This window comes from Dipodomys merriami, unplaced genomic scaffold, assembly GCF_024711535.1.
Source record: "Dipodomys merriami isolate MVZ:Mamm:240054 unplaced genomic scaffold, mDipMer1.0.p SCAF_29, whole genome shotgun sequence".
Lineage (NCBI taxonomy): Eukaryota > Metazoa > Chordata > Mammalia > Rodentia > Heteromyidae > Dipodomys > Dipodomys merriami.
Window position 1 is genome coordinate 19456458 of NW_027204381.1, and position 280721 is coordinate 19737178.

Genomic DNA, 280721 nt, shown 5'->3' on the forward strand with positions numbered 1-280721 from the left:
TAAAAGTCTCATGGACTTTGCTGTTCAAGCTGGCTTCGAACCATCCTCAGATCTCAGCCTGGTGAGTAGCTAGGATTACAGAAGTGAGCCACCAGCATCTGGCTTCATACCACCACAGATTCCTCACCACCTGCACACACACACACACACACACACACACACACACACACACACACACACACACACACACACACACACACACACACACACACACACACACACACACACACACACACACACACACACACACACACACACACACACACACACCACACTATGCCTAGCTACTCAGACCTCTGACCCTAGGTCACTGGGAGCCCAGCAAGAGGAAGAAGAGCTGAGCTGGCCTGAGCCAGGACGGGGGCGGGGGCAGAGTGCGGGGCGTGGCTTCACGAAACCACGCCCGTCTGCGTCATCGCCTTGGGGGCGTGGTTCGTGCCTGCGGGCAGAAGTGTCAGTCAGTCCCAGCGCTGGGACGATGCGGGGCGCCTAGGATGCTGCTGCTGCCGCTGCTGCTGCTGCTGCCGCTGCTCTGCCTGCGCCTGGGCCGGGGTGCACACAGTAAGTCCTGGGGATCGGCCCTGCCCAGTCCACCAGCGTCCCGTGCCAACCCCCCTTTACAGCTGTGGTCGGGTGGAGATCGGCGTGGGGCTGGCCCTGGTGGGAGCGAGGCGCCGCTGGCGGGGGGGGGGGGGGGCGGGGGGTGCCGGGCCCCCCTGTAGAGGGAGTGGAAGAAGCTGGGACTGGCGGGGAAGGTGGGGGTGAGGGAGGGGCCGGCTGACGGCCACACTTTGAACCCCGGTAGGTATTCTTGCCCTCTGCTTCTCTGATGGGGCTGTTTGCCCCCCCTCCCAGGTGATCCTGACCCCCTTCTTGCCCTCCCTCCTTGCCCTCTCCCGGCCTTCTGATCATCCCTGCCTGGAATCCCCAGCTCACTCCCGCTGCCCCCTGCCCCCGCCCTGCCCTGACCACTGCCCCTTAGTTCAGGCTAAGTTCCCAGATTCAGAGACGCCCAAGGGCCCCAGGTTTGAGGAACCAAGACCAGAGGCCGAGAGAGCAAGAACCACAATCCCTTCTACCATGCCACCAGTAAGCATGAGGTCAAACTCTCAGCCAGTCATGTGATCGAAACCTGAAATGGGAGGGCTGGGGGCGTGGCTCAAGTGGTGGAGGCCCAAGTTCAAACCCCAGTACAGCCAAAAACAAAAACAAAAAGAGAGAGTAGAAAAGAAAGTTGAGAAAATGGGTTGCATTTTCCACTTGACATCTAGTGTTTTGCAATGAAAACACAGGCTTGAGGCTCAAAGATAGTGTGTGAAAGAATTCAAGGGACAGGTAGATTTTCTAAGTGAGAATGAGAGTCACTAAAAAAGAGGCAGGAGTTCAGCAGTTGTGAGGAGGAGACACCTCCAGGGACCTAGAAGTGGGAAGGGGGAACTCATTTGCCTTTAGCCCTCACATTCTTTCACCCAATTGATCACCAAGATTTGAAGTAAGGCTGGGTGCCAGTGGCTCACACCTGTCATCCTAGCTACTTAGGAGGCTGAGATCTGAGGATCACAGTTCAAAGCCAGCCCAGGCAAGAAAGTCCATGAGACTCTTATCTCCAATAAACCACTAGAAAACCAGAAGTGGTGCTGTGGTTCAAGTGGTAAAGTACTCACCTTGAGGTGAAGAGCTGAGGGATAGCGCCCACAATAGACAAGAAATAAAAAGAAGAAGAAGATGTGAAGTAGGAGTGGGTAATGGGTTCTTATTAGAGGCAAGACAGGGCTCTTGGAGATCGGTGTATGTCCAGGCTGAGGGCATGGGGAGGGGCTGCTTGGCGTTTGGTTATCTCTCTATAGATCCCAGGGTGCTGGCTCTTTAAGGAGCTATCCTCATGTAGTCCAGACTCAATGTTTGTGGTCACCCTGCCTCAGGTAGCGGCCTGAGTACAGGGTAATACTTCAACTTGGGGAGCCTAAGGTAAGGGAACAAGAACAGGGAGAAGCCAGGGATGTGTGTGTGTTATGTGTGTGTGTGTGTGCACGTGCTTGCACACATGCATGCATGCATGTGCATGCGCGCATGTGCATGCGCATGCTAGAATTACAGGTGTAAGTCACCAGCACCCAGGGGGACAAGCTCTTTTCAGGCTCACTGCCCAGGCTGCCTTTTCTGTGGGGTGTTGCAGCTGCAGTCATTCTCCGTCCTCACTGTGGCCTCTGGTCCCAGACAGCACAGGACAGCTCTGGAATTAGACACACCCAATGCAGGTCTCCACTCTGACCCTTCCTAGCTCCATGGGGCTTGAGCAAGTCATTAACCTCTGTGAGCTTTCTTCTTTAGGAAGATCAAGGTCAATACACGGGGGTGAGAGAGAGATGCCTGGGTATGCAGGGTGGTGGTTGATGTCACTAAATGGAGCATATACAAAGTACTTAGCAGAGCCTGAGCTCATCATGAAGCACCCACTATGTGAGTGGCAACCCTGTATCCCTCCTCCTCCTCTTCCTCCTCCTCTTCCTCCTACTCTTCCTCCTCCTCTTCCTCCTCCTCCTCCTCCTCCTCCTCTGCTTCCTCCTTGTCCCCGGGGACAAGCACAAATAGCTCTGATGTTGAAACTCTTCTCCCCAGGGACGGAACTGCCCAGCCCTTCTTCAGTGTGGTTTGAAGCACTGTTCTTCAAGCATGTCCTCCACTGGACACCCATCCCAAATCAGTCCCCAAATACCTCCTATGAAGTGATGCTGCAGAAGTATGGAGACAGGCATTGGAACCTTCTCCCCAACTGTACAAAGGTCCTGGCTCTGTCCTGTGACATCACCATGGCTACCCTGGACCTGTATCACAACAATGGTTACAGGGCCAAAGTCCGAGCCGTGGACGGCCACCAGCTCTCCAGTTGGACCCCAGCTAGCCCCCGCTTCACCATGGATGAAGGTGCTTCCCCACCCCCCCCCGCCGCAGCCATGACTTTGGGCCTTCCTTCCAGCCAGAAACTTGAGCCTAGAACTTTTCTCTCAGTATCTATAGCTTGTCCAATCAGCCAGGCTTCCTAATCTGGAAGCCAGTGGCCCAAACAGGGCTGGGTCAGTACTTTGGGAAAGATTAAGCAAAAACAGTCAAAATGTTTAGAGATTAAAAAGGGAACTGGAGTTGTTGACCCTCCCAAAGAGAAATCTTGGGGTATGGGTTGAGTCACAAGGGTCAGGCCAAGCCTGGGAATGTTAGATTTGGGGAGAAGAAGAATTTACAGGGTACAAGCAGTAGTCAGGCTGAATGAGGTCCTCTCCTCTCTGGGGGACATCTCCCTGGGATTGTGGAAAGGGGGGGGCAGGAATCCCCCTGGAGAGGTAACACAAAAGGATACGCCCCAGACTCCGCAAGATTCTTCCCTTCCACTAGGGGTTGAAGTGGCCTGGGTACCTGGGCTCAATAGATCACAGACCCCTTTGCTAGGGAGAGTGTTTAATTTCCAAGACTCATCTCCAGCAATGCCTAAGTCCTGCATGGGCGTAGGGCATCTGGATGTTTAACATGCTCCCAAGAAGTTCTTACTGTCAGGTGGGGTTGGGAAACCTGTGGCCTGGGTGTTTGGGCGGGTGACGCGTGACCCGGGGGCAGGTCATGGGTGCAGCCCCCCAGGCCTCGGCCTCATGGCTTTGCCTCTCCCCAACTCAGTGGTTCTCACGGTTGGTAGTGTGAAACTGGAACTGGGCAATGGCCTCATCCATGGGACAATCCAGCCCTTCCGGCCCCCGAGGGCTCCCGCGGGCGACAAATACGAAAGCATCTTCAGACACTTCCGCAAGTACCTGATTGCTATCCGCAAGCCGCCGGGAAACTACTCGGTATGGTGTTCCCTGGGCAGTCTTCACCTGTGTATGCCACTGTGCGTGCCCAGGAAAGGGAGGGGCTGGAGTGTGGGGGAGGGTGTCAAAGGGATGTGAAACTTGGGCTCCAGAGACACCAGCCACTCTGTCTCCTCCTCCCAAGGGGTCTTTGTGTCTGTGTTAGAGTTGAGGAGACGAGGCCGTGTGACAGGCATAAGGGCACACCTGCAATCTGGAATCTGCAAATTTCATCCTTTTCCTCCTTACCCTGACAGAGTCCAGACCCTTCTGTAAAGAGCCTCAGCTCCTAGGAAAACCAGGCTATTAAAAAATCTCTATTACAATCAGCCTCGCTCAGCCTGTAACCCTAGCTACTCAGGAGGCTGAGCTCTGATGAGCAAGGGTTCAGGACCAGCCTGGGCAAGAAAGTCCTTGAGACTTTTATCTACAGTTGACCAGTATACACATGCGCGTGCAAACACACACCGGCTCTGGTAAATACAGAGCTGTCAGCTGCATTAATAACCACAGAGTTTGTTATTTAAAAAACAAACCTGAGGATGTTGGCCTTAGGATGGTTCAGAGGTAGATAGATCACGTGCCTGGCATGGTATGAGGCCCTAGTTCATCCCCAACACCCCCCACCAAACAAAAACAAAACCCGGCCCCTCTAGACCGCAGCCTCTCCTTGCTGTGCATAAAACAATTCTCCCTATTGTGGTTTTTGTTTCTCCTCCCAAAGATGGTGGTAGACAGTGAGCACTTCAGCCTCCTGGCAGGAGAGGTGGGAACGCTGTGTGTCAAGGTCAAGCCCTTCATCGACTCCCGCACGAACAAGGGCAACTGGTCGGAAGAGCAGTGTATCACCCTCAGCAAGCAGTGTAAGTGGGTCTGGCCCACTGTCTGGCTACCGGGGCCTGGTAGGGCTGGCATTACTTCGGAAAGCATCACTCGGGATTGCTGGTGCCAGTCTTTGTGCCAGGCACTGTGCTCCATGGTTGCCACCGCCCCCAATCTACCACAGAGATGTTCCTGTCTCCATCTTAGAGAGGAGGAAGGGGACCGGGGCTGTGTAAGCCACTTCCTATGGTCAGCAGAACCCGGTCCCCTGATCCTGGGGAGGGGAGGGGGCCTCCACTTGAGCAAGCTGGGCTTCCCAGGGGTCTCCCAGGACTCTTCCTCAACTGGCCAGTTTGTGGCAGGGTGCAAAAACTCTGCCCTCCTCTCCTCCAAGGAAGCAGAAGTGAGATGGCTTCTGGAAAGAATGCAGAACTCAGCAAACCCAGGCCCCAGCTGGGTTCAGAGTGGGGGGGGTGAGGGGTGCTGGGTATACAGGACCTGATTGGCCCTGGACGGTCTTGTGGTCTAACTGGGAGGCCAGAGGCCCACAGACAGCCGTCACTAATAGCCCAAGGCAGCCACGGCAAGTGCCCGAATCAAGCCAGCTGTGAAAACCTAGGTTTGAGGGCCCAGTGAACCCCAAAGTGCTTCCTACAGATGTGTAGTACATCTCAGAGCATGAGGACGCTGAGGAGGTCCTTACCATGTGTCCCTCTCCAGGACAAGGCACAATACGTGCAACTGGTAACCTGAAGAGCTCCATTCATTCATGCATGCATGCATGCATTCATTTTGTGCAAGTCCCGGGCTTGAACTCAGGGTCTGGGTGCTGAGCTTTGTGCTTAAGGCTAGTGCTCTACTACTTTAGCCACAGCTCCACTTCCAACTTTTTTGGGTAGTTAATCGCAGATAAGAGTCTTTCTTGGCTGGGCTAGCTTCGAACAACCAAGCTGAGATGTCAGCCTCCTGAGTGGCTGGGATTATAGGCAGGAGCCACCAGCGCCCCGTGAGCTTCATTTATTGGTACAAGAAATAGTTTGCTCTAATCTCAGCTTCACCGCCAGCGAGGTCGATGACTTGGGCTAGGGCCTTCACTCCCCAAGCTTCAAGATGCTCACCTGAATAAACGGGGTGATGGGGCGTGGGCCTCCTCAGGTTGTTACAAGGATCCAGTGAACTAGGGAAGAACTCGGTAAATGATAAGTGAGCTTCACGTCTGTGAGGCAGGAACAAGAGCTTTTCCCGTCTTATAGATGAGCGAATCAAGGCTCGGAGAGATGAAGTAATTTGCCCAGGTCCCACAGAGGGACCCCTCTAGGCCAGACTGGGGGTGCGGAGGGGGGGGGATGAGCTGGCAGGAATCCACAGGAACCTAGACACCCCTACAGCTGTGGTTTCCAAGTTGCCTTTGAGAGTGGCCCGGAGTGGCTAAAAGATGTCCGGAGCCGGTCCCCTCCCGTGCCACCATGCCGGGGTGACACACGCACCTCCCTCCCTGCCTGCAGATTTCACCGTGACCAACGTGAGCCTGTTCTTCACCTTCGTCCTGCTGCTGTGCGCAGGCCTGAGCTACTGCCTGCTCCTCCAGCTCTACGTGCGGCGCCGGGGCAAGCTGCCCTCCACCCTGGTGAGCCCCCCCCCCGGCATGGCAGATCCCCCCCTCCTTCACGGCCTCTGCCATCAGCACTGACATGGGCGTGGGGCCCTCATGCGCACCCTGGGGACAGGGGGACGAAGCAAACGCAGTGTCTCCTAGTAGCCCAGCAGCCCAGTGCTAGATGGACAGCAGGGGCCAGGCCACTGCTGTCACGTGACAGTGAGGACAGCCAGGAGGGAGGTCAGGGGACAGCCCATGGCCCAGGGTCTCCAACCGGTGACCATGAGAGGTGGATGTCCCTCCTCAGCCCCTCCCAGGGGACCCTCGGATCCACCTTGTGAGAACCAAGCGGCCCTTCCCAAACCTGAGCCCACCCTTGGCCTGGGTGCCAGGTCACCAGCCCCGGCCCCCCACCCTCCGGTGTGGAGAGCCACAGCTGTGAGGACCCCCGCTCAGCCAGGGAGGCGGGGACTCCGCCATGCCCACACGAGACAGATCAGAGAGATCAGGGTGTGTAGGAAAAGCAAGACGAGGCACCAAGGCTCAATGAAAGGATTTTGAGTAAGAACTGCGGGAAGGAAATGGAGACAGCCTGGCCTCAAGAGAACCTTTGGCCAGCCAAGAAAGAACCAGGGCCCAGCTCGGCAGCCTGGGTAAACCAGACGAGGATCGGAGGCCAGCAGCTCTTATCAACCCTCGAGGGGTTGAAAGTTCCTCCTTGGGTCTAGCTGAAGTGTGTCTTTGTGGTTCTTTCGCTGTTCCTGGGAGCTGTGGTTCCCCACTGGCCTGTTTCACTGCACCCTGCATATGTGTTGTATGCAGGATCCCCGATGGGGGTGGCCGGAGACGCACACACCCCTGTGGATGTGGCCTAGGGCTGAGACACTGGGACTCAGGAGCTAGAAAGCAGGAGTGGGGGAGGCTGGGCCTGGATGGGAGACACTTACCTGGGGGTCATAAGAGCCGTGAGTGGGCAGCCGCTGAGCTAGCCAGCGAGCACTTACCTTGAAAGTGGTGCCGGGCGGGAGCTGAGGGCCGAGGGCCCGATCCCTGGCGTCTGACTTAGCCAAGGTGAGGCCCCGCGGCTTTCACATAAAGCAGAGGACCAGGCACAGAGCTAGAAAGCCAAGAGACGTCGGTAGCTGCTGGGATAGCGCTCCTTCACAACCCCGGGACACAGTTGACTCGTCCTGGAAGGACTTTCTCCTCTGGAGAGCACAGCCCAGCTTCCTTCTCCATTCCGGCTTTCCCTGACTTCAGTCTGAACTGTAGGATGCGCAGCGCGTGGTCACGTTCGATTGTTCACTCTTACGTATGCACCGCCTTGGCTCTGAGCCTTCAGATTGGATGAGCAAGGGTCTCAAGTGAGAACAGCTGAGCGCAAACTCAGGTGTGCTCTTCCCTGCTGTGTGACCTCGGGCAAATCACCGAACTTCTCTGAGCTGCATATTTCTCCCTTAGGGAGAAGCTGTGTGGCTCTGTTGTGTGCCTTCCATGAGTCACGTGTGGTTCTCAGAGCTTCACGTGCTACCCGCATGTGAGAAGATGTGTTATCATGAACTCCAGTTACCGTGAGGAACAAAACACAAAGAAGACCAGTGACTCGCCCTAAGTGGCAAGGCGGATAGGAGGTAGAGCTAGGTTTGAACCCACAAGGCCCAGATCCAGAGTCCACACCCTTCATGGAGTGTGTGACAGTAATCCACTACCAAAGAAATGAGGGCAGGGTGCAACCGCGATCAGTAAGTCAGTCAGCAAACCCCCCGAGTGCCAATGTGCTTTGTATGTTCAGGCTACGCTCTCATTCTGCCTTCTCCTCCCCAGGTCTTCAAGCAGCCCAGACCCTTTGTCTTCTCCAGCCAGCTCCCCTGCTCAGAGCTGCGGGACACCATCCACCCGCTGGACGAAGAGGCCTTCCCGGAGCTCAGGGCCTCGGGCCTGCACAAGAGCACGGATGGTGGCTTTGACAGTAACGAGCCGTCCCTGCAGCTGGAAGAGTCCCCGTTCCTCCTTGGCCCTGACTCACAGACCCACGAGACTCTGGGAGGCGTGGGGCCCTCCGCGCTGCAGGACAGCTGTAGCAACGGCAGCACGGACAGCGGGATCTGCCTGCAGGAGTCGGGCCTGCTCCCCGGCCCCGGGCCCGCCTGGGAGCCGCAGGATGAGAATGCAGGCCCTGGCCAGGACGACAGCGGTGTCAGCCTCGTCGGGAGCTCGGGAGACTCTGGGGATGCCCAACAGGGCTCAGCCTTGGGCCCGATCCCTCTCCTGGGGCTTGAGGTTCCACAGGACGAGGACTCAGATGTGGCGGCCTTTCAGGGCTACCTGAGACAGGCCAGACGTGTGGACCAGCCAGGAACCAAGGAGGGCTGCCTGGAGAAAGAGACCTTCTTGACGGATGGCCTCAGCCCCAAATTCACGGAGGCGGGCTGGGCCCCGCCTGCGCCCGACAAGGGCTACGTGAAGCAGGATTCTCCCGCAGCAACGTCGGGGGCTCCCCTGGATGCCCCAGCCGAACAGTGGAAGCAGCTGGTGGAGGAGTGGCCCCTCCTGGCCTTTGCCAGCTGTGGGGACCTGGGAACGCCTGGCTGGAGCTTGACCCAGGACCTTGCCTCTTTAGACTGTAAGGCAGCCCGGGGCGGCCTCCTGAGCAGCTTTGACTCCGAATTGGCCCTGCCACTGATCTCCAGCCTGCACTCCCCAGAGCCACTGGGGCAGAAGGAGGCTTAGATCCCAACCCCAGGCTCCACTGTACACTCTGGTGCAAGCCACGGGGACCAGAAGGGCAGGAGGAGGCCATCTTGGTGGATACGTCCTGGATGGCCCTGCTGCCCAGCGGGGCCCTGCAGGTTCCGGCAAAGGGAAGTCAGCCCCTCCTCTGAGCTCTTTCCTGTACCGTAGCCAATTCTAGGCTCTGCCTGGGAACCACGGGGGCTTCTGGAGCTGGGGAGCGGCCAGGCTGAAGTTGCCTGGGCGCAGGCACCCCCACAGGCCAGCCCAGTTTGGAGCCCCTGGCAGGATGGAGTTCAGAGAGAAGGGACCTTGGGGATCTCACGATGGGGTTGTCTCTAGTGGGAAAGGGGGGCTCAGAGGCCAGGTTGGAACTCTGGGGTGGTAACATGGAGATAACGCGCCCACTCACTCGGGCAGCAAGCTTGTCACCGGAAGATGCTACACTTATCACTGGAAGATGACCTTACGCTCGTCACGGGAGGATCTTAAGCTTTATCTGTCCTGGGCAGTCAGCCAATCCACCCATCGGTCCACCGAAGGATTCTGGCTCAGAACTGGTGCCTCTTGCCCTGCGATTGACCAATGACCACAGTCATTTCCAGGGGCCCGGTCGCTCACAGTTCACCCCACCAGCTTGCTGGTGGCACCTGAGACACCATGGATGTCTGTATGGATCTGAGCTTGGCACTTCAGGCAGCCTCTGGGCTCGAGCCTGCAGGGCTCAGCTGGGCCCCAGAGAGTCAGGGTTTGGCCCTGTATCTGTATTCACTGCTAATGTCCAGCTCTGGGCCCAGAGGACCAGGCCCTGGGCTCAGTGTCCAGCTGTGTGACCGTGGCCACTCACTTCTCAGAAGGATTCAGTTTTCCCATCTGTGAGATGAGCTCACCTTTATGTCAGCTACACTGGCCCCCAGGGCCAAGGAGAATGATATTTGAGAGTCTGGCCTGCCAGAGCCCACACTGGGAGGAAGTGGGCTCTGTTCAGGGCGACTTCCTCCTTGTGTTGAAGGCCGTACCAGGAGAGTGGCCAGCCATGGGGGCCCAGCAGGGGCAGGGGTGGACCTTGCTTCCCCCAGCCTTGTTTGGAATCTGTCTTCACATAAAGGCAGCTCTCCGATGCTGGGAAGCGCCATGCCCTTAGGAGCCATCTCCCCCACCCCCCAACTTCACTGCACAGACCTTAGGGTCCCAGACACAAGCCCTGCCACTCTGCCAGGAAGCTCAGAAGCTTGGGGGAGGACTCTGGGGAAACTTTATTTATTTACTTCATTTATTTATTGAAGGGGCCGGAGAGCCAGGCAAGAACTCCAGGTTCTCTCCGGAGCTTCTGACTCTTCCGTACTCTTCCTACTTGTACAGCCTTGGGTTGATCATTGTTCCTGTTTGAGTCTCAGTTTCCAGATACATATGTTAAGAAAAGAACGTGTGAGTTATCTGAAGTCTTAGGACCATGGGCTCATGTTCCTTGAGCAAACGAATGTCAGTGTTCTTGGAACACATTGTGAATGAGTACTGCGTGTGTGCGTGTGTCTGTCTGTCTGTGTATGTGTGTGTGGTTTTTTAAAATTCCAATAAATTGTCTGGAATCCTATGAAGACAATCTGGTTTCTTATGGCACCATGGCTTGTGATTGTTGGATATGCTAATGGTATGCTAATGTTAGGTGGTTGGTCATTGGCTATGCGAATGATATGCTAACAAGTGATGGGGGAAGTGGGGAACCAGATCCAGCCATGCTAGCATCGCCTGCATCGCTTGTGACCTTCTTAGCGTGTCTGATCCCCGTTGATAACGGGGATGAAATTCAGCATGAGAGGTGGTGATGTTTCAATGAGATTGAGAAAGTTTAGGGGGGTGCCAGAAAGATGGGGTTCCCTGGTAAAGAACTGTCATTGGCTGTGGAGGACGTGAAGGGAAATAGTTTTTCTTGGAAACGGGTGAACAGGAGAGCCTTAGCAAGAAATGGAGAAAATGTGTGTGCCTTGTGAAGGCTGGGCTGTTATCTTGGCTACAATGAGCTCAACTCTAAGCTGCTGGGGGGAAAACCAAGGAAGTTCTCCCAGGCGGCAGCACCGATGAGATGTCCATCCATGCTTAGCTGGAATTTGGGTTGAAGTCCCCCAACGGAAGGTCTGGGCTGTTCCTCCACTGAGCAATATCCTTCAAGGGCCTTTCCAGGCTGGGGAATGTGTGATCGTGTGTTTCTCTGAGCTAAGGGAACTTCCTCCTGGTAAGGAGAGAGGGGAAATGGGTCAACATGGACAAAAGAGGAAATTCTGTTGAACTGGGTTTTTTTTCCCCAGATTTGTAACTAACTGCTAATGCTCCCCAAATACCTCTATTCCCCCTCAGGACCGCCCCCCCCGGCACAGTCCCTAAGGGGGTGTATCCTGCCCGTCAGCCCCCACTGTGTCTACACAGTGTTGGAAGCAGAGAAGGGGGACTACAGGCTGCACCCGCATGGAATAGACAACAGATCCAACTGCAAGACACAGGCAGGCCCTCATTAGGGCTGATGTTATCAAACCCACCTTAGCGGACATGGGGTACTGGGAAGTTTGACTCATTCATTTCCTGTTATACTCATGGGTTTGAGGGTTTCATTTGAAGCAAACCCACAATTTAAAAAATCAAGTGCATGGTTATTAATGACCTGCAGTGTCTTTCCCTGCTATCAGATCCATCTTCACTTTAATTTCCCACAACCCTGTTAAAAGGGTAATGGTACCCAGAAAACACCCCGATGAGCAGAGGCTGGGCAGATGGAGCTCGTGTTCTTAAAAGATGACTCAAACCAAGGTGGAAGATGTTACTCCTAGGCAGGAGACAGAGACCTGAATGGAAGCACTTCATTCCTTTAACGAACACCTACTCTGTGCTTGACGCAGCATTCAGTCCTGGGGACCAAAAAGGCCTTGGTCTTAAGGAGTGGGCCACTGAATTATAAAGGTAAACATCACACAAACCATCACCACCGGTATAGAATCGCCGTTCCACAGGAAGAATGAGGCAGGGAGCCACGAGGCTCATGGGTACCGAACTGCCCTCCTCTGGATCTCTACCTCCCAACTAGTGAGGGTAACGGGCTTGAGTACTCTAGGAGGGGGGGTCGTTGGAGAAGATGAGCCAAGGAGTCTGGAAACTTCCTAGTCACACCTTCCCTCCCTTCTGAATCCAGCTCCTTGAAAGAGCAGCTTCCACTCATTGCTCCCAGTTGCTTCTGCTACACTGGTGACCCCAGAGACCCCATGCTGCCATGTGTGTGGGGCCAGGGCCCCCTGCTGCTGCACAGCCCAGAGGGTGCACTTAGCATGTGGGAGCCCAGTTTTGCTCCCCTGAAATGACACACTTGGACACCCCCCTCCCCTGTGATCACCCAGAATTCATCACCTCCGGGTTCCTTCAGCCTGTCTGAGCCTGAACTACCCGCTTCCCTCTTCTCAGTTTGGATGTCCTAACCATGCCACTTTCTGCCCACATGGCCACGGGAATCTGACCTTCCTCATCTAAGCAAACCCGTGGTCCTGCAGGTGACATCCCAGAGCATCCAGCTTGGCCCGGGCCTCCAGGGCTGTACCACCTGTTGTTTTCGTTGGCCTGTGGCTCCCCTGGGCAGGCGGAATATTTTTATTTCTGGTCCCCAAGTGTGAAAATTCACCCCACCACTGGTTTCCTGTTTTGTACCCGATCTGTTCAAATATCACTGCTTCTTGATCGTTTTTGATCACTAAGCAGTTTTTTTTTTTTTTTATGTAATAATGATACTCCCATCTGTTCCCACTTTTGAGTCTCTCAGAGCCCTGAAGCCTAGAACATGGTGTCCTGGACCAGCTCCAAGGTGACAGGGCCTGTCACCTGGCCCCTCATGCTGCCACCCACACAGGGCAGAGCCATGAGCACAGGAGGAGATGTCTTATCATGGCTTTGACCGTCTTGTAGGTTGTGCCTGAGATAGAGACCTCACCACCTATGTGCCCTTTCTCCAGAAGCATATCTGATCTCCAACAGAGTCAGATGTGGTGGAGGTGGTGGTGGTGCAGATTGTCAGATGTCACAGCACCTAAGTGTACCCAGGATGCCCCAGAGAGCCTAGGAACCCTTCCATTGCCTTCATGACCCCTCCCTAACCACTGCCAGATCAAAACAAGGCACCTTGGAGAGCTCCTACTTCCTGTGCTGCCAGGAAGTACCTATCAACTAAAAAAGGGAGAGACTAATCTCCAGAGAGACTGTGGGGTCATTAGGAATATAGTGTAGAAGCCGAATTAATGGATGAGTGAATGGATGGATGGATGGGTGATGGATGGATGGATGGATGGATGGATGGATGGATGGATGAAATGGATGATGGATGGATGGATGGATGGGTAATGGATGGATAAAATAACTAAGCTATGGAATTAAAATCAGAAGAGGCCAAGATCCGCAGGTGTTGAAGACGGTTCCCCGAAGAAGTGGAATTTGAGTTGCATGAAGAATGAGCATGCAAACCTGGGGGCCAGAGGAGGGGATAAAAAGCAAAAGGAGAATGAGAAGCTTGGAGCTAAAGATGGAGCCTGGATCCTCAAACTCCTGCTTCTCATACCAGGGAACCCTGAAAGAGGCTAGAGATGAGGAGAAAGGAGCATTTCCTAGAGGCCAAGGATCTCAGGATGGCAAGGGGGGCCGAGCCTAGGAGTGGGTGGCAAAGGATTATAAGGAAAGCACACCCTTGCCTGGGCTTCAGCAATCATTTCACAGCCCTGAGCCTCTGTTTTCTCATCCACCAGCTATGAGATTGAAGTGAGACTGCATTTCTGGATCCCAAACTCTGGGCCAACATGTGCCCAGCAAACACCAGCATCCACCCACCCAGGCAGAGAGTAGTTGACTAGAAATGGAGCCAGGAGCCAGTGGCTCCACCTGTAGTCCTAGCTACTCAGGAGGCTGAGATCCGAGAATCCAAGTTCAAAGCCAGGCAGGCAGGAAAGTCCAAGAGACTCTCACTTCCAATTAACTACCAAAAAGCCAGAAGTAAAGCTGTGGCTCAAAGTGGTAGAGGGCCATGCTTGAGCAGAAGAACTGAATAGCACCCAGACCCTGAGTTAAAGCCCCAGGACAGACAGACAGACAGACAGACAGACAGACACACACACATACACACACACACACACACACACACACACACACACACACACACACACAGAGGAAGTGGGAAAGAGAGAAGTGGTCTAGCCTTGGATCCTGGCTAGATCTCTTCTGGGTAGGAAGTTAGAACCCTAGACCCCTGGGGTCTAGAAGAACTGTAGCAGACACCTTTCAGCTGCCACCTCTTAGAGTTAGGACTACACTCTGTGATTGCATCTTTTGATCACCTACTAGGTCCCAGATGATAAACAGGATACAGAGGTAAGTAAGGCAGAGTGGGAGCTGGGAAGAGCCTCATCTAGATTTCCTAGTGCTGTAATCTGCAGTGACTCTGGCCATGCAGCTTCCCTGAGCTCAGGCTGTCTCTTGAGGCTGCAGACTGCTGAGGCTCCAGGCACCAACCTCTGAACCTCTCCCTGTGTAAAATGGTTCAACTATCTACCCCTGTGTCACTGCATGGCCACAGGACTCAAAATGCCCTAACATACGTGCCAATGCCCCACGCGCTGTGCAAGCAATCTAGGTCCCCCCAGGCCACCCTTCAGGGCCGCACGGTGCATTCGTTCCCTTCTACACAAGGGAGTTACCAAGCACACCGTGCGTGCTTTAGTGTGAGGAATGATGAGCGCTGCGGGATCTAACCTGGTTGGGTGACAGGGCCAGGGAGGTCACGTGACCATTGGGGTCCCCTGGATCCTGAAGTCCTTAGGAAAGCTAGGATTTGCGTCCCGCTCAGCTGTGGCAAGGGGAGGTGGGTGGAGAGCTCAGGCCTGGTGAGGACACCGGGAGGAACATGGAAGCAAGAGGACCCAGAAGGGCGGCCAGGCAGCTGCAGGCTCGGGGGACCGGCTCCTGCCTCACAGCACCAAAGGAACAGAGAACAGTGAAGAGGCCTGGCTCCGCCCTGGGTCCCCGCAGAGCTGACCTCCAGACCTGGGACCCTTCGCCATTTCTGAATACCCTGGCATCTACCCTGCGGATCTGTCAACAGACACCCATGAGGGTTGGCGTGAGGGCCTGGCCTGAGAAGCTGGGAAGCGAGGAAAACAAGGGAGTGGCAGAGGGGACCGGGTACGCGTCAGAGAACCCCAAAAGAGGAAGCAGCTCACTCTCACTTCCACTCCCCGCAAGGGAAATCCCCTCCCTTCTCCCGGCCTTCCACAGCTGTCCTGTGTCCTCCCTGCCCCCCACCCCTCCCCATGCCCAGGGCCAGGACCACCTGAGGCCCAGGCCCTGTGTCCCCAAGGCTGCTGGGTCCTGAGCTATGCAGGGGCCTCTGGGAGACCCTGTAGGCCCAGGATCCACACAGACCAGGGCACAGGGAAAAGTCTGATTGAGAAAGAGCACCCCAAGGGTTAAAGAGGCGGGGTTTCAAGCTGGGGTTTACATCTGGATACTCAGGAGGCTGAGATCTGAGAGTGAATCCGTGAGACTCTGATCTCCAATTAACTACCAAAAAGCCAGAAGTAGAACTGTAACACAAGTGGTAACGTGCTATCCTTGAGTAAAAAAGCTCAGGGGTAGTGCCCAGGCTCTGAGTTCAAGCCTCAGGACCAGCACAAAAAGGAGTGACAGGGAGGGGGGGGCAGTACTCAGAGTTAAAGAAGAAAGCCACCCCCAGGAGGGGTCCCAAACCACCTTACCCACCTACCCAGGCAAGAAGACCTAGCTAATGACTCCAAACCCAGAGACACAGCTCATCAAGTCTGAGTCTGGCTATGTGGGAAGAATCCCCCCCCCCACCGACCCCCTCCTCCCCCCCCCCCCCCCCCCGGCATCCCTGAGCCCACAGCAAGAAAGAAATAGCATCATCAGGGCAGAGAGGACAACCCTCCTCCTTCACCCCTGCATCCGTCTGTCCTGAGGTGTGAGGCTAACAGAAGGCCCCCTCCTGCCCGCCCTCCATCCACAGCTGCCCCAAGGATTGGGCCCCTTTGGGCGGATCCCCAGCAGGGTGCTTCATAATTAAGCACCCACTCAGCTGCCCTCCAGGGCCAGCTCGGGAAGAAGGCGGGCCTTCCTCTGTGTCAGCCTTGCTCAGCCTTGCTTGCCTTCCTATCCACCCTCCACCAGTTTGGATCCCCTTTCTACCTCCTGGGGCAGGCTGTACCCCAGAAAGGGGATGCACAGGGAGGCGGTGACCCACCCCAGTGCCAGAGCCTAAACAGGGATGAATTTCTAGACTATTCTCAGAACTATCCATCAACATTGGTAGTTCACAGTTTGGGAGGCATGGAGGAGGAGGGGCTGGGGGGGGGGGGTGGCGCAGGCGGGCATGGAAAGCACCAGAACCAAGCACCCAGATAGGCAGGCAGGGCAAAGGCCATACCCAGTCTTCAAGAAAGTAGGCCTTAGTGCGAAGGTTAAAACTCACGTCTGGAATGGCCTCTACAGCACCCAACGCGCTAGCGAAGGTGTGGCTGTCTTTCCAGGCCCTGCTGACCAGAGGTCAGAGGTCGGCACACAGAGAGAGCTTCCTGGGGGAGTCGTGGGGCTCGGCCACCCTGAGCTGCGCCAGGCCTGGGCCGCAGGCTCCGTCCTTTCCAAATGGAGGCCTTCTAGGGGAGTGGCCACCTTGCAGGGTCCTGTGACAAAGCTGGGGAGCCCAGTCACACCCATCCCTAGAGGCCTGACCATCCCCCCACCCCAGGCTGGTGTGGACCTCAGGGGAGGGCCCTTATTCTCCACATTCAGGGGCCAGGTCAGGCCTTGGGGGCCCAGGAACCGGGGAGCATCTCAGGAATGCTCAGGAGCTGCTGGCCCAGGAGCCTCTTCCTGAAGAGAAGAAAGAGGGGAGGGAAGGGGAAGAGAAGGGAGGGAAGGGGAGAGGAGAGGAGAGGGGAGGAGAAGAGAGGAGAGGGGAAGAAAGGAGAGGGAAAGGGAGGAGAGGGGGAAGGAGAAGAGAGGGGAGGGGAGGAGAGGGGAGGAAAGGAGAAGAGAGAGGGGAAGGGAAAGGGGGAGAGGGGGGATAGGGGAGGAGAGGGAAGAGGGGGAAAGAGGAAGGGAGAGGGGAGGGGAAAAGGGGAAGAGGGGAGGAGAGGGGAAGGGGAGGGGAGAAGGGAGGAGAGGGAAGGGGAGGGGAGAGGGGAGGGGAAAGGGGGAAGAGGGGAGGAGACAGGAGGGGAAAAGAGAGGAGTTGGGAGGGGAGGAAAGGGGAGGAAAGGGGAGGGAAGGAGAGGGAAGGAGAGGAGGCAAAGGAGAGGAAGGGAGGGGAAGGGCGAGAGAAGGGGAGGGGAGAAGGGAGGAGAGGGGAGGGGGGAAGGGGGAAGGGAGTGAGGAGAAAAAAGAGGGGAGGAGAGGGGAGGGGAGGAGGGGAGGGGAGGGGAGGGGAGGGGAGGAGGGGAGGGGAGGGGAAGGGAAGGGAGGGGAGGGGAGGGGAGGGGAGGGGAGGGGAGGGGAGGGGAGAGGAGAGGAGAGGAGAGGAGAGGAGCAGAGCAGAGCAGCATCAGGAGACAGTCCTCTGAGCCATGCTGCCCAGGTAGTGCTTGGTGCAAGGTTCCAGGGCCTGGGTCCTCTTAGGACGTCTTTGTTGTTGTTGTTGTTGTTGTTGTTTGGGGTGTTTGTTTGTTTTTTTGCTGGTCCTGGGTCTTGAACTCAGGGCCTGGGTGCTGTCCCTGAGCCTCTCTGCACTCAAGGCTAGTGCTCTACCATTCAAGCCACAGCACACAACTTCCAGCTTTTTTGAGTGGTTTATTGGAGATGAGTCTCTCGGAGACTTTCCTGCCCAGGCTGGCTTTGAACGTGATCCTCAGAGCTCGGCCTCCTGAGTAGTAGGATGACAGGCATGAGCCGCCTGCACTTGGCATCTAGGGACCTTCCTTGCACACCAGACTTGTTCAGAAGCACTCCAGCCTTCCCACTCACCTCTCCCAGGCCCCCAAAGCTGAGCTAGGCTCCGCCTCAGCCTAGCCCATTGGAGAACTTCATGTAGCCGCCACCGCTGTCTGGACCTCCGATGTGGCCGCTGATGGTGAAGGGTGGTCCCACCTCCAAGTCCTTCAGGTTCCTGAGGAAGATTGGCCAATGACGCTCCTGCAGCTGGGGACCAGCCCCTCCCCTGGTTCCCGGGACTAGACCAGCAGAAGCTACTCCAGGCTGTGAGGAGAATCAGGTCACAGCCCCACTGCCTCATCTTCCACAGCAGGCCATTCCTCAGGGCCAGAGGAAGGACAGAGCTGCCCTGTGGCAGAGATGTAGAGGAGCACTCACCCAAGAGGACCTCCTCACGCCGGATTCTCCCTCCCCTGACCTCCCCTGCTCAGTCCTCTATTTTCACACCATTGGGTATCTGAGATGACATTATTTATAATCAGCTCCATCTCCAGCATAGCCAGTGAGATGTTTAGGGACAGAGACCATGCCCAGACCATGTCCTTAGAAATAAATACCACAGCACTGGAGACAATCTTACTGAATAAATGATGGGTGCATGGATGGATGGGTGAATAAGTGGGTGGTGGGTGGATGGATGGATAGATAAGTGGATGGATGAGTGGCTGAGTGGATGGAAGAGTGGGTGGGTGGATGAGTGGTTAGGTGGATGGAAAAGTAAGTGGGTGGGTGGATGGAAGAGCAGGTGGGTGGATGAGTGGGTGGGTGGATGAGTGGGTGGGTGGGTGGCTCTGTATTGATTCTTTTGTCATCCTATCTAAGTCCAGTACCCATCCCATCCAGATCTGCCCTAAATCTACTCACCGAATTTGGTACAAATTGAAGACAAAATTAGGCCCTGGAAAACAACCCAAGAAAAGTGTTAGTACCAGCCCCGAAAGCTGCCATGGCCCTTTTAGAAACATCCAGTGTTCCCTTCCCCCTTCCAGAAGAGTGGCTGACTGAGAGGATCTCAGGAAGGGTTGGGGGCGTCCCAGGGTCCTTCGGGGCCTTCCCACTGGAAACCTTGGTCACCCCGAGAAGGAGGCAGCCACAGCCAAGCTTAAAAGAACCAGACCTAGGCTTGAGTCTGGGCTTTTTCCAACCTTGTGGCTTTAGCCTACTTCAGAAACAGAGGTGATGGCCAGGCATGGTGGGGCACACCTGTAATTCCAGCATCTATAACAGGCCAGGAATTTGAGATCCACCTGAGCTACCATAGTGAAAACCTGTCTCAAAACAAACCAAGTAGAAAAAACAAACAAACAAACAACACTCGGGGCTACAATTCGTCCTTGGGTGGAATTTCCAAGATACTCGAATTAGGCAGAAGTACAGAGGTACTCAGCGCATGCACCCACACACGCGAGGCGTGTCTGCTGAAGTTCACTGAGGCTCTGCCATTTCCCCCCAAGGAGCCTGTGAAGAAGACACTCACGTCTCTGGGTTAAGGGGACCACAACCGATCCGTGGGGAGACCCTGGAAGCCAGAAATGGCCCATGGCCCACAGACCGAGGTGGGGAGGGCTGAGAAAACAGACAGGAACTGTCCAGAGTCTGGACGGTTCAGCCATGGCCTTGGTGTTGAGGGCCCCTGTGGGTTAGGAGGGGGGCAGGGACTGGACCAGGTCACTGGGGTGAGAGGAGCCCCATTCTCTGGATAACCTCCCTTCCATACCAAGCCACTTTAACTGCCCAGCCTCCAGCTCCAGTCCCACCGTGGCCACTGCAGGAGAGATCTTGCTGCCCGCCTTACCATCTGCGATGGGGGCGTGGGGAGAGGGGACAGCCCCGGACCCCAGACCCAGGGCTCACTCACCCTCCCAGCAGTACCCGCGCTGGTACCACTTGGCCAGACTGTAGCCGAGGATGGAGACCAGCAGCAGCGACAGCCCCACGCCGAGAATCAGGCCCAAGGTGCTGATGGAGTCCTCACCTGCAGAGATACCAGCATCCTGAGGCTGCTGTGACCTCCACCACCATCGCTCTTCCCCGAGGGCCGTCAGCCCCAGAAGCACCATCAGAGGGCGCTAACTCAGCCCAGCCCCACCGGGATTGATGGCACCATTCTAGGCCTGAATTCTAGGCCTGAATTTCTCAAGTGAGCCCCTGCAGTCTCAAGAGCTGGTTAACTCCAACGCACAGGCCTGGCGTGTGTGTGTGTGTGTGTGTGTGTGTGCGTGTGTGTGTGTGTGTGTGTGTGTGTGTGTGTGTGTGTATGTGTGTGTGTGTGTGTGTGTGTGTGTCCCCTTCTGGGACTTGAACTCAGGGCCTGGCCACTGTCCCTCAGCTCTTCAGCTCAAGGTGAGTGCTCTACCACTTTGAGCCACAGCACCACTTCCGGTTTTCTGGTGATTAATTGGAGATAAGAGCCTCACAGACTTTCCTGCCCAGGCTCCTCAGATCTCAATCTCCTGAATAGTTAGGATGACAGGTATGAGCTACCAATACTCAGTTGCCTCTCAGCTGTTTATTGTTGTTTTGTTGTATTTTTTCTCTCTCTCAAGGTTAGCACTCTACCACTTGAGCCATAGCTTTACTTCTGGCTTTTTAGTAATTAATTGGATATAAGAGTCTTACAGACTTTACTGCCCAGGCTGGCTTTGAATCCTGATCCTCAGATCTCAGCCTCCTGAGTAGCTAGGATTACAACCACTGGGGCCAGCTCCCAGGCCTCCATTAACAGTGAGGAGCTGGGCCTCCTTCCTGAAGCCACAGGCATTCTACTTGATGGAGCAATCTCTTCCTGTTCAGGGAAGGAGGTCTAGCCTCAGCAGGAACATGGCGGCCAGAAGGGGCAGCCTCAGACCTACGAGAGCATAGAGCAAACTGGCACCCCAGGATGCTGGAGCTGAACAAGGCCTCCTGTTTGTTAGTTTAAGTGTGTGTTTCTGCTCACTTTTCCCACCCAAACCTTGCCCTGCGCTGTGTGTGTGTATGGGGGGGGGGGGGGGTTGTGGGGCCTGAACTCTGGGCCTGGGCGCTGTCCCTCAGCTCTTCAGCTCAAGGCTAGCGCTCTACCACTTGAGCCACAACACCACTTCCAGCTTTTTCTGCTTATTTGGTGCTGAGGAATCGAACCCAGGGCATCATGCATGCAAGGCAAGCACTCTACCACTGAGCCACCTTCCCAGCCCCCCTGTGCAATAGATTTTTTAAATCTACCCTTCCATTTGGCTCTAAGTCCTTTAACAAGCATTTTTCCAAACTTGAGATTTGGAAGGTAACCGGTATTGTTTTTATTTAACTTCCTGACAATGTCCCTGTAAAAGCAATACAGGTAGTCACCCACACAAAGGCTCACTTCAGGTTTTGGTTAATGATCTCTTGATAAGAGAAGAGAGAGGGACCTCCCTTTCTCCCTTTCCCCAGAAGAGCTGCCTCAGGTGAAAGTGTACAAGCTTCAAGAGTCAATCACACAGCACGGAAGCCGCACAGTGCTGGGGCGTGGGGCAAGGAAGGACCCACGTGAGGAGTTTGGATGTTTATGCCAGGCAGATAGGCAGTGGGTGCTTGGCTCTAGCCCCTATTTACAGTGTGCCCTTGAACCAGATCCTTAATCTTAAACAGAAATAACAGAAGTGTTGGCAATCAGTGGCTAGTGCTTGTAGGCCTAGCTCCTCAGGAGGCGGAGATCTGAGGATCCTGGTTCAAAGCCAGCCTGGGCAGGAAAGTCCATGAGGCTCTTATCTCCAAAACACTGGAAGTATGGCTCAAGTGTCTTGAGCCATAATAATAAATAAATAAATACCAAACAAGAGCTGGAGTCCTGAATTCAAGCCCCTACTACCAACACACACACACTAAATATATAAATAAAATATAGTAGGCATTCAATGAGCAGAAAAGCAATAGAGAACATCAGCAAAACCAAAAATGGTTCTCTGAAAAGATTAACAAGATTGACAAACTGACCATTAACTAGATTAACCAAGATAAAAGAGAATACTCAAATGACTAGAATTGGAGATGAAAGGGGCAAAGTATTATTAAATGTACTATTGAATTTATTTAAAAGATGTAAAGGAATCCTAGCAACACTACACACGAACAAAATAGATAACTTAGATGAAGCGGGCAGTTCTTAGAAGCACACACATGACAAAATATGAATACGTAAGCAGGCTTAGGAAGAGTTTGAATTAGTAATTTAAAAACTACCCAGTGTTCCCCGGCTACTTGGAAGGCAGACACAGAAGGATAATTGTCAGAGGCCAGTCCAGTCAAAAGTTAACAAGACCCTATCTCAAAAACAAATCAGGTGTGGTTCTCCACACTTGTAATCCTATCTACTTAAGAAGTATTAGTAGGAGGATTGTGGTTTGAAGTCAATCCAGGCAAAGTTAGCTCCAGAACCTATTTGAAAAATAGACTAAAAGCAAAAGGACCTGAGGGTGTGGCTCAAATGATAGTTTATACGATGCCCCAAGTTCAATCCTCAGTACAAAAAAAGAAAAAAGAGAACCTCAAACCTAGATACTCTTCACACTGAATTGATGTCTATCCTTCACCAACTCTTCCAAAAAGTAGAAAGGAAAGAATACCTCCCAAATCATCAAGTGTCACCCTAATAAAATAACTAGCCAAAGGAAATCACAAGGCAACGAAAGATACTAGCAAACCAAATCGGGTAGCCTCTAGAAAGAATTCTATACCTTAACCAAGTTTTCTCCCAGGGATGCAAGGTTGGTTTGACACTCCAAAATCAAAGAATCTAATAATACACCATACTGATACAACTTCCAAAATCACAGGTACAGAGCTGGGGTGCTGGGGCTCCTATCTATAAACCTAGCTGTTCAGGAAGCTTCGATCTAGAGGAGGATAGTTCAGGGCCAGCCTGGGCAGAAAAGTCTGTGATATTCTATCTCCAATTAACCAGCAAAAAGCCAGACTGGAGGCATGGTTCAAGGGCTGGAACACCAGACAAGCAAGCAGGCTCTAAGTTCAAAGCCTGGGTCTTCATTTCCACGAAGGAGTGAGCGGCGGCTCTAACTCTTAGCTACAGGATCATCACTGTAGCAGTGTGAGATTGTGGAAAGAGACTCGGGGCCAGGCCATCTGGAGGCCAGCCAGCATTATCACTTTGTACAAGATCAAGTTCCAACCCTATCCTATGTTGAAATAGAGATTAAACTATTAACTTCACAAGGTTATGGCCAAGATTAACTGAGATGTGTGTGGGTGTGTGTGTGTGTGTGTGTGTAAAGAAGATTTGTGGAATTCTTGGCACATGGTAGAGATTCAATACGTTACCTTTCTCCACTTTGAGTGGAATTTTCTTGAACAACAGAATAGTGTTGGCAGCTTTTCACGAGCCATCTCAGCCCTTGAGCCTCAGGATAAAAACTGGCCTGGCGCTGAGCCACCTGGATCTGCAGCTGTCTACCTGCTGTGGTTCGAGAGGCTGCCTTTTGCAGCCCTGACAGGGAGTCCGTGAGACTCTTATTGCCAATTAGCCAGCAAAAAGCCAGAAGTGGAGCTGTGGCTCAAGCGGCAGAGTGCCAGCCTTGAGTGGAAAAGCTTAGGAACAGTGCCCAGGCTGAACTCCAAACACAGGGTGTCCAGCCTTCCCCAGCTGCTCCAGACTCCAGCCACCCAGAGAGCAGTGCGGGCAGCCGCCTCCTCCTCCATGTCCTCCTCCCCCTCCCCTTCCTGAGAAATATTCTTGGTGCAGGTGCGCTGTCTAGTGGCTGAAATGCCTCATTACACACGGATGGGAGATTGAATCCTAGGACGTCCCACACTTCTTGACCCCCCCAGAACCGGCCAATTTAATCAAAGTGTAAGTGCTAGCTCCCATCCGTGCATTGCCTGGATGGAGCTAAAAGGATCCATCTCACCCTGGCCCCAAAGATCTCCTCCTATCCCCTGTTCCCCTCCACACCCATTGCCTGGCCGTCCCTGGGCTTCCTGTCTCTGTCCTGACAGCAAAGTCCTGCCTGATCTGGCTTGCTCGGGACCCACCGGTGACTCCATTCCAACAGCCTTCGTCCTCTGTGCCACATATTGCTGCCACCTCCAGCCGGACACAGAGGAGCCCACACTGTCTTCTCTCTGGGACATGCCTTCGACAGGCCACTCTACATGCTTCTAGAGGTTTCCCTCAGTCTCCCCTAGCTCCTGAGGGCACCTGTTGAAGCAGAAGGCTGACCGGGTGCCCCCTCTTCCTGGCTGCCCCTCTTGCTCTATGCCAGTCTCAGGTGATCAGTGTTCACTCCATGGAGGCGTTTGGAGAAGATTCCTGAACTACAGGTGAGAGGCGTCTGCTGAGGAGCAGGGCTTGGAATAGGAACCAAGCCCGATGCCCATCTGTTAGGTCATGAGGACATTCAGGATCTGAGGACACGTCGGGGGAGGTGGAGGGGCAGAGCAGGTGAAGGGCTAAAAGCCCAGGGTCTGGCAGGGCACCCTCTGGGGCCACTCTGACTCCAAGGCTGGAGCCCAGTATGTCCTGCCTACAGGCCAGTCCACTCCGAGACATGACCAAGACCCCAGCTCGGGGTTCCTGGGGAAGAGATGGAGGAGGCGTCCTTCTGCAGAAGAGAAGACAGCGTGTCAGAACACATACACACAACGCTCTGCAGAGAAGAGAAGCAAGAGTGTGGCCACCAGGGGGCGAAAGGAACAAGTCTCCACCAGGATCAGACTGTGGCTCAGGTGGGCCAGGCTGCTCGGCTGGTGCCCCTGGGAGGAGTTTCTGTCTAATTCACTAGCGAGTCCAGGTACCTGCAGGGTCCCTTAAGGAGCTGTGGGAGCCGGGCTGGGCGCCCTCCTGGCCATGAAGAAGTCATAACGGAGGAGGGGCCTGGGACTCTGTGTACTGGGGAAGCATCTTCCCGCGGCCCCCAGATGATGGGTGAAGTGGGACGAGGAGGTCAGGAGTGTGAAGAACACTATGACCTGGGAAATCTCTCTCTCTGGGAAAGCGAACCACCTTTCATACCCCGCCTCAGAGAGCTTGAGAAGTCACCAGCAGCCACGGACGTTGGACCTTGGCCGCCATGATTAAAAACACAAGCCAAGAGGGGGACTCCACTGCCAAGAGAAGCAAATGGCAGACGTCCGAGTGCCTTGGCGGGGTAGAGGGGCTCCAAGGTGGCTCACCTTCAACCTCACTGTGAAAGTAGTGCTGATTCCTCCCACCCAGCCCACCCCCGGCCCCAAGGAGACAAGGAACGCTGTTGGGAACTCCAGATCAAGGACTTAGGGTGAGGCTGTCGGCTCTGGTGGCTAAGGGCTGGCTAGAGACCCCAGGGTGCTCCTCCCCTAGAGGTGGAAGCTAGTACTGACTAATGATAAGTACTGAGAACAAATGATTAGCATTTTTATCTCCCAGGCTTCGGCTTGGGAGAGGCTGGGAGCCAGTGGAGGCAGACAAACCGGCAGGCCCATCTGTGTGGGGCAAGGAGGAGGAGAATCTGGGTGTGGGATTGGGGTGGGGGTGGAAGGCAAGGCAGTAGAGGCAATCAGGGCTGGGTCTGAGCCCCAACTCCTAGCCATCAACCTAATTCCTGGCTCCCATACTAGCTTGCTTGGTCCTGGATTGGTGACCAGACCCCCCTCCTCCATCCTTACCATCCAGGGCCTTTCTCTACCAACATGAGCCTACCAACAGGGTGCTAGGCAGGTCCTCTACCATTTGAGCCATGACTCCAACACTTTTTGCTTTATTTATTTTGTTGTCAATCATGGGGCTTGAACTCAGGGCCCAGGCACTGTCTCTGCTCAAGGCTAGTGTTCTACCAGTTTGAGCCACAGCACCACTTCCAATTTTCTAGTGGCTAGTTGGAGAGAAAGAGTCCCACAGACTTTCCTGTCCAGACTGGCTTTGAACTATGATCCTCAGATCTCAGCCTCCTGAGTAGCTAGGACAGGGGTGAGCCCCCAGCACCCAGCTTGCTTATTTTTCAGGTGACATCCCACAGTTCTTGCCTGGCCAGGCCTGAACCAAGATCCTCCTACCTATGGCTTCCTGTGCAGCTAAGAACTATGTAGCCACCCTTTCCATATCTTAACTCATGTCTTCTTTATGTTCAGTTGCCTGTTTTCTCCTTATGCTTCTCATCTCTTTTCTGTCTCTTCTCTATCTCTCTCTTCCCCACTTATCTTCTTTTGAATCTTTGTTCCCATCTGTATTATTATTATTTATATATTAGAGTTTCAAGCTTGAACTCAAGTTCTCATGTTACTCATGGCTGGTGCTCTGCCACCTGAGCCATACCTCCAGTCCAGCTTTTTTGTGTTAACTGGCCGCCTTCGGAATCACCAGTGATACTAAACCCTTCCCTTCTCCAGATCAAGACACCCCTCCCCCACGCCGTGGACTCCAGCCGAGCTCACCCCGCAGCCCAGACAGCACAACCGAGAAACGACTAGATGCTCTCAACACAACCCAGGGGAGTCCTTCTTCCCGGTGAAACTTGCGTCCCTGCCAGGTGTGGGGAGCCCCAGCAGCCCACACCCCACCCCCACCCCCTCCTGCGCCTTTCACTTCTCTTATCTCAGCTCTGACAACAATGAGGACACTCCCAGCCCCCTCGGGATTTCCCAATGGCTTCTTCTGCCTGAAGCCTCGTGGATGAGTGACTGAATCCTCTCTCCACGGTGGCACAGGGGAGCAGGAAGAAATGGGGTACCCACACGTGGGGTGTGGGGTGGGAGGTGTGGATGGACTGGGCCCCCTTGCTGTCCCTCTACTTGCTTTGTTCAAGAGCCATCATGACCACCACCTGCCCAGTCCTGCCCAACACATCCGGGAAGCCTGGCGGGCGGGGAGCTCCGCCCAGTGCTCCCCGACTATCTGAGGACACCCAGTCATCTTCCTCCCTAAACCCACAGCCCACCTCTGCCGGCCACCTTGGTAAAAATTAAAGTACTGGCATTTTTCTGGCTAGCTTCCCTGCCATTCCATTAGTCACCAATGCTGCCTCTGATGTGAACCTCTCTCTGCTCGCTCCTGGTTCCCCTGCGCTGGGACCTACCTCATTATCTCTTGCCTGCACTTCTGCCTTGGTCTCCGCCATGCCCTCAACCCCAGTGTCTTACTCCACACAGTGCTAGGGGCTCTTGCAGAACAAACAAAACAGGAACAGGACACCTTCGTACATAGGTCGCGCTACCACTTGAACCACAGCACCACTTCCGGCTTTCTAGTGCTTAATTGGAGATGAGTCTCACAGACATCTGCCTGGGCTGGCTTTGAACTGAGACCCTCAGATCTCAGCCTCCTGCGTAGCTAGGATTATAGGTGTGAACCACTGGTGCCTGGCTCCCCAAACTTCTTTGAACCCTGCTGATGGGAAGAAATAAAAAATCAGAGCCAGGCACTAGTGGTTCACACCTGCAATCCTAACCACTCAGGAGGCTGAGATCTGAGGATTGAGGTTCAAAGCCAGCTAGGGCAGACAAGTCTGAGAGACTCTTATCTCCAATTAACCAGTGAAAAGTTAGAATGGGAGCTGTGACTCATGTGGTAGCATACCAGTCTTGGGTGAAAAAGCAAAGGGACGGCTCCCTGGCTCTGAGTTCAAGCCCCAGAACCAGCAGACACAGGCAAAAGAATTCAGGCCTCGAACCTACTGCTCTGTGGCATTCTGGGTGGTGAGTGGACAGGGAAGGGGGAGGGTGCTGTCTGGGGTGTCTACCATGGCTGCCTGTGTGGATGCTCACACTGCTTTGATCTCTGCGCTGCTCTCTGCAGGCCTCTAGGCTGGAGATGACAGCTACTTGGAAAAACGCCCTCCCCTCCCCGGCCCCCCGGGCTGGGGAAATAAGCTTTCGCTACCTGGCGGCATGGCGTCTGGGTTTCTGTCTGTCCTGCACAAGCCAAGGGGCACCCTGGAGCCAGCAGCCTCCTCCCAAGCATTGCTGTCAGCACTATCAATAAATTATCATCGCAGCGCAGGCCAAAGCCTGGACATCGACAACCTAAGATCTCTCCTCCAGCGGGGTCCCCACCCGCTCCACCAGACTAAAACCACAGGGAGGACATTTCTCTTCCCTTTTCCTCTCTCTCTGCCTCCCTGGGGTCGTGCCTTTTCGTTCACACCTCAACGGTCCCAGCTGCCTCCTACCTGGCATCTGAGCCTTTCCCTACCTGACCGAGTTGTCTTCTGCGTCAGGACACCGGCCTTCAATTAAATTTACATGGCCAACATGTAAGCACCTCTTGGGTGCCAAGCACTATGCTAATGCCACAGACAAAATGACAAAAGAGGTCTCTCCCGGGAAGCTCAGCACAGGGGCACCAGAAATACTTAAAAGGCTAGCTTCGCCATGTCTTAACACCCCCCCCACCAAAATGCATGTGCTGGAAATGGAATTACCAATAAAACAGTATCAGGAAATAGGGTCTAATGAAAGGTGACTGGCCCAAGAGGACTGAGAGAATGGATTAATGAATGCCATTACCATGGGTCAACCTCTCTCTCTCTCTCTCTCTCTCTCTCTCTCTCTCTCTCTCTCTCTCTCTCGCTCTCTCTCTCTCTCTCTCTCTCTCTCTTACCCTCCACCTCTTCCACCCTGCTATGATTTGACCATGAAATATCCCCCCACAGGTTCATGGCTTTGAATCCTTGGTCTCTAGCCAGTGAAACTATTTGGGGGGCATGGTAGACACTTTTGGAGGTGGGCCTTGCTTAAGTGGGTGGTTACTTCCTTAATCCCCTGCTTCCTGTCTTCCATGAGGAGAATTACCTCCTCATCCATACTGTCTCAGTACCATAATGTGTTCCCAGAGGTCCAGAAACATGGAGCCAAGTGACCATGAACTGAAGCCTCAAAACAAAGCAAGTAAAAGTCAATCTTTTGCCTGGTGCTGGTGGCTCACACCTGTAATCCTAGCTACTCAGGAAGCTGAGATCTAAGGATCACAGCTCTGAGCCAGCCCAGACAGGAAAGTCTGTGAAATCCTTATCACCAATTAACCACTAAAAGGGGGAAATGGAGCTGTGGCTCAAGCGTTGGAGCATTGGCTTGAGGAAAAAAGCTCAGGGATAGCACCCGGGCCCTGAGTTCAAGTCCCAGGACCGATACAAAAGCAAATAAATCTTTCTCCCTTGACATTGTTCTTCGGGTATTTTGGCCACAAAAATAAATAGGGAGAAATGAATACACTCCCTTTCCACCGTGGAAGTGTGGGACAAGAAGGCTCTCACCACGTGCTAGCTACCTGATGTTGGGATTCTCAACACAAAATGGACTAAGATAATCATTCATCTGGGACTTGAACAGGTTTGGCTGCTCTGTGGAGGAAAGGGATGGGCATGGGAGTGTGCAAGGAGACAGAGAAACACAGAGAGGCTGCTGCAGGTGCTTCAGGAAGACAGAACCACGGCTGGATGTGGACCATCTCACAAGCTGGGGCTTGTGCTGTCCAGTGCCAGCACAGCCTCGCTCTCCCCGCTCTCCAGGGGAGGGTCTGACCTGTCTCATGGGTGTTCCAGTGGCAGTATACCTACTGAAACTGGGCGTGCCCGACATTCCATTAGTGTGGCCAAATACCTGAGATGAGCAACTCACGTAAAGAGGGAAAAAGGTTTTATTTGGGGGGGGGGGAGTAGAGAGGGGAGCGGCTGGCTCCTAGTTGTAGAAGTTCCAATCCATAGCTGACTGGCCCCGTGGCTTTTGGGTCTGTGACAGAGCAGCACATCATGGCAGGAGCGCACGGAGGAGCAGAACGGCTTGCCTCATGGTGGCCAGGAAGCAGAGAAAGAGAAGCAGCCATGACCCCAACACCCCAACATGAACAGAAGACTGAGCCTCACTGCTTAAAACTTTTACCACCTCCCAACAGTGTCGCGGGCTGGAGGTCACTGGGCCTGTGGAGGGCACCTCTCCCCGCCACCACGCTGAGGATGGTTTTTCTCACCGTTCTGGAAACTAAGCTGTCCAAAAGCACACTGCCAGCCCCTGTGCTGAGGGCCTCCAGGCTGTATCTCAGCAGGGCAGGAGGGCTGGTAAGTATGTAAGAGAGACAGAGAAAGGTTGCGACCCACGTGATCCTTTTGTTAAGAGCCTCCTCCCATAGCAATGAACCCGATCCTAAGGTGTCATGAAGCCACTGCTACACTGCTGTACATGACCTGGGGGTGGGGACACATTCAGCCCATGGCAGGATCCTTGTTTCCCTCTTCTGGCTCCCAGAAGCCACAGAGGGTCCACGTCTGCCTCTGTCTTCACACAGTCATCTCCCTGCGTGCCTGTGCATCATCTTCCACCTTTGTGTGTTTGTCTCTGTGTTCCTTCTCTTCGTTTGGCCAGACCACACACGTTAGATAAAGGGCTCGTGCCACTCCAGCCTAGCCAAATCCTCACCAATCACACCTTCAAGGACTTGATTCCCAAATCAGGTTACATTCTGAGGCTCTGGGTGGATGCAATCATGGAGACAACACTATCGGCCCAAGCCAGCACCCACCGAAACCCAGCAGAAGGACTGGTGCCAAGTTGCCAACAAAAGGCAGAGTGAACTGCCATGAGAAGGAGCCTGGGACTGGTTCGTTCCAGGCCGAGGACCAGCAAACGCTGGACAAGTCACTCCGTTTCTCTGAGCCTCTGCTCCAAGATGCAGGGTTGTCATGAGAGTAAAATGAAAAAAGAGCTTCCTGCCAGGCAGCACTGTGCAGAGCCCTGAGGTCCCCTTCCCCGCGGAGCAGGCCTGCTCCCTGCACAGTGCTGGATAGGGCACCCACGCCCTGGCTGACTCGTTTCTAGACCCCTGGCTTCTGTGAGAATATGCTCTGCATGTTACCCGGGCAGAACATTGGGTCCTGGATGACAAGGAGGACTGCCCTGATCTCCCCAACAAACCTTTCCAAGTACCCGCAGCAGAAGGTCAAAGCTTGATCATCAGCTGACTCAGGGCTTCTCAACAGCACCCATAGGATACAAGACCTGGGGACTTGAGGGTGTTGTCTGGATGGAACTGCAGAGCCCAGAAACATGGGAGCTGGGCCTTTATGACGGGAGCACAGAACTGGACCAAACACAATCAAAGAACATCTGCAAAGCTAGGGGAGCTACAGATGCAGGCTGGGGCAGCCCACACTGAGCAGGGCCACAGGCCGCCACAGGCCTTCCCGATTCTCCCAAGTCACAGACCCAAAAGAAGTCAGCTCCTTCTACTGTCAGCTGGGAAGACGCATCTGGAATCAAGTACACATGCCTGCTGGTAAGGAAGCAACAGAGAACTAATGATGTGTGAAGAACGTATGACAGAAATACACAGCAATGAAAACGCCCATTGTGAGGGCGACGGTTCATTTGACCTGTGGCTATAATAAACATCTTTTTCACTTCACTGACGTTTATTTGGCACCACTGTGGGCACTTTGCACAATGTAAAGCCTCCGAGTCTTTATCACAGTCCTATGACGCACACAGGTCCTGTTCTTGGTCCCATCTCACAGATGAGGAAAGGTGGGAAGTTCTCCAAACTCCTAGAATTTTCTTTTTGTCTCCACTGGAGCGATTTTTTTAAACTTTGCAAGAGTTATGGATGTGTCTTGTCTCCTCCAGTCTACTTCCCTGTGTCTATTCAGGGCTCAGGTCTTTTCACTCCTAATCAGAAGTACTTAGTGAAAAGAGGCGCTGCTGGCTCAGTAAACACACAGTTATGGAAATGGATATGAATAACACCCCTATTCACAAAGGCACTTTTAGATGCCAAGTATGTTCCATGGATTATCTCATTTAATTCTTATAAATACCTTATGAAGGAAGTACTACCACTTTAGATGAAAATGGACTTCAGGTGGATCAAATAAAATGCTTACAGAAGTAAAACCAGAAGACTTAGCAGGATGATAACCTATTCCACTCCTGGGCATGCATCTGAAGGAATGTACAAATACAATGGAGAAACTGGCATACCCCTGCTTAGAGCAGAGATATAATCTATCACCACAGGTGCCCAACAATGCATGAGCAGATAAAGAGAATGTGGGACATATGCAGAGTGGAGCATTATACAGCAATAAAAAAGAGTGAGATGCATGTCATTTGCAGGAAAATGGATAAAACCAAACAAACTCAGAAAGGCAAATACAGCATCTAGCAGAAGAAGAAGAAGAAGAAGGAGGAGGAGGAGGAGGAGGAGGAGGCGGCCAGGAACTGGTGGCTCATGCCTATAATCCTAGCTACTCAGAGGGCTGAAATCTGAGGATCTGGTTTGATTCCAGCCTGGGCAGGAAAGTCCATAAGACACATATCTCCAATTAACCACTAAAAAGCCAGAAATGGAACTGTGGATCAAATGGTAGAGTGCTAGTCTTGAGAGAAAAAAAAAGTGAGGGACAACTGGGTGCTGGTGGCTTATACTTGTAATCCTAGCTACTCAGGAGGCTGAGATCTGAGGATCATGGTTCAAAGCCAGCCTGGCAGGAAAATCCATGACACTCTTATCTCCACATAACCACCAGAAAACCAGAAGCGAAGCTGTGGCTCAAAATGGTAGAGCACTAACCATAAACAAAAGAGCTCAGAGACAGCACCTAGGCCCTTTGTCCAGAGAAAAATAAATAAAAGATAAAATGATATCAATAGTAATAATGATGACATATTGTAAAAGGTGGACTGTTTGGGAGAGGAATCAGAGATAGTGGGAAAGAAGGTAACAGGGTGGATGGGGTAGTGAATATAATTAAAGATAGATAGATAGATAGATAGATAGATAGATAGATAGATAGATAGATAGATAGACAGACAGACAAAACAAATAGCACAATGAGATCTACTAAAAACTTTTAAAAAGAGGGGGATGTATAGGGAGAGGACTTTAAAAAGATGCATATAAATTGAGTTAACTTGTACATCTACAATACAAATCTGCATTCTTTGGATGTTGATAAAGCACATCACATGGATGTAACTACCACAGTAAAACTCCTTTGTGAAAATCAATGGTGTAAATTAACTCATCCAATAAGTGCTAAGACTGAGTGGGCATCCTGGGCAGGCGGCTCCACATGGGCCCTAGACCCCACCTCTTCACTCCTGGGCCCAGGGAAATGCTACAGCAAGTCTTCCCAGATCCCCCAAAAGGACGCTGCCCCCCACCCCCGCCCCAATCTGCTGCTCCACACATAGCGCCATCGGCCCGTTTTGTAGAGCAGAAAATTCTGTCACCCTGACTCAACTCCTCCAGCTCCAGCACACACATGGTGAGAAATCCCACAGGCAAACAGCAAGGAAAGAGAGAGAGAATTGTCTGCCACCACCTGGCCTAGAGCAACGCCCAGCTGGTGGAAGCCATTGCAGGGAGGGGCAGGGAGGACTTTTGTAACTTTTTAGGTGTGTCACCTGTTCTGAGGCTGTAGGGCCCAGGAATGACTCTGGGTGTTGTGCCAGCCCCTGGGATGGGTGTCAGGTTACAAGGTACATAATCATTCCAGTTTGACAACTTCACCTGTGGGGTTGTTTGAGTCAAGTCACCCCACAGCCCCCAGGTCACCCGTGGACTACGGTGGCGGGAGGTCACAGCTTGCTGGAGAGAGAAGATGCCGGTCAGAAGGAGCCAAGGGGGACCCTGCATTCAGGCCTCCTCTGGTCAGTGCTGACCAGGGCCCATCGGAGCCCTTCCTCCTCCTGCTGTGGTGGCAGACCTCCATTTGGGACTGTAGGAGGATCCGCAAGGCAGCATGGTGAGTGGAGTTGGGGGGGAGGTTTTATGGGGTGCTCTCCCTATAAAACAAGCCTGAGGACTTTGTAACATTTAAAGTTGTAAACATGAGCCCCTTACTTGCCTGCTACCCCACCGGCCTCCCTTCCTCTCCATTACTAACCATCTTCTCATGAGCTGGGCACAGAAGCCAGGGCTGTCCGGGCCAGTCAGTCCCTCCTGCCTCCTGCCCGCCCCTGTGCAGTGCCCCGGGTCTGCTGGCTGGCCCTGGTGCCAGGTGCCTCTCCACCTCTCCCAAGGGGGACATGTGACTTTTCTTTGGCAATCAAACAGCACAGAGATCCCCCAAATAATCTCAAAATCTTCTACATGGCCTCCCAGTTCGCTCCTCCTCTCCTCTTCCTCCTCCTTATGGCCTTATGACTTGCTTGTCTTGGGGCAAGGAAATGCGATCCACCTTTCAAGACCACAGGGCTGGGGGAGTGAGGGGGACCAGGGATCCCCAGTGAAAAATGGTTCAAGCTGTCCCACAAAAGGGAGATTGTCCCAAGGTGGGAGCTTTCGCAAGGCTTTATTTTAGTAAAAGAGTAAAACATAAAGGGAAATATGGAAAGGGAGGGGAAAACGGGTCCTGATTCTCACACAAGAAATAAGCGTGAAGACTCAAAAGTGTACCTTGCATGCACCGTCTCTATACTTCCTGAGATAAGGCAGAGTCGGCATTGTGGTCATGGTAGCAACAGGTGACAGGTTCTGTCATCCAACACGCAGGAACAATAACTAGGAAGGAACCAATTTGCTTTCTCCCTAGCTATGTAGAGAGTTGGCAGCTTCTGAATACCTCAAAGGAGAGAGCAGACATGGGTCGCCCCTTCCTGTTCCCCTGTTCTTATCCTTCGACATCTAAAAGGAGAAGATGGGAGGAGAGCTCGCCGCTCTGATTTTTCAGTTCTTACTTCCCAGTTCTATCTTACTTTTTTAGTCTGGGCCTTTTAGTAGCTATTATTTTTCGTTTCCCCATCACCTTCCCTATGGACAGTGATTCAGATCATCATTCTCCAATCCTGGGCCGAGATGTAGCAGCCACTGCTCAGCAACCAAAAGGCAAGGAGAGGGGAAGGGAAGGGCTGTCCCAGGGGGAAAGAGGCAGCGGGCTGGGCTTGCGGTGGCCAGTTCCTCCCTCCCACCCTGGGACTTCCCCACTTTGGTAAAAAGACTGAGAGCAGACAGAGGGAGGGGCTGGCCTACTTGACGCTGCTGCATGGAGTCAGGGTGGGAAAAACCCATCCCCTGTGCCAGGGGAAGAGAGGAGCAGTGGGCGCAGCCTGGCAGGTGCTGCTGCTCATGGGGTGGCACTGGGGAGACTGGAGGACCCCCTTCAGGAAATAGTGTCTAAGGCAAATTACAGGGCCAAACAGTGTATAACATGCACCACAAGACCGGCCCCCTGTGCGGTCCTGAGACTTTAACAACATTCCCCAGGCATACACGCGCGCACACACACACACACACACACACATGGATGAGTGGAGAGATTTAGTGAGCTAATGCTTGTAAATAGGCTCTGTAAACCAAGAACCCCTGTGCCAATGTAAGAAGGATGTGGAATAGATTCCTAAAGGGGAAACCACTGCAGAGTCTCAGCCTGTCTCCCTCTGCCACCCAGAGAAGGAGCTGGGCTATGTATGTGAGGGAGGGAGGCTGGCGGGCACAGTGTGGGGAAGGACTCAGGCCTTCGGGAAGGGAAGGCAGCAGCCTGGCCGGCCTTTAGGGCAGGATCAAGGGAGCATGTAGCCCTGAGCAAGCCACTAATTACCTGTGTTAATGACCTGTCCTTTCTCACTAATGAGGCCGGGTCAAGCATAGCTCCTGGCCCTGGGAAGAAGATGGGGTGACTCTTGGTCAGGTCAGCCCTCCTTGCCTCTCCTCTCCAGCCTCCTCCCCTCTGCAGGCCCCTCCTGAGCACAGAGTCTTGCACAGCGCCATCTCCTAGCAATGGTTTCTCTTTGAGCCTGTTTGGAGAGCTGGAGCCTGGACCCTGCCCTGGGTGAAAGTCAGAGTCCTGTGTCCGTCCCTGGAGGAACGTGTCATATTTATTCATAGTGAGGCCTAGAGGGAAAATGGGGACTTCTGATTGGCCATCCTGGCTGGCACTCATCCCTGCTGGGAGGGGCGGGGCCTCCCGCTGCCTCTTTTCTATGCCATCTGGTGCTGACCCAAAAAAAGTTTAGCAGGGCTTGGCTGGAGCTAGAACGTAGCAAGTCAACAGGGCCCCCTCAGCTGAGGCTTGGAACCCAGAAGCTTCTATCTGGAAGGTGCCAGGCTGGAGTCTATGGTGGTAAACAGAGTTATGCCATGCAAAGACTAGAGACAGAGCCAGGCGCCGGTGGCTCACGCCTGTAATCCTAGCTACTCAGGAGGCTGAGATCTGAGGATCATGATTCAAAGCCAGCCTGGGCAGGAAAGTTCATGAGACTTACCTCCAATAAACTGCTCTGAAAAAGCCCAAAGAGGCTCTGTGGCTCAAGTGATGAGTTCTAGTCTTTAGAAAAAGAATCTCAAGAACAGCGCCCAGGCCCTGAGTTCAGTCCCCAGGATCGGTACCAAAACAAACAAACAAACGACTGCTTTCCTGGATCTCTATCTACCCTGGCCACCATTTATTGATCAGCCAGTGCCATTGACCAGCTGATTAGTGGGGAAGAAGGGAATAATGTTTACTCTCTGCCTCGGAGGTGCCCAAAACAATGTTGGGCATGATCCAGGGTGACCTCAAGGTGCTACCCGGGGGCCAAGAAGGCCGATTCTCCCCCAGGGTAAGTGGCAAGTATCACCCCTGCCCCCAGAAGAGAAAGTGCTTGCCTGGGAACTCGAAGGATGAGGCTCTTCTCGAGGCAGAGAAGCCAGGAAGGCATTTTGGACACAGGGGACAGTCTGTGGCTAGTAAGACAGAGTAGCATCGTAAGGACAAGAGACAGCACGCTGCGGCTGAAGCCAAGGGCCTAGAGAGCAGACAGGGCACAGGCTGACCCATGAGGGGGTCACGCAGCCCCCCACCCCCCATGAGCTCAGGCTCGGGTCCTCCTTGTGCCTCAGAGCTCAGTTGGGACCAGGCTGAGCATAAGCAATCTTCCCCACCTGGCATTCACTCCGCCCTCTCACTGCACAAAGGGGGGCACGCGTGGTCTGTGCCAGGCACCCAAGACACACTCACGGGTGAGAGCACATCCCCCTGGTCCTGTTCTAGGGCAGCTCAGGCTCTAGAGGGAGTAGCAGGCGGGGAGGAGAGAGAGAGTCATCAAATAACCACGCAGCCACTGTCAATCAAGAAGGGAGATGGACCAATGGGAGCTGGGAGCTGGGAGACAGTATCAGCCCCACCTTGTGGGCTTGGGGAGGTTGAGTAGGAGCTCTATTTCCAGGCCTGAAAATCTGCTTGGCCTCCAATTTCCTAGGCACCTCTTCTGCTCGCAGCCTTCCATCTTGTCTAGCCTTCACAAAACACTTCAAGTTCCCAATGGTTCCCCAGCAGGGAGCGTCTCTACCCTTCGAATGCGCTTATCTTTCTTATTTCTTTTTGGATGTATATGCCAGAACTAGGGTGGAACTCAGGACGTGGGTGCTGTCCCTGAGCTTTTTTCACTCAAGGTGGGTGCTCTACCACTTGAGTCACAGTCCCACTTCCTGCTTTGCGTTGGATAATTAGAACTACAAGTCGTTAGACTTTCCTGCCCAGGCTAGCTTTAAACCATGATTCCTTACATCTCAGACTCCTGAACAGAGCTAGGAAGACAGATGTGAATCACCCACACCAGGCCTACCTGAATTTCATGTGGACAAGGTTTATGTTTCCTCCATCATTTAGCTACAGGTACTTGGTAAATGTATAGAAATGAATGCAAGACAGGAAAAAAAATAATAATCTAAGACTAAATCCCATGTAACTAGCTTCCTCTCTATAGGACACTGAAGGTCAGTGTTCATTACATCCAATTTTTTTTTTTAAGTTCCAAATGCAAACATACACATGATGTGACCAGAGTATTTTCATCCCAGAAAACAGGAGCTGAAGTTAGGCTGGGACAGGCCCGAGCCTGCTAGAAACCCTATCAACAGGAAAAAGGGAGAGTCAGGCAGGGCCAGTGTGGCAATCTCCCTTAGCCCTGTTTAACTCCACCCCCAGGCTGCCACCCTGACCAACCATCACAATGGCATCAGCTAAAAATGGGTAAACAAGACTTCAAGCCTGAGCACCCTCCCCTACCACAGGCCTCCCCAGCCCCTTGCCGCCACCCCTCCCCCCTGCAGCTCCCTGGCGTAATCCATGTACAAGCCGAAACTCTTCTAGGTAATAGGCGAAAGGAACCCTGGAGGAAGAGAAGAGGGGGAGAGACTGATCTGGTCCCTGGCCAGGGACTGTGGCAGCATCTTTAGTCATGAAGCATTCTGTATATCAGCCACGCTGGGCTTTGCCCACGGCTTGGGGTATTTCCTGCCGTCTAAATTGTCTTGGTCAAAATCCACTGGCTGCCATATTCATTCATTCATTCATTCATTCTATACTGGTTCCTAAGCCTCTACCATGGACTGGGTACTGGCAGGATACTGGGAGATTCAGAGAAGAATGTGAAATGTTTCAGCACTCAGTTCCACTGCTCCATAGATACAGCCGGGAATTGCCCAAACAGCTGCAGGATCAAGACACCTTACTTTTCTCTCTTGAAGCTGGTAGCTTTCAAATCAGAACCTGGCTTGAGTGAAATTCTTACCAGCCTGCATCCCAAGATAAAGGAAAGACAAGGTGATTTCCTCCAGAAAACGCCATTCTTCACTAATCAGTTAGAGGTCACAAAGTAAGCCTGGTACTGGAGGCTCATGCCTGAAATCCTATCCACTCAGGAGGCTGAGATCTGAAGACCATGGTTAAAAGCCAAGCCAGGCAGGAAAGACTCTTATCTCCAATTAACTGCTAAAGTTCAGAGTGGAACCACAGCTCAGTGTAGAGGGTCAGTCTTGAGTCCAAAAGCTCAGGGACAGTATCCAGGCCCTGAGTTCAAGCCCCAGAACTGGCACAGAAAAGAAAAAGTAAAAAGGTCACAAAGCAGGGAGCACAAAGCAAACACATGGATAAAAGGTGAGCAGTGGGGGCTGGGAAGGTGGCTCAGTGGTAGAGTGCTTGCCTTGCATGCATGAGGCCCTGTTCGATTCCTCAGAACCACATAAGCAGAAAAAGTCAGAAGTGGAGCTATGGCTCAAGTGGTAGAATGCTAACCTTGAGCTGAAGAGCTGAGGGTCAGCGCCCAGGCCCAGAGTTCAGGCCCCATCACTGACAAAATAAAATAAAATAAACTTTTAAAAAAGGTGAGCAGTGGACTCGTTAACTTAGACTTTCAAGAAGGCTGAGATAAAGTTTCATCCCCAAGACTATTAAGGATAGAGAACGGATTTTTTTTTTTTTGGTCCATTGTGGGGCTCGAACTCAGGGATAAGGCACTGTCCTTGAGTTGTCTTTGCTCAAGGGTAGCGGTCTACCACTTTGAGCCACAGACCCATTTCTGGCTTTTTCTGAGTAGTTTATTGGAGATAAGAATCTCACAGACTTTCCTGCCTGGGCCTGGCTTTGAACTGTGATCCTCAGATCTCAGCCTCCTGAGTAGCTAGGATTAGAGGCTTGAGCCACCAGAACCTGGCTGATTTTTTTTTTTTTTTGAGAGAGAGAGAAAAAAAAAATTGTCACTGGACTGTGTCTCCACGGCTTACCGGCCAGCGCTCTGGGTCACAGACAAAGGGAAGAACCTTAGAACCTTTCTCTACAAAACAGAAAATAGAGCCCTCCCTTTTGAAAGGCTGAAGCCACACCCACCCCTGCCCCACCCCCTAACCCTGCTGAGGTCCCACCCAGTCCCCAACTGAGCTAGTTACCTGGACTGGCCCAGTGGGCTGCAGAAACTCACAGTCCAACTTCTTCTCACATATCTCCCTTTTCTGGAAATAACCCCCTGTCCCCGTCCCCGCCCCCTCCTCCACAACCACTACCTGCTCCAACATTGGACTCAGAGTGTTCTCTGGCTTCATCCTACGAATTCTATATCCATCTTCAAGGACAGTGTTTGTCCTTGTCCTTGCATTGGTCTCTGGCCTGCGCTCTCAGCCCTCTCTTCAGAGAGCGGTTACCCTGGTCACATGACTTCACACCAAGTCCCCTAAACCGCTCTGGTCACTCTCCTCTGATGCACTCAGTCCGCCTCCTTCCCCATGTCAGGCCCCTTGGCCTATGAAATCACCAAAATAGCTCCCGTCTCTTCAACCCCCATCACATTCCCGCCAGGCCCTCTGTGAAGCTCTTCACCATTAATAATGAATATGTTTTGAGTATCTACTATGTCAAGTACTGGCCAGGTTCTAGCTCAATATTGTTATTAATTATTCAGAACAATAATGGGATTCCTGCTTCATTGGCCCCCAAAACTTTGGCTCTTCTTCACTGATGGTGTGTAGCCCTCCAAGAGCCCCTCATGGGAGGAATAAAGTGTTATTTATATTATCATTCTTATTGTTATTAGTTATTAGCACAGTTTCTGCAATTACTCTGCACCGGATCATGTGCTATATGCTCTACATATTCGGGACTCGCTGAGAGGACACCTTCATGAATTGTTCTCTGTGTGTCTCTGTCCTCCGGTCTCTGTGTTGTGCTTTGTCTCATGTCTGCCATTGTGTCTGTCTCACCATTTCTGTCTAAGCCTTCTATCGCTGTGCCTCTGTGTCTCCTCTCTGAATGTGTCTCTCTATCTCTGTCTCTTGTCTCTCATTCATACATGAAGTCAACTCAATGGTTAAATAGTGGCAGTGCCTGTGTTCCAGGCAAGGTCACCCATGCTCTCGCTTAGCAAGTGGCATGGCGGGGAGGAGAAACTTCATGAGGTATTCTCAGCATTGTGCAAGAGAGTAGGAAAGTGGGAGAGGAACCACAGTTGTGCAACCACGATGTAATCATGCACAGAAAGCCCGGAAGTAACCATGCACAGAGATCCCGGAAATAACCGTGCATAGAGGGCCCAGAAATAACCATGCACAGAGATCCCGGAAGTAATCATGTACAGAGGTTCTGGAACACCACAGAAGCACTTTTCATTGGATTCTGAGTTCAGAGTTCTCAGGAAAGCCACCAAGAAGCCGGGTATCGGTGGCTCAAGCCTGTCATCCCAGCTACTCAGGAGGCTGAGATATGAGGATCACGGTTCAAAGCCAGCCCAGGCAGGAAAGTCCCTGAGACTTTTATCTCCAATGAACCACTAGAAAAACCAGAAGTGGCGCTATGGCTCAAGGAGTAGAGCACTTGCCTTGAGCTGAAAAGCTGAGGGACAGCGCCCAGGCCCAGAGTTCAAGCCCCTCAACCAACCAAAAAAAAAAAAAAAAGCCCCTAAGACCTTTGCCAGGGGACTGGCTGCAGCAACCAAAGGGTCCACAGTGCTGGGTATCACCCACGCATCCAGAACAAGGGAGAGGCCATTCCTGCCTCTGAACAGAGCCCCAGGGCAGACCCTCCTCTAACCGGATGTGGCCTCCTCAGGCTGGATAACTGGAGCAGAAGCACCATGTCCACTCATGGAACTCCTCTGTTCATAGCACAGGCCAAGGAAGGCTAAGCAACTTAGAAAATTCCAGTAGCAGAAAGGCAGGAGAGAATGGACTTCTTCCTCTCCCTACCCCCACCCCATCCCCATCCAGAACAAGAGAAGAGGCTGAGAGAATATGCTAGAAACCTGGGAGCCTGGCGTCATCCAGGACCTGTGCTCCTGCGCTTCTCCCTGTCCAGCCGCATGGCTTGAGCAGAAAGAGCAGAACCTTGTGCCTCCGTGGCTCCGCTAGTGAAAAAGGGACTATTCCCTCTCCACCTTCTCCCCAAGTCCTACCTGCTTTCCAGAGCCTTGCCCAAACACAAAAGCACCATCTTAAATGACAGAGCTAAACAGCAGACTGGCAGAGGATAAAGGCCAGCTGACACCTCCTGTCTATCGGCCCCAGGCCCCGCCACGGAGACTGAGGCTGAGGTGGCCAGCTCACATTGCCAGCTGCTCAGCACCTATGTGGCTTAGAAAACAACACAAAATGGCCGGGCGCCGGTGGCTCACGCCTGTAATCCTAGCTACTCAGGAGGCTGAGATCTGAGAATCGCGGTTCAAAGCCAGCCCGGGCAGGAAAGACCGTGAGACTCCTATCTCCAATAAACCACTAGAAAACCGGAAGTGGCGCTGTAGCTCAAGTGGTAGAGCGCTCGCCTTGAGCTGAAGAGCTGAGGGACAGCGCCCAAGCCCAGAGTTCAAGCCCCATGACCGACAAAAAAAAAAAAAAAAAAAAAAAAAAAAAGAAAACAACACAAAATGGTTTCCAATGTAGCAGCCGAGGCTGAGGTTAGATGAAAGGGAAACGTGCCGCTGGAAGGCAGAGTGTGCGAGGCTGCTTCCAGAATCTTCTGTGTGCCTAGCTTGGGGTGGGGGACCTGCCTGGAGAAAGGGCTGGGTGGAAGCTGGCGTGGTTGCTGAATCTGAAATCTTCCAAGATTTCCCGACCACACTGGGAAGTGCAGCCCCTCCCGGCCTTCTGTGTCCCTTCCAGTCCCCTTACCTGTCATGGCTGAGGTACCAATGAGGCAGGGTCCTGTGACCCTCCTGAAAGCATCAAACCTCCTGCCCCCCGCTTCAGAGGAGGTGCACTGCTGCCAACGGCAGGATGGATGAGGTGCGGGTTAGGGGGTCTGTGAGCACCCGAGAGGCCCGACTCCCACTCCTTGGAAGGACAGAGAGCAGCCTGGGGTGTCTTGGCTCAGCAGAGAAGGTTTCCTACCCCTCCCCTCCCCTGGGCTTTACCCTCTGCCTTGCCACCAGCCCCAGCAACCCAGCTGACAGAGCCTCCAAGGACCTGTGTATCCCGTTGCCTAGCAACAGTGGCATTGCTGGCTTTCCCTTGGAGATCATGGGAAGTCAGGCCTTGGGGCCCATGGGAGCCTGAAAACACCACCAACCAGGGCAGGGCCAGGAAAAGTCCCCCTTCTGTGCTCCTTCAACCATAGCCGATCATTCCAGTTCTACCTCTACTGACTTCTTCCAGAATAAGGCAATGCTGAGAAAAACTCTGCTGAGAAAAGAGAGCAGCAAGGCCCAGGAGCAGGCTGCTAGCCAGAGAGCAGGGAAAGTTGCCGGCCAGGGTTCTGTCCCTTTGGCCTCCTTGAGCTGCTGCCTCTTTGCCTCATCAATAGCCTGGTTAGACACTGGCTTGCACTGTAAAGTTATTCACTCTTTTCCTGTTTCGCCATTTCTGAGAGTGCTCAACTCCCTGACAGGAACCTTGAGGCTCAGAGGGTTGAGAAGTCTACCCAAGGCCACACAGCAAGCTAATAGATCACTCTGTGCGGCCGCTCTACACCATAGTTAATCCTCCTGCACTTAAAAACAAGAGTTTCCTGGCATCTGAGTTCATGATCTCTGCGCATTAAGGGAACCAGGATTGCGAGAGGTTCATTTGCCATTTTGTGGCCGAGTCAAATAGCCCAGAACTTGACTTTCTCCAGGATCTAAAATATAGCCTGGCTGTGTGGGGGGATGGGGGGAGGGGGTTAAAAGCAGAAGCTGCCCATGGAAAAGTCCAGGAACAAACAGTAGAAGAGGGAAGAAGGCAAAGAAGATAAAAAAAAATACCCACAAGGCCCCTTGGTTGAAAGATGTCCCCCATGGCTGTTCTTAGCTGACTTGGCAAAACCTAGAACCAAGCAGAGCAAGGGAGGGCTGGGGAGCCGCTGGGGGTGGGATGGGGTCTCCGTATTCATTCACACCCACCCTGCGCGACAAGACTGCACTGCGGAGGACCAAAGCCTCAAAAGGACCTCGCTAATGACTCTTGGCCAAATAGGTTCTAGAAACTTCAGGGACCTGAGAACAATGTTCTCTAGAGGCCAGGCTCCAAGCACTGGATCTGTTCTTGCTCTGAAGCCATAATAGTCACTTCATATAGGTGGCCCTTCTTCTCCTCTTCTGGAAAATGCAGATAACATCTCAGGGTTGTCGCAAGGGTTAAATAAGATAGCTGTGTCACAACAGAGTATGCTCAGGCGTGCCTGAGTTTTTCCCCTCCCCCCTCTCGCTTATAAATGGCATGAGGGCATTTTCCACATCCACTGATCAGTGGACCAACATAGAGCACATTAGCCACCTCCAAGTCTAGGATAAACCCAAAGCCCAGGGAGGTGCACCCTGGAAGCTTGCTTTGTTCCCTCTGTGTCTCCACTGGTAGCACAATTTCTGGCCTATCAGAGGGTGTGGTCAACGCTCATTGAATTAATCATAAATAAATAAACAAGACTTGCTTCACCAAACTCAATGAATGCAGGCAGGTATGAACAAGTAGACTCAAGGAAAAACAATGAGCTGGCAGGCAGGGCCCACTGACCAGACGCTCTTAGCCTGCTGCCTGCCATTCCCTCCCCTGCTCTCAAACACCAAATGCACCCAGTCCACCGACAAAGCTGCGGCCTTTAGCTCGCAATCACACCAGCGGCCTCCTCCTGTCTCCTCTCTCACCTCACATTTAGCCTGAAGCTATCACCAGGCTATACTGAAATTCCGTGATATGAATAGACCACAATTTCTTCGGCTACTCTATCCGTGGTTGCCAGTAAGCATTCTCCAGTGTGTCACTATGAGGAATGAAACTGCAATAAACATTATGTGCACGTTTTTTTATTAGACAGAAGCATTCCTTTCATTTGGCTAAATCTTGGAGCAGAATTTCTATGTCATCAAATCATAAAATAGTCATGTGTTTAAGTTTGATAGACTTAGCCAGGCATTTTGATGCCCTTTTTCTCCCCAACCACCAACAATAGATGAAGGGTTGCTCCGTAATCTCACCAACACTTAGTATTGTCAGTCTTTTTACTTTAGCCATGCTGAGGTCTGGGTAGAACTATCTCATCAGGTGTGAATTTACATTTGCCTAATAAGTAATGGTGAATAAAATCTCAGTGGGGGTGTGGTCTAGCGGGACAGCACCTGCCTAGCAAGTGGAAGTCCCTGAGTTCAAACCCCAGCACCACCAAAAAGATGCTCATCTTTTGGTCCTTATTAATCACTTGGGCAAAGTGTCCACTCCAGTTTTTACAGAAATATTATTACCTATAAAACCAGATAGATTGACCAAAATAGAGAGTAGAGAAGAATGGATCTGGAGAATTCATCAATACAAACACCACACACACACACACACACACACACACACACACACACACACACACACACACACACACACACACACACTCACACACACTGAACAACCAGTCATTTCTACAATTGCTAACTACCTGTTACCATGAGCAAACAAGTTGAACCAGGTCAAATAGGTACTTCAGTGTGGCAGGAAGGAAGGCATGCAGACCAGAGCCCAAAGTCTGCCAGTCCTCCTCAGAGACTTCCCACTCAACTGATCTTCCTCCATTACAGGACCTGAACAGTGACCAGCCCCTGAACAGCCATGGTAAGTATGGGCCCAGCTTTTCTTTGCCCCCTCCCCCAGCCTCTGAATCTCCATTCCCAAGTCAACCCTGCCCCCCTCCCCAGCATGGTCCTTGCCAGCTCGACCCTGCACTATGTGCTGCCACATGAACAAAATGCTATCCTGTCCCTGGGCATAGGAAGGAGAGTAATTCTAAAGACTAGCTGCTAAGAGTCCTGCCCGCCTGCTTCATACCAGTTCCTGACGTTAGCTGGCAGCGCCACCTCCAGTCCTCACCCCCGGGCCGGGCCTCTGCCAGGCAGAGAAACACAAGCTTTCAGCTTTTCCTTATCAGCAGATTCGCTGATATCAGCATTCATTGGACACCAGACTTGGGCAAGATGCCTTTCTCTGCTTTTGAAGAACAGAGGAAAGAGCTAGGGCTAGACCCACGGCACTGTTCATTCCAGGTAGAAAAAGATAAGAACTGGAAGAAAGATGGCTGGATGTGCTTTAGGAGAAGAGAGCCAAGAACAAGTCCTTTGTTTGCTTCCAATTACAATTCTTCAGTATCCGCAATAGAGTGGGCACTGTTCTGGGTACCAGGATCTCAGCTGTGTGCACAAAACACAAAGTTCTCTCTTCCTGCTGGCTTCATTTCAAGGAGGGAATGGAAAAGACAGAAAATAGAGTCACGTGTCCGTGGCTCACACTTGTAATCCTAGCTACTCAGGAGGCTGAGATCTAAGGATCTCATTCAAAGCCAGGCCAGAGGGGAAAAACAAAGAGACTCTTATTTCCAAGTACAAAAAAAGCCACAAGTGGAGGTAAGGCTCAACTGGTAGAGTGCCAGCTGTGAGCGGAAAAAGCCAAGTAAGAGTGTGAGCGAGGGCCTGTGTTCGAGCTCCAATATCAGACTTAAAAATAAAAAAGACAAAACGTTAAATACAGTAGAGAAAATACACAAAATACAGCCAATATTAGCCATGATGACTGCTTTGTGGAAAGGAAAGTGAGAAATGAGGCTGAGAAGTTTTAGGATGTTGCATTTATTATTATTATTATTATTATTATTATTATTATTATTATTATTATTATTACTATTATTTGTGTGTGCATGCCAGTACTGGGCTCTGAGTTCAATCCCCAGTAGAATCACACACACACACACACCACCACCACCACCACCACCACAACACACCACAAAAGTAGTGAGGATTTTGAACTCTCCCAACACATAGCAATGATAAATGTCTATGTGTATCATTGTCTATGTGTAATGAAATGTCCCACAGTTCCCATAATACATTACAAAGTGTTGTTTAAAAACAAAAGTATATATATTTTTTTTAATTCAAGGTTAAGGGGCTGGGAAGATGGCTCAGTGGTAGAGCACTTGCCGTGCATGCGTGAGGTCCTGGGTTCGATTCCTCAGCACCACATAAGCAAAAAGAAAAAAGCCGGAAGAGGCGCTGTGGCTCAAGTGGTAGAGCGCTAGCCTTGAGCTGAAGAGCTGAGGGACAGTGCCCAGGCCCAGAGTTCAGGCCCCACAACTGGACCCCCCCCCAAAAAAAAATTCAAGGTTAAGTCAGGAAGTTGAGAAAAGGATTAACAAATTGGTGTGAACCGAAGAATTGTCCCTGTGGCTTGGGCCCCATGTATGTCAAGCACCAGACAGGACACAGGAAGAATGTCCTAGAACCCCCTAGGGCAAGACTAGCCAAGGTGGCACTCGTGAAAGATGGCTGGACCTGGTGAAGCTGCTGCTGCTGCTTGGCCCACCTTGCAGGAATAGCCCCCCAACATTAGCCAAAACTGTCAGTAGGACATCTGGAGCCGAGGCCAGGGAGGGGCAGCGCCCAGACCCTGACCTCAGGCTCTTCCCCTCCACTGCAAACCCCTTTACAGATGCCACCCCACCGCACAAGCCCCGCACCCGCCTGGAGACCTTCAAAAGGGTGGGGGTCCCAGTCCTCGCGGCGCTGCTGAGCCTGGTAACCATCATCATCGTGGCCATCCTCAGTAAGTGACAGCCCCTACCCAGCTTTCACCCCAGCGGTGACAGTCTCCTTGGATCTCCGTGAGTGACAGCCCCACCCCCGCCATCCCACAGGAACAGGCAGGGGGTGTGCATACGTTTTGAGAGGAGGGGAAAGAAGTATAGGCACCCCTGTTCTGAAGGGGGCCCTCTGAGAGGGGAGCGTTGGGGAGAAGGTGAACGCAGCCTCCATCTCCCCCAAATGGCTTCTGTCCCAGATGGCATCTACATACATGGCACCAACCCACGCAGGCAATGGCAGGGGTGCCCACTCCCCTCCTCCTCCTCCCTCCTCCTTCTGCAGAGCGACAGCTGAGGGTTGGCTGCAAGGACGGGGTGCACCGGGGCTGGCTGCCACGCAGGTGGCACCCCCACCCCACCTCAGCCTGAGGTCGCGGCCCACTCCGTGACAAGGAAGAGTAGACTGAATTTGCAGTGATTCCCACAGCCCTCTTCCTCTCCACACCTAGGACTGAGGCCTTGCGGCCTCAGCCTGCCATGCCACTTGCACAGTGCTTCCATTCACGAGGGCGCCTGGGGCCCTAATTTCAGAATCGGAGCCTCTAGGAGGGGGATCCTGGCTCTGCCTGTACACTGTTCTGTCTCTTTCCAAGCATGGTGAGCATCAGTGAACTAGTGTGAGGGAAAAAAAGACCTAGATAAAAACAAAGTTGTTCAAAAGTGGGCAACCATCATGCAAGCAATATGACCATGGATTTGCATGCATTTGCCCATCTGTGCAACCTGGAGATGGCGGGCCTCTGGGGAGCCTATACTTGCACCAGCAGCTGTGGGAGGTTCAAGTCTAGGATCAGTTGAATGAGGGAACAACACAATTGGTTACATCATGAGCCAGGAAGTAAAAGAGAGGAAGGAGCCAGGGTCCCATAATCCCCTTCACAAGACTATGCCCCTCCCCCAGCCCCACCCCCGCCAGTGACCTAACTTCCTCCCACTCGGCCTCACCCACTAAAGGTTTCATTCACTCCCAATAATAGCACAGGCTGGCACCAGACTTTCACACACGGGATCTGGGGAACCATTCCATATCCAACGCATAGCAGTGGGCCAGGAGACTTCAACCCTCTGGCTTCTGGAGATCTTGACTGGTGACCCTGTCACCTTCTCCTATCTTTGTCTCAGATAGTGAAGGTGACCCTGCTCGACCCTGGCTCCTCACAACTTGGAAAGTCTAGGAAACACCTGCCTTCCCTCTCTTCCCTTGCTCCACTCCAGCCCGGGCATCCACGCCAGCCGGCCACCCCATGGGCTTCTTCTGGGAGGTGGATAGATACCAATTGTACCACCTGCACACGGGGAACCTTTGGGACAGAAACCCATCTTTTCCACCTCATTTCCCTATTGGTGATGGAAGCCATGAGTCTCCTAAGCTTGCTGCCATGAACCACGAGGAACAATGCAGAAAGCTCTAGAACAGTGACCAGTGGGAACCATCACAGACTCCACACCACTGCTTTTAGGCATGCTGATGGCAACAGTGACTGAGAAAGAGGGCTTTTCCTCTGCCAGGCATATTTGGATGTGAGTTCTCACCAAGAAAACTTCTTGAACTACCTGTTCATTGAGGGGCTAGGAAGACTAAAGGCATTCACATTGGCCCAGGACGGCAAAAGCAACAGAAATTGAAGGTGACTCCACAGAGTCCTGAGCTACAGACACACACACACACACACACACACACACACACACACACACACACACACACACACACACACACACACACTCCCCAAAACCAAAAACATACCTCTTTGCCTTCAATCTCAGATCAAATCAAATCACCAACCTCTAGAAGTAAGCTCCATCATTATAAGACACTGTGAGGTAGATAAACATCACCCCATGGTACAAAGAAAACTGAGGCCAAGCAGGGACTAGTGAGTGGTGGAAAGTTGTTCAGGAAGCATCAGAGCTAGGACTCAGAACCAGATCTTGGGACCCAAGTCCCCATTCTGTCTCTGCGCGGGCCCTGTGCTGGTGTTTGGGGGGCAGAAGGCTGGCAGGGTCTGCTCCTCAGTCCTCGACACCTCAGCTGTCTTGTATGCATGGGGCCAGCTGCTACAGCTAAGCCACTGAGGCCTGGGACTGGGCTGATCACCTGGGCTCCTCTGAGCAGCTCAGCTCTGTCCCAGGCCTGACTCTGGCCCGCCCCACCCCGCCCTGCCCCTGCCTTCCAGTTAAGGTGATTCTGAATAAATACTACTTCATCTGCCAACACCCCCTGACCTTCGTCCTGAGGACGCAGGTGTGTGATGGGCAGCCCGACTGCACCTCGGGAGAAGACGAGGCAGACTGTGTCAAGGACTTCCCTGAGAGACCCATGGTGGCAGGTGAGTCCAGGGGTTGAAGGAGCAGAGAGGCAAGCACCGCGGGACACCTGTGCGGCATCCGCCCATGGCGCTCACAGCGGGCATTTGCCCGCCTCCTTCTCAGTGTCCATCCCAGACAAATAAGGGTTAGGACAGCGGGACCACAACACGTGCACCTGCTCCACACAGGCACACACTCGGGGACACCGAAGGACAGAGGTGGGCCCCCGGGGACAGAAGTCCCAACGGAGCCTGCCTAACCCTGCTTGGTTTCAAGAAGGAGAGCGAGACCTTGGAGAGGTCTTCCTTCCTGAAAACTCTTGGTTCAAAGGTTCTGGAAAAGTCCGCTTAGCCAGTCCGTGGCCCTGCCGGTCGGTGGCAGCGATGGTGCCGTGCTGTGCATCCTCTGAGGAAGGCAGATGCTCTGAGCATAGACACCACCTTCTCTCTTGGACTAGATTCTTGTAGCTTAATACTTCATACTTGAGCTCTGAAGAGAAAGGGGGCTCACAGTGGGGTGATGGGGCTGAACGGAGTGCCTTCCTGTGTATCTGGTCTTTATTAAAGCCCAATACCACTGGGCACTGCCATCTTAATGCTACTCCTCACGCCTCCTCCCCCTCTGATCTTACATGGAGAAACACCTTGATCCCTGGGTGAGCAGTTTCTCCACTCTGGGCAAGCCAGGTGAACCATAGGTGGAGGGACTGACCAGGTAATAGAAGCCAAAAGGGGTGCCAGGTCAACAGGTCAAATGGAGACACTTGCCCAACTGAGCCACCATTTAAAAAGAGGTCCGGCCAGTTGCCAGGGGCTCACGCCTGTCATCCTAGCTTCTCAGGAGGCTGAGATCTGAGGATCATGGTTTAAAGCCAGCCTGGGCAGAAAGGTCAGTGAGACTCTTACCTCCAATTAACTACCAGGAAACCAGAAGTGGTGCTGTGGCTCAAGGGGTAGAACGCTTGCTCTGAGCAGGAGAGCTCAGAGACAGCTCCCAAGCCCTGAGTTCAACCCCCACGACAGACAAAATAAAAAGAGGCTCAAACAGACCAAGTCAAATGCAGAAACTTCTCTTGACGTTCAAAGCATCAGGGCCCCAGTTCTGGGTTGAGGAAGCCTGGGTTCACAAGTTCTTAAGGGCTGGGCCAGAGGGGTGCTACCTTCCTGCTGACTGCCCTCCTCCCCTCCCAGTCCGCCTCTCCAAGGACCGGTCGACTCTACAAATACTGGACCCGGTCACAGGGAACTGGGCCTTTGCCTGTTTTGACAACTTCACAGAAGCCCTGGCCAAGACAGCCTGTGGACAGATGGGCTATCACAGGTACCCAACCAAGCCTCTGGAGGCCAGCATCTATGTCCCCCTCCCCCAGCCCCGCTGTCTCTTCCTCTTTCTTCCCTTCCTCTTTGCTCCCCTTCCTCCCCATCACTTGTAATTGCAAGCAATGTGAAATTAAATCTTCCAACCCGGCTTCCTGAAGAGTTAACTGCAAGCAGGGCACAGTGGCTTACGTCATAACCTCAGCTTCTTGGAAGGAAGGCAGAAATTGGGATACGCAAGTTTGAGGCCAGTCTGAGTACATGGAGACTCCATCTCAATCAATAAACCACAGGCAGTGGTATACACCTATCATCTTAGTTCCATAGGGATCATGGGTAGCTCTGAGGCCAGCCCTGGGCAAAAATATTAGCCCTTACTTGAAAAAATAACTAAAGTAAAAAGATCTGGGGGCATGGCTCAAGTGGTAGAGCACCTGCCTAATAAGTGCTAGGCCCTGAGTTAAAAAAAAAAAAACAAGAGTTACTTGGGGGAAACAATGTCAACCTCATCTAGGGGGGTAAGGATATGCACCAGCACCTATAACACACACACACACACACACACACACACACACACACACACACACACACACACACACACACACACACACACACACACACACACACACACACACACACACACACACACACACACACACACACACACACACACAATTCCAGCCCTGGCCCAGACCAGACTTGCAGCAGCCGGATTTACTTACTCCACATCCCATTGGTTGAAGCTGGTGGAGATGAGCCTGATTTCATCCAAGCCTCGCATCTTCAAGCCCAGCTCTCAGCAAATTGCAAATGCAGTTCCAAATCTGGAGTGGGTGGAAGACTATATAATTATAAGAGGGGTAATTAGCATGATCTGTATTTATATTCATTTGATCTTGGCAGAAAACCAAAGGCGCAGTTATTATTACCTCTCTGTTATAAGTAGGCTCAGAGAAAGTTCCTAAGTTACTAAGGTAGAAAGAAGCCAGGAGGTAGAGGGCTAGGAGGAAAGCTTAGCCTGGGCTTAGAGCCCTGGCCCCTGTCTTGGTCCCTTGGGTAATTCTAACATAGGGCTTTATCTATAAAGGAGGTAGAGTGAGCACTCAGAGAACCTATCTGGAGAAGGTGGGAAAGAACCTGTGATTTCTCTCCCTGGTGGGCCCCAAACTCCTTCAGGAGTCAGAGAAACTGAGCCCAGTGCCGAGGCAGAAATGAGCAGCACCAGGCAGACATCACTAGCCAAACACAGAACCCTCCCACGTGGAGCCCTTAACAGCCTCAAAGGTCTGCCCCAGGCAGCCATCACAAATCGAGCTGCTCTAGGCTCCTCTCTGATGACAAGGTTTCTGCTGCTCTTCACCCTCAGGGAGAGGGGAGAGCCTTCTGGAAAGGGCCCCAGCAAGTGAAGCAGAAGGGCATCCCAACACATGCTGCCCTGCCCTCTTGCTGCCCCAGCCCTGCCAGACTCCAGCCAGCCCCTCCTCCCACTGCAGTCCAGCAACTGCAGCCTCAGCTCTGCCCAGCACTGCTCAGCAGCTGACGCTCCGATATGAACCAGGTGCCTCCTGTAATCCACCCCTGCAAGATCACAGAGGCCCTGAATCCCCCCCCCGCCCCCCCGCCGCAGCTCCTGTACTCTGCAGAAACAAACTTCATTAGAAGTATTCAAAACTCTAATTGGTTAGCATGGGTGAGCAGAGGTTAGCTTACCTGGGAATGTCTGCTTCCCTGCACTGTCCCTCCTCTGGGATGGATTTCTCTGCTCAGATTTCCCTTTCTCTCCTCCTCCTGGATTGTTGGTCCTTTGTGCCCCAGGGACTCCAGGCATAGATGATCCCCAAGGGGGGGCCACCCCAGGGACTGTCTGGTCCAGGCATGAATTTGGAGGCAAAAATGGAGGCGCACAGGCCGACCTTGTTCCTGAAAGATGAGGTGAGGAAGATGAGAACAAGCTGGAAAAGGAAGAGCCATGGAGACTGGAGTAGTCAGGGAGGGCTTCCCAGAGGAAGGAAGACAACCCCTGGGTTTGAAGGAAAATACACACCATTGACAAAAAGGAAAGAGGAAAGTGGCCCACGTTAGGAGCACCAAGCTGTCTGCAGGCCGGGTCCCGTCCCCTCTCCCAGGGGGCCACTGTCAAAACCAGGCCGGCTGCCTCTCTCGCAGAACTGGTTATCCACATTCAAGTCCTTCTCCCAGGCGCTTCTGTCCCTCCTTCCCCACGATGAAAGCAGAAGGGACTTCTGGGACATCTGAAACAAGGACAGAGCTGGATGTCAGCAAAGAGGATCTTGATTTCTCCAGAACTCCGAGTTCTAGAATAGTGGCTTTGTGCCCAGTGCTAAGTCCTAGACTGCCAAGGAAATGTCCTGTTTCCTATTGCAAAACAGGCACCGCCCGCTGACCCAGACCCCCTCTGCTCTCTACCTCCCCTCTCCCCACCTTCTCAGCCGAAATGGGGGTTGCCCGGCCATCTGGTCCCAGCCTCCACCCCAGCTCCCCATTCTCTCTCCACTGCAGCCAACCGACTTTCAGAGCAGTGGAGATCATGCCAGACCAGAACCTGATTGTTCTTCAGGTTACAGAAAACAACCAGGAGCTTCAGGCTCAGAACTCAAGTGGGTAAGTGAGAGGACATCGTCCGCCTGGGGGCTTCTGGGAGCTGACCAAAGCAAGGGGAATACAAGCTAGCCAATAGGAAGAACTAGCCAGGCTTGAACTCAGGGCTGTCCCTTAAATTTTTTAGCTCAAAGCCAGTGCTCTACCACTTGAACTAGTGTGTGTGTGTGTGTGTGTGTGTGTGTGTGTGTGTGTGTGTGTGTGTGTGTGTGTGTGTGTGTGTGTGTGTGTGTGTTAATTGCAGATAGGAGTCTCATGGACTGAATTCAAACCATGATCCTCAGATCTCAGCCTTCCTCCTGAATAGCTGACATTACAGGCATGAGCCATCAACCCCTGGCAAGTTCCACTCTTTTCCTTAATACAAGGGCCAGCTGGGCCAGTGTGCCCTCCTACCCAAAGGCAGGCAGATGAATAACCGAGCTTTCTGCCAACTTGCAGAGCAAAGCCAAGTGTGTTTATACTACTCTTTTAGATTCCCATTGGGCAAGACTCTGAAAGTCTCTTTGTCCTTCACCACCGCGTGCCCAGGTGGTCCAGGCGTAGCTGGACCACCTCCTTCCCATTCCCCAGAGACACAGACTCCTGCATCAGAGCAGGGCAGCTAAAGGAAATCTGTCTCACACTGCAGCAAAGAGGCTGGGTGACGCTGGCTTCTTAGCATTCAGAGATGCGGCCGAGGGCGGCCTACTCAGTGCAGTAAATTTTGGAAGAGACAGGGCTGATGGGAGAATGATTGTTTGCCTAAAACCCCAGCAAAATCTGTCTTTGAATTTGGAAAGGCCATGGTGTTAGAAGACTCTGCTTTGACCGCTGTTCTCTTCCTTCTCCAGCTATGGGAAGGGCTTTGAAATGGGCAGGAAACCAGCCCACAGTAGGTGCTCAATAATGGGGCTGAATCACCTCAAAGTGCACCAAATGTTAGCACCGTCTCTACATAGGCCTTCTTAAGCAGACTTGACTTAGCAGTGCCAGAAGGCTTCAGCTGCTGCCTCCCAGCCAAGGGAGAAGCAGAACCTACGGGGCCCTGGGTTTCTCTTCCAGACCCTGTGTCTCAGGCTCCCTGGTTTCTCTGCAATGCCTGGGTGAGTACACTTTCTTTCTGAGGGTTTGGGGCATGGGCCAGCCCTAAGCAGGAGAGATTTTCACCTTCCAGACTCCACGCTTCACTCTCTTTTGGCCCTTGGACTTGTAGGTCATTATCCTTTCTGTGGTTGATATTACGAACTTCCTTCTACCATTCGTTCACAGCCCATGACATATTTGTTTTTATTACTATAACGAGATACCAAGGGCAAGTTAACTTTATAAAGAAAAGAGGTTGAGGTAGCTCAGTTAGCAGGCTGAAGGTTCCAGATCAGGCGGCTCTATGGATTTGGACTCTGGCGAGCGCCTAATGGAGGATGGTGAACAGTAGCAGAGGCAGGAGCAAGAGTGAAGGGAAGCTGAGAGCAGAAGCAGCGAGGAGCCTTGAAACCGCTCACTATCACAAGGCCCCCCTTATCCCACAAGGACCTCAGACGCCCCTCAGCAACCTAAGGGCCACCAGTCCCCCCTCCCCCCCCCCCCCCCCCCCCCCGCTCCCACACACAACCCTTTGAGGGACACAGTCCAACAATACACAGATCATTCCAGAAGCCACATGCAGGTCAGCTGAATAGACAACAGGAGGCCACTGGAAGTGGTTGTGACTTTGAGTGGCACGTAGGAAGAAGGGTTTGGAATCGGATGGTGTTCGGAAGGCCCCTCCTTGGCCCAGGGCTGGGCAGGCGGGAGAGGGTGGCAGCCTCTCCCCTGGGAAGGACTCTGGGGGAGAGTGGGGGTGGTGCCCAAAGAACTGAAGGGCAAGGGAAGTGGAATTGGAGGTATTAAAGAAGAGTTCAAGGGTCAAATGTAAAAACCAGGTCAAGGGAAAACAAGATGGCCAGTCAGGAGCCTCCCTGAGCAGGAAGAAGTAACTTGGGGTGGGGAGATCCAGCTTCTAGAACTTTCTTCCCACTTCTGGGTGCCCAAGTGGCTTGTGGGCCCCTGTTTGCTGTCGCTCAGTGGGAGCAGCTGGGGACACTTCCCCGGGGGCAGGGCTTTGGTAATCCTGCATCCCTATTTGGTCAGCAGGTCATAAATTCCGAGCACCATAGACACCGCTTGAAATCCTAAACACGCCCAACGCCAAAACCAGACAGTGTGATCTCCCCAGAAATCATTCAGAATAGGCCAGGGCCTCTCCACTGGGCCCACACCAGGCCTAATGACCTTGCTGAGGGCAGACATTGGGCTTTAGGAGAGGACAGCCCCTCTTCCCAGAGCCTTACTTCCCGGTCCTCCCTTCCTGCTTTGGAGTCCAGCCTGCGGGAAGAGCCTGAAGAGTCCCAGGGTGGTCGGTGGGGAGGAGGCCTCTGTGGACTCGTGGCCTTGGCAGGTGAGCATTCAGTACAATCAGCAGCATGTCTGTGGTGGGAGCATCCTCGACCCCCTCTGGATCCTCACAGCGGCCCACTGCTTCAGGTAGGAGCTAGTTGCAGGGGGAGGGGGGGACGGAGCAGGGGGGAGGGTGGACAGAGGCTGAGGAGGGGCAGGGTTTCCCATGCCAGCCCCTGCCAGCCCACCACTGCCAGGATGAGACACTTAGTCCTTATGGCCGTGGTAGACATTGCAGGGGGGAGGGAGGGGCGGTCTGAGCCGCAGGTGCTGGTCACCAAGTTTGACCTCCCAGCATCCCCACCCATCTTCATCTCATTCACTCCACAAACACTTTTCCTACTTGCTTGGGGTTCCCAGAACTCCCTCCCTCCCTCCCAGCCTGTCTTCCGGGAAATGGCCCCAGGGTCCCCACTTCCCACTGCTCCCTTATTCCCTGCAGAAATTGAACCAGGTAGAGGGTCCTTTTCAGTCCAGCAGATCCACGCCTGGTCATGTCACTGAGAAGAGCTGGCTGCAGACCCTCTCCACTGTCATTCATTCATTCATTCATTCACTCATGTGCCTTCCAATGAGCAAGAGCAAAGCTGCGCCCAGATTCTACAGCTGAGTGCTCTGCCAGCCCCACCCCTCCTTTAAGGCATTCCAGGTCTAGGCCAGGGCATTTTTACCTTTTTCAAGCCTCTGACAAGATCTATACATTGTCTCCTGGCAAAGCTCTGCACACACCAATGCCTAGTTCACTGAGGAGAAAAAGAAACTCGGTCCACCTCCTCCCTCTCCACCCACACACTTTTTTTGGTGTGTGCCAATACTGGGCACACAGTGCCTGGGCACTGTCCCTTTGCTTTTTCACTCAAAGCTGGTGTCCTACCACTTGAACCACAGTTCTACTTCTGTCTTTTTGCTGGTTAATTGGAGATAAGAGTCTCAAGGACTTTTCTGCCCAGGCTGGCTTTGAACCATGATCCTCAGATCTCCCAAGTAGCTAGGATGACCGGCATGAGCCAACCGCACCAGGCTTAGCTTCTCTTGGAGAGTCTGTCTTCTGGGATGTGATTTTTCAGACTTCCTTCTCCGCCGTCTCTACCCCCAAGTGCCCATCACCTCCTAAAGCAATAGTACCCCTCACCCCCAATCCCCGGCTCCTAAGGACCTGGCCCTCTGGCAACACTTCCTCCTGCCTGGCTCCAGCCTGAATCTACCATCTCTGCTCCCAGGAAGTATCTGGATGTGTCCAACTGGAAGGTGAGGGCTGGCTCAGACCAACTGGGCAATTTCCCATCCCTGCCTGTGGCCAAGATCTTCGTCACCAAACACAACCCCTTGTCCCCCAAGGAGAAGGACATTGCTCTCGTAAAGCTGCAGCACCCACTCACATTCTCAGGTGAGAGACGTTCCTGGGGAGAGAGATTCCTGGGGTCTCTCTTACCTTACCTTGCCTCCAGCGCGCTGAGTGACCTGGAGCCTATCACATCCTGGATCCAAACCTCAACTTGCCTGTTTGTCTCCAATTAACGAATGAGCCCGATGTCACGGGCTCCTTCTAGCTGTCAGCTTCACCCCATCTGCCATCCTCCTGAAAATTCTTCCAAGGCCTGATCCTCAAGTGAGGATCCGAGATCACCTCAGTCTTGGAATCACAAGGGCCTTTTGTGAAGATGAGCCGGTTCATTCCCCAGCTCTGAGGAAGGCCCAGCAGATTCGACCATTGAGCCCGGCTTGCTTTCTTCCAGACCTGGGGAACTCATTACTCCTAAGGCAGCCCAGAGACTCTTTGAACAACTCTATTACATGTCCCAGCTTTCTATTGAATCAATTTTAAGGTAAAACATTTCCAACAGGAAGTTCCACAAGATCCTTTAGGGAAGAGAGAGTTCCATTATCAAATAAGTTTGGGAAACATGTGTAGAATACAGTTTCCTTCTTGAAACACAATCATCTATTGAGGGTAAGAGAAGTTTTTAAAGAAGCTGTTTTCCAAACTTATATGACCACAAAAGCCTTTTCTTTTTCATACCATGTCCATTTGCATCCCACAAAAGAAATGTCATAGAAACACTGGTAGGTCCCTTTCAGGCCTCGGCTGCCAGGCTTTCCTGACCCCTGGGTCTGACGCTTGTTTAATGAGGGTGGTGAAGTGGTGGTCATAGAGACAACATTTAATCCTCACAGTCCTCACCTCATGCGGGGTGGGGCCACATGGGGCCCACTGGCTCAGCAGGCAGGCAAGAGGGAGGGGAGACATAGCCCAGGGGCCTGCCCTCGGGGCCACAGGAAGCCCCAGGCAAGGTTGGTAGACAAGTTTGAGCAAGTTTGGGGCTACAGAGTGTGAATAATTCTCTGAGCTATAGAAGTTGGTCTCAAATTGTCTAATAATTGCCCCCAAGGTAATCTGGGACAGGGAATAAATTTTAGCTTTGGTGTGCAAGAGCTAGATAAAGAAGGTGGTTGAGATATAGAATTATCAATATTAATTATCGCTAGGAATTAACTAACCCAGTCGCTCCCAGACCAGCAAGATCCCCAACATGTCAAAGCATCGAAAAATACAGAAAATAAAATACTGATCATTAATACAAGATTGATCTCTTTCTCCCTCCCTCTCTGTCTCTCCCTCCCTCCCTCCCTGTCTCTCTCCCTCCCTCCTCTCTCGGCTCCTCACAGCCACAGTGAGACCCATCTGCCTGCCCTTCTTTGATGAGACGCTCGCACCAGCCACCCCGCTCTGGGTCATCGGATGGGGCTTTACAGAGCAGAATGGAGGTAAGTCCTGGGCTCAGGACTGCAGGGTGACAGATGCCCTTGCATGAGGTTGGGCTCAAAGAGCTTGATGACCCAGAGAATTTAACCCGGATGAGGCTAGAGGCAAGAATGAGAATGGACATGTTTCCATCCTCCCAGGAAAGATGTCTGACACGCTGCTGCAGGCGACAGTCCAGGTGATCAACAGCACAAGGTGCAACGCTCAGGATGCCTACCAGGGGGAAGTGAGCGAGAAGATGCTGTGTGCAGGCCTCCCAGGTGGTGGAGTGGATACCTGCCAGGTGGGCTCTCTAAGGATCATGGGAAACTCTTTCAGTAGAGATGTAGGTCCTAGAGAGATGTGAAAACCTGGAGGCTGGCTGCCTTACACGACGTCTTGCCTATAGCGGGCCCTCATTGTGTAATGAGGGAAGAGAAGAAGGAATCGAGTCGGATAAAAATATAAAGAATGGGCTGGGCACAGGTGGCTCATTCCTGTAATCCTAGCTACTCAGAAGGGAGACTGACATTCAAGGACCCCGATTCAAAGCCAGCCTGATCAGAAAAGTCCACTGGACTCCATCTCTAAAATAACCAGTTAAAAAAAAACTGGGCTGGAGGTGTGGTTCAAGTGGTCGAGTGCCAGCTGAGCCAGCAAGCTGAGCAAGTTTAAGACCCTGAGTTCAAGCTCTGTTTTGGTACAAAAAAAAAAAAATTTTTTTTTTTTTGGGTCCAGTCGTGGGGCCTGAACTCTGGGCCTGGGCGCTGTCCCTCAGCTCTTCAGCTCAAGGCTAGCACTCTACCACTTGAGCCACAGCCCCACTTCCGGCTTTTTTTCCTTTTTGCTTATGTGGTGCTGAGGAATCGAACCCAGGGCCTCAGGCTTGCAAGGCAAGCGCTTCTACCACTGAGCCAACTTCCCAGCCCCAAAAAATGGATTGCTGATCAACCTTTTGGCTAAGATCAAATGAGAAGGTAGATAGATGGATGGATGGATGGATGGATGGATGGATCTATGGATATGATGGATCAATTGATAGATGGATGGATCTTAACAAGCAGAAAGATTATACATGCCCATTTCACATACAAAGATGACACTACTCACCTTCTCCCACTTTTATCATCTCTCCCCTCCCTCATCATCCACAGGACTATGATCCCCTCTGGGCAGGTTTGCTAGGTCTCTTATCCCTGTAAATATCCCTAAGCTACTCTCCTGCATAAGAAAAGGGAAAACCTCATGCTAGATGAGCCCTGGCACATTGTCATAGGACTGCTCAGTGGTCTGTGCACATTCCCTCCACCCATGCTTCCAGAGGGTCCGTGGAACCCTTTGTTTGAAGATTCTTCTTTTCTTTTTCTTTTTTGTCCATTGTGGGGCTTGAACTCAGGGCCTGGGCACTGTCCCTGAGCGTTTTTTGTTTAAGACCAGAACTCTACCACTTTGAGCCACAGCTCTGCTTCCAGTTTCCTGGTGGTTCATTAGAGGTAAGAGTCTCATGGACTTTCCTGCCTGGGCTGGCTTTGAACCATGATCCTCAGATCTCAGCCTCCTGAGTAGCTAAGATTACAGGCAATCCTACTCCCCCACTCCCAGCCTTGAAAGTCCTCATTCAAGATGAGGGCACACAAACAGCCGTTCTTTTTATGATTCTTGAGTTCAGAAAGTCAGTAATAAAGGCACCCAATAAGTACATTTCTTGATTTGTTATTTGTTTAGTGACTCACTTCCCATATGATTACAATATAAGCACAAGGATCTTTTTTTCCAAGTAACCAGATCTCAGTTGCTCAGAATAGTAACTGACACAAAATAGTCATTCCCTTGAGCTGTTAAATAAACTCAGGAACTGAGAGTGGGCTGACGGCACCGCTCTCTTCTTGACCCCACACAGACCCCCTTGACCCCAGGCAGACAGAGCATTAAACAAAATGAGAACCAAGGTGAGGGCAGACCTACCTGCTGGGTGCCCAGGGGTGAGCAGACCTGTTCCAGTTAGCCAGAAGAGAGGGGAGGGGCGGCCCCCGCCCCATCTTCCCTTCCCAGCAGCCCCTGTTCTGGCCCCTCACAGGGTGACAGCGGCGGGCCCTTGATGTACCACTCTGACCAGTGGCAGGTGGTGGGCATTGTGAGCTGGGGCTATGGCTGTGGGGGTCCCAGCACCCCAGGAGTGTACACCAAGGTCACAGCCTATCTTGACTGGATCTACACCGTCCGGAAGGTGAGTGTGTGTGTGTGTGTGTGTGTGTGTGTGTGTGTGTGTGTGTGTGTGTGTGTGTGTGTGTCCCACCTACCTCTGTTACCCTCCCTCCCACCCACCCTCCACCAGGAGGGTACAAGCCACCCTTGGCCTCCATTTCAGTGGCTCTGACAGCCCTGTACATCCCAAATCATTTTCCCTCCCCGGAAGCCAACAGCCTGAGATTCCTTCGTGAAAGCCAAATTTAACTCAGGGTAGAGATTTTCTGTAAGTGCACTGAGGCTCAGGGTGGTATGCGGCGGAGAGTGAAACATTCTCACTTCTCTATCAGAATGAGACTGTCGGATTCTTTCCAGAGAGAAGCTTGTGATCAGAGCGGTGGGGAGGATGCTGAGATTTCCCAGCTCCTGGAGGAGAGAGAGAGAGAGAGAGAGAGAGAGAGAGAGAGAGAGAGAGAGAGAGAGAGAGAGAGAGAGAGAGAGAGAGAGAGAGAGAGAGAGAGAGGGAGGGAGGGAGGGAGGGAGAGAGAGGGAGAGAGAGGGAGGGAGAGGGAGAGGGAGAGGGAGAGAGAGAGAGGGAGAGGGAGAGGGAGAGGGAGAGGGAGAGAGAGAGAGAGAGGGAGAGAGAGAGGGAGAGAGAGAGGGAGAGAGAGAGAGGGAGAGAGAGGGAGAGAGAGAGAGGGAGAGAGAGAGGGAGAGAGAGGGAGAGAGAGAGAGGAGAGAGAGAGAGAGAGAGAGAGAGAGAGAGAGAGAGAGAGAGAGAGAGAGAGAGAGAGAGAGAGAGAATGGTGGCGGGGGGAACCTCCTAAAATGAAGACAATTTGCCCCTTGTTGCCCCTTGATCCAGTTGCAAATCCTCAGACCTTATCTCCATTTTTTAAATTCCAGTCTGAGCCGTAAAGCCGCTGACCCTCTTCAGTACTGAGCTGCTTCCCGCCCTTGCCCTGCACCCCCAGAACCCCCCAGAAGTCAGACACAGAGCCAGAGCCCCCATCAGAGCCCCGCATTTCTTGGAGCAGTGAGGACCTCCATTCGTGCAAGAGGCTTCCAGAGCCCTGCGGAAGGCAGCGCTGTGACCTCAGCCACGCCCAGGCTCCCAGAATCCCAGAGAAGCAACCTGTGGACCCCCATGGCAGGCCAAGAAGGAACACTTCTTCTCTACTGAATGGACAGTGACTCCATCGTGGGAGCCCAGGTCACCAACGCTGAGTGGAGGAGGAGAGTCTGACCGGCCCTCCCCTCCTTCATCTATTCCTAAGCCCACTGCAGCAAGAAACGAGTTGCAATGTAAACGTCATCACCTCACGCCTGTAGCTGCTACCGTTACCCACCCTTTTACCAGGGGCTTTATGTGGAACGACAGTCCACAAGAACTTAAATCTCCTTCCTCGCCAACACTTGCAACTTGCTGTTGAAAAAGTGTTTTAGCAATCAGAAAATAGGACAAGGAGATTCCAAGGAAAACACAATAGCACTCTTAGAAGTAAACACTGTAATTGTGGGTGGTAAAAAATCATATAAGACACAGAGTAAGAAAGAAGTGAGTTAGGCACCGATGTCTCATGCCTGTCATCCTAGCTACTCAGGAAGCTAGAATACGAAGATCAAGGCTCAAAGCCAGTCCAGCCAGAAAAGTCTACAACACTCCATCTCCAAAAATAATTGCAGGGCTGGGAAGGTGGCTCAGTGGTAGAGTGCTTGCCTTGCATGCCTGAGGCCCTGGGTTCCATTCCTCAGCACCACATAAGCAAAAAGAAAAAAGCTGGGAGTGGCACTGTGGCTCAAGTGGTAGAGCGCTAGCCTTGAGCTGAAGAGCTGAGGGACAGCATCCAGGCCGAGTTCAGGTCCCATGACCAGACCCCCCCAAAAATTGCAAAAAGTCAGGCTTAAGGCAAGGTTCAAATGGTAGAGCACCACTTGAGCATACAAACTGAGCAGGTACAAGGAGGCTCTCAGTTCAAAAAATAATACTGGCAAGAGAGAGACAGAAAAAGAGAGAGAGAATAAGTGAACTATGATAGCCACTTAGATTATAGCAGAAAGAGATAAGGAGTTAGATAGAATATGAAAACCTGGCCATGAGGAATAGAAGCTAGAATGGTAAGGCCTAACAGATTCCCAGTGTTGGGGGTGTCAGGCCCTTTAAGAGGAGGAGCTTTATGGGAGGTAGTTAGGCCATGGAACACTCATCATGGGAGTCACAGACCAGTACTTCAAGAGTGGTTCTTCAGGTAAAACTGACTCCTCCCCGTGTCTCTGCCATCGTGGTCCCATCCACCAGCAGGGCCGGCGAGCAGAAGCCATGTTTACACCTCCTGCACTACAAACTGCACAAAACCCTTTTCTGCATAAAGTACTCCATCTTGGGGTTATAACATCAACCTAATACATCCACCTGCCTGTCAAAGGATAATTAGGTTGTCTCTGGGGTTGGATGCTAGGGAAATTCTTTTTTTAATCTGAAAACATCTCTGTGCAGTCGTTTCATTTTTCTGGTGCAGCTCTGGAGCTTGAACTCAAGAGCTATAACCTTATGCGCTGCTGCCGCCCATCCCCCCAGGCCCCCACTCCTCCGCAATCTGGAACCAAGTTTCTACCATTCACCTGGCCATCCCAGCTCACTCTGCCGGACTTACTGGGGCCTCTGATGACCATGATCAGGACCCGCGCTGCACTGAGCAGGGGCTCCTCTGTTCTTTGGCTACCTTGAGGTAGAAGGCATGGCTGCACCTTGCCTTTGGGCCCTTCCTCCCCAGCCCTCTTTGGGCCTCCTCCTTCTCAGGATCCCCTCCCTCCACCATCCAGAAGAGCCCACCGGCCCTTAGCAGCTCCCAGCTAGCCCCAGAGGAAACACAAACCTCACAACGTATTAAAAATAGTTTTTATTTCATCCAAAGCAAAGCTAAGTACAATTCTACAATGCAAATCGTTTGTAGAAGCAGAACAGTCTGATCGTGTTCATTCTGTGCTTGAACAGGGAGTCAGTACTGGGGGGACAGGGCAGGAGGGTGCACACGTCCCAGAGGGCCCCCCCCGCCCCCAAGGCCTGTCAGTGTCCTTAGATCTATAGTTATATAGGAAAGTTCGCTATGGGAATTGTCTTCCAAGCCAGAGGAATAAACCATGCATAAGATAGTCAGAAGCGCCCAGGTCAGGTGGGAGGGGCGGGACTCCAGCCTGGGTCAGAGTGCAGCAAGCTGAAAGGTGTCCCCCAGAACCCCACTCCCTCCACCCCTCCACTGGCATCTGTTTTATCACTGATGGATGGGGTTGCAGACGGACAGAATCGAGCATGACTGGCCCCATCTCTTATTCTTCCTCAGTTTCCAACTCGAGCTAGGGAAGATGGCGCCTGGCCCGTGTGGAGCCCCCTACCTGGCATCTGCACAGCCCACCCCCCCCCCCTCCGCAGACCCGCCGTCCACACAGGTGCTCACAAGCACACACCTGCAGCCAGATCTGTCAAAGGAAGCCAGAAAAGCCAGCACCCCGCTCCCCCCACACAATTCCATCCTGGCTGAGAACCCAGGGCCTCCAATAATGTCCTGTTCTAAGGTCAAGGGCGAGGAGCTCTGAACTTCTTCTCATGGATGGCGCTGTCAGCACGCGCATGCTCGGTTCTGGTTCACTAGGTTCAGGATCACCTTGGTCAGCTCACTGGTCCTGGAGGCCACTCAGGGAGACTGCCATGCGTGGGAAAAACAGCTTCACCTCTTTACAGATGATTGCCAATCTGACACAGTGATTCTCCAGGGGCACAACACTGGCTCTGGGGACCTGGCAGTCTGTGTTGCAAAAATGTCAGACCTCACATTCTTCGTCCCCACCCACTAAGTGCCAGGGGTGTCCCAGACATTGGAATGACCAAAACTATCCCCTCCCCTGCCCTGCCGCCAGTTCCAATCCCTCTGCTGAAAACCACCAAAAAAGAAGGGGGAAAAAAAGCTGTGGTTAAGAAACCTAAAGCATCCATTGGAGTTGATGTTGCTAAGATGACAAAGACTGGAGAGCTGCAGGGGGGAGGAGTGGAGAGACAAAGAAAGAGAGAGAAAGAGAGAGAGAGAGAGAGAGAGAGAGAGAGAGAGAGAGAGAGAGAGAGAGAGAGAGAGAGAGAGAGAGAGAGAGAGAGAGAGAATGTATGCAGGAATGGGTCACAAGATGAGGACAAGAAAGACTTGGAACCATCACTCCATTTATAAAACCTGCTTCCCAGATGCCTTTTCAAGCCAAACCGCTCTATCAAAGCCCGAACTCGCCAAGCCTCACCACAGACCGTGAGGTAGGTAAGTTATAACGCCCATCAGACAGATGGCAAAGGCTGGGAGGGAGCTGCAGGAGCCGCCCGCACACTAGCTGTCGTTGGGGAGACAGAGACGACCCCAAACACTCTGCCTCTCCCCGTGCTAGTGCAGGGAAAGGAGAACACAGCAGTTGTGCGTGAAGGCAGCTAGAAGTTTCCTGAATGTCTGGCTGCTCTGGAAACCACGGAGATCTGAACTTGAGCCCTGCAGGGGTTCTCGGAGGAGAGGAGGAAGAGGCAGATCAGAGGGGATTTGACTGAGATGGGGGCATTGTCCACAGCCACGGGCGCCCGTGGGTACGGCTGTTCGTCCCTCCAGCTGTCACCATGGGGAGCCTGTGGCAGAACCCCAGGCAGTCCTCACCTTCCAGAAAAGAACTGCTCCTTTCCATTCCCCTAGGACCACCCCAGGCCCCAGGACAAAGTCAGACGTGCAGCAGGGGAGAGGAGGGGAGAGAGCAGACAGAGGACCCGCCCTCACCCCTCCCGGTGTCCACCTCACTGGGATCCTGAAGTCAGACCCATCAGAAGACCCAGCCTCACCACCACAGCTCCTGTTCTTGACAGGAGCATTCCACCAACCTGCCTCCAGCCTCACGGCCTTCCCCACCGTGTGGAAGACTGGGAGGTGTACAGTTCCGAGGGCTGGGCCGCGGAGCCAAAGAGGAGAGGGTAAAGCCAGGACTCGGGGAGCTAAGGCACAGTCTAGCCCCACAACGAAGGGGTGTGCAAACCAGCGGTGTAGAAAGCAGGAGACAAGTGGAGGCCAGCCTCCCTCTGCCCTTCCTCAGTCCTGGGCAGGGAGAAGAGGTCCAGCTGAGCAGAAGCAGCTGGAAAAACCTTGGGAAAACTTGGGATGGTTAGAAACTCGGAGCAGGGTATGGACCTGGAAGCGGAGGCTGGGACAAGGCCAACACCCCGCCCCCATGACAGGGAAGTGGGGGGGGAGGGAAGTTCCCCAGCTGGGGGGAGGGGGTCGGCTTGGAGACAGCCTTGAAAGATCAGGTATCCCCAAAAGCCTAGTTTGCCTCTGGTGTGACCCTCAGCCCTGCTCCCAGGTCCTCTCCAGAGTCCGCCAGCTGGCTTCCACCATCAAAAGCATTTACTGTCCATACAGGGCTCTTCCTTCAACCCATCTACACGGTCCAGCTTTTGAGGGAATCCTTTCTGACCCCACCGCCCAGGACCCAATCGGTGAAGAAAAAAATAAATCAGGAGGAAAACCAAGGTTCTGGTCACTCAGGTCGGAGAGCCCATCTTCCCAGGTGCTGGGGACCAGCCCCTTCACACCACAAGCCCCCTCCTTTCCCTCTCCTCAACCCTCTGCAGGCCGCTCTGCTGGCCAGCCCTCGTGCCTGGACAGCTGGGGAAGGGAAGAGGAAGCGGAGACAAGCGAGGAAGGACGCCGGTTCCCTCCTGCCCAGAGAGACTACAGTTGGAGCCAAGCAGCAGATAGATCGGGCACGTGGGTTCTACTGACAGGGCTCAAGCGTCAAGGTGGCCATCAGAAAGCGGGGCTCCCCACGCTGCTGGGCCCCCCGCAGGGCCTCACACTTTTGTCGGTGGCTTCTCCTCCGCCTTGGAGCCCGGCAGCCCGTTCTCAGTGTTGTCATTCCCGGAGGAGCTCACGAGACACTCCTTCCTGCAGAGGGGGAAAGGGGACATGGTGAGGGGAAGAGGTGAACAGGAGAGCCGAGCTGTGCCCTACCCCACCCCGTGCCCAGCCCTGGGCCCAGGCTTCTAAGAGCCAAGAGAGCCAACGGCTAAGTCATCTTAGCTCTCTGGGTCTCTATAGCTGGATAAGCCAGCCACCGTGGGAGCAGCTTCCTCTCAGGAGTAGGGGCGCATGGAAGGGTTGGCAGTGGCCTAATTAGCCACAGCCTGGCTACTCACAATGGAGGCCAATGAGGGCGGGCACTGTGTCCAGGGGTTACATCCGGGCTACGCCACCCCAGGGAATAGGAGGAAGGAATAGGCTGGGGATATAGAATTCCTCCTCACAGGGCCACTGGTCCCTCCCTCCCTCCCCGAGCTCTGGAGGAGAGGGAGAACAGCTAGGACCCTGCGGGAGGAAGGGGAGGGCGGGCAGAGGGTGGCAGACAGGGCAGAAGCAGAGGAATCACACGTGGTAAAGGACACCTCCTGGGATCCACACCCCGACTGCCCAGGCTGGGTGGGCTCCAATGTAAGCCTGGCCCACTTCCATGCCAGTGCCCGGATGGGAGGCGCAGAGCTTGTGTAAACTGTCTCTTCCGGGCACCTGTGGCTCACGCCTGTCATCCTAGCTACGCAGGAAGCTGACATCTGAGGATCGCGGTTTGAAGCCAGCCCAGGCAGGAACGTCTATAAGACTCTTATTTCCAATAAACTACCAAATAAGCCAGAAATGGAGCTGTGGCTCAAAAAGAAGGTCAGGGACAGTGCCCAGGGGCCCAGGGTTCAAGCCCCAGGAACACCACAAACAAACAAACAAACAAAGGAGGGATGGAGCTTCCTAAACGTTTTAGTAGATCTTTCCAGCAGGTGTAAGTACCAATGAAAAGGGAGAGGATAGAAACAGGATGGGAAAGAAGACAGCAAGGAGAGGAGGAATGAATGGAGGATATTTACAAACTTAATCAACTATATATATTCACTAGCTGGGTTCCAAAGCTCAAAGTCTGTAATCCTAGCTACTTGTGGCTGGAGTTCGGGGGATCGTGGTTTGAGGCCTATTCAATGGGAAGCTTGTAAGACTCCATCCCAACCAACGGCTAGACACAGTGAGCCACATGCTCCATTCTCAGAGACACAGGAAAGATCCGAGCCCAGACATAAAGCGATACCCTTCTTCAAAAATAACCCATGCAAACCCTGTGCTGGTGGCTCACACCTGTCATCCCTGCTACTCCAGCGACTGAGATCCAGAACAGAAACTCAAAGCCAGCCCTGGGTAGAAAAATCACAAGAATCCATCCAAACATAACCAGCAAAAAGCAGGGTTGGAGATGTGGCTCAAGGGGCAGAGCACAAACTGAACAAGTATGAGGCTCTAAGTTCAAAGCCTAGTACTAAAAATACACATATATACAAGTATCAATAAGTTGATTTGGGGGGGGTAGTGGGTCTTGAACTCTGGGCCTGGGCGCTGTCCCTCAGCTCTTCAGCTTAAGGTGAGCACTCTATCACTTGAGCCACAGCAGCATTTCCAGATTTCTGGTGGTTCATTGGAGATAAGTGTCTCACAGACTTTCCTGCCCAGGCTGGCTTTGAACCACGATCCTCAGATCTCAGCCTCCTGAATAGCTAGGATGACAGGCTTCAATAAGTTGACAAAGGGACAGATAAAGACAGAACCAGGGGACTAGGAGATTAGAGGTGCAGGAAGGGGCACAGAGAGGAGGCTGACTCACTTCTTCTCCTGGGTCTTCTTGATGATGAAGGTGATGAGCTTCTTCAAGAGCAGGATGAAGATGAGGAGGCCGATGACCCCGCCCACCACGGCCAGGATGATGAGCGTCACCGTATTGTCCACTACTTCCACTGCCCGGCCAGGGGAGGGAGGGGAAGAGGACACCACAGTCACCAGGAGCCAGCCCCAGGCCACCAGCCCTCCCAGGCCTACAGATGCAGGAGAAGCAGGAACAAGGCAGCCACCAAGCTTAGCTTCCCCAACCTCCCACAGACTCGTGTGCAAGTTCGGGAATAACTCAGAATGGGAGCCCTGGATGCCCAGCCTTGACTCATGACTATGCCCTCGAGTTGACCTGTGAGCATTTAATGTGGCTTTCTAGCCAAAAAACCCCTCAGGACTTCCCATCTTGCCTTCTTCAACACGTTTTCCAGCCAGTTCTGGACACCCTGGCCTTCCTGCAAACACAGGCTTCCTCTGCCACTTTATCTTTTCTGCCCAGCACCCCATGTTCACACACAATGCAATCCCTTGGCTTAATACCACTGCCCTGGCCTAGAAAGCAGGGGAGGGGGCAGGCAGCCTCCCTGAGGGGCAGGATGGGGTCTGTCTTCCTCACACCCGCCATTTCTAAGCATCTAGAACAACACCCATCACTAAGTAGCTGCTCAAGAAATAAGTGTTGAATGAAGTGAACCACAGACTTATAAAACCACACAGATCCACCTGACCAGGCATTCTGGGAGAGCCAAGGAGCAAAGGTGAAGAGTTCTATCTCAAGGCCTGACTTCCAAGCTAATTGGTCCCAACCATCCCTTGCTGAGCACAAAGCCAATGAGAGGAATCGGGTGGGGGGTGGGTGGGAGGGACAGAGGAACCCCACATACTGACTGGAAGACAAGGCTCCAGGCTCAGCAAAGGCCCCTGGCTCGGCCCTTGGCCCAGCCCAAACCGAGCCCCATCATCCAGGATGGCGACAGAGGACAAACCCTTGAACCACTCACTCCCTTTCTCTTCCCCTGGCTCCTGCACTCTGTCTCCCAGACTCCTCTGCAGCACCAGGCTATCCCACTTGCGGATCACCTCCCGCTTCTCTACCTCCCCGCAAAGCTGGATTCTGGTGGCCACCTGGCTCCTTGGGCCTCCTGTGTCACACTGGAGTCCCCGACTAGAAGATGGCTCCCAGGGGGGAGGGACGGAGGGACCCTGGCGTGGTCATCTCCCTCCGTGTGTCACTACTCCTCGTTCTGTTATCCTGTGCTCTACCCGGAACTGCAATACTAGATCTGTTCCCAACAGGTTTTGGGGTTAACAGCTGGCATTCCACCAATGGGTGCTAACAGACTATGCACCAGGAGCAGCGGGGGGTGGGGGGGAGGTTGCCTCACTCCCTCACCCTCACAAGCATTCCGGAAGGAAGTGGCTAGCATATCCCTTTTGTCTGTCTGTCTGCACTAGTACTGAACTCAAGGCTTTGCCTCTCACTTAGCTGTTTTGCTCAAGACTTGGTACTCTACCACTTGAGCCAGGCCTCCACTTCTGGTTTTTGCTGGTTACTTGGAGAGAAGAGTCACACAGACTTTCCTACCCAGGCTGGCTTTGAACTGGGCTGATCCTCAGATCTCAGCCTCCTGAGTAGTCAGGATTAGCGTCTGGCCAGCTTAGTTTCTCCATTTCACACTAACACTGAGGCAGGCCCGGCACCCTGGAGTCCTTCCCACTCTCCTGCTGTCCCTGTCCCCAGCCCCACGGCCTACATTTGTCAACCTACGTTTGTCAACAACTTGGAGGAAGATGGTGGCACTGTGCTCCAGATTCTTCTCCTTGGGGTTCTTCACGTGGCAGGTATATTTGCCAGTGTCACTGAATTCCAGGTTACTCAGCTGAATGGAAATGTTGTTCATCTTGTTCTTGGTGCTACCCACCAGGGTGAGGCGCGCATCATCTTTAAACCTCACCCTGGGGTCAGATTTCTCATTCTTCACAATCCCATCAATGAGCTGAGACAACCAATGGAGAATCAGTCAGTAAGGGTCCAGAGCTCCCTCCAGCCCCGCCCCTTCCCCCTCCAGCCCTGTCCTCTCTTCCTTCCCTCGACCTCTTCCTTCCCAAGACCGACTGACCCACCCACCGACTGCTGGACACCTGCAGGTCTAAGAAGAGCCTATAACGGTTGCATCCACCCTCTCCCTCTTCTACCAGCTCTGCCTGTTAAACTTGAATTTACACCTGTTTCAAGGGAAATCCATTTCCTTTTTTGATTAAAGTGTCCCTGGAATGCAACACAGTTCTTTCTCTTCATAAAAGCTGTTCTACATAATCACTGTAAATACCCCACTCTACCCCGCTCCCCCTTCCTTCCAAGTTCAGCCTCCAGCTCTTCTTCATTGAACTTTTCTCATTCCCTCTAAGGACTCACACTTGTTAGACAAGCACTCTACCACTTTGGTCATACCCTAAGCACCTTTTTGCTTTTTTTTTTTTTTAAGACATAATCTGGAGTGTTTGCCCTGGCCAGCCAAAGACCATAATCCTCTGGCTCCCAAGAAGCTGGGATTACAGGTGTACATCACCACATCTGGATGTTCAACTATTAACTTTTTACACAAGCAATCCAAATTCCAGGCTTTCCTTAAAGCCAGACGGAGGACTCTAGCCAAGAAGTCCAAAGGACCCCCAAATTCTGGCAAGGCCATCTGTCTGGAAGGCATATGGGGAGAAAAGGGAACAAAAGGTAGGTTCCGAGGGTTGTGGCAAGGGGGGCATCGAAGGGGCAGGGCCCAGGGCGGGAGGCCCAGATGTCCTGAACTCCTGCGGGACTTACGATCTTGTATGTGTCGCTGTGGTTGTAAGCCCACCAGAAGTGGAGGTCCTCAAAGCCGAAGCAGCTGGAGAAGGTGCAGGGCAGCAGCACCTGGGAGTCGTTGACCGCGTAGATGGTGGTGGCCTTCCCCACGGACACCTCCAGCGACAGGGATGCGGGGAGCAGCAGGACAAGCCCTGTGAGGGGCAGCCCCCCTTAGCAGAAGCCCATGCAGGAGAGCTGGGAGGAGCGCTCAGCTGGGCAGGGAGGCCTCTGTCCTCCTCGTAGTCCACTGCAGGTGAGCAGCTCTCTCTAACACCACCTGGGCACTCGACCCTGCCACTCTACTCCTCTCCCCGCTCCCCTCCCCCACAACACTATTTCACCCTTTAGTGGGGAGGGGATATCATTCTGGGCTGCTCCGTAGTCCTTGTAGCATCCTAGGCAACCACTAGGGGTCGCCCGAATCCAAGAAAAGGAGGCCCTGGCAATCTACCCTACCCGGTCCACTCACCTGGGGCCGCAGCCCCACCCCACCCCATCGGAACAGTGTGGGAGCCCTTCTCCTTCTCTGTGTGAGCACTTCCCCTAAGACTGCACAGGCTCCCCAGGTTCGACAGGATTGGGGGAGGGAGGGGAAATGGGGTAGATCCCTAAGGTGAAAGAAAAAGACAGTCATGCATTGTTCCCTGCCCTGCCCGAGGGGGGCGGGGAGGGCAGAGGGGCAGAGGGACACCTGCAGGCTGGACCTTGCCAGCAGTACTAGGGCCAAGCCAGCAAGGCAAGCATGGAGGGGGAAGTCGAGGCTGTGAAAATATCCGTGCAAGGCGGTAGCGGCCAGCAGCTTCTGGTCCCCTCCTGGCCTCCACGGGGAGGCCCCTGGGGCTCCAGCCTCTTACTCCCCCACCCCCACGTGGGGAATCATTATAGTGCATCCCTGTGCTTTGCCTCGCCTCGACTCCCCTTGATCCTCCTGCATCCTTGAAATGACACCCGAGCCTTGTCCCCCAAGTCCCGCACATTCCTCAAGGAACCCCCATTTGCCTCAAGGTCATTGGATCAGATTGTATGATTAACTTCGGGCATCTAGGGGAAATGAAAAGCTACTCCCAAGGAAAGCGCTCTGTTGTCTAGCACAATTCCCCCGTGCAGTGTCATAAGCTAGTTTCCTCTTGTTTTGCCCACAGGAGACAATGGTGATGTAGTTGCTTCCACACAACGTTGTGTTCTACATGCCAGAGACCAGCGCCAAGGAATGCAGGCAGCCTGGTGCTGTTCTCAGAGCCTCCTGGCCTGCCCCTCCCCCTTGCTTCTGGCTGGAAAGTGAAGAGCTCATACCCTACCCCCACCACCCCACTCAGAAATCACAGGAAACCCAATCACCACCCCCTGCCAGAGTCAGTAAGAGCAGTAATGGCTGACATTGACTGAGCATTTACCATAAGCCGGGCATATTTCCTCCTCACACCTTCCCTGTGAGTAGTGTACTATTACAGGCCCTCAGTACGAACAAAGCAATTGGGCTTAGAGGTTAGGGAACTTGCTAAAGCCAACAAGAGTAGCAGGTCAGTATCAGCAAGGAATTCCCTCCAAACACCCCCAAATAGACAGATTCAGCTGGGTGGCTGAACCCTAGCTACTCAGAAGGCCCCAATCTGAAGATCACAGTTCAAAGCCAGCCCAGACAGGGAAGTCTGTGACACTTTCATTTCTAATTAACCACCAAAAAGCCAGACATGGAGGTAAGGCTCAAGTGGTAATGTGCCAGTCTTGAGCAAAAATGCTCAAGGACAGTGCCCAGGCCCTGAGATCAAGCTCCAGTGCCAGCATGTATGCCTGCACAAGCGTGTGCACATGCATGCACTCATGCGCACGCACACACACACACTCACACACATACACACACACACACACACACACACACACACACACACACAAACATACATACACACGATTCCCTAGAATTCCTGGTTTCCTTCCGGCCTCACCCTCCTCTACTCTGACTCCCTCTAGAAACCCAAGAAGCAGAAGCAGACTCAGACATAAGATTCCAGTCTCTAGCCTACTGCAAGCACTAGAAGATGGCCTTGTGGGGGACCCCAGCTCTGCTTCTCACCCCTCCCATAGCCCCACAAACCAAGAAAATTAGGGTGCAAGGCGGACGACAGGGAAGCACAGAAGGTAACTTCCCGGTAGCCACTGGGCTCGTTCAGAACTGCAGGGAGTCCAACAGCTCCCATTCCAATAGCCATGGGCAACCTGGCCCAGGAACTGGGGTCCTTGGGAAGGTGTAGGAATTCAAATCAGGGCCAAATTCCCCTGAAAAAAGAAAGCCAGGCAGGTGGTATACATCTGGAATCAATCATAGCACCTGAAAGGCTGAAGGTTCAGGACAGCCTTGAGGGACTTAGCAAAACATTGCCTCAAAAAATTAAATAAAAAATTAGGGGTTGGTTATGTGTCTCAGTGACAGAGTGCTTGCCTAGCATGCAGGAAGCCCTGGGTTTGATTCCTCAATACCACATACACAGAAAAATCCAGAAGTGGTGCTGTGGCTCAAGTAGTAGAGTGCTAGCCTTGAGCAAAAGAAGCTCAGGAACAGTGCCCAGGCCCTGAGTTCAAGCCCCAGGACTGGCAAAAAAAAAAAATTCATGCCAGGTGCTGGTGGTTCACACCTATCTATAATCCTAGCTATTTGGGATGCTGAGATCTGCCAGCAGCGAAACCCAACTCTCATTAACCACCAAAAGACAGAAAACGGGACTGTAGCTCAAGTGACAGAGCACCAAACTTGAGCAAGAAAGCTAAGGGACCAGTCTCAGGTCCTAAGTTCAAGCCTCAGTACTAGCACACGCGTGCACACGCACACGCTTGTGCACACACACACATACACACTTCAAGACCCAAAAGATGCACATCACAAAAGGGAAATGCTTTTCATCACTTTACACAGATTAGAAACAAACAAAAAAAAAAGGAGAGCAAAGGAAGGGTCCAGAAGAGAGAACCCTATTCCTTTAAAGTCTAGCTGACAGCATGGTGCGTTGCATTTCTGCTGGACGTGGATGACTTCACTCTAATACACTCAGGACTCTCTGAAGGAAGCATTGCTATTTTCTCTGTAGCCTGGAGGGGACAGAGGGAAATGCAGGGATGGTTTCCACCGAGTCTGCCCTGCCTCCACTAAGGCATCAGCGAAGGTAGGCAAGCCTGGCTACTCTACCGCCCAGCCGCCTAGCCAGGTGTCAGGAAGTCCTGCCAGCTATGCGTGGGAGAATGGCGCACAGGAAAGCACAAGGGCCTGCCTCCTGCACCCCCCCAGTAAGACTGTGCTTCAGGAAGAACAGAAAGTGGGGGCCTGTGATCCACCAAAGCCCCCCCCCAGCCCCCACCCCACCCCTCCCTAGGCTGCTTCAGCAGGATGGCCAGGATCTGACTTGGGAGCAGACACCAGGCCGGCCCCATGCTGCTGACCTTGACAAAGTCAGAGATGCTACATCCGGATGCAGATTCCCAAACGGGCACGGGAAAGGCTGAAAACTTTCCTGCCTCCCTCCGCTTGGTGGGAAGCCAAAAAACAAAACAACAAGAACAACAACAAAAAAAAAACAACCAAGATTTTAAAACCGAAAAAGAGCTTCCGCCAGGGAGAAGAGAAGGGTCTTTCAAAGGGGGGCGGGGCGGGGCTGTCCCCTTCCAGCGTGGATGTAACCAGGCCACTGCCTGCTTGCCTTAATGATCAGGGCCAGCCAGAGAGGGCCTCCAGGCTGCTCGTGCATTGATTTATACGTTCAACCCTGCACCACAGCTTGGATTCTTGCCATGTGGCTGTTTCCCTAAGTGAAGGGCTTGCCTTGCCCTAAAGTTCACTGCTTAGGGCAGCCGTGTGGGCATGCGTGTTTGGGAGTGGAGCCTCTCTTCCTGGCACCATGGAGTCAGAGAATATGTCTTCCCGCTGGGCCCCAAGGTATTCCATCCTTGGTCCCACAGCCTTAGCCACCCCTGCCATCTTTGGAAGTCTCCAGCCCCCTGCCAACCTGCTAAGGATCAAGGATAGATTCTCAAGTTGCATTAAAGTAAAAAAAAAAAAAAAGGGGGGGGGAAGAGGGAAAAGCATTGAACACAGACAACTGTTATTAAATATTCACACCAGCAGGAATCTGACGGTCACTATCACAGACTCCAAGGTCAAGGCCAGGCAGGAACTATTGCTCCATCTTTTCCCACAACCAGGAATCCAACTCATCCTCCTCCAAGCGGAGGGAAGAACCAGGGCAGGATGGTCCTAAACTCTAAGTTTAGCTCTCTGAGCTTCTGGCATGGCAAGCAGGCAAATTCAGCTGAGACATTCTGGCCCCAGGGAGTCAGAGAAGCTCAGAGTGAGAGCTGGGAGCCAGAAAGTGGGCCGAGAACAGCAGGACGAGAGACCCCTCCTGGGACGCAAGCCCTGGAGACGGTGGGAGGCAGGGCTGGGCAAAGCAGGGCCCCTGGGCCCACAGATAGAAGGAATGCAGCTCCCTCACCCTGGGCAACCTGCCTGCTTCCTGCCCACCCCCAGGAGCTTTGCTGGGGTAGAAGTATGTGCCCCGGAGATGCTGCCCAGCAGGCCCAGCTCTGCAAATGAGCCCCAGCAATATGCCTGGCCCTCCTCTCCAAGACTACCGAACGGTTGTGATGGCCAGGCCCATCCACCGTCTATGCGGCTATCCCCAAGGCCCAACCACGGTGAAAGATGGAGTAGAATCCAGCCATGATCAGGATCCAAGGACTCAGGCTTCTCTGTCTCCATAGGCCTGCCTTCAGCAAGATTCAGAAAAAATAAAGAACCAAAACACCAATCATCCTTTCCAGATCCAAACCTGCCATTACCCTCCACTGCTCCCTTCTCCTCTCCTTTCCTACAGTAACTCCTGATTCATTCACCCTGGCTGGTTGCTTCCTGAGTGGAACTGAACACCCTCTCCTTAATTGCACTCTCATTAAACAGGCCCTTAATAAATACACACCAAGGGAAAGCCGGTGGTGCAACACAACACCCTCACAAGTGATAATTAAACACAGATCACAGCAATTAAGCAAATCAGGGAACAAGGAAGGGGTGGGCAGGACAGATCCATTGTCAGTTAGGCACTTAGGGAGGAACAGGGACGGCATACACTTCGGTTGCGGCTTTGAAAGGAGTTCCTGCAGTTCGGGAAAGGGTACCTTGGTTGGGTTGTCAGCAGAAATCGCTATAGTCTCAGTCTATGAGACTCTGGGTTTGATACGGTGTAGGGCAGGAGGACTCCTGGGGCCCAGTCTCCCCAGCTGCAGAGACATCATCAGCTCTGCCTCCCCAAAACCGTATCATCTATGTCATGTCCCCCGAAACTTTACTCATCCTCCAGCCCTAAGCAAAGCCCTCTGACCCTTCCTGGTCACCCACTTCTGGTAGCTAAGAGGCAGAGCCTGGGAGGCCCGGCCTCTGTCCTGTTGACCAGGCAGCCCTGCGCTAGTCACCCTCGTCTCTGACAGGGCCTCCTCGTCCTCAGGAGAGCTCTTCTCGGTGCCTTCGTTTCCAGAGTCCCTGCCCACCCCGTGCTCCCAGGGGACAGAGTCAGCTGGTTGTACTGTCCTCTCAGTCTCCTGTTAGACTGTCAAAGATGTCAGCTGCTTGCCTCCGAGAGGGATCTACAAGTGGCTTCCAGGACAGGGCCTGGCGGGAGTGGGGGCAGTCTGGAGCTGCTTGGTTCTCTCCTAGCCTGGTCCAAGTGGGGCCCCACCTCCACTTGATACTCCAGCAGAACAGGAACTGTGGGGGGGGGGGTCCTCCATCTGGAGAAACTACAAAGAGCCCCAATCCCACTGCTCAGCCACCTCCACCCTGTGTCCAGGACCCTGGTGGTTGCCCACAGAAGCCTGGCGCCATGGAGATCCCAACAACCCAGGGCCTGGCATCCCATCAGCCAACCAGGCACGGCAGAGGCGGCAGCCCGCCCGGTGGAGTGACCCCCTTCCCCTTGCTATGGCCACCATGGGGACCAGAGCTGATGGCAGAGGGGAACGGGGCAACGTAGCTCTATGCACTTCCCACGAGGAGGAGCCTGAGCACTCAGGAGCGCGGCTTCTTTAGCGGCACTGTGGACTGCACATCACACTTGTAGTCCAAACCGCTGCAAGGATGTAAATAAACCAGAGGTTCAGGGGCAGATGTGTCTCCCCGTCCCTCCCCACCCCAGGTCTGGGGTGCCTGCCTCCAGCGCACAGCCCTCTACCATGGGCCTGACCAGGGAAGGGAGCTGCCAAAAGCCAAATCACAGGCGCCAGCGACGGGGTCGGCTTACAATGAAGTCTGGCTGTGATTTATGAGATTAAATTCCGGACTAATAAAATATCATTCCCTAATCTCTTTAGAGTGTGACACTCAGAACGACCAGCGCCACCTGAATAGATATTAATTAATACGACTCGGTTCTCTCTGGGAGCTCTAGACATGGCTCTTTGGTCTTAGTAGTCACCCCCAAAACCAAGCGCCAAGAGCTGGCCAAACAGGCCCTCCATTCAGGTCTCTCCGAAGAGACAAGGCTCTTCCTAAAAGGTGGCTGGAGGGACGGGGGGTCTTGCAGCCCCTCCAGGCCCTTCCAGTACCTGGAGCTGCAGGGCAGGGGAAGACGGAAGGTGGAAGGGAGAAGGCAGAGGAGTCTAGCAGAAAAGGGGCCCGAGGAAAGGGTGGTCTCCTAGTTCCCAGATGCCCAGCAAACAAGCCAACAGTTCCAGACCGGGGTGGAAAACACCCCACGCCCCGACGATCCCACGTGCAACGCATTCGGCACCCGCGCCCCCGCGGCGCAGCCCAGGCGCGTGAACCTCGGAACTCCCCGCTGCGGCCCCACCAAGACCCGGCTCCAAAAGTCTGGAGCCCAAGGCGTCAGAGACTGCAGAAACCAGTAACAAATAAAACACCCAAAAACCAACTCCGGGCGAGGCTGGCGGGCTGCTGGAGTGGGGGTCACACCCAGGATCCCCGGGCCTCCCCCGCTCCCCGGGCTGGATGCCCAGCGGCGGGAAGACGGGGGACACCCCCCCCACCCCGTCCGCGCTCCACGCGGCACTCCGGCGCCCAGCCCGCCCACGGCGCCCCCCTCTCCCCGGGGGTGCCCGCCTCGGCGGCGGGGCGGGGGACCGCAGAGGCGCGAGGGGAGCCCCAGCCGGGGCTGCCTTACCCAAAAGCCCCGTGCCCAGCCATCTGGCCGGCGCTCCGCCGCGGTCCCCGGCCCGGGACATGTCCGGTTCTCTGCGGAGCGCGGCCATGGGGGACTGGGCACCGCCGCGCTCTCCGCCCGAGGTCGGGGAGTCGGCCCCGCCAGCCGCCGGGGAGCTCTGCACCCCGGGAAAGTTCGCGGGGAGAGCGCGAGACCGGGCTGGGGGGAGAGGGGGGCGGGGAAGCGGAGAGCGCGCGCGGGCCGGGCCCGCCTCCGGGAGCGGGGCCGAGGGGAGGGGAGGACGCGGGGCCCGGGGAGGGGGGGGGCAGGAGGGAAAGGAGGGAAGGGGAGGAGGGGACGTGGAGGGGGGGCGGGCCCGAGGGGGAGGGCGCGCCGAGCGACGCGGCGCTGCTCCAGCCGCAGGAGGGGCGGTGGCCGCCGCGGAGCCCCGCGCGCCCCCACCCGGCTGCGCCCCCGGCCCCGCGCGCGCCCCCGCCCCCTACACCTGGCTCCACACCCCGCCCCGGCCCCGCGCGCCCGGCTCGCGGTCCAGGAGCCCCCGGGGATCCGGCTGGGCTCCCCGATCTCTCTGCAGCCGGCTCGGGCTCCTGCGGCTTGGCACTGCAGGGCCGGCCCGCAGCCGTGCGCAGCACCCCGTGCGCCGAGCTGCCAATTAGCGGCGCGGTGCGGGCGGGGTGCGGCCGAGGTGGGGCGCGCGGGGCGTCGGGAGAGGTTGGGCTCCGCCGCCGCGTCTCCCGGGAGCGCCCCGCGGACCCCGCCGCCGCCGGCGGGCCCGGGGTGCGGGCTTCCCCGCCACCCCGCACCCCGGGGCGAGCCGCTCGGTCGCTTCCCCCACGTCTTCCTGGATTTCGCGACCATCGCCGTGGTCCCGGGGAGGAAGCTGGCCCGTGGCCATCGCCCCCACTTCGTCCGCCCACAGCACCCCGACTTCTCGTGTCCCCACCGACACCGCAGCCACTGTCCGCCAAAGGCTTCCTCAGAGCCCGATCCTCAGCGCCCCTCTGCCTCCCCCTGGGGCCGTGGCCACGGGAACCCAGGGTCACAACCCGGTTAGAAGGGTGGGGGGGCCTTGGCCCAGGTCGGTCGGCACCGCCGCGGCCCGCGCCCAGCCTCGCTCCGAGGCACATTCCCTTTGCAGCGCGGAGACCCACTTAAACCTGGGGGTTCGCCTGGCGCCGCTGCAGGCACCCGCCAAAGTGGCTGCCACCCAACCCGAGTCCCTCCCCCAGCCCTCCCTCTCTCCCTCCCTCCCACCCCACCCCCCAGGTTTCTCCCTGGGGACCCGGCAGGCTGTATGCAAAAGGCAGAGTGTGGGTTTCTGAGGCATTGTGTTGCCTTCTTCCATGCCAGCATGACGGCCCGCAGCTCTGGGGCTCCTCCAGCTGCTACTGGGGAAACCCTGAGCACCACACAGCCTTCTGCAGACGTCTCTGGTCCATCCCCCCCCACTTCACCCCCCACTGCCTGGTACCCGGGGAGTAAATACGGTTCACCTCTGAAAGTTGTCGAGGGGATAAGCCCTTCCTGTCGCCCCCCCCCCCAACTACAACAACAGGGGCCTGGGCTGGTGAGAGTAGAAAGAAGGCCTCATGCCCCTCCTCCAGCATACTCCCCCTCACTCACCACTCAACCCAGGGATGGCAGGATGCAGGCACTTCCTCGGAATTCCCTGCTTAGTGTCCAGAGGTCTCTTCCCTGAGTCCATGGGGAAGTGTGCCTCACCAAGAATGCTCCCGAGGCCCAGGAAGTGAGCTAAGACACTTGCTTCCAGGCGGTAGGCCTAGCGGGAGCGTCCCCGGGCAGGCACCAGAGCCCCCCTACACAGGATCCGAGGAGAAAGGGAGTAGCTGGGACCCTCCCAAGGTCTGAAAACCCCATTTTGGACCTGGCCTCTTAAGACATCATAAAAGAACATCAAAGACAGGATAAAAGACACATTTCAACAACCTAACCAGATTTAAAACATAGGATCTATATGTTCAGGTCCTTTTTTAATCTGGCTTCATGCCTCAAAAACGTCCTCAAAAGTAGATGAACTTTGTAGATGAATGAGATTATGGAAGGATTAGCAGAGTGCTGGGGACCGGGTAAGCACTGTATAATTTTCTTTCTTTCTTTCTTTCTTTAAATTTATTTCGCGCTGGTACTGGGGCTTGCACTCAGGGCCTAGGCCCCTGTCCCTTCCTTAGCTTTTTCACTCAAGGCCGGTGTCCTACCACTTGAGCCACACCTTCCAGTTTTTTTCTGTTTCCTTGGAGATTAGAGTCTCATAGAAATTCTGGCCTAGGCTGGCTTTGAACCGTGATCCTCAGATCTAAGCCTTCTGAGTAGCTGGGATTACAGGTGTGAGGCACCAGCATCTTTGAGCCCACTTTGCACATTAGAACTCAAAAAGGCCCAACATCTGTGACCCCAAAGTTGAAGCCATCTCCAGGCCTAAGGTTTGGCCTCTGTACCCCCAGGCACCCCCCACCCTTTACTCAAAGGCCAGGCAGCCACACCGCTGCTTTATTTTTACAGCAGGTCATATTTCCCCAAGCAGTAGACTGAGGTGCAAGAGGAGGTAAGCCAGAGGGAAGGAAAGTGACCCCAGTTCAGAGAAGGGGGGGAGGGAGGGGAGCAGAGCTCCAGGGTTATCTTTAGACCCTGGTCACCCAAGATGGCCAGTTCCCTCCAGTGTCCTTTTCTCCGTCCTTGCTGTCTCTGCTCACTGACTCTTAGAACTAGAAGGGTCTAGAAGAAACTCACAGATGGAGGTGGGCCAGAGAAAGGGGAGGTGTAGAGCCAAGGTCACCCAGAAAGTTACTGGTAAAGCCAGATCCGGAACTTTCCCCCACTCCCTGCCCTGGCCTTCCTCTACAGAACGCCAGTGGGGCAGAATGCATTCGTGGCTAGAGGACTTTCACAGGTATAAAGCATCTTCTTCACAAATGCTCAGAAACCTAGGCCTGTGATGGAGCTTAGTGGGGGAGGCCAGGGGGGGACGAAGGCCAGACTTCTCTGGAGTTCAGTTCCTCCTTGCGTGGGTCACTGTGCCTCTTGTTACCAGAGGACTTGGACTTAAGGGACACTGCCTTGGATCTTTCCCATTCCCTACTGAATGTCCCTACAGGAAGGGCAGGGAGAGGGTCTGGGGACAGAGCTCCACCCCTCACTCCCACCCACCCCTACCCCCACTTCTCTTGTGGCCAGACTGGCCTGATTCCTGGGGCTAGGGTGATGCACTGGGGTCTAGGTGGCCTGGCTCGGAAGAGCAAGTGTTGAGGGGTAGAGATGGTGTGGGCCTTTGCTGAGGGGGCTGCCAGAGCAAGGTCCACTCCCAGGCTGGTGCAGACAGAGTCTGGGTTTAAGAGGGAGGAAGCCATTTCCTCAGGGACAGGGAGGCTCTTTGAAATCGTCAGCCCAACAGTCTTCTCCCAGATCAAGCCAAGCACTTCCTTGAGCTAAGTGACCAGAGCTAGGAAGGAAAGCGAAGTCTGTGGATCAGGAAGAAGGGATGGGCAGCAGTGAGGGCAGAGCCTGGCCTCAGAGCTGCTCTTACACCAGCAGGCCCTCGCTCATGCTGCGGGGTCACCTACAGGTGACCAGGACAGGAAGATGCTGCTTCTCCCGTGTCGGTTCCCAGCCAGCCAGCCAGCACAGACCCCAGCAGGGAGGAAGGGAACTGAAGGGCTGGCTGAGGTCTCCTGGGCTATTTTGAGAGGAGTTCCTCTTAAGCATGGGAGCCTGGCAGGGAGCCCTCCCCCTCTCCCCCCCCTCCCCTATTGCCCTTGCCAGCCTCCTCCCTCTACCGCCTCCTCTCCCAGAAATCCTCGCGCTCCTGCCAGGGCACTGCAGGTAAAGGAGGCACTCAGTGGCGCTGGCTCAGCTCTAGGGGCCAAAAGACTTAGGCTCTGCAGGGATCTTGCCCCACACCCACACTTCACAGCTCCTCTGGGACCTGGGAGCTGCATCTGTACCCCCATCTCCCTTCTGCTTGTAAACAGATTCCCAGCCTCTGGACCAGGGAACTTCAGGCATGAGATTCTCTGCATTAAAGCTTAAAGCGCACAAACTCCTCTGCTACTCAGAGTCTGGGGGTGGGGCAGCCCCCCACCCCACCCCGCCAGCCATTACCTGGCCCGGTGTTTGGGCACAACCTAGATCTGCTCTCTGCCCCTTCCTGCTCACTCACCACCCTCTCCTATAGCGTGGGATGCCCCCCACACACACACACACAACATCCACTGAAGTTCGGCAGGTGCTGAGGGGGTTAACAAGCAGCATGCACCAAACCAACCGCAGGGCAGACACGTGGCTGGCAGTTCAGCCAGGAATGGGGGTGCTGCCCTTGGCTACTTCAGCCTCCATCCTGGCTCCCCAGAGCCTCTGGGGGCATCAGCAAGTTATCACGAAGATAAATTCTTCCTGACCCACAGAAAAGACTTCATCTCTTTGCACCTAGCTCTACTTTCTAGGGGCTCTGGGCACAGGCAGGTAGACATCACCTCCTCCATTCCATCCTTCCTCATTTTCTGTTTTCTGCCAGGTTCTGTCCAAATATCCTTTCAGGCAAAGGGGGAGGGGGAGGGGGAGCCCCAGACAGATGAGCTCATTGGCAGGAGGAGAGCAGAGGGAGGAGGGAGCAGAAGAATCTCAACCAGAGGCTGCTCCCGGGACAGTCCCAGGCCGGAGAGGGGGTGTGCCCACTTCCAGGAGCGGGCACATAGGTCCCTTGCTGCAGCTCAGAGATGGGGTGAGTCCTGGCCATCTTTTTATTTGGGACCACATTGGGGTGGGCTTGGAAACCCTCCTGGGCAGAATCTTGACCATCCTACTTTGTCTGTGGGGTTACTGTGAAGGATGGGGCTCGGAGGGTTGGAGCTGGAGGTATGGGGAGATGTATTACTCCCTGCGGCCTGGGGTCCAGAAAAGAAATGACCGAATGTCCTCCTGGAAGTGGACACCTGAGATGGACGCATAAAATGATGTTGAGTACAAGCAGGACTTCCCAAACAGCCTGGACCCCTGGTTCTCCTTGAGCATGTCAGTATGGGAACAGGGGGTCTTATAAAGTGAGGGGGGCAGTGTAGACCAAGAGGGTCGACACACCCTGTGGCCAGAGAGGAACCAAAGAGAAGCATGAGTGCAGTGGGAGTCTTTGCAGAGGAGAAGGAAACTTCTGGAAGTTGGAGTGAGACTCGGGCTAGGGAGGGGTGGCACAGAGCAGGAGCTGGCCGGCAGGAGAAGCGGAGGACGCTCGCGGGCTTTCAGCAAGAAGGAAGAGGAGGTGGATGTCAGGAGAGGACGCTGTGGCCAGCAAAAGCCACAGTTGCTTGCATAGAATCCCAGAGCCCAACGGGACGGCAGAGGACTGCGGGGAAAGCACCCCTCTGCTTCAGGATCCTTTCACCCTTCCATTGCAGTCCATGGTCATTTTTCAAGTTGGCCCAAGCTGCCTTTCCCTCACCCACCCTACGTCCTTCTTCGGCTTCCGGGATTCCAGCACACTGTCTTTTCTGCTGGCGCGATGGGATGGTTTGGGCCTCATGTGGGTCTCAGTTCAGCTCTCCAGTTTCTAGCCATGTCACCTTGGTTGTACCTCCTTTGCTTGCTACTGCAGAAACTCGCTTTCCAAGGAAAAGGAGACAGGAGGGCTGGGGAATGCGGTTCCATCACCAAGCACTTGCCTAACGTGTGTGAGGACCCAGGCTCAGTCCTTGGTACCGAGGAAGGTGTATTTGGGGGTCTGTCCTGAGGATTAAGTAATCTGATAGAAATGCCAGGCAGTGGGCAGGTGCTTTAATAAATAATGGCTATTCCTATTGGTCTTCCCAACTGTCATTCAAGCCCTTCTGAGCAAGGAGAGTCATACAATATGATAGGCCATGAGATGTGACAGGGGTGTGGCAGGATAGCAAAGTTGGAAGAGCTCAGAGAGAAGACGGCAGACAGAGAGGACACTTATTTATTTATTCATTCACTCATTCCTTCATTTGTACTCATCCTGGAGCTTGAATTGAGGGCCTGGACACTGTCCTTGAGCCTTTTCACTTAACGTTTCTACCACTTGAGCCTTTGTTCCATTTCCAGCTTTTTTTTAAGTGGTTAATTAGAGATAAGTCTCATAGACTTTCCACCTAAGATGGCTTCGAACCATCATTCTCAGCTCTCAACCTCCTGAGGGGCTAAGATTACAGGCATGAGCCACTGGGACCCGGCAGGACTTTTGGTTCTGTATGTAGTCTTACCGTGCTGGGAGGCTGAGGAAAGCAAGTTAGACTTGGCTTGATCTTTGGGAAGAAGCTTCTTTCTGGCTCCCCCGTTTCAAATCCCTCATAGTCTATTTCTTGCTGTATGTTGGGGTTTATCAACACCCTCACTCTTGTCACTTCGAATCAGTTAGGTAAAGGCACCGAGATGGCCAGGGGAGTGGGGGGTGTGAACTATGAATGAGCAAGATGGCAAAGGGACAGGCATGAGTCACGTTTATGTTTAGATAAACAAGAGTTGATCCTGGGGCTGGGAAGGTGGTTCAGTGGTAGAGTGCTTGCCTCGCATGCATGAGGCTCTGGGTTCGATTCCTCAGCAGCACGTAAGCAGAAAAAGCTGGAAGTGGTGCTGTGGCTCTAGTGGTAGAGCGCTAGCCTTGAGCTGAAGAGCTGAGGGACAGCGCCCAGGCCCAGAGTTCAGGCCCCATGACCAACAACAAAAAAAGAGTTGATCCTGCTTCGCTCATTTGGGCCTTCACATGAAGGCTTGAGAGGCCCTGGGTCAGTAGTCGTAAAGGCCATCTAAAAGTAGGCGCTGATATATGAATCATCTTTTCAACACCTCCACCAAGCTCTGCTTGCATACCTTCCGGGACGGCGATCTCCTTACCTCAAGAAACTCAACCTGACTTGCATGGATCAATACCTTCCTCTGCCAGCCAGTCTTAATGTCCGCCTTGGCACAGACTGGGATGAACCTAATCCCTCTCCCCTGTGGCCACAGCCAGGGCTATTGTGTTGGCCAACAATGTCTACTTCCCTCCTGGCTGAGCACGCCCTCCTCTGCCCGCCGGTCTGCAGGAGGGTTCTCTGTTGGTTAAGGCAAATACTTCCTGTGCCTTTGCCACCTGTTCCAAGGAATCTGACCAGCTGCAAAGTCGAGGCAGCTGTGGTGCGGGTCAGGAAGACGTTGCCAGGGCTAGAAAGGAAAGGCCCCCTCTGGAATCGCAAGTAGCCACACTGAGCATCCAGTGTCCACTCCCCCCCCCCCCCCCCGCCTCTCCAGCACTCCTGGACTCTCAAGGTCATTGTTGGCAGCTGAGTCACTTCCGTGCCCTCCCCCACCGCCACCTTGCTCTCCTTCTCGCCGGACATCTGCTCCTCACCTCTGCCCTCCCTGGCCAGGGCCACAGGGTCCTGGCCTGACCCTCCTGTCCTCCTTTCTGAGTCCGTGTGCCATGTCAGGAAGCAGGAAATGGGTCTTGGCTGGGTGTCCCTGGAACTTTTACCACTGGGCAGTCAGAGCCTCTCCTGAGAGTTGGACATCAGCAGGAAGGTTGGAATAATTGACACTTGGTAGGCTTTGGGGGTGAGAATATATAGAATGGGGAAGACAAGCCATCGGGGCTCTCTGATGAGTCCTAACAGACAGACAGACAGACAGACAGACAGACAGACAGACAGAAAGACACACACACACACACACACACACACACACACACACACACACACACACCAGCAGGGACCCATGGTCAAGGCCAGGACACCTGGCAGGATTCACCTTCCCATCCCAACTTGGCTACCCATGCTGCATGCCAACACAGCCTGCCCCAGACTCCTCTCACCTGAAATGTTTTCTCTGGAAGCCACCCTGACCCCTAAGAGGGGTCATCGCTACCACCCACCACCCCATCCCCATGTGCCTAGTTCTGAGGGGGTGTAGGAACAGGACTCAGAAGTCTGGCTAGAAGACAGGAGTCTTCCTGCCTTTACCTGGAAGACTTGGGTTCCATTCCCTGTTCAGCCCAGTAACTTTGGACGAATCCTTTTACCCTTCTGAACCTCTGCTTTGAAAACCGAGCCCTCAGGAAAGGGTGAACATCTTCTAGATCAACCCAAACCACTGGCCAGAGCCAGGGCAGGGCGCTGAGCTGTTGTATTGGGCTGTGCTGAGTGCCAGGCCCAGTGCTAGATGGAGATATGGGAAGAACTGCCAAGCCGGAGCCCACTGCAAGATGCTGGCTTTGAACTTAACTCAGCCTATGCCCTTTGGCAAGTTCTGGTCTTCAGTGAAGAGGCTCGACCAGGCTCCACAGGGCCCTCCTGTCTCTGAGGTCTCCTATTTCTTTTAGCCCAGGTTTCTGTCCCACAGTGGTGGTCCCAGGACAGGGAAGTAGCAGTGATTACCTTCACCTCAACTGAGACACACAGGAAGTCTGCACACCAGGCATATTCCTCACTGCCAGCCCCTAGTGTGGGTCTGTGGGTCACCCAGGAACGGACTGTAGAAACTAGTAACAGAGGGATTCTTTGCCACTCAGCAACTTGAAGCAATGTGCATCTGTCATGCTTCCTAGGTAAGGAAGGTTGTGTGTGTGTGTGTGTGTGTGTGTGTGTGTGTGTGTGTGTGTGTGTGTGTGTGTGTGTAAAGAGATGCAGAATCTGTAAGAGCAAGGAGCAAGAAAGAAAGAGATCAGGGAGGATTTGGGGTGCAAGCCCCTCTCAATGGTCGGCTTTGGTCTTGTACTAATGACGGCTGACTCGGCACTGTAACTAGAGTACAGCCGGACGTATGGAGTTGGGAGAGGCACAACCTGACTTCCCACCAGCTGCCCTCCCCGCGAAGCCGCAGGAGGGCAGACGCTGACCAGCTGTTATCTATTTTTTTTTTGGAGTCCATAGGCGGCGCAAGAGCTGTCTCTAGTCAGCTGATGAGACGCGGGGAGCAGGAAAGGTGGCCTATCTGGCTACTGAAAGAATAAGAACCACCCGCACGCACGCACGCACGCATGCACACGCTGTGAGCTCTCCCGGAAGGCAGTGTTCAGCCACCAGCCCCCTGCGCTCCCCCCAGCATGCTTCCCAGGGAGAGCCTGGGGCTGGGGAAGCGGCTCAGTGGGAGAGCATTTGCCTCCCGTTCTCAAAGACCTGGGTTTGGTCTCCAGCCCTGCCAATGTGGTTTGCTTATTTCATCAGAATGAAGTAGTCCACCTCACCAGTCACGAACTTTGAGGTCCTCAAATCTGTGGCAGAGTAGATGGGATCCCCTGCCTCCGGGCTTCCCATCAGCTCCTGGCAAAGTCTCTGCCTCCTACTCTGCTCTACACTCCTAAAAAAAAAAAAAAAAGCCACACTCCAGAGGTGTTCAGGGGAGACCGTGTGTTTATTGTAGCCAACAGCTCCAAGCAATTGGACAAACTGCTAAAGAAACCCAGTCTTCTCCCAGAAGTAGACCCAGCCCAGCAGCTGAGTCCCAGGGGAACCACTTCAGCTTCTCTTTCCCCCTTCTGACCGCCGCCGCCGCACGGGTAAGAGCTGGCCAGCATCCGAGCATCCGTCCTTGTTAAGTATCTGGGCTTTCCCCTCCAAACACATGGAGAGCAGAAAGCACATTCCAGAATTTGCCTTTGGTGAATCAACTCAAAACACTAAGAAGTGATTACACCCTCCCCCCAGCAATGTAATGTTGGGGTGGGTGTAGTGAGATGTTTTATATTTGTATATATAATATATCTATCCCTATACAGAAAAGCTATGTACAAGTGCATTAGCAAGCTTCATTAAACGAAGACACTAGCAAGAGGCACAGCAAGGGACACAGGCTGTCTAACCTTAAGACATCAGTAGGAAGAAAGATTTCCTCATTTATTATCCATTCTAACTCCGCCAAGCCATTCTGATTAGCCTAGAACTTTTTTTTAAAAAACACCTGGCCACTGTATCCAATTGTCTACCCGCTTCACCTGACCTTGTCCATATTTTCCAGCCCAACTGCCCTAAGGAGACTCGCAGAAAGAAAGATGGACCCAAAAGAGCTTTCTCCTTTTTTTTATACACTGGGAATAAGTGATGAGTCCATTGCTGGAGGGGCAGAGTGAGCCATTTCCAAAGCCAGCTCCAAGGCACCTCAAGGCATTTCAATCCTGAAAACAAATGTGCTTGGTTCTTATGAGCTAAACCCCACAGGTTAGCCAGCCTGTTGCTCTTGGCAGTGGCCCTTAATTAAGAGGGAAGGACAGAGGGGTGGGGGGGTCTAAGAGAGCAGGAGAGGCAAGAGCAGCTGAGAACCCAGCAGACTGAAACCAGCAGTGGTGGGAGCATGCAGCCAGAAGTGGGGCTCGAACCCCAGCCTGCAGCAAGAGGATAAAGCAGGAAGCAGGGTAGACCAGTAGCTGCTGTGGAAACATCTGGCCGCTTTCCCACCTCAACTCACAGGAAGCCTCCTTTTGCTCCCCATCTCCCTGGCCCTGAGGAGAGTCTAAGAGGCTTGAGAAGAAAAGTGCATGTGCAATTCAAGCACCGGGGGGCGGAGATGGCTCCTGACCCCACCCCCACCCGCTTGGGCTGCTGGACGGAAATGGGACACGCATGGCTCTCCCTGGGATCTGCATGGGACAGGGAAGGAAAAGACTCAGGGAGTCTTCAGCTTCCTGAAGGAGATTTAGGACCTCTGAGAATGACCCTAGGGAATCTTGCAAAGAATCCACCTAAATGCTTCCAGTTCTGGAGGAGGGAACAACAACAAGAACAAAAACAAACCCCACAAGGTGCCCAGCCCAGAGCCTCACTCAGCCTCAGGGAGGAGAGCACAGGAGGTGGCCACAAAATGAAATGCATGGACTGTAGGTATGTACACTGCAACTTGGTCCCAGCACGCTGGTGGTGTCCACTCCCAGCTGGTAGCTCCAGGCACCCTGGAGCTAACTCATACCCATTGGCAGTGTGTGGATTGGCAGTTAGATCTTGAGCTGATGAACTTAGAATTCCCAAAAGGGCTCGACTCACCTTACCCAGGAGTTCTCTAGCTGGTTTCCCACCTTCCACTCTGTGCCCACCTTGCCTGGCCTCCACACCCCTGAGCCAGTGGCACCTCTGTGCCACGCTTCTTTTCCTCCCTTCCCAAGGTCCAGACTCTAGAGTCCCTTCCTTCTTCCCCAGCTCTCCTTCTCGAAGTTATGGCTGTGGGGGTTGGGGGGTAGGGAGGAGATGCACCAAAAACTTGATCTTGGTCCTACAGTGCTGGCCGGCAGCCCCCCAACCCTGTTATGGCTTTGTGTGTATCCCCGGAACCTGGCAGCAGTGCCCGGCACCAAGCAGATACTCAGTGAATGGTTGCTGAAGTGAGTGCAGCTGAGCCCTCTTTCCCCCTAGGCTAGTATTCTCTCCCCAGATTGACCATGGCATGGGCAGGAGCTGGGATCGATCCCTGAGCCTCACTGTCCTGTCTCCACCCTCTTCTCCCCAAACCCGGCCCAGACACCTGACTCCCTGAGCCTGCAGGGGCACCCTTCAATCTACCTCCTTCACCCACCAGGCCCGGGAAGCCCTTCTAAGAGGAAAGCTATGGCTCTGTTGATTCATACTTGAGACCTAGGAAGGGGACAGAACCCTCTGCTTTTGCCACCTGGAGCCTCAGCTTCCCCATCTATGGCACGTGAGACTTGGCTATTGACCTCTGAGGGTCTTCTGAGGTCATGTTCTCTGAGTTGGCAGTTTCTGTCCCTGTCTTGCCCTTTCTCTCCAGGCTTCAACAATTCCCTTTGAATGTAAGTAAAATGGCAGTGAAAGTTGGCTCCCTCAAGTGCTGCTTTCTGTCCCTCGACGTGGGGGGGGGGGGGGGGTAGGGATACAAGGTGCCATGGCTTCTTCACACGTCCCTTAGCCTTCCTTCCCTCCTTCGTGGAAGCTGGGCTGAGGGTAGCAGCGGAGGTCCCCAGAAGTCCCCAAGGAAGCCGCCCCGGGTACCCCACCACCCCACTCTAAACCTCGGCTATCCTCAGCCCAGGCCGAGGGGCCACCAGTGGAAGAAGGTAGACTGAGGCCAAACTCCCAGCCCTCGTCCCTCAGCCACCTTGACACCCTTCCGCGAGCTGTTTGTCCAGTACTGTCCCCAACATCCCCACAGCAAACCACGAACCTCCGGAACCTCCTAGGGGAATGGCCAGCCATGGAAATGATGCCAAAACAGAGCTCCGTGGCGGAGGCTCAGGGCTAGCTTTGTTTCAGCCCTCACTTCCCTCCAGCACTCTGGAAAGGCAGTCATCCTTGATCACGCCCCACACAGAAAAGGAACCCAGCCTCAGCCCCAGCTGGGCGGCTGCTCGGGCCAAGAGGAGCCAGAGAGCAGCGAGGCCAGCGCAGGGCCTTTCTGATGCAGCTCCAGACCGCCCTCGGCACGGAACACCCCCAGCCCCGGCCCAGGTGCTCTCTAAAGCCACCCCCAGACCAAGCCCTGGACAGTCTGGCTGGCTGACCACTGCTCACCCTCCCCCATGGTCTTTGTGGGACCCCCCACAGGCCTCCTGCCTCCTCTCTGGGACTGGCAAGTTGGAGCCCCTTCTCCCCTCTCCCCAGGGCCCCACACAGCCCAAATGCCATGGGAGTTGTCAGATGGACGAGGTGGGTCACTCTTGGGGCAGGGTGGGAGACATAAAGTGAGGGGTTCAGGAGGCCCCAGGTTGGTCCTGAGCTCCTGGTTGAGATAAGCACACCAAGAGAGGGCAGGCAGGGTCACGCTGTACAGGGCAGAGTGGGAGGGGGCAGGGACGGGGGGTCGCAGGGTAGCCTCCCGTTACTTGGCACCATCGTCTGCGTTGCCCTCGCCATCCGTCTTGCCCTCCTCCTCCGTCTTCAGGTCGTCCGTGCTCAGCTTCTGCTCTTTTTTCCTTCTCACACACTTGACCACCATCAGCACCAGGATGACCACAGCCAGGAAGCCCCCCACAGAGGCCCCCACGATCACTGCCACAGTGGAGTCCCGCTGTGGGGGCGCTGGAGATAGAAGAGAAGCAGACGGGCTGAGCAAGAGCCTCTCCCCGGTCTCCCCAAAGTAGAGTGGTCCCAACTTGATTCTTCTCCAGGTACAGGATTTTAGTCAAAACCAAAACCCAGGCCCCGCATCAGGGGCCCACGCCTGTCACCCTAGCTACTCAGGAGGCTGAGATCTGAGGATCCTGGTTCACAGGCCACACAGGCAGGAAAGTCTGTAAGACTCCTAGCTTTAATTAATCATCAAAAAGCAGGAAATGAATATGTGGCTCAAATGAGCACCAGCCTTGAGCAAAAAAAAAAAAAAAAAAGAAAGAAAGCTGAAGAACACAAGGCCGAGAGTTCAAGGCCCAGTATTGGCACCAAAATAAGAGCAAACAAAGAAATACACACACACACACACACACACACACACACACACAAGTGACCTCTAGGGCATCTACCTCCCCAGCGCCTCCAGAGGAGACAGTAGGATGGAGCGTTTAACAGCACGGACCCTGAGCCCAAACAGACCCAAGTGTGAGTCCTGATGATGCAATTTCAGAACTATGCAACTCTCTCGCCTTGGTTTTCTCATCTGTAAAATGGGGTTAATAATAGTTTCTCCCTGATGAAGTGGGGTTTTTTGTTTTGTTTTTTGGCCAGTCATGGGGTTTGAACTCTGGGCCTGGGCACTGTCCCTCAGCTCTTCAGCTCAAGGCGAGCGCTCTACCACTTGAGCCACAGTGCCACTTCTGGTTTTCTGGTGGTCCATTGGAGATAAGAGTCCTACAGACTCCCACCTGGGCTGGCTTTGAACTACAACCCTCAGATCTCAGCCTCCTGAGTAACTAGGATTAGAGGCATGAGCCACCAGCACCCAGCTTCCTGATGAAGTTTGATGAAGATAAAATAAGTTAAGGCATATAGAGGTCTTAGCCCTATGCCTGAGATAGGGTAAGTGACCAGACAGTAGAAGCTGCATTACTATTATTTTGTTTTTGCTTTGTTTTTGTCAGTTGTGGGGCTTGAACCCAGGGCCTGGTGCTGTCCCTGAGCCTCTTTGTGCTCAAGGCTAGGGCTCTACCACTTGAGCCACAGCATCACTTCCAGTTTCTGAGTGGAGATAAGAGTCTCATGGGGATTTTTCTACCCGGGCTGGCTTTGAACTGCAATCCTCGGGCCTCAGCTCCTGAGTAGCTAGGGTTACACCAGCACTTAGCTGCATGACTATCATTAAAATGGGGATCAAGATCAATACCATCCTAAGGACTCTCAGGTGTGTTCCGTCAGGGACTGAGAAAAGCCCCAGGTTCACTTGCTCACACAAGCTGTCGCTCCATCCCCAGCCTTCCCGAAGTGCCTGAAGAGCTAACTGGGTGGAAGAAGTCCAGGGACCCAGCAGCCTGGCCCCCAGGCCCTCACCTTCCAGAAGGACCTGCAGGTTGATCTTGCCGTGGCCTCGATGGCGGTCGGGCGGGTTCATGATGTAGCAGTTGTAGATGCCCTCGTCTTCCAACCTCACATTTTTCAGCGTCACTGACACATCGTACTTGCTGGGGTTCCCTGAGAACTCTAGACGGCCTTGGAACCGATCCAGCTTCAAGTTAATGATCTTCATTCGAAACTGGAGAAACTGGGGGACCGCAGAGGACAAGAAGGATGGTTGGGTGAGTAAGAAGCACCACGGGCCAGTGGCTGGCGGCTCACACCTGTAAGGAGGCTGAGATCTGAGGATGGCAGTTCAAAGCCAGCCTGGGCAGGAAAGGACGTGAGACTCATCTCCAACGAACCACCAGAAAACCAGACGTGGTGCTGTGGCTCAAAGTGGTAGAGCACTAGCCTTGAGCAAAAGGAGCTCAAGGCACTGAGTTCAAGCCTCACGACCACCACCAACAACAAAAAAGAAGCTACAAGGACTGGGAGACACACCCTCCCCCAACCATGCTCACCTAGCCAGAGACAGTTACCCCTAAAACAGCTACCCTGGCCTCCCGTGTGTACCCAGATACACAGGGGTGCCAGAGCTCTCAGGAGCAGACAGCTTACCCAGAGTCCTCTGGGGCTGTGTCCAGGGCCAGAGCAGGTGAAGAGAAAATGGGTTTCATGCTGCAGGGCTGTAGTCTCCCCACCTCCCTACCCACAGGACTCACCATCTCCTCCGAGCAGTTGCTACACTCCTGGTAAGTCCAGTTCAGGGAGAACTGTTTGTGGTTCACGGTGTAGCAAGAGTTGAAGGTGCAGGACAGGCGGGCATCCGAGCCGTTCATGATGTTGAGCGTGGTGGGGACCGTGACTTCCATGCTCCGCCCCGACGGCACTGCAGACAAAGCCATGCGCTGAGGAGGATGCTGATGGGGCGGAGGAGGGCTCGGCCCTCTGTAACCAGAGGGTGGCCACAGAGCAGGGCTGGGTCCCCTGTATCTGCACTTAGTCAGGAGCAGGGAGGCAGAGCAAATCGGGGACCGGATGTGGTCCTTACGGTCAAGGAGAGTGAGGAACAGAGGGGGAGGGAGAGACACCAAAGCCTCTTCTAAGACCATCGCCACAAAGCCTGTCTACCTCACCCCTGTCTTGTCAAGGCTGCTTGCCGGCTGAACAAGGGGCTTCGTGGTGCTTGCCTCAGTTTCCCCCATTCTGCACCACTTCCAATCATCCTCAGTGGGCCAACGCCCTCTGTCAGAAGTCTTCATTTCCTGCTCTGACAGGCAGGAAAGAGGGCAGCAAGCAGTAAGAGAGGCAAGGTGACCCGGAAAAGGCCCCATTCCAAGGACCCATGGATGGGCTATAGGGACAGAGAACATCCTGGAGTTATCAGGCCTGAAAACACCACAGCAAAGAGCTGGTGCAGGCTGACAGGGGGCAGAGGAGACGCAGGAGGCAGAAAGTAGGTCCCGCAGATTCTGTGGAGTCCTGGATGAGGACTAGATATGGCCCAAGGCCTAGGTGCAGGAGCTGAGGCAGACTACTAGGTCTTCCTCACAGTAAAGCAGGGCAGAGTCTAGGGGAGGGAAGTGAGGTATCGAGGACATGCCGTTGAAGGATGAACTGTTTTCAGGGCTAGGAAAACACCTCTTTAAATGTCACATCAGACAAGCCCATTGCCTGACCCTATTCTCCTAGGCTTGACTCCAAGGTTCTCATCCCCAATGACAAAATTAAGATGAATAGGGCTGGGGGGGTTCCTGGCAGAAATGAGACCCTGTGCCCAGCATAGTAACCATCAGCATCATTCATTCACTCACCACATATTTACAAAGAATCCACCAGGCACTCAGTGCCAGGCCCTTCGTTAAGCCCTGAGGTTACCATGAGGCTCACAAGGACATAGAGTCACTGCAGCCTGGGACTTGTATTTTGGTGAGGAGGACAGACCACAACAAAGAAAAAGGAAGAATTTAGTTAGGAGGATTCACATGTGGTATGGCGTGTGAGGAGTTGCTATGGTCAGGGAAGATGATCCCAGAGGACGGCATTCAGGCAGCGCCTAAGTCAAGGGAGGAAGCCATTAGAAGTTTGGAAGGAATCAGGTTCCAAGGCAGCAGGAGCATAAAGGGCAGACATCTGAGGAAGAAGCAGCAGAATGAGCAAGGTGGTGTGTGGTGGGGCTTGAGGTCAAAGAGAGGCAGGGACCAGGCCACAGGAGGCCAGAGCACAGAGTGGGAGGTGCTCTTCCCCGGGGAGGGGGGGGGCATACCCGGTCCCTGGAGGGCCTGAGGGCGGGGCGGCTGGGGAGGAATAAGGGCTGCTGACAGGGGAACAGCACAGAGAAGGAAGCTTCATTCCGCTTGGTTTCCATCTCAGCCCCAGCCTCAGTCAGCTGGGAGAACGTGGGCAAGCTCCTTCACCTCTCTGAGCCTCAGCCGCCTCCTCCGTAAAACCCAGCCGATGACACCCATCTCTGGGCTGTGATGATAACTAAAATAAGCAGTAAGTGTTCAGCAAGTGGTAACTGCTGTTCCCCTAAATTCTCCTCGGGAATAGGAAGGGTTTCGGAGGAGAGGTGGGGGAGGCTCTGGGCCTAAGGGCACCTTGGAGACTGCATCTCCAGCAATCCCTCACAAACCCCCTGGATCTGACACAAGGAGGGGCTCCTGGTTTGCAAACTGGCCCCACTGCTGGCCCCAGCCGGGCCCAGGGCTGCCTGCTCTGCAGGCCTGCAAGCAGAGAAACCAGAGCCTGCTCCGAGCATCCTTCTGCTCAGCCCATCCCGGCGGGCGAGGGGCCAGAGCAAGCAGCACGAATGGAGGACCAGAGATGATCTGCACTGCTCTGACTCTGGAAGTCGCTATGGAGCCCTGGCTAGAGGGACAGGTGATGCAGACCTGCAGGGCCAAGGACTCCAGTTATGTGTTGAAAGTGTTCATTAGAGGAGCAGCCATCAGGAAGGCTGCGGGGGCCCCCACCAGGAGGAACAAAGCCCTAGTTCCCTTCCCTGCTCTTTCAGATCCAGTCTGAAAGCACCTGGCACAGCACCAGCAAGGAGGAGGTGTACAGCACCACCCACTGCAGAGGCTGAGATCTGAGGGAAGGAGCTAATAAAGGCTTGTCCTGAGTTTACCTTTGACCCAGGAATGCCATGCCTCTCTATCCCCTTCCCCTGCACGGGCCCTCAGCCCCTCTGCCCCTCTTCTCCAGAACAAACTGCTCTGTGAAGATGACTGGACCAGTGCAATCTACTTTCCTTGGGCTTCCTTCTCACCTCCGCCACCCTGGGCAGCACTCTGGTTGTGGACTCGCACCTCCTCCCTCCATCCCCAATTCACTTCATCTTAAGGAGCCAGCACTCTGCTGGGTAAGAGGGAAGAACTATAGGGAGGTTTCTTTTCTGACCAGCGGCAGGTGCAATGCGGGTCCTGCAGAAGACCAGGAGGGACGTGCGTGCCCTCTAGTGGTGGTAGAGGTCAAACATCAAGTCCCATCTGCACAGAGAGGAAAAGGATCAGCAAACTAGAGGAAGCCAGCCAGAGCAGGGGGGTGGGGTGGGGTGGGGAAGGGGGAGGGGCTTTCAGGGCTGTAGATCTGCTAAGAGGGGCCATCAGAGAGATGCCAAGAATAAGGCCAAGCTGACACCACAATAACTGTTCCTGTCTGTTAGTCCAAGATTCAGCCTATACCCCCAAACAGAGGCTCGGGAGGCTCAGGGGCGAGGCCTCAGGCCTTCTAGCTGTCTAGCATCTCATTAAAAAAAATCAGGAGCCAGGCCCTGGTGGCTCATGTCTGTAATTCTACCTACTCAGGCGACTGAGATCTGAGGATTGCAGTTCAAAGCCAACCTGGGCAGGAAAGTCTGTGAGACGCTTTTCTACAATTAACCACCAGAAAACTAGAAGTGGAGCTATGGCTCAACATGGTAGAGCACTAGCTTTGGGCAAAAGAGCTCAGGGACAGTGCCCAGGCCCTGAGTTCAAGCCCCACAACCAACCAAAAAATTTTTTAAATTAATTAATTAAAAATCAGGAACTCATCACTCATGGTGGGAACTATGAGCATAATCCTGGTGTCTTGGTGAGTTCTGCTGCTTCGGGAAGGTAACTTGGGGTCCATGTCACCTCCTTTAACAACAATCCTTTCCTGATGAGGAGACAGAGTGCAGGAATCAAACAAACAGCCCAAGCTCCCAGCTAGTAAGTGAAAAAGCTAGACTTTGAACTCGTGCTGCCTGGCTTCCAGACAGGATTGAGGGGTCTGAGCTGAGTAGGAGGATGGTTGTTATTCAGAGGTACCACAGGAATCAAGGTCTCCTGCTGCCCACAGGCAGGTCCAGCCCCAGACCTGCCAGCCCTCCCCTTCTCTGTGCAGCACTACAGCTGGCAATCATTCTGTTGTAAGGACCGCCCCCTATGAGGAGTCACCATCTTCCTAAAGTTCCTCCTTAGACTAGAACTGAGACCAGACCAGGGCCTGAGACTTCCAACTCACAGAAAGGAAACGGTGATCACAGAGAGGCAGTAAGAATGTGGTTTCTGGTCTTAGCTCCCTATGTCACATAGGATCCTCCGCCCCTCTTCTCCAACGCACATCTGCCCCCTCGGGCCACAGACACCGTCCCCGCCACCCATGGTTCCAACTGGCCCATCTTGCAGAGATCCTGAAAATTCACTCCTCTGACAAACACCATGTCTTGCAGAGACTGGAAGTTAATTCTCCTCGGTTCTTCCGGCAATCTACAAGGTACATTCCTTTTGCTCTTGATTTAAATTATACCTAGGCAGCACCCAGAACTGCTCCTGCATCCCAGGTGAGTGAAACATCCAGCCCCTCTTCCCTGTGGAAAGCTTCACCTGCCTGCCCCACCACTCAGCTCCTCCCCCTGCCCAGGAGCTCCTCCCCCTGCCCAGCCCACCTGACCTCCTGCTTCCCACCCCCACTCCTCCAGGGGCTCCCTCTTCTGCTGTCAGGAATAAGGCCCAGCTCCTAGATGTGGCTTTCAACCCTTTTGCTGCCGCAGGGCAGCCCCCATTCCAGCCTGGACTCCGGTTTGTCCGTGTATGCTGCACTCCAGTGACCCCAGAGTTGTGATTTTTCCTGTCAGCACCTTTCCTTCCTTCCTCCAGGCCTTGGCACGTGTTTTCGCTTCCCGTGGGAGGCTCTGTCACACTGCCCTGGGGTTCTCCCGTGAAACCGTTACCTCTTGCATCACAACGTGGGGTCCCTGTCCTCTCCCAGCCCTGTGTCTAGCTTTTCCACATGACTTGGAGACAGAAGAGCAAAGTGATCGAGGCAGGGGTTCTAGGAGGCTTGGCAAGGTCTCTAAGTTTCCAGCACATCGGTTTCCTCATCTATCACACAAGGGACAATTTCAGGACTTAGGTCGGAGGGCTGTGGAGAGGATTAAATGACTTCCTACATACAGAGAGCCTGGCATGGTGCCTGGTCCATAGTCCTTGGCAAAAGATGGCTGCTCTGATCACCATTGTTATGGCTCTTCCAGTGTTGTACATTGCCTGTGGACCTCAAGGGGCTCTGGGGAATGGCTTCTTATTCATCTGCTATCCTTGGCATGTGGAGTAGTAGATAGCACACACCGAAGCGCTCAATGGAATTCTGTTGCCAGAAAGGAAGACATTTCTCCCTCACTGTCTGCAACCCTGCCCCAGGAGCAATGTGCAGCCAGCTGGAGATGAAGGATACTGGATTCTACTTTCCAAACACCACCCAGACTTTGGTGACCAGGCCACTGACTGCAAAGTCAATGGTCTTGAGAAAAACTCTAGAGCACACAGCATTCTGAACATGATGAACTAAAATCTAGTCTCTCTGTCACAAATACAGCCATCTGCCTCCACCTACCTCTCTTCACCCACTGTCACCCAGCATTTAAGACATCCTTCCAGGCTGGGAAGGTGGTTCAGTGGTAGAGTGCTTGCCTTGCACGCATGAAGCCCTGGGTTCAATTCCTCAGTACTACATACACAAAAAAAGCCAGAAGTTGTGCTGTGGCTCAAGTAATAGAGTGCTAGCCTTGAGCACAGAGAGGCCCAGGGACAGAGCCCAGGCCCTGAGTTCAAGCCCCAGGACTGGCAAAAAAAAAAAAAAAAAAAAACTTTCCATCCTGGTGATCAGTACTACGACAACCATCCAAGCCTCCTGTCCACAAAACCTTAGCCCTGAGTGCCAGGAGCACGTGACATCACAGCTTCAAGTTCAAGGCCTCCATCCCTGCACACACCTCCCTTACTCAGGTCTGTTAAAGCTTTTGCTTCCTTCTTCCAACCCTCAGAGCCCTTACACCTCGATCTCTTCATCCCAAACTCCATCCCCTCCCAAGCCTGGACTCCTGGGCCTGATCCTGGAGCCTCTCACTCTCTTCACTTAGATATGGCTGCCCTCAGCCTTGCTGCACCTAAAGGCTTGGTTTCCAGCTCTGGCTCCTCACGTGTAGGCCATTCACCTCCCCCTCTTCCCTTCACCTGTCTTGGGTCCATTTCCATTAATATAGCAGTTCCATTTCTTGAACATTGGGGGCGGTAGAGCCCAATGTTTGAGAGCATGTGCTGAAATCAGGCAAGTGGAGGTTCAAATCTCAGCTCACTTTATGCTAGTCGTGTGATCTTAACTTCTCCATGTCTGTTTCCTTCCTTCCACACTAATAATCACGTAGCTACCTCAAATGGTTGCCGTCAAGACTAAACATGACATGTCTTGCCTGAGCTGGTACAAAGCCTTCAGAAAGGTCAGCTACTGTTGGTCCTTGCTGGGCATCAGGTCACAAGCTCACCAGGCAGGTGACACCCCCAGTTACCAGAAGCTCAGAGAAGTTTAGTAACTTGCCCACAGTCATGAAGAAAAACAAATGTGGCTTTAAACCCAGCTCCGATTCCAGCATTGCTATTCTGTTGTTAAATATGCCAAATAAGACAACAAAGGTAACAGTTTTTATACAGGCTGCCAGAAGCTCTGCAGGTCTCTGTTTTGTACTTCTGCCCAATACCCACCAGAGACTTAGATAGACAGACAGACTTGTCATTTATTCCCATCCACAATCCTTGGATTTGACCCTCTGCCACTTGTCCAGCAATGATTAAGTTTAGGAGCAAGAATGAAACTATAAAGCAGGCTTAAAAACAACTTTCTAGACCAGTTCCCCCCCCCACCCGCCCTAGGAAGTCTATAAATGATCAAATATGAAGTTGACATCTGGGGCCATCTTTGGGGCCGGAAAGTCTACGTGTGGTTTTAGAGGACCACAACCTCCCTCAAGCCATGGGTTGGATTGTTTTCCTGGATGCCTTCTCTCTCCTCCTCCTCAGCACCTCGCCCAAGCCAGGGATGTTGCTTTCTCCTGGAGCACAAGCTCCAAGAGTCCTCCCCCCACCCCAGACCACCCCACAGCCTGCTTCCCGCCTGCCCCCACATACTCCAACTACCCAGCCCGGAAGAGCTTCCAGAAGCCAGACCCACGCTCAACTTTTCCATCCCCAGCTCTCCCACTCCCACTCAGCCGAAGGCTCTACATCCACCAGATCCCAAGAACCTGGTAGAAGTTGGTGGTGGTTGTTTGGTTTGGTTTTGAAGATGCCAGTTAGTCTCGCATCGACAACAGTCAAAAACTTAAAAAATAAATAAATAGAACACCTTGGGGAGACTCTGTGGCTGGCCGGCCCTGCGCCCCACCCCCACGCCCGTCCACGACAGGGAAACCCAAAGAAAACTCACTGCCCTGGGTAATTTTTCACCCCTAGCCACACTCATTCCCTGACCCCACATTGCTGGGACCAAGGTAAGTGTCGGCATTCTGCAGCCCCAGCCGCGTCCTGTCCCCGGCGCGGCTCCTCCCTTCCCAAGGACACGGAGGGAAGCCCAGCAGCATCTGTTGGCCCCCCCCCACTCCTCTCCAGCTGCTGCACCTTTGAACCCTCGGAGCATGCAGAGGTGGGTCTAACTTACCCAAAGTGAAAAAGAGACTGAGCCCCGTGAGACTGAAGGCAGGGCGAGGTAACCAGGCGTCCCTGTGCATTTTCAGAGACTGAGGGTGGGCTAGGGGAGAGGGTGATTTGAGAGACCCAGGACCCAAGAGAGGAGTGGTTGATGCTAAAACGAAAACAAAAACCAAAAGAAAAAGAAAATGCACAGATGGACTTCAAAGATAAATATACAACATTAAGGAAGCTTTATTTCCATCTCTCTAATATGGCCGACTTATCTGTGGCTGCTAAAAAGAGAGGTGGAGGGGGGGAGTGTATAAGGGAGAGAGGGAGAAAAAAAAGAGGGGGGATGGAGTAAATATTGTGGTTAGTGGATTTCAAAAAGCAGGTGGGAGGGCATAAAAAGTCTTCCTAGAAAGAACTAAGTAGCCAGATATTTTTACCCTCTGAAATAAGAACTAAATCAAATCTTGCCTTTCTACTGCACTTGGATTAGCTTTTGGATTTCAAATAACTATTAGAGGAATCCATTTATTATTTCAAAGCTGCCTGTAACAGGGAAGTTCTTTTCATCATTTAAGAATCCCATCCTCAGCTGGGCACCTGTAATCCTAGCTATTCAGGAGGCTGAGATCTGAGGATCACGGCTCAAAGCCAGCCCAGGCAGGAAAGTTCATGAGACTCTTATCTCCAATAAACCGCTAGAAAACCAGAAGTGGTGCTGTGGCTCAAGCGGTAGAGCATTAGCTTTGAGCTGAAGAGCACAAGAACAGCGCCCAAGCCCAGAGTTCAAGCCCCATGGCAAAAAAAAAAAAAAAAGAATACCATCCTAGCTAGGTGAGCCTGGGTAGCTCATGCCTGTAATCCTAGCTACTCAGGAGGCTGAGATCTGAGGACTGTGGTTCAAAGCCAGCCCAGGCAGGGAAGTCCATGATATCGCCTATAACCACCAAAAAGCCAGGAGTAAAGCTGTGGCTCAGTGGCTCAAGTGCTAGCCTTGAGCCCAAAAGCTCAGGGGCAGTGCCCAGGCCCTAAGTTCAAGCTTCAGGACTGGCAGGTACACAAACAAACAAACCAAAAAGAACACTCTCCTAAAAGACCGCAGAAGGACAGAGTTGTTTGGGAAGGGTTGAGGAAGGGAGGTTGAGGGGAAGAGATTTTCAGGAAGTCTGACTTCTTTATTGTTTTAGCATTTCCACAGAAAAATGACGTAAAGTTAAAAAAAAAAAGGCAGGAACAAAAACACCTCTAAGAGATTTTATAATCAAATGTAATATTTGGGGGACTCCTGACTCAAACAAATCAACAGAAAAAAAAAAAGACATTTTGAAGACAATTGGGTTAAAGTGTTCGTTTCTATGAGATACTAACATTGTGGTTATGTTCTTTAACATCTTTACCTGTTGGAGATGCACACTGGAATGTTTATAGGTGAAATATGAGACATATGAAGTTTGCTTTAAAATATTCCAGGAACCAAAAAAAAAAGGAAAGAAGGTGGGAAAAGTGGGTATCACCAGTAGAGTAGGAGTTTCTCATGATTTTGGGAAGGGCCAGGGAGTCACTGAATGGGGGCATTAAATCTGCATAATTATTTTACATGTGATATCTCCTTTCACCTTTTTTTTACTCGTGTGTGTGTGTGTGTGTGTGTGTGTGTGTGTGTGTGTGTGTGTGTGTGTGTGTGTGTGTGTGTGTGTGTGTGTGATGCTTGTACAGGAGCTTGAACTCTGGGCTGGCACTCTACCACTTAAGCCACACCTCTACTTCTGGCTTTTTGCTTGTATATTGGAGATAAAAAGTCTCTCAAATGTGCCTGCCTAGACTGGGTTCCAGCAGATTCTCAGTCTCAGCTTCCTGCAAAACTAGGATTGTAGGTGTGATATCGCAATTCAATCTTAACTCTAGGGTAGATTTCTGTTCTTCCTTCTTTTCCCCTGTTTCCTTTCTGCTTTCCTTTCCTCCTTACCTTTTTTTTCTTTTTGTCGGTGGGAGGGCCTGATCCTCACACTTTTTTTTTTGTCTGTTGTGGGGCTTGAACTAGTGCCTGGGAGCTGCCCCTGAACTCTTTCTCTCAAGGCTAACACTCCACCACTTTCAGTTTCCTGGTGGTTAATTGGAGAAGAGTCTCATGGACTTGGCTGCTCTGGCTGGCTTTGAACCACGGGTCTTCAGATCTCAGCCAATCTTGAGTAGGTAGGAACACAGGTGTGAGCCACCAGCATCCAGCTTCCTTTCTTTCTTTTTAAAATGCAAATGATGAACTAGATGCTCCTGGGACTTAACCCATCCAGTTTACCCAGTTTATACCCAGTAGGGCCTAGAACCAAACTAGGCTCTTTGCGAGATGCTAAGTATGACTTCTATCACCTAGGCAAGCAGACCAGGAATGCCCCACCCCCACAGGTGCAAAATGGGAGTCCCACATAGTGGGGGGAGGGGGGGTGGCGGGGATCACAGACACAGGAAGAGGGACACTCCAGGAGGAACTGAGGCACTGGAGAAGGAATGGGGAAAGAGGAAGAAAGTGATCTGGGCAGGGGATGAGCAAAGGGGGCCAGAAGTCAGACACCTAGTAGCCAGAAGGCAGAGGGGCTCGGGTCTAAGAGCCCCTGCATTTCCCCTGCCCTGATCTCACACAGACTCAGCCCCAGGTGTCTGTCCCTTCAGGAGGGTCTGGCTCGGAAGAACTGATCCACAGAATGTACACTGGGGGGGGGGGGGGGGAAGGAATCCCAGGGAAAAGGAAGGATTAGCAAACAAAGCTGTCTCTTCCCCAGCCCTCTCAGCCCTGGCGGGGTCTTCCAGCCGCTGGAGCTCACAGGTGTGCCCGGAGGGCTAGGCTGGCACCATCCAAGCCCGAGCTCGGCTCTGGCCCATGCACCACCAGCCGTGCAGCTTGCCTGCCGCTGGCTGCCGCAGACACTTTTCAGCCCAGTCCTATTGCCAGAGATTTTTGGTTTGTCGTAGCCGCCTCCTTTTTTTTTCCCCCTTGAAGGCAGTCAAGAGTTCCTGATGGATGCTTAGCTTTCCTTTCTCATTTGACCTCATCCTCAGTAAAGAAGCTTCGATTGTGTCATCAACTGAAGCAAGAAAGGAATCCAGAAGTTCTTGATGTTTCTCTCTAGACTGTGGCTCAAAGAAACTAAGTATCCAGACTAAGAATTACCTCAGTCCCACGCAGACCTTCGGAGCCAAGGGTCAGTGGGAGGCCGGTGAGAGGCAGGGCAGGTGCCCTGGCAGCCGGAGGCCAGCAGACACAGGAGGAGAGCTGTCCCAGAGACCCCTGTGGCCTGGGTTTCCAAAAGCTGAGCCTTTCCTGGGAGCTATGGAATCTGGTAAGCAGAAATTGAAAGAGGTGTTTCACAGACACCAGGATCAAAGATGGGATTTTATTTTATTTTGATTTTTATTTTTTTGGAGAGGAGTAAAGCCTTGTGGTTTTGGCATTTCTTCCTGGTGCCATTTATCACTGAAGATTGTATTGGACAGCACTCAATTACCTACCCTGCTGGGAACAGCAGGGCAACAAAGAATCCAATGGAAAGCAGTTTCCTTTTTGCCTTTGGATTACCCAGTTGATTCTGCAGGTGTTTGCCTCAGAGCAGGACTTCTCCAAGTCCCTAAGTCACTGCTGTCCTCTGGGAACTCTGGAAATGAAGAGTTACAGGGCCCGCCCCAAGCCCAAGGAATCAGAATCTGCATTTTATTCGTTTATGTGTTTTGGGTGGTACTGAGGTTTGAATTTATGGCCTCCACTTGCTAGAGGGGCATTTTTACCACTTTAGTCATACTCCTAGTCCTCTTTGCTCTAGTTGTTTTTGAAGTAGGGTCTCATACGTTTGCCTCCTGAGTCGCTGAGATTATAGGCATGTGCTGCTGGGCCAAGCACAGAACCTACATTTTTTTTTTGGTCCGGTCATGGGGCCTGAACTCTGGGCCTGGGCGCTGTCCCTCAGCTCTTCAGCTCAAGGCTAGCACTCTACCACTTGAGCCACAGTGCCACTTCCGGCTTTTTTTTCTTATGTGGTGCTGAGGAATCGAACCCAGGGCCTCAGGCATGCAAGGCAAGCGCTCTACCACTGAGCCATCTTCCCAGCCCCCAGAACCTACATTTTTAAACAAAACTTCTAGGTGATTCCTGAGCATGTTAAAATGTAAAAAGTATCATCTTTAACCAATACTAAAAGGCCTACAAGAGGCAATAAAAAGTGAGGTTTTGGAGTTTGGGGGAGAGGAACAGGCCTTGAGCTAAATGACAGTCCCCATTGGTCTGCAGCACATACAGTGGCCTGCTGATGAGTTCCAAGATGGAGATTCATTTTGCACAGAATATCACATGATAACTCTCAGCTGGGGAAGGCAAATGTAAATACCACAAGTTCTGGCTGCCAGAGTCGGTCCTTCCCTCAGGTCTGGGTCACAAAGGTTCAGTTACTTCTAGGCAGAAAACAGCTTTGAGTAGAAGGCAGAAATGGAATCATACATTTCATCCAGTACAAGAGAACTTCTCATTTGACCTCAATTAGTTACACTATTTCATTCTTCTTATTACCTTATGCCATGCTCCTTTTGATTCAAACACTTTTGTTTATGAATAGCTTGATTTAAAATACACAAGCAAAATGCTGGCAATCACACTGGTCTCTGCACTACTATGTTTTCCTATAATAAAAAAAAAAAAATCTAGCAGTCAGGTGCTGGTGGCTCACGCCTGTAATCCTAGCTACTCAGAAAGCTGAGATCTGAGGATTACAGTTCACAGCCAGCCCAAGCAGGAAAGTCCATGTCATTTATCTCCAATAAACCACCAGAAAACCAGAACTAGTGCTGTGGCTCAAGTGGTAGAGTATTAGCCTTGAGCTGAAGAGCTGAGGGACAGTGCCTAGGCCCAAAGTTCAAGCTCCATGACCCATACACACACACACACACACACACACACACACACACACACACACACACACACACACACACACACACACACACACACACACACACACACACACACACACACACACACACAAATCCAGCAAGTAAAAAATGAAAGAAAACAAAACACATAAATACTATTTTCTTTGCTTTACACTCCCTCATAATCTACATTTAGTTGTTTTTTTTTAATTTATTTTAATTTATTTATTATTTATTTATTTATTTTGCCGGTCGTGGACCTGAACTCTGGGCCTAGGCGCTGTCCCTCAGCTCTTCAGCTCAAGGCGAGCGCTCTACTGCTTAAGCCACAGCGCCACTTCTGGCTTTTTCTGTTTATGTGGTACTGAGGAATCGAACCCAGGGCCTCAGGCATGCAAGGCAAGCGCTCTACTACTGAGGCACCTTCCCAGCCCAGTTGTTGTTTTTTTAAAGTGGCAGAGCATCTCTCTCCCTCTGACTTTGCCTACTTATCCCAAATAATTATCGTACCTTGAGAACTGAGCAAGGATATATTAAAGAAAGTCACTTATCTTAGGGGAGGAAAAAACTGCTGGGAAAATAACTCCTTTAGGCATACACACACACAACACAAAAAAGATATCATGTCCAAGATGGATACCTGTCATGAAGCGAATATGTGCCAAATTCCATTGCTTGAAGAGATGCTCAGGTATCTATGACACCAAGTTTAGTGAGCAGCTCAACCTGAAAATCTCAGGGCCTAATTGATAAAGCAAACAAACAAACAGTGAAAGAGTAAATGTGACAGAATGTACCAGGTGTTATGTCAAAGGGGAGCACTTATCTTAAGCACCAACCTATTTTTTCCCCATCAACACCCATGATCGTAGAGCACCCATAGCACCTGTTATCAGATGTGCCGCTAACCACAACTGGGTTATGTATTATCTTTCTATCTTTCTTTTGCTTTGCTTTACTAATAACTTTTCTAAGTCTTCTATCTTGATGTATCTTAAAAATTCTTTTTGAGATAACATCCCAAACTCGGTTCCCAAGGGTAAGGCAGAAGCCTTGTCCTTTCTGGATAGCTCCTCCCTGGAGCCTCCCTGCTTCTGATCTGTTAACTGTTGTTGTTGGGCAACTCCACTAGAATGAGAACAAATCAGTTCTGGTAACAATACCACAGACCTTGGCTGGTCACAGACACAGCTCCAAACGGTCTAGGGGCAGCTAGGTGGCACATATAGCATGGGTACAAGGGACAAAGGATATCAATCCGTATTTTGTCTGAGAAGAAGCAGGAAGGCACAGATTTCACCATGCTACTCAATGGAAAACTTATGAATGAGCTGGATGCTGGTGGCTCATGCCCATAATCCTAGCTACTCAGGAGGCCGAGATCTGAGGATAGTGGCTCCAAGCTAGCCCAGGAAGGAAAGTCCATGAGACGCTTATCCCCAATTAACCACCAAAAAAACAGGAAGTGGAGCTGTGACTCAAGCAGTAAGCACTCATTTTGAGCAAAAAAGCTTAGGGACAGCTTCCAGGCCCTAAGTTCAAGCCCCATAACTGACCCCCCCAAAAAAACCCCTCATATTCATTTCCAGAATTTTCCATCTAATAATGTCAACTGCTGTTGACCATGACTAAACACAGAAAGAAAAACTATGGTCCAGTGTGCTAGAAATGATGAGGTGCAGCTACCTTTGAGAGCTCCTATTCTACACAGAAGATAAACATAGAAAATGCGTGCATACAAGCTACCCGATGGCTAGTGGTATCAGAACAAAACTGCCCGGCTATTGCTGCGGTCTCTGTGCTAACAGCAGTGAGAGTGTTGTCATTATTTATTCATGAAACTTTCTTTCCAACTAGACTGAATCTCTTTGAGTAGATTGTGTTATCCTGAGTACATTCTGAGCCTCTGTTGGTCCCTGAGCAGAAGAGAATGAGTCAATGGCTGTGTCACATCCAGGAAAAGAGCAGAAATTCCAGGCTGGAATCAGGAGTCAGTATGACCTTACCTGGCCAGGGGTGTAGTGAGGGGGAAGTGACTCTGGTCCAGGCAAGTCCAGTGATGCCCTGAGCAGGCTGCTCCACTCCACCTAGGAATTCCATTCTACAGGGAGCTGTCCTGAAGGGTCAGAAACAGCAAAGGTCACTGAAAACATCTAAAGCAAAGTCATGCTTGTAAAATGGAAGACAAGATCTGGCTAAGTGTAAAAACCTCTAGGAAGAATTAAGATCATCATCACCAGGCAAGACTTACACAGGTCTTGAAAGACTATGGATTTGAGCAGCCAAGAAGGGAAAGGGTAACCAGGACTCACTAAAGCAAAGCCATGAAGCAGGAAAGACAAATATGTGTGTGTATACATATATGTATATGTGTGTGTGTGTGTGTATATATATATATATATATATATATATATATATATATATATATATATATATATATATGGGAGGCAGAAGTTTTCTTTTATTAAAGAAGAAAATGAGGATATAGACAGGCAAGATGAGACCAAACTCAGACAACTACATATAACGTGGTGCCTTTGAAAGTTCCAGAAAATCACCATAGTTCTCACCATGTCTTCTCTTTGTGAGAAATTTGAGTTTCTTTAAAAAAAAAAAAAAGAAATAAAGAAGTGTTTTGCAAATTGGACTTTATAGAAGTGGTCATGTATTAACCTCTCTTGAAGAAGCCGAAACTACACCTGCAAACCAGCTAGTCAGGTCAGTGGTCCTAAGAAACTTCTTTTATGCTTAGAAAGAGGATCACAGGTCTGTGCTGGAATACAGGTTACTTAAAACCTAAGCCTGCAGAAACTGAGGTAATTTAGTGTCGGTTGACTCTTCCAGACACACACACACACACACACACACACACACACACACTCACACACACACACACACACACACACACACACACACACACACACACACACACACACACACACACACACACCTACCTCTGTTTTAAGAAAATTGCCAATATAGATATGTGCGTACCTTGGCAAGGAAGAACAAAAGAGCAAAGAACTAATAGCCTTCTAAAAAGAGGATCATCGACTGGTCGCAGGAGAAAGGCTGCTTCCACTTCCTATTGGCCCGTTGCAGGGCTGCTAGACTTCCCATCACTCATAGTGGACTCCACCAATCTCTGCTGCAGGGCTTTCTCTTGGCCAGGGCCTGTTTACTTCTGAACATGGTGTGTCTGGTGTTCCAGGAATTTAAAGTGCTGAAAATTCAAGCAATAAAACTAAAGCTTGTTCAGTCACCAGGAGCTCCAGGGCCTTCTACATGTACCCTGGCCTTTTGCTGAGTGAAGTCCTTGCCTGAATTCCTAACTCTCCTCTTTTTTTCTTTTTTGATTGAAAGGCAGACTTGAGTTTTTGGCTTAAGAATTTTCCTGTCCATAAAAACCAAAATTAATAAGTGATGGGGATTGAGTTGCCAGGAGATACTGTCATGCGAACTGTTCAATTTTGTTTTGTTTTGTTTTTGTTGGTCATGGGCCTGAACTCTGGGCCTGGGCGCTGTCCCTCAGCTCTTTAGCTCAAGGCTATCGCACTACTACTTGAGTCACAGCGCCACTTATGGCTTTTTCTGCTTATGTGGTGCTGAGGAATCGAACCCAGGGCCTCATGCATGCAAGGCAAGCATTCTACCACTGAGCTATCTTCCCAGCCCCGAACTGTTCAATTTTGTCATTAAGACAATGCCCCAGACTTGGCAGCATTTGATAAAAACACATAATAACCAGTTTCTGAATGGTGAGAGCTGGGAATGCAAATCTAAGTGGGAGAATACACTTAAAGAGGCCAGATGGCTCAGACCAGACACTATATTGCCGAAGCTATCTCATTAGCGCAAATCACATGTACTGTGTGAGAGTCCCCGCAAACTGAGCTGAGAGACCCCAAAGGATTGGGAGGATGGAATGCCTCCTCACAACATGACCTCTCAGAATACTGAGAGTTTCCCAAAAAGGTTAATCAGTCCTGGCTCTAAGGGAATTCAGATTTCTATCCTGGGTGTCGGCTACTTCCACACCAAATTTTCTGAGAACTTGAGGGATAGACAAAAATCTATGCTAATTCTAAGTCATTCACTGCTTACATATGCTTCTTAAGATAAAGAAGTTATTTATCACTTGAGTAAGATTATACCACATGACTGGTGTTTGTGATTTCAGGGATATCGATCAAGATTGTATCACATGATTTTTGCTTGTGACTCCAAGGAAATTGTGACCTTGCTTGCTTTCTGCATGTATGCCCCTGTATCCTACTCAATAAATACCTTGTAAAATGGACCCAGGGCACCTGAAGCTGTCAGAAGACTTCAGGCTCCTGGTGCCCCAAACCTCAATTCTACGGTCTGGTGTCCATTATTGTCTTGTCCCAGGTCACCCCCAATTGCAACAGAACTGCAGGACTGCAGAGTAAGTGGCAGAGCTGGGCTTAAACCAAACCATTTGATTTTGAAGCCCACTCCCTATGCCACATGCTTGCAGGTTCCTGGATTTAAGACCATTGCCTATAGGAGACAGCAGGAAACAACAAGCAGGTCTCTTTCAGGGCCCCCTGAAGGACTATTTTGGTTTTAGCAAAAGTAGAATTTGGCAGCTGTGAATGCTACCCTGAACTTGAACTCCATGCCAATGTATTAGAGGAAAGTTTGTGGGGAAATAGGCCTGGGGAAACAAGGCAAGCTCCTCCTCTGCCCTGACTGCTGAAAACCCAGAATGGAAGCCAAACTCTGAATGAATGAATGAATCAATCAATCAATCAACCAGTCAAATTCAAATTTGGACATGCCTACACTTCCACAATCATAGTGAAAGTGAGGGTCTTGTGGGATAGCTCCCAAACTACCTCCCAGCTCCAATTCCAATTATTCTCTTCAGCCTAGAACAATAGATGTGCAATCATCATATAACCAACCTCATTCTGAATCCTAAAGTACATTCTCCCATGCATATACTATTTGAGGAAGTAGAAAGGGGCCCCCAGCCAGAGATGAAACCACTTCCTCTCCATGAACACTTAAGCTATGAATGGCCTGTGTGCTTCCCCTTCCTCCTACCACAATTTGTCATGGCAATATGTGTTCCTGATATAATACCTTCAATGTGCACATTGACAACTCCTTTATTTAGAGATAACAGGTATTCTGTGTATAAGCAAGAACAAAAAGAGAATACTTAGCTGAAAGTGGTAGTGTATACCAATAATTCTGACACTCTGGAGATGGAAGCAGGAGGATCATGAGTTCCAGACCAGCCTGGGTATATAGCAAGACCCTGTCTCAAAAACAACAATGAAGAAAATATCTAGGGACTCTTTTTCATGGCTATCCAAGAACAGTTGGGACAAGAGAGTTCAAAATAGGCTTCATGTCTGGAGAGTTGAAAGAATCATTAAGAATATAGCTCCACTTAAGACCAGCTCAGAATCAGAAACCTCCCCCAGAAGACCTCTTACCCCTTACCTGGACTAAGTGAGAAGAAAGGTTTGTGGAGAATGAAAAAAAGGCCCCATGGCAGTCACAGGGAAGATACCAGAGTGGCCTAGATTGACCCCTAGAGGCTAGAAGTCAGAATTCAGAATCAAAGGAGTTTTAAGATCAAAGTTACCATAATAATAATAATAATAAATAAATAAATAAATAAATCTCATAATAATAGTCAAAAAGTATAGGAACCTAATGCTTCAGACCAGGAGCTAAATCAGTGATTGCTCACTCTGGTAATTCATGAGCACAAGTCTGTGTGTGTGTGTGTGTGTGTGTGTGTGTGTGTGTGTGTGTGTGAGAGAGAGAGAGAGAGAGAGAGAGAGAGAGAGAGAGAGACAGAGACAGAGACAGAGACAGAGACAGAGACAGAGACAGGGAGAGACAGAGAGACAGAGACAAAGAGACAGAGAGACAGAGAGAGAGGGAGAGAGAGAGAAACTAGGAATTGAACTCAGGTCCTGGGTGCTGTCCCTGAGCTTTTTAGCTTAAGGCTGACACTCTACCACTTGACCACAGCTCTACTTCTGGCTTTTTGGTAGTGAACTGGACATAAGAGTCTCAAGGGTTTCCCTGCTCAGGTTGGCTTCCAACCTTGATCCTCAGATCTCAGCCTTCTGAGTTGCTAGGATTGCAGGTGTGAGCCACTGGCTTATATCACTCCTTTCATTAGGACGTCACACTTGCTAGGCAAGTACTCTATTCTTCAGCAACACCCCAGCCCCTGAGTGTCACTTTAGGAAAAGATGGGTGCTTAAGCTCTACTAAGACTTCCAGAACAGGAGCTGTGGTGAGGCTCTACAAGGAGCCACCAGCAGCTCCAGCGTGAAGGGAGCACCAGTGGGTTAAACCCCAGAGCGGTACTCATGTGTCACTCCTAACATGGTCGCCCAGGCCTTTCCTGGGACCAGTGTGTGGCGCACAGTGTGACTCTCCTTCACAGACTTCAAGGAGTTCCACGCCATAAATTCCTCACCTGAACACCACGTGCCCCTCAACCAAGGCAGGAAAGCGAACGATTTCCACACATCATGTTTATTTAGAAATAATTCATCAGAAGAAACAGGTTGTTTTGATTCTCTGTGATTTGCCCCAGGGGCTCACCCACAAAGAATATAATCCACATGAAGGGTCTGTCAGGTGGAGTGCTTGAGGCTCCCCAGACCAGGCCCCATTTCAGGGGCCAAGTTCACACTCTCTCCCCTCCCTCCTTCATCACCGCTGTTCCTCCTTCCCAGCTGTCCAGTCTTCCTGCCAGGTTCCAAACCCTCCATCTTCGTCCCCTGGACGGAGGCCCAGGGCAGCCAAGTGGCAGGAGTGTGACAGAGGACAGGTTCCTACCGCTACTGAGATGATGGAGGCCCTCCTTTCTTCTCAGAAAGTTGGCTCTGTTTTCAGAGTTCTCGCAGATGACTTTTTTTCAAGTGAGTTATTTGGATCTGACCTGAGAGAGGGAAGAATTGGATACTGTACAGAAAGAGAAGAAAGAAACAATACACAGGTGTAAGAAGTCGTTCAATAATAACATCAATTTTTTCATGTGTCGGACCCAATACTGACTTTCACATGCCTTTTCACACTTGGCCCTTCCCCCTGGTGAGGGGAAGGGAGTAAAATCACCTTCACTGTAAGGAAATTGAGGCTCACAGAGTTTAAACCACTTGCCTCTATGTTAGATTCTAGCCCCTGAGCCAGGATCTGGACCCAGGTCCTTCTACTGCCACAGCCAGCGATCTTCAGCACCGAGTGTGGTCCTAGGAAAGGGACTTAGCACGGTGCTGTCCCTTGATATCCACAGGAGATTGGGTCCAGAAATTCTAGACACCAGAACCCACATAAACTCAAGTCCTTTATATCAACTGGCATATATTTGCATACGTGTGTGTGCATATATCTGCATACATCCTCCTCTACCCTTAAAATGAGCTCGAGTACTTACAATGCTTAATACAATGTAAATGCTCTACAAATAAGTGCTATATGATATTGTCTAGGTAATAAAGACAGGGAAAAGTCTGTATGTGATCATTACAGACACAATATTTTTTGTAGATATTGTCAAACTGTGCTTGGTTGAATCTATAGATAAAGAAGTCACGGACACAAGCCGGGCGCTGGTGGCTCACGCCTGTAATCCTAGCTACTCAGGAGGCTGAGATCTGAGGATCGCAGTTTAAAGCCAGCCCGGGCAGGAGAGACTGTGAGACTCCTATCTCCAATAAACCACCAGAAAACTGGAAGTGGCGCTGTAGCTCAAGTGGTAGAGCGCTCGCCTTGAACTGAAGAGCTGAGGGACAGCGCCCAGGCCCAAAGTTCAAGCCCCACGGCCAACCAAAAACAAAAAAGAAGTCACGGACACAGAAAGCTAGTTGTCCATTAAAGTAAATTGGTGTGTGTGTGTGTACCTGTCCTGGGGCTTGAACTCAGGGCCTAGTGCTGTCTCTGAATTTTTTAGCTGATGACACCTGGCAAGTTGCTAGCACATCACGTCACATAGCTTCACACAAGAAGGATGGAGGGGAGATGAGCGACTCTTGTCAGCAACTTCCCAGGGAACTAATGTTTTGCTTGGTGACACAAGGCCAGGTCTGTGATCTCGCTGCACCTTTGGTAGGCCTTGCTCCATGGCAATAAGCTGGGAGTCATATGTCCTTTGCAGACATGACAGTCTATCATTCTACAAGCACAAAGGGGGCCAGCCTTCCTGAACTCAGCAGAACAGCTCTCCTTCTGTCACAGTTTGGGGGCCAGAACTGGTCTACTGTGGGAGCTATTTCCTGCCAGCTCCTTTTGTCCCTACATGGCGAGGTACCTTTGCTGGGTGCTGAACTTCCTTGGGAAACCGCAGAAGTCTGAACCAGGAAAAGAGTGAGACTTCATGTCTTCAGTCCGTATGGCAGTTAGATTATGCAAAGGTAGCAATAAGGCACAGAACGAATCTAAGGGTCAGGGGGATTCTACTTTAGCTTCTCCCCATTACCAATTGAGAAGGGAGATTTCATTATGAGGCACAGGTGAACCTCAGATTTGCAACCCTCCTGCCTTAGCCAGCTACATGCAGAGATGACGGGCACGCACTGCTATGCCCCATGCTTTGACCTTTTGATAGAAAACAGTATCTTGTCCAAGGATTCTAACCACTTTCTTCATTAGGTCTTGTTTCATTGAGGCTGTGCTAATGAGTCAAAGACCTGTCCCCATTCCCAAAGAATGCCATTCTTCACCTTTTTTTTGCCACTAAAATCAGTACTTTGTGGTGATGACTTGTAATTTTGAGGTTGAGTATAAAGATGAGTTTAATGAACACACTGGCTGCTACCTACATGTTTTCCTCAACTTTGTGACTATTTGTAAAATCCCTGCCTTCAGTAATCAGCCTCCCCACTAGTCTAGTCACACCCACCACCCAGAGCTTGCTACATCCTTCCTAGCTCGGGCACCTGCTCCAGACGCCTAGCCCAGCTGAGACCCAGAAGCATTCTCACCATTGTCATGTAGGTGGCCTCTGACTGTCCACTTGGCTCTTCCTCCCCGACATCCCATGGAGGTACTGAGAAGTAGATGTGCTTCTAGAGGGAAAAGTGATAGAAAAGCTCCTAAGAATAGGGCAAACCTCTTGCATCAGGGGAGAGACTACCTGTTCCTATCAGCAGATCATCAATCAACAAAGCTGGTAAGCTGAGAGAAGGGAGAGGGAGAGGGAGAGAGAGAGAGAGAGAGAGAGAGAGAGAGAGAGAGAGAGAGAGAGAGAGAGAGAGAGAGAGCACTAGAGAATTGTCACCAAGAACAAGCATTTGCTCTTCAGTCTTCCTTTCCTCCCTAACAAAGTGTACCACCTAAAGAACTAGTTTGTTCCAAAGTCCAATGTCTTTGTTTCTGTGGGCAGACTTAGCAGGGAACCCTTCCCTTCCTAAATGACCTGTATTCTGTGGATATTTCCTCCTAATTAGAGTCTGGGCAAGATGGCATTAATCAGCAGCTAATTGTGAAAATCTCTCAGAGGGTTTATGAGGCAGGAGCAGCCCTCCCTGAACCTGGCATCTATGAGGACATTTTGGCATTCATAGTCATTTTGTGATTCACAATCTTGTCACCCAGTCCTGTCCTGGTGACATAAGGACATATTCCCAGGTTTCCAGGGGCCACTGCATTGCATTTTTTTTTGGAAAATTCTACTGTTGGGATGAAAACAGTCCAAAAGGTAGAAAGGTAAGTATTAAAAGAGGAGTTTCAGAAAGTTAAAAAGGGAGAGGATTCCAGGCATGGTGGCACATGTCTGTAACTGCAGCTACCTGGGAGGCAAAGGTAGGAGGATCATGGCCTGAGGCGGGCCCAGGCAAAAAGAGTGAGAACTTGTTTAAAAAATAATTGAAGTGCAAAGGGCTAGAGGTAGGCACAAAGTACAGAGACCTTGTTCAAAGCCAAGTATAGGATGTGTGTGTGTGTGTGTGTGTGTATATATATATATATATATACATACATACATACATACATACGCCGGGCGCTGGTGGCTCACGCCTGTAATCCTAGCTACTCAGGAGGCTGAGATCTGAGGATCGAGGTTCAAAGCCAGCCCGGGCAGGAAAGACCATGAGACTCCTATCTCCAATAAACCACCAGAAAACTGGAAGTGGCGCTGTAGCTCAAGTGGTAGAGCGCTCGCCTTGAGCTGAAGAGCTGAGGGACAGCGCCCAGGCCCAGAGTTCAAGCCCCATGACCGACAAAAAAAAAAAACAAACATACATACATAGATATGCATGTATGTGTGTATATATACAACCAAGTACAGCATGTATGTATGTGTCTCTGCCTCCTGAGTAGCTGGAATTAAAGCTATGAGTCACCACACTGGACCTGTGATTTTCCTTTCTATTTACACAGTGTCTCATGGATTATAAAGCACTTGCCTATTATCAGCTCATTGGAGGCTTACAACAATACTGTCAGGCGGGAAAGATCAATAACTTTGGCCTTATCCTCATTTTGATGAGAGAGAGTGGGAGAGTTTTCTATTCTACGTCCAGGGCTTTTGACTCAGCCCTCTTGCTGCCCAGGATATCTGCTTGTTGCCCAGAACTGGTCTGGCACAGTCCACCCTGCCCCACCCCATTCCACAGGAGTTCTTACTGCAGAAATGAAAGCTTCTAATGTCCCTGCTATACAACGAGTAAGACAGGTTCCTGGGGAAACAGCCACCACCCTCTATCTCGCAGTGTTCCTGGGTGGAGTGTGCAGGGACCTCCCCCTCACAGGACAGGCAGCAAAGGGTGGGGGGGCATCTCTCACCTCAGGAGTATCCATCCCTGTTTTCTCCAGGCTTTTCACCATGGCTGTAGAATTTACTGAACTGCAAGGCATGAAAAGCACATGAAATTAAGCAGCAGCACTGTTTATTCAAGCATGCCTACACGGGCCCCTGCATCACTCTGTAAAAAGAGGCCTGAGGAGAGAACTATGCTCTCTAGAACAATGTTCCACCCAAACATCTCTTCTATTATCATTCTAACATCCTTCTGTCTACAGTAGGAGGTACAGTGCAACAGGGCACTGGAAAGGGGTGCCTGTAGTCCCAGCTGCTTCAGAGGGCGGCTCAAGGAAGATCTCAGGAGCCCAGGAGGTCAAGGTCAGCTTGGGAAACACAGTGAGACTCACTTTTTAAAAAGTCAAAGCTGGGTGCCAGAGGCTCACACTTGGAATCCTAGCTACTAAGGAGGCTGAGATCTAGGCAGGAAAAGTCCATTAGCTTCTTATTTCCAACTAACCAATAAAAAGCTGGAATTGGAGTTGTAGCTTAAGTGACAGAGCACCAGCCTTGGGTAAAAAAAACTGTCAGGCAGAAAAGTCTACTAAGGGACAGAGTTCAAACCCCAACACACATACCATAAAAAAAAAAAGACAAGAAATATGGGAAGTATAATTTCAAATGAATGTATAGGGACTATGAGGTTCTACTTTATCATTCATCCCAGAGGATGTGGGTGAGCCAGCAGGGGGCAGCAGGTGTTCAATAAGACCAGGGCTCCTGGCCTCTCTCAGGGTGGGCCAGCTCCAATTGCACATGGCCTCACCCCCACCCAAACTGTGTTGTGGCCCCTTCTGGGTCTTCACTTTTGAGCTCTAGACCAATCACCTCCCACTTCTGCCTCTAAATGTACCCCACTCCCTCTTTGGCTAAAGTAGAGATTAAATTATGGAGATATATAGAGGTCTCATACACACACACACACACACACTACTGTCACACACACACACACACACACACACACACACACACTACTGTTTTCCTCAAAGTAGAAATATTTTTTATTGTATGTTCTGATTGTAAGGTTTTATGTTCTCACTGTAAAATGGGAGACCTTGTCTCAACCCTCCCTCCAGAGTAACCTTCCCTCCACCCCCTCAAGCAGTGAATGATACTGCTAGGGTTCATACGTATATTTTTTTCTTTCCTTTTTTTTTTTTTTTTTAAAACCAGTCCTGGGGTTTGAACTCAGGGCTTAGGGGTCTGTCCCTGAGCCTCTTTGTGCTCAAGGTTAGCATTCTACCACTTGAGCCACAGCACCATGTCTGACTTTTTTTGAGTAGCTTATTGGAGATGAGTAGAGTCTCATGGACTTTTCTGCCTGGGCTGGCTTCCAACCACAATCCTCAGATCTCAGCCTCCTGAGTAGCTAGGACTACAGGGGTGAACACCAATACCTGGCTCAAGATTGGTATGCTTAATACCAAAGTGAATGAGGATGGTGGTAGGAAAGTACAATGAGAAAGGAGGTAGAGTACCCACAGTGACATCCAATGTGACAAGATGATTTATTGATGTTGAATCCCCACCTGTGACCATGGCAACGTTAGTGCCCTATCACTCTCCCACTTTGGGTTGGAGCAGTTCTGCATCCCTACCCTCCCAAACCACAGCAGGTACCTCGTATTCCTGTGGCTCCTCTTCACAATCAATATCAAAACAGGGAGCAGCAGGAGAGTGGTGCAGATGATCCCCACAATGATCACCAACTGATTCCCGCCCAGGCCCTCAGGTCCAGAAGTTGCTGGAATCACCAACATTTGGGGAAAGGGGAAAAAAAGGGAGGGGGAGGGTCTCACAACTCAAGAAAAGAGCCCAAAGCCCTAATAACCCTATGTTAAAAAAGGAGCAGCCAGGTCAGGAAGTAGAGGAGAAGGCCAGACCCTACCTCATATTGGGCTACTGGGAGCACTATGCCCATTCCACTGAGAACCACAGTCTGGGCCCCTTGCTTGTCCCTAGAGGAAGGTAGGTGGGCGAAGAGACTAGTATTTCACCTACAGCAGACCTCCCTTCCTCCTTAACAATTCTATTCTAAATTCTGGATTGCCAAATGACCTAGAAATAACAGGCACTTTAGAGGCTGCTAATTTTTCAATGAGCAAGTGATTCTTTTGACTAGAACACAGGCTACCACATTCCACTCCTGTGGTCCTAGTGCTCCATCGGGATCTCAGAGGCACTTACAGACATACACCAAACACTTTCTCTGGGCCAGACATCACTAGGCACAGAGGATGCCTCAAAGACAAATGCCTGCAAGGAGGGAGACAAACGTGAAACAGGAATCTAGGACTACTATCGGTGACATGACACAAGTCTGTATGAAGCACAGAGACAAAGGTGCCCCATTTTATGGAGAGCAGATGACAATGGAGAAATCACTACAAGATGACAAGTGGAACCAAAATATTCTGATTTGTAATTTAGGCTGAGAATGAAAACAGAGACAGAAAGCAGAAGACAGCCAGAACTAAGAAGATGGCAAAGGTCTAGAAGGAAGACAGCTTCAAAAGTTAGAAAGAGAAATGTCAGGCCTCATGATCATATTACATCATAGGTTACAGGAAATGAGAGAATCAAGACAAGCTCCTAAGCATCCAGTTACGAAACTGTACTGTTCTGTGGTGACACTTCCCTGACTTTGCAGGGATGGGCTGAGGAAGGACCTGTAGGGGTAGGTTTGAGTATGCTGTATTCAAAGGATCTGAGAGAAATTTGCGTGGAGTGGATCCACACACTATATGTATGTGTACGTATGTGAACACATACGTATTTGTGTGTGCATATATACATATCTCCACATCATGCATACCTAGCTAGACATATACAATCAGCCCTTCCTATAATGGATTCAACCAGATGCAGGTTTAAAATATTCAGCAGAAAAACTGTATCACGCTGAACATGTACAAACTTTTTATTCCCTTATCACTATTCCCTAAGCAACAGGGCACAACAACTATTTACACTGTATTAGATACTGTAATCTAAAAATGATTTAAAGTACACAGGGCACATGTGTATATTTATGCAAATATTATGCCATTTTATATAAAGGATTTACATATAGATTTTGGAATGGGGGGTGCAGTCCTAGAACCAACTCCCCCCAGATGCCAAGTAATATTATACAATGTATTTGTGCATATATGATTTTGTCTATGTGTGTGTATTTCAACATAGAATGCATATAGACAACAGCGTCCTAAACCATCAAGGATGAGTAACTAAAATGCTCCTGGTAATCTAAGATAAAACAGAACAGAAGCAGATCCTGCATGCAGTGCAGTGAGGAATTAAAGGGAGATGAGCCAGGAAGACACCAAGTGCAGATACTTGGCTGACTGTAGTGATGGCTACACAACTTTGAATATATTAAAATCACTAATTTATGTACTCTGAATGAGCAAACTGTATAGTTTGTGAATTGTATCTCAATATTGTAAAGCTGTTTCAAGAAAAACAAAGATTTAGCAGGTGTGGTGGCTCATGCCTCTAATCTCAGATACATGGGAGGTAGTTGCCGGACAATCTTGAGTTTGAGGTCATCCAAAGGGAAGTTAGTGAAATCTTATCTCAAAAGTAAAGATAAATGAATAAACAAATGGGTTAAGGGTGTAGCTCAAGTAGTAAAATGCTTGCCTAGAAAGTGCCAAGCCCTAACTTCAATCCCCAGGACAGGGCAGGACAGGGCAGAGCAGGGCAGAAGTACTATGTCTGTGGGTAGGGAGGTGTCAAAAATCAGTGTGCCCCTTCTATGGTATGTTTTTTTCTCTTCAAAGTGGATGGAAGTCTTCTGAGGACAAAGCATGCATAGAGATGGTGGTGCCTTAAGAAATCCACCAGTGCTTCTCTCTCCAGGTGGGACTCTGCTACTAAGAGGCTGCCTGTGTAAAGACCAGGAGGCATCTCGCAGTCTACTACTATCTCCCCTCCCCCATCCAACTACAGCCAAGGCCTGAAGATCTTCATGAGAGGTAAAGTCCACCGGCCACATCCTGACTGCTGAGCCCTGGTTTAACTTTAACTCCTCACTGACCAACCTTTCTCAGACATCACAATCGAGTCTTTATTCTCCACCACTAGCCTGATGCACATGGTTTGCCAGAATACGGAAACTGTGATCAGAAAAGCCCTCTATTTTGTGGGGGGTTTTTCCCCATCCCTGCCTGTCTCTTGCCAGCCCAAGGTCATTTTCCCTTTTGCTACAGAGCACATAGCTACTCCCAGAAAGCCAAGTAAAAATAACTTGAGACTTAACTCAGTCCTCCTCTGAACTCTTAGATCTTTACAGCAGTCAACTACACTAGCCAGGGCTGGTGTTCACTGTATACTAGCTCTCTCTTCCTTAACTAGCACCAGTGCAGAACTTGAGTGAAGCAATCCAGACCATAGGAAGCCAGGTTGAGAGAGAATGAGAGGACAGAGAGAACAAGAGGAGAGAAAATAGGAGAGAATAGGAGGTATCACTCTCAGCTGGAAGTGACACTTCACCTGTGTCTTCTTGAACTCTGGCCTCCCTCCAGTCTTAGCCTTGCTACCAGCTGTGGTCCCTCAGTCCTCCTACCCCACCCCCACCCCGCCTTGCCCAATCAAATGTATACATCTTGAATCTTTCTGGATTGCTTGCAGCGTCACGGTTTTCCTGAACACCACATTCCCCAGGTAGATCCTGCAGGTGTAGTTTCCTTGGTCAGACACCTTCACTCTTTGGAGCATGATGGAAGCATCATTGTGGAAAGTGTCCCCCACCAGGGCTACACGGTTCTGGAAGCGGCCCTGGCCCTGAGGGTACCCCATGGGCTTGCTGAATTTGTAGTCATAGTGTAAAACACTCTCCTCCTAGAAGGGAAAGGCACAAGAGTAAGGCACAAAGCTGGCAAAGTGAAAGGGAGGGGGATGGGGATAGGGATGGGGGTGGAACCCCTCGGAGTCACAGGGCCCCATCGGAAAGTATGTGATAACACAGTTGTATACACACGCACATCCCTGTGTCTACTGGCAAACAAGATCACCAAACCAGGAACAACCATTCCAGCAGAACAGGGTGATTTAAAGAAGCTGGAATAAAGGAATTTCGCCTTCTCCCAGCAAATGAAGCAAAGGCATACTTTTACTTTCTATAGCACTTCCAGCTGGATTTCTCACTGGCACCTGAAACACATCTAAAACTGAGCTCTGACTTGTTTCTGTAAGCCAGTTCCCTCCAGTCCATCCCATGTCGGTAAAGAGTACTGGCTTCTTTCAAGCTAAAGATCTTGGGAATCTCCTTGACTCCTTTCTGTCTTGAACAGCTCAGCTCTAACTCCTTAGCAAACACTATAGTGTCGACCTTCAAAACACATCATGAAGCCAGACACATCTCACCTCCCATTATCCTCTGGTCCAAGCCACCCCGCTTCTCTTACCTGGACTCCTGCATAGACTTTCTTGTCTCCCTGCTTGCTCTTCCCCATAATCCATTCTCAGCAGATGAATCTTTCAAAATGTAATGTATACCACATCATTCCTTAAGGGCTGAGCGAGGCAGCCAGGTCTGACAAGCTCCAAAGCCAAAGAAAACCAGCACCAGCACCTGATGACTGAGTCCCCTCCCCCTGCTCTGTCTTACTAGCCAGGAGCTTCTACTGCCCCCCCCCCAAGGTCTTCTCTTCCTTGCCTTGGCACCCTGTCCTGAAGAGAACGTCCACCTCACTTCGGTCATTTGTTTCTTTTCTGTGCTGTGGAAAACACATCCCATCTGAGCCGAATCACCCACATGGACCTCGAACTCTAAGGGATAAAACAGTAAACCCAGTCACATCTTAAGGTATAACCGACAGAATTTCTAGAAGATTTAAAATTTAACCAAAGACCTTCAATAGCAAAAATCACTGTAACTTTACTGTTCATATTCCTCCGTAGGTGACCCAGATGATTGATTTTTTGTGAGCCAAGTACTCAGAGGCCTTCAGTCAATCCAATATGGTCTCCTCAGTGATAACAGAATATCTAACTACCCACAAACATCAAGTCACATATTTCTTCTGTCTTTATACTGCAATGAACTTTTTCTGGTCACCTTTAAATTCATTCTCTCCCACCTCCCCCTCTTTGTTTTTGTCAGTCATGGGGCTTGAACTTGGGGCCTGGGCTCTGTCCCTGAGCTCTTTTGCTCAAGACCAGCACTCTACCACTTTGAGCCATAACATCACTTCCTGTTTTTGAGTGGTTAATTGGAGATAAGAGTCTCATTCTCACAGGGTCTTTTCTGCATGCACTGGCTTTGAACCATGATCCTCAGATCTCAGCCTCCTGAGTAGCTAAGATTACTAGAGTGAGCTACCAGCACCAGACTCTCCCTTTTACTAGAATTCTTCCCATGAATTCCAACTCTGCATCAAGTGTGCATTGCAGAAGTACCGAAATCCAGGTGCTGGTGACTCACACCTGTAATCTTAACTACTCTGGAGACTGAGATCTGAGGAAAGATCAGGAGACTCTTATCTTCAATTCACTACTGGACGTAGCACAGCGGCTCAATTAGCAGAGCACTAGTTTTGAGCAAAAAGCTCTGGGAGAATGCTCAGGTTGAATTCAAGTTCTAGGAGAAGAAAGAAAGAAAGAAAGAAAGAAAGAAAGAAAGAAAGAAAGAAAGAAAGAAAGAAAGGAAGGAAGGAAGGAAGGAAGGAAGGAAGGAAGGAAGGAAGGAAGGAAGGAAGGAAGGAAGGAAGAAAGAAGGAAGAAAGAAAGAAAGAAAGAAAGAGAAAGAGAGAAAAAAAGAAAGAAAGAAAGAAAGAAAGAAAGAAAGAAAGAAAGAAAGAAAGAAAGAAAGAAAGAACAGATTCTCCAAGCCCCCCACTGTCTGTTCTTCAGCTTAAGACACCCACATCTGTGTAGCATAAACAGGAAGTGGAAAGTTGAAAAACTCATTCTTCTATTTACCCCACTGGTTGTTCTAACTGAAAAAAAAAAAAAACTGTATCACTGACTTTGTTCAAATTCTTCTTTTATTTTTATAAATTGTCTTGGGACTTGCTTAGGACTTAGTTCTGGCTTCAGTACAGGTCACAAGATTTTTTGTGAATTAGGCCAAGCTAGTGGGGAACTTTTCCTTTGATGTCTCTTTCTGTTTCAGTCCTGACTTCTCCTTTCTTGACTCTCCCTCCATGAAGCCCCTTCCACTGGCTCTGCCTTTCCAACTGCAGGCTCTTCCTTCTGCCTAGTTGTATAAGCAGCTGACCTCACCATATATTTAGTGTTTAAGTCATTCCAAGAGGTCCCTGAAAAGAAAACAAGAGCCATGAAGTTTCTGACTTCCATAATGTCCTACACACACCAACCACAAAGTTAACTAAGAAATGAAAAGCACTAGGCATCAGTGGTTCACATCTGTAATCCTAGCTATTCAAGAGGCTGAGATCGGAGGATGTAGATTCAAAGCCAGCGTAGGCAGGAAAATCCATGAAACTCTTATCTCCAATTAAGCACCAAAAAGCTAGAAGTAGCCAGGCACTGGTGGCTCACACCTGTAATCCTAGCTACTCAGGAGGCTGAGATCTGAGGATCACAGTTCAAAGCCAGCCTGGGTAGGAAAGTCCGTAAGACTCTTATCTCCAATTAACCACCAGAAAACAAAAAGTGGTGCTGTGGCTCAAGTGGTAGAGCACTCCCCTTGAGCTATAGTGCCTGGGTCAATGCCCAAGCCCAGTGTTCAAGCCCCAGGATAAAAAAAGCTAGAAGTGGAGCTGTGGTTCAAGTGGTAGAGCACTAACCTTGAGTAAAAAAGCTGAAGGATAGCACCCATGCCCTGAGTTCAAGTGTTAGAACCCACAAAAAAGGAGGAGGAGATGGAGGTGGAGGAAAAAGAGGAGGAAGAGAAGGAGGAGGAAGAGGAGGAACAGAAGGAGCGACAGCAGCAACAAAGCCAGGCCTCCTGGTACACAAGTATAATCCCTAAAGAGGCTGTCTTGAGGCAGAAGGATTGAGAATTTGAGGCCAGCCTGTTTGAGGCCAGGGAAGGAGAGAAAGAGGGAAAGATTTAAAAACTACGAATCTACTGAAATCACTTTCTCCATTTAGAGATGGGAAAATGACGTACAAACAAGTTAGAGATCTACTCACTTTTTTTTTTTTTATAATTCCCAGAAACCTTAACATAGGTAACTATGAAATGCAGAGGTGGCATTGATATGGCTGACTGATAGGAAACATCAGGGTACAGTAACACCAAGAGGGACATTGATATCAGAGAACTTTGCTGTCTTTATGTCATTTAATAAATATGTGTCCTTAGGCAAATCACTTAAGCTCTCTGAGCCTCCATCACCTCAGCTGTAAACTGGAAAGGACAATGTGAACATCACAGGGTCTGGTGAAGAGAAAATACATTTAAACTAATGACGATCATGGCTTTTATCGTTATAATTTATTGAAGACTCATCCCGTGGTTAAGTACTGCACTCAAAGGCTGGCATTTGTTCAACAAAATCAGCTCCCTTGCTTCTTCCCGAGTCTCTCTTGCCCCTGGCCCTCTCTAAGTCGGTGTACCCCGTACCTCTTAGCATCTCTGGCAGCACGTGCACTTGCACTTTTTTCTTCACCACCACGTTCTCCCCCTGCCTGCGGATTTCACAGCTGAAGTTTCCCCGGTCAGCCTCTTGCACGTTTTCCAGCAGGAGAGAACCGTCGCTGCGCAAGATGTCGCCCACCAGGCGTGCCCGGTTCTTGAATCGCCCCACAGGCACACTGAGGTTGGAATAATAGTACATCACATATTCATTCTGGAGGACAACACAACATCAGGGGAGAAATAAATCAAAAGAGGAGCCAGACTCAAGATTTTTTTTTTTTGGTCAGTTATGGGGCTTGAACTCTGGGCCCCACAGTTAGATGATGTTCGGATGTATGATCTAATTCTTCTGCTGTTGTAGGCTGGTATTCTCAGTGTGCTGGCTGCCCTCCTCTAGCCAGTATATCACACCACAAAAGGAATCACCAACAGGAATTAGTTACAAACTAGGCGAAGGACCCTGGGGACTTTTAAAAAAATTTCTACTTCCCCCCCACCCCCAAAAAATTAAAAAAGGCCAGGTGCTGGTGGCTCACAGCTATAATCCTAGCTACTCAGGAGGCTGAGATATGAGGATTGCAATTCAAAGCCAGCCTGAGTAAGAAAGTCTGTGAGACTCTTACCTCCTAAACCTCCAGAATGCTGGAAGTGGTGCTGTGGCTCAAGCGGTAGAGTGCTAGCCTAGAGCTGAAGAACTGAGGGACAGTGCCCAGGCCCAAAGTAAAAGCCCCATGACCGACAAGAACGAAAGAAAGAACGAAAGAAAGAACGAAAGAAAGAACGAAAGAAAGAATGAAAGAAAGAAAGAAAGAAAGAAAGAACGAAAGAAAGAAAGAAAGAAAGAAAGAAAGAAAGAAAGAAAGAAAGAAAGAAAGAAAGAAAGAAAGAAAGAAAGGAAAGAAAGAAAGAAAAGAAAGAAAGAAAGAAAGAAAGAAAGAAAGAAAGAAAGAAAGAAAGAAAGAATATACCTCCTCTACACACACACACACACACACACACACACAACACACACAAATCAGGACATTGTTCTTATGCCTACCTCAAAGTTCTTCTGTCTAGACCACAGGACTTACCCCTCCCACCCACCTTCCCTACTCTACAAAGGTCAGGAGGTAGAGAAAGGAAATGAAAAGAACTTTATGTGCCTCTCTTCCATCATCCTCTCAACCACCTGAAAGTTGAACATCGCCATTGTCACGATTGTCTTCTTCACAGCTCAGGAAGCTGAAGCTCAGCACAGATGGGCAAAGCCCTATGGATTATATAGCCAAGTATCTGTGCTAGCTGGAGGCTTAGTGATGACATCCGTTGAAACCTAAGCTCTAGTACCACCACCTTATGGTACCTGATGATTGATTCTGTCTCTGCCCTCCTTGTCCTTACACCAGCAGCCAAAGGCCACCATCCACAGTGAGGTTTCCTCCTCATTACCTTCGCGTGCTCTCCTGATGAGAACAGCCAGTCTACTTTGATCAGAGGTTTCTCTTCTGTGCTCTGGAACTTACATCCCAGCAGAGCCGAATCACCCATATGGACCATTAGCTCAGGAGAGGAAGCAATCAAATCACTCAGGCTCAAAGAACAACCTATAAAATTCAAAAGCAAGAGGGCATCTCATTTATATAAATATCTCCAACGGAAGCCAATATCAGTCACCAAGTATTATACAGCTCCTCTTCCTATGATCCAGCACAGACTATATACACCCAGAGCCCCCTCACTCCAACTGGCATGGCATCCCCACAGGTAAGAGAAATATCCTCTGGGTATCTGCGTGGTTCAAGTCTGAAAGGGTTGGCAATCTTCATATTGTAACAAATGCTATCTTGATCTCTTCTCCTATCTAGTCTCTTCCATTTTTCCAGCATTTCTCCTCTCAACCTTTCTAAGAAAGGAAATCCAGAAGTCTCTCTTTCCTGACCATCAACTTACACAGCTACTCAACATAAGCAGGAAGTGATATATTTCTTGCTCTTAACTTTCTCAGTTGTTCCCTATCTGAATAGCCAACTCATTGGCATTTTTTTTTGTTTTCTTCCTCCTTTTCAAAAGATAAGTTCCTCTTGAAAAGTTCCTTTTAGTTCCTTCACAAAAGCTTATCTCTGCATTGCTGACTGATTCTATCTACGGTACAGATCCTTGTAAGTAGGCCAAAGCAGAGCACAGCCTTCCCTTGAATTTCCTTTGGGTTTGCCCTCTCTCACACTCACACCCACCAGCTTTGCCAGCTCATGTCCCTGGCTTTTCAGCCTCTAGGCTTTTGTACACATGCACACATGTACCTATTATCTGTTTGTAGCTCAACAAACTATAAGAGGTCACTAACAAACAACAAAATCAAGAGACAAATTTAGATACTGCCCAGCTCATATCAAAGAAGAGCCAAGAGAACACATATGGGAATGAACAGAAAAAAAAAAAAAAAAAAAAAAGAAGTGCCAGTTTTTCATCCAAGCTGTTTTCCTAAGAGAAGAGAGCTAACTTCCTGTTCAACAGCAGGCTCACACAGTGGGAAGGATGGAAAAGAAAACAAGAACTCTAAACCCTTTGGACAGTTATTTTGAAGGAAATAAAAATCTACTCCAACAATTATTTGGAATTTTCCTGTGATGAAGAGCTGAGCAACGTGTGTGTGTGTGTGTGTGTGTGTGTACGTGTGTGTGTACGTGTGTGTGTATGTGTGTGTACACCTGAATGCAGCTAAAAGTGTACGAGGTGAATTCAACATTAACAGCACTGTTTGGAGAATTAAGTGGAAAAATATGCTAAAAAGCAACTGCAGCAACCAAAGCAAGGAAAAACTGAGGCCTGAAACTGAGGCAAACTCTCTCACACAGAGCTCCAATCTATAATCCAGTTACTCAGGAAATGGAGATCTGGCAGTTCAAAGCCATCCTAGGCAAAACGTTAGTGAAGCCCTATCTCAACCAATAACTAGGTAGTAAAAGTGTACATCAGTGAAACCAGCTATGCGGGAAGCACAAGTAGGATACTGGTGCAGGCTAGCCCAGTCAAAATAACTACAGCAAATGGGCTAAGGACATAGCTCAAGGGGGAAAGCACCTACCAAGCAAGTAGGAGGGCCTGAATTCAACCTCTAATACCACAAAAAAGTATAAAACTCCATGACAATATCATCATTACACACAAGAGTTGGACTGGCAATTCCCTGGATGGAAGGGTAAACAAATGCAGGCTGCTTCACAGATCTACTGGAACCATCCCAATGTGCTCTGGTTCTGTGGGGGAAAATCCCTAATATACAGAATTTTCATATGCATACATGTATGTATCTACATGTTAGAGCACCCTCCACATCACCTAAATCAAAGCAAAGGCAACCTTTCTGGGTGCTTTGCTGAGTCAGTGTTTACTTCACTGTCCACATAATGAATAATGATAAAGAGCCAGATATGGTGATGAAGACCAGTAATCCCAACCCTCAAAAGGCAGAGGTCGGAGAATTGGCTGGGCCTATGTGATGGGACTCTATCTATCTATCTATCTATCTATCTATCTATCTATCTATCTATCTATCTATCTATCTATCTGTGTGTCTGTGTGTTTCTGTTTATCTATCAATAAATAATTAAAAGCTTTTGAGAACAAACTATCTAATTTCTTCTCCCTAAAAAGCTGTACCTACAGAATAAGAAGAAAGACAGGGAAAAGAGGCTGAAAGAAGGAAGGAGCACTGTGGTGCAAAGTGGTAAAGTGCTATTTTTTTTGGGGGGGGGGGGGGGCGGGTCCGGTCGTGGGGCCTGAATTCTGGGCCTGGGCACTGTCCCTCAGCTCTTCAGCTCAAGGATAGCCCTCTTACCACTTAAGCCACAACGCCACTTCCAGCTTTTTTTCTTTTTGCTTATGTGATACTGAAGAATTGAACCCAGGGCCTCATGCATGCAAGGCAAGCGCTCTCTACCACTGAGCCACCTTCCCAGCCCCTAAAGTGCTACTTTTAAGCAAAGGAGCTCAGAGACAGTGTCCAGGCCATGAGTGTAAGCCCCATGACAGAGAACAAGAAAGGAAGGAAGGAAGGAAGGAAGGAAGGAAGGAAGGAAGGAGAGAGAAAAAAAGCATCAGGAAGCAACCATAGGCACTTGGGTAAGGTATGAGAAAGCCAGAGCAGTCTTTGTAGAAGGAAGTGCAGCTTAAGTGGAAATCTGAGGGTTAAGGAAGCCTTGGGCAGGCTTTCTGGGGTAAGAGGCTGGAGGAAGAAGGCGAAGGTTCCAGGCAAAGGAAACCACCATGTACTGAGAAACAGTTCTGTGTTTGGAAACCGCAAGAAGGCTGGGGTAGATACGGCAAGAAAACAATGAAAGGGATCTTGGGCTGATCTGTAACTATTTCAGTTCCCTAAAGAGTAGCTGTGGTTAAAGTACAGGAATGCCATAGAGAAACTTGCTTCAACTCAGAATATCAAAGAACACCCAATAGGAACCCAAAGACATTCTGTGTCTGATAGAACCAGAGGAAGGCTCACTTCTTCAAGAAAGAGTATCCTGTAAAACGCTTGCTCCAGCAAATGCATAAAGTTCCATGTCCAGGTTTTGTTTTCACAAATCAAAAGGAGTTGAAAATACATAAAATAGATTTCTGAAAACGTATGAGACTTAGAGAAATCAGATCCATCCTTGGTCCCTTGGCTTCTACTTACTCAGTAACACTGCAATCAGGGTAGCAATCAGTGGGCAAAACATGCTGCATTCAACTTTTCAACTTTAAGATAAAAGAAAAAAATAATCAGAAAATCATGTCAAGAGAAGTTTATAAGTTTAACAAATCAATAATGAGTACCTAACTGGGCTGAATCTCAAGTTCAAGGCAAACCTAGGCTACATAGTAAGACTCTCTGTCCCCTCCCACCAAAAATTTACTACTTTCTGGCTGGGAAGGTGGCTCAGTGGTAGAGCGCTTGCCTTGCATGCCTGAGGCCCTGGGTTTGATTCCTCAGCACCACATAAGCAAAAAGAAAAAAGCCGGAAGTGGCGCTGTGGCTCAAGTGGTAGAGAGCACTAGCCTTGAGCTGAAGAGCTGAGGGACAGCGCCCAGGCCCAGAGTTCAAGCCCCACGACCAGACCCCCCCCCAAAAAAAATTACTACTTTCATATATACATATATATGAGGAATGCTCAGCCCACATGGGAAAGAGAGGATACACAAAGACAGGGAAATCTCAAACTCAGGTAAGGATATTTTTGAAATTTAGAATGCAAAAAGCCATAGAAAAGGTGACCTTTTAAATTTTTCCAGTATTTTAAGGGAGGGCAATGGAAGCAAAATTGAGAACTAGCCTATGCATGTACGACAATATTTTTCTAATGTCTTCATATATATTCTCGTGTGTGTATGTGTGTGTGTGTGTGTATGAGTATACATACCATTTTTTGGTATTATTGAGGATTGAATTCTGGGCTTTCTGCTTACTAGCAAGTGCTCTACTACTAAACTCATGTCTCCAACCCTTTAATATCTATTATTTCTGATATTAATTACAGTATATCTGCTCCTGGAACAAGATTCACTGCTATAGATAATGGCCACAAATATTTATAGCTAACCAGGAGAACCCTAACACCAAGGAGTTAACACCACATCCAGTCCTGGGTTCCTATCTGCAACTATGCCTATTTATTGCAAATGGGCCCCCCTGCCACTGGGAGAATTCTATCTCAGAATATGCTAAGTAAGGGAATCTTTATAGAATTAACAGCAAGCTGCCCCTCCTGGCTACTTTCACTTATAAAAAGTGATTTCCTAAGAGACTTCTTACCTGTACTCTAATCAACAAGATCCTCCACCTGCACAGCAGGGTCAAACTATTTCATTTTCTTTCTTAGATCCCAGCTGACTTCATGGAACCTCAGCTTGCTTGTCCGTAACAGGGCAGGAATCAGTTTTTGTAGATAATGGTGCTTTGGAAGGAGGAAGTATTACTATAGAAAAATCTCATTTTCTGTAACTCAGACAGAAAGCAAGTGTATAGCATTGGGGAAGATTTCCAATTCTAAGCTCCTGCCTTTGCGAGAACACAAAAGATGAAGCAGAATGAACTAGAAATTTTAAAGTTTCCATTTTTAATACCCTCTAATAATCACTGATCTAGATATGTCAGGGGTCACATTAAGTGATACCAGACAGAAGGGAATCTAATGAAAACACAGATCTCAAGACAGCCGTAGCCTTATTCCTGTGCCATGCAGCCCAAGTTACTCCACACATACATGGATGATGGCCAAACGGGCTTCCTTTATAGCATATCCTCACTTTAGTTTGTTCTGTCAGCTCATCTGAGATCCTGGTCACCTTCTGGATGAATCGTTCCTGGGAGGTTAATTGTGTTCCCTCCTCCATCCAGCAGACAGCAAGCTGTTGGCACTTAAAACCTTCCCAGAAATGTTTCCTTTGAGCGGAGGAGTGATGGTTGATTTACATGTCTGTCACCAACTCCTACTCAAGTTTCTACACTCTCAAGGACAGGATTCTTAGTTGTGCTTATGTCCTGTTCTTGTGCTAGAAAGCCTGTAAAGTGCTTCATACATACTGGATAAATGTTCATCACTAAACAATGTGACCATTACACTGAAGTCAACTTCAAGGCATCCTGCCACCCCACTACTGTTATTCTAGAAGGAAATCAGCCACTTGAAAAAGACTGAATCTATTTTCCAAGCCTGACTCATTTGAGAGCCACACCCAAATACCTTCAAAGTCTAGAAAATGTGAGATCTGATGAACAGAAGATACCTACTTTCAGCCCTAAATACTCAAATGCATCATTAAAGCTCTGTGTGAAGAGAGAAGCAATGGTTTTAGCAGAAAGAGCATTGGGATAGAGATTTTTTTTATTTTGTTTTAATTTGTTTTGTTTTGTCTTAATTTTCCTATGGGCTGACCTTCTGTTGATTACTTGATTTGGGGGACAATCAGTCTCTCTATATATCACCTTCAGCATTAAAAGATCAGACTTTTCTTTTTTCCCAACTTAATAGAGAACTACAATAGATGTCAGAAGGCTAAACACTAGGCTGTGCGCAATTTACATACTAAGACTCACTTAACCTTCCCCACAACACCGAATGTTTTCAGAAGAGGAAACTAAGGCCCAGATGGATACAGTGACTTGCCTAAGAACCTGGCAAGAGCCATGATTCAAACCCAGAAAATCTGGTTCTGAGCCTGTGTCATCACACTGTACTGCTTCTCCTTCTTTGTAAAAGTCATCAGTATTTTAAAGCCAAGTTTCCCTGCACTTTACTTGTCAAAACAAAATTAATCTACTCCTCCTGGATGGATGGTCTCTTAACCCTCATTGCACATTCTTGTATCCCCTTCACTCCTGTTCATCTTTCAGATGTAAAGTTAAATGTCATTTTGTCAGGGAAACCTCCTCATCCTAAGTCAGAGCCCCCTAGCCTCACTTCAATGGTACTAGTTAGCTTTACGTGAGGTTAAGCACTTGTTACAACTTACAATTAATTATCGTGTGACTATCTAATTAAAGCCTTGATCTCTGCTACATGAAGACTCTAATCTCCAGGTGGCCAAGCACGGTGCCTATGCACTACTCAAGTGTTCGGCATGACGTGAGGTGCAGAGATGCACTTACACACTTCATCACATGAGATCACAACACTCTGGACATTCACCAAGAACATTCAAGTTTAAATTTCCTAGTTGGTAGGAAAACAGTCATAAACTCTTATACATATATCTCCATGCACATGTGGAACTCTCTCTCTGCACGCACACAAATATGTATATATACACATATGCTTATTATAGTTGTATGTCATTGAATGGTGATACATTGTCATTTGGTGATTCCATCCTTGTATAAGCATCAAACAGAGATGGCCTCATCACTCACTAGATAATCTCAGGGGATCATTGTCATACTTTGGTTGTCATTCACTAAAATGTTATTCAGCACATGACTATATATTCTGAATTCTGTATGTATGAATATCAAAATTATGAATTACATGTATGTATATAAAATAAATCTCAGTTAAAAAAAAAAACAACAAAAGCATTCAGAAGCCACTTAAGCACCCTGGCAACAGATGACCATTTAAACTCCTCCCACACACTTCCTTCTCTTTCCAGATACCAATTCGTCCCTTCATCCAACATTATTGAAATAATACTATATAGTAAGATATCTAACATATGTATCAAATGTTTAGACCTGAGCTCATGACTCTTTTACAAAATAACTCCTTCTCACTCCCAAGGGGTATGACTATCAGGGTCTTCTCTCCTATTATTGATGGTGTATATAGTATGGCTAGCTATCCTTGGTATAATTATGACAGAAAAAAAACTTCAGAAAAGAGACTTAAGGCAGCTGCCACTATTCCATTACCTTCTTTCCACGGTCTCCTTCCAGTTCTCAATGCTTCTCTGGGCCTAAGGGTTTCCGCTGCTTGTTTACCTTCCCCCTCCTCATCCCATAACCCGCCTCCATCCCCCGCCCTTCCAGTCCAACCTCAGAAGTGTTTAGTAAGAAAGCGCCTGTGTCTGGCAGAACCGGTGTGAGTTGAAGATACAGTCCTTCCCCAGCCGCCTGGATAATCAAGAGTTTTGGCCAGACCCTTTGAGCACACACCGAGATAGAGTGAGAAGCCAAGCGAAAAGCACAGACTATGGCCCTGAAATGGATTAATAAGGAACTTAGTGATTTGGCCCAGGGCCCTCCTGCACAGTGCTCTGCAGGTCCAGTTGGGGATGACATGTTTCACTGGCAAGCCACAATTACGGGACCTAATGACAGCCCATCTCAAGGCGGTGTATTCCTTGTAACAATTCATTTTCCTACAGACTACCCCTTCAAACCACCTAAGGTTGCATTTACAACAAGAATTTACCGTCCAAATATGGACAGTAATGGCAGCATTTGTCTTGATATTCTAAGGTCACAGTGGTCTCCTGCTTTAATTATTTCTAAAGTTCTTTTATCCAGTTGTTCACTGCTTTGTGATCCGACCCCAGATGACTCCCTTGTGCCAGAGATTGCATGGATCTATAAAACAGACAGAGATAAGTATAACAGAATATCTTGGGAATGGATTCAGAAGTATGTCATGTGATGCTACCTTAAAGTCAGAATAACCTGCATTATAGCTGAAATAAACTTTAAATTACTGTTCTTTTTATGATTTCTTATCTAGCTGCTCCCCTATCAGACAAATTTTATTTTTTGTTTACCTCCCTCCATTCATTTACAGGCTCATCTGAGAAGACTTAAGTTCTTCCAGCTTTGGATAATAACTTTTAGAAACTGTAAAGTAGTTACAAGAGAACAGTTGCCCAAGATTCAGACTTTTTTTTAAAATGGAGCATGTGTAGTATGTGGCCAATATCTTCACTCTTCACTCAGTTATGAGACTAAACCGTTCCTCACTGCTCTAACATGCTAAAGAAGCCATCTGAGGGGGAGGGAGACAGATGCTCAGTTGTCACATCAAAGGAAAGAACATCCTTGCAGCATCCATTCTTGTTTAAGCCTTTCACTGTTAGAGATCTGAGGGTACATGATATACTTTATGCTCATAACTGATGTGGCTGGAGAATTGGTATTGGATTTATAGCATCAGCAGAACAGAAACTGTGATGTATTTTATGCACGTCAATAAAGGAATGACGTGTTCTTGTTCTACAGAGAATGGAAATTGGAAGTCAAACACCCTTTGTATTCCAAAATAGGGTCTCAAACTCTTTATAGTTTTCATTTATATTGTTAGGAGGCTTGGAGCTACTAATCTATCTTCCAATACACTGTTTGATATAGCACTGAATAAATGATGCAAGTTGTTAATGGATGAGTGATCAACTAATAGCTCTGCTAGTAAATGATTTATTTTTCGTCAATAAAGTTGCATACACCAGTGAGTTAGCTGACTGGATTAATTAGTATGGGAAACAATGTTTTACAAATGGAAAACTGTTTTTTTGTATATACTGATGGGATTTGCTTCATTGTTTGACATCAAATGATGACGTAAAGTTCAGAGAGTGAATATTTTGCCATGTTCAGTTAAAGTGCACAGTCTGTTACAGGTCGACAGATTGTTTAACCTGATTTATGCAGAATTAATAAGATATTCAAGTAGTATAGCTTTAATATGCTGCGCATGATACTGGCAGCCCTAGAGTTCATAAATGGAGTTGGGACCTAACAGTTCTGGAACGTGTATGTGGAACTTCTATTATTTTCCAGGTGCATCCCCTAACTAAAACTTCTCTTTTATCATGTATCACTTGATAACTGGGAGAAAAATAGGAGTGATAGTGGGTCACAATTTACAAATAAAAGTACTATTAATGTGGAAGTTATCATGAGGCTATGTTGAAATGACTTAACCATGAGATAATGGGCATCCATGGAAATGGGTTTGTTCAGCTATTTACATTAATGAGCATTTAAATGCAACAGATATCATTTCAGGTGACTTAACATGAATGAATAAAAGTCAATGCGATTGCGGAAAGAAAAAAGGAAAGAAAAGAGACTTAATAATAATGAGACTGCACAGGCTATTAAAATGACCCCAAATATGACAAAGGAAGGGAAAGGTGCTGTCTCCAAGGCCCAGTATTTGCCCTTCTTAAGGACAACTGATCACTGAGCACAGACAACTATACAGTTTCCCCTCACTCATAACCCACTCCATCATGGTTCTAAGTCCTCTCAGCCTTCCTACCTATTCCTTGTACCTTTAGGGTCTCAGTTGTTTCTAGGTATACAGTCCATGTAATCACTCCAAGATATAAACCTCTTAAAATTCACTTTCATGTTTCCTCCCAAGACCATGTAATATACACTGTGATATTACATGGCTTCTGTAATACAGTCCAGGTTACATCTGCCAATGCTCTACTCGTATGGGACCTTGGAATCTGCTATATGCTCCTGTTCCCTCAAAACCAGGTTATTGTATGAGTCTCTCTTGAGGTCAGATGTGATGAGAAAGAAACACAATTTGGCTCTTTTGAAAGGTTTGGATATTTGACCCACCATGGCAAGGTAAACTATTGGTCTAGCATGGAGAAAGGAAAAACAATGAAGAAAGAGTTTCTGTGAGCTCAAGGACAGCAGGCACAGCTCTACATAAAGCAACAGACAAAAGCTGAAACCTTGCTAGGCATGATGGCACACATGTAATTCCAGCAATTGCAATCATGAGGCTGAAGCAGGAAAGTTTAGGTTACAGTTTGTTTCAAAGAGAGAGAGAGAGAGGAAGAGAGAGAGAGAGAGAGAGAGAGAAGAAACAGAGAGACAGAGAGACAGAGAGACAGAGAAAGGGAAGGAAAGAGAGAAGGAGAAAGCTGGAGGAAAGGAAGAAAGTTCAAGCTTTATCATTGGTCACTCATTATTTGTGTGTATGTCAAGCTATATATCATTTCCTTAGGGAAATCTATGTTCTAGGTCAGATTCCCTAACCACCTGTAAACAATACTTGTTCTGCATTTTTTCTGTGGACGTTGACATTAATTACTCTACACTACAAACACTAAACTGCACCTACTAGAATACCTTATGATAGTCCCTCTGCTGCAACTGACATTTCTGTGACTGCCCTCATGCTCCTAAAGAGTTGCGAATTAAACCAGCCTGCCTCTGAGTGAGAACCAGCCTTCCTCTGAGAAAAGTTCAAACAATAGTACACAACACACAAAGTCATTGCTTACCCAAGATGACAGTACCCAGAAGAAGCGATGCACTGAGATCTCTCACCACGGCAGTTCCCACACTGACTGAAAATACTTCTGCCTGCACATAAAGCCAGGCTCAAAGCAGACCACATATGTGCGTGCATTCTGAGACAGCTGCAAGAGGCACAAACAGGAACCTCTAAATCAAGGTTCTCCTTTCAGTCATTTGGCCCAGTACCCAATTTTTACTTATGTTTTCATTCTGAAAAAAAAAGTATGGTATTCAACTTACTGTACATCCCAGAGCTCTGTAGATATGGTCTTCCAATTTGGATGACAAACTTTTTATATACAACATCTTGAATGGCATTAGGCAAACATTGGCTGAGAAAGAAATCAACTGCATGCAAGCACAACTACAGTAATTCAAAGATTGACACAAAACATTTGGCACTGTGTTCAAGATATAGCAACCTCTCCCCACCCCCCCCCACCCCCAATACAGAGATATGGTACAGGCAATCATCCAATGCCTATTTCTAAAGATGTGAATGTCTGCCCAGTCTTCCAACTGTAGACATCCTATGACCATGAGCTACCAGCATTCCTAGTAGACAGGATTCTAGTTATTCTCCTAGAGAACCTAGGAGTTGACTCATCCTAGATAAGAACTCAAGCCAGGCGGTGGTGGCTCAGCCTGTAATCCTAGCTACTCAGGAGGCTGAGATCTAAGCATCACAGTTCAAAGCCAGCCAGGACAGGAAAGTCAGGTGAGACTCACCTCCAATTAACCACCAGAAAACCAAAAATGGTGCTGTGGCTCAAGTGATAGAGCATTGGCCTTAAGCTGAAGAGCGCAGGGAGAGTGCCCAGGCCCAGAGTTCAAGCCCCATGACCAACCATTTAAAAAAAAAAAAAAAACCTCATGGATTCTTCACTTTAAGTTGTCTCTCAGTCTTTCTAAGTCACTATTTCAAAGTAAATGTTCTCAAGATTCTCACTTTAGGCCTTGGGTATGATTGTTTTAACCCAGGCCTTGGTATGCTCATTTTTTAAAAACTTGTCTGTAAAAGGAAAGAAATATATATATATATCACCTGATGTGGAAGAAATAACTATTGTCAAAGCTCATAGAACTCATAAACTTTATAGACCACGATACAGACAATTTGCCCCATAAAAGTTAGAATGCGTTTGTGACTTTAACTAAGTATCAATATCTCACAATATGTGAATTTATGTAATCACTTAATCATAATAAAAAAATTGCTATTTAAAAAAACCTGTCTGTATCATTTGAAAAGCTTTTGTTCATTCTCCTCAATATTTCCACCATGGTGTGTTTCAAGCTAACCAACTCACAAAATTTCTAAAATTTAACTCTCAGCTCCTGCTGGGAGCACCAGCACACTGAAAATCTATGCAAGTTTTTTCTTTTTCTGGGGTACAGCTCAAACTGTTTGCTCAGTGCTAAAAACCACAAAACCCCCTCTCTTTCACATGACACCTATCATTTATATATAGAAATACACCAAAAGTCAGGAAGGTGCAAAAAGTTTATTAACTATGTTGGAGCAAAATATATCAGGAGTTACAGTGTCTGTGCACAATTTGTACCCTCCTACAAAAACAAAAAACAAAACAAAGACAACAGGCAATAAGATGCAGCAGGTAACAGTCTAATACTGTAGTCAAAGGAGCGAAGCCACCCCTTGCAGCAGTAATGTTTTGAGTTGTACTATTAAATAACAGCCTTGGTGGATCTTCTTACAGCGGCTCTTTAGAACCATAACGAGTGACACCGTTGAATGCTTACGATCAGAATTTTAGCCTCCATAATTTTTTTTAAAACACATGCAATCTGCCACCTTGAAGCACCAGTACTAGCAGAGAACTGAAGTGTTCTTCCGAGTGGCCTGAACTAACAGGCCAAAGGACAAACACAAAGTACAAGTTCACATTTTGTGAAAGAATTAAGAAATAATGCATAAAACTCATCAGGCACTATAGTCATAAGAACAGACTGGTGTAGTCAGAAAACATTTCTAAAAGGTCCCTTTTGAATTAGATTCTCTTTGTAGACAAGGCTGGTCTCTGAATGGTGCGATGTGAGCCCACAGACCAGCAAAAGAGGGGAGCAGTTAGGAGAACATAGCACCTTAGAACAGTTTGTCAAAAAAACAAAAAACACTTTTGTCTTCCTTCCATCCTTATAAAAGCAGGGGTCTACACATTTTGCTTTCCTTTGGAGAAAAAAAAAATCTAAACCTTGATGTAAAAGGTGAAGAGGGAAGCAGAGGGCAGCCTACAACTGGCAGGGATGTAACCATGATCCCTTAGAGCAGACTGAATTACCAGTTCACTCTCTCACCATGAAGGACTCTACTGTTCTTTTAAGAAAGAAAGGACTGGTTCAGATCATGTTTAAGCCTACAAAGTAGCACATCTGAGTGTTCACTGAGCACAACAGACCTGAAGTGGCCACAATTCAAGCTGAATAAGTCTTCATAACATATTTGCAAGGAAATTATAAGACCTAATCAAAACTGGTTCTTCATTTAATGGGATGTGACTTCTAACTGGGTTTCTCCCATCTCTCTCTCTTAGATAAATGAAACACACAAGATGTTTCCCTTGCAAGCTGCTGTGCACTCTCCAAGAGCCCAAATTATTTATTTCTTGTTCAAATTGTTTCCTTCTTTCTGTTGAGACAACAACATAATTAGCAAGTGGCCCAAAAGATTGTAAAGTATAAGCATTAGAAATGTCAACTGCCAATTTCCTTTTTTTTTTTTTTTTGTCAGCTCATGGAGCTTGAACTCAGCCTGGGCGCTGTCCCTCAGCTCTTCAGCTCATGGGGCTTGAATTCTGGGCCTGAGTGCTGTCCCTCAGCTCTTCAGCTCAAGGCTAGCGCTCTACCACTTGAGCCACAGCGCCCACTTCTGGCTTTTTCTGTTTGTGTGGTGCTGAGGAATCAAACCCAGGGCCTCATTCATGCGAGGCAAGTACTCTACCACTGAGCCACCTTCCTAGCCCCTCAACTGCCAATTTCTTCTGGTCTCTTCCACAGAACCTACACAGACGTAAAGCACACTGTCTAGCAACTAACCAGTCTCTAGTTTATGGACTAGATTAACCAAAGGGCCCAGGCCAAACCTATGAAATAGAATTAATGACTCAACATTCATAAAAATAAGATGGATTTGAAAAACAAATATGGAAACCTCCACCTAGGAAAGCACCATGGATAAAATGGACCATCTTTTTGGAAAAATGAAAGTGGAGGAAGGGATCATCTTTGCCTCTCCTGAGAAGTGAACCAGTCTATCACTCTACTAAGAGAACTGCTTGCATTTAACTGTCACTCCTTCCTAACACATCAGACATATGTCTTAGTGGCTTACAGAAAATCCAACATAAATTAATATTTGTATCAGGTTGCTGTAGAAGAATAGAGGAATGCAAGTATTGAGAGACTGGAGATGTACGTTTCACCTGACCTCACTTTCTCATCTCCAATATTATGCAAAACAACTTGCAAATACCATGGTTCACTCGAAACTAGTGCATTTCAAAAACTGAAAAAGATCTGAATAACAATATGTGAAAAAGTTTAATTATAAAGAACTACTAAAATATTCTATAAGTCCCCACGAAAAACCTCTTTAGCAGTTTCTTCTGGTCTCTAACCTGAAAAGTCATGAAGGAAACCACAAATTGGTCAGCTATAGGAAAATAAAGTAACTAAGATTACTTGGCTCAAACTGTAACCAGCAAGATGAAAGAAAAGACTTCCTCTATCTCACCATTCTTTTCTTTAACTTATAAATTAATGACACTTTATTTAATACTTTATTTATTTTTGCCAGTCCTGGGGCTTCTCAGGACCTGGGCACTGTTCCTGAGCTTCTTTTTGCTCAAGGCTAGCACTCTACTACTTTGAGCCACAGTGCCACTTCCAGCTTTTTCTGTTTATGTAGTACTGAAGAATCAAACCCAGGGCTTCATGCATGCTAGGCAAGCACTCTACCACTGATCCACATTCCCAGCTCCTATTTAATACTTTAAAGACCACAGTAAACTCCAATAAACTATCAACTCTAAGGAAATTAGGGTGATAGACTCCAAGTAACCCAAATACAATTGCTGGTGAAATCATTAAACCAAGTAGCATATGCTGAATACTAAAACTGAAAATGTTTGTGGAGCATGAAACAAAGGATAGAGCTATTCCCCAAAGCATCTTATCCAGCAGCATATTATCAGGAAGCTATGGCTCCACTTAGTTAAAAAAAATTATTTTGGCATTAGCAGCATGGCAAACGTTGAGGATTCTCCTTCAAATAACTGAAAAAAAAACATGTAATACATTCAAGAGTGAAGGTAAACCAAAAGTATCTTTCTATTCAGAAAAAGAATTTCTTCATTCAATCAGAGAACATAACATCAAAATGGAAAGTCATGAGTCTCTTCTGAAAGTTGTTGAGCAGTTTATAAATACAAAAGAACATTTTTTTTTCAATAAATAAATGGTCCCTAAAGTCTTTACTGATGACCTCCAGAATCCTCCATCACTGCTGCCGGGGCCAGCTCCACTCCTCTGAGAGGCGTTAGCGGCCAGGGCAATGGGACATCTTCTATCATTAGGAAATTCTTCTTACATTATGCATTTTCCTCAGTATGTCTCTTCATAGTCTGAATCCTGAGGGGAAGAACAGCAGCTTTGGTATTTATGTGAAATACAATGTCACAGTGAGAATTTAGGGAGAGGTTACATGTGTGGGAACCTGCGCTGGAATGACAACAGCAGGTGTGACTGACGACACACAAATGTGCATTCCCAGGGCAGCACAGAGAAGTATCCACTCTGCTTCTCTTCTCAACCCCGATGGAGTTTACTCCATTCAGAATACAAGTCCTCTATAAGGGTCTATGAAATCTGTATGCTGCCGGTTCTCTCTGGGTTCAATAAATTATATTCTTGTCTCTCCCTTCTTTCCTGCTACATGACCTTTTTGCTGTTCCTAGGACTATGCTGGCCCTGCCCCAGAGCTTTTGCACCTGCAATTTCCTCTTCTCAAAGTGCTCCTCTACAACAGCCACTGTCTTGCCATCCCCTTCTTTCAGGAGTTCATTCAAATATCATCCTACTGAGGGTGTCCCTAACCATTCTATTTTTTCCATTTCATTTTTTTTCTGTACCATTAAATATCACCCAATATACCATGTTTTTTCTTATTTAAAATTTTAGTCAGCATTTTAACCCTAATTATGAGTGACATTCCAGCTGGGTATCACAGGAGGAGAAAGAAATATTCAGGGGAAGAATATTAAGTAGAGGGAGTGAGCATGTAGGGGCCGCTCGTGGCGGGGCTCCCGGGGGCGGGCCGCGGGGGGGGGGCCACACGCGGCGACATGGAGGAGGAGGGCAAGAAGGGCAAGAAGGTTTGAGTAGTTGAGAACGAACATTTTAAGGAGACTGGAAAAACCATGTGGGACAAGCTACCATTAAAGTGGAAGATGGGTTTTAATAAAATGTATCCTTTTCAAATAAATGCTTTATAATATTCAAAAAAAAGAATATTAAGTAGTTCTTTGAGGTCAGAAATTTTTATTAATTGTGTTCACCAATACTTCCTAGAATGGAGCACCTAGCACATGTCATACACTCAACAAATAAACCATGAGTGAGTTAGTACCAGAAATGGGAGTAATAGACACCCAAACATGAACTCATTTTGTGTTACTGAAACATTGAAACCCTGCAAAGTTGGTACTCCCTCTCCCCTGGACTGGCAATCATTTTCTCATCTTACCTATGATTGCATGGGAGTCAGAGAAACAGAGCCGCATGAGTAATCCAGCTGCACCACCTGCCAGTGCTGAGCCTGGCAGGAAGTGCAAAGGCGGCCCAGGTCTACCTCCAGCAATGATGGGTGTGTTCCACATTAGCTCACAGGTTGCTTTTGACCTGCTTCCAATTATACCACATCAGAGAGGCTTCCCCCAGCTTCCATCTCAGGACAGCCACACAAACCAATTAGTCAAAACAAGTTTTCAAAGAGGGGAGTGGGGGGGGGGGGAAATACAGCTTTTTGAGATTTAAATCAAAGCTGGGTTCTTTTCTTGGTGATAAAGACATCAAGTTGCCTAAGAGGTTACATCACTCTGACTCCCTGGGAAATACGAAGGATTCGCAGAAAAGTTAAATTTGGGGTCCTGGGGCCAGTGAGTTGAAGGGCCACAGAATGAGTTCAGTGGCATTGACATTCCTTTTTCAGGACTTGTCTGCAGTCTTCTTTCCAACCTGAGAGCACTATATTATGCCCATGGGGCAGAACACAAAATCATGCTGTGTACTATGGATTCCTGGAGACCAAAATGCTTTTGGGAAAGAAAGTTCAAACCTTCCTTGGACCTACCTGAACATCCCTCATTGCCAGTGAGAGCAAAAGAATCCCTCCAGTAGGAAGAAAAGCAAGACATCCTTTAGTAAATGGGGGAGAAATGACAGACTTACCAGACACTCAGCACAACGGACACAAAGTCTTGACATGCACGCGTCTTCCTCATCCTGGTCAGTGCTGTGGAAAGAGCACAAACCAAATCCCAATTGCTGCTATCCTTAGTATTGGGGATCAGCTAAAAGTTCAAGTATTTGAAATCATACAAGTTTGATTTTAGATCCAGTTCTGCCGCTTTCTGGGTAACTGGACAAATCACTTCAACTCCAGGAGCCTGTTTCCTTATCTATAAAATGCAGATATGACCATATATCTTTAAGTATAGTTGTTAGAAGTACAAAATAAATACACATGAAACATGAATCCCAGTTCCTGGTATATAGTAACCACTCCATTAATAGCAACTAGTCATAAACATTCCACTCATTCAAAAAAGTACTGAGCACCAGTATTCTCAAGGCATTGTGCTAGGTTTTAGGGATTACAAAAGAAATAAAACCTGGTCTCTTAAAGAGCTTACACTTTCACAGGTGTCCAGGCCTACTATGAATTTAATAAGGATGGTATCATACATTGTGATAAATATTTTAGCAGAGTTATAAGCTTCTGTGGCAGCAAAGGGTAGGGAGTGACTGATTCTCTCTTCAGAACTCGGGGAGTATCAAGATAAGGGGTGTCCTAGCTGGATCTTACAAGATGAAAACTAGCCTCAGACAATGAAGAAAGGGAAATAGGACATTCCATGCAAGAGAACAGTCAGTAGGGGATAACAGTAAATAACAATAAATTTAAATATGTATATTTGTATATGCATATGTATATATACATATGACTACAGCATATATGTACACACATTGTGACTGTCATGTATCTATGAGGAAAAACAGTTCTCTCTAGCTAGATTGTAGGGTGAATGAGAACAAGTGGCAGAAAACAATGTGGAGAAGAGTGGGACCATAAAAGGTTTTAATATAGACTATGGTTAGGCACAGACACTAGTATTTTTACTTTATCATTTTGGGGCCAGAGATTCCTTGTAAGCACGTTCTTTCTCCAGGAAATAAATGAACACACATGCACACATGCACACACGCACACACACACACACACACACACACACACACACACACACACACACACACACACACACACACACACACACACACACACAGACTGAAGATTTTAGACCCTCTCAAGGTAATATCTTCCCTTCCCAGGCTAAGAACCTCTGATACAGACAGTGTAGAACTAATGGGTTTAATGTAGATATCTGTTGCTTATGTTTTTTAGATTTTTTTTTATGGAAAATACAGGATCATACCTATTCATTGGCAGAATGGAATTTAAAAAATGCTTTTGATAGCCTGGCACAGGTGACTCACACATGTTACTCAGGAGGCTGAGATCTGAGGATCACAGTTTGAAGCCAGCCCAGGCAGGAAAGTCTATGAGACTTATCTCCAATAAACTACTCAGAAAAAGCTGGAAGTGGTGGTGTGACTCAGGGACAGAATCCAGGCCCTGAGTTCAAGCCCAAGGACCAGCAAAAAAGAAAAAAAATGCTTTTGATAACTATAAAGCAGATGACCAAGAATAGTTCTGGTTTATTTAAATTATCTTGCCCTTCATAGCTATTCTTTTTATGAATTTTTCTGTACCAGTCCTAGGGCTTCAAGTCAGAGTTTGGGTGCTATCCCTGAGCATTTTGCTCATGACTTTTTTTGAGATTTATTAGAGATAGAATTCTATAGACCTTCCTGCCCAGGCTGGCTTTGAAATGCAATCCTCAGATCTCAGACTCCTGAGTGGCTAGGATTATAGGTATGAGCCACCAGCACAAATCTATAGCTCTTCTTAAAGCCTCCTTTACTTCTCATGCATTTTCTGTCATATGATGTCAACTCAGTGGAAAGGGGGGGGGGAACTGACTTAGAATTTTCTTTTAATTTTGAAATAATAAGCGACATACTTCAAAGATAATAAGATACATACTTCAGAACTGTAGCAATGTCCAATCTTCTTACTAAAGCAGAGGTCTAGGACCAAACTGCCAACCCCTTCACTCTCTCCAAATCAATAGCCACATGTTTCCCATTCAAGCTTCCTTCTGGAAGTCCTCAGCAGGAGTATTCCATTTGAAAGGAAATTTCCCCAGAACTAATCTCAATCAGAGACAGATGTGTGTGGTGAATATGGAAGTCTGGGTGTGGCCCACAAAGCAAGGCTCTAACAAGAAATGTGCTGACCACTACGACTCTAGCAGGACTTACTCATCTGAAACTTCAATGGAAGACTTCTTCTTATAGCCAGACTTGCTCCTCTTCTTCATCCCTGCAGCCTTCCTCGACATTCTCACAAGCAGCAGAACAATAACTACTGCTGAGGGAATGAACACAAGAATAGAAAGAAGGGCCACAGAGGACAGCATGGTACCAAAACCTGGTTGGGGGGAAGGGGGACACAGAAACAAAGGTAAAAAGAAGGTATGTCATCATGCTTGCTTTCACATGAAGTAAGTTCTACTTAGCTCTTATACTTCTGATTACAAAAGGAACAAATTCTTTGTAGAAAAGGTAAAATACACTAAAAGTGTACTGAAAGATACAAATGTACCCCTAATTCCACTACATAGATAACAGATTGATATTTGTCAATTCAAGGAGTACAAGAGTGCATATCGGGATAGACTGTCTATAATTATATACTAGTTTAACATGTGTACTTAACATATGATAAATATATTTCCATGTCATTAAAACCTCCTTTCAGATATGATGTTTAAGAGCGGTATTCTACAATAGTGAATAATTTATTAAATCAATTCTCTAATGGATATTCAAGTTGTTTCAATTTTTGTGAATCTGTAAGACATATTAAGACAACCATACTTATACATAAAGCTTTGTATGTAGCTCTTTTACCTTAAGATAAATATTTTAAAGGGATTTTACCGAATCAAAGGGCATATGATTTAAAGTAATATGACTCCTACTACCAACCTACCCTTCAGAAAACTAATATTCATTTCTATTCTTTTTTTTTTTTTTTTGGGTCCGGTCGTGGGGCCTGAACTCTGGGCCTGGGCGCTATCCCTCAGCTCTTCAGCTCAAGGCTAGCGCTCTACCACTTGAGCCACAGCGCCACTTCCGGCTTTTTTTTCTTTTTTTTTTTTTTGCTTATGTGGTGCTGAGGAATCAAACCCAGGGCCTCAGGCATGCAAGGCAAGCGCTCTACCACTGAGCCACCTTCCCAGCCCCAATTCATTTCTATTCTTGCCAGAAGAATGACTGTGCCACATCTTTGACCCCTATGAGTATTGTCAAAAGAGATGAAGAAAAAATGATCAAGATACAACAAAACTAACAGGATTTAAGAAACAAAGAACTCCCACTCATCTGGTCGAACCACTACTAAATATCCCCATGCTGCTGATCACATGTATGGTGTATATGTGTACACCGTTAAATGTTATAGACTGTGATAGACAATTTGCTCCAGGAAAGTTAGAATGAACTTGTGACTTGACTTTAAATGAGCATCATTATTCCACAATACTGTGAAATTCGGGAAATTATGTAATCACTTAATCACAATTAAAAAAAAAAAAAACCTCGGGGAAGGTAGGGAGGGAAGGGATGGTAGGAGGAAAACAATGGAGGGGGTAACAATGCTCAATAGGAAGTGTACTCATTACCTGACTCATGTAACTGTAACCCTCTGTATAGTATCTCTACAATAAAAAATAAAAAAGTATTTAAAAAAAGAAAAAAAGATCAAGAAAGATAGAAGAAAAGAGGAAAGAGGGAGGAAGAGAGGAAAGAAAATATAGGAAAAGAAGAAAGAGAAGAAAGATGAAAAGAAAGAAGGAAAGAAGGGAGGAAGGGAGGAAGGAAGGGTTTGGAAGGGAGGAAGGAAAGAAATGATTCATAATATACCTCTAAGTCTTTGGTTCAAATTCAATTACGAGGTAAAATGACCACTTAATAGTTACCAGGAAGAAACACAAAAAATAATAACAACAAAATAATTTCCAACTTCCTTTCTTCCTGTTTTACACAGCATAAGAGAAGTATACTACCTCTCAGCATCAGAGGGAACAACCTTTCAAGCCATAGACAAGAAAACTCTCATAAGTGAGAGGATGCATTTATTAGGAAAAGTGGAATGACATCTATTTCAGAGACCTTTGGTCAACTGAAATTAAAATGAAAAGGGGATAAAGGAGAAAGAAATGATAACACTATTTGAAGATAACATTTAGTTTTCAAACTTTATCCTTCAAGAGACTATCAGCATGTCAGAAAAAAAAAATCATTTGACACAAAGATCCAATGACTCAACTAGGGCACAAACCCAAATGGCTCTTCCAAGGAGCCCTCCAGGCAGCGCCAGGGCAGTCAGCACAGAAGCAGCCTAGCCTAGTGGCAATGGGCTTACCTCTTTCTGTGATTGTTAGTTCCGTCAGAGGGATGTTATGGTGCACATCTGGGGGATTCTTCACAGCACAGCTGAATGTCCCATTGTCCTTCAGAGTAGGGTTGCTTATGCTTATGGATGCATCCCCTTTGTATACATTTCCAGCCCAGGAGATCCGATCCCGAAAAGTGCCTGCTGTGGTTGGGTACTGGAAAGACTGATAGTGAAAAATCTAAGAAAGCAACACCAAGAGAGGAAAAGTTACTTTAGAAAATATAATGCAATATAAACCTAAGCAGGTCTAAAGTAATAAACAACTGTGCTGAGGGTTGTTAGGTTTGAGAGTTGGGGCGGGGCGGGGGGGGGATGTTTTGTTTTTTAACCTCCATTCTTCAGGTAGAAAGACACATTAGTAAAAGTGATCAGAAAGCCAGGTATGGTGAGGTACACCAGTAATTTCAGCACTTGGGTGGAGTGGGGGTAAGACAGGAAGACCACAAGCTTGAGACCAGCCTGGACTACAAAGCAAACCACTGTCACAAAAGCAAAAACAAAACTAAGAAAAAACCTGATCAGGGATAGGACTGGTGAGAGAATCAAGGATTCTTTTGTGTGTGTGTGCGTGCACTGTTCCTAAGGCTTGAACTCAAGGTCTAGGTGTTGTCCCTGAGCTTTGTGTTCAAGGCTAGCACCCTACCACTTGAGCCAGAGCTCTGCTTCTGTGTGTGTGTGTGTGTGTGTGTGTGTGTGTGTGTGTGTGTATGTGTGTGTGTGTGTATGCACACAGGTGTATTTAACTGGAGATAAGAGTCTCATGGATTTTCCTGCCCATGCTGGCTTTGAACCATGATCCTTAGATCTTGACCTCCTAAGAAGCAAGGATTATAGATATGAGCCACTGGCACCCAAAATAATCCAAGGATTATTATCTGGCATCTCTTCTCAATTCTCCCTTACACTCTGAAATAACATCTGCCAACCAGGAGCAATTTTGCTCTCCTGAAACTATGTGGCAGATTTTTTTTCCATTTATTTTTAATTGCATATTTATAGAATACAATATGATTTATTTTGAAGTACTGGGAACTGAACCCAGGGCCTTACACTTCAGCTTTATTTGTTCATTTGCTTACTTATTTAGAGGCACCTCCACACTATTTCTCAAAATGGCTGGACTAACTTACATTTGCTCCAACGGTACACCAGGTTCCCTTTTCTCCAATCCTTGTTATAATTTCTCCTTTTTATAATAGCCTTCTGCAAGTGGAATTGATACTTCTTGTTGACTAGAAATATTGTCTTGCATACACTTGTTGACAATTAATAGTTCTTTAGGGAAATATCTGCTCAGCTCCTTTGCTATTGAATTAGAGACATTTTTGGTGTCACAACTGACTTGGTAGAGGCCAAGGATGCTGCTGAACTTCCCACAAGGCATAAAACAGCCCACCACAAAGACCATCTGACTATAAATGTAAACAGGTCAAAGGTGAGAGAACCTTTGCTCCAAAATAACATTTTCTATTCATATAGCACTTTACAGTTTTCAAATAACGTCCCCATATTTACTCACTCATAACACTAAGTTGTACAAAGTAGGTATAACTACTTAAAGGGAAATGAGACCCAAAACACAAACTTAAGTGAGTAAAGCTGGGCATGGTGGTTCATGCCAATAATCACATCCCTCAGGAGAATGAGGCAGGCCTGGGCTATGCAGCAAGTTTAAGGTTAGCCTGAGATACACAGTAAGGCACTGTCTCAAAAAAAAAGTTTTTTAATTATTCCAAGGTACACAACTGGTATGTGACAAAGGGGAAATTTTTGTTTATTCTCAAAATCATTAGAAGGGAAAAATATAATCTAGCCCCCCTCAAGTTATCTATCCTGCCAGTTAATACTTAATGACTGTATGTCAAATTAGAACAATGCTGCTTCACACTTCAACAAAAACACCTAAATGTACCTGGAGATGGACCAGGCAGGTAGCTACAAAATAACACAATTTAGCTGAGCGCCGGTGGCTCATGCCTGTCATCCTAGCTACTCAGGAGGCTGAGATCTGAGGATCACAGTTCAAAGCCAGCCCGGGCAGGAAAGTCCGTGAGACTCGTATCTCCAATAAACCACTAGAAAACCGGAAGTGGCACTGTGGTTCAAGCAGTAGAGCACTCGCCTTGAGCTGAAGAACTGAGGGACAGTGCCCAAGCAAGCCCAGAGTTCAAGCCCCATAGCCAAAAAAACAAAAAAAAAAACCACAATTTTTCTTTATTATGCAAGATCCAAGGCGTCTCTCTCTTTGTTTACTTGGTACATTCTCTCTTATGAAACCAACATTTCTAGCCACTGAATTGCCCAATTTGAAGAACTGTTTTACAGAAAAGATGCTGAATCACTGACTGGTTAATTATCTCATACATTCACTCAACAAATATTTAGTGCACACCTACTATGTTTTAGGTACTGTGTTGAGCAAAAGGATATATAGGAGCCACACAGTCATAGGCCCTACTCTCATGGAGTTTACATTCTCGTACTAAATAATGATACTAAGAAACAGTATGTGTGATGAGGCCTACTTGTTGATTAGCAGCATCAGGATAAAAGAATTTAAAAGGTTGGAAACTCATAATTGACAAAAGGCATACTACTCATCTCCTAGATTAATTTAGCCCATAAATTCCATGGTAAATTGTTGATATTCACACCCTTGCAATTGATTTATCTGCTAGAATCCTGACTAACCAGGTAACTGGAACCTTACGTCATGACTTTAAAGAGACTTTCTGGTGAGTTTGCTGATTTTCTGACCAGGCTCAGAGGACAGTATTATTAGAGAACTACTATTTACATGCAAAGTGTGTGTGTGTGTGTGTGTGTGTGTGTGTGTGTGTGTGTGTGTGTGTGTGTGTGTGTGTGTGTGTGTGTGTACATCAGAACTACTATTTACATGCAAAGTGTGTGTGTGTGTGTGTGTGTGTGTGTGTGTGTGTGTGTGTGTACATCCCCTGCTCCTATGAGTTTGAACTTAGTGTGTAGGCACAAAGCCTCACTCTTGCTCAGCTTGCTTCCTTGGCTTCCTTGCTTGACTGGCATTCTACCATTTGAGCCATTCCTCCAGTCTGGCTTTTTGCTAGTTATTTTTATTTTTGGTGCCAATCCTGGGGTTTGAAGGCCTGGGCACTGTCCCTGAGCTTCTTTTGTTCAAGGCTAGCACTCTACCACTTGAGCCACACTCCACTTCCACCTTTTTTGGTAGTTTTATTGGAGGCACTAGTCTCATGGACTTTCTTGCCTGGGCTGGTTTTGAACCACAATCCTGAATATTAAGTAGCTAGGATTATAGGTGGCTGGTTGTTCTTAAGTCTAGCAGTTTTGATGTCTAACTTGCCACTACTCACTATCCCCTGGATCTCAGCCTGCTGAGTAGCTGAGTAGCTAAGATTACAGGAACCAGTAGCACCAGGTTGTATGAAGGATTTGTAACCTAAAAAGCTCCCCAGTGTTTGTTCTGTCCTACTTTTGGCTAAGGAAACACAGCTAAATAAGGTCAGCCATAGTTTCCTAACTACTCAGAATAAAGCAAACTATTTTAAATCTGCAAAAATAGGGAACATAACTACAGCCTCACATCCTTCACTACAGTCACCTACCTTGCACCAATTTAATGGCCCCTAAAACAGAATTGAAAGGTCAGACACTAAAGTGAAAGAGATTTTTTTTCCAGAAAAGGAAAAGAAAATAAATTAATTGACTACTTTCAAAAATTCAATCTTACATATGGCTTTGACATTCACATTCTTGGATGGCATCTGTCCTGAACTAAGGAAAATACTGCTGGAGTCATAAGGAAAAAGGGTTGTTTGTTTTTGGTTTGGGTTTTCTTTTGTTCTGCTTTTTGGTACTAGTTCTGGGGCTTGAACTTAGGGCCTAGACTCTGTTCTTGAGCTTCTGTGCTCAAGGCCAGCACTCTGGCCGCAGCCACAGCTCCACTTGTGGCTTTATTTTTTGGTAGTTAATTGGGGGTAAGTTTCATGAGCTTTCCTGCCTGGGCTGGCTTCAACTCAGGATTCTCAGATCTCAGCCTCCTGAGTAGCTAGGATTTACAAGCATGAGCCATTGGCATGCAGCAAAGGTCTTGTTCTTTTTTTTTTCATATAGCATTGTAACCTTCAATTCAACAAACACTAACATTTAAACCATAAATGTGTTTTGTATGTGTGACTAAAGTATATTGTTTCTAACACTGCAAGATTATCTGTACTAACATCTGTAACCAACACAAAGTACTCCTATTTCCTTTAAAGGCAGCTGTATAAATCACTGCAGATGTTTACATGCTGGGAGAAGCAGCCAAGGTAAATCTGCAGAGCATAGATAATACAAACAGATACACCCACTGAGACAACTTTCAATGACAGATTATGAGCACTTTTAAGAGAAAGGATGAGGTGGGCTCTGGTGGCTCATGCCTGTAAACCTAGCTTACTCAGGAGGCTGAGATCTGAGGATCAATGTTCAAAGCCAGCCCAGGCAGGAAAGTCCATGAGACTCATGTCCAAATTAACCACCAAAAACTGGAATTGGGGCTTGTGGCTCAAAGTGGTAGAGCCCTAGTCTTGAGTAGAAAAGTTAAGAGACAGAGCCCAGGCCCTGAGTTTAAGCCTCACAATTGACCAAAAAGAAAAAAGAAAAGAAAAGAAAAAGAATGTCTGTGATTGGTACCTATAGAAGTTTTTCTAGCTAACAGTATTAGAGATATCCTTTTTAGTACATCAAATCTAAAGATGAATCTGTAACACCATGCAAAAGGAAACAACAAGGGGGAAACAAAAATAAACCACAGTTCCTTTATGCTTTTGACAATTTTCTTTCCTGCAGGTTATATGAAAAAATATTTATTTAGTTAGTTAGTTAATTAGCTAGTTAGTTGGTTGGTGATAGGGTTTGAACTCGGGGCTTGGGTTCTGTCCCTGAGCTTTTCTGCTCAATGCTCGCACTCTACCACTTTGAGCCACAATTCCACTTCCTACCTTCTGATGGTTAACTAGGGATAAGAATCTCACAGACTTTCCTGCCTGCTTCAAACCAGGATGCTCAGATCTCAGCTAGGATTACAGGCATGAGCAGCCAGCTCCTGGCACATATGTCAGATTCTTATAGGGAAGAATAAAAAAGGCCGAGTGGTCAAATGAATGTCACACAGGGAAGAAGCTCATATTCTTCCATAGAAGCTCATCTGTTCAAAGGCAGTACCATGTGGGCCTATGACTTGCAATACAAGTATTCCCAAACTATAGAACCAGAGGACGGGGCTGGGGATGTAGCTTAGTGGTAGAGTGCTTGCCTAGCATGCATGAAGCCCTGAGTTTGATTACTCAGTAGCACATAAACAGAAAAAGCTGGAAGTGGTGCTGTAGCTCAAGCAGTAGAGCGCTTGCCTTGAGCAAAAGAAGCTCAGGACAGTTCCCAGGCCCTGAGTTCAAGCTCCAGCACTGGCAAAACAAAAACAAAACCAAAACAAAACCAAAACAGAGGACTCATGGAAATACTCTGCAGTTACTTACAGATTCTGTGCGACTGCTGCTGGGAGGACGGTACGTCCAGTCTATGGTCAGTTTGTCAGTGACATCTGAAGATGACTTGAAGGTACATCTCAACTTGACCTTTTCTCCAACATAACCTCGGATGTGGGCATCTGCACTAATCTCCAAGGAAAGCACAGTATGCATACCTAATCAAAGCAAGCCCAAACACTTAAAATGTGTTGATTCCAGGGAGACATGCAGGTCTGGGTAAAGAATATAGACATGCTGGTTATCATGTTTAGCGCCTTCACCAAAAAGCCAGGGTGATCAATCTCCTCTCAGGCAAGCCCACAAGGAACAAGGGGCTGATACTGGCAGCGATCCAGGGTAGCGCTTTTATCACTTTGCCATCTTAAATCACAGACTGAACATGCGGTAAAAACTGAAAATCTAGTCATACCAGCATTTTTTCAGGCTCAGGCTTGTAGCTAAATGAAGTACAAAGAAGCAGGCTGCCCACAGAGGCCTAATGCCAACAATGCCCATTGCTTACTTTCACCTCTGTCCCAGACTCCCATATGCTCCAGGAATATGGCAGCATTTGCAGGTCTAAGCAACTGAGCCCAAGTACAACGGGGCCGCAGCATAGAGCACCAGCAAAGTAAAAATAGAACACATAAATTACAGAATTTTAAAAAACTGGTCTAAGGTTTATCTATTTTTCTCCCTTTCTTAAAGGTGGTAAACTAGAGCCGGGCGCTAGTGGCTCAAGCCTGTAAACCTAGCTGCTTAGGAGGCTGAGATCTGAGGATCACAGTTCAAAGCCAGCTTGGGAAGGAAAGTCCGTGAGACTCTTATCTCCAATAAAAACCACTAGAAAATTGGAAGTGGCACTGTGACCTCAAGTGGTAGAGCGTGCCGCCTTGAGCTGAAGAGAGCAGGGACAGTGCCCAAGCCCAGAGTTCAACCCCCATGACCGACCAAAAAAAAAAAAAAAAAGTAAACTAGAGAGGAAAAGAACCAAAAATTGAATGTTCTCTACATTGTAAAAATCTGATTATCATCTTCAAACCCTCCAGACAATGGTCTTTACAAACCATTCATGTCCAATACTCCATTGTCCCCAAAAGTTGACATTTTTTCCCTGAACAATCCCTTCTGCTTTCAGAAAACAGTTAATAGATACTTGTTTTCAACCAGGAGTCATATTTCAAAATTTTAAGTTGCTAGCAATTTGTATTTTCTACTTCCTTATCCACCTCAGTAAGTAACCATTCTTCTGGTCACCAAAAGCAAACAGAACATCAAGATTTCAGAAAACAGCAAAACCACATCCTGTTCTGGAAAAACAAAAAAAACATAAAACACTCCTCCCTCTGGTAGAGGCAGGATGGTGTAGTGATTGAGCATACAAACAACAAAGCCAGTGGGCCCAGGTTCAACTCCCAGCCCTCCCTATTACTTACTGGCTCTGCAGCCTTAACAAGTCAATTCTTCAGCCTCTCATCTTTATGAGAATATAATGCTTACCCCAGAAGGTTGGTGTGAGGATTAAATGGTAAGTACAACACTGGAAGCGTACCAAAACCAATGTGCACATCATCATCATCATCATCATCATCATCATCATCATCATCATCATCATCATCATCATCATCACTACCATCATTTGCTCTTCCAACCTTTCCTACCACAGTTCTCAGTCATTAATTTTACAGACTACCTTTGTCTACCTTAAATCATTTTTCTCACTCTTCTCTAGACAATCTAGTCTGGGCACATTCCTTCTAAAAGACCAAGACTAAGTTCACTAATAAGAACTTCAGTTAAGAACTTGCCCCCTCCAGCCAGGCACCGGTGGCTCACACCTGTAATCCTAGCTACTCAGGAAGCTGAGATCTGAGGATCTCCATTCAAAGCCAGCCTGGGCAGGAAAGTCCATGAAACTCTTATCTCCAATAAACCACCAGAAAACTGGAAGTGGCGCTGTAGCTCAAGTGGTAGAGCACTTAGCCTTGAGCTGAAGAGCTGAGGGACAGCGCCCAGGCCCAGAGTTCAAGCCCCATGACCGACCAAAAAAAAAAAATTAGTAGTACATGCTTAACATGGCACCTAGAATATTTTAATACTAGTTCTCATTATTAAAATAAATACTATACATATCCAAAACCCTTCAATAATTCCCTATTGGCCAATTAAATAAAATTCAAAGTGTAGCAATCTGGCCTCAAACTTCTCACTCTACCACCTATCCATCTCATCCCTTTCACCAAGCCTGGAACGTTCAGTCATTTCCCAAATGTCCCAGTACTTTTGTGTCTTCTCTAGAAGATGCTCTATACCCCACCCCCCCACTCCTGCCTGAGTTGTTTCCCACCTTATCACACCTCCAGTATCACACACCTTTGAAATGTAGTCAAATACCAGTCATTTTGGGGATGCCTTCCCAGATTCCCTGATGAAATTGATCATCCTTTCTTTAATGTTCCTCTGACAGTTAATCTGTAACAATACTGAAGCACAAATGCTACAGGTTCAGTTTACAAAGGCATGAAATGAAATGCCTCCAGGATAAAAATCCAGAGCCAAGGGAGCAGGCAGAGAGCCTCAAAGTAGTGGTGAATTACCACAAATTCTAGTACAGAAAAAGCAAAAGTACTTATTAGTCTCATACCTACTCCCTATGACCTTTACAGTATTTTCAACACTTTTGGGTGGTTTTATTCATTGGTCTCTTTGTTTGGCAGTGTTGAAGATTGAACCCTATATGCATAGCAAGGGCTCTCCCACTAAGCTATAACCCCACCCCTATTTTTTAACACTCTTAAATTCCCCATGTTTCTATCTTTCCACTATGTCCATCCAGAAAGGCTCAGCTTGGTAACCACTTTCTAGATTGAGCTTTGTATACTTTTGAAGGAGGAAAAAAAAAAAATCACACAATTGCACTGAAAGTTACATTAGGGAAAGCAAGATGTCAAGAATGATTCCCAGGTTTCTGACTTGCTAATGACATTCACACAGAGAGGAAAAGCCAGAAAAGTACCAGGTATGGCAAGAAACATCACTTTTTTTTTTATCTTCAAGATAACTAAGGGAAAATGTCAAAGAACAGCTGGTTTAGGGTAAGGGTAAAAGTCAGCAGTCTTATGGCCCATGAGCCAAATGGAAGCAAATGGCTTTCACGAGAGGAAAACAAACTAAAGGTAAATGGCAACACACCCTACTCCCAGCTCACCTGATAAACAGCTAAAAAGATTTTCAACACGTTTATGTAAACAAAGCTTTACTATGTCTTATTCATTTTTTAGTTGTCCATGCTCCTTTTGCATGTTTCACAGAACTGAGCAGCTGCTACACACACATACACACAAACACACATTAGCTACACACATGAAAAAAGTAAAAAGTGTAAGATTTGATGGAATCTCTGGTGTATCATTTCTACATACTTCTACAATTCACACAGGAGGACCAGTGTTATAGATTTAAATACGCTAATAAGTGAAGCTCTATTTTTGAAAAGGGAAGCAAATAAACACTGCTGTGAAGCCAAAGTTTACTGCCTGACAGATTCAAAAGATAAAACATAAACACATACACAGAAGAAATTCTGGAAACATGCTAAATGAAATGTGCCAGTCATAAAAGAGCACATTGTAATGGTTCCCTATATGTTAAATGCCCAGAATAGTAAGTAAATAATATAAAGCAAATTGGTGGTTCCCAGGGCTCAGAGGTGGAAATAGGTATGGGATTTGAATTGTACATCCAAATGAGTCAATTGTCCAGCATGTAATTTATATCACTAAACCTGTTATTTTTGAAGAATATATATTCAACAAGTACAAGATCACAAAATTAACATTTAATGTTTCAATTATTTAATCTGCTGGCTTTTTATTTTTTGGCCAGTTGTGGGGCTTGAACTCAGGGCCTGGGCGCTGTCTGTCAGCCCTTCAGCTCAAGGCCAGTTCTCTACCACTTGAGCCACAGTGTCACTTCATTTTCTAGTGGTTTATTGGAGAAAAGAGTCTCATACTTTCTTGCCTGGGCTGGCTTTGAACTGCAATCTTCAGATGTCAGCCTCCTGAGTAGCTAGCATTGCAGGTGTGAGCCACCAGTGCTGGCGTTGTCAGGAGTTCTTCAACATGAAACGGCTTTAAGAAAAACTCATCAGGGCTGGGAAGGTGGCTCAGTGGTGGAGTGCTTGTCTTGCATGCATGAGGCCCTGGATTGGTTCCTGAGCACCACATAAGCAAAAAAAAAAAAAAAAAAAAAAAAAAAAAAAAAAAAAGCCAGAAGTGGCGCTGTGGCTCAAGTGGTAGAGCTCTAGCCTTGCATTCATGAAGCCCTGGATTGGTTCTTGAGCACCACATAAGCAAAAAAAAAAAAAAAAAAAAGGCCGGAAGTGGCGCTGTGGCGCAAGTGGTAGAGTGCTAGCCTTGAGCTGAAGAGCTGAGGGACAGCGCCCAGGCCCAGGGTTCAGGCGCCAGGTCCAGACCCCACCCCCACCCCCACCCCCGAAAAAAAAAGAAAAACTCATCATGCTAGGGATATATCTCAGCGGTAGCAAGTTTGCCAGCATGTGTAAGGTTCTGGATTTGATCCCCAGCATCACAAAAGTAATTATAAAATGCAATTTTATTATGATGGTTGCTATATTTTTAGTAATTACTGTTCCCCCAAGACGGGGAGGATAGCTTGACAGTAGAGCAATATTTACCTCAGTTTACACAGACAGACAGACAGACAGACTGAGAAGGAAACATCTGTAAGCTCTGGATTTTTTTTTCTGGGACAATAATTGAACTTTTATTTTCAGTGTCTGTGAGAGGGGGGGTTATATGAAATGACAGTAGGCTGGGCCTGAAAACTGGATTGCAAAAGAATTTAGCTGAAAAACTGGACACTTATGACACAGGCAGCTGGGTGGAATCAGGGAGTGTGCTGACAGCATATTAGTCACCAGATAAATAAAAACTTCCTAGCCTTACCTGTTGAGTTGAGAACACCTGAATTTTATTTATTTATTTATTTTTCTCGGCTGTAGGGCTTGAACTCGGGGCCTGCACACTGTTCCTGAGCTTTTGTGCTCAAGGCTAGCGCGCTACCGGTTTGGGGGACAGCTCCACTCCTGATTTTCTGGTGGCTAATTGAAGATGAGTCTCACAGACTTTCCTGCCTAGGCTAGCTTTGCACGGGGATTCTCCGCTCGCTCCTTTCAGAAATCCCCGTCACTTACAGGGAAATTTTATGAAGTTAACAATTTACTCTAATGCTAACCATACCACCGATTTCCTAAGGACACGCATACACAATCCAGGAAATAATTGCACCCTAAACCGAAGGCGATCGGATTGAAACTTACGCCATCTGAAAATGGCATGAAAGCAAACATGCCCAATTTTTACACCATCGGGCCGTCAGCTCTGTACCTGTGGCACTAAAGGGTCAATTTAAAAACATCCTTTTTTATATCTTAAAAAAAGGTGAATGCCAAGGGGGTTGCTTTTCGTGGACCATACGGTCCTGTGCGCTTGTGCGGTGAAGTCCACAGCTCCCTCACAATGCCCACACACCGCGGGACGGAGGCCGGCTGCAGTGACTGACTAGGGCTGCCCTTCTCCTCTTCCTAAGCAGGGGCGGGCTGGAGGTCGGCCCTAGAGCGACAAAGCCTAGCAACACAAGGGAAATAAAGACAACGAACGCCCGAGCAAACCCACGGCGGACAACCAGGGTCGGGCGTCCGGCCGGACCCCGCCGGGCGCCGCGGCGGGCGCGCCGGGCCCTGACTACAATTCCGGGCCGAGCCACCCGCGGCCCGGCCGCCCAGGCGCCTGGGGAAGCGCCGACTCCGCTCGGCTCGCGGCGAGCACCCTTCCTCCCGTCTGCCCTGCGTCCGCTCTCCCTCCCGCTCCTTCCTCCCGTCCTTCCGTCCACTCTTCCTTCCCAGAAGCCGAGCGGGGGCTTTCCGCGGACCCCCCACACACACCCGGAACCGGAAGAGCGACCATCTTCCGGACCCCCCCCGACCGGAAGTGGGGCGGCCCGCGAGCGCACTCACCCCGGAGGAGGAGGACGCCCATGAGGGCAGAGAAGGCGCAGCCCCGGCCTCCAGCGGCTCGGCTCGGCGGCATCCCGGCTGCTCCTCAGGTACCTGCACACCTTGTTTACCGCTCGCTCGCAGGTGGGCCCCACGCACACTGGTGGCGCCGGAAGTGACGTCAGGGAGCGAGGCTGAGGGAACACCTAAAATGGCTCCTTCCCAAAATCTTTCCCTGGTTTCCCTGGCCCGTGCTTTGGACCTGCCTGCTGGCTTTTGCTTAACACTGAAGGAGGCCACAGACTCTGGGGAAGCTTGTGCTTTTACCTGTAGTAATATTCTAATTTTGATCCTGACTCTTACAGATCATTTAATTGAACCCTCAAAAACCCCATAAATGTAGAGTTCATAGAGATCTCAGTACATACTGGATCAGTCAATAGATCAATATGTATTGGGCCTAATACATGTTTTTGTGACTCATGTTTCTTTGGTTCCTTTCCTTTTAAATGTTGCAAATACAGTGTCCAAAATTAGGTGTTTACTAAATTACTGTTGACAGTGATGATGGTTCAAGTTCTTACAGCACGTATTAAGATGTAAAGGTAGTGGGATTTGTGTTGCAGTTTTACATTTTTTCAACTGCCAGCCCTTTACTACACTTGAAAGTAGTTAACCTCTCTTAACAGAAATGCAAGAATAGCAGATACAATCGTTGGTACCGTTCAGGAATCCTCAAACTTGCCAGGCATGGTGGTACATGCCTCTAATCTCAGCACTGATGGAGGCTTTAGCAGGACCATCACAGGTTTGAGGCCAGTACAGGCTCAAGTTCCACGTCAGCCTGAAAATATTCCCCATCTAGATAGCTTATAAAGCTCAGTTCCCATCTAGCCAGAGCAATGTGAAAATTCTACGGAAACCCATATATTTTCATTTATCCAGCAAAAATCCATTACTTACTCCCAAGTGATCTCTAATAAAAAAAAGTTTTACTGAAGGTACAATATCCCCGTTTTTATGCTATCTGCTATATAAAAATTTCAGATGTGTACATAAGCAAATAACTTTATTACTAATATTTTATTTACACAGTTTAAGGCATAAAAATAAGTTACAATACAAAAGTGACCTTCAAAAGTAACCTTCAAGAACGAAACACTAAACAAGGTCATATTATCCCCTTCAGTCTAGCCAAGAAACAGCTACAGGAATGCTGGAAAAAGTCTCCATGAGTTTTTCATTACTTTGTTACACCGATGGAATATCATGCAGGTCATCTATTTGAAGAAATACTCAGTTTTACTTACATAGGTTGAATTATGAAGAAAAATATAAAAATGTGGATTAAAGGTAATACAGACTCCAGATCCAATTTTTAGCCTCAAAACCAAGCAGTGAAAGTTCACCTTTTTAGGCTGTATAAAAGCAGGAGTCAGGTATGGAATGGATCTCAGAATCATGGTACATATGTAAATTATACCAAATTTTAAAAAATAATATTGGAAAAAATCAAGTTCTAACATCCTGAAACAATCTATTTGAAAATATATTGATATAAAGGATACTGAGGTTTGGTAAAAGGAAATCCATATGCAACCCAGTCAATGCAAACAAAATATCAGGCTGTACAGATGAGACTTTTCAACTTTTCTATCCTTTGAACAAATGCTGCTAGCTGAAGTTTGGAATGGCATCAGGTAAATAGACTCTTTTTTAAAAAGCACATGTATCTCCAAAGCCCACTTATAAAGTTTACTATTTCTACAAATTTATGGGCAAAAGAAGTTTTATTCGTTACAGTATTTTAGCAGTTTCTTTGCTCAGTATAAATTTTTTACTCTTTTAAGCAACTAAATTTCAACCAAAAGACATTTTAAGTAAAAGAAAAAAAAAGTAATCTCTTCCAGTTTCAGATGTTTGTGTAATGCTAGACAAAACTCAACCATTTGGGGCTGGTCTTTTTTCACCAGCCTTAAGTTTTTTGTGTTACAGCATACTGGTTCACACTCCTAGTAAGCTGCTTATTCATTCCAGTCTGCAATAAGCACAAAGTTCACTGTTTTGGTACAGATTCAATACATGGGAGGGACATATTAAGCTACACAGTCACTGCTTGTGAAAAGACCTACATTGTAGATTGTAAATTTACATTGTGTTTTTCACAATATAGAAAAATGTGATGAGTGATTCATCCTGAGATAACATTTGCCAGTAATCATTGACATAACCTTTTGTGTTACATCAACCAGTTGTAAACCTTGGATTCATTGATGACAATCACACAATAAAAACTAAAAAACTTTCTACCTGGAATACTGAAAGAAACCCAATAAAACAAGATATATTGAATACTTAGGAAAGCCATAAAAATCAAAATTAATGGTTTAAATTTTGGATTTACTGTCAATCAAAACCAAGAGACTGAAATATGAGAAGGAAGGATAACAAATTCTAACTTTAGTAGCAAGAATGCTGCTGTAAAGAAACCAGTATGTAAAAGGAAACTGCAGATAAGTGGCTTTTATCCCCTTTTGATGCTAGTATGTGTGCGCACAAAGTCATACTCCAGGAGTGTTTAAAGGCAAAAATGTAGCTTCTTAGTTTACAAACTAACACAAAACATTTGAAAAACTATTCACATTCTGAAATTAAATAAAATGTTCCTAATGAGTCTGTGTGAGTCTTGTTGTGTTTGTTCAAGAGCCCTGTGCTGCCTGCAGGGGGACATTGCTTATCAGGTGGGTATACACTGCAGAAATTGTAGGAAGACAGGCCATAACTGGAAAAGCCAAATGAAAATTTCCATTAACTTCAGGCAGTATTAACTGCAAGGAATGTTAGGATCCTTGTTCTTGGAATTCTTCAGCTTCCTGAAATATAAAAGTTTTAAATGGATTATATATTTGGGAAGACTACATACGGATACTTGGCATTATGGATTATATGCTTAAATCTATTCTATTATTAAATCTATTCTCCATTGCCTAAGGAAAATATTCTTAAACTTATTCTCCTGTTTTAGTTTTTAATAAAAAATATCCTTGTCATGGGAAGGGATGGGAAGGGGAAGCAAAAGAGGAGGCTACAATGCTTGATAAAAAAATGTACTCATTATCTTGCCCGTATAATTGTAACCCCTCTGTACAGTATTTTCACACACAAAAAAAAAATCCTTGTCACATGGTTCCCAGATCAGTGCCCTTTATTTTATAGCCTCTGGGGATCTAGGAAGGACACTGGAATGATCCACAGTTCAGTCACCTGTTTACATTCCATGCCTGCCCCTCCTCCTCCCAAGTAAATAAAAATCAAAGATTCAGAAAAGGAGAAAAGACAATATATGGAATTCTTCTATCACCTAATTTTTAAGGATTGTTTCTGCAAACGTTTTTAAGCAAATTACTGGTCCTTACAATTTCATGGTGCTTTTTTTTTTTTTTTTTTTTTTTTTTTTTGGTTGGTCATCGGGCCTGAACTCTGGGCCTGGGCGCTGTCCCTCAGCTCTTCAGGTCAAGACTAGCACTCTACCACTTGAGCCACAGTGCCACTTCTGGCTTTTTCTGCTTATGTGGTGCTGAGGAATTGAACCCAGGGCCTTGTGCATGCAAGACAAGCACTCTACCACTGAGCCACTTTCCCAGCCCCTTCATGGTGCTTTTATGTTGCTGTTGTTTGTTTAGTTTCTTTGAGTAGGGGTTCCTGTATATAGCCTAGATTCACCTCACATTCACTATATGGGCCATGCGAGCCTTAAACTTGCATTGGTCCTCAGCCTCCCAAATGCTAGAATTACAGGCATGTTTCTCCATGCCCAGCCTGTTTTTAAATAGAGACATTTTCCTATGTAATGAAAAATAATTCCCTAGAGTTATCCATATTCAATATTTCCATATTTAAAAGTTTCTTAATTGCCCATCCAGATTTTTTTACATTTACTTTATTCCAACTTATGTCCATCCATCAGGGATCAAAGTGCATTTAATATTATCTCTCTTTTTTTTAAAAATCTGATAGCTTACTTCTTTTTCTTTTCAGAAGCTGGTGTTTACTAGGTAAGTGTTAAACAACTTAAGCCATACACCCAACTTTTAATCTGACTTGTTAAGAGATTCTGCTTGATTTTTATTTTGTTTTTTTTTGGGGGGTGTCCAGTTGTAGGGCCTGAACTCTGGGCCTGGGTGCTGTCCCTCAGCTCTTCAGCTCAAGGCTAGCACTCTACCACGTGAGCCACAGCACCACTTCCAGCTTTTTTCTTTTTGCTTATGTGGTGCTGAGGAATCGAACCCAGGGCCTCTACATGCAAGACAAGTGCTCTACCACTGAGCCACCTTCCCAGCACCTCTGCTTGACTTTTTTTTTTTTTTTTTTTTTTTGCTACAAAAGCTTTATTTTCATTTGATCCAAGTCTGCTTGACTTTTAAAAGACAATTATCTTTGGTAAGAAATCCAAATTTGGTTTTCTATTTTTATAAAAGTCACTTTATATTAGGTTTTACAAATAAAATTGTAGCTTTAGCCTATAAAATGTGACTGTCAACTAATAAGTCCTCTCAATTAGAATGAGATTTTACAGATTAAAGTTATTAATAGCAAAAATATTCTTGTGTCATAAAGTCGTTTGTATTTACAGCTAGAGATCAAATGTATTAGACTTCAGAGAATGGGAGAAATTCTGAGCATAGGAAAAATACTGTATCTTTCCATTTAAGCATGGTAAACCAGAAAACTAGAAAGACAGCTTTATCATAAGTGAACTAGATTTACAGTATAATAGCTAAATGAGGAATTGAAATGAATTCCAAATAGTACAAAAGTTCTTTTGTCAAAATGCTATGAGTATCTTATTATTTTGCTCTCTCAGTGTCATGACTAGGTTACAGTATTGAAAAACAGTAATCTCTTCATGTAAAAAAAAATTTTTAGCTGGTCATAGTAGCTACGATTTGCTCACACTTATAATCCTAGCTACTCAGGTGACCTATAGTAGAAAGATACAGTTTTGAGGCCAGCCTAGGAAAAAAAAGTTCTTAGATTCCCCCATTTCAGCCAATGAAAATCTGGGTTCAGTGGTTCATGTCTGTCACTGCAGTGTGTAGGACCCCTAAAAAGGATAGTCTTCACATAAGCAAGCCCATAAACGCCTTATCTGAAAAATAACTACTGCCAAAAGAGCTAAGGATGTTGTTCAAGTGGTAGAGTGTCTAGCAAGTTCAAGGCCCTGAGTTCAAATCTAATACTGCCCCCTAAAAAATGATTGACACATTAAGTTTATTATTAATAATAAAATTATATTTTTAAAGAATTTTATTGGTGTTAGTATATATAACCCCAAAGCTTCTAAAACCTTGAGAATTATCTTAGCTTTAGTGGCAAAGTCTAGTTTATTAATTCTTGGAGAAAGTACAGCTAAGGAATGTCATCATTTTATTAATAAGATACCCTGGCCACTGCCTCTAACTTCATTTAGGAAACAACTCATAGCCACATAAGTTAATCTGGAGATGGCCCAGATAGGTCAAAAAGTGGAGGAAAGGAATCAACCCCTTAGTGAAGCTTACCATCTAGGAATGTTAGTCTGTATCTTCTAAAAACACAGAGACCTTGTTTTCTTGGTTGAGCTTTTCTTCTTCTTTTCTGTAACAAAACAGAACTCAGACGTCAAGTGAATAGACAAGAAACAAAGTGGGGGAAGTGGTGCTGTGGCTCAAAGTGATTGAGTGCCAGCCTTGAACAAGGCTGCAGGGACAGCGCCCAGGCCCCAAGTTTAAGACCCACAACCGACCAAGAAAGAAAAACGGGGAAATCCTATAGCAACATCAGGTAATGAGTTTTTTCCCCATATCTTGGGAAGAATTACACAAACCTGGGAGCGAAACAACTACTCATGCCCCATAACCAGTTAACACTCCTTGACCTGTCTTGGCCATCCGAACTTAAGATTCTTTTCAGAATATCTGAGATCTGATTTTGGAAGTCTAGAAATTTATAGGGCACACTTTACTTCAACATTGGTTATTTTGCCTCTCATTCCTACTCTTGTTCAGAATATGTTTTGTGTTGACTAGAAGACTTCTTATTGTTTATATTCTATTCAAACTAGGATTCAGAGATGGGTTTATTTTTTTGTTTTTTTCCTCTAATTTTTTAAAAATTGTTTTCGTAAAAGTGATATACAGAAGCGTTAAGTTACACAAGTCAGGTAATGTGTACATTTCTTTTTGGACAATGTCACCCTTCCCTCACTTTCTCCCAGTTTTCCCTCCTGTCCCCATTCACAAGTTGTATAGTTCATTTTCAACATAGTGTCTAGTGAGTACCACTGCTGCATTTGTTCACCCTTTGTCCCTCCATTTCTGTGTCCCGCCCCAACTTCCCAAAGACAGATAAATGAACAAACAAGACAAAAAGAAAAGAAAAACAACAGGCTGACTTCTGGGTAGCTCAAAGAGGAAACAGGAGCTCAGACTTTAGGCTCATGACATTTTCTGAATCTTTGGCTTTTTCAAGACTGCAAATTTTCCTGGCCTTCTCAGGAGCAACTTCTCCGCTGCCAGTGGGCCTCTCAGACACCCTTAACCAAAGCCTGACCCCAGAATCTGTTCTGATGGATGAGGAAGAGAATTCCCCAAGTGGACCACAGCCCACTCCTCTTCTTCCAGAATCCTCAACATCCTTAATAACAGACCTTCAGAGGTTGACTCTGCACCCGTGGACCAGCCTCCTGTCTCCTCAATCAGTTCAAGCCCGGCCCTCAGCATCAGGAAAGAAAGGCTCTTACAGCCGGCAGATGCTGCCTTTCCTAATGCTGGGATCCAGAGAGTGTTATTGGAGCAGGAAAAAAATCTGGCCCACTTGAGATATGTCCTTAAAAACAGATCTTCACAAATTCAAGAGCTTCTAGAGAACCCCACCATAGTGCTTCTGCGAAACTCCACCCAGATGCCCTCTCAGATGGCCCACAAGGACAACTCCATGTGTGGTGGTCCACCATCCTCACCATCCTCTCTCAGAATTCTCATAAAGCATGGCGGCGGTATGTCACAGCTTTGTGTTCAGCAAGCTCCCTGACCTTGCACCCCTCAGCAGGCCAGAAATGCTGGCCCAGAGCAACAGAGATGGATTGACCTTAAGGCAGAGGAGTCGAAAGCTGGCAAACTGGAGATCTTCTCCAACTAAAGAAAGGCCATTCCAATGTACCTGCAGCTTCTGCTTGACTAATGATAGGGACCCTTCAGAAAATGCAAGATTAGGGGCTAATAATGGCAAAGAGTCCTAGTAAGTGACAGGTGTCAATCACTTGATAATTAAATATAACCTATTGTCAAAGCTCCTGGATGCTACAAGACACTGATTTTATATGCCAATAATTTTGAAGATCCTGTGTGTCCTGTGATTTGGTTTTCTAGCTTTTTGAGTTTTTTTTTTCCTTTTTTTTGAAAATTTTTATTGTTATTATGAAGATGATATACAGAGGGGCTACATTTATAAGTCAGGTAGAGAGTACACTTCTTTTTGGACCATGTCACCCCTTCCCTTCCCTCGCTCTCTCCTGTCCCCATCCACAAGTTTTTTTTGTTTGTTTTTTGGGTCCGGTCGTGGGGCCTGAACTCTGGGCCTGGGTGCTGTCCCTCAGCTCTTCAGCTCAAGGTTAGCACTCTACCACTTGAGCCACAGCGCCACTTCCAGCTTTTTTCTGAGGAATCGAACCCAGGGCCTCAAGCATGCAAGGCAAGTGCTCTACCACTGAGCCACCTTCTCAGCCCCAAGTTTTTTGTTTTTTATTTGGTCCTGTGGATATCTCTTCCTACTTCAATGTCAATAATTTGTTTTCTAAAGTCTAGGAGAGGTGAAGTCGTTATTTGAAGACATATAAACCATACTGATTTAGGTGTTGGGTAATGAGTAGAAAAGATGACTGACATTTTCTGGTTGTCAAGTATTTGAGCTCTAATAAATGGAGATTTTGATGCATTAGTATAAATAGTAGTAAATAAATGTGCATATAAGGAACTTGTCCCTTGTTTCTATTTCCTGGAGTTCATTTCAATAAATATTGTTTTTTGTTTTGTTTTTTTTTTTGGTCGGTCATGGGGCTTGAACTCTGGGCCTGGACGCTGTCCCTCAGCTCTTCAGCTCAAGGCGAGGGCTCTACCACTTGAGCTACAGCGCCACTTCTGGTTTTCTGGTGGTTTATTAGAGATAGGAGTCTCATGGTCTCTCCTGCCTGGGCTGGCTTTGAACCGCGATCCTCAGATCTCAGCCTCCTGAGTAGCTAGGATTACAGGCATGAGCCACCAGCGCCCGGCTAATAAATATTGTTTTATATGATCAGAGGTACTGCACCTTTGTGTTCCCCTTCTAGGAGTATCCTCCTTTAGGAGGTTGGTTTCTTAAACTCTTTAAATTGATTAAATTTATTTCAGTAAATACTTACTGAGGAAAAGAAACAAATGGTGCCAGCACAGCTATATAACCAGAAAAAGAAGTAATCTTTCCATTTAAGAAAGAATTGGAACTCTTACCTCAACAACAGACAAATCTAATTCAAGGCAGGGATGGGAGGGAGAAATTGGGGGGAAGCAAAAGGAGAGCTAACATCCAAAAAGCAGTGTATTCACTATTTGACTTATGAAACTGTAACCTCTCTGTACACCTTAATAATAACAATAGAATTGTATTTTTAAATTCAAAATGGATCAAAGCCCTGACTGTAAGAACTAAAACTATATATCTCTTAGAAGAAAATGTGTAACATTCATGATATTGGATTAGGCACAAAAGAGCCAGCAACAAAAGAAACAGATTAAGTTGGACTTAAACAAAACGTAAGACTTGTGCCTTAAAGGACATTGAACAAAAGAAGTAAAAAACAGAATAGGAAAACCAATTATAAATCATATATTTGATAAGGGATTGGTATTGAAAATACATAAAAAAACTCAACTAAACAATAAAAACACATTAACCAACCCAGTTATAAGGCAAGCAGGCTCTGAATAGTTCTGCGGGTAAGCTGTACAGAGAGCCACAAACAGGAAGCTCAGCATAATCCATCATTATGAAAATGCAGATTAAAACGTCAGATACTACTTCATGTCCACTAGATGGCTTTAATTTAAAAAAAAAAATGTTTTAAGACAATAACCAGGTTTAGTGAGGGTATGGAGAAGTTAGAATTCCCATACATTGCTGACAGGGATGTAAAATATAACTGGGGAAACAGTCTGGCTATTATTCCTCCAAAAAATGAGACAATTACCATAAGACTCAAAAGAGTTGAAAACAGGTCTACACAAAAACTTGCAGGTGTCTGTTGATAGCAGCATTAGTTATATAGCCAAAGAGAAGGGGGAATAAAACCCTAAATGCCCATCAGTTGACAAATAGATAAATAATATGTAGTAAGTATACTCATTACACTGGAAGATTATGCAGCCATTAAGTATTAATGAGCCAGATGTTGGTGGCTCACATCTGTAATCCTAGCTACTCAGGAGGCTGAGATCTGAGGATGACAATTCTAAGCAAGCCCAGGCAGGGAAGTCTATGAGACTCCTCTCCAATAAAGAATAAAAAGCTAGAAGTGGGCTGGGAAGGTGGCTCAGTGGTAGAGCACTTGCCTTGCATGCCTGAGGCCCTGGGTTCGATTCCTCAGCACCACATTAGCAAAAAGAAAAAAGCTCGGAAGTGGCGCTCTGGCTCAAGTGGTAGAGTGCTAGCCTTGAGCTGAAGGGCTGAGGGACAGTGCCCAGACCCAGAGTTCAGGCCCCACAACCGGACCCAAAAAAAAAAAAAAAGCTAAAAGTGGAGCTTTGGCTTAAGTGGTAAAACTAGCCTTGACCAAAAGAAGCATAAGGACAGCACCCAAGCCCTGAGTTCAAGCCCCAGGACTGGCACACAAACACACAAAAAAGTATTGTTGAAGTACTAATATATACATTAATGAATGTTAAAAATATTAAATGAAAAAACTTAAATATAATAGGCTACATATTTTATGATTCTAGTAACAGGAAATGTCCAGGACAGGCAAGCTCCCATAGATAAGCGGGTCTGGGGTTGGTGAGAGAGGAGAATAGGGAGTAATAGCTAAAAGGAATGCAGTTTCTTGGAACGGTAGGGATGTTAGAAAAGTGAGCAGGTTAAAGGTTAACATTAAAAGGTTGTTGCACAACTGCAAATTTTGTAGTATTTAAGTTTATCTCAATTTAGAAATGCCTTTCAAGCATTTCTCAATTGGCTATAGGCTTTGCAGATCACTAATACTTAGCCACCCTGCTGACTTCCTAGCTCTGTCTTTAGAAATGTGTATTTCACTTTAAAAGCATGGGGTATTTTAGAAAAACTTGACAAGCAAATTTTATAGCACCAAATTCCACATTGTAAAGAAAGTATACATTGAAATCTTTTGCAAAATAAAAAAACCTTTTGCAGAGTTACTCTTTGCTCCTTAATTAATCTGTCCTATGAATTAGCATTCTTTCACACAGGCTTTACTCAAAGGGAAAAACATGTTCAACAATATGGCCCCATCACTCAATACCAAGAGTCACCATAAGAAAGTGTTAAAGACTTTCCCATCAGCGCCCAGCCTTACGATTTTATCTCCATCACTCTATGAGCTCTCTCAGCCCGTCGCTTTTTCCGAAAGTGCTGGAAGAGGACGACCAGGATTACTATGATGATCATCAGCGCACAGGCACAGCCAATGGCCAGAGCCAGGAAATAGATCTCAGAGAAGGTCACTATAAGGGGGGAAAAAAGATCAGGTAATCAACTCAAGATTCCATAAAGAACTATGACAGTCAGGCACTGGTTGTTTATGCCTGTAATCCTAGCTATTCAGGAAGCTGAGATCTCAGGATCATTTTTCAAAGCCAGCCTGGGCAGGAAAGTCTGTGAGACTCTCATCTCCAACAAAAAAGCCAGAAGTGGAGCTGTAGCTCAAGTGGTAGACCACCAGCCTGAAGCAAAGGAAACTCAAGGACAGCATCCAGGCACTGAGTTTGAGGCCAAGGACTGGCATGGCATGCATGCATGCGCACAATGCACATGCACATACGCCTATACACACACACACACACACACACACACACACACACACACACACACACACACACACACACACCACACACACAAAAGAACTATGATGAAATCTGAAGGCAAATAGCATACATCATTAAATGGAACCTTCCTTTTTCCTGCCTCTATGTATAAAATATCATGTTACCCTGTTAAACTCTATAACAGATAGCCCCACAGAACTGCTGCAGTGGCTCTTAAAACATAATCCTAGGGATCAGCAATAGTAGCACTTGAAAACTGAAATGAAAAATCTCAGGCCCAGCTCTACTGGATTACAAATGGGGCCAGCAGCCTATGCTTCAACATGTCTTTCAGGTGACCAAGATGACACTAAAACTTAGAGAACCAGTGAGTCCGATGACTGCCTAGAAGGGCAGTGTTACTACTAACTGAATCAGACCTAGTGCCCAGCCATTTCTTCCTTATGTGCCATCTCTATCAGTCAGTCAGTCATTTACTCAGATTTATTAAGGGCCTACTATTTTCCAGCACTGTGATAGCCAAGGAAAGCCAAAACAAAAATTATTTTCAAGGAGTTCTTGTTCCTTAGGAAGATAAGTAAATCAGTAACTACAGTCTAGGAAACAAGTAAACAAGGAACCCAGAGGGAAGAAGGGTCCCTAACTAGACTCAAGTCTATAACACCTGCTTCTGTCCTTTCATTTGATTTCTGATTTGCTCTTCAATAAACGCTCAGAGGGCTGGGAAGGTGGCTCAGCGGTAGAGTGCTTGCCATGCATGCATGAGGCCGAGTTCAATTCCTCAGTACCACATAAGCAGAAAGGCTGGAAGTGGTGCTGTGGCTCAAGTGGTAGGGTGCTAGCCCTGAAGAGCTGAGGGACAGCGCCCAGGCCCAGAGTTCAGGCCCCACGACCAACAAAAAAATAAATCAGTAAACACTCAGAGCCAGAAAAGATATTCGAGAATGTCAAACCTAGGAGTTTCCAGCCTAGAATCTCCCCCAAGACAGATGGAAAGAAGCCAGGTGTGTACACTCATAAAGACAGCACTTGGGAAGGAGAGGCAGGTGGATCACATGTTCAATGTCAGCCTCAGCTACAAAGCCAGACCCTATCTCAATAAAGGTGAGGAGGACAAAGAATTGAGATGATCTATGAACCTACATACTCCCATGTCTCATTGGGTATATCTCCATTTTTTTGGGGGGGGGCGATCTGGTCGTGGGGCCTGAACTCTGGCCTGGGCGCTGTCCCTCAGCTCTTCAGCTCAAGGCTAGCGCTCTACCACTTGAGCCACAGCGCCACTTCTGGCTTTTTTCTTTTTGCTTATGTGGTGCTGAGGAATCGAACCCAGGGCCTCAGGCATGCAAGGCAAGCGCTCTACCACTGAGCCACCTTCCCAGCCCCTACCTCCATTTTTTGTGTGTGGGAAACAGGGCCATAGATACTCAATAGATTATTTTCATTTGATTCTTAAGAAGTAGTAATTCCAATATGTTTAAGAACTATTCATTTCTTGTCTAACCTGTTCGTCAAAAGAAATTTAGGTTGCGCTGGGCACTGGTGGCTCACACCTGTGATCCTAGATACTCAAGAGGCTGAGTTCTGAGGATCATGATTTAAAGCCAGACAGGGCAGAAAAGTCCCTGAGACTCTTAAATAAACCACCAGAAAACTAGACATGGTGCTGTGGTTCAATGATAGGGCACTAGCCTTGAGCTGAAGAGCTCAGGGACAGTGCCCTGAGTTCAAGCCACATGACCGAAAAAAGAAAAGAAACTGAGGTCGAAAGTACATTACTTCCAGAATTTCAATCAGTTCTCCAGATTGCACTGCTTTCTATTGGTAGGGACTTGAGAAGATTGTTTCAAACCGTACTGTGAATGAAAGGAGGAGGCCATGCCACTTGACAGGCTCCAACCTCTGGAGTGGTGTGTAAGGGTTACGCGCCACCCACTTGGGAGGCTGCAACAGGAGGATTACAAGTCCAAGACCAGGTCCTGTTTTGGCATTATTAACTTGCAAACTTTCTTGAAGCTTGAGATTCCTCCTTTGTAAGACAGAGACGACAATATCCATTTATGAAGTTCTTATTAAAAAGCAAAACCAAAAAAACAGTTCACATATATTGTTGGTAAAAATGGAAAACAACATGATCAACAGCGTGAAGAGATCTGTAGCGAATCGGGTTAAATGAGATAGTACTGGCCAAGCACTTCAGACCCTGCCGGCCCAGAGCAGGTAGACAGGGAATGAACAGGCCAATTGTTAGTCGTTTATCAGAGCTGCTTCCTCTCCGTCTCGGAGGAGCTCAAGGCTGTTTTTGTCACAGAATCCCCCAGATCCCTTCGCTCTCCCAACAAAGCCTTGCTCTTCTCCTGCCAGGCCCCTCCGCCCGCCCCGGCAGGGCAGCCCCCAAGCGCCAGCCCGCCCCAGCCTCGCGGACTGCGGGCCCCCAGCTCCCGCCCGGCTCCCCCGGCGTGACCTACCCGTCTGCACAACACTGAGCCGGATGGTCCCCACCAGCCCATCCACATCGGGTGGGTTCTTCACCTGGCAGGTGTAGGTGCCATTGTCATCAAACTGCAGCTTCCACAGCATAATGGAGGCGTCATACCGCTCGGGGTTCCCGACCCAGACCACGCGGTCCTTGAACCGCCCGCTCTTGGGTGTGAAGGGATCCAAGTGGTAGTAGAATACCTAGGGAGGCGGGAGGAGGCGCTGGGCGCGGGGACGGAAGGGGCCCGCCGGACCCCGGATCACTAGCCCCGTCTTCTCCGAGCTCCGCGCGGGTCTCCCCCGAAGCACCCCAAGTTACCGACTTACGAACTGCTCGGGGCCCCCATCCCGAGGCCGGAAGTTCCACGTCACGGTCAGCGCGTCGCCCACCGGCGCGAAGCTGGAGAAGGTGCACTTGAGCCGCAGGTCGGTGCCGTTGACCGCCTCCAGCGCCCCGGACGTGTAGATCTCCACGGCCGCCGCGGACCACAGCGCTGGGGCGAGGAGAGCAGCGGTACCGGGCTGGCCTGGCCTCGTCCCGCCCGCCCGCCCGCGGCGTGGCTCCCGCGTCCCGGGCCCCGCGCGGCGACGCCGCCCCGAGGTGCAGTCCAGACCCCAGAACTGCTGCGCGCGGAACTGGGGGACCCGGGACCTGGAGCACGGCCCAGCCCCGACTAGGCCGATCTCCCCGCAGAACTCTCCCGGCCCCAGGCCGGGTCCCGCCACGGAGCCACCTGAGACCGGAGCGCAGTCCGGGGCAAGGCGCCCGGACGGCAGAGCGCGCGCCAAGTCCGGCCCGCGGGGCGGGGGCCGGGGCCGGGGACCGGGGACCGGGGACCCGGGGGCCGGCGCGGGGCCGGGGCCGGGCCGGGCGCCCACCTGCGCTTACCTGAGAGCCGCACGCCCAGGAGGAGCAGCGCCGCACGCGTCGGGCCCGGGCCATACATGAGGGAAACCCAGCCCTGGCTCCCAGACCGGGCGGACCGGAGCTCCAGCACCCCGCCAAGGCCGGGCCGGGGGAGCGGGGGCGCAGACCCCTCTTCCCGGGGACCGGTCGGGTCGCTCACCGAGGGGCCCGGAGCACGAGCCAGTGACTCACACCCGCGGCCCGCGTTCCCGACTGGAATGAAAGGTGGGGCTGCCCGGGCTGGGCGCCCTCCCCACCCCACCCCGCCCCTCCCACCCTCCCGCCTCCACCCTCCCCGCAGGTCTGCACAAAGGTCCCAAACTCCAGCCCTCTCCACAGCGGCTCCCGCAGGCCCGGCCCGGGGAGGCGGCGCCGGCCCCCGCCGCCCGCCGTAGGCCGGGTTTGGAAAGCGAATGTGGGCGCCCCCGGCCCCTCGGCCGCCTCCACCCAGATCCCCGCAACCCTCTAAAACCCGAGCGTGAGCCTCCGCTCGCCCCGGGGTGGGTGGATTTCCCGGAGGCCCAGGCCGGGCTGGGACACCGTCTCTGGAGGAGTTTTCGGCGCGCCCTGCCCGCCTGCGCCTCCCCTCCATCCAAGCATTTCCAGAAACGCTCTCCACCGGGTCTGGCGATGTGCAGGGAACAGGCAGCAGGCGGTTAAAGCCAGAACCTTCCCGACTCTCTTTCCACAAAATATCTGCGGGCATGGACAAGCAGAGGATTCCCGTATCCTTCACCTCTCCTGGGCCTCAGACGTCATCTGCCATGTCTCAGGCAGCCTTCTATTTGAGAGGTCAAAAAGGTCGAGGGATTTAAGTGAGAAAAGGGGCGTCTGGGAAGAGGCCTGGGTCAGAGCCCCAGCAGTGACAGGACAGGAGGAGGGGACGGGTGACCGGCCCTGACCCCTGGATTAGCTGGCTAGAACCTCTTTAGTGATTCATCCAGTACCTCAACTGAACCCTGGAACAGAGAAGGTGCCAGGAGGCAGAGCAAGGACCAGGCTGAGGAGAAGAATAAAACCTCAGGCTGGGGATGTAGTACAGTAATAAAGCACATGTCTAGGATATATAAGGTCCTGGATTCAGTCTCCACTCCCCCCACACACACACACAAAAGAAAGTTTAAAGAAACAAATTCCACCAAAAGAGAAGACGAATATGGAATTGAAAATTAAGGGCATAAAAGAAAGATGATGTGATCATGCAGCAAAACCAGGTTGACACCAGCAGAGAAGCCCAGGAGCTGCCTCAAATGGAAGTCGCTAAGTGCTAGAATGAACATGTTGCAATGAGTGTTTCTGAAAAAAGAGTGGCCCATTTGTCAGTTTCTAGGACTCTCTGTGCAACCTAAATTCAGAACACTGGAATGTTCAAGGAGCCTTTAAAATAATGGTAAGATCATGTTTCTGGGGCTGGAGATATAGTTCAAGGTAGAACACCTGCCTAGCAACCTTAAGTTTAGTTGCCAGCAGTGAAAGAAAGAAAGAAAGAAAGAAAGAAAGAAAGAAAGAAAGAAAGAAAGAAAGAAAGAAAGAAAGAAAGAAAGAAAAGAAAGAAAGAAAAGAAAGAAAAGAAAGAAAGAAAGAAAGAAAGAAAGAAAGAAAGAAAGAAAGAAAAGGAAGGAAGGAAAGAAGGAAAGAAAGGAAGGAAAAGAAAGATTAGCTGGGCATCTGTGGCTCATGCTGTAAGCATGCATTGGATGAAGGCTAATGGTTCAAGGCTAGCCTCAGTAGAAAAGTTTGTGAAACCCTATCTCAAAACTATCGAAAAGCAGATCTAGTATGGCTCAGGTGGTCCAACGCCTCTAGAACATGTCTTCCAGTACAAGGCCCTAAGTGCAAACATCTTGACAGAGGCAGGGGAGGGGGGAGAACACATTCTGAATACATTGTACGTTTCTGGTATATAGGTGAGAAGGAGGTCAACTCTAGAAACCTAGAAGAATAAATAAAGGAAACTTAATCTTTCAACTTTGTAGATAAATGCATCTCCAGAGGTAGAAATAGTAGAGCCTGGGGTTTTGAAGTCTGCAGCAAATCGTGAAAATTGGTGAGGTAGAGTTACACGGAGCTGAAGGATACAGTGAAACTCAGCAGGTGAAGAACCAGGGCAGGAAGAAATAGAACAGACTGCCTGTTGTTGAAGCAGAAGAATTCTTCCCCAGTCGCCAGACTCCCTGAGAGTTGGCTGCAAGCCCTATTTTGAGAGAGACAGCTGCTCAGATCCCATTCCTCAGCCTAGGTCAAGTTCCTGGCTTTGTACTCAGCAACACCCAATTCCTTCCAGTTAGCAGGAGCGGCTCTGAGTCACTCTTCCCCACCCTGGATATGCAAGGAGGCAAGGGCTAAGAAAACGTGCTAAATAAAAAGACCACCAACTCCCAGCATTCCCCAAATGTCAAAACTGAAGGAATACAATCTTAAGTAGTGGTGGATGTCTAGGCAAATGAGAGAGAAAGAGAGACAGAGACAGAGAGAGACACAGAGAAGGTTTGAAGATAAAAAGAAGGGAAAAGTGCTGGACTGATTGGCTCAAGCCTGTAGTCCTGGCTGCTTTGGAGGTAGAGATCTCAAGACTGCGGTTCAAAGGAAACCCAGGCAAAAACAAATTCCCAAGAGCAAATGGCTGGCACAATGCAAGCACCAGTTGACCCAGCGAAGAGGGAAACACAAGGACTGGTGTTTTCCTCTCCTCTCTAATAGAGATGCCCACGCTAGAGAATTACAGCCTAGGTAGGCCCAGACACAAAGCAAGACCCTACCTTGAAAATAACCAATGTAAAAAGGAGTTGGAGGCATGCCTCAAGAGGTAGAGTGCCCACCTAGCAAGCTCAAGGCTTTGAGTTCAGTCTTCGGTACTGACAAAAAGGAGGAGGAGAAACGCTCAAGACATCATTTTTTTCCTTAAACTTCTCCAGTAAAAACTCCCAACTCCATTTTTTGAGGTGCTGAACAATTTAGGTTTTTATTGTATTTTTTATTACTATTATAAAGATGATGTACAGAGGGGTTACAGTTACATAAGTCAGGTCCAACTCCAATTTCTAAAAATTGTCTTTTTCCACCCCCTAAGTAAAAATACTTTTTTCACTACAAGATGAAATCAGAGTTCTGTGAAACAGACAAAAAAAAACCATAATTTAGCTTTTAGGTAGTTCAGACAAAGCATTTGTTTACTCAAAAGTCCCTAAGTCCTATTAGGGAAAAAAAAATACTAAATGCTTGTTATATATTGGACTGCACATGGAAAAACAAGTCATTTCTTTTTCTTTTTTTTTTTTTTTTTGGAGGGTCAGACATGGGGCTTGAACTCTGGGCCTGGGCACTGTCCCTCAGCTCTTCATCTCAAGGCTAGCACTCTACCACTTGAGCCACAGCACCACTTCTGGCTTTTTCTGTTTATATGGTGCTGAGGAATCAAACCCAGGGCCTCATGCATGCAAGGCAAGTGCTTTTCCACTGAGCCACCTTTCTATCCCAACAAGGTATTTCTTTACCTGGGAAGAACACAGAGAGGAGGAAGGTATGTATTATCATCTTTATGACTTTCCAATTTAAATTCCATCTTTAAGTCATAAATTGAAATTCTAAAAGGAGCAAAGAGAAACAAAGCCCCCCCCCCTTGGGGGGCAAGTGAATGGGAATTTAGCACACACAGAGATCAGCACCAAGCCCTATAGCATTGGAAGGAGCAAGCAGGCCAGGTGAGAGGCTGGACACCGGTGGGCAATGCCTCCCTGGCCATTCAATCAATGTGGACTTTACCCTCAAAAACATCTCGGATGGCATAGTTAATATATAAGTTGATGGGGCACCGGTGAAGGCATGGAAATTCTCCGAACTTTCCCATGTGCTTTTCCCTATTTGTATCGATGGTAATATGTATAATAAAACCTGTAGGAGTGTGTGCGTGTGTGTGTGTGTGTGTGTGTGTGTGTGTGTGTGGACTTTCTTCCTCCATGAGGCAGTTCCACCTAGCATTTTTTACTCTATTTCTATAACAGGAAAGAACAGTCACTGTCCTAGAGTGAGGAAAAGAAGGGTGGAGCAGATATCTTGAAGAGAGAGGAGCTCAAACTAGAACAAGAGAGAAAACTGGCCAAACTCTTAAGACTCGGAGATCAAGTAGCATAACCATGGTTACCTTGCTAGTGACCCGGTCAGATTCAAAACCAGGCCTGCCAGACTCACAAGTCAGCTTCACAGCCAACGTTGTTCTCTTCCACACCAATTTTCCTTCCCTGTTAGACTCTACCAGTTATGTGTGCAGTCAGCCAGTCATTGTATATGCACAGGTCATTGTTTGGCCAGCAATACATTCTGTCATGCCCTATTCTTCCAGAAGTTTTTTTTTGGTGCAAAAATAAATGAAATAAACATTATGTATCCTCCCTTGAGTGTCCTGCCAGGGGAAAAAAAAAGGTTGGATGGGGAAAAATTTAGAAAAAAAATTTTATCTAAAATGAGGTTTAGCTTGTGTCAGAATCTCATATTTTGTTCTTTTCCTATTATGAAGAAGAAGGAGGAAGAGGAGAAAAGAGAGGAGGAAGAGGAGGAGGAGGAGGAGGAGGAGGAGGAGGATGAGGAGGAGGAGGAGGAGGAGGAGGAGGAGGAGGAGGAGGAGGAGGAAGAGGAAGGAAGGAAGGAAGGAAGGAAGAAGAAAAAAATTTTAAGTAGCTAGCAGGTGCCAAACACTGTCTTCAGGAATTCAATGAGGAAAAACGATAGAAATCTTAGCCCTCAAGGAGTTCTCAGGCAAACAAGCAAGTCACCTCTAGGTGATATGTATAGTAAAGTAGCTACCAGTACACGTAGCAGCAAGAAAGATCAACTCACCCTGAGGGTCCTGGGTTGAGGGTCTGGAGGTCAAATCTTTAAGTGTCCAGCTGACAAGAGAGCAGGGTCCTGGGGCCAAGGCCTAGAGTTAGGGAGAATGCAGTAACAAGGCCTTGTAGGAGCCCAGGTCAAGTACTCAAGCCTGGGAACATAGTAACTAGCAACTGTCAAACCATGTCTTTACATCTCACAACCTTCTGAAAGACTTTGTGAAGGCTTCCATGCTACAGATGAGGACACTAAGTACCTGCTCAGCATCACTTGGCCACCAAGCAGAAGAGCTGTGCCTTCATCCTCAGCCTGTGATCCTTCCTCTACAAAACAAGCTTTTGACCAAGAGGCAGAACAGCGGCAAAGGAGCCATAGAGGGGGAAAAATTGTCTCTAATTTTTCATTAAATTCTAGTCGTTTAGGGGAAACACTAATAAGTAATGGAAATTTTAAATGAGAGTGGGGGGAAAAAGGCAATGGACACCTACCCGGAATACTAAAGAAGTTTCGCTCTTTTTCTTTTCTAAAGGCTACAGGCATTGTTATGGGGTTTTACACCTACATACACACATTAAAAATTAAAGCATCGGCGAGCAAAAGTGTTTACACGAAGCACTCCTTGAATAAACACTGAGAGGGGTTGGAAGAAAATCTGTTGGTTAATTAGAAGATAGAATCTACAAGAACAGCACCGGGCCAGGCAAAAGGAACGCTTTATCTCTGCCAACACCATCAAATATTTTGCTCCATAAACACCACGGAGACAGTGCACTTACCTCTGAGAACAGACATTAACTTAGGGAGGAAAGCTGAACTTGCAATTAGAATAAACGCAACTAGAAGCGAGGCTAGCACTCCAGGCAAGACCTTACATGCAATCAGCAATTCTGTTTTCCAGGCCTTGGCCTCAGCAGCATTGTCCAGGGTCTTGGACTTGCTGGAGCTCCTCTTGTTCTGTGCTCTTTCTACCACAGTCGTCAGGGGCAAGGGGCTGCACACACGTGGTCTTCTGCCACGGCAGCTGGCATCATGGGTGGGGAAAGTATGCATCTGTCATTCGGGCAGTGGGGCAGGAGGGGTGGCTCCCAGGGTAGATGTGGACAAGAGAACCAGCATCAGGAACATTCTTAGAACTTCAGCAAACCCTGGGAGCCCTGCCACATTCCCACATCCTGAACCAAGCTTAGGACAAACACCAGGGTTAGTAAGTATTGAATAAAGAGACTCTCCAAAGCCAGGTGTCTCATGCCTATAATCCTAGGCTGAGATCTGAGGATTGCGGTTCAAAGCCAGCCCAGGCAGGAAAGCCCATGCGACTTTTAGCTCCAGAAAACCAGAAGTGGAGTTGTGGCTGCAAGTGGTATAGCCTTGAGTGCTAGCCTTGAGCAAAAGCACTTAGGAACAGCTCCGAGTTCAAGCCCCGTGATTAACAACAACATAAAGACTCTCCATAAGAGGAAATACTAGTTTAAACTAAATGCAACCATGTTTGGTTTGCTTTTATCTGTAGTACTTCCTCCAGACCTTTATAGTATGTTAACATGGAACCAACCGGTCTTTTTACACTCTGTGAATCTCTCCAGAACTTCCTTGTTAACAAAAAACAACAACAACAAAAAAGACAAAAACAAAACCAAACAAAAACCCCAAGGCATTACATTTCCAAATATAGTCTGCAGATTACCCAGGAACTTATCACTTATCCTCAAGAAGATGAATATAAAAACTGGAAGTAATTATATGGCGTCATACACCTGTAATCTCAGCACTTAGGAAACTGAGGCAGAAAATCACAAGTTTGAGGCCAGCTTGTGTTCCATAGTGAGACCCTGTCTCAACAAATTTTTAAAAATTTACTTTAAATTTTTTAAAATTACTGTCAGCCTTACCTACACAGGAGACTGAGGTCTGAGAATCACCGTGCAGCCACCCTACAGGCAGGAGGGTCTATAAGACTCTTATCTCCAATTAACTAGCAAAAAGCCCAAAGTTGAGCTGTGGCTCAAGGGGTAGAGCTATGCCAGCCTTGAGCAGAAAAGCTCAGAAAGAGAGAGCATCCTAGCCCTGAGTTCAGCTCCAGCACCACACACACATACACAAAGGGTGATTAGCCAATCAAAAGTCCATCTTAAGGAGTTGAGGTGGGTGGTTGGGTGCAAATCAACTGCATGGAAGGTGCCTGGGGTTTGGGGTTTTTATCCAGTAGAAGGGCTCTCCCAGGCAAACATACCATGTGGAGTTACCTATTCCAAGTCCCAGCTTCTCATTTCTAAATCTATAAGCTGAGACTGGAGCAAGTGATTTCTAAAGACTCTGCCAGTCCTTTACATTGTAAGCCTATGCTTCTGACTCAAAATGCTTCACAGACTAGAAATGCCTCTCAATCTTAAAACCCAGTATTACTGGAAATCCTCAGAGCCTGCGGCCCTTATGAGCACTTAGCTTACTTCAGTATCTCACTCAGCCCAGGTGCTGAGTACACCCAAGCATTCCGGCCTCTCATTTCCCTTTGAGATCTGAGGCCTTCGGGGTAGCAAGCAGGTTGGACTTGTTAGCGCAGAATGCTTCTGGCTGGGAAGGGAGCCAGCTGCTTGTCCAAGCAAACGAGGGTCCACCCCAGCTTCAGGAAGGGGAGGAATTGGGAAAATCTCACCCAGCACCAAGGTCTGCTGAGCAACACTGGCAGTAACCCAGAAGAAATGGGAGTTTTAAAAGAAATATATACATATATATAATTGTCACCTGGGTATTTATTGTAACAATGCAGGCATTCTTTCAAATAGTTCTGTAATAACTGGCAGAACTTTCTTCTTTTTTTTTTATTTCACAATGTTTTTAAGGGCCGGCTTGGTTTCTGGGCAAATTTAAAAGTCGTACAAATCCAAAGGAGGCAGAAAAGTATGGGATTAAATAACACTGATTACCAAGTCAAGAGCATGATGACTTTGTGAAGCCTATAATCAAATCCTAAAAGATAAAGTCCCATGGTCTGGGGACGTGGCTCAAGAGGTAAAGTGCCAAGCTAGCCATTTCAAGACTCTGAATTTAAACCAACACCCCCCCCCCCACACACACACAAGATAAAGTTCCTTGAAACGTATTTTGTGCATAATTATGACAAAGGATGTATATACCCCCATAGTTACTTTAAGATCCCTCCTAATTGAGTTTTGGATGTGGACATTCATTCACTCTTTTCACAAATTTCAGACTTTTGTGACCTAATCTCTGCCAACTTATCCAGCCCCTCTTCTCCTATCCCTCAGGTTCCTTGAATCTTATTCTTTTCTAATGTCAAACTACTTGCTTGTGATGTATTTGTACATACTAATCTGTCTTTGTTGACCATCTGATATTTATTTGCTTTTCACATTCCATGAAGTATTCCCTGATCCCTGGAGCCAGAGTAATTATTCCCTTAGCACCTGCAACACGTTATGAGGGCCCTGGTTGCATTATGCTGTCATTATTGTCTATCTGTCTGCCTCTGCTCTAGGCTGAGTCCCTTGAGGGCAGGGCCTGTGTCTTAATTCTCTCTGTCCCTAAATGCTAGGCTCACAATAAGGCTCCGCGCACATTTGCTAGATAGGCAAATGCTTCACATTCTCTGAGCCCAACACCAGCAGTGTAGAGCGCCCTCTGGTGGAGCCTAAAGAAAGCAGAAAGATGAAGACCTAAATAGCCCCAGCTTTCACTTGGTTTGTTTTTGTAGCTAATACTTTTTTCTTTTTTTTCTTTTTTTTCCTTTTCTTTTCTTTTTTTTTTTTTTTTTGTCGGTCGTGGGTCTTGAACTCTGGGCCTGGGTGCTGTCCCTCAGCTCTTCAGCTCAAGGCGAGGGCTCTATCACTTGAGCTACAGCGCCACTTCCGGTTTTCTGGTGGTTTATTGGAGATAGGAGTCTCAGGGTCTTTCTTGCCCGGGCTGGCTTTGAACCCAGATCCTCAGATCTCAGCCTCCTGAGTAGCTAGGATTACAGGCGTGAGCCACCAGCGCCCGGCTAATACTTTTTTCTAAGACTAAGATGTCTACACTGAAGGAAAGCATCCCACCTGACACTGTTTGAAGCCTAGGAACTACCACTAAGGGAAGGGAGCAAATCGAATCTATAATACAACAAATGTCCAAATTAAACTGATAGTGTATTATCGATCATATGTAACATATTATGAATTCAGTAATAACTTCCAGAATATGTCCCTTACTTTTATTTATGTGTTATAAACTTGAATTCTTAACTGAGTGACCAAGAATGGTACTGTGTTGCAATCTGAAACCTAGAATTTGGAACTTTCTCATTCATTATTTAATTTGGGTAGTGCCAGTACTAGGGTTTGAACTCAGGTCTATACACTCAACACTCAGCTCTTTCACTTAGCACTAATGCTTTATCACTTGAGCCATGCCTCCAGTCTAGCCTTTTGCCAATTAATTGATTGGAAATTGAGTTATTTGGATTTGTCTGCCTGGGCTGGCTCCAATTAGCCAGCAAATAGCTGAGAACAGGAGGTAGCACACGTGCTAAAATGCCAGCCTTGAGCAAAAGTCTTTTAGTGTTTTTAACGCTAAGAGACAGCAGGCCCTGAGTTCAAGCCCCAATCCTGGCTACCAACAGAGAAAGAAAGAGGAAAGGGAAGGGAAGGGAAGGGAAGGGAAGGGAAGGGAAGGGAAGAGGGGGAGGAGCTGGGAGGGGAGGAGAGAAGAGGAGAGGAGAGGAGAGGAGAGGAGAGGAGAGGAGAGGAGAGGAGAGGAGAGGAGAGGAGAGGAGAGGAGAGGAGAGGAGAGGAGAGGAGAGGAGAGGAGAGGAGCAAGCTAGGCCATAAGGCTGGCATGGTAGTGCATGCCCATACCCGTAATTCTACCCTTCAGAAGGCTCAAGCAAGAAGACCACAAATAGTTTGAGGTCAGCCTGAACAAAATCCTGTCTCAAAATAAGAAAAGGAGGAGGATTAAGAGGAGAAGGAGGAGGAGGGAGAGGAGGAAATGATTTACAATTCTGACAGTCTCTCATAGTGTATATGTATGCATGTGCATTTTGTCTACATCATGGTATGGTTTAACACATTCTTCTAGATTTCCTATTAATTGACATCTGATTTAGAGTGGTTGTTCTCAATCTTCAGTGGGCATTGTTTCCACTGAACAGATTGCTGGTCCTGCCCTGACAGTTGCTGATTCTGAGCTGAGTAAGTCTCCAAATTTTGCATTTCTAAGAAGTTTCCTTGAGTTGCAGGTCACACCTTGCAAACCGGTAGACTAAGCTAGACCTGGGCTCAGTCAGATTCAAGTCTGAAAAAAGATATGTCGGTGGAAATACAGCTGTACACAACACTGCCCTGACGCTGATAGCTGGATGGATCAACAGAACTAACTGCCTTTTGACGATACAGCTGAGGCATCAATTCAGATGTAATACCAAACAAGAAAGGCCACTGTGCTCAGGGTGTGACATGTGTCTGAAACTAAGAGCTGTTACTTGGTACTGTGGCACCCAAGCCAGGAGAGAACCAATGAGGGTCCCCCTCCTCCCAGCCTCCATGCCGCCAGCGTCCCTTCTTAACATCACAGCTCTCTGGAAGCTGTCTGCTTCATGTTCATATTTCCTTTCTTCATCCACAGGGCTTAATCATGTCATGAATATATGGGTAGTTAATTGGAGATAAGAGTTTCATGGGCTTTCCTGCCCAGGCTACGTTCAAACCTCCATCCTCAGCTCTGAGCCTCCTGAGTAGCTAAGATTACAGGTATGAGTACAGGTATGCCTGACTCATGCCACGATCTTAAACCAACACATACTTTCAAACTAAAAGCTCTGGTTAATGAGGTGGCTCTATCCTGCTGTTCCACGGCCTAAGCACCATAAAGAAACAAAGTCTCTAGTGCTCAGTGCTTCTCTGTCTTTCTGTTGCAGATGGAGAAAAGAGGCCAGGATGTGCTTGGCCTGGACCACCAAGCAGCAGTACTTTCCACAGCATTTTCTGTGTTTGCCAAGCCCTCACCGGGAGGTTGTGGGGCCTCTGCCTTGAACCTTGCCAAGTGACGTAGACTCCTGTGGGCCCCTATGTACTTCCTGTGTAGGGCTCAGAAACCCGCCTCCCAGCCCTGACTCAGGTGTCTGCTTCAGACAATGGTGAGTCTCCTCTTACAGAAAGCCCCCCTTTTCTTCCCAGCCTTGGAAACACTGGGTCCTAGGTCCTTAGATCCGGTGGCTATTTTGAAAATGTTGTTGTCTGGTTTCCTTTACAGAAGTGATAGGCCGACTCATCTCCGCCATCTTAGCAGAGCGGGAGAAGGATGCAGTGGAGCATTTCCTGGAGCATTGTGGGCCTCTGCCTCCTAGCAGGTAAGTAGGATGGAATGAAGAAAGGGCAGATTTCCCCAGGCCCCTAGAAGGCTCACAGCCTCACCTGGAACAATCAGACAAGATACCAAAGACCCTCACACACCAGGAGAGGAAAGGAACTGTTTGTGCTTGAAGGGGATGGAGGATTAGAGCTGGAGGAAAGAAAACAACAAAAGCCAAGGTACCAGGGGACCATTCCAGGAGCAGCCAATGAAGGGAAGTTGGGATGATCGTATCAATTCAGAACAGAGGTCTCTCTGCCAGCAAGAGCAAGCTTGTCTGGCAGTAAGCTAACCCAACCTTAAGAACTAACACATAAAGCAGAGCCAGTGTTTGGAGGAGACATTGTTGAACCTGAACTCTGCCCAGGGTGTAGCAAATTTAGTATCTAATGTTCAGTCCTTCTGGTGGGGACCAAGAACTTTCAATGAGTTCAGTCCTTTGAGAAGAGAGGTAGGATCTAAAATGATAAATATCCAAGGATATTGGCATAGTATGGGTGAGATAAATAATGCAGAGAAGCATTGCCATTTATTCTTTGTATGTGTTCAGTGATTGAACCCTTAATGCTGTTAGGAAAATGGAGGTGAATGGAAAAGGAATAGGCCGAACTCAATCATCAGTAGGCTAGGACTGCTTATTGCCAGCAAAGGCACAGAGCTTCCCATGGGTTTGGAAGTTGTGTGAGGGACTGGATTGGGGGTGAGCTTATATAGATCCTCACGTGGAAGCAGAAAAATAAAACAAGGGCTACGGTCTCTTGGAGACCAACGGCAGTGTCCTGGACCAGGCCCAGAGTGGAATGCTCACCTGGGGTGATGGGCTATGGTCTCCTGGGGTGAAGGGCTATGGTCTCCTGGGGGCCAAGGTCGGAATGACCTTCCTGCAGACAAGCAGGTGAGCGTGCACCTGGTGCTTTGCTTGACCTAAGGAATTAGGCAGGAGTCAACCCTTCAATTGCTGCCTATTTACAGATGAAATGAGGAGTTAAATAGCTTCTTTCAAATCATGCTGTTAGTAAGTGCTGAAGCTGACAAAGAAAACCAGAACTGTGTCTATTCATGCCTGGGCTTGGGACAACTGCACTAACTAAGACAAAATGGCTCATGATGCTTTTATATCAAAGGCCCAGACAATGCAATTGTAGCCGGAACTCCCATGTCACAGCAGCCACCATGATGTCTCCACTTCCTGCTTCATTGCCAACTTCTCACACACACAACACCCACCCACCCCTGTTAAAATGAAGTCTCTTTCAGGAGATTCCCTCTGGGTTTTGTTTGTTTGTCTTTGATACAGGGTTTTACTGTGTAACCTTGGCTGGCCTTGAATTCCAGTTTCCTCTGTCTCAGACTCTCAAGTGCTAGGATTACAGGCATGTGCCACCACACTCTGTAAGATTCTATATTTGTAATATGCTCCAAGCTTATTTACCTGTGACTAGTCCAAGGAACACACTTCTAGAAATATGGCATCAAGAAAATGTGCCCAGTCTGTCTGGGGATGGGAGAATGTCTCATCTACTGTAGAGGCTGTTGGTAAACATCAAAATCTCAGGCAATAAGGAGAAACTGATCACTGTCATGAATCGAAGTTATTGTTGACCCAGAGGACCCAGGATAAATGCCTTCAGTTCTCAATACCCAGACTCTAGTTGATGAGCAATTGGGGTTTCAGATATTTTCTCCTCTGACTCAAGCAGAAAACAAATGGAAAAATTGAGCCATTTGACAGAGACAGAACAAGAACGTCAGCATTTGTATGCAACCAAGAACTTGTTTCTCTTCCTCAGTCAGAAACAACTTTTCAAAATGGAAACTGGTTTATAAAACTCATTTATGCTTTCTGTAGTGACCTTAAAAGCTGCCTCAACTTTTTCTAAGTTTTATTTGTTGAATAGCATGTGTTCCGTGTTATAGGCTAGACGTTTCTTTATTCTGTTTCTTCCTGAAATGAATCCAAATTCATGGTCAAGACCCAGTAGTAAAAGTCACTTTCTTTTCTTTTTTCTTCTCCTTTTTCTTTGGGGATGGGAGTTTCCTGGTGCTGGAGCCTGAACACCTGTCCCTTAGCTTTTTTCTCTCAATGCTGCAGCTTTACCACTTAAACCACACCTCCACTTCTGACTGATCAATGGGAATGTATTTCACACCCTTTTCTGCTGGGGGATGGGGGAACTTCAAACAGAAATCCTCAGATCTCAGGCTCCTGAGTGGATAGGATCACAGGCACAAGCCACTGATGCCCAGTTTAAACATCACTTTTTAATTTTTTTCTGTTTTTTTTCTTTTTATTATTACCTTTCAGTAGCTGTTCAAAGGAATTGCCGTTTAACAAAGCAGTTTATGAATACAATATGTCTTGCTCAAGGGAACCCTTTCAACATTGTCTCTTGTCCTTCTTTTTTTTTTTTTTTTTTTTTTGTCGGTCGTGGGGCTTGAACTCTGGGCCTGGGCGCTGTCCCTCAGCTCTTCAGCTCAAGGCGAGCGCTCTACCACTTGAGCTACAGCGCCACTTCCGGTTTTCTGGTGGTTTATTGGAGATAGGAGTCTCACGGTCTCTCCTGCCTGGGCTGGCTTTGAACCGCGATCCTCAGATCTCAGCCTCCTGAGTAGCTAGGATTACAGGCGTGAGCCACCAGCGCCCGGCTTCTTGTCCTTCTTTTACCCACCCCTTCCCTCACTCTTCTTAATTTCATCCATATACATTGGATTTTTTGACTGCATTCTCCACTACTTCTTCTCTTTATTCTTATCACTTTTTTTTTTGAAGTACAGAAATTACTATAAACCAGTAGAGCCTGAGAAGGACTTTAGATATTCGATAATGCGTGAGTGTTGCAGGCATTAACAATAATTTGTCCTAACTCTATTGTTCTTCTCTATTTTCCAGTTGGCACTTGGGGACAGGAAGGTAAGATATGCTTTCTTTCTTTGTTAAGAAACCAACATTCTTGGCACAGGCACATGCCGAGTAACAATGTTTCTGTCAACTAAGGCTGGATAAACAGCAGTGGTCCTCATAGGATTTGAATGGAGCAGAAAAATTTGTATCACTGACTACTTTCATTGTATCTTTTCTATGCTGAGATACACAAATCCTCACCATTGTGTTACAACTGCCTGGGCATTGGTGTGCGGAAAGCTCTGTTCTACCGCCTAGGTCACACTATGGCAGTCACACAAGGGGCAGACAGCCTCAGAACTGACTGCATTTGTGAATGAAGTTTCTCTGGGCCTCCCCTGCACTTCCCCAGAGACCAGTAAGAGGCTTCTGCCTTGGTCCTTTGCTCTTTCATCAGAAATCTAGCCCCAAAGAGGGAATCAACAGAGACCTCAGGAAATACCAAGTCTTAATAAGAAACCTGGAGACTATTGGCAAGTTGATAATACCAACAGTTTTCATTTACCATTTGGTGTGTCATTACCATTTTTGGTCAGTTGTGGGCCTTGTACTCTGAGCCTGAGCACTGACCCTCAGCTCTTCAGCTCAAGGCTAGTGCTCTACCACTTGAGCCACAGCGCCACTTCCCGTTTTCTGAGTGGTTTGCTGGAGATAAGAGTCTCATAGACCCCAGGCACCAGGGACTCATGCCTGTCATCCTAGCTACTCAGGAGGCTGAGATCTGAGGATCACGGTCCAAAGTCAGCCCAGGCAGGAAAGGCCGTGAGACTCTTATCTCCAATAAACCACAGAAAACTGGAAGTGGTGCTGTGGCTCAAGTGGTGGAGCACTAGCCTTGAGCTGAAGAGCACAGGGACAGAGCCCAGGCCCTGAGTTCAAGCCCTATGGCTGACAAACAATAAAATAAAAAAGTCTCACAGACTTTCCTTCCCTGGGCTTCTGTAGAAGATGTGTGGCCATCTAGAATGCACTCGTTCTGGTGTCCTTGAGTGATTCCCAGGCAGCTTTGGGATGCAGGTCAAAATCAAGTGTCTGAGCATTCTGAATGTGCGCGTTCATGTGTACACATGCCCCAGCTTGATTTACTCAGGCACAGAAGCGCAGTAGACCCTGGAGTTACCCCATTCTGGAAGCTTCTCTGTCCACTCAGCCACTGTAAACTAAAGGAACCCATGTTGTGGAAAGTAGCCATTTCCTGCCACACAACCAAACATGTGGCACCCCGAGCAGCCACTTCTGCACACAGCCATCAGATAGTTAATGAAGAGCATCTCACCCGATGCAGCCAAGGAAACATGAAGATCCATTGTTTTCTAACACTGGAGGGAAGGGTCCTAACCAGATGGGGCAGGACTCAAACTCACCTGCTAATGGGAAGGTTGCTAATGGCTTTTTATCATTTCCTTTGCAGACCCTGAAGAAAGTGGTAAGAGAATTTTCATTCTATACAACCTTTTCCAGTGTGGGACAAGATGGCCCTGGGGACAATCCCAGTAGTGAACACTAAGAACCAGAACTAAGAGATGGGAAATCCACTCATCTTTCAAAAGACTGTATAGGAGAGGGGCCTAGATTTGTTGCTAGCCCTCATGTCTGACTATGGCTGTGCACGTATGTATCCTTTGTTGTCAGGGAAAAACACACAAGTGGGGGAGGGGTGTCGGCGCATCTATGAGTTCTTTTTTTTGTTGTTGTTGTCGGTCGTGGGGCTTGAACTCTGGGCCTGGGCGCTGTCCCTCAGCTCTTCAGCTCAAGGCGAGCGCTCTACCACTTGAGCTACAGCGCCACTTCCGGTTTTCTGGTGGTTTATTGGAGATAGGAGTCTCACGGTCTCTCCTGCCTGGACTGGCTTTGAACCACGATCCTCAGATCTCAGCCTCCTGAGTAGCTAGGATTACAGGCGTGAGCCACCAGCGCCCGGCAAACCATGAGTTCTTTAAAGGTAGAAATGGTATCTATTTCCCCTGGTGCCCAGTCTGGTCCATACTAGAGATTCAATGAATATTTTGTTGAATGACTCCTTCTCCACAGAAATAATCTTGTCTGCTTGGCAATATGGTGTGTTGATGGGACTAGATGTGATGATGGGAATGAATGCAGAATAAAGTGAAGTATAAAGAGGGGGAAGATGGCAGTTCTTTAGGCAGTTGTGAAAGGCTTCTGGGGGAGGAGCTGGGATTCCTGAGCTGAGGATCCTAGAATTCGCTTGTACTTTAGGGGAGAGGAATCTTTTAGGCAGAGAAGATGAGTCTAACACTGAGGCTGAGGTACAGTGTTTGAATCCTGCCTCAATGCACTACTTGCTGAATTAAATTGTTCTGTGTCATTCCATCATCCTGTGTAAAACAAATCAGGATTTAATGAGCAACGCATCGAGGTCTTTAGAACATTATCTGATGTACAGAAGGCAGGAGGTGGAACCTAGCTGTTGTTAGATACACAACACATTGACTAAAGAGGGTAAGCATTAAAGTCTATCGAGCATGCGTCTTCTAGATATTGCCTTACTTGAATTTCCTCATCTATTTCTTCTAACACCCTGATTCTACAGATTAGAGGATAATTAATTTCAATCATAGAGGATTAATGCAGATTTACATGATACTATTATGCAAATGAGATTGCTTACATCCTAATCATTAGGAAATGCCAGGGATGTGTGTAAACCCTGTGGGAACACATCCATTTCTAAGTATAGGCATTGAGGTCCTTGTAGGAACGTGTATATCTAAGCTCTGCTAATGTACCGTGCCAGTCAAAGTCGTCAGCAATTTTGTTTACACTTATTGGCTTTCCAGAAAGACCTACCAAGTAGAGTATAATGCCTGTTTACTTTTAGCTTTGTCTGATTTATGGTTTCTGGGTTCGTGCAACATTTCTAAAAAAAAAAATTCTGCAAAACATTAAGTCCACGTAATACGCATCATCCTTACATTAATTCCCAGTCGTTGGCAAGCAGAGAAGGCCTTGTTTATGGTCTGTGTTGTCTTAATCAGGTGGCTGCCTGAGCAGCTGGATCCAAGCTCAGTTGTGTTAGAGCTCAGTTGGCAGAGCTCCAAGAAGGAAAAGAGGCAAGACACTAACGCTCTCCGTGAGCACCTGCTGTGTGTCAGCCCCTGTGCCCCTGAGAACCCGCTTCATTCTCATAAAACCCTGTGAGGTGGGAGTTTTATCTTTTCTTCCAGAGGAAACAAGTTCAGTGTGGACGTGCTGCACACTTGTGATCCTAGCATTCAGGAGGCTGAGGCAGGAGGATGGAGAGTTCAAGACCAGTCTTAACCACCTAGCGAGACCCTGCCTCAATGAATAGATTTTTGTTTTTGAAAGAAGCAGGCTCAGAGAGAGTAAGTGCCTTGTCCTTGTTCATGCAGCCCAGGGCAAATCCGATTCAAACACAAAACTTCGTATTCTTTACTCAGTAGTATTCTGTCTCTAAGTATCCCCCCCTCCCCTCTCCTGGTTGCTGTGTCAAGACTCTGGCATAGCCCAACACTTCCCAGGGGGCCAGCCACAAATGTTTTATGAAGTATGGATGGACCACCAACTCCGCCTGCAGGACAAAGCTGCCTGCAATGGGAGGGGGTGAGCCCACTGGTGACCTCCATGGATTATTAGTGGATTTCAGATGTTCACACCAATGGTCCCTCCAATAACAACAAAAAATAATGGAGAGTTTATTATACCCAGAGTTCACACAAAATGGAGCTATTTGGTTTTGGTTTTTGGTATTGTTGGTTTGTTGTTGTTGTTTGGTTAGAGGGGTTTTTTTTTTGTTCGGTTTTGTTTTGTTTTGTTTTTGTCAGTCGTGGGGCTTGAACTTAGGACCTATGCACTTTCCCTGAGCTTTTTCCCTCAAGGCTAGCATTCAACCATTTTGAGCCACAGTACCACTTCTGGGTTTCTAGAGATTAATTGGAGATAATAGTTCCATGGATTTTCCTGCCCAGACTGGTTTTGAACCGTGATCCTCAGATCTCAGCCTCCTGAGTATTTAGAATTATAGGTGTGAGCCATCAGCATATTTTACTGGAAGAACCAATCCCACTAAAATATATAAAGTTTATCACATCATTTTGAAAAAATAGCAGATTAAAGCATATGGAAGGAGATAAAAGATGTCTGATCTCGCTGGGAGCCGGTGGCTCACGCCTGTAATTCTAGCTACTCAGGAGGCTGAGATCTGAGGATCATGGTTCAAAGCCAGCCTGGGCAGAAAAGTCAGTGAGACTCTTATCTCCAATTAACCACTAGAAAACCGGAAGTGGTGCTGTGGTTCAAGCAGTAGAGTGCTCGCCTTGAGCTGAAGAGTGCAGGGACAGCGCCCAAGCCCAGAGTTCCAGCCCCATGACCAACAAAAAAAAAAGAAAAGAAAAGAAAAAGAAGAAAAAAGATGTCTGATCTTGATTATGAGGAATTTAGTCAGCAATGAAGGGGACGAACCCTAAGCAATGAGAAGTAGGTAAACCACTTCTCTTCTCTTCTCTCCCATTCCTCAGAGCTTAAAGAATATGAAGTCTCCATCTCGGGAAGTAGGGTAACAGTGACCTGTCCTCTGGATCCTGAATCTGGCTCACTAAAATGGGAAAAAAATGATGTAGTATTATCCGCTAAGGATGAGCAACTCGTACTGCCGTCATTTTCAGAAATGGATGACAGTGGTTACTATGTGTGCTACTTAAGTAACTCACCAAAGAAACAATACCTCTACCTGAAAGCTAAAGGTAAGGATTTTCCCAAACCAGTGTGCCATCTCCAGGTGTTTTAATGCTCTGTCCTTCACTCAGTCTTGGGCTCTATGGGGCCACACAGCATCAGTCCATTCTAGAAAGTTTATTGAACACCAGCATGGGCTGTCTGGATAACCTTAGTCAGTGTTAGGTCTAAAATAAGTTCCTAGCTGGGTGCCAATGGCTCATGCCTGTAATCCTAGCTACTCAGGAGGCTGAGATCTGAGGATCTGGGTTCAAAGCTAGCTCAGGAAGGAAAGTCTATGAAACTCTTATCTCCAATAAACCACCAGAAAACTGGAAATGGCACTGTAGCTCAAGTGGTAGAGCTTTAGCCTTGAGCTGAAGAGCTGAGGACAGCGCTCAGGCCCAGAGTTCAAGCCCCATGACTGACAAATAAATAAATAAAAATAAATAAAATAAGTTCCTAGCCTGGAACAGTGGTACATGCCTGTAATCTCAGCTACTCAGAAGGCATGGGTGGGAAAATTGAAGTCCACACCTGGTCCAGGCCAAAAAGCGAGATCCTATCCCCCAAAAAGAACTAAGGCAGAAAAAGGTTGAGGGGTGGCTCACATGGTAATAAGGACTGTCTGGCAAGCAGAGGGTCCTGAGTTCAAATCCCAGTCCTAAAACTCAATTATTAATTAACTAATGCAAATAACTTTCCCTCCGTGACAGGCTTCTGTTATTTTTATTACATCACACCCAGAATTATGTGACACTAGCATCCGTTTATCTGATGTTTTATTCAGAGATACATTCTTCAGGAGGACTTGCCAGGGAGACTCAAAGCCACAATTTTTTTAGAAGTCCTAAGAGAGGCATAATAAACCTCATAGCAATGCAAGCTCACATTAACTCAATGCTCATGAGGTCTGTGGCACTGTACTGAAGTCCCTGCACAGGCCAAGGACTTCTTCACGTCATCCTCTCGATGGCCATGCCGTTGACATACCATTTTATGCCCACTTTTGTCATTGTTGTTGTAGATGAGGACACAGGGACTTTATGGGTTGGAAACCCAGTTCACAATTCCCCCAACTAGTAAGCAATGGAGCTGAGACTTGAACCCAGAACAGCTTGGGTCCACCTCCTCTACCCATGACCATAACTTGTTTGCTGTCGCTAGGCAGGGACGAGCACTCGGCAGGGGAGGACTCTGGCATGGCGAGTGTGTACATGTTGAGGGGAGAAGGGGGGACTTGGCCTCACTTGTTCCTTCCTCTTCTCAGTGACTCCTCATTTCTCCCCTCCTGCCCCACCCCATCATCCCCTGCAGTATGCGACAACTGCGTGGAGGTAGACCTGATGGCCTTGGTCACGATCATCATAGTGGACATCTGCGTTACTCTGGGCTTGCTGATGCTGGTCTATTACTGGAGCAAGAACAGAAAGGCCAAGGCCAAACCTGTGACTCGAGGGGCCGGTGCAGGGAGCAGACCCAGGGGTAAGACATAGAACTAGGTCGGAGGATACTCTCGCCAGAGCGCATCCAGCCTCGGCCTAGAAACAGCTTCTCTAGAGCATTCATTGGGATACCAAGATCTCACTTCCTCTGCATCGATGAGCTGGCCTCTGCAAACACCTGCCAGCACCCTGCAGCCATCCAGCTCCACCCCTGCACTGTGGGAAGAGACTGGGGGGGGGGGAAGGGAAGGGTAATACCTGCCTTGTCCTTTCCCTTCCCCCAACCAAAGACACCATTGGAGGGAAGTCACAAATAATGAGAATAAAATAGAGGCTCTTCCTGAGGTGGAAAAAAGGAGAGAAAGGGGGGGCTGGATGGAGCAAGGAGGGGAGAAGGGGGACCTTGCCAGACTGGGGCTGCCCTCAGCACTGTAAAATTGGGGTCTTCCTTTCCTTTCTCTGCAGGACAAAACAAGGAGAGGCCCCCACCTGTGCCCAACCCAGACTATGAGGTAATGGGACAGAGATGGGGGGGGAGCCAGGGGAAGTGGGGACAGGGGAGACTGGCCATCTCATCCCTCGGGGGTCCCATGTGCCCCCTTCCATGGCAGATCCGAACCATCTCAAAGGCTTCCAATGCAGGGGAGGTGCGGGGGGGGGGGCAGAGGGAGCGGTGGATGGTCCCCTCTCTGAGGTTTACTCATTGGCTGAGAGATACAGCCGCGGAAAATTCAATACAAGCAAATTCTAACTGGATAGACTCCAGTTCCACCAGCGCGCACTGCTGCCGCGAGCTAGTTATTAAGACGTGAGCACACTTGACTGGTACACAGCCAAAGCTTCCTGCCATCCCTCCCCCACCCCCACCCTGCCCCTCCTGCTGCTGCTGCTGCTACCTCTGATTGGGTAACTGAAGGGTTGATGTTCAGCCTTGGGGAGGTTCACAGACTGTTCTCGTGGTTCATGGGGTGTTAAAGATCCTATCATACCTGAATCCGCTCAGCAAATATGTATTGAGTGCCAGTCAAGCATCTGGTATTTACCTTCCCATGAGTGACCCCATTGAACCCTAACAAGAGTCCCTAGAGATGCAAGTAACCAACCAAGGGCCTGCTTAGGCTCGCTCCCCCGTTGAGCAGGAGAGCTGAGGAGCTGACCTTGCCCAGTTACATGTCAAGCCTGCCTCCTGATAGAACCCAGCCCCCTTTGACCAGGCTGCAGCCAGAGCCCTAGTGCTTCTGTTCCTCCCGATCCACTTCCTCCACCCCACTAACCCTCTCTGTTTTACTCCCAGCCCATCCGCAAAGGCCAGCGGGACCTGTACTCTGGGCTGAATCAGAGAGGAATCTGACTGCACGGAAGACACGGCCTCCCATGGGCCCGGGTCTGGCCTGGGCACCCTGGCCTTGTCCCCTGGACAAGTCTTGGCTGCCACAAGAGAACTGGTCTTCAGCCTCCTGGTGAACTCACACCCCACAGCCTTGCCCCTGGCTTCCTCCTTCCTGCCTTCTCTGCTGCTGGTGACCAGTTCTAGAACATTGCTGTCTCGCTGTCTCTGGAAACCTCCCGGTGAGGGACGCCCTCACACCCCACATGCCTTCTTGTCAGGATATTTATGTCCGTGACTCCCTGTCACCTCCTGCCTTCCCTCGTGGATATTATTCCTGCCTCTGTTCCCTCCTTTTCTTGTCTACCATTTGTCCCTCATTTCCTAACACTTCCATGCATATAGCTTTCTGCTTTTCCAGCTGCTTGGGGGGGGGGGGATTTCCTGGATGAATGTTGGCAGAGCTCCTGCCCCGTTCACGGGTCCTGACTCAGAGCCAGGGAAGCTCCCGTAGCTGGCCTTCACGGCAGGCCCGTGGGTGTTACAATGTGCATCACTGCTAATGCACGGGGTTCCCCGCCACCAACGGAGAAAAGCAATAAAGTATATTTGGCTGGCTGGAAGAGTTGCTGTCTTGTCTTTTATGAGCCACAGAGTCTCACTAATATAGCCCAGGCTGTCCTTGAACTTCCCATCTCCCCTGCCCCGACTTCCAGAATGCTGGAACCATACCTAGTTACTGTCCCTCTTTTCTGGAACATTCTCAGAGGCTCGCCTGTTTCCTAAGACCTCTCAGGTTCTCCCCACTTCTGACTAACTTCAGTGCTTGCAGTATGATGCCAAGTGATCTGAAGTTTACCCAGGCAGGAATAATGAGAGAGGGAGAGAGAGAAACAGAGAGAGAGAGAGAGAGAGAGAGAGAGAGAGAGAGAGAGAGAGAGAGAGAGAGAGAGAGAGAGAGAGAGAGAGAGAAGTTTGACTTAGAGAAAATGGCAGAGAGTGTGACTGCTGGGCCCTTCGTAGAGTTGTCAGTTCATAAAAGGAGTGAGAAAGAAGCAGGCCATGAAAGGCAGGTGGGTCTCAGGAGAGCACAGGGAAGGCGTAAGGGCAGGAGGGGTTTGGGGTTGGCTTCCACAGCTGTCAGGAAGAGCAGCTGAGCCGGGCTGGGGAAGCGGAGAGAGCCACCATCCCTGCCCTCTCTCACAGCCGGAGGCAGGCTGTGGTTAAGCTGCAGGATGTGGGCTGTGCTGGGAGTGAAGGTAGAGCAGCAGCCAGGGGCGGTGAGCGGGGTGGGAGAGCTCTGTTCCCTGTCTCCCACAGCACCCATTTAGCCTGCAGGGCAAGAGGGGTGGTGGTCAGAGCACCAGGGAGCTGTCCTAGGCTAGCCCAAGCCAGCAAGCTAAGCTGGCTTCTCTCCCCACCGGCACGGGGGCTGTTGATGTATATGACAAGGCCTGAAAAGAGCGGCTGTGATGAGCACGGCTCAGCAGCTACTATTTGTTGGTCCTTGGGGAGGGACTGCTTCTTTCCCTCCCTCTGAGCACCAACACTTAGCCTCAGAAGTCGGTGATGTTTTCCATCAGGAGCCACTGCTCAGGGATGGTCCAGGGATGGCAGATGTGGTCCCAGGTATTCTTGATAGTTTTCTGCCTGGGGGAGACAGAGCTCTGTCGAACAAAAGCAATAATCACTGATGTTTACTAAGCATCTATTATACTGTAACGTTCGGAGTTAGTCCCTTTCTGTGTTCTTATCTCACTTAATCCTTGCAGTGACTTCACACAATAGATGCTGTCATCGTCATCTTACACACAAAGATTGTGAGGCCAAGGAGAGCTTAAGTCATTTGCCCAAGTGACAGTAAGGGGGTTGGGAAGGTGGCTCAGTGGTAGAGCACTTGCCTTGCATGCTCGAGGCCCTGGGTTCGATTCCTCAGCACCACATAAGAAAAAAGCCGGAAGTGGCGCTGTGTGGCTCAAGTGGTAGAGTGCTAGCCTTGAGCTGAAGAGCTGAGGGACAGCGCCCAGGCCCAGAGTTCAGGTCCCACGACCAGACCCCCCCCCAAAAAAAAAACAAAAACCAAGTGACAGTAAGGGGTGGCAGGGCTGGAACAGAGAGGGAGGGCTGCCCGATTCCAATGCTGTCCGCCTCTACCCACCACTGAGATCGAGAGGAATGCTCTCCATCCTAGCAGTGTCCTTGGAAAGACAGATAGAGGGGATGGGAGTGGAGGTGAAATCAGAAATCAGTGCGGGTTTCCTGGGACAGAGGCAGAGTAATACAGGACTGAGGCAGATGCCGAAGTGAGGAGACAAGCAAGAGCTGGGGCTGATACTGGGGATTCAGAAGATAGAAGGGGCGGATGAAAGGACCAAAGCACTGCAGTATAGGATGTAGGGTCTAGATGGAGAGGAGGAATGCAGAAGAGAGGAAAGATTAACCAGAGAGAAGAGAAAAATCCATTTCTACCATTGACCCAACGGAGTAATAACAATTGAATTCACTCTTCTGCCTCCTAAAAGATGAGACAGGACAGGTTTAAACAATCTTGAAGACATTGGACACTGGGCAACAGTGGGCAGTGATCCCAGAGAGATGGGAAACAACTAAGTTGAACCCTTGGATGATCCCAGTTTATGATCAAGAAAGGGTGCAGCAAGAGAGAACCCAGGCATCATCTATCGATTTCTGAGAGGCAAGCAGGCAGAGATGGGAGGCCCGGGCACCTAGAGTCTGTAGGAGAGAGATGCCCAGTGAGGGCCCCACAGAACTGGAGAGCCTCCCTCCCAAGTATTCGCCTAGGTAGTGATCGCACACAAAGAAGAGGAAACTGCAAGATAACAGAGAAAGAGTCCCTTGAAAGGATGAGAAGGGAAGAATCTTTGGCTCTCAGGCAGGGCTGTAAGTCATTTTTCCCAATCTCACCAGTCAAGGGGCACTGAGCAGAGCTGCGTGCCGGCGTGGGGGGCAGGGCCAGCCATGTCTCTGCAGCTTGTTACATGAGGGCACTCATGAATCCCATTCGTGATGGCTGCAGGTGAGATTTACAATTTCCCCCAAATTTCACATTAGCTTGGCAAAATCTATGTCCAAGAAGTGAAACAAATACACATACACTGAACATTCCTCCATAGTCAAAGGGCAGCTTCTTAACTTGTCATCAAAACCCATCCACCAGAAAACCGCCCCCTTTCCTTCAGGACCACCTTTGGTGGGGCAATTTGGCGAGACTACAGAGAAGAAAGAGGAGCTGGCAGGAGGTGGCCACCAGAGCAGTCCCAGAATCTTGACAAAAATGCTTAGTAAAGCCAGGAACATTATGCCAAGATTCTTAGTTTCCTGGGAGACAGAAATTGAGAGGATCAAGAGTTAAGGCCAGCTTGGGCAAAAAGTTCTGGAGATGCACATCTCAACCAATCAAAAGCTGGATTACAGTAGTGCATGCATGTGGTTGCTTGTTTTCTTTCTTTCTTTTTTTTTTTTGGTCAGATCATGGGGCCTGAACTCTGGGCCTGAGCGCTGTCCCTCAGCTCTTCAGCTCAAGGCGAGCGCTCTACCACTTGAGCCACAGCGCCACTTCCGGCTTTTTTCTTTTTGCTTATGTGGTGCTAAGGAATCAAACCCAGGGCCTCATGCATGCAAGGCAAGTGCTCTACCACTGAGCCACCTTCCCAGCACTGGTTGCTTGTTTTCTAGAGAACCTTAGCATCAAAACCAGACAAAGACAAACTTCAGACCAAAATCTCTTACATATCCCAGGTACAGTGAGTTATATAAATAGGAAGATCAAGCTGGGCACCGGTGGCTCATGCCTGAATCCTAGCTACTCAGGAGGCTGAGATCTGAGGATCGCAGTTCAAAGCCAGCCCGGGCAGGATTGGTTTTGATAAACCAATCAAAAACTGGAAGTGGCGCTGTGGCAGAAGTGGTAGAGCGCTCACCTTGAGCTGAAGAGCACAGGGACAGAGCCCAAGCCCAGAGTTCAAACTCCATGACCGACCTAAATAAATAAATAAATAGGAAGATCATGGTCCAAGCCAAAAGCAAAACCCTATGTCAAAATAAAAAACCAAGCACAGTGGCTTAAGCTTGTAATCCTAGCTACTTAAGGGACCGAGATGGGAGCTGTCAGTCACAGCAGCACAGATAAGCACATGTAGTCTCAGTTCAGACTAGACCAATCATAAAGTGAGACCCCCCACCTCAAAATTAACCAACACCAAAAAGGTCTGGAGACATGGCCCAAGTGACAGTATATACTTAACAAGTGTGAGGTGATAAATTCAACCTCTCGTACCATAAATAAATAATCTTACAAAAGATGTTTATGGTTATTTTAAAAAGTCAGGAGTCCAGCGCTAGTGGTCCATGCCTATAATCCAAGCTACTCAAGAGGAGGAGATTGAGGATCATGGTTCAAAGCCAGCTCCGGCAGGAAAGTCTATGAGACCCATTGCCAATTAACCACCAGAAAACTGGAAGTGGCTCCATAGCTCAAGTGGTAGAGCGCTACCCTGATTCTCCTAAAGAGAACTACTGGCCTTTCACGAATTCACTGATTGACTATGACGGCTATTGACATTTCCCAAGCCCTTACCCAGTCAATGCCAGCTTGGAGACATAATGTGTTTTAATTAGTGAAATTTAATTTAATTCTGATCCTGGTTTATTATGAAGAAGGCAAGGGCAGGGTGGGAACACATCCTAGGGAAAGAAGATACATGGAATCTTTTATACAGGAGAAAGAGGGACAAAAGGGCCCGAGGCTGAGACTTGCTCACAGCCTGTGGTAACTGCTCAACGGAGTCAGAAAGCTGAGGTGAACCTGTCATACCCACTCTGAGTCTTAGAGAGAACTGAGTCTCAGAGCTCCTAGAGGTGTCGGCCGCTGCCGCCCATGATGTCATGGAAACTGCTTTGTGGCTGGCTTCTAACCATGGCAGCCCGCGCTCAGAGGTAGGGAGGCAGCAAAAAACATGGAAGAGTTGTTATTACAGGGACTGGAGTTGACAAGTAGCAGAGGTGGTGGGAAGATGTCTCACCCAGGAAGCCCACTGGGCTACAAACACCAGGATGGATGGGAGACTGCCTCTCACCCAGTCCACATGAATCAGGGGACTGGAGGGGGTGAAGGAAGAACACAGCAGGAAGAAAAGGCAGGGTCCCCCATGTCAACACAGTTCCCATCCCTCCCCGAAATCCTGGAAAGTGCAGGCATCTACTGACTGGAGCGAAAAAAAAGTCTTTATTGGTTGATCTCAGAGGGAAGGCACAGTTGACAATGACGCTTCCAGACACCACCAGTTCCACGGTCACTTTTTCCGGGGCCAGTTTCCTCCAAGATGGCTGTACTGAGCGTCATCGCGGCCTCGGAGGGGCTGCAAGGCGAGGAGGGGGACGGTGAGGCTGGGCCGAGCTCTCACCAGCAGAGCCCACAGCTGAGAGGTTGTACCTGACATGCGCAGACACCCAGGGATGCCCCTCCATCCATGGGCATAACGCCCACCATCAGCCTCTTCATCCCTGCTCATCCCCCCTCCTAGTTCTGGCCTCCTCCCTTCGGGGCTCACCTGGTACAAATGGTCATTCCTCAACAGAGCTTGAGTGTCGGCAGCTGGAAGAACTGGGGAGACAGAATGGTTAGGAACCGGGTGGATGGGCCTTGAAGACCCATGAACACACCTGGCCATGGCCCCCGAAGTCTGCATAGCTTAGACAGTACACAAACCTGAGGACATTGTAAGAGGACTCCTCATCACCATCCCCATTCTTCGGTTGGAGCATAGTACACACACACACACACACACACACACACACACACACACACACACAGAGCCCTTCCACTCACCCCCAGAGACCCTTCCAGTCTCATGTCCTGAAAAGCAGTAGACTCCCAAAGCAAGGAGCAGCGTGGCAATGATGTCGGTGATGACGATGCCGGCCACGGTGGCCGAGTCCACCTCCACACAGCTCTGACACACTGTGGAGGGAAGGGGAGAGGGCACATGAGAGCTTTGAAGATGGGGAACCATCTCTGCCTCCTGGGGAGGGCCTTGTCGTCTCTCAAGTCAAGACTCAAACTTCAGGCAGAGCTTGATGGTCTTGTGTTTCCCACCTGGGTCCCTTTATCCCAAAGAACCCCTGAAGTGATCCTAAACTAAGCAGTGGCCCAAATCTCTCTCTCTCCCTACCAAGTCCCAAGTGACAAGGCTCCTCCAGCTCTGCCTTGCTTAGTAAGGCCCTCCTAAGCCCTCCACCCCCAAATCTAGCTCGGATCATTGCAAGAGTGACCCCAGTTTGTTTAAAGGATGAATTGATTCACCACAGGCTCCTTCTAGCCAGATTGTTCTTCCACCCAGAGGCTCACCCACTCCACCCCAGTAAGCCAGGAGACACGTACTTCGGTAATATATTTGCACAGTAGAGACTTCCTGGGCCTGGTTATCTATCCCATTACACTTATACACTCCTCTTGGATCCAAGACACGTTTGCCCAAGTCCAGGGTTTTATTGCTTGATAATGGTGCTCCCACTGTTCCCTTTAGCCTCACGATGCTGGTATTGCACCTCAAAAATACTTTGTCCTCAAGTTCCTCCACAGGTATCTTAAAGGAGCTCACTAAGAAGAAAAAAAAAAAACAACAACAACAAGAAAACAACAACCACAATCTGAGACAGCTCTTTGGTCTGTCCTAGACCCCTGACTCTGCTGAAGATCACCCTGAAGGATCATTTAATAGTCTATAGTTATTTTGATTTCCAGTAAGAAATGAAGGTAGGACCCAAGTCCTTGCTGGAATAGGTCAGAGTCAAGTGCCTGGTTTGGACATCCCAGACCTGCCCTCCTAGTCCATGGAGTGCCTTGGACGCTGAAGATAGCGTTAGGCAGTCCCTTGCATGGGACCTCAGGCTCCAGCCCTTTCCTCCACCCACCTGGAGAAGCCTTACTAACCTTGAGGGAGGAAGGCAGCCAGGATCAGGCCAGCCAAGATCTTCCTACATTCCATCTTCCAATGGAATTCATCCAGCAAACAGTGCCGGATCACAGAACCACCAGCCAGGGTGAGAGCCCTCCCCTCCTCCGCCAAGTGACTCATGGGTATGCAAAAAAAAAAAAAAAAAAAAAGGAAGAAGAGGGAGGAGGTCAAATATGTCCGCATCTCTGCTTCTCTGTCTTTGATGCTGGGGGGGGGGGCGCTGTTGAAACCAAAGAAGGCTAGAGGCAGAGTCGAAAGGAAGCAGGTGCAAATTTCTCTTTCTAGATCACCAAGTTTGGGGATGGGGCAGAAGATAGCACAGAGCATAGAGAGAAGGTTGTCTGGACTTTTAGAAGTAAAGGAAATTCAGAATGGCCTTCCCTGAGTCACTGATGAAAAACAAGAACTTCGGAGTCCCTGTTGATCACACAACTACATTGACTTATCACCTACCAAATGCCCCTAGACAAGAACTAGACAACCAGTCATACAAGGCATATGGGAGAGGCTCTGCCTGCTCCTGGTCTCGCTCAGGACCCTTCAGAGGATAGCTTGGGACACCAGACCAAGGGACTTCCAGCCAGCAAGTTGTACTCCAGAGCCCTCCCAACCCCCATTTCCAGGGAGAAATTCAAGTCCTGGTTCTGATACTTAATACCCAATGGCCAACCATGGAATTTTTCAGTTTCATTCCATCGGTGTCATCAAAGATTTTTTTTAAGCATTTGCTGATCAAAACACATATACTCACAAATTGATCTGTCGAATAGTAACCCCTTTGTATAACTACTTGCAGATAGTAAATATATTATTTATTTATTTACTTAAAAGCAGTTGCGACATCCATCATGCCCACTATGAGGTACTTATTAATAATGATATAATTAACTCAGCGGCAGAATTGGGCCTACCCAGGAAACAATGGGCTTTTTCCCACCCATGGCCTATGGAGATCTAAAACTCTCCACAGTCGGACTGTCTAGCTGGGGACAGAGCCTCGTCTGTCTCACTCATTACTCTATTTTGGGCCAGGGAGATCATGAGAGCTCTGTGAATTTTTGTTGATTCACAAGTGACTGGGAGGAGGAGTTGGGGAGCCTGGAAACGCAATTCAGACCCCGGCCCTGGAAAAGTGCAGGTGACAAAAATTCCTGAATGAAGCCTCAGACTAAGATGCTCCTCCATTCAGAACTCCAGCTCCAAGCACCCTAAAGTTGGGAGTAAATGGATTCATTCTAGCACCAAAGGACAACTTGAAACCGGACATTCATCTCATTTGTGGAGAAAGGGGCTCAAGATTATCCCCCAATCCAGCATGTGAAATGCTTCTCAGGGGAAACTGAGTCTTTGGGTGGGAAGACAGCTCGGTCTTCCTCTCACTCCCCACCACCACTACCCTCAACTCCCTAACGGAAAAGCAAAGGACACGTGCACCTGCAGCCTTGCTGAGGCCACGGCTGCCCACACTGGAAGCTGAGGGTGGAGGTGCCGGGTTCATGCCTTCTGCAGAAAAGAGCTGGGCGGAGCTAGGCTAGCTGCTACACAGGCTGGCTGGCAACTAAGAGCTGCTTCACACTTCTGTGGGGGAAGGACAGAGACGGAGACTGCCATGGAGCAGGGGAAATGTCTGCCTGGCCTTGTCCTGGCTCTCATTCTTCTCCAAGGTAAGGGCCAGACAGGGGTTTTGGCAGGGGGAGGAAAGGCTCATGGGAAGAGGCCATTGCCAGGGAGACAGAGATAGTAAGCCAACCTTCATCTGTCACATTCGAATTCAAAGAAGGAAAGGCAAAAAGTGAACCCCCTTAATATTCCTGGTTAGAAAAGGAAAGCATGTTGACAGGGACAAAACACAGGAGGCAACCAGTTAGAATCTGCTGCTGCTGATGTCGCCGCCATCTTAGAGTTTAAAAAAAAAATCCAGGCAAAGAAACTGAGAAGAAATACTATGCATTCTCTTATTTAGAGCTGGGACTAGAGTGTTCCCATGAAAACTGACTCAAGTAATTGTTCAGTTGTTCGGGTAGTCAGCAAGTGTGCATGAGATCCTAATGTGAAAGAGTCCAGAAGGAAAAGGAAAAATGAAGAGAAAGCTTCTGTTCTAGAGATGGGTTCTAATGGTGCCATATTGAGTGTAAGGTAGAGCACAGGCGCCTGTTTGAAATATCCAACAGGAAGCAAATGAACGAGCTTGAGACCTGAGGACTAGACACAGTAAGAGAAGCCAAAAATCATGGAAAATCTCTTGAAATCACAAGAGTACTATGCGATGTGTGAGGAAGAGGGGCTGAGGGTGGAACTGTGAGGCCTGTTTTGAGGGGCTTAATCTCCAAATAAACGATCAAAGAATCAAATGAATGCAACATGCTGGAAAGCAAGGAAGTAGAGAATGTCTAGAAGAGGAGAATCTCCAAGGCTAGAGTCCACAGGCATAAGAATATATTGAAATCTCCTAGCTACTTAGGAGGCTGAGAGCTGAGGATCACAGTTCAAAGCCAGCCCAGGCAGGAAAGTCCATAAGACTCTCATCTCCATGGACCAGAAGTGGCACTATGGCTCAAGTGGTAGAGTGCTAGCTTTGAGCTGAATTGCTGAGGGGTAGTGCCTAGGCCCAGAGTTCAAACCCCACAACTGACAAAAAAAAAATATATTGAAATCTTTGGGGTTTTTTTTGTTGTTGTTTTTGTTTTTGGGTCCGGTCATGGGCCTGGGCGCTGTCCCTCAGCTCTTCAGCTCAAGGTTAGCGCTCTACCACTTGAGCCACAGCGCCATTTCTGGCTTTTTTTTTTCTTTTTGCTTATGTGGTGCTGAGGAATTGAACCCAGGGCCTTATGCATGCAAGGCAAACACTCTACCACTGAGCCACCTTCCAAGCCCCCATATTGAAATCTTAAGTTGGTTGAATTTGGCAAAATAAAGGTCACAGTGATTTACAGCAGTAAGGAGGAAGCCAAATGGATGGGCAGGTAGTGAAGTGGAACAAGAGTAGACTACTGTTGAAAGAAGTTTAGAGAAGACAGACAAGAAGGAGTGGTAAGGAAAAGGTGGAAGTGGAGTTTAAAAAGAAATATTGTTGTGGATGAGAGAAACTTGAGCACTGTTTTGGCTAAAGGAGAAGATGGCGAGCAGAGGTCGGTATAGAGCAGCTTTTTGGAAGCAACTTGGAAGCTTTTTGAAACTAACAGAAAAGGGAGTAGAGGTGGTTTTGGCCACAGGTAGGCTTGTAAACAGAAAGGGAACTGAAGGGGCCATCACAGCAACTGTGTACTCCAAAAGCCAGGTGGGAAGCTGTGACACCTGCTGAGGCAGCTGGGTGATGGCAGAGTGGGAGACTTGAAGAAGACTGTCAGTGTGGAGTTACTTCCCAGAGGAAAAAGAAGGAGAAAGAACTGGCTAAAAGCGACCCATAGTGGAGGGCAGTGTGAGAGTCCTGGATGCAATGGAAACAGGCTGGGTTGAACAATAGAAAACCCACGCTCCAGATCCAGCTGTCGGTAATCAATCAATGCCTCTGCCTGCTGAACTCAGTTCTCACTGCAGATATTTGACTTCATTAATCACAAAGGGACTCCCACCACTCAGTAAATTCTGTGTGTGTGTGTGTGTGTGTGTGTGTGTGTGTGTGTGTGTGTGTGTGTGTGTGCACAGTTCTACTTCCAGCTTTTGGGTGGTTCATTGAAGATGAACTTGAGCTGGCTTTGAACCTCAATCCTCAGATCTCAGCCTTCGGCTTAGCTAGGATTACAGTTATAAGCCACCAGTGCCCAGCTCCACTCATGAAATTCTAAGGGTAAAAATCCTACCCAGGAAGTCCAGGACAAAAATCAAATGAATTCTTTATTATCACCCTAAAGTCAATTTGGTGATTTAAGCTACATCCAGGAAACCAGATATACAGATATTCTCATTCTGGTGGGTTTGGAACCCGCTAGATCTGGACCTCAAGTACCCACGAGAATTTCTCCAGACATAGGAACAATTCCATACCCAGCTGATCCTCCACCTATTCTGTCTCCACAGGTTCCGTGGCCCAGTCAGAACAAGGTAGGAGAAATGGCTTCTTCCTATTCTCGTACTCAGAGAGAATCCATGAAAACATGGCTTCCTACCACAGTAGTTGCACGGAGGGAACAGTCTGGAAAAGCTGAGATGGCAGGAGTCAGACTGCTGTTATCTCCATCACAACCAAACCAGTGCTTTGCTGACTTGCTCTGGGCAGCTCTCTACAGCTAAGCAATCAACTGTCTTGTCCTTGCAGTAGAAACCCTAGGAATGAGGCGGGTCTGGAGGTGTGATGGCTAATGAGGAGCACTGGGAGCATGTCAGTCATACCAACTCTTTTTTTTTTTTTTTTTTTTTTTTTGTGGCTGTGGGGGCTGTACTCTGGGCCTGGGCGCTGTCCCTCAGTTCTTCAGCTCAATGCTAGCGCCCTACCATTTGAGCCACTGTGCCACCTCCGGCTTTTTTCTGCTTATGTGGTGCTGAGGAATTGAACCCAGGGCCTCATGCATGCAAGGCAAGCACTCTGCCAGAGAGTCACCTTCCCAGCCCCAGTCACACCAACTCTTGCTTCCCCTGAACTACTTAAATTCTAGCATGATGTTAGAATGTGATTTGTGTGCACATTAAAGTCAGAGAAACACCAGACTCAGGTTACCTTGAGGTGGGGAGAATTTCAGAGATGAGATCCTTAATGAATGGGCTCTGGTGAGCCACCTGCTTATGCCTGTAATCCAAATCAGGAGGGTGAGGTCTGAGGATCATGGTTCCAAGATAGACCTGTGAGACTCTTTTTTGTTGTGGTGGTGGTGGTGGGCTTGAACTCTGGGCCTGAGCGCTGTCCCTCAGCTCTTCAGCTCAAGGTGAGCACTCTACCATTTGAGCCACAGCACCACTTCCAGTCTTCTGAGTGGTTTATTGGAGATACTAGTTTCACAGACTTCCTTGCCTGGACTGGCTTTGAACCATGATCCTCAGATCTCAGCCTCCTGAGTAGCTAGGATTACAGGCGTGAGCCACGGGCACCCAGCTCCTGTGAGACTCTTATCTCCAATTCACCTGCAAAAAACCAGAGGCCATTTGAATACACAGAGGTGTGGTTCAAGTGGTAGAGCACTAGCCTTGAATGAAAAAGCCAGGCAGGGGTGTGAGCCCTTGAGTTAAAGCTTCAGTATCAGTGTGTGTGTGTGCGCGCGCATACAGGATCCTTAATGAAACCACTTCTTTTCCCTTTTCAGGAAACAATTTGATAAGAGTGGATGACCATCGAGAAGATGGTTCAGTACTTCTCACTTGTGGCTTGAAAGACAAAAATATCCAATGGTTCAAAGATGGGAAGATAATAAGTAACTCCAGTAAAAGTACATGGAATCTGGGGAGTGTTATCAATGATCCTCGAGGAATTTATTACTGCCAAAGCCCAAAGAACAGGTCAAAGCCACTGCACATATACTATCGAAGTATGTGATCCCTTTGGTTGTTTGTTTGTTGTGAAATTAAGCAAACTTACTATTCAACTTACTATTCTGGTGTATTTATTGTCTAGGATGAAGGGAGGAATTGATGCTAAGAAATGATGTAGAGTAGTAGCCAATTCTCTCTGTCTCTGTCTCTGTCTCTGTCTCTGTCTCTGTCTCTGTCTCTGTCTCTCTCTCTCTCTCTCTCTCTCCCCTCTCTCCCTCCTTCCCCCCTCTCTCAGTTTTAAAATATGAGACAGTTCTTCCAACTGCTGGGAAAAGCGTAACTAGTCCTGTAGAACATGGTTGACTTTTGGGTGGGCCCCATAGATTGGAGCAACTCGGAAATTTCTGTGAACTGCACTGGGACATTGGGGAGATAAACAGCAGTGGAAAGAGAGCCGGCGATTGGGAGAGATGAGCAGGATCTGGTCCTTCAGTTCCACACAGTGTGTGTGATCGGCTGACATAGACTTCCCCAAGACTCATCTAGGAGGAGCACCAGGAAACATGTAGTCTTTGGAGCAGGGATTCTCCCTTGGAGAGAAATATTGTTGCCAGAAGATGCCCAGAAAGAGTCGGGCACCAATGGGCACCATATCTACAATCCAAGCTATTCAGGAGGCTGAGAGATCTGAGGATTGAAGTTCCAAGTCAGCGGGGATAGACAAATACAAAAGATTCTTACCTCCAAATAACTAGGGGGAACCCTGTAAGTGGGGTGTGGCTCCAATGGTAGAGTGCCAGCTCTAAGCAGAGAAAGCTAAGCAAGAGAGTGAAGTCTTGAGTTCAAGCCCCAGTACCAGCACACACACACACACACACACACACACACACACACACACACACGATTCAGGATAAGAACTTTTAAGCCCCAAAGAAGGCTTGTCCTTCAGTGTGCCTTGTTTTTTACAGTGTGCCAGAACTGCATTGAGGTAAATGCCACCACCATCTCTGGTTTTATCTTTGCTGAAATCATCAGCATTTTCTTCCTTGCTGTTGGAGTCTACTTTATTGCTGGACAGGATGGAGTTCGTCAATCACGAGGTAAAAGAGGGCTAGTGTGGTAGTGCACATCTGTAATTCCAGATGCTCAAGAGGCTGGCACAGAGGACTTTTGAACCCGAGGCCAGCCTGGACAACTTATAAAACCCAGTTTTAAAAATAAAATTTGGGCTGGGAATGTAGCTCAGTAATGGAGTGCTTACCTAGTATGCATGAAACCCTGGGTTCTATTCCCTCAGTACCATATAAAGAGAAAGAGCCAGAAGTGGTGCTGCAGCTCAAGTGGTAGAGTACTAGCCTTGAGCAAAAGAAGCTCAAGGACAGCACCCACATTTGGAGTTCTGAGTTCAAGCCCCAGGACTGTCAAAAAATAAAGTAAAATTTAAAATTTAAAAGGGTTAGGATGAAGTCTTGAATAGTAGTGACCCTGGGTTCATCCCTCCTGCAAAAAAAAAAAAAAAAGCAGGGTAGAGGAATATGCTTCACTGAGAGATGGGTCCACCTTAGATGCTCTGCTTCCTATCAAAATAGACCCAAATAGGACAGAGTGAGTTGGCATGTGTTACCAACATGCAGAGTTGTCTGTCTCTGTCTTTGCAGAACAGGAAAGATACTCCATGTTACCAGAATGTTTACCTGCCTCAAGATCTAACTCGGTGTGATTTATCACCTATCTTTACAAACGTCCCCACCCTCTTTCACTCAACAGTATGCTTCTAAGAATAACCCACAGTGTTGTGTGGGGATGATTTATATACATTTAGATTCTATTGTATCACTTTAACTCAACCTATTATCCATTCTATCCTGCATATGTATATTTTGTCCTTTTTTGCAGCTTCAGACAAGCAGACTTTATTGCCAAATGACCAGCTCTACCAGGTAAGGAATAAGGAATGAAAAATAGATAATTACAATTAGTGAGGCTGGACCTCTGGGATTAAGAAGGTACTTGGAAGATAGTGTGCACATAAAGAACTGTTTACAACACATCCCAGGATTGGATAGTTGTCCCTTTGGGCTAAGAGGGTCTAATAAGAAGATGTAGAACATCAGGGCTGGGAATGTGGCTCAGTGGTAGAGTGCTTCCCTTGCATGCATGAGGCCCTGGGTTCAATTCCTCAGCACCACATAAGCAGAAAAAGCTGAAGTAGTGCTCAAGTGGTAGAGAGCTAGCCTTGAGCTGAAGAGCTGAGGGACAGCGCTCAGGCCCAGAGTTCAGGCCCCACGACCGGCCAAAAAAGAAAAGAAAAGAAGATATACAACACTGACTATATGGAGCCTCCTTCTTTTGACCCTTAAGACCTTATAGCACCCATTCCAAGGAGTTGAATATAAAAAGCATTCAATAAATATAGATCAAGTTAATTAACAGAGAATGGAAAAAATGAGTTCGTGACCATGTTGTCCTCCTCAGCCCCTCAAGGATCGGGAAGAAGACCAATACAGCCACCTTCAAGGAAACCAACTGAAAAAGAAGTGAGCTAAGGACTCAGAATAGGTGGGTTCTTCTACACCAGCCTCAGAATCCTTGTGTTTCCTGCTTTCTCCACCCAACTACTACAAAGTCGTTTCTTCCTTTCCCAAGAAGCTACAAGGACTAGCCCCTGTTTGTGTGTTTGGGTGTGTGTGTGAGAGAGCGAGAGACAGAGACAGAGACTGAGACAGAGAATAATGATGATGATTGACTGATGTCTCTTTACTCCAATGACCAGAACCAGTACTGATTGCTTCCCTAAGAAAATATGGACACTATGTATCTGTAAATGTTAGAGTAGGACTTCAAGCCATAGAAACATTAAATACTAATCTTATTAGGGTTTCTCAGAATCTATGACATTAACACTTTGAGCTAGTGAATTCTTTGTGATTAGGGCTCTCCTGTGCATAGTAGAAGTTACAGCAGCATTCTTGACCTCTGTCCATCAAATATCAGTAATATCCCTCTTGTAACAGCAAAAATGTGTCCAGACATTTTACCATGTCCCCTCCAGAGCAAAATACCCTTAGTTAAGAACCACTGGCCCATATTAATTAACTTTTCAACCAATCAGAAATTGACATCATTGTATCAGAAACTTCAATCAGGATAAGTCTGAAAACATTTTTTTTTCTGACTAATCTATTTTTTTTGTATTGTTTTCTTTATTTCAGGTGTTGTCCCTTCTCTCCAGTTCTCAGCAACATATTTTGGAAGAACTTCTAGCAGAAAGATTTTCAGACCGGTATCTATACTTAAATATCACAGAGATTACAAATATAAAATATCAGAGCAGATTTGGATTTTTGTCAAAATAAAATGAAAGCTACAGCTTAATGGGTTTGCTCAGTAGTAGAGAAGTTGCAGCCCTGTATGAAGTTTATAAGGTATTCAAGTTCAAGAGCGCCACCCATTGGTACGAAGTGGTAAAAGAAAATTTAAAAGATCAAATGTCTCTTAACTTTTAATTTTCGTTGAGTTTTAGTGGGTCATAATTCTCATGGTTCAAATATTCAGTATAAGGGCTCCCTCGATATCTATCCACAGGCATCCAATTGTCTCTTTTAATATATATACCACACCAAGTTGTAGTTGTTTATATGTTGATAAAAGACATGCAAGCATTTTCTCTCGCATTTCCAATTCTTTTCCTGAAAAGTATGCTGCTTCCATTACTTCTGTGTATCTCAATACAAACTTGTAAGGCGCGTACTATTGACACAGTACAGATCAGAAAACTAAAATCCAGTCCAAAATATCACTCTGGCAGTAAGACCTGCACCAAACTTGAAGTTGTTACTACTGATGTGGGTACTGTTTCATAGATCGTCATACATCTGCGAGAAGTAATAGAAACAGGTCCAAAAGAACATAGCACAGCCAGGCGCCGGTGGCTCAAGCCTGCAATCCTAAACGCTAACTATTCAGGAAACTGACATGGGAGGATCACGGTTCGAAGCCAGCCTGGGCAGGAAAGTCCATAAGATTCTTCTCTCCAATGAAGCACCAGAACACCGGAAGTGGCGTCGTGGCTCAAGTGGTAGAGCGCCAGATCAGGAACAGCGCCCCAGCCCTGATGTCAAGCACCATGGTTAGCACCAAAAAAAAAAAAAAAAGTACAGGACAAGGGAGAAAATTAGAAAGCACTCCAGAGCAAGTGAACAGGGCTGGCGATCACAGAATTACACCTGGCCTCGATACACGCGGATCCAAATCCCACAAGGCCCACTTCGGGGAAACACCAAACACAGCCCGCAAGCCCAGCCCCGCCCCCTAGCCCAATAGCAAGCCTACTTCCGTCCACTTCCGGCCCGCCCCCCCAGCAGGCGCGTGCGCGGTGTCTCTGTTTTGCGTGCCCCGAGCGCCCCCGGAAGGCCGATACAGCCCACTTCCGGCTCCGAAGAGCGCTTCTGCTCGTCCTGACGCCGGGTGATGACGTCAGTTCCGGTTGCCGCTCTAAGTCGGAAGTGGGAACCCTTTGGCCCCTGAGACTGTGAGGTGTCGTCGCTGCCGGCCCTTTAGGCCCCGGTAAGAAAGGACGTAGTTTGAGGGGAGGGGGTCAGGGAGTCTGCAGTGGGAATTTTTCTTCTGGGCGAATGCCGGTCTCGGCCCCTCCAGATCCTTCTGTGCTTTCCTGACCCGGGACCCTCACCATGAACTTCGACCCCGTCTGCCTTGGAATCCCGAACAGTGCCCTAGCGGCTGGTGGCTCTCTGCACACGGCTCTCCCCCTCTTTGCAATGCTCCTGTCTTCGCGGTGTCTTTTGACTTCCCTTCCCTACAGCGTGCACCAGGCGGGTGGTCTCCCTCCTTCCTTCCCGCGAATCCCTTATGGAACCCGAAGGAATAAAATAGATTAAGTAGACGACAGAACGCCATGCCAAGGAGATAAAATTAAGCGCCAGTCGAAGTAATCAAACCAGTTGAGCGCATATGGCAGGATGTTGACATTTCTGAAGACACTAACTCCTGACACTGCTTCGTGTTTCCTTGGATATACTAGGATCACAGCTCAGGAAGAGTTTATATTTAATGGGTGTTCCTTTGGAGTTTTGTTTGTTTGCTCCCAGTGCAAGAATGCATTTAGTCTTGCTGTCACTGACAGGGATCCACAGGGGTGGTCATCTGAGGTGAAATGCAACTCAAGAAATAATGCTGTCTGCTTTTTCACTTGATGAGATCATTCTAATTTGCAGATAGATAGGTTCAAAGTATTTGTTGCTAGATTACTGTGATCTGAATGTATTATTAATTGGAACATATTACATATATACAAGCATTTTAAAATCCTTTTTTTTTGAGAGGGGGGGCTGTCAGTCGTGGGTCCTGTACTCTGGGCCTGGGCACTGTCCCTCAGTTCTTCAGCTCAAGGCTAGCACTCTACTACTTGAGCCACAGCACCACTTCCAACTTTTTCTGCTTATATCGTGTTGAGGAATCGAACCCAGGGCTTCATGCATGCAAGGCAAGCACTCTACCACTGATATACCTTCCCAGCCTTTTAATTCCTATTTTTATCTGATGTATGTGTTTCCAAAATAGAAACTTTACAGAATATGATTTAATAGAACTTGATTTTTTTTCCCCCTTGGGCTGAGGTCAAACCCAGGGTCACATGCACACCTGGCAAATGCTTTACCACTGAGCTACACCTCCCAGTCCATAATATTTTAGTTTAGAAATCCAGTTTTACCAAGTGCTTTAAGTATTTCAGTTTAAAAGTTGTCAGGTCTGATGTTAAAAATGTTTGTGTGTTAGGCTAGGCACTGGTGGCTCACTCCTGTAATGCTAGCTACTCAGGAGGCTGAAATCTGAGGATTGTGGTTCAAAACCTACCCAGACAGGAAAGACTGTGAGGATGTGTGTGTGTGTGAGAGAGAGAGAGAGAGAGAGAGAGAGAGAGAGAGAGAGAGAGAGTCATGGGGCTTGAACTCAGGGCCTGAGTGCTGTCCCTGAGACTCTCTTGCTCAAGGCTAGTGCTGGCCACTTCCAGTTTTTGAGTGGTTAATCGGAGCTAACAGTCTCTTGGGGACTTTTCTGCCCAGGCTTACTTGGAACCATGGTCCTCAGATCTCAGCCCCCAAGTAGCTAGGATTACAGGCATGAGCCACCAGTGCCCAGCTTGTGAGACTCTGATCTCCAACAAACTACTCAGAAAAAGCCAGGAGTGGCACTGTGGCTCAAGTGGTAGAGCACTAGCCTTGAGCAAAAGCAGCTCAGGGACAGGCCCTTAGTACAGCCACAGGACTAGCACAAAAATGTAAATCAAATATTTGTGTGCTCACAAAGGCTGACAGTGACCCTTAAAGGATTGACAGTACTGGTCATGATGAAAAGGTTGAATTAAACAAGGGTGAGCTCATTGTGCAGGACCAGAGGTAGATAACTCTGATAGATGCAGAACCTTGCAGTGGGTGTGCAGAGTGAAATTTGGGGCACTGGAGGCATGGCTCAAGTGTTGGAGTGCCTGCCTAACAAGCACAAGGCCCTGAGCTTAAGCCAGTTCCCCCCCTCCACCCCCCCCACAGGGGGAGGGGGGGGAAAGCTAAGTATTTCAAGGAAGACATATCTATAAACAATCAAATCCAAAAGTTTCTAGGATTGGTGGTTGTACCTTATCAAAGACTGACTATTGTCTCGATAGTGACAATGCCTTAATCCTAGTTACTCTGTAGGTTCTCAAGAAGGTTTTGGCTCAAGATCAGCCTCAGCAGAAAAATTCAAGTATCAGGATGGGAGCTGTGGCTCAAGGAGTAAAGGGCCATTTTGGCAAACACAAGGCCCTAAGTTCAAGCCCCAGTACTCGGGTTGGGGGAGGGGGTGTGTCAATGAACCTGAGATCCTCCTTCCTTCACATCCCAGTGCTAGAATTACAGTCATGAGCCACTTTGCCTCGCTGAAAATGAGAGATTTAAAGTAGGACATTATCAACTATTTTAAAAACCACAATAATAAGGATCTCCTTTTTTTTTTTTTTTTTTGCCAGTCCTGAGACTTGAACTCAGGGCCTGGACACTGTCTCTGAGCTTCCTTTGTCAAGGCTAGCGCTCTACCACTTGAGCCACAGCGCCACTTCCATCTTTTTCTGCTTCTGTGGTACTGAGGAATTGAACCCAGGGCTTCATGCCTAGTAAGGCAAGCACTCTACCACTGAGTCACATTCCCAGGCCAAACCTTTCTTATGGAGTACATCCACTCTAGGTACTCATATTTACATTTGTAAGTTCACTGAATACATCTAAACTGGCATCTCTACAAAGGTTTTCATCAAGTGATCAGTCCTCTTTTTTCCCATAGGTGGTTCTACAGTTTAGTCTTTTTCTATAAAAAGAATATCTGCGCCGGGCACTGGTGGCTCACATCTTTAATCCTAGCTACTTAGGAGGCTAAGATCTGAGGATCGAAGTTCAAAGCCAGCCTGGGCAGGAAAGTCTGTGAGACTCTTATCTCCAATAAATCACTCAGAAAACCGGAAGTGGCGCTGTGGTTCAAGTGGTAGAGCGCTCACCTTGAGCTGAAGAGCTGAGAGACAGCACCCAGGCCCAGAGTTCTAGCCCCACGACCAACAAAACAAACAAAGAATATCTGCTTGCAGAATTTGGGTAAATACGAAAAAGATTAGCTTTGTGAGATAGGCTTGTGCTTCGTTACCTAAGAGGCACTGCACCTGCCTGATAAGATTGTATCTCTAGTCTGGGACAGCGGCTCAGTAGTAGAGTGCTTGCCTTGTGTGCATGAGGCCCTGCGTTTGATTCCTCAATATCACATAAGCAGAAAAAGTTGGAAGTGGCACTGTGGCTCAAGTGGTAGAGTGCTAGCCTTGAGCTAAAGAGCTGAGGGACAGTGTCCAGGCCCAGAATTCAGATCCCATGACTGGCCAAAAAAAAAAAAAAAGATTGTATCTCAAGAAAAATAGTAAAACCCATACCTTGAAGTAGGATTGTGAGTAATACTGTTAATTATGAGGGGGTTTAGGAATGACCATGTATTAAGACTGAATCACTCAGTAAATATTTACTTAGGATTTTGCGATTATAAATTATAACGACAGATATAACAAAAAGAATAATCAGATATGAACTTGTACTAAAAGAGCTTACAATCTAGCAAAGCAGATCTACTCAGGGATATAAGATAGAACATTAAAAATAAGTAGAAGAGAACCAGCTTTGAACAAAAAAGCTAAGAGACAGCATTCAGGCCCTAAGTTTAAACTCCAGTATTAGCACCAAAAAAAAAAAAAGACAGGAAGGAAGGACAATAACTACACTTCTTTATATTCTTCTAGACTTCACAGTAACTTGGAATAGAAGAAAGGTGGTGGTCAACTAACAGTCAAGCAATTCAGGTTGTCTCTACATAAATTAGAGGTGATGATTAAGCAGTGGTTATATGGGGGAAAGCCCTCAAGGATAGTTAATTCCAAACTAAACACATTATCTTTTTTTCTGCCATTAAGTTTGGTAACCAAGCCTAATAAAATAAAATCTACAGAGCAACATTTAATGGTTCAGTTCCTTGAAGTAATTAAACTCTAAACCATGTTGACAGAGGACTAGGCTTCTGCCTAAGTCACTACAGCTCATTAACTCTCTTAGCTCACTCAGGTGTAGAAAAATAACAAAGGAGCTGGGTGCCAGTGGTTCATGCCTGTAATCCTAGCTCCTTAGGAGGCTGAGGTCAGTCAGCCTGGGCAGGAAAATCCATGAGACTCTTATCTCCAATAAACCACCAGGAAACCAGAAGTGGCGCTGTGGCTCAAGTGGTAGAGTGCTAGCCTTACGCCGAAGAGCTGAGGGACAGTGCCCAGACCCAGAGTTCAAGCCCCATAACAAACAAAAACAAAAAACAGGTTTTACTTTTCTTATATTCCTCTACACTTTTTTTTTTTGGGGGGGGCGGTATTTTTGGTGTTTTTGAGACGGTTTTGCTCTGTAGTCCCATGCTGGTTTCACACTTGTGATCTTCTGCCCCAGCCTCCCAAGTGATGGGGTTGTAGGCATGCACTCTGATGCCTGACTGTCCACCTCTATCTAAGGTTCCCATCCTTAAAGCAGTCTGATATCCGTGTAAGTAGAGCGTTCATACCCTATGTCTCTTCCTGCCTTGTTCAGGGTTGGAGTTTTCTTCTATGGGCCTTAAACATTCAGGAAGACCTTCAGGGAACTCTGCTCCTGAAATTGGCTCCTGAGTGCACTTGGCCTTGAATGAGGAAATGTAATTAGAAGATGCAAATAAATTCAGGCTCAGTCAACTCCTCTAAATAGCTTTGATATGTATTTTTTTTTTCATGTTAATACATCTGACAATTGGAATTTATTTCTTGGGTATTATGAAAAAATAGATAAGCAGTGACATTTAGATAGACTCAAGTGAAGATTTTAGTTGATGAAGTAACAGTATTTTTGCCGAACTTTTTTGGTTGAAGAAGTATCAGTAGTTTTAAGCCTACAAATAGAGTGCTTAATATATTTAAACAGCCCACAACATACAGTGCACAGCAAACCTGCTTCTGGTCTAAGAGGTTTTGTGTAGCTAAGGAAGTCCCAGCTTCAGTCTACACTGAGCAGGGGCCACCTTGTTGTCCTCACATGAATGAAAACTAGTCAGTTTGCCAGCTTAGAGACTTATGGGAATTCATAGTTCGTCTTACTATTGCTGTGTACCTCACTATGTTAGCTGTTTCATTATTATTTCTACGTACCTAACTGTCTTAAGCCTAAGCTTTTTAAAATGCATTATATTGGAAAAGAAACTGCCTCACATATAATCAGAATTATATTGCCTACCTTTTTGACTCTAATGCCTGTGATTTGCATAGCCCCTCCCCTTAGGTCTGGATGGAGGATATCTTAAAGTGAAATGACAGACCAGGAGAATAACAACAACATCTCAAGTAATCCCTTTGCTGCTCTTTTTGGCTCCCTGGCCGATGCCAAGCAGTTTGCCGCAATCCAAAAAGAGCAGCTGAAGCAGCAATCTGGTAAGTGGAAGAGCCAATAGTAGCAGATGACATGACCTAGAATGGAGACTCCCCAAATTAAATATTCTTAAGAACTTAATTGCAATGGAATATAAATTTTGGGCAGTTTGACTTGTTTGTTTGTTTTCTGTCTGCTTGTTCAGGGCAGAAGTTGGTTTACTTTTGGCTTTTATTGTTAGATTTGTTTGGGGGCCTTTTCCTCTTCTGTCCTCCCTTTTGCACAGAAAGAGACCAGATAACAGGTGGTTCCCTAGAAACAGATGCCAGTTGTACAAAGCTGTCAATCACTTAGTGTTTTTTCCCCCAATCCTGGGGCTTGAACTTGGAGCCTGGCACTGTCCCTGAGCCTCTTTGTGTTCAAGGAGAGTGCTCTATCACTTGAGCCACAGCACAACTTCCGGCTTTTTGTGAATAGTTTATTGGAGATAAGAGTCTCGCAGACTTTCCCTGCCCAGGTTGCTTTGACCATGATCCTCAGAACTCAGCCTTCTGAGTAGCTAGGATTACAGGCATGAGCTACCAGTACCTGGCTTCACTTAGTGATTTTTTTTTTTTTGGGGGGGGGGAGGGGTCTGGTCGAGGGGCCTGAACTCTGGGCCTGGGCCCTATCCCTCAGCTCTTCAGCTCAAGGCTAGTGCTCTACCACTTGAGCCACAGAGCCACTTCTAGCTTTTTTTTTTTTTTGCTTATGTGGTGCTGAGGAATCAAACCCAGGGCCTCATGCATGCAAGGCAAGCGCTCTACCACTGAGCCACCTTCCCAGCCCTCACTTAGTGATTTTTAAGTTAATTATCTTGTTAACATAGGTGAGTATAGGTGTGAAAAACATTCTGCATGCAGTTGTAGAAAGCAGATGTCAAAGGAACAATGATGAAAGCTTTGCTATCTGACAAAAGAGATTTATTCCTAAGCATAGCATTTCAGAGGTCCTCTTGGAGGAAGTGTTTATTTCATTTTGCTGCATTCCCTCTTGTAGCTTACTGCTGCTAGAAGTGACTTCTAAGATCCTAATGTGTAGCTTTAATATGAAAAGGAGAGCCGGGCGCTGGTGGCTCACGCCTGTAATCCTAGCTACTCAGGAGGCTGAGATCTGAGGATCGCGGTTCAAAGCCAGCCCGGGCACGAGAGACCGGGAGACTCCTATCTCCAATAAACCACCAGAAAACCGGAAGTGGCACTGTAGCTCAAGTGGTAGAGCGCTTGCCTTGAGCTGAAGAGCTGAGGGACAGCGCCCAGGCCCACGACCAACCAAAAAAAAAAAGAAAGAAAAAGAAAAGAAAAACTTCTCTCGATAACTAATCCTCATCTGGGATCACATTTAAGATCAAATCCACCTTCCTCTTAACAAGTCACAGACTAAAAGAATTAGGCTGACGGTTGTCATACATATTAATCCTGAGGACATTCACAATCATTCAGACTAGAAATTGATCCCTTTTTCCAGTTTCCAAAAGGAATAATTATGGGTTGTAGTTGTGGTTTATTTTTTTATTTTTATTTTTTTTTAATTTTTTTATTGTAGAGATACTATACAGAGGGTTACAGTTACATGAGTGAGGTAATGAGTACACTTCCACTTCCTCTTGAACATTGTTACCCCCTCCATTGTTTTCCCCCTACCATCCCCTCCCTCCCTCCCTTCCCCAAGGTTCTTTTTTTTTTTTATCGTGATTAAGTGATTACTTAATTTCCGGAAATTCACAGTATTGTGGAATAATGATGCTCATTTAAAGTCATAAGTTCATTCTAACTTTCCTGGAGCAAATTGTCTATCACAGTCTGTAATATATAACGGTGCTCATATGTTATATACCATATATGTGATCAGCAGCATGGGGATATTTAGTAGTGGTTCAATCAGATGAGTGGGAGTTCTTTGTTTCTTAAGTCCTGTTAGTTTTGTCATATCACCTAACATTTTGGATTCATCATCCACTTATCAGGGAGACCATATACTGTTTGTCTCTTCGTTCTTGGCTTACCTCGCTCAACATGATTCCTTCTAGCTCCATCCATTTCCCTGCAAATGCCATTATTTTGTCATTTCTAATGGCTGCATAATATTCCATTGTGTATAGATACCACAATTTTTGGATCCATTCATCTGTGGTGGGGCATCTAGGTTGTTTCCATATCCTAGCTATTGCGAACAGTGCTGCAATAAACATGGAGGTGCATGTGTCTTTGTATATTGGTTCCTGTTGTTCAGGGTAGATGCCTAGAAGTGGTATGACTGGGTCGTAAGGGAGGTCAATCTTTAGCTTTCTAAGGACCCTCCAGACTGCTTTCCAAAGTGGTTGTATGAGTGTACATTCCCACCAGCAGTGTAATAGGTTTATTTTTTTTTTAAGTGAAATATTTGGATTTTTTTCCTTTATTTCCGAGAAACATTTAGAGGCACAGTTCAGCTGTAGCCTTGCTTTGTGGTTAGAATTTAATAAAAAAGGAGGTAAAGTCAAGGAAAACATATGGTAGAGAGAATGACAGATGAAGCCAGAGGAAAATAAATGCAGTGCTGACCCTGGCCCTGGCTGTGAGCTTACAGAAGGCTGGTCAAGTTGAGTGTATTGCAAGCACCAGCAGTGGGAACAAGGCACATGTCTTCCTGTTACTATTTTGGCAGCTCACGCATCATCTTTGGTTGTTTACTCTGTTTATCATGCCACCAGATCCAGCCTGTTTGCCACCAGCTGTTAATACTTTGCCATGACCTTTGCCTCCCATACTGAGCTTCGTTTTACTAAACCCACCACTCCAAAGCCACTCTTACTTCTGGGAGTTTTGCCTGGACTTTCAGAATAACCATTCTGTCACCAGAGTGGTCAGAAAGGCACATAGAAATTCACATTTGGCTTGTAGTAAATAGAACAACTTTTACAGTCACAACATTTTGAGAGACAATGAAGATTCAATTAATAAAAAAGTAAACTAGGGAGGAAAAAAGAGGAACAAAAGATGTGACAAACAACTTAAACCTAGTCTCACTAATCATAGAGAATTGTTCATTCATACACTAGTTAGATCATTTCTTTTCTATGAGCTTTATAAGATTCATGGGGAGGCACATAAGTCAGAGAATCTCTAAGGGCAACTTGGTAGTATGTATTAATGCTCTAAATATTTGAGCTCTTTCAGCCAGCAATTTCTGCTTCCCTGAATTTATCCTTTAGAAATAGTCATATAAGTGGGAAAAGCAAACAATGAGATCAGTTAAAATAGTCTTTTTTCTTTTTTTTTTTTTGTTTGTTTGTTGGTTGTGGGGCTTGAACTCTGGGCTTGGGCACTGTCCCTCAGCTCTTCAGCTCAAGGCTACCACTTGAGCTACAGTGCCACTTCCAGTTTTCTGGTGGTTTATTGGAGATAAGAGTTTCACGGGGGCTGGGAAGGTGGCTCAGTGGTAGAGGGCTTGCCTTGCATGCCTGAGACCCTGGGTTCAATTCCTCAGCACCACATAATAAAAAAGCTGGAAGTGGTGCTGTGGCTCAAGTGGTAGAGCGCTAGCCTTGAGTTGAAGAGCTGAGGGACAGCACCCAGGCCCAGAGTTCAGGCCCCACAACCGGACCCAAAAAAAAAAAAAAAAAAAAAAAAAGAGTTTCACGGACTTTCCTGCCCAGGCTGGCTTTGAACCACGATCCTCAGATCTCAGCCTCCTGAGTAGCTGGGATTACAGGCGTGAGCCACTGGCGCCTGGCTTAAAATTGTCTTAAAGGTAGAGGAGGGCATAAGGAAGAGTGGAGAGGGTGAAGTTGAAGGAGTACATTGTATGCATATATATAAATATGATACTATGGAAACCCTCCTTGTACAGCTAATATATGCTAATAAAGTATCTTCAATATTTATACAAGTGAACAAAGAGTTACATCCAATTTATTATTATATAAATCATTAAAAAACTGAAAAATCCTAGTGTTGATCAGTTAATAACAAACATGGAATTTAAGTAGCTACTTAAATCACACAGTATGTGCAAAAAACCCAACACAAAATTGAACTACTTCAGCATAGGGATGGAAATGGGGAAAGTAAGAAAGATTAATGAGAGTGTGGTAAAAGTTATAGCCAGGGATTTCAGAATCCTATATTTGATTTACCTGACCATTAATTAGATTAGTTTGTTTTACATCGAAACTTATTCTCAGCATTTGTCATTGTGGTCAGTACACTTGATTCTCTCTACAAGAAGGAAATGTAATGTCTAATAGCTTACCTTTTCTGACAGATGAACTCCCAGCTAGCCCAGATGACTCGGATAATAGTGTGTCAGAGAGCCTGGATGAATTTGATTACTCTGTGGCTGAGATCAGCCGCTCGTTCCGATCACATCAAGAAATATGTGAACAACTCAACATCAATCACATGATCCAGAGGATCTTCCTCATTACTCTGGACAACAGTGAGTCATAGGCGTATAGCCAATCTATTGATTATTCTACCCTTCTGCTTGGACTTGGGTTTGAACTTAGTCTAGAGACTCTTGGCACTTAGAAACCTGTTGCATCCAATGGTGAAACAAATCTAGTCCACTGAACTCCCGGGAACACAGGGTCTGTATTTCAGTAAAGCTCTTGGTATGACCTGAAAATAGATCTAAAACTCTAGTCATGTTTGATACCCACTGGCCATATAAATTACTGACTTTTACTACTTAAAAACAAAGTGAAAACAATAGCCAAGCCCATTTTCTTCTTAGAGTGGAGCCTGAAGGGGTATCAGTGTGTTTTTCTTCTGTGCCATATCATAATTAAACCCCAAAATTAGTACTGATCTCTACAGTTTACTTAAAAAAAACAAAAAACAAACAAACAAAAACAACCCTGGGGTTTGAACTTAGGTACTCTATCATTTGAGCATGCCCACCCCTTTTGCTTTTAGTTACTTTTCAGCTTTTTGCCCTTGCCAGCCTTGGGCCACAGTCCTCCATTTATGTCTCCTTCATAGCTGGGAATAGATGTACACTACCACACCCAAATCATGGGAATTACTCTTCAAATGTCATGAATGACCATAACAAAACCTGTGTTTTTAAGTTGGGTGTTGGGGCTATATGCTGCTTTGTGAATCAAGGTCCCTGTAATCATACCTGAGCAAAGAGAAATTCTGTCAAGATCAGTTGTCTAGACTTGGGTACAGTTGTGACCATTTATAGTCCTAGCTACTGGGAAGACTAAGGATCACTTGAGCTTTAAGGAACTCAAGGCCATCCTAGACAACATAGCAAGGCTTTGTATGTAAAACAAGACCTGCACAAAACCAGGAGCATCATCCTTAACCTGTCAGATTAAAACTGTTTCCCAGGTGATCCAAGCTTGAAAAGTGGCAATGGGATCCCCAGCCGTTGTGTGTATTTGGAAGAAATGGCATTGGAGCTGGAAGATCAAGACTGGCTTGATATGAGCAATATTGAACAGGTACCATTCTTATATTTCTATCATGTCCTCAGTAAAAAACAAGCCATGCAGCTGAATCCTCTTCACTGCCCTCCAACCATGATCTCAATTACCCTCATCTCTACCATCATTTACAGTGATCCTCTCTTACAGTCTCCTTGTCTACTCTGGCCATATGTCCAAATCTACCTGTTATTTAAGAACCATTTAAAAGGCCATCAAAGCTTGCCAGATAAAAATTATTGCTCTTTCCTCCAAGTGTCTCACTATCGTGATCTCTTATAGGAATCAACACTTTCTATCTCATGTCTGGCCTTTCTACATAGCTCTCTTATCTCTCCCTACTAAGCTCTTAAATTCTTTAGGACTACTGCCATTTTTGTTGTTGTTGCTTATATACTTTCAGAAATCAAAACAGGCCTGGCACTGGTGGCTCAGGCCTGCAGTCTTAGCTAGTAGGGAGGCTGAGATCTGAGGATCATGATTCAAAGCCACCGGGACAAGAAATTCCATGAGACTCTTATCTCCAATTAACCACCCGAAAACTGGAAGTGATACTGTGGCTCAAAGTGGTAGAGCAGAAAAGCTCAGGGACTGTACCTGAGTTCAAGCTCCTCACCCAAAAAGAAAGGAAGGAAGGAAGGAAGGGAGAGGGAGAGGAGGGGAGAGAAAAGAAATCAAATCAAAAAAATACTGTATTAGTAAAAAGTTTGTTTTGTCCCCAGTGTCCATGATACATTGGCTCCATTGTTTTGGACTGTGGAAAGATAATACATCACAATGGGAGAATGTAGTAAAGTAAATCACTTATATTACTAGACAAGGAAGACCACAGTCCTTTCAAGGGATCACCTCTGATGACTTAAGGACCTTCCAGAAGGGAGGAGTTGGGGAAGTGGGGAGGGAAGGGATGGTAGGGGAAAAACAAAGGTGGGGTTAACAATGCTCAATAGGAAATATACTCATTACCTTATTCATGTAACTGTAACCCCTCTGTACAGTGTCTTTACAATAAAAAATATATCTATTAGGGCTAGGAATGAGGCTTAGTGGTAGAGCACTTGCCTTTTATGCATGAAGCCCTGGGTTCAATTTCTCAGTACCACATAAACAGAAACAGCTGGAAGTGGCACTGTGGCTCAATGGTAGAGTGCTAGCCTTGAGCAAAAGAAGCTCAGGGAGAGTGCCCAAGTGCTGAGTTGAAGCCCCAGGACTGGCAAAAAAAAAAAAAAAAAAAAAGGACCTTCCACTAGGCCCAGGTCTTGATTTCCACCACTTTCCAATCGCACCACACTGGCCTTTGGAGGACATTGCACTGCACTCTTCAGACACCTGGTGCACACTACAGGAATGAAAGTTGATAGTCAGGTTTAGAGTAGGCAGAAACAGGAAGATTCAAAGCCAGCTTAGGCAAAGTTAACAAAGTCCTATCTCAAAAACAAAATAAAGGATTGGCTCAAGTGATAAGAGTGCTGTCTACCGTTGCAAGGCCTTGGGTTCAATCAGTATTATAGGCGAAGAAAATAGCAGGAAAAGATACTTGACAACTTGGGAGTTTAACTTTACACATGTAAGAGAGCTTTTATAAACCCAATAATCACACAAAATAATAAATTTCATACATAAACCACTGATTCTCAGTGCCAGTCAAGTAATCTTTTAATGCCTACTCTGTGGTGAGGCTATACCACACAGTTTTTGGTTTGGTTTGGTTTGGTCATAGGGCTTGAACTCAGGGCCTGGGTGCTGTACCTGACTTCTTTTGCTCAAGGCTAGCGCTCTGCCACTTTGAGCCATACCTCCACTTCGAGTTTTCTGGTGGTTAATTGGAGATGAGTCTCATGGACTTCGCTGCCCCAGCTGGCTTTGAACCACAATCCTCAGATCTCAGACTTCTGAGTAGCTAGGCTTATAGGAGTGAGCCACCGGTGCCCAATGCACAATTTTCTTTATAAAGTTATTTTCTAATATTTTTCCCTTCCCTGTAAATCAAGTCTATGATTCTTAGAATAACCCATATCAAAATTACTTTTTTACCTCTTAGTTCTAAAGGTTAATTTTGCAATAGTATAGTGTTTTTATTTGTTTTTCTTAATAGGCCATCTTTGCTCGGTTATTACTTCAAGATCCAGGAAACCACTTGATTAACATGACTTCTTCTACAACATTAAATCTCTCTGCTGATCGAGATGCAGGGGAAAGGCACATCTTTCGTTACCTTTACTCCTGCTTCCAAAGAGCTAAGGAAGAGGTAAAGGAATAATCCCTATTAAATACTATATTGTCCCTTGGATGTGACCAAATTGGCATGTAACTGAATTGGATCACTGTACGTGTATGTGATACTATATACATTTATCCTCCTCACGGTGTGGAACTGGGTATTAGAGGCACTCTAAACTGACTTCTAAAGATGTGATCCTATTTCTGTGGCTTGGAGTCCATCTCAGCTAACCTCCTGCCTCCTATTCATATTCTTTTTCTATCCTCCCTCTCCCTCTCCTGCCAGTCCTGGGGCTTGAACTCAGCACTTTGGCACTGTCCCTGTGCTGCTTTTGCTCAAGGCTACTATTCTACCACTTGAGCCACAGTGCCACTTCCGGCCTTTTCTGCCTATGTAGTACTGAGGAATTGAACCCAGGGCTTCATGCATGCTAGGCAAGCTCTCTACCTCTAAGCCACAATCCCAGCCCCTCCTATTCTCTCCTTAAACCACTTTAGAAATCACCCCATTAAGCTGGGCTGGTGGCTCTCACCTGTAATCCTAGCTACTCAGGAGATCGAGACCTAAGGGTTGCATTTCAAAGCTAGTCTGGGCCGAACAGTCTGTGAGACTCTTATCTCCAATTAACCACCCCCAAAACAGAAATGGAGCTGTGGCTCAGAGTGGTAGAGCACTGTCCTTGAGCACAAAAGCTCAGGGACAGCATCCAGGCTTGGGTTGAAGCCCCAGGAGCAATTAAAAAAAAAACACTTATTTTTAAAATATAACTTTAATTTTTTTGTTTTTGTTTTTGTTTTTTTGGTCAGATATGGGGCTTGAACTCTGGGCCTGGGCACTGTTCCTCAGCTCTTCATCTCAAGGCTAGCACTCTACCACTTGAGCCACAGCACCACTTGCAGCTTTTTCTGTTTATGTGGTGCTGAGGAATCAAACCCAGGGCCTCATGCCTGCATGTCAAGCACTCTACCACTGAACCACCTTCCCAGCCCTAAAATATTTTTAAAAGATCTGATTAAACCATTTACACTACAAGTATAGAGTAGGCTAAGCTTGGCACTTCCAGTCTAGAATTTCAACAAGTGATTTCTTAAGCCAAAGAATGAATCTGTTGTAAATTTTCAAGCATCTGCAAGAAACCAGTATTGTTTTGGGACATCTTGTCTTTCCCATTGTTTGTTGTGTCGACCCTTGTTCTGGTCCTAGAAGGTGTACTCTTCCCTGTCTTCATGTTGTTTGCAGATTACCAAAGTTCCAGAGAATCTGTTGCCCTTTGCAGTGCAGTGTAGGAACCTCACTGTGTCTAATACCCGAACGGTTCTTCTCACCCCAGAGATCTATGTTGACCAAAACATCCATGAGCAACTGATAGATTTGATGTTAGAAGCCATCCAAGGAGCCCGTGAGTACATAAGATCTTTCCAAATTTCAAATTCCTCTTCATTTCATTAGAAAGTTTCAGAGCCATTATGGTTATGGTATAAATAAAGGAGGACAGCTCACATATCTTGATCTTTGACTTAAATACCAAAAATAGGACTAATAGAGCCAGTAAATGGTGCTAGGGCTGTAACTCACCGGTGGTGCAATTTCCTGGGATGCACAAGGTCCTGGCTTTGGTCACCAGCACCTCAAGAAGAAAGGGTGGGGGGAGGAAGTGTGCTAATGTATAAAAATATTCCAGTGGCCTCTTTTTTTTTTCTTTTTTTTTTCTTTGGTCAGTCGTGGGGCCTGAATTCTGGACCTGGGCACTGTCCCTCAGCTCTAGCTAAAGGCTAGTGCTCTACCACTTGAGTGTCAGCCCCACTTCCAGCCTTTTCTGTTTATGTGATGCTGAGGAATCGAACCCAGGGCCTCATGCATGCAAGGCAAGCACTCTACCACTGAGCCACCTTCCCAGCCCCTCCTTTCTCTCTTTTGTCTTGGGTTAGATTTTGAAGATGTAACTGAATTTCTAGAAGAAGTCATTGAAGCATTACTGTTGGATGAGGAAGTTCGAACATTTCCTGAAGTTATGATTCCAGTGTTCGATATTTTATTGAACCGGATAAAAGATCTGGAGCTCTGCCAGATCCTCTTGTATGCATATCTGGATATTCTTCTGTATTTCACTAGGCAAAAGGATATGGCTAAGGTAAGTCTGAAAGTAGTCTATGTTCATTGAACTTGTGACTTAACATTTCATACTTCCGTGCTCCCAGGGCTCAATATCATTACCTACAAAACAAGAGAAAGATGGATTGGTTGTTTTTTATATATACATATACATATATATATACTGAATTCTTGGAGGCCTTGCATCCCTTGCACTTTTATCTTGCCATACAGATGATTAAGGGGAACTTGTCTTGTCTTACAGGTTTTTGTAGAATACATTCAGCCCAAGGACCTTAACAATGGGCAGATGTATCAGAAGACCTTACTGGGAGTCATTCTCAGTATCTCCTGCTTGTTAAAGACTCCGGGTGTGGTAGAAAATCATGGCTACTTCCTGAACCCATCTCGTTCCAGTCCTCAGGAGATCAAAGTGCAGGAGGCCAACATCCATCAGGTGGAACTGTTTCCTAGGGTATCCTAGTCCCAGATTGTAGGTTAAGTCATTTCCTCATGAACCATGTCCAGTTTAGGTTACCTAAGCCTCTTTTGGAAAGCAGATTGGTCTTATTGGCTTTTGCTGTACCAATATAAGGAAAGGCCCTCTTGTGGCATTTGGTAGGAGTACACGGGAATTTGCCTTGGGGTGAAAGCAGGTTATTGCAACTCTTGTCTTGCTCTGTGCGGTAGTACTGCTACGTCCCCTCAACCCCCACATTTCTTACCAAACCATTCTTATCACTTAGCTCCTAAAAGTGTTTGGCTGAGCTTATGAACCTTTTTTTATCTTCTTCTATCTTCCCACCAACTATGCCCTTTCTGCTTGGACCTTTTAACAAAATTTTAATAGAGGCAGACCACCATGAGGCATCTAAGTGGGTAAACTGGGGACATTTTAAGTATCTCATTCACTATTTAATTATCACAACTCTGTCAAGCAGGTGTTGACAAACCATAGCAGTAGCCAAATCCAGCCTGCCACCTGTTTTTGTAAATAAAGTTTTATGGGGCTGGGAAGGTGGCTCAGTGGTAGAGTGCTTGCCTTGCATGCATGAGGCCCTGGGTTCGATTCCTCAGCACCACATAAGCAAAAAGAAAAAAGCCAGAAGTGGTGCTGTGGCTCAAGTGGTAGAGTGCTAGCCTTGAGCTGAAGAGCTGAGGGACAGCGCCCAGGCCCAGAGTTCAGGCCCCATGACCAGGACCCACCCCCCACCCCACCCCACCCCACCCCACCCCTCCCCCGCAAAAAAAAAGTTTTATTGAACAGCCATGTCCATATTGTGTATGGCTTGATTTCATGCTATAACAGTAATGTTGGATAATTGCTGCCAAGACCATGTAACAAGCAGAGCCAGAAAATATTTACTATCTAATGCTTGACAAAAAAAGCTAATGACCCCCTGTTGTCTTCAGTTTAACAGTAGCTTAAAAAAAATTCCTAAGAGCCCATACCTTTTTTTTTAATCCAGTCTGGGGGATGAGGCACAAAGAGAATGAGGGGAAAGATTAGGATTAGCATACTTTCAGAAACTGCCAACTGGTAAAGTTTGAACATCAAAAAAAAAATACTAGGATTGTGAAACTGGAATGTTCTGTGGTTGTATTTTCTGGTTAAACAGTTCATGGCTCAGTTCCATGAAAAGATCTACCAGATGCTGAAGAACTTACTCCAGCTCTCTCCAGAAACCAAGCACTGTATCTTATCCTGGCTTGGAAACTGTTTGCATGCAAATGCAGGCCGCACCAAGATTTGGGCCAATCAGATGCCAGAAATCTTCTTCCAAATGTATGCCTCGGATGCCTTCTTTCTGAATCTGGGTGCTGCTCTTCTGAAGCTATGCCAGCCATTTTGCAAACCCAGATCCTCCCGGCTCCTCACCTTTAATCCCACTTACTGTGCCCTGAAGGAGTTGAATGATGAAGAACGAAAAACTAAAAATGTACACATGAGAGGTAGGGTGGGGAGAAACTGGGCTTCTCAAAGTGTGTGTGTGTGTGTGTGTAAAAAACTAAAGATGTACACATGAGAGATAAGGGGGAACTGGGCTCCTCAAAGTGTGTCTGTGTCTCTTTAAGACAGTTTTGTTTTGCCAGTACTGGGTTTGAACTCCGAGCCACCCCCTACCCCCACTTGCTTGGCTTGCTTGCTCATAGCCACACCTCCAACCTGGCTGGTTATTTTGAAGATGGTACCTTGGGACCTCTTTTGCCCAGGCTGGCTTCAAATCTGAGTCTCTGGATTACCTTCATGAGTAGCTTGGATTACAGGCATAAGCTACCAGCACCAGCAAAGACAGATTTCAAGTGTTATGCTCTAGTGAGACTTCTCTGGATTTGGCAGCTTGAGCATTCATTCACAGATCTTAAAAAACGAGACCTGAAAAGAAGGCAAATATGTTAACAGATAGTTATAATTCGCCTTCTTGCTAAGCTGTAGGAGCACAGAGCCAGAAGTGCATAATCAACTCCTGAGAAGCTGGAGGTTGTCACAGCTAAATCTTGAAAGACAAGTTAGGTTTTACCAGGCAAAAGAGCAAGAGACTCTCTTTATGCAAAGGGAAAAACAAGTGTAAGAAACGCAGACCTGGAAAGTGTTGACTGATGAATGAGGAGCAATTCAGTGTGGCTAGAATGAGAGGGAAATGAGGAATAAGTGGTGAATAGTAAGGAGGAAATGGGTCTGGAGAGGAAGAAGATTGGGACCAGACTGGAAAAAACTTAAACAGTATGCAGAAGTGAAAAGAAAAATGACTTAATGTTTCTACCACTCAGAATGAATTGCTTCCTAATTTTGATGTATCACTTCTACTTTATGACTCTGGTAATTATAAAAGTGATGCGTACCCAGGCACAGGTGGCTCACACTATAATCTTGGCTACTCGGAAGACTGAGATCTGAGGATGTCAGTTCCAAGCCAGCCCACTCAAGAAAGTCCATAACCATCAAAAAGCCAGAGGTGAAGCTGTGGCTCAAGTGGTGAAGTGCTAACCTTAAGCAAAAAAGCTGAGGGGCCGGGTGCTGGTGGCTCACGCCTGTAATCCTAGCTACTCAGGAGGCTGAGATCTGAGGATCGCAGTTCAAAGCCAGCCCGGGCAGGAAAGACCGTGAGACTCCTATCTCCAATAAAACCACCAGAAAACCGGAAGTGGCGCTGTAGCTCAAGTGGTAGAGTGCTCGCCTTGAGCTGAAGAGCTGAGGGACAGCGCCCAGGCCCAGAGTTCAAGCCCCACGACTGACAAAAAAAAAAAAAAACTGAGGGATAGCACCTAGGCCCTGAGTCCAAGCCCTACGACTGGCACACAAAAATAAAAATGATACCTGCTCTAAAGCAAATAAGTACAGAAAAGTACAAAATATATATATGTGGTCAATTGCCTATCAATGAGAAAAATCTATTCCTTTTAAGTTTTGGTGATTGTATCAGTTATACAAAGGGGTCTTAACTATTTCTGTAGACAACAAGAAGCCAAAAAAAAGTAATTAGGTAAGGAAGTAATGTGACAAGATTTATTTTGAAAACAATAAGATTTATTTTGATAGCAATATAGAAGCTGAACAAAAGTAAGGGGAGTTTGGAGACCAAGGTAGATGTCTGTGGCTACCCATTCACCATTCCTTTTAACTTGTTTCAGGCTTGGATAAAGAAACCTGTTTGATCCCAGCTGTACAGGAGCCAAATTTTCCACAGAGCTACAACCTTGTAACAGAGAACCTTGCCCTGACAGAGTACACCTTGTATTTGGGATTTCACAGGTAACTCTTTTGCTATCATTGGAAAAGCAATATTTAGTTGTATTGACAACCAGATTGAAAGTGAGCCTTAGAGACTTACTATAAAGACTTAAACTGGAATCTGGTGGGGAGGGGACAATCAGGCATTTATTTCTTCATGTTTATGTGAATCAAATGAAGGATATGCTAATATTTTCTCGACATTTTAGAAATCATCAAATCATCTTCTGTTTTCATCTAGGAAAATTCAGTTATTTTCCTTTTATAGTTCACTTCCTGCTCATATTTTTATTTTCTACTCATAATTTTTTAAAACTTAAGTTTTAGTTGGGCACTGGTGGCTCACACCTGCTCAGGAGACTTGAGATCTGAGGAACAAGGCTTGAAGCTATCCGGGCAGAAAAGTTTTTTGGTTTTGTCAGTTGTGGGGCTTGAACTCTGGGCCTGGGTGCTATCTCTAAGCTCTTCAACTCAGGGCTAGTACTCTACCACTTGGGCCACAGCACCATTTCTGGTTTTCTGGTGGTTCATTGTAGGTAAGAGAGTCTCTAGGACTTTCCTGCCCAGACTGATTTTGAACGGTGATCCTCAGATCTCAGCCTCCTGAGTAGCTAGGATTATAGGCGTGAGCCACTGGCCCCCGGCTCAGAAAAGTTTTATGAGGCTCTTATCTCCAATTAACCACCAAAAAGATGGAAGTAGAAGCGAGGTGCCAGTGGCTTATGCCAATAATTTTAGCTACTGAGAAGGATGAGATCTGAGAATCGCAGTTTCATGACAGCCCAGGCAGGAAAGTTTTTTTTTTTTTTTTTTTTTTTTTGTCGGCCGTGGGGCTTGAACTCTGGGCCTGGGCGCTGTCCTTCAGCTCTTCAGCTCAAGGCGAGCGCTCTACCACTTGAGCTACAGCACCACTTCCGGTTTTCTGGTGGTTTATTGGAGATAGGAGTCTCACGGTCTCTCCTGCCCGGGCTGGCTTTGAACCGCGATCCTCAGATCTCAGCCTCCTGAGTAGCTAGGATTACAGGCGTGAGCCACCAGCGCCCGGCAGGCAGGAAAGTTTTTGAGACACTTATCTCCAATTAATAACCAGAAAACTGGAAGTGGAGCTATGGTTCAGAGTGGTAGAGCACTATCCTTGAGCATAAAAGTTCAGGGATAGGGCCCAGGCTCTTGAGTTCAAGCCCCACAACCAACCAAAAAAAAAAAAAGGAAGCAGAACTGTAGCTCAAGTGGTAGAGCACTAGCCTTGAGTGGAAAAGCTTATAGACAGCACCTAGGCCCTAAGTTCAAGGCCCAGGACTTAAAAAAAAAAAAAGGTTCTGCTTTGTAGTAAAAGACAAAATTGTCAAACATTAAGACAGTTTTGATATAAGATTTCAATGAGACCAGTACAGCCACACTCTGAAGATCTGTGTACCTACCAGAAAAAGGACTGTAAGGTGTGAAGATTTCAGAACTAGTAGGTTGAGTTCCTGGCCAGCCACATGTCATCTTACGATTTTTGATTTCCTTTTACTTTGCTGCTTATAATTACCAGTATAAATAAGGAGAAATAAATAGGAATTCAGTCATAGTTCAGGTCCATGGAAAGAGTTTTTTAGCACCTTGTTAAGATTTTGTTTTGTTTTATTTTTTGTCTTTTCAGAATACTTAACATAGCATTTTCCCTCCAAACTTGCTCAAACAGTAAATTACTGAAAAACTTGTCTTTATTAGTTTTTAAATGACATGATTAACATTGTGAGACAGTAGATAGATGTTAGCATATCTTTTAATCTGTTTAACAATCTAGATTCAGACACAAAAATGAATGTTATCTAGTTCCCTGATATGTTACCCTCAACATTAACTGTGAGATTTTAACTGAGTGATTTTGGACATGTAGATTTAGTTATCCATAGCTTTGAATTCTTCTGGTAAAGAATATTTGGACAAACTATTGTGAAGAATAATTTCATTTTATATTGCACAGTAGAGACCTGGAAGTTGCTCTTAGATCACATCCCAGGTGGTAACTAGCTGATACGTGGTCATTACTAATCTGGAGTCCCTTTTATTTGCTTGGTTTTCTCCTAATTTGCAAACCATCCCTATCACCCCTTCAACACACGACCATCACACTGTGGCCTACTTTGTACTGGGCTTCTTGCACTTTGCTTAATACTTGCATATTTTATGTAACATCCAACGCTACACCCTGCTAAACCACGCTACTGCTCTTTGCACTGGCACTGAAGACTGCTATTTATGATTAGCTTCTTTGTTTTGAATGCTTGGTAACATTTTCCATTGCTGTTGACCTTCCCTGTCAGAAACTATTGGAATACTTTCTGTGTCATTGTACCTGCAACTCCCTACATCCTTGAAGAGAATCCCAAAAGAAAGAAATGAGGATATGTTTTGCTGAAGTAGTTTATAATAGACTGTCCTTAAATGAGCCTCCCTGACCCAGTCTCTTTTGCTTCCTTGGGGGCAGGTTGCATGATCAGATGGTGAAAATCAACCAAAATCTGCATCGGCTGCAAGTAGCTTGGCGGGATGCTCAGCAGAGTTCTAGCCCTGCTGCTGATAGTCTCCGGGAGCAGTTTGAACGACTGATGACCATCTATCTTTCTACCAAGACGGCGATGACTGAGTCACAGATGCTACAAAACTGCCTAAATTTGCAGGTGTCCATGGCTGTTCTCCTGGTTCAGCTAGCCATAGGCAATGAGGGCTCACAGCCAATAGAACTAACTTTTCCTTTGCCAGATGGCTACAGTGCTTTGGCTTATGTGCCAGGTAAGTAGGCTCTCCAATGGGAACTTCCTATTTATAGCCATCTAAGTTTAACTGGGTCACCTTGGAAGTGTAATTCTCAAAATACTCTTCCTTCACTATCCTTCCATTGTTTTTGGAGAAACAAATCAAACTCATAAATAATATAGTATTTACTAATCAAAGTATGAGGCCACACGAGGCCTTGGACTTGTTTCCCCAATGCTGTGCATATCAAAAGATGCAGAACAGGCAGAGTTTTCATGAGCTGTTCTCTTATTGATATTGTTTGTCATTCAAGTTACAGATTTGTCTGTCTAACTCTCTCTAAGCTTTTTTAAAGAAAAGATTGTCTCCTATCAGTTAACCCTTCTAGAAAGGAGATTGTATGTGTATGTAGTGAGGGATTAGTAGATACTATGCATCAAATCAGGCAAAATGTTCTTGCTATTTGCTATGTTTGCTACATATTGCTCTATAACAAATCATCTAACACATAGCAGCTTAAAACAAACATTCTCTCACAGTTTCCATGGGTCAGGAGCACTTGCTAGTGGTTTTACCTTATCAGGTTGCAGCCAGGCTACCAATCAAGGATATAGGAATCTGAGGATTCAACTAAGGCTGGAGGATCCAATTGCAAAGCCAGTCATGTGGATGTGGTCAGACCTCAGTTGTTTGCACAATGGGCCAGCACCCTCTTTTCTAGGCCACAGTCATCTCCTTAGTACCACTCATGAGATGGCATCTGGCTTCTCTCAGTACAAATCATCAAAATGGAAGCGGCAAGCTTTTATTATCACATCTTTGAAATGACATGTCATCACTTACACTGTATACTTCAGGGTGACTTCTTTTACCCTAGAAAGATGTAGGAAGAACCAGGCATGGTAGTATACACCTATAATCCCAGCACTCAGAAGGTGGAGGCAGGAGGATCGAAAGTTGGAGGCCAGCTTAACCTATGTAAATTTAAGCCATTCTGAGCTACACAGCAAAACCCTGTCTCAAAAAAAGAAAGCAAGCAGGGGCTGGGAATGTGACTTAGTGGTAGAGTGCTTGCCTAGCATGCATGAAGCCCTGGGTTCAGTTCTTCAGTACCATAGAAAAAGCTGGAAGTGGTGCTATGGCTCAAGTGGTAGAGTGCTAGCCTTGAGCAACAACAAGCTCAGAGACAGTGCTCAAGCCCTAAGTTCAAGCCCCAGGACTAGCCAAAAAAGAGAAAGAAAGAAAGAAAGAAGGGAAGGAGGAAGAAGGAAAGTGTAGGCTGGCCACCATAAGCTTCTAATGTAAAACTCCTGATCTGTAACTCTTCAGATACTTAAAGGACTGCTTAAATTATGGTTAGCCTTGAGTTAGGAAAATATGTAAGTGGTGTGTTAACAATAGTTTGGGTCATTCCTGTTCATATATTTACTTGATATACCTATAAAGGAGATTCTACATTTATTTACTTATCTGTAGGTTAAGACCTTTAAATTTTTTTAAAACTTCATCAAGTAGGGAGAACAGGAGAAACGGAAATATTTAGTACCAGTGGTCAGTAAATATTTTCCTTTTCAGAGTTTTTTGCAGATAACCTGGGTGATTTCCTCATTTTTCTCCGTCGCTTTGCTGATGACATCTTGGAAACATCTGCGGACTCCCTGGAGCATGTCCTCCACTTCATCACCATTTTCACTGGAAGCATAGAAAGGTGAGTTGCTGAAAGCGTGAGTCCCGGTTAGGAGCAGCAGAACATTCAAAAGACTTCTAAACCAAGAGATAAACAAGCCTGAATCATAAGGGGTTGCTTTTCAGAAGTTACGTTAATGTTAATTAATCACTTGACCATCCCAATGGACAGTCAAAAATCCCATTGTGGAGAGGCATAATAAGCAAAGGACTTTGCCCACAGAGAATTTGACTCTGCACATCAGATACCTTCATGGGAATTACACTGCTAGTCCCTGGTTAAAATAGCTACCACATTGCCAGAAATCTTACTAGTGGCATGCTGGTGCTAATGCTCTCCTATTAATTGTGTGACGCCAGAGCTTGCTTTTGCTGGTCTGAAGTGCATGAGCAGTTAACTTAGGTCAGTGTAACTTCGAATCTTAAGTCTCTAACTCATAGCTTCTAGACCTTTTTCGCAAAGAATATATATTACGGCTTTTAGAATTGCTTCCCTAGCTTTTTTGGTGCATAGACCAAAGGAAACAGACTCTTTTTTTGTCTGTCATAGGGCTTGAACTCTGGGCCTGGGCGCTGTCCCTCAGCTCTTCACCTCAAGGCTAGCGCTCTACCACTTGAGCCACACTGCCACTTGCGGCTTTTTTTTTTTTTTTTTTTTTTTTTTTTTTTGGGTCCAGTTGTGGGGCCTGAACTCTGGGCCTGGGCACTGTCCCTCAGCTCTTCAGCTCAAGGCTAGCGCTCCACCACTTGAGTCACAGCGCCACTTCCGGCTTTTTTTCTTTTTGCTTATATGGTGCTGAGGAATCGAACCCAGGGCCTCAGGCTTGCAAGGCAAGCGCTCTACCACTGAGCCACCTTCCCAGCCCCGCGGCTTTTTTTTTTTAAGTTCACATTTGCTGCACAGTAAAGAGAATGAGGCAGGTCTTGGTGACTCATGACTATAATCCTAGCTACTCAGGAGACTGAGATCTAAGACTTGCCATTCAAAGTCAGTCTGGGCAGAACAGAGAAACTTTTTTTTTTTCTTTTTTTCTTTTTGGCAGTTGTGGGGCTTGAACTCAGGCCTGGGCACTATCCCTGAGCACTTTTGCTCAGGCTAGCACTCCATCACTTTGAGCTATTGCTCCATTTCTGGTTTTCTGGTGGTTAATTGGAGATAAGAGTCTCACAGGGACTTTTCTGCCCAGGCTGGCTTTGAGCCACGATCCTCAGACCTCAGCCTCCTGAGTAGCTAGGATTACAGGTGTGAACCATCAACTCCCAGCTGAGCAAGTCTTTTATCTTCAATTAACTAGCAAAAAATTTGAAAAACTTGACTGGAGGTGTGACTCGAGTGGCAGGACACCAGTCACAAGCAAACAAGATGAATGACAACGAGACCTAAGGCCCCACTACCAGCACAAAGAAAGAGAGAATGACCCAAAATTCCCTGAGCCATATCAATAAAAAGTAGATAAAAGCAGACCTAAGGAAAAGTCATAAGTCCCTAAGTCTTGACTAGGTAGGCATGGAATAAATTTGAGTAACATATGACAATTATAACCTAATCTCATTAAAGCTTGGGAAAGCAAGTTTTATCCTGAGTGAAACTGTCAGAGAATAATATGAAGTAAATAATGCATTGTTGCCAGGCATTGGTGGCTCATGGCTGTAATCCTAGCTATTCAGGAAACTGAGATCTGAGGATCACAGTTCAAAGCCAACCCAGGCCGGAAAATCTGGGAGAACCTTATATCCATTTAATCAAAGAAAAAGCTGAAAGTGGTGCTATGGCTCAAGTGGTAGAGTACTAGCCTTGAGCAAAAGGAGCTTAGAGACAGTGCCCAGGCCCAGAGTTCAAACTGCAGGACTGGCCAATAATAATAATAATGCATTGTTATAAAAACAAATTGGGTGGCTAAGTATTAAATAGAGATTTAAGTACTCACCCTCAAACTTGTTCAGCTCTCACCTCGAGTTAAATGGTATACCCTGCATCACCCCAGTATTGGCAAACTTCAAACTGCACAGTGGATCTTGTTTTTTCTTGTAATGGCAGGATAAGGCATGTTAGCTCCCCTGTGGAGAGGCCAGAAGTGTGCATTTGGGAGTTCGTTTCTGCTTATCTTGCTTTCTGTCCTCCTTGCAGAATGAAGAATCCCCACCTCAGGGCCAAGCTAGCTGAGGTGTTAGAAGCAGTGATGCCTCACCTCGATCAGACCCCAAGTCCCTTGGTATCCAGTGTGTTCCACCGGAAACGTGTATTCTGCAACTTTTCATATGCACCCCAACTTGCAGAAGCGCTAATCAAGGTTTTTGTGGACATTGAATTTACAGGTAAAGTGGTTGCACAGCCAAGTCCAGAACTAAAAGCTGATACCAGTGGAATGTCATTGCTTGATCACTGTTGAATATCAGAAATGTCAAGCCATCATTTGTTGAATATCTGCTGTGAGCCAGGCTTGATGTTGAGTGCTTTTTAAATTCATTACACTACTAATCTGCCACCTTCTGAAAAGTTTGGCTTTATTCTCATTTTACCTCTGAGAACATGAATACTAAAAATTTTAATTTTCTATTCATGTCATACAACTAATAAGTGGTAGAACCAGCCAGGCACTAGTGACTCGTGTCTGTAATCCAAGCTATTCAGCAGTCTGAGACCTGAAGACTCACAATTCAAAGCCAGCCTGAGCAGAAAAATCTGTGAGACTCCATCCCCAGTTAACCAACCAAAAGCCAAAGCAAGGCATGGCTCAACCTGTAGAACACAGGCTGTGAACAAGAAAACTGAGCAAGAGCATGAGGCTCTGAGTTCCAGCCCCAGTTATGGGAGTTATGGGAAGAGACAGGGAGAAAGGAAAAAGATAGGAGACTCATATTAAATTAAGCCAGAATAAAAACCTATTTATAGACATGAGCCACCAGCATCCAACTACCCTGTGACTCCAAATGCTTTTCTCTCCCTTTTTTTTTTTTTTTTTTTTTTGGTTGGTCCTGGGCCTTGAACTCTAGGCCTGGGTGCTGTCCCTGGGCTCTTCAGCTCAAGGCAAGTGCACTACCACTTGAGCCACAGCACCACTTCCAGTTTTCTGGTGGTTAATTGGAGATAAAGAGTCTCACTGTCTTTCCTGCCCAGTCTGGCTTTGAACTGCAATCCTCGGATCTCAGCCTCCTGAGTAGCTAGAATTACAGGCATGAGCCACCAGCAGTGGCTTTCTCTCCCTTTTGTATATGGTCCAGTTTATTGGGCCCTAGTGATATCTTGGCATTTTTAAAACATCTGGGCCTCCGGTTTTTAGCTTCTGGCCAGAACCAATTGGACTAGGTGCTGGTTGCTCATACTATAATCCTAACTACTACCCAGGAGGCTGATTATCTCCATTTGGCCAGCAAAAAGCCAGAAATGGAGGTGTGCCTCAAGTGATAGAGTACCAGTCAAGCAAGAGTCCCTGAGTTCAAGCCTTGTACCAGCACACAAAAGAACCAGTTGGTTCCATGGTTGGGGTACTGTCGGTAAATAATGTGGGGATTACTTAGTGTTCTGCATATGACTTTGCCACTACCCGGACCAGCCCAGAGGCCTTGTTTATATCCTCCACAGTTGGATTTGAAAGCATTTGTTTCCTTTAGCTTTTATTTTACAGCTTCACCTTTGTGCCTTGAAGAGTAAGGTCTCCTTTACATCTGTTTCCCTCTTGTTTTCTTACAAAGGAAATGAGCAAGCACTAAGCCCTGTTCTAGATCTTTAGAAAATCCTAAGAAAGGCTAGGGATGTAGCTCAATGTTAGAGCATTTGCCAAGAATGTACAAAGCCCTGGGCTCAATCCCCAGTATTGTAATAAACTGGTAAGAACAGTTTTGTTAGTAATCTCCCCTCCCCCTTCCCCCCCCCCAAAAAGGCACATAGGCATAAGCTGCTGATCCTTTTCTTAATCACATTTGCTGATATCTTGCTCTTGTTTTAATCTAGGAGATCCCCATCAATTTGAACAGAAGTTTAATTACCGCCGTCCCATGTATCCCATCCTGAGGTACATGTGGGGGACAGATAGCTACCGGGAGAGCATTAAGGTGAGAGAGAGTTGATGAGACCAGTTGCTTCAGGTAAGTCCTAAGTGACATGCAATTCAGCACTAAAATCGCTTTCTCTTGGGCTGGGATTTACAGGACTTGGCTGACTATGCCTCTAAGAATTTAGAAGCCATGAATCCCCCACTTTTCCTTCGCTTTCTTAACCTGCTGATGAATGATGCCATATTCCTTTTGGATGAAGCTATACAGGTAAGCAGAAAAGATTTAACCATCAAATCTTGAACAGTATATACTTCTTTTTTAAAAAAAATAAGGTTTTCATTGTGAAAATACTGTTCAGAGGGGTTACAGTATGAGCAAGGTAATGAGTACATTTCTTATCCAGCGTTGTTCCTTCCTCCTTTGTTTTTCCCCTACCATCCCGTCCCTCCCACCTCCTCAACTACACCCCCTCCCCAGCATATACTTCTTTTTTTTTTTTTTTTTTTTTGTCGGTGTGGGGCTTGAACTCTGGGCTTGGGCACTATCCCTGCGCTCTTCAGCTCAAGGTGAGTGCTCTACTGCTTGAGCCACAGCACTACTTCCTCCAGCATATACTTCTGACTGTTACATTATAATACATTATTCCTTCATACCCATCTTGAACACCAGAAGTAGTGCTATTCCTTCATGCTTACCATTAGAGAGCTTTCCCCATTATTGTTCCAGTAGAGACATGATCAAAGGGCAGTCCCATTGATGGCCAAGACCACCTATGACAGGGATTTTCATCCTTTCTCCATCTAATACATCATAGCAGTGGTTTACTAATACAGTGATTTTAACCCTCTGTCCCCTAAAAATTCTGAGTTTTGCATCATTACTTTAAAAGTCTCTGGTTTGGATTTTTTTTTTTAAATAAAGATTTTAAATTTTTCCAGAAGTGATGGTACATGTCTATAATCTCAATACTCAGGAGACTGAAGCCAGAGGATCACAGGTTCCAATCCAGCCTGGGCTCTATAGTGAGACCCTGTTTCAAAAAACACCAACCAATTAGTTAATGACAGTTCACACCTGTAAACCTAGCTACTCAGGCAGGAATCGGAGGATTGCAGTTTGAAGCTAGCCTGGGCAGAACAATCCATGAGACTCTTTTCTCCACTCCAGTTAACCCGCAGAAAACTGGAAGTAGAGCTGTGGCTCAAGTGGTAAAGTGCTAACCTCGAATGAATAAGCTCAGAGACAGTGCCCTGTAACTCCTGTAACACCTAGCAACACAGGGATACACAAGTAGGAGGACCATAGCCCATACCAGCCCAGGCATAAATCAAGACCTCAAAAATAGTCAATGTAAAAAGAGGCTTACAGGCATGGCTCAAGTTATAGAGCACCATAAGCAAAAAAGAGACTCCAAGTTGTACTTTTCCTCTATTCAGTGCCTTCTAATCCTTAGCTGTATTGTGAAACTTGTGTGTCTGAGCTCTGGCAGTGCATTTCTTCTTTAACCAGCCTGATGGAGCTGCCTATCGCCTGCATGGCAAAACCTCCCTAACCTGAAATGAGCGTAAGTCAGGTGACAATCCAAAGGGAGGAAAAGCAGGTAATCCCAAGGGCAACCTATTGGATACTCTCAAGGTCATCATATTGATTAGCAACCCCCTAAGTAACTTGTGTGCTATTCATCAGAGAGTTTGGTCTCATGCTGTTTTCGTAATCCTACACACTAAAATTTAAAGATTTTCTAGCCAGGTGTGGTAGTATACACCTGTAATCCTAGTACTTGGGAGTCCAAGGATCTCAACTTCAAGACCACCCTAGCTACAAGGTGAGGGTCTGTTTGAAAAAAAAAATGAACAAATCAACAAAACAAAAAGGCTTTCCAAGGACATGAGAGCAGGTACTATTATAAACAGAGCCTTGTAAGCAAGAACAGTATGACAGAAAGAATGAAGCAGACTTAGCAGTGCAGCTGCTAAGTGCAAGATTGTCCTTCCAAATTCCTTGTGTATTTGATAGACTTTTATTTTGGGTAGGCTAGATTTAGCTTTATGTTTGTTTTTATTTAGTAAGGACTTGGTGTGTGTGTGTGCACGAGTGCACTGTTTTTTCAGCCTGGGTTTCCTTCTTTCTATTTCCTATTAATGTATATGATGAATCTATTCAAGCTGAAGCCACTCTGTTTGAAGACAGTGATTTCTTAAAAGTTCTCCTTAAGCTTCAGCCCTATGCTTGACAATTAAAGGCTCATGCCCTTCCATAGTCTCTAGTTTCCCCAGCTTTTAGTTGAGTGAATTTTGAACAAAACCTCTTAAATGTCATGTTCCTTCAGCTGCACTCTTCTTTCATATATCCTGCCTCTGATTTCTATAGTATTTAAGCAAGATAAAGATTCAGCAGATTGAGAAGGACCGAGGTGAATGGGATAGTCTAACACCAGAAGCCCGCCGTGAGAAAGAGGCTGGCCTACAGATGTTTGGGCAGCTGGCACGTTTCCATAACATCATGTCCAATGAAACCATTGGTACCCTTGCCTTCCTGACATCAGGTAAAAACGCTGCTGTTGCAAAACAATGTAAGAGTCAAGATCTGCTTTCTTTGGGGGATTGGCTGAATTGAAACACGTGACATGCTCAAGGTCCTGGGTTCCATCTCCAGTACCGCCCATACACACACACACACAAAAAAAAAAAAAAGAAAAGAAAAATAATAAGTGAATAAACTTATGTGAATGCACATGTATCTATTACATATATACTACTTATACACATACTGTGTATGTATGTTGTGGTATTATTGAACTAGAATACTATGTACACTATTTATGTGTTCATCTGAAAAATATTTCAGTCCTAGGTAAATGGAATAGATGGAAAATATAAAATATAAAATGTCTCAGTAATTTTTATTCATTGGTCTAAATTTTTAGTACTTTCAATTAAATATGACAACCAATTATAGGGAGGTGGCTAGGAAGGTGGTTCATCACTGAGTGTTTACCTTGTATACATGAGGCCCTGGGTTCGATTCCTCAGCACCACATAAGCAGAAAAAGTGGGAAGTGGCACTGTGTTTCAAGTGGTAGAGCACTAGCCTTGAGCTGAAGAGCTGAGGGACAGCACCCAGGCCCAGAGTTCAGACCCCAGGACCAATTTAAAAAAAAAAATGTTAGGAGAATTCATATTAGGGGAATTCCTCTAATGTGAAACACCAATAATGACTATAAATAAAGTTCATCAATAAGTACAATGTTAAACAGTCAAAATATCCACAAAGTAGAAAACTGTATAGCCATTATATGGGCTGAAAGCATGGCCCAAGCAATTCAACATCTGACTAGCAAGTGCAAGGCCCAGAGTTCAAACTGCAGTATCATGAAAAAATCAGAAAAGTAGCTGGGCCCAGCACTGATGGCTCATGCCTATAATCCTAGCTACTCAGGAGACTGAGATCTGAGGATCGAGGTTTGATGCCAGCCTAGGCAGGAAAGTCTGTGAAACTATTATCTCCAGTTAATCACAGAAAAAACTGGAAGTGGTACTGTCGCTCAAATGGTAGAGTGCTAGTCTTGAGCAAAAAGAGCTCAGGGACAGTGACCAGGCCCAGAGTTCAAGCCCCAGTATCAGCAAAAAATTAAAAAGAATAGAAGGATCCGAGCACTCAATGGCTCACGCCTATAATTCTAGCTACTCAAGAGACTGAGATCTGAGGTTAGTGGTTCAAAGCTAGCCCAGGTAGGAAAGTCTGTGAGACTTTCTCCAAGTATCCACCTGACAGCTGGAAGAAGAGCTGTGACTCAAAGTGGTGGAGTGCTGAGCAGAAGAGCTCAGACACAGCACCCAGGGTCTGATTTCAAGCCCCATGACCAACAACAAAAAATAAAGACATAAAAGATTGCTGTTCTCTTAACTTTTCTTTTTTTTTTTTTTTTGGGTCCGGTCATGGGCCTAAACTCTGGGCCTGGGTGCTGTCCCCCAGCTCTTCAGCTCAAGACTAGCGCTCTACCACTTGAGCCACAGCGCCACTTCCGGCTTTTTTCTTTTTGCTTATGTGGTGCTGAGGAATTGAACCCAGGGCCTCATGCATGCAAGGCAAGCACTCTATCACTGAGCCACCTTCCCAGCCCCTTCTCTTAAACTTTCTATAATTATATGACTATTCCACAAATCCAGGCTGTCCACTACTGCACATGCCAAGCACATGGGACTGCTGATCATTTAAAATGTACCAGTACAATGGAGGAACTGAATATTTTATTTTTTATCTTATTTTAATTCTGTCCTAAGAGCACATATGGTCAATGGCTACAATGTTATATAGTACAAGGACATAATGGTCTCTAAAATGGTAAGATGTTTATAGTTTAAAGTGTTGCAGAATATTTACTGTATTTAAATTTTTTGCATATGTGTAAATATGGACAAAAAACATAACAAGATGTGAACAGTTTATCTCTGGTAGTTTTTGTTTTCTTTTTTAGGGTTTTCTTGGGGCGGGGGGATGGGGGTGGGGTTGTTGGTTGTGGAGCTTGAACTCTGGGCTTAGAAACTGTCCCTGAGCTCTTCAGCTCAAGGCAAGCACTCTACCACTTGAGCCATAGCACCACTTACAGTTTTCTGGTGGTTACTTGGACATAAGAGTCTCATAGATGTTCTTGCCAGGGCTGGCTTTGAACCGTGGTCCTCAGATCTCAGCCTCTTAAGTAGCTAGGATTACAGGCGTGGCTCTTTTCTCTTTTTTTGTTTTGGACTTTTTTTTTTTTTTTTTTTGTCATGGGGCTTCAACTCAGGGCCTCGGCTGGCTCTACCACTTTGAGCCACAGCACCACTTCCAGTTTTCTGGTGGTTAATTGGAGATAAGAGTTTCATGGACTTTGCTGCCCAGGCTGGCTTGAACCACAGTCCTCAGATCTCAGCCTCCTGAGTACATAGATTATAGGCATGAACCACTGATGCTTGCTTGTTTTAGATTTTTGCAGTGAAAATAATTATGCAGTTTTAAAAAGGCAGTTGTCTCCAGATGAAACAAACATGAGTGAAACAGCTTGCTAGTTTGCAGAGACTTTGGTCTTTCTTCCAGAGATCAAATCACTGTTCGTACACCCATTCCTGGCTGAGCGCATCATCTCCATGCTGAACTACTTCCTACAGCACTTGGTTGGCCCCAAGATGGGTGCTTTAAAAGTCAAGGACTTCAGTGAATTTGACTTCAAGCCCCAGCAGCTCGTATCAGATATCTGTACTATCTACTTAAATCTTGGGTATGTGAGATTATCATTGTACAAGCCAGAGGAAATGCGTATGTTTTGGTAGTAGAATGATTGATTGGCTTTTGTGTGGCCATTTCTAGTTATAGCTGATGAAGCAATCTTCTGTCGTTTTAAATAAGATTTGAGCACTGGGCATGGTGTTGCAGAAGGATTGGAAATTCGAAGTCAGCCTGGGATATGTAGACTGTTCCAGGACAGCCTAAAAGATATAGTAAGATACTATCTCAAAACAAAACAAAAAAATTGATATTTTCTATGATCTATGGGACATTGTTTAGGATTTCCAACATTCTGCCTTGATCTATGCAAACACAAATTCTACCAGTTGCACTATTAATTTAGAAAGTACTGTTTTATGACCATAATATACTTGATGTCATTCCTAGTGTACTAGAAGTCTTTCTAGAGTAAAAGAACTTTCATTGCTTATAAAGATAAGAATTATTGTTCTGTAGCCCGTCCGTTAGCACCTTGTTGACCTATGCTCTGAGGTTGTTTCTTTCTGGTGTTGGCCTTCCAGGGATGAGGAGAATTTCTGTGCCACTGTGCCCAAGGATGGACGTTCCTATTCCCCAACTCTCTTTGCACAGACAGTTCGAGTCCTGAAGAAAATAAATAAGCCTGGGAATATGATTGTGGCTTTCAGCAACTTGGCAGAGAGAATCAAGGTAAGGAAGAAGATTATTTGTTTTCTCATGTTTAAAAAAAAAATTACATTATCAGCCTAGTACAGTAGGATACCCTATAATTTCAGCTACTCTGGGGTGGTAGCCACTGAGCTACATTCCCATCCCTTTTTGAATTACGGCATTTACACAGAATTTCATGTGGATGTTGTATACTCCTTTTCCTGCTAATACTTAAATCAGCAACTGAGCCAACTTGAAGCTCAGAGTTAGGGTCCCATGCTGAATTAGCTCCAAAAATATCTGCTTTGGCTTGTTCTTGAAAACAATAAAGCTAAGATCTGTGAGTTCCTTTTAACTACCAGCTCTTGGGTTCTCAGTCTCTTGCAGACCTCCAGCAACAGGAAGAGGAAACCTATGCAGATGCCTGTGATGAGTTCTTGGATCCCATCATGAGCACACTGATGTCTGACCCTGTGGTGCTGCCATCATCCAGAGTCACCGTGGACAGGTCCACCATTGCCAGACACTTGCTCAGGTACTCAGCCTCAGGAGCATAGATACCCATTAGCTTGATGTTGACTTTTCTCTCAAATATTGAACATTGAGTTTTGTACCTAGTAAGTGCCTCATATTGTTGATTTATTGATGTGACATTTTTAACATCACTTGATTAAGAATTTAAATATTAAAGCAGATATTGTTGGAAAATTCTAGCTCTAACCTTACCTCTTTTTTTGTTTTTTAAATTTTGGCCTGGCCGCTGTTCCTGAACTGTTTTGCTCAAGGGTAATACTTTACTACTTGAACCACACCTCCACTTCCATCTTTTGGATGATTACTTGGAAGTAAAAGTCTCACAGACTTTCCTGCCAAGGCTGGCTTCAAACTCAATCCTCAGATCACAGCCCCCTGAGTAGCTAGCATTACAGATGTAAGCCAGTGCCTGGCACTTTTCCCCTTCTTAAGAAAATAGTTTTGTCAACATGTCATAAAATATGTCAACATGAAGTATAGGATAACCTGAAATTGTTTTATTTAAGTTGTAAAAACATGAAAGACAGGGTTGTGTTTTGTTTTTTTTTTTAATTCGGGTTTTACACTGTATGAGTCATTCCTTGCTGTTGCTATATTTGTACTCAGCTATGATAACTGAATTTTCCCCAGCCCACCTGCTGTTTGGACAGTCTTGCTCATTTCTACAGAAAGGAAGTACCTTATTCACTACTGAAGCAGCCCCTTTTTTTTTTTCAGTCATGGAGTCTGAACTCTGGGCCTGGGTGCTGTCCCTCAGATCTTCAGCTCAAGGCTAGCACTCTACCACTTGGCCACAGTACCACTTCTGGCTTTTTTCCTGCTTATATGGTGCTGAGGAATTGAACCCAGGGCCTCATACATGCAAGGCAAGCACTCTACCACTAAGCCAACTTCTCAACCTTTTTTTTTTTTTTCTTTTTGAGTTGGTGACTTGCTGTGTTGCCTTAGCCGGCCTCAAACTTCTAGAATCAAGCAATCATTTGCCTCAGTCCCTCAGATAGCTGAGGCTACAGGGGCATGCCACTGCACTGTCTGACTTGCCCCTTAACTTTCTAGGGCTTGACTTAGGACCTCTTGTTCTGGCTCAGCCTTTGTGCTCACGGCTAGGACTCTACTCGAGTACACCTCTAATTCTGCTTTTGCTGGTTAATAGGAAATAAGAGTCTTTACAGATTTTTTTGCCCAGGATGGTTTTGAACTACAATCCTCACATCTCAGCCCCCTGAGGAGCTAGAATTACAGGTCTGAGTCACTGGCACCCAGCTTCTCCGTAACTGTTTAAAATACATTAGATAAAAATGGGCACTAAGTGACTATGCCTATTTAAAGTTATATAAACTGACCCAAATTTAAGGAAATCTGTACATATGGAAAAAATTTTCTGTTCCATAATATTTGATATTAAGCTTTCACTACATTCATGATGCTGTGCTAGGTTATATGTCTTTTGTAAAGTGTGAGTGAAAATTATATATTTCATAGTGGTCTAAGAATACAGGGAGTAGATCAATCCTTAAAGTATATTATAAATCTAATTTTTTTATAGTTCTGGGAATCAAACCCAGAGCCTTGCACATAATAGGCAAGCACAATACCAGTGAGCAGTGCTCCCAGTCCTGAACCTTCTTACCTGCCAGGAAACCATAATCTACATTTAATTACACAGCAATTAGCTAAAAAAAAACCCAATGTCATTTGTAAGGCTAGCTCTCTTAATATATCCTACATTGAGCCAAGCGCTGGTGGCTCATACCTTTAATCCTAGCTACTCAGGATGCTAAAATATAAGGATCACGGTTCAAAGCCAGCCCTGGCAGTAAAGTCCATGATATTCTTATCTCCAACTACTGGAAAACTATCTTAACTACTGGAAAACTGGAAATGGAGCTGTGGCTCAAAGTGGTAAATGCTAGCCTTGAGTACAAAAGCTTAGGCACAATACCCAAGGCCCTGAGTTCAAGCCTCATGACTGGCCAAAAAAAAAAAAAAAAAAAAAACTTACACTGTAGTGACCCAAGTCTGGTAGTGACCCTCACCTCTAGGTCCACCTACTCAGGGGACTGAGAGAGGGTCACTTGAGCCTTTCTTTGGCCTTGAGGCTAGCTTGGGCAATATAGCAAAACCCCATTACAGAAAGAAAAAGAAAAACCCTACAAACAGTGCTGTACACTGACAAGAGGTATCTGGTCTCTGCCTTGGAGAAGTCTAAAGGCTAGTGACAGACACCCAGTATTTTTTAAGCCACTTAGAAGAAATGTCTGAACAACAGTGTTTAGGTATTTTGTTAAGTGACAAAGTAGCTGAGCAAACTCCTGATTCACCCTTTCTTCAACTCACCTTTCTACAGGTCAGCATTTGACTGAGTTATAATGCACTCTTAGGTTGATAGCAGTCAAGCAAGATACTTAAATGTTCTGTTTTTGGCTTGGCATTGTACAACTTAGAGAACTCCATTTCCCTTTCTCTTTGTCCTAGTGACCAAACAGATCCTTTTAACCGTAGTCCCCTCACCATGGACCAAATCCGGCCAAACACCGAACTCAAAGAGAAAATCCAGCAGTGGCTTGCTGAGAGGAAGCAACAACAAAAGGAGCAACTTGAATAAATACTGTGAACGAAACAAACCAAAAACCCACCCCAGAGTGTAGATAGAACAACCACTTGTGGTTTTCTCTCTTTCTGGTTCTGTTCCTTTCCTTTTCCTTTATCAATTTTCTTCTTCTTTACTAAGTTAGAAGAGTTTTCTTGCTCAAATTATGATAATTAAGATTCCCAAGAATTTGTCTGTGTTCCCCCTGGCTTGCAGGAAGTTCTACTTCTTGCAGCATCACTAAGTGTAGAAATCATTACTGATTTTTAGTCTTTGTTCATTCTCGCTTCCTATTCTTTCTTCTTCAGTTTCCTACCTTAAATTATATTAAGTTCAACTACTGGAACTTTTTGCCACTTTATCTTTCCCTTTCACATACTGCTCAAAACATTTTGGTGAGCACTACTTTTAAGTCTACGATGTCAAATATTTCAATGACAACTTATGTTAGAAAATGCTGTGTTAGCCTGTGTATTTACTAGTCCTGATGATACAGACTTAAAATCCTAATTAAGCCCTTGTCCTTATTATAGCTCTGTAATATTACAGAATAGCTTTTCATATAAAAGTAAATTCCTCCATGTTTGTGTAGATTTTTGAATGAAAGGTGAGATTTTGTTTTTTTTTAAAGAAATCTTATGCAACTTCTGTTGGTAGTTCTGTGTTAGGTTTCATCACAACACTATGACAGAATTGTTAGCACCAAAAATTTAGCTCCTTGTCATTTTATGAGAACTAGTAATGGGACAGACTTGGAGTTTTGGCACTTTAGTCACAAAAAAAAAAAAAAAATCTAGAAGAGAGAATAAATAGGAAGCTGTTAGGCCCTTTTCCTATTAGGAAAATCTGTTACTCTAAGGACTAGGCCTAGGTAAAAGAGCTAGGAAACAAAAATACTGTAACCATGAAAAAAAAATGTCATTTTAAGAACGAATAAGTGAGTCCCTCAGCCTGTATGTATTTACACATATACCATGTGTTTTTTTGCTTTGGTATTGTAAAAACTAAGTGTCACTTTATATTTTCCCTTCATGTAAGATGTATACAGTGTAAGACCATGTTTACTCACAAACTCGTCCTAAGCAGGTAAAATTCTAAAACTATAAAATGTATATAATGTTTGTTTGGGCTTATGACCTGGCTTCTAAGAGCTTCTAATATAGCCTTAGTTCATCAATTAAAATAGGAATTTGAGTAAATCCTGTCCGCAAGCCATTCTGAATACCCACTTAGCCCTGAGCAGTAAGTAGATGGACCCCACTTCTCCAGGCTGATCCACTCGAGTGAGCAGCTTGACATGCTGAGTTGGGCTTATTCTTCCATGGGACTCTCTCTACATCGGTATCCAAGCCCAGAGACATAAGGGATAAGAAAAGTGATGATGTGGAAATGGGTCAGTGCTTTCTTTAGAGGACATTATTAGTAGCCATAGCCTCTGAAATAAAATTGTTTTATGATATTCCAACACAAGTTGCTATAAGCAATCCTTTATGTAATTTTGATGGTGTTGAAAAAAACTCGTTAGAGCGGGGTCCCCTCAGCTTTGGATATTAAATTGACATTGCCTATTGCTGCACATAGCAGTAAAAACAGAAGTCTAGGATTTTGCAAACCCTAGAATGTAAGATTAATTCGGTGGGTCCCTGGACCTTTAATTATGGGTTGACAGGATTTATTTTCTTAAAATGAGCTTCAGTTCATATTTATTATTCTCCTTCCCCTCTGGGGGAATGAAGTGTATATAAAATAAGCTTCTACCTACTTGCATTTATCTTCCAAACCCAATCTAGTAGGAGATTTTCATTTAAAAGGAAGGGGTGGAAGACCAGAGTTTTGCAAAAAATAAAAAATGGAGGAGAATGGGCACAAAACCTCAGGAGACAGCTGTTCTGCAGCTTTCTAGCTAACAACCTCTATGCTGCCTCTAGTATCTGTATTGTACTTCTATACATAGCCTTCAGGTTGTAAGCCTTTTCTAGCAAGTTCTGTTATTTTGTTTTGAGTTCTTTTCCTGAGATTTTTATGAATGGCTATGGCACCACTGATGCTGCTGATATCTTCAAACTCATCAAAAAAGCAAGCACGTAGCTTAAGGCCACTATTGGCAAGGAAACCAAGTGTCCTCTGTGCCTTCTTTCTGTAGAGTAATTAAAGACATCTTAAAAAATCAGACTAAAAATTGTCTTGATACAACATGGTACGTATATACATTTGGAAGTGTGAAGAGGTGCTTTGTTGGAACTCAGCAGTAGCTCTGAATCTATTAGAGTAGCCTTTGTGATATACCTAAGTTTTCTGTGTTGGTTTTGCTAATGTATAATAGGAAAATGAAGACTCTAATTAGCTCTGGTATTGCTCATATAATTTACCAAGAAGCTAATACTAAACTTGTGAGATTATTTAAGTAGGTTTTATCAAGCAGTTAGAGTTTTTTAAGTATAGTTTTTAATGATTATATGAAAACTGAAGGAAATTTTAGAGGTATTTTAATGGTACAGGTAAAGGCACCAATGGCTGTTTGGAATCTACAAAAGCTTCATTACCTTATTTGATGCTGGTTGCTAAGCAGCCATTGCACAGAGTCAAAGTCTACTGGGTGCCTTTACCAGCAAGAGGCTGATGCTACACTGTTGTCATGTGAGGAAATAACGTGCATGCTCTTAGCTGCTAAACAGGAAAAGAACCTAGAGACAGAGAAAATGAAGAACAAAACAAAAAGGTTAACTGAAATAAAACTTGATCAACATAATTGTATTTTGAAACATTCCAGGAAGGTTACTACTTGTCAAACTTGCCTGGGGTTGTTTGTTTAAAACTTGTATTTAATAAATGAACACCTGACTTACTGCCTTTGGTATCCCTTTAATGTTGTATTAAAAGCAAGTTTCAGAAATCTCTGAAAACCTGGAGAACTACCTCCTTTTTTAAGTAGGTAATATCAAGTGTGTGTGACTTGGCTGACCTAGCCAACCTCACCAGACCTCTGGAGGGGAGCCTGGGGCTAGCTCAGAAAATGAGTTACAGGAATTTTTTTTCCCTAATTAACTCCCTATTGGCTTTGATTATCTGGCCTGAACCCAGATCTTTTTTATTATCATGTAGGCCTTTTTCCCCTTGTTTCTATGGCATATAGGACCTCTGCCTAGATTAAGCAAGTCATTTCCTTCTACTCTACTATCCAAGCTGTAGGCCACTGTTAGATGAGAAGTCTTTATAATGGGGCATCCAAACTTGTGGTCTCTAATACTGCCCAACAACCCTTCGTGGATCCCTAATGGCTCTCCTCAAGGCACCTTCCAATTGCCCTTCACACTGGTAAGATTTTAATGGTAGAAAACGAGGTTTAGAGTTTCTGCTTTCAAACCTTTCTCCCATTACCCCGTTTGTAGAGAGGTCCTACCATTCCCAGACTAATTCCTTCATTTTTCTGCCTCTGCCCCTTTTTTAAGGTTTTTCTCTTGAGCTCCACAGTCCTCTTTGCTTTTTTGACTCGTAATCTTTTATAGGCTCATTTCTTTACTCAACTGGCTTGTAAGCTTTTGAAACTGTTCTAGTTAATAGCAGAGATTTTTCCCAAGACAGGAACCAGTGGTTCATGCTTGTAATCTTACTCAGGAGGCTGAGATCTGAAAACAATGGTGAGAAGCCAGAAGTGGAGCTGTGTGATTCAAATGGTAGAGCGCTAGCCGAAAGAAAGAGAGAGAAAAAGGGGCCATGCTTTCAAGAGCCAGGGCACAAAAGGGGAAAAAAAAGTTTTCCTTATTGCTAATTTTACTACCCACTGTTTTTCACATGGTCTCATCAGATGGCTCACGCAGACCTACCTGCACATTATCATCCTGCCTTCACGTCCTGGAGACTAGGATTCCACAGGTGTTCCCCATTTAGCTATTCCCACCCTCACCCAGTGCTTAATTTGACATCTCAGCAGTATCTAAGACAACTCGATTGCAAGGCTCCTAGCCCCTTAGACACCACCTTGTTTTTTAGCCGGCTAGCTAGTCCATTCATTTGGTACGTGGCTGTCTTTTTTTTTTTTTTCTTTTCCCCAGCCATGGGGCTTGAACTGAGGTCCTGGGCACTGTCCCTGAGCTCTTTTTGCTCAAGGCTAGCGCTCTACCACTTTGAAGTACAGCTCCACGTTCCCCGTTTTCTGGCGATTCACTGCAGGTAAGAGTCACGGACTTTCTTGCCCGGGCTGACTTTGAACCACGATCCTCAGGTCTCAGCCTCCTGAGAAGCTAGGTTTACAGGTGTGAGCCACCAGCGCCTGACTCCGGCTACATCAGGGATTCCTAGGTGTCCCCGGATCAGCACAAGCCCACCCTGACACGGATGCTCCCTCTGCGTTCACACTGCAATCTCTTCAGATCCGGGCTCCCTCCACCACTCAGAAAGTGTGGAATCCGCGTCTCGATGGGGACCCAACCTAACACTCTCCGTGCGGGGCCCTCGGGGGTTTCCTCACTCAGAACGGCGAAGCTCCTAGCGGCTGGTGACCGAATTGGGAGACTCGGGCCCAGCCCGGACTCAAACCGGGGGCGGGGGGGGGGGGAGGGCACAGTTACAAAACAAACTGAAGAAAGGCACAGGATGAGACGCGGGGCGCCTACTTGCCCCTCAAGGTCTCGGTTAGGGCTTGGACCCATCGGTCCCTAAAAGGAGTGCGTTGGTCCCGGAGGACCCCCACGACGTCCCCTAAAAGCTGCAAAAAGCCCTACGCAAGAAAGCGAAGGTCGGCGCCAAGGAAAGCAGCGGCGCATGCGCATTTCCTTCCTTCGCCAGCCTTCCGGGCCCCCGTGACGGGCTGCCCCAAAATATGCCTGTTTCAGTGCCAGATCCCACCTCCGTCCACAAGCCCGCCTTTCTCGTCTTTTCGCACCTCTTTTCTCCTCTGTCGCTGTGAAACAATGAGTGCACCATCCCGTATCCCACGAAGATCGTAGAACACCTGAATATTTTGGACCGGCACGGAGCGGGGCGGCCTGACCTTGGAAGTGGGACGGGGTCCTGCCGCGGGTCCTTCCGGGGAGTGACATTCACCGGCCGTTCGGGGAGAGGGACCGTCCGTCCTGGAGCCATGGCCCAGTTCGTCCGCAACCTCGTGGAGAAGGCCCCGACGCTGGTGAACGGTGAGTGGACGCGCTGTGAGCCCGCCGAGGCGGGTACCCGGCGACGGGGGGAAGAAGTGGGGGGCCGAGGAGCCTGAAGGAAGCGGGGCGGCCTGAAGAGAGACGGGTTCGAGACTGCCCTCTAACCTTGTGCTCGCCTGGCCTGCACCCGCCTGCGAATGCCGGATCCCCACCACCGCCGTGCCGAGGGGCAGGTGCCCGGCAGCCGCCGCCGCCGCTCCCCTGGGCCCCACCTGAGGTCCGTGAGAACGGAGATGCAGTTAGGAGAAGGGGGCGAGAGCCCCGGAGCGCGGGGAGGGCTCGGCCCGCCGCTGCGGGAGGGTCGGGGTAAGTGAACTGGGGAGCGCCAGCTTTGCTCTGTCCTTCCTTCCTGGCCGGGTTCGGAGGTGCTTGTGCATAATCGGAGGGGAAGCCGGGATGAAATCGGACCTTACGGATGAACATGCCTGTCCCGGAAGCCGGTACACCGTAGTCTTTATCATTGTTTGGTTGTTTGTTTGGTCGGTCGTGGGGCTTGAACTCTGGGCCTGGGCGCTGTCCCTGAGCTCTTCAGCTCCAGGCGAGCGCTCTACCGCATGAGCCACAGCGCCACTTGCGGTTTTCTGGTGGTTAACTGGGGATAAGAGTCTCACGGGGTTTCCTGCCTGGGCTGGCTTTGAACCGCGATCCTCAGATCTCAGCCTCCTGAGTAGCTAGGATGACAGGCGTGAGCCACCAGCGTCCGGTTTGTTTTGTTGGGGGTTTTGATTGATCGTTTGTTTGAAGTGCTTCTCTGATAGAGCCTCGCTGTGTTTTAGAACGACCCCGAGTAGCTGCAAGCCTTAGAAATAGGCTATTCTGTCAGTACATTTTTTCAGTTGTCTTCTGAGTACCAGGTTATTTATTCATCTTACTTCCAAAATGAGATATATCGACATTTCTTCATTAGCTGTTCTGAAGTGTGGTAAGTGGTTTTCATTCGGATTTGATTACTACATGTGAATAAAAACTTTCCAAAAATGTAATGCTTTTGATCCTATTTTGTTGTATTCAACATTTTCTTACTCCTCTCTCTCTCTCTCTGTCTCTCTCTGTCTCTCTGTCTCTCTCTCTCTGTCTCTGTCTCTCTCTGTCTCTCTCTGTCTCTCTCTCTGTCTCTCTGTCTCTCTGTCTCTCTGTCTCTCTGTCTCTCTCTCTCTCTCTCTCTCTCTCTCTCTCTCGTCAATCTTGGGGATTGAACTCGGGGCCTGGGCACTGTCCTGGAGTTCTTTTGCTCAAGGCTAATGCTCTACCACTTTGAGCCACAGCATCACTTCTGTTTTCTTCTGGTTAATTGGGGATAACAGTCACATAGACCTTCTTCCCGGGCCTGGCTTTGTGCCCTGATCCTCAGATTTCAGCCTCCTGAGTAGTAGGATTACAGGTGTGAGCCACCAGTGCCAGGCTCTTTTCTCTCCTTTCCTTCCATCACCAATCAAAAGTTGTTGAAGATCTTACATGCCCCCTACTATAAACACCTGATGCCCTGCTACAGAATGTCTAATAAGACATTTTTCTCCAAGGAATTTTTGGGTTTTTTGGTCGGTTGTGGGTCTTGAACTCTGAGCCTGGGCGCTGTCCTTCAACTCTTCAGCTCTAGGAGAGCATTCTACCACATGAGCCACAGCACCACTTCCGGTTTTCTGGTGGTTAATTGGAGATGAGTCTCTCAGAGTTTGCTGCCAGGGCTGGCTTTGAACCACGATCCTCAAATCTCAGTCTCCTGAATAGCTACAGTTGTAGGAGTGAGCCACCAGCACCCGACTTTCACATCCCTTTTTCCTGGTAGTCCATGATGCTTGAGAGTTGTCATTGATTTTCTCTGCCTGGCTTGAGAATTGGCTTATTTCTCCAAGGAGCCCTCTTCCCTTTTATTAAACACTGGCATTTGCAAATTAAGTTCTAGGTGCTGTGTTTGTTTCTTACTGCTAGAGTATCATTGCTTTAGGATCCTCTTACAGGACCGAGAGTTAGCCATGTATCCATGTGCATACCTTTGTGCATGTATATAATCTAGTGGTTATTCTGTCTGTCCATCTGAATATAAAGCTAAATATAACTTCAAATTAAGTGTACTACCGATTTATCATTTCCCTTTTTTGGAGCTGGGCTCGAACCCAGGGTCTTAACATGTGCTAAAGACATGCACTACCACTGATCTGTTTTCCCATCCTCAAATAATCCTTCAATCTGTGATCTTGAAAAACACATTTACCAACTAAAATTTAGGGATGAAATATGTAAAGACAATTGGGTGAACTGAAAGTCTCCAAGACCTTGGGCTTTTTGATTATCCCATTATATGGACATTGGCAGTTCTGCTGTGAACAGTCTCTTAAAAGCTTAGGGTCTACTGAAAGAAGAGTCTGTTACCCCAATCCTCCAAACACAATGGATGAAGGAGATAGTAATGCTAAGACTAATGAAAAACACAGGTTCAAGCAGTTAATAGTGGGATAACAGCTTGGACAGTCCTTCACCCCAGCTAGTCTCCCAGACCCTTTTGTTTTTGTGTTGTGTTTCTGAGGTAGGATCTCTAACTTTCCTTAGGTTGGGCTTAAATTCACTCTATGCCCCTTATCTACTTCCTGATACCTAGGATTACAAGGTGTGCGCCACCACTGTGCCTAGCTAAGGAAGTGCTCTACTTTAGTAAGTTTTAGAATAGTGTCTCATTTATGTCCATGCCTGCAGAGATGACAAGCACATGCAACTGTACCGAACTTTTACTGATTGAGACAGAGGAATCTCAAAAAGTTTTTGCCCTGTTTAGCCTCTGAACTTGCTCTGTCCAATCTCAGCCTCAGCTAGGATTACAGATGTGAGACACTATGCCTGGCTGGCATGATTTTATTTTAGTAATAATTTTTTTTTCATGCTGAAGTCACTACCATCATCTCACATCTCTACCCAGGTTATTAAAGGTCTTGTTTTTTAAAATAGTACGTTGAGGAAGTGGCCCTGTGGCTCAAGTGGTAGAGCACTGGCCTTGAGCTGAAGAGCTGGGGGACAGCGCCCAGCCCAGAGTTCAAGTCCCACGACCGACAAAAAAAATAAAAATAAACTTATGGGGTATTTGAGATTAGAACTAATTGATAATGACAATATTTGTGGAATACTTCAAAAACAGTATTATAAAAAAATAGTACATTGGAGAATTTCAGTTTAGTAATAGATTTTAGTTTAGGCTGCTTTTAATACACTTAGGTTTTTCTTTTATTATTTGTAGTGATTTGAAAGGAGAGCAGCTTGTGCTTGTTTGAGAAAGATTTAACCCAGCACATATTGATGTGATTATCAAAAATGGGTACTAATTGGTATAATTCCATCTGGACTTGTAGCCAATGTTGTGATAAGGTTTAATCTGATTCTTAATCTTAAGGGTGCCATTCTACATAGCCACTTTTCCTTGCCTTTGGGACTTCTCCAAATATTCTGGAATATGAATAAATTGGTGTTGTATTCCTGTTGTTTAATCCAGCTACTAGAAACTGTACAGTTAATTAGATTTGCCATTTCAAAGTGAAGTAACAGTGCTAGCTGGCCACTAGTGAAGTCCCAATGTAATTGAATGTGTGCATAGCTTCCTGCCTGATTGAACTTCCCCGTGACACAGGTGTTCTGCATCTTTAAAGTCTCTTGTTACCAGGGAGCAGCTTTGACTCTTCACACCGGGTGCACATTTGGTACAAGCAGTGAATGAATGTGATGCATGAATAAATATTTGTGTCCAGCCCACACATCTGCTTCTTTCGGTCTCTAGTGAGTTCATCCTGGGTTTTTTTGTTTTGTTTTCCAGCTGCTGTGACTTACTCCAAACCTCGATTGGCCACATTTTGGCACTACGCCAGGATTGAGCTGGTTCCTCCGACCCCTGCTGAGATCCCCACAGCTATTCAGAGCCTGAAAAAAATAATCCATAGTGCTCAGACTGGTAGCTTCAAACAGCTCACAGTTAAGGTAACTATGGGCTAAATGAAAACGTATGTGCATAATGGAAAATGTCTTCCCTTGGGACTTTTCTGATTATTTTGATTAATATACAAGTAAGGCAGAATCAAGCATAATCAGAGATAATCTCTATTTTAACTACCAAGGAAGATACTTACTCATTTTGTCATCTGGGTGGAAATAATTCAGCTGTTTTAGGTCTTAGATCTGTTCCTTGTTTTTATTTTCTTATGGATCTGGAAATCAAACCCAGTGTTTTCCATATGCTAAGCAAGGCTTTGTCCTTGTACCCTTCCTCATGTCTTAGCTTTCATGTAGTCATATCCTATATCAAAAAAAAAAAAGATGGGGCTGGGAAGGTGGCTCAGTGGTAGAGTGCTTGCCTTGCATGCATGAGGCCCTGGGTTCGATTCCTCAGCACCACATACACAGAAAAAGCTGGAAGTGGGTGGGTGCTATGGCTCAAGTGATAAGAGTGCTAGCCTTGAGCTGAAGAGCTCAGAACAGTGCCCAGGCCCAGAGTTCAAGCTATACAACCAGCAAAAAAAAAAAAAAAAAAAAAAGATTTCTTGGTACTGGGTTTTGAACTCAACGCTTCACTTACTACTCAGGTGCTCTACCACTTAAGAGAGAGAGAGAGAGAGACACACACACACACACACACACGAGTATTTTCAGGTGCTCTACCACTTAAGACACACACACACACACACACACACACACACACACACACACACGTGAGTATTTTGAGTAACTGGCAGGTCTTGCTCAGCAGAAAAATGCTTGCTTAGCAAACAGGAGGTCCTGAGTTCAAACCCCAATAACACCAAAAAAAAAGAAAGTGGTGTAGTTGAATACTTTTCCTTCCTAATTTTGGCTAGTGCACTGAAATATGATGGCTTACTTTGATTTTATACTCTATATTCCACTTCCCTCCTTCTGACCCCCATTTTTGTTTTTGTTTTTGTTTTTTTTTTGTCGGCCGTGGGGCTTGAACTCTGGGCCTGGGCACTGTCCCTCAGCTCTTCAGCTCAAGGCGAGCGCTCTACCACTTGAGCTACAGCGCCACTTCCGGTTTTCTGGTGGTTTATTGGAGATCGGAGTCTCACGGTCTCTCCTGCCCGGGCTGGCTTTGAACCGCGATCCTCAGATCTCAGCCTCCTGAGTAGCTAGGATTACAGGCGTGAGCCACCAGCACCCGGCTCTGACCCCCATTTTTGGTACTGGAATTAACCTCATTTCATCCAAAGATCTCATGAACTATGATGGTCAGACAGCTAGCACTATAAAATTAACAAATCTAGGTTATGAAATTACCTGAAGACATTATTCTGCCCATGTAATTGTAACCCCTCTGTACAGTATATTAACAAATAAAATAAAATAAAATAAAAAAAAGAAAAAGAAATTACCTGAAGACTAAAGACTATAGAACTAGAACTTGAGTTTTATGTTTCTTGATCCAACCACAGGGTACAAAAAGTTCAAAATGCTAATAATTTCTGACTTTACAACCACCTACCCCAATGTGGTTTTTTTTTTTCAGTTAACTTTTTTATTTTGGGGGGGTCGGTCCTAGGGCTTGAACTCTGGGCCTGGGCGCTGTCCCTCAGCTCTTCAGCTCAAGGTGAGCACTCTACCACTTGAGCTACAGCGCCACTTCCGGTTTTCTGGTGGTTTATTGGAGATAGGAGTCACGGACTTTCCTGCCCGGGCTGGCTTTGAACCGAGATCCTCAGATCTCAGCCTCCTGAGTAGCTAGGATTACAGGCGTGAGCCACTGGCGCCTGGCTTCCAATTAACTTTTGACTTGTGAAAATAAGTATTTGGAAATAGAAGCAAAATAGTAAGTGAATAAAAATGAAATATAAAGAGAAAGAGTCCTTCATCTTTCAGTGGGTATTTTTTGGCCAGAAATGTCTACTCAGACTTGGCTTTCCTATAGCCATCCTTATGTATGAATGCCCTGCCCAAATGCCCAGCTACTTCCAGGATGTGGGTTGTTTTAGGGCCTATAAAGTGTCTCATAAACTAATAATGAAAGGGTTAAGTCAGTTCAGGTCTTTAAAGAATCCTTTGAAAGAATTATAAGCTGTAGACTACTTACCCAACAAAATTGAAAGTTTAAGGGTTTTCAGAAGCTGAACAAAGTTGACCTTAATAAGTCTTAGCTCTAAGATTGCCCAGAGCTTGAACAGCATCCTCATATTCTCTGTCACTTAAACCTGGGAAAGAATAGTACATAGATAGATAGATAGATAGATAGATTTTTTTTTTAAGTTACCTTAAAATTTGTACTTTTTTTTTCCAGGAAGCTATGCTGAATGGTTTGGTGGCCACTGAGGTGTGGATGTGGTTTTATATCGGAGAAATCATAGGCAAGCGTAGCATCGTTGGCTATGATGTTTGAAGACCAATCTTAACATCTGATTCTTTTTGATTTATTACTTGAGTGTTCTTGGACATACGTTCAGAGTGTTTGTTATCTGAATAAAATGAGTCAAATATCAGTGTTTCTTTGTCAAATAATACAAAGACAGTCACATTTTTTCTTGTTATTAAGTTGGGTTGTCTTTGGCTTTAATACATTTATACAGTTCTACATACATGTCTGTCAGCTTGAAATTAGAAAGGATAGATGTGAATATACAAACCTGATACATGAATATATGAAGATAAGGTAAAATATATATTTAAGCTTTACTTCCAGAAAATTTGAGAGAAAGGCCTTGAATTTAGTCCTGCAGGAGAATTAGTTAGCGTGTACCAGAATAACAAGTTAAATCCTGTTATTAAAAACCACACGTAGTGGCTTGTACTATAATCCCAACCACTAAGAAAAATGGGCTAAAGGATCACTGGAGCCTCATAGTTCCAGGCCAGCCTGGACAACATGAAATTTTGATCCCAAAAAATAAGAGGAAAAGGTCAGATTATTTATTTTTTAATAGAAAGGCTCTCTGACAACAGCTCTGTCTGGAAATGTTGGGATGCTTGTTGTCAGCTAACTATTTGCTTCCCAAAGAAAGTATAACAAGAAGGTAGTCTTAAGTGTATGTTTGTAGCATCTTTTTAACAGCAGGTCAGTGTGTGAGAGCTATGATGTATCTCTGTCTCTTTTTTTTGGGTTCTGGGCCTGGGAGCTGTTCCTAATCTTTATTTTGTTTTTGTTTTGTTTTTTTTTTTTGCTCAAGGCTAGTACTCTTAACACTTGAGACACAGATCCACTTCCAGCTTTTGGTGGTTAAGTGGAGATAAAAGTCTCACAGACTTTACTGCCCAGGCTGGCTTCAAACCACAGTCCTCAGCACTCATCTTCCTGAGTAGGCATGGGCCAACTGGCACCCAGCTGATGGACTTTTTAAGTCTGATTTTGGAATCTGTTACTAATCTGTGATTTTTGGAACATAACTACTTGCAAAACAACAACAACAACAACAAAGATCCTCTGCTCATTGAGCAGAGTTATGACTTAGCATCAGCCATTGGTCTCAGTAGTCCTGAAATTAAATAGCAGTGATTGTCATCAATGTATCTTAGTCATTTTATTAAGAATGAGGTACTATTGAGCATTCATTGCTGTTTCCTAGAGGTCTTGGTTGGCTCACTGATATCTTCCTAATGTGTTCTTACCTCTTATAGCCATAGCAGAACATGCAGTGTCAACTAATGATAACAGAAAAGTGGTTGCATCTTTACTATAAAAGCATTCCCGATCATGGGATCCAATCATTAATCCCTTGGGAATAGTGGGCTCTTGTCCCGTGAATCCCAAATTCAAATGGATCTCTCAGATCCACAAGGAAGCCTCCGAAGAGACTGCTGCTCTTCTGAAACATGAAGTAATTGCCAAGGTACTGCTTCTATAATAAACACAGGTGACCAAAACCAAAACTACTGCTCTTAGAAATTTGTAGTACTTTATAAAATATGCATGGCGAAAGACTGCAGAGATGCACTATGACAATGACAGTCTGTGTACTGCTGTTTCATGGTATTAAAATTAACCTGAAAAAAGACAAAGCTTTGAAGTGAGTAGTGGCTATAAGCTACAGAGGTCACGATATGTAATGTTACTTTCTTGACCTAGGTAGTCACCAGAAAATCCTCAGAGTAAACACTGACTGTTCACATCATTGCTACTTCCTCTGCTGCACTGACACACCCCTGGCTTCCCCTATGACTGTTGATGCATTGATGGAATTTTCTGGGAAAATAAAAACAGCAGTGAACTCCTTGCAGTGGTGACTTCACCAGACTTCTTTCTGTTTGCCCTCATCGGTTCCACATGCCTTACCTCCCAGTACAAAACCCTTCAGACATTCTTTCATGGAATTTGTGGGCCCCCAGTGTTTGCCATTGGTAACTTTATTATGACTCATTTTTATGTGTACTAAATGTTAGAAACTTAAGACTTCTCTGTTCTCAGATCTTCGGTGCCATGATGGGGGAAGTAGAAGATGTGCTTAGAAGAGGCTAACCATACTTGAAGCCTCAAGGGCATTTGTCAAAAGATAATAATATCTGCCAGGTGTCGTGGCTCATGCCTATAATCCTAGCTACTGAGGAGGCTGAGATATGAGGATCACAGGTCAAAGCCAGCTTGTGAAGGAAAGTCCATGAGACCCTTATCTCCAATTAACCACCAGAAAACTGGAAGTGAAGCTGTGGCTCAAGTGGTAGAGTGCTAGCCTTGAGCTGAAGAGCTGAGGGACAGCACTCAGGCCCAGACTTCAAGCCCCACGACCAACTAAAGAAAAAGTGAGTCAGGAATGGAGTGCGAGGCATATAGGCAGGTGGAAAAGCTGCTGCAAAGGCTGTTCAGTCAGAAAAGCTGGCACAGAAGATTCTGAAGGAGCAGAACTGAGTATGGCCAGACTAAGCCAGAAAGTAGATGATAAAAGACCTTTTATACCATATTAAGAGCTGGACTTGCAGGCACCAGTGACTCCATGCCTGTTCATCCTTGCTACTTTGGAGGCTGAGGTTGTTGGATCATGGATCAAGTCTGGCCTTGGTTTCATGGGAGACCCCCTTCTCAAGACCTAGACCGCTAGCACATCTGTTATCCTAGCTACTGGGAATCCTCACCTAGGCAGATCATACCCAGACAGGAAGCAAAACCCTATCAAAAAAATATGCAAAACTCAGGACTGGAGGTGTGGCTCAGTCAGTGTTTAAAAAAAAAAAAACGATCAAGTGAGAGCCTGGTGATAGACACCTGTAATCCCAATACTGGGAAGCTAAACAGGACCTGAGCTGTCTCAAAAAGAACTGGACTATGAACTGGTGATACAGCTGAGTGGTAGAACACTTGCCTAGCATGCACTAAGGCCCTAGGTTAGATCTTAAGGAAAGAAAAAAGAGATGTGTAAAACTGGCCACTGCGTATTTAAGTCTTCGCTCTTATCAGCATTGCTTCTCTTGCATACCAGGTGGTCTCTTCCAAATCCAAGAATTTTCTAGCTCAATACATTTTGTTTCTTTTTCAGTATTTTGTAGTTGTATAGCTCTCTACGTTTTCAAAGCACACTGGTTTTCTCATTTAGTCATCTGAGGCACATGACATTAACAGTAAGCCCATTTAACAAGTCAGGAACTGAGCAACAGAAACTTAACTTGGCTAGAACCCTACAAGTAAAAAATGGGGCCCATATAATAACGATCCCCTGTTGGAGTCTGTGCCCTGACTACACATGATTGTCAGACTTCCCTGCCTCCACTTCCCACAGTTCATTAACCACTTATTCTCTCACTATATTCTCACTCCACATATTCTCACTCCTGTTGGGCCCTTCTACCAAGTTATTTAAAACTTATTTATGGTCTCCTTAGATATCAGCCTCCCTGATCTTATGTATAAGATCAGTAGCCTTTTTGTCTCCTAATCAGTGTGTGTTCTGTTTCTACCAGGACATGAATTGGTACAGTAACTGCTCTACCTGAGATGTGCCTGAGCAAGGAACTTACCCTAAACTTGCTCACCCAACACAAGGCTTCCATTGTAACAAAATACTGACATGCCAGGGCCCTTGACAGTCTGCCTTTGGCCCTGCCTTAATTGCATTTTACTACCAAATGTTTCTGCCACAATGTCTCTTAACTAGTCCCCAGACAAACCCAGCTTTAAATCTGGTGTATGCCTACTGCTCCTAATTTTTGCAGTTTCCTACCAATTGCCAGGTCTCTCACCTTCACTTCTTTACAATGAGCCTCCTGGCTCACTGCCCCTTTCCACCAGAACTTGTCTTTCACAGGTTCAGTGCACAGATGCATCAGTAGTGGTCCCTGGACCACAGCAACAGCATTTTCACTAGGGGTCTTAGCAGCAAAAAGTTTCAGGCTTGGGGGCTGGGAAGATGACTCAGTGGTAAGAGCGCTTGCTTTGCATGCCTGAGGCCCTGGGTTCGATTCCCAGCACCACATAAGCAAAAAGAAAAAAGCCGGAAGTGGCGCTGTAGCTCAAGTGGTAGAGCGCTAGCCTTGAGCTGAAGAGCTGAGGGACAGCACCCAGGCCCAGAGTTCAGGCCCCACGACCGGAACCAAAAAAAAAAAAAAAAAAAAAAAGTTTCAGGCTTTATTCCATGAATTCTGGGAGTGGGATCTCATAATCCATGTTTTAATTGGCTCCTGATACGGGCTTAAATTTGAGAAACATTGACATAAATGATTCCTCCAACAGCCTGACCTCAGCATCCCTAAAAACTCTCTAATCACCTCTTGGCTTTTGAGACCCCTCAAATATCGCAACTACACTAATTCCAGTTAACCATGACCAATAAGTTGATCTCACAATTCCCCTCACTTTTTTTTTTTTTCCCCCTCACTCTTGATCTTTTCCTTCCTTACTCAACTGTAGTCCATAGTCCCATCAAAATCACCCTCTGAAATGAACCTTCACCTTCCTTGCCTCTCAATTGCCATGGTGCTCCCTTGCCAAAAACCACATCCTTTGGCTTAATCCAACTACCTGCTGCTCTGTGCTTGTACCCAGGAAGCTGAATGGAGCTGGAGAAAATAAGATGATTAGTCTCATTCCATATTCATAATCAGAACCTCAAGACAGCATTTCATAATACCTGCCAATCATACTGTATTTGTTTGGGCCATGATTATTTCCATTACCAGATGATCTTACATCCTACTTGAGTAAGAAAATATAAGCAATTGGAGGATTTCCACTTCCGCAACAGCTACACACCTACAACTGTCTGCACCCATATAAATATAGATGCAGGAGTGACTCAGCCGGCATCATTCCCGAGGCAGCTCGGCCTTCACCAACTGAATCTCCCAGGTCTGCATCTCCCTCTGTGGCAAACTGCCACTAAGCCCTGCTGTTTACCAGCCTGGTACCCAACAGCGAATGGTATGCTTTGCCTGTACTAAGTGCTTCAGATCCCAGGCCAGGCATATAGAAGCCACTCACCAAATCTTTTGAATAAAAATCACATATCAATGAATCTATCACCTTTGCTCTGCCTTTTGTTCCTGGCCCCTGATAGCACATACTTGTCATTGCAGAATCTGCACATACCTAGCATATCCCTGTTCTACCTTCAAATCCAGTAAACCTTTTTTTTTTTTTTTTTTTTTGAGAAATCTGTGAATCATCCTGCAGTTGCCTCGTATAGCACACAGCATTGTACTCTACTGTTATATTTACATTTATTTCCCTCACTAATCTGTAAGCTGCTCAAGGAGAGTATTGTATCTAATTCACCTTTGTAATCCTAGCCTATCACATTAGCTGTCTTGTATAGGGTAGTCTTTCAGACAATGAAACAGCAGACTAACTCACTGGGTTTGGTGCTGGGCTGATGAACAACAGCTTAGTGGCAATTTGCCACAGAGGGAGATGCAGGCCTTGGGGGGCTCACTTCCTGAAGGCCTGCAGGCTGAGCCAATGCCAGCTGAGTCATGCCTGCATCACAACCTCCAATTCTGAAACACAGATTTGTATCTTGATAAGCTGCCCTTCCCACTGAGTTTGGTTAGGGCTGTTTTTGCATAAGGGCTGAGAGGGCAGAATTAGGAGTTGGAAGCAGGAAATCTTTAACTGAAGCCTGAAAGCTGAAAGCCCTGGAATTCCTTAGGAATTGATCAGCTTACCTCCATCCTTTGCCAAGCCTGCATTGCAGGATATATGTGTCATCAGAACTGAAACAAGCACATCACAGATTTATAGCACACACTTGTCATTGCAGGATTTGCACATACAACTCACTGATGAGTTCTGATAAGAACTGTACCTTGGTCAGGCAAAGGCACTCTAGCTACTCTAGAGGCTGAGATCTGAGGATCAAAGTTTTGAAGCCAGCCTAAGCAGACAAATCTGTGAGACTCTTTTTTTTTTTTTTTTTTGGGTCCGGTCATGGGGCCTGAACTCTGGGCCTGGGCGCTGTCCCTCAGCTCTTCAGCTCAAGGCTAGCGCTCTACCCCTTGAGCCACAGCGCCACTTCTGGCTTTTTTTTATGTGGTGCTGAGGAATCGAACCCAGGGCCTCAGGCATGCAAGGCAAGCACTCTACCACTGAGCCACCTTCCCAGCTCCTCTGTGAGACTCTTATCTCCAATTTAACAGCAAAAGGCCAGAAGTGGAAGTGGTTCAGAGATAGAATGCCAGCCAGCCTTGAGAAAAAAAAAAAAACTAAGGGACAATTCCCAGGTCTTAAGTTCAAGCCCCAATACTGGCACATACATACACATACACACACATACCTTGGGCTTCTTTCATGAGCTCAGAAAAGTTATCTTCAGAAGCTCCAAATTTTAACTCAAACCCAAAGCATGGGCCGGGAATGTGGCTTAGTGGTAGAGTGCTTGCCTAGCCTGCATAAAGCCAGAAGTGGCACTGTGGCTCAAGTGGCAGAGCGCTATCCTTGAGCAAAAAAAAGCTTAGGGACAGTGCCCTGAGTTCAAGTCCTAGGACTGGCAAAAGAAAAGAATAACCCAAAAGCAATTAAAACACTGTTGTGTGGTTTTACTGTGGTGTGGCTTTGAATTCTAGCCTACTTGTTAAAATAGCTCCTGTTTCCCCTAAGGACAACCTGCCATTTTTACCTTGATGTCATTTCATGCTGAGTCTCAAGAGGATAGAGAGCTCCCGTAAAACAGGTGAATAATGTAGTTGTAAGACGGTGAATTCTGAGGGGACAGTGAAAGAGTGACTGCCAATTTTAGTGACCTGCAAGTGGAGTAATGGAAAGGAAGCTGTGTAATCCTCAGGTTGGGGGACCAGGAAGGATGAAGGCAGTGAAGACCAGGTAAACATAACTCAAAGGTGCTGGTCACTCACCACTGCTTTACCTTGAGCCTTGTTACCGCTTCACTTACCTTGAATATGCTGGCATGTCCTAAGATGCCCAAGTTTGCACCCTAGATGGGAAACTAATGTTGCCTTCACCCTAAGATCCAGACTTCACCCCGACGGGTGCTGAAGGAAAACTCTGAAGCCAAATCGCTCTTCATTTGGGACCCTTGAGTTTGTTCGCTCTGCCATCATGTCTGACCTCCCTCCCCGACATCTGCCCATCCAGAGAGAAGCCACCTCTACTTACTGACTGCATAGTAAGTCAAAGACACTTGCAGAAAGGCCTCAGGACACAAATGGCCACAACACATACACACACACACCATTAAAACACTGTCCACAGTTGTGTTTTCCTTATTTGTCCATCTAAGCTATGGCAAAGGCCTCTGACAGGCTAACGGAAGCCACTAAGATGCGAAACAGAAGCTGTTCTCTTCACTTGTCAGTGCAGAATTCAGACAAGTGGAGCTTTTTGCCTGAGGTAAGGGAGTCAGGGATAGAGATTAGAACACACAACCCTATTCCTGGTTTCCTGCCTCTAACCGCAGCCTAACTGAGATACTTGAGTTCACTACAGAACTGTGAGGGACATGTTTTTATTCCAAACTAACATCTGAATTCTTCTTGTGTGCCAGTGTTGCAGCTTAAATTCAGGGCCTGCGTGCTGTCCTTGAGGGTTTGGGGGGCTTTTTTGCTATCCCTTGAGCCACATCTCCACTTCGTTTTGGTGATTAATTGGAGAGAAGAATCTCATGGACTGGTTTTCAGCCCGGGCTGCTTTGAACTGTGATTCTCAGATCTCAGCCTTCTGAGTAACTAGGATTACAGCTGTGAGCACCGGGCACCCAGGTAGCATCTGAATTCTAACCAATCTCATTCTAACCATTTCAACTTTAGCAGGACAAAAACAAACTTTAGCAGAAGTGGTAACTTCACAACATATGCCTCAGAGCTTTCAATTTGGTGACTTTCCCGAAGCAACAGGATCAATTATATGTTAGTAGAAAGGGCTCTGAAGAAAGAAGAGAATAAAGAAAGAAAAGAGAGAGAGAGGGAGGGTAATACCTATTCCTGTTTAAAAGTGTAACCGATGATCATTTTCCTCGACTCTGACCAGAATGTTTCAAAATGAATTCTCAGGTTATTTGTTTATTTTGTTGTCAATCCTGGGGCTTGAACTGGGGGCCTGGGTGCTGTGCTTGAGCTCTTTTGCTCAAGGCTAAAGCTCTACCACTTTGAGCCACAGCACCACTTCCAGTTTTTTGATGGTTAACTGGAGGTAAGAGTATCATGACCTTTCCTGCCTGTTGTCTCCAGGCTGGTTTCAAAAGACAATCCTAGGACTGGGAATGTGGCTTACTGGTAGAGTACTTGCCTAGCATGCATGAAGCCCTGGGTTCGATTCCTCAGTATCACACAGACAGAAAAGGCTGGAAGTGGCGTTGTGGCTCAAGAGGTAGAGTGCGAGCCTTGAGCAAAAAGAAGCTCAGGGACAGTGCCCAGGCCCTAAGTTCAAGCCTCAGAACTGGCCAAAGATTAAACAAAAAACAAAAGACAGTCTTCAGGCAGGTCTCAACCTCCTGGGTATCTAGGATTACAGGCATGAGCCACAGGGACCTTCTGTTTTTAAACATGACATTAGACGCTCTTATAACTTCATACTGGATAGACAAAAAGAAAAAGAAAAGTAGCTTTCTGCCAGGGACTGGTGGCTGATGCCTGTAATTCTCCCTACACAGGAAGCTGAGATCTAAAAGTCATATTTCAAAACCAAGCTAGGCTCTGAAGTCCACAGAACTCCATCTTCAAAATAACTAGCAAAAGACTGGACTGGAGACATAGCTCAAATCGTACAGTACCAGCTGAGTAAGAAAGCAAGTAAAGCAAATACAAGGCCTTGATTTCAAACTCCAGTACCAACAACAAAAAATAAACGTAGCTGTTAATTCAGGCTTGCATTTTTGATTAGAGTATGAGTCTTTGCCTAGTGTGGTAATAATGGTCATGGTCTTACAGTTTTGTTTTTCTGTATTAACTGCTAAAAAATATCGTATGTTTTGTGCAGTTTGTCACTGCTGCATTTTATTTAAATTATTTTAATTGATATATAAAATATAAAAATTATAGGTATTAATGGAGTCCAATGTTATACTTAGATACATATATATTGTACAGTGTTAGTATTTATTTTTTGTCAGTTGTGGAGCTTAAACTCAGGGCCTGGGTACTGTCCCTGAGCTCCTTCACTCAAGGCTAGTACTCTACTACTTGGAGTCACAGCTCCACTTCCAGTTTTCTGGTGGTTAATTGTAGATAAAGAGTCTCATGGACTTACCTGCCCATGCTAGCTTTGAACCTCAGTCCTAAGAGCTCAGCCTCCTGAGTAGCTAGGGTTACAGCTATGAGCCACCAACACCATCTAGTATTTCTTCAATATGTAGATCATTTTATTCATCTTGAACTTTTATACTTTTTTCTCTTTTAATTGTTATTATTAAGGAATTATACAAAGGGGTTTCAATTCCATAAGTCAGGTAATGAGTGCAATGCTTCTTGGACAATGTCATCCTTCCTTCGCTTTTCCCCATTTCCTCCCCCCTCCCCCCCCCCCCATAAGCTGCTTAGTTCATTTATTTACATAGTATATATTGAATGCTATGACTCCATTTTTTCACCTGTCTTCCCTCCATTCCTGTGCCCTCCTTCCCCCCAAAAAAAGAAAAATAAGAGAACAACACCAACAACATTGGTTAATATTTTTTAAAGTCTAGGAATACCAGAGTATAGTGGTACATACCTGTAATCACAGCATTTAGGAGGCTGAGACAGGAGAATCATTAGATCTGTGCCATCCTGGGCTACATAGCAAGACCCTGTCTCAAAATACCAAGAACATTAAAACAGTATCAGAAACAAACAAAATCTAGGACAAAACAACTAAACATAATGTGTACATTATGATGTGCACTAAAAAATGTTAACAGCTTTACCCAACTTTGGGAAATCCTTTAGGCCAATTGAGATGGTTGGAGAGAAAATAACTAAATCTTTATTTAAAGGGATTTTTCAAGTGACCTATTTCCCTTTCAATTTCTCTTCTTTTACTACTGACAAAAGTCATCTCAGAACTCAAGAACTGGTAGCTTCTATCTACTCTAAGCAAGTGTCCACCTAGCTGAGGGAAGAGCTTTCTGGAATTAAGACTGCAAACCTAGGTTATAATTAACTCAGACTTCCTCCTCCCCTTGTACCTTGGCCATGACCTTAATCCTCACCTAGATTTTCCATCCCATCTATGGCTAAAAATTTGTTCTAAATTAGATCAACTGAACTCTAGTCTTGTTAGCCTGAGGTGAGTTGGCATTGGTGGCTGAAAGGAATCCTAAGCAAATTGTTGATCATACAGCTAGACTCAGCATGACTGACAGAGACAGTTCCATTTAATATTGTTCCACTTAATCCTTTTTCTACCTGTAATTTAAAAAAATCTAGCATTACTTGGTCATGCTAGGTCAAGTAAATGTTTTCAAAGTGATTTGAACACAAAATGTTTCCAATTCCTGGAATTGCAGCATTGACAATACACAGAAAGAATGAAGAGAAATGATCAAATAAAAAGGTCATTGGAACTGTATAAGTTCTCTGAAAGGAGAATGTAGCAGGTATGTCTGTATGGATTTATTTGTTTATTTATTTTGGTACTGGGGGGTTGAACTCAGGCCCGATAGTTTGCTGAACAAATGCTCTACCACTTCAGCCTATTGCAATAGAGCTAAGCAGTTTTCAACTGCATGGATTGAAAGTCAGATTTAAATAGGACCATTACTATTTATACAAAGAGGTCCAAGCCGTATTCTAGGTGATATCCTTGGTTCTCATAATTTTGCAAGTAGTAAGCTGAAAGGTTAGTGAAGAACTTTAAAGGCATGAAAGTTGGTATTCAGAGAAGCTACTATGTACCTTCTCTGGTATGAGATACTCAAAAAATGAATGTCTTCCCTACTGCATTAAAGAGAAAACAAGCTATGCAGCACAACACCTTCAATTGTCTTCTTTTGCCTCAAATCAATCTATTTCTGATTAGACCCTCCTTTTCCTCTCCCTTCTTTTCTCCTGCCCCAGAGGAACAGCTAGACATTCTTTCCAAAACTCTTGTGAATGTCTGCATTTGTACTTGATTCTCTGTCTTTTCACTCTTCCGTGATTGCTTCCTATCCATCCCCCATTTTATTTTATTTATACATTTACTCAAATGTTTGACAGGGTTATTACATTCTTATTCTATGTCAGATTGCTTGTGATTCTCAGGTTTAATAGACATGTTTTCTACCTTCAAAGGGCTTACAGTCTAGTGGAATAGGTAGCAAAAAATCACAAACCCTACAAATCCAAACAATAGCAGAAGTCTGCCTGTTTGCTAGAAATGAACACAGAGGAGAGGTTGAAGAAGGCTAGAGCAGAGGTGATGGCACTGGTCTGGGTCTAGAGGTCAGCCAAGAAGAGTGTTTTAGACAGCAGGACCATGCAGTGCACCAAGGCAGGATCAGACAAGAGCATTCAAGGAACTAACCAACGTTAGCTCAATAGGACAGGGACATGAGGAATAGATGTGTCCTGTAGCGATGGGTGGGGGGTAGTTAGACCAAACTGTGATGTATTGGAGGGTGAGCAGGCACAGCACTCTAAAGACAGAAGTTTTAAAGATTTATATTTTATAAATTTTGTCTTTTTTATTTCCTCCAAATTTACTGAAGCATAATTGGTAGATAAATGTTGCATACTTTTTTTTTTTTTTTTTGTCGGTCGTGGGGCTTGAACTCTGGGCTTGGCTGCTGTCCTTGCGCTCTTCAGCTCAGTGCGAGCATTCTACCACTTGAGCCACAGTGCCACTTCCGGTTTTCTAGTGGTTTATTGGAGATAAGAGTTTCATGGACTTTCCTGCCCGGGCTGGCTTTGAACTGCCATCCTCAGATCTCAGCCTCCTGAGTAGCTAGGATTACAGCCGTGAGCCACCGGCGCCCAGCTCTACCTTTTTTTTTTTTTTTTCTTTTTCTTTTTCTTTTTTTTATTGTGAAAATACTGTACAGAGGGGTTACAATTACATGAGCAAGGTAATGAGTACATTTCTTATCAGGCATTGTTGCCTCCTCCTTTGTTTCCCCTTCCCATCCCTTCCCATCTTCTCTCCTCTCTGCCCCCCCCCGACTGCCAACTCCCCCCATTGTATACCTTTAAACCATACACTATAATGTCTTACTACTCCAAATATGATTACCACAATAAAGCTTATATAGTTTTCTATTGTGTCTGTGATGAATATACTTAAGATGTATTCTCTTAGCATTATGCATGTATGTATATATGTATGCATGTAAATATGTATGTGTGCATATATGTATGTATGTATGAGACAAGGGCTTAGAGATAGGTGTCACCATGCATGGTCTTATTTTTTTATTTTATATTTATTTAAGACACTGAGGTTTAAACTGAAGGCCTCCCTTGCTAGGCCAGTGCTCTACTACTAAGCCATTCCACCAACCCTTTGAGCATTAGGTTTTTTGTTTTTGTTGTTGTTGTTGTCAGTCATGGGGCTTGAATTCTGGGCCTGGGCACTGTCTCTGAGCTCTTCACTAGCACTCTACCACCTGAGCCACCGCGCCACTTCTGGCTTTTTCTGTTTATGTGGTCCTGAGGAATGGAACCCAGGGCTTCATGCTACGTAAGCACTCTACCCTTAAGCCACATTCCTCAGCCCAGAGAAAGTATTTTTGTAGGTTTTGTTTATTGCCAACACCTGATATTGAATAAATGAATGAAGTAATGAAAGTAGAATTTAGACGATTACTCTGGGGAAAAAAAAAAACATTTAGGGATAGATTTAGTGAGAGGATCTGCATGCATGAGGCCCTGGTTTCGATTATAGTTGTAGAGTTTCGTTTTATTGTGTTTTTGGTGCCAGTACTGGGGCTGGAATTCATACCTAAGCTCTGGCTTAGGTATGCTTTTGTTTTATTTTGCTTAAGGTTGGCACTCTACCACTGGAGCCACAGCTCCACTTCTGGAAGAAAATTGAGATGGACAGGTCAGAAGCAGGTAGAAGAGCAGGAAAGAGTAAAGTCATAGAAACTAAAGGAGAAGAGTTTCCAAAAGGCTAGATTCAATATAAACAAACAAACAAACAAAAAAGTCCGTGATCTTTTCAAATATTAAGTCCTATTCAGAGCCCTTCAGTGGTCTCCCACTTAATTTTCAGTCCTTGAGTAGCCCAGGACACGCAACCCCCCACCCCATGCTTTACTCACCCTCTCTTCACCATTCACCTGACTCCAGTCACACTGGCCACTCTGAGGTTGCCCACACAATCCACTATGCATACAGCACCTCGGGGCTTTGCCTGCACTGGGCTCAGAACTCTTCCCCCAGACATCTATTGGGCTTACTGTTTCTCTCAATGTCCTGATCAAACATCCTCTGGGCTCAAAGCCAGGCCTTCCTATCTCAAGAGTCACACCTTAGTGCACTCTCTCATAATACCCATTTACATACGACACCAACTGACCCCATCTAGTGATTTCTTCTTTATTTGTTTTCCTTCAGTAGACAGTGAACAGCTAGGAAGCAGCCCTTCCAAAAGATCCTCTCCTGGAGAAACATAGATAAAGATAACCAAGAAACTATTTCTGCCCTTGAGGAACCCACACATCAGTGAGTCATGTAACCTAACAAGTAATTAGAATGGAAATGCTCAGAGCAGGAGTGAGGCTCGGGGGAGAGTGCACACTGCGCATGGGACGGCTGTAAATGCTCTCTGCAGCCTGGGATGGCTGAATGGGAGAGATCACTCACAGAGAGAGGCGGAATGACCAGCACTCCAGCAGCGCCAGGGGCTCCAAGTGAAGGTCAGGGAAAGGAGGACGAGAAGGAATCATCCCAGAGGTGAACAGTGGAGCCACCTACAGCAGAAAGACTAGATTTCCCCTCTAGAACGTACCAGCAGGGCTAGGATGCAGCTCAGTGGTAGAGTGCTTGCTTAACATGTGCCCAGCCCTGGCTTTCTTTCTCAGCACTGAAAAATAAGTAATCAATTTAATTATAATGTATAATATTCTATTATAAAATGCATAATATAAATTTTATTATATCACATATAGCATTTTATAGAGGCTAAACAATATAATTTTATTATATATGTCCATATATATGGATATATGTATACACATATATGTATACATGTGTGTATTTATTATTTTTTTTTTTTGGGTCCGGTCGTGGGGCCTGAACTCTGGGCCTGGGCGCTGTCCCTCAGGTCTTCAGCTCAAGGCTAGCGCTCTACCACTTGAGCCACAGCGCCACTTCCGGCTTTTTTTTTTTGCTTATGTGGTGCTGAGGAATCGAACCCAGGGCCTTGAGCATGCAAGGCAAGCGCTCTACCACTGAGCCACCTTCCCAGCCCCTGTGTATTTATTTTTTATACATACGCATTTTAAATACACATTTATTGATTTCATACATGCCCTAATCCTGACAAAACTCCAGGCTTAGATGCTAGAATGACCCCATTGTACAGTTGAGACTGACACATCTACTCAAATGTACACATCCACTAACAGAAAGACTTTATAACTGAGCATGATGGTTCATACCTGTAATCCCAGCACCTAAAAGTCTAAAGCAGAAAAATTATTGTGAAGACAGCTTGAGTTACACAGTGAGAACCAAAAAAAAAAAAAAGATCAGAGGTAAAGACTTGAACCCTAGCAATTTCAACTTGCACTGTTTTCTGTTTTCTTTGTGTATGTGTGTGTGTGTTTGCTAGCACTGGTGCTTGAACCCAGGGCTTGGGCGCTGTCCTTTAGCTTTTTTTTTTTTTTTTTTGTCGGTCATGGGGCCTGAACTCTGGGCCTGGGCACTGTCCCTCAGCTCTTCAGCTCAAGGCGAGCACTCTACCACTTGAGCTACAGCGCCACTTCCGGTTTTCTGGTGGTTTATTGGAGATAGGAGTCTCACGGTCTCTCCTGCCCGGGCTGGCTTTGAACCTCGATCCTCAGATCTCAGCCTCCTGAGTAGCTAGGATTACAGGCGTGAACCACCAGCACCCGGCTTAGCTTTTTTTTTTTTTTTTTTTTTTTTTTTTGTCGGTTGTGGGCCTGAACTCTGGGCCTGGGTGCTGTCCCTGAGTTCTTCAGCTCAAGGCTAGCACCCTACCACTTGAGCCACAGTGCTACTTCTAGCTTTTTCTACTTATGTGGTGCTGAAGAATCGAACCTAGGGCCTCAAGCATGCAAGGCAAGCACTACCACTGAGCCACCTTTCCAGCCCCCTCCTTGAGCTTTTTTGCTCAAGGCTAGCACCCTACTACTAGAGCCACACACCTCCACTTCTGGCTTCTTGGTGGCTAATTGGAAATAAGAGTCTCATGGACCTTCCTTCCCTGGCTAGCTTTGAACCATGATCCTCAGATCTCAGCCTCCCGAATAGCTAGGGTTACAAGCATGAGCCACCAGTGCGGGGCAGAACTTGCTTTCTTAACCCCTATGTTGTTATCCATAAAGCTATCCTATGCCAGCTCTCCATACTCTTTCATGTTCTACTGAGGACCTATGAAGGTCAAGTTCTGTTCTAGGCTCTAGGTGCAGAGATGTAAGACAAAGACTTCCATTCACAGAGCTTCTGTTCTTGTGGGAGACGCTGGTACCAAAGTCAGCACAAATCCATGATTAGTGCTGTGAAGGAACAACACAGTGGGCTGGGGATGTGGCTCCATGGCAGAATGCTTGCCTAGCATGATTGAGGTCTGGGTGCAATCCTCAGTATGAAAAACAAATGCGGGGTCCCAAGGTATCATGAGTGACAGCAGAAGCTCTGAGGAGGAATGGCTGAACAGCGACCTGAAGGGAGTGAGAGTGAGCCAAGAGGATGTGTAGACAAGGAACAGTCCAGGCTGAGGAAACAGTGAGTGTGTGCCTGGCATGTTCCAGGAACTGCAAGGAGGTCAAAACAGTAGGGTAGAACCAGGGAGAGAGAGATAAGGTCAGGAAGATAGGAGTTTTCTGGGACTCACTGTTCAATGAAAAAGATTAAGGCACCAAAGATAGCAGTTTATAGAGTATAATCCTATTGATTAAAAAGATCATTTGGAGCCGACCGCTGGTGGCTCATACTTGCAATCCCAGCTACTCAGGAGGCTGAGATCTGAGGATCACGGTTCAGAGCCAGCCTGGACAGCAAAATCCATGAGACTCTTATTTTTAATTAACCACCAGAAAACTGGAAGTGGCGCTGTGGCTCAAAGTGGTAGTGTGCTTGCCTTGAGCTAAAAAGCTGAGGGACAGCGCCCAGGCCCAGAATTCAAGCCCCACGACTGGAAGAAAAAAAAAAAGATAATTTGGCTGGGCACAATGGTGCATGCCTGTAATCCCAGCAGTTGGAAGAGAGAGAGATAGAGGATTCAGATACATACACGGATTTCTACATAGCTAGACCCTCTTTCCAAAAATGGAAAACAAAAACAAAAGATGTATTTGTACAGACATGTACATTCATGTGTACATGCATGCTTCTATTCATGCATTCATACATATGTGCATGGCATATACATACAGTCTTGCTCACATGTTCTGAAATATCAGACAACAAACCAACAAACTTGACCATGACTACTTTGGGGAAGAGTCTAGTCAGAGGAAAGGAAAGGATAGTTAAATGTTTTATTTTATGCTTTTCCAGAATATTTGAAAACTTTACTTTGTGTCTTACTATTTAAAAAAATCACCTATTAGAAACCTAAAGGTGTAATGCCTCTGGATATTTAAAATACTATTTATTGAAATGAATTCCAAGAAATGGGAATGTATTTGTTTGTTTTGCTGGTCGTGGGGCTTGAGCTCTGGGCCTGGGTACTGCCCCTGGGCTCAAGGTTAACAATCTACTACTTGACCCACAGTGCCACTTCCGACTTTTCTGTGATTCATTGGAGATACAAGTCTTGCAGACTTTCTTGCCCAGGCTGGCTTTGAACCTTGATCCTCAGATCTCAACCTCCTGAGTAGCTGGGATTATAGGTGTGAGCCACTGGTGGAGATCTGTTTTTGTTGTTGGTGGTGGAGATGGTTTTGCTTTTCCCTTTTATTTTTGTTTTGTTTATTCTTTTATCTGTCTCGACAGAAATGGAGGGAGGATGAATAAACACAATCATGACACTTAGTAGACATTACATGAAAAATGAACTATGCAACTTTGGGGCAGAGATGGGAGGAAGAAGCTGGAGGAGAGGAAAGGAAGGGGTGACATTGTCCAAAACAAATGTACTCATGTCCAGTGCTGGTGGTTCACACCTGTAATCCTAGCTACTCAGGCTGAGGGTCATGGTTTGAAGCCTGCCTGGGCAGGAAGGGCTGTTAAACACTTATCTCCAATTAACCACCAGAAAGCCAGAAGTGACTCAAATAGAGTAGAGTGCTAGCCCTGAGCACAAAAGCACCTAGACCCTGAGTTCAAGCTCCATGACCAAAAAAGAAAAGAAAACGAAAAAAAGAAAAGAAAAAAGTACTCACTATCTGACTTAGGAAACAGTCATGTCTGTGTAACATCTTAATAATAACAATAAAATTATATATTCAAAAAAATCACCCGTTAGCTGTGTTAAGGAGCTCTTTCTTTCCACTGATGTCCTGCTTCCTGGAAGCATCTGCTCCCCTTGCTCTGATTTCCCTTCTCCGGTCCCTCCTTAGCCAATAGTCTGACCCTCACCTTTCCCCTCCATCTGCTCACCTGTGGCTTTCCTCCTCAGGAACACTCATCAGTCAGTCCCTTTGCTTCTTGACCTCTCCACTACATCTGACATTGTTTACAGTTCCTTGGAAGTTCCACTCCTGTACAGGCCCTCTTGCCCTGCTTCCTTTTTATTTGTGTTGGGCGAGGGGGGTTAGGCTCAAATTCAAGGCAGTTACAGCTGGTATTCTACCATTTGGGCCTTGCCTCTATTTCTGGCTTTATGCTGATTGTCTAGAGAAGAGCCTGGTTTGTCTGTCCTGGCTGACTTTAAATCAACATGGTCAGATCTCAGCCTCCTGAGTAGCTAGGATTACAGTGTGAGCCACAGGTACCCAGATACCTGTGAGTACGCAGGCTCTGCTCTTGCCCACAGGCCTGTGTTTCTTTCGGCTCTGTGTTTGACCCTTTGCATTGGGCGTGCTACACACAACTTTTGTGTGGTTGCCTCCACATCCATGGATGCATCTCTATACTCAGCTGGGCCAAAACCAAACTCATCACCTCTAACCCCAGCTGAGAAACTGAGGACAAGTCCCCCTGCTGTCTCGCCCACACTCATTTCCATTCTGTTTGCTAAACATCGTTGGGATTTGTCCTCGATTCCTAGTCATCACATCTACTGCTGTCCCAAGATCTGTCCCACTATAGTGCACATATGGATTCAGGAGTTTGAACCCTCTTTGAAAAACTGGAACTTGAATCCACCAATACCATTTCAAATGGAGACACGTTGACTTTTTTTTTTTGGGTCCGGTCATGGGGCCTGAACTCTGGGCCTGGGTGCTGTCCCTCAGCTCTTCAGCTCAAGGCTAGCGCTCTACCACTTGAGCCACAGCACCACTTCCAGCTTTTTTCTTTTTGCTTATGTGGTGCTGAGGAATCGAACCCAGGGCCTCAGGCATGCAAGGCAAGCACTCTACCACTGAACCACCTTCCCAGCCCCAGACAGGTTGACTTTTAAGTGAAATAGAAAATAGCAACAATAGCGACACAAACAAAACTAGCCCAGTGCATGCAACTGCCCAAATCCTCTGACAATACAAGACCCTCTGGGTATAAATCCCAAGGTCCAAACACTAATTGGGCTGGTGTAGACTCTCTTTGGCATAGCAGATACAAACATAAGTAAGAAAGCTCATGGCCTCCAAAATCATCTATCCTTACCTTGGGACAGGACTACATGGAATCCTTTATAGAAAGCCAGTGAGTTCCACTAAAGCCCTTTAATCACAGGTATATAGTTATACTTAAAGGAAACTCATTAATTCAGGGCCTTTTTTTTTTTTTTTTTTGTCAGTCATGGGGCTTGAACTCTGGGCCTGGACGCTGAACCTCAGCTCTTCAGCTCAAGGTGAGCGCTCTACCACTTGAGCTACAGCGCTACTTCCAGTTTTCTAGTGGTTTATTGGAGACAGGAGTCTCATGGTCTTTCCTTCCCCGGGCTGGCTTTGAACCTTGATCCTCAGATCTTGGCCTCCTGAGTAGCTAGGATTACAGGCGTGAGCCACCGGCACCTGGCTCCCCCTTTTTTTTTTTGAAACAGAATCTCACTATGTAGTCCAGACTGGTTTTGAACTTGAAATTCTCCTACCTTGGTCTCCAGAGTGCAGGGACTACAAGTATGCATTAGTATGTCCAGCTTGAACAATCAACCTCCTTAATGGAAAGCATGCTTTTGTGGAAGATTAATGGACTTGGACTTTCCTTCCCTGAAAGAAGCAACACCCAAGGATTCTGAACAGTCTCCTGCTCTGTGATGATACTTTGGGTAAGTTTAAATTACTCTGCTACTTTCACTTCTTAGCTCAAAGACCTCTGGAACTACTGTATTACTGTACTGTACAGCAGTGTGTTCATCTGAGAATCTTTTGTGAGAAAAAATTACTGGGTAAGTTAGATCTTTAATATCAGAAATCCATGAACAGAAATCCCTAGGAGGGAATTACTTTCTTTCTGAGTGAGATAGAAAAGAAAAGTTTAGTTAGATGAGGTCATATAAACTTCATAAAAATCTTTAAGGTTCCACATATTTATTAAAACTGTGTCCATTTTTTGGGGGGTTGGTCGTGGGGCCTGAACTCTGGGCCTGGGCGCTGTCCCTCAGCTCTTCAGCTCAAGGCTAACGCTCTAGCACTTGAGCCACAGTGCCACTTTCAGCTTTTTCTGCTTATGTGGTGCTGAGAAATCAAACCCAGGGCCTCATGTATGCAAGGCATGTACTCTACCACTGAGCCACCTTCCCAGCCCCTACTGTGTCCATTCTTAAGGTAGCCAAAGAAAAATCAGTCTAAAATGCCCAACTGTCAATTTAGGCAGTGTTGACACTTCAGCTTGACATGTTCCCAGTAGAGTATACATAGGTGGGCATCTGGTGCAATTCATTAGCCCCCGCTTGGTTCTCCTCCAGTGTCTTCTCTTGGAGTTGTAGCTGAGTCTGTTACCAGTTTTCTTCTGAATTCACTGGAGAATGGGATGATTTTGCTTTTATGACTTGGCCAGGAACCACTTCATTCTGAGTCTTGTGAGAAGACATGGTGAGAACCCCAGCCATGATGGCAGGCAGAGTTGAAGAGCATCATACTAATCTTTCGAAGTTGCTATTGATGTAGTCATGAGGCTAGGTGCCAGGTTCAAGATTGTATAGAATAATTATTCTTGCCAATCAAGCTTAGATTTGTGACTCTGGGTCCAAGGTAGTTTGCCACCATATGGGTTGCCAATGAGGAGTCTTTAGGGAAGGTAAAAGGGAACAAACACCTAGATCCCTTTAAATTCAGAAGTAATGTATGAATTTGCAGAAATGAGCATAATTTTGAGTTTCCTTCTTAAAAGATGCCATTATTTGGAAAGAAATTGAAACATGTGCATTGTTATTAAGTTGGAAAAGATCAAGAAGCTTACAGAATCCTTTTAGGAAAGGTGTAGAGAAAGAGGCATTTTTGAACTTTGCTAACTGGAGTATGAATTAGTGCAATCTGGAAAAATATATCAAAACTACAAATGTACCTCACACACAACATGATGTATGCTCAGAGTTGTGCACAACGGTGTTGTTTGAAAAGCAATAGATTGAAAACAACTTAAGTGCCTACCAACAGTTAACTGGTTAAATGAAACTACCTG

At 47.2% G+C, this 280721-nt stretch overlaps 13 protein-coding genes and 1 pseudogene across 18 annotated transcripts; 7 read left to right on the forward strand and 7 right to left on the reverse strand.

Moving 5' to 3' along the window:
• Positions 1–477: 477 nt before the first annotated feature.
• Il10ra (interleukin 10 receptor subunit alpha) lies at positions 478–10250 on the forward strand. The gene is made up of 6 exons (XM_070038567.1): positions 478–561; positions 2620–2925; positions 3667–3836; positions 4561–4699; positions 6164–6285; positions 8080–10250. The coding sequence occupies exons 1-6, from the start codon at positions 495–497 to the stop codon at positions 8983–8985; spliced, it is 1710 nt and encodes a 569-aa protein (XP_069894668.1). The 5' UTR covers positions 478–494; the 3' UTR covers positions 8986–10250.
• Positions 10251–10568: 318 nt separating this feature from the next.
• Smim35 (small integral membrane protein 35) lies at positions 10569–51613 on the reverse strand. Of its 3 annotated transcripts, XM_070038572.1 has the most exons (5): positions 51499–51613; positions 19805–19921; positions 18811–18844; positions 17980–18121; positions 10569–11215 (listed from the first exon to the last, which is right to left on the reverse strand). In XM_070038572.1, the coding sequence occupies exons 1-4, from the start codon at positions 51542–51544 to the stop codon at positions 18016–18018; spliced, it is 303 nt and encodes a 100-aa protein (XP_069894673.1). In that variant the 5' UTR covers positions 51545–51613; the 3' UTR covers positions 10569–11215; positions 17980–18015. The 3 variants fall into 3 exon arrangements, with proteins under 3 accessions (XP_069894673.1, XP_069894672.1, XP_069894674.1); XM_070038571.1 differs by lacking the exon at positions 10569–11215 and having other exon boundaries at positions 17878–18121; XM_070038573.1 differs by lacking the exons at positions 10569–11215; positions 51499–51613 and adding an exon at positions 42236–42348 and having other exon boundaries at positions 17878–18121.
• Tmprss4 (transmembrane serine protease 4) lies at positions 33366–63651 on the forward strand. The gene is made up of 13 exons (XM_070038568.1): positions 33366–33629; positions 45103–45136; positions 47003–47116; positions 49328–49480; positions 50651–50780; positions 53297–53398; positions 54440–54480; positions 55741–55900; positions 57034–57200; positions 58481–58579; positions 58718–58860; positions 60634–60783; positions 61650–63651. The coding sequence occupies exons 1-13, from the start codon at positions 33627–33629 to the stop codon at positions 61659–61661; spliced, it is 1308 nt and encodes a 435-aa protein (XP_069894669.1). The 5' UTR covers positions 33366–33626; the 3' UTR covers positions 61662–63651.
• A 529-nt stretch (positions 63652–64180) lies between these two features.
• Positions 64181–78662, reverse strand: Scn4b (sodium voltage-gated channel beta subunit 4). Its single transcript, XM_070038574.1, has 5 exons — positions 78458–78662; positions 71277–71452; positions 70224–70452; positions 68454–68583; positions 64181–66703 (listed from the first exon to the last, which is right to left on the reverse strand). Exons 1-5 carry the CDS (start codon positions 78543–78545, stop codon positions 66610–66612), a joined length of 717 nt encoding a protein of 238 aa, XP_069894675.1. The 5' UTR covers positions 78546–78662; the 3' UTR covers positions 64181–66609.
• Positions 78663–87798: 9136 nt separating this feature from the next.
• Scn2b (sodium voltage-gated channel beta subunit 2) lies at positions 87799–101057 on the reverse strand. Its single transcript, XM_070038575.1, has 4 exons — positions 100786–101057; positions 93549–93715; positions 92821–93031; positions 87799–91419 (listed from the first exon to the last, which is right to left on the reverse strand). Exons 1-4 carry the CDS (start codon positions 100853–100855, stop codon positions 91220–91222), a joined length of 648 nt encoding a protein of 215 aa, XP_069894676.1. The 5' UTR covers positions 100856–101057; the 3' UTR covers positions 87799–91219.
• Positions 101058–112192: 11135 nt separating this feature from the next.
• Jaml (junction adhesion molecule like) lies at positions 112193–136827 on the reverse strand. Of its 4 annotated transcripts, XM_070038578.1 has the most exons (11): positions 136724–136752; positions 130803–130944; positions 129687–129748; positions 126461–126615; positions 125015–125240; positions 122138–122250; positions 121083–121320; positions 118096–118219; positions 116460–116520; positions 114659–114742; positions 112193–112640 (listed from the first exon to the last, which is right to left on the reverse strand). In XM_070038578.1, the coding sequence occupies exons 3-11, from the start codon at positions 129727–129729 to the stop codon at positions 112548–112550; spliced, it is 1137 nt and encodes a 378-aa protein (XP_069894679.1). In that variant the 5' UTR covers positions 129730–129748; positions 130803–130944; positions 136724–136752; the 3' UTR covers positions 112193–112547. The 4 variants fall into 4 exon arrangements, with proteins under 4 accessions (XP_069894679.1, XP_069894677.1, XP_069894678.1 ...); XM_070038576.1 differs by lacking the exon at positions 130803–130944 and having other exon boundaries at positions 136724–136827; XM_070038577.1 differs by lacking the exons at positions 130803–130944; positions 136724–136752 and adding an exon at positions 133398–133436.
• LOC138838787 (ubiquitin-conjugating enzyme E2 D3 pseudogene) lies at positions 133678–134152 on the forward strand (annotated as a pseudogene).
• Positions 136828–138225: 1398 nt separating the features above from the next.
• Mpzl3 (myelin protein zero like 3) lies at positions 138226–159303 on the reverse strand. The gene is made up of 6 exons (XM_070038581.1): positions 159163–159303; positions 153135–153301; positions 147589–147799; positions 145422–145590; positions 143208–143271; positions 138226–141389 (listed from the first exon to the last, which is right to left on the reverse strand). Exons 1-6 carry the CDS (start codon positions 159233–159235, stop codon positions 141363–141365), a joined length of 711 nt encoding a protein of 236 aa, XP_069894682.1. The 5' UTR covers positions 159236–159303; the 3' UTR covers positions 138226–141362.
• An 890-nt stretch (positions 159304–160193) lies between these two features.
• On the reverse strand, positions 160194–173815 carry Mpzl2 (myelin protein zero like 2). The gene is made up of 6 exons (XM_070038582.1): positions 173578–173815; positions 173016–173182; positions 172679–172889; positions 169742–169889; positions 164703–164778; positions 160194–162014 (listed from the first exon to the last, which is right to left on the reverse strand). Exons 1-5 carry the CDS (start codon positions 173633–173635, stop codon positions 164715–164717), a joined length of 648 nt encoding a protein of 215 aa, XP_069894683.1. The 5' UTR covers positions 173636–173815; the 3' UTR covers positions 160194–162014; positions 164703–164714.
• A 10663-nt stretch (positions 173816–184478) lies between these two features.
• On the forward strand, positions 184479–195750 carry Cd3e (CD3 epsilon subunit of T-cell receptor complex). The gene is made up of 8 exons (XM_070038583.1): positions 184479–184546; positions 184663–184759; positions 187652–187672; positions 189075–189089; positions 192160–192384; positions 193673–193840; positions 194266–194312; positions 195095–195750. The coding sequence occupies exons 2-8, from the start codon at positions 184711–184713 to the stop codon at positions 195149–195151; spliced, it is 582 nt and encodes a 193-aa protein (XP_069894684.1). The 5' UTR covers positions 184479–184546; positions 184663–184710; the 3' UTR covers positions 195152–195750.
• A 4603-nt stretch (positions 195751–200353) lies between these two features.
• Positions 200354–202220, reverse strand: LOC138838788 (T-cell surface glycoprotein CD3 delta chain-like). The gene is made up of 5 exons (XM_070038117.1): positions 202080–202220; positions 201528–201746; positions 200976–201107; positions 200698–200750; positions 200354–200505 (listed from the first exon to the last, which is right to left on the reverse strand). The coding sequence occupies exons 1-5, from the start codon at positions 202132–202134 to the stop codon at positions 200440–200442; spliced, it is 525 nt and encodes a 174-aa protein (XP_069894218.1). The 5' UTR covers positions 202135–202220; the 3' UTR covers positions 200354–200439.
• Positions 202221–203659: 1439 nt separating this feature from the next.
• LOC138838789 (T-cell surface glycoprotein CD3 gamma chain-like) lies at positions 203660–210879 on the forward strand. Its single transcript, XM_070038118.1, has 7 exons — positions 203660–203768; positions 206122–206145; positions 207339–207560; positions 208473–208604; positions 209401–209444; positions 209980–210063; positions 210717–210879. The coding sequence occupies exons 1-6, from the start codon at positions 203714–203716 to the stop codon at positions 210043–210045; spliced, it is 543 nt and encodes a 180-aa protein (XP_069894219.1). The 5' UTR covers positions 203660–203713; the 3' UTR covers positions 210046–210063; positions 210717–210879.
• Positions 210880–211989: 1110 nt separating this feature from the next.
• Positions 211990–251255, forward strand: LOC138838984 (ubiquitin conjugation factor E4 A-like). Its single transcript, XM_070038584.1, has 20 exons — positions 211990–212070; positions 217364–217525; positions 221748–221921; positions 222824–222936; positions 225014–225166; positions 226379–226538; positions 227068–227270; positions 227496–227687; positions 228850–229183; positions 230864–230984; positions 233440–233744; positions 235284–235416; positions 237523–237710; positions 239347–239447; positions 239544–239657; positions 241761–241935; positions 244467–244647; positions 245177–245324; positions 245663–245820; positions 248295–251255. Exons 2-20 carry the CDS (start codon positions 217405–217407, stop codon positions 248422–248424), a joined length of 3204 nt encoding a protein of 1067 aa, XP_069894685.1. The 5' UTR covers positions 211990–212070; positions 217364–217404; the 3' UTR covers positions 248425–251255.
• Positions 251256–253432: 2177 nt separating this feature from the next.
• LOC138838985 (ATP synthase subunit g, mitochondrial) lies at positions 253433–260020 on the forward strand. The gene is made up of 3 exons (XM_070038585.1): positions 253433–253541; positions 257359–257519; positions 259822–260020. The coding sequence occupies exons 1-3, from the start codon at positions 253490–253492 to the stop codon at positions 259918–259920; spliced, it is 312 nt and encodes a 103-aa protein (XP_069894686.1). The 5' UTR covers positions 253433–253489; the 3' UTR covers positions 259921–260020.
• Positions 260021–280721: the final 20701 nt, after the last annotated feature.

What these genes read in the sequence shown, in the direction of transcription:
- Scn4b (XM_070038574.1), bottom strand. Translation starts at nt 78,545, where the DNA reads ATGGCCGCGCTCCGCAGAGAACCGGACATGTCCCGGGCCGGGGACCGC. An exon ending in GCTGGGCACGGGGCTTTTGG is followed by an intron (nt 71,453 to 78,457) that starts GTAAGGCAGCCC and finishes TGCCCCTCACAG; the next exon opens with GGCTTGTCCTGCTGCTCCCC. An exon ending in CCTCCAAGTTGTTGACAAAC is followed by an intron (nt 68,584 to 70,223) that starts GTAGGTTGACAA and finishes CTGGCCGGGCAG; the next exon opens with TGGAAGTAGTGGACAATACG.
- Il10ra (XM_070038567.1), top strand. Translation starts at nt 495, where the DNA reads ATGCTGCTGCTGCCGCTGCTGCTGCTGCTGCCGCTGCTCTGCCTGCGC. An exon ending in CCGCTTCACCATGGATGAAG is followed by an intron (nt 2,926 to 3,666) that starts GTGCTTCCCCAC and finishes TCCCCAACTCAG; the next exon opens with TGGTTCTCACGGTTGGTAGT. An exon ending in GCAAGCTGCCCTCCACCCTG is followed by an intron (nt 6,286 to 8,079) that starts GTGAGCCCCCCC and finishes TCTCCTCCCCAG; the next exon opens with GTCTTCAAGCAGCCCAGACC.
- Mpzl3 (XM_070038581.1), bottom strand. Translation starts at nt 159,235, where the DNA reads ATGCCGCCGAGCCGAGCCGCTGGAGGCCGGGGCTGCGCCTTCTCTGCC. An exon ending in GCAGCAGTCGCACAGAATCT is followed by an intron (nt 147,800 to 153,134) that starts GTAAGTAACTGC and finishes TTGCTTTCTTAG; the next exon opens with ATTTTTCACTATCAGTCTTT. An exon ending in TCCGTTGTGCTGAGTGTCTG is followed by an intron (nt 141,390 to 143,207) that starts GTAAGTCTGTCA and finishes TCTTCCCCTCAG; the next exon opens with GATTCAGACTATGAAGAGAC.
- Tmprss4 (XM_070038568.1), top strand. An exon ending in GGACAGATGGGCTATCACAG is followed by an intron (nt 50,781 to 53,296) that starts GTACCCAACCAA and finishes TCTCCACTGCAG; the next exon opens with CCAACCGACTTTCAGAGCAG. An exon ending in CTTTACAGAGCAGAATGGAG is followed by an intron (nt 58,580 to 58,717) that starts GTAAGTCCTGGG and finishes CCATCCTCCCAG; the next exon opens with GAAAGATGTCTGACACGCTG.
- LOC138838985 (XM_070038585.1), top strand. Translation starts at nt 253,490, where the DNA reads ATGGCCCAGTTCGTCCGCAACCTCGTGGAGAAGGCCCCGACGCTGGTG. An exon ending in GGCCCCGACGCTGGTGAACG is followed by an intron (nt 253,542 to 257,358) that starts GTGAGTGGACGC and finishes TTTGTTTTCCAG; the next exon opens with CTGCTGTGACTTACTCCAAA. An exon ending in TCAAACAGCTCACAGTTAAG is followed by an intron (nt 257,520 to 259,821) that starts GTAACTATGGGC and finishes TTTTTTTTCCAG; the next exon opens with GAAGCTATGCTGAATGGTTT.
- Scn2b (XM_070038575.1), bottom strand. Translation starts at nt 100,855, where the DNA reads ATGCACAGGGACGCCTGGTTACCTCGCCCTGCCTTCAGTCTCACGGGG. An exon ending in GCAACTGCTCGGAGGAGATG is followed by an intron (nt 93,032 to 93,548) that starts GTGAGTCCTGTG and finishes GCGGTCCCCCAG; the next exon opens with TTTCTCCAGTTTCGAATGAA. An exon ending in CCTGCAGGTCCTTCTGGAAG is followed by an intron (nt 91,420 to 92,820) that starts GTGAGGGCCTGG and finishes TTCTATCTCCAG; the next exon opens with CGCCCCCACAGCGGGACTCC.
- Smim35 (XM_070038572.1), bottom strand. Translation starts at nt 51,544, where the DNA reads ATGAAATCAGGCTCATCTCCACCAGCTTCAACCAATGGGATGTGGA. An exon ending in GCGCGGGTACTGCTGGGAGG is followed by an intron (nt 18,845 to 19,804) that starts GTGAGTGAGCCC and finishes GTTGTTTTCCAG; the next exon opens with GGCCTAATTTTGTCTTCAAT. An exon ending in TTCAATTTGTACCAAATTCG is followed by an intron (nt 18,122 to 18,810) that starts GTGAGTAGATTT and finishes AATCTTCCTCAG; the next exon opens with GAACCTGAAGGACTTGGAGG.
- Jaml (XM_070038576.1), bottom strand. Translation starts at nt 129,729, where the DNA reads ATGTTTTGCCCACTGATTGCTACCCTGATTGCAGTGTTACTGA. An exon ending in GCTGCCAGAGATGCTAAGAG is followed by an intron (nt 122,251 to 125,014) that starts GTACGGGGTACA and finishes TTTATCCCTTAG; the next exon opens with AGTTCGAGGTCCATGTGGGT. An exon ending in CTTCAGGACAGGGTGCCAAG is followed by an intron (nt 121,321 to 122,137) that starts GCAAGGAAGAGA and finishes TTTCCCTTCTAG; the next exon opens with GAGGAGAGTGTTTTACACTA.
- Cd3e (XM_070038583.1), top strand. Translation starts at nt 184,711, where the DNA reads ATGCAGTGGAGCATTTCCTGGAGCATTGTGGGCCTCTGCCTCCTAGCA. An exon ending in CCTCTACCTGAAAGCTAAAG is followed by an intron (nt 192,385 to 193,672) that starts GTAAGGATTTTC and finishes CATCCCCTGCAG; the next exon opens with TATGCGACAACTGCGTGGAG. An exon ending in TGCAGGGAGCAGACCCAGGG is followed by an intron (nt 193,841 to 194,265) that starts GTAAGACATAGA and finishes CTTTCTCTGCAG; the next exon opens with GACAAAACAAGGAGAGGCCC.
- LOC138838789 (XM_070038118.1), top strand. Translation starts at nt 203,714, where the DNA reads ATGGAGCAGGGGAAATGTCTGCCTGGCCTTGTCCTGGCTCTCATTCTT. An exon ending in GGCTCTCATTCTTCTCCAAG is followed by an intron (nt 203,769 to 206,121) that starts GTAAGGGCCAGA and finishes CTGTCTCCACAG; the next exon opens with GTTCCGTGGCCCAGTCAGAA. An exon ending in CAAATGACCAGCTCTACCAG is followed by an intron (nt 209,445 to 209,979) that starts GTAAGGAATAAG and finishes TGTCCTCCTCAG; the next exon opens with CCCCTCAAGGATCGGGAAGA.
- LOC138838984 (XM_070038584.1), top strand. Translation starts at nt 217,405, where the DNA reads ATGACAGACCAGGAGAATAACAACAACATCTCAAGTAATCCCTTTGCT. An exon ending in ATATGAGCAATATTGAACAG is followed by an intron (nt 222,937 to 225,013) that starts GTACCATTCTTA and finishes TTTTCTTAATAG; the next exon opens with GCCATCTTTGCTCGGTTATT. An exon ending in TTTTGGATGAAGCTATACAG is followed by an intron (nt 239,658 to 241,760) that starts GTAAGCAGAAAA and finishes TGATTTCTATAG; the next exon opens with TATTTAAGCAAGATAAAGAT.
- Mpzl2 (XM_070038582.1), bottom strand. Translation starts at nt 173,635, where the DNA reads ATGTATGGCCCGGGCCCGACGCGTGCGGCGCTGCTCCTCCTGGGCGTG. An exon ending in ATGGGGGCCCCGAGCAGTTC is followed by an intron (nt 172,890 to 173,015) that starts GTAAGTCGGTAA and finishes CCGCCTCCCTAG; the next exon opens with GTATTCTACTACCACTTGGA. An exon ending in GCTCAGTGTTGTGCAGACGG is followed by an intron (nt 169,890 to 172,678) that starts GTAGGTCACGCC and finishes CCCCCCTTATAG; the next exon opens with TGACCTTCTCTGAGATCTAT.
- LOC138838788 (XM_070038117.1), bottom strand. Translation starts at nt 202,134, where the DNA reads ATGGAATGTAGGAAGATCTTGGCTGGCCTGATCCTGGCTGCCTTCCTC. An exon ending in GACTGGAAGGGTCTCTGGGG is followed by an intron (nt 200,751 to 200,975) that starts GTGAGTGGAAGG and finishes CTGTCTCCCCAG; the next exon opens with TTCTTCCAGCTGCCGACACT. An exon ending in GGAATGACCATTTGTACCAG is followed by an intron (nt 200,506 to 200,697) that starts GTGAGCCCCGAA and finishes CTCGCCTTGCAG; the next exon opens with CCCCTCCGAGGCCGCGATGA.